Here is a 288358-nt window from a genome sequence, read left to right as displayed (position 1 = left end):
GAAAACCTTTAAGCAACTTGCAGCTGAAGAAATCTTTCAGAAAGTGTGCTTGAAAATTTCATAAAGCTGATGATAGAGACTGGTGGACAATTATACAAGAGCCAGCAAGGAGTTAAATCTGCTAAAGAGGGCAATACAAGTTTCTGATGTCATTGAAGAATATTAAATCTAGTTATATATTTGTTTAACTGTTGATTTAAAAAGTTTGTTTTCTTTGCAGTTGTGGTCAGTATTTCACCTTTATCTGCAAAAACTGTTTGAAGGAGGGTCGAACCTTAGCTTGATTTTTCACATGACTACGTGCACAATAGACAACATTTGACAGTTATGGTATTGGATGGGATACTTCTGAGTGAGTATTACTTCTCTTAAGCTACACTACCGGTCAAAAAAGAAATTATGCATGTTAATGTCTCATTGTACTCTGAAATGAAAGCAAAAAATAAATAGGCAAATTAAGTTAAAGAAAATCAATTTAGAAGCCAAAATGTAAACATTTGACTCCTCAAAGTGACACCTTTGTCAGATAAAACAGCCAAACACACTCGTGGCATTCTTTCCACAAACGAAATCAAATATTCTTCAGAAAGATTTTCCCAACTCTGCTGCAGAAGTTCCCATAAATGTGTGGATCGTGTAGGTGCATCACAAACCAGCTCCTTGGGGTTCAGGTCTGGAGACTGTGCTGCCACTCCATGTTTCCAAGCTTACCATCTTGTTCTTTTTCAATAAGGTACTTCTGGCATAGCTTGGACTTAGGTTTTGGGTCATTATCTTGCTGACCAACTAACATACCAGAGGGCACTGCATGGAGCTGCAGAATGCTGTGGTAGATGTTTAGGTTCAAGGTTCCGCTCACACTGTAAGTCATCGACCCTGGGTCCAGTAAAACAACAGCAGACCGCCACACTTCCTCCTCCATGTTTGACAGTTGATGTCACACACTGAGGAACCATCCTTTCTCCTACCTGACAGTGTACAAAAATCCTGCGTGATGAACCCATCCATCCATCCTCTACACACCGCTTTATCCTCACTAGGGTCGCGGGGGGTGCTGGAGTCTATCCCAGCTGACTCGGGTGAAGGCAGGGGACACCCTGGACAGGTCGCCAGTCTGTCACAGGGCTACATATACAGACAAACAATCACACTCACATTCACACTTACGGGTAATTTAGAGTAACCAATTAACCTCAGCATAATTTTGGACTGTGGGAGGAAGCCGGAGTACCCGGAGAAAACCCACACATGCACAGGGAGAACATGCAAACTCCATACAGAAAGATCCCAGGCCAGGATTTGAACCGGGGATCTTCTTGCTGCAAGGTGAAAGTGCTAACCACTACGCTGCTGTGCAGCCCGCGTGATGAACCAAAGATTTCAAATTTTGATTCATCAGATACAGATATCAGTCCATGTTACCTCTTTCCAGTCTTCAGTAGTCCATTAGCCTGTTTTTCTTATTCTGACGTCTGAGGAATGACTTTCTTGCTGCAACTCGACCTGTCAAACCTGCAACCTGAAACTGAGACTTCTTACTACTACCACTATGAAGTTGTGCTTGAAGCCGTTGTCCTGTGAGCTCCTACCATCAAGCTGTTGACTCTCAGAAACTTGCTTTCTGATTCTGTTGTGACTTTGGGTCTTCCACACCTCTTCCTGTCAGAGTTTCCTCCAGTTTCTGGGCATTTTGATAGTGAAGAAAACTGTACTCACTGACACCTTGAATTTCGTCGCAGTTTCTCTGTAGGACAAACCAACATTTCTAAGTGTTATGATGGTCTGTCTCTCTTCTACTGGGAATTCCCCTTTCTTCACCATTTTTATAGCAACACACTACTTTCTGCAGTATAATACTGTTCAAACAATGCTCTGGAGGGTTTGGTGCCACAGTGTGTTCCAACACCACTTTTAACCAGCATACAAGCAACTTCCTGACGTTCCTCGAGAGCTGCGTTTGTTTTGTTAATCTCAACATTCACTGTATACACAAATTTGTGAAAAATGGGATTTAAGGTGTAAATGAAAAAAACATGACTAGGAATGGATTTAAAACCTAGCCTGCCAAACATGTACTGTATGTCTGAACTTTAGTATTTGTTGCATTCATTTCTTTTTATTATTATTAAGACTTTACCATGATGTAATCATCTTGAATAACATATAATAGAACTATGACTGTCATTATATACAAAACATGGCGTCTTTTGGTATCAAAACCAGTTTTTCTCCATTTGAACCGTCCTGAGTCCTTCTGAGCTCAGACACTTCTTCTTTTGTAAGCACATAATTTATGTTTAGTAGACAAATGATCCCCACATGAGGAGTAATGTAATCTAAGCAGACAGAATTCTGTTCTGTCCTCTTTACATTCAACCACACGTTTGCCATTATCCACAAAAGTATACAATCATAAAGTCACACTGAGGTTTACTCAATCTCTGAAAATCCCCATCTGGACACTTCACTCCCAGTGTGTCTCTAAAATGACATTTACACTGTTTTACCAAAGGTTATTATTGTGTGTGTGGCAAAAATACTGAGCAGAGGAAGGATTTTTTTCTAATTAAATTACTGTTTGCATGATTTCTGCAGGAATTATCATTTTTGTGTGCGCACAAACTCAATTAGTCACTCAGAAGTGGGACTAAAATATTTCAAGAGCCGATATAAACATGCTTGCACTTCCATGTGACTCAGACTTTAAACTTCCTATCAAAAGAAGAAAAGCCTGATGCTTGTAATTAACTTATACAACCAAATGTAAATCACAGCTGTCACTGTCAATGAAGGTATTATTAATATTGTGGAGATCTTTAAGGAAAAATTACATTTGCAGCCTTAAAATCTGACCCAGACACTGTGGTATTTGCCTACTTGCTTCCCTGTTTATGTATTGTCATGCCAGCTTGTTATTTACACTTTATAGAAGGGAATGTCGGGATTCATTAGTGTCGTGGGATCTCTTTTGAAAGTGTCCTCCAAAAACCACAGAGAAATGCAAGTGGGTGACAGGACAGCACCAGGAGCAAAGGATAGTGAGAGCTGGACTGGAGGAAGGAAGCGGATGCAGAGAGGCAGCAGGAAAAGCAAACAGAGGCTGAGCACGACACGGCAGCCTCCAACAGACCTGACGGTGTGAGCCTGCCGTAATCATATAAAAGCTAATTTACAGATTGAGAACAGGAGCCGTGTTCACCCCCTGGTCCTCGGCTACCAGAGAGCGCTGCCCTCTGTGTGGATGGAGCTCTGAGAGGCCGTTGTGTAGATGCGTGTTTTTGATGGCAGCATCGCAAGCAAACCCACGCTGCTGCTGCTGCTGCTGTGCAACAGTTTGTGATTTTATATTAAAAATGCTCTTTAGGCACTGGAGGAGGACGGAAAGCCACTTCTAATATTTGGAAAGAACTTTTACTGTTCATTAGCTTCTTTTATGAAATATTGCTGTAGAACGCCTGGGGAGATGTGGGATCTTAAAAAAAACTTCAAAAGAGCAGTTTGCATTTTAAAACAATTGAGCGAGTATCACAACGCAAAGCAAACTCTCCACAGGACTCCGTGTCCATAAAAATAAGCGATATATATTTATTACTACGTCCACCCAAAATGTGGACAGACAAACTTCACAACTGCAGAAAGGATATTTCCACGCATAGGTCTTGTGTAATGCGTAATAAAGCACTGCAGTGTGGTTGCATCCATCACTCTGACCTCTGGGAAACGTCTGCTGCAAGTCTGAACAGGGTGAAGGTCAGGCTATTGGTGAGACAGAGCAGTGGAGTTACAGGGGTGTGGCAGATGCCAGGGGCCACATGTTCCCTCAAAACAGAAGCACCAAAATCAGGGACATCCCTTCACTATTTCCATCCCTTCCATGAAGCGATGAGAATCATGGGATCTTGACTGGTGACCAGAAAGGCCAGAGCCGGACGTAATTGCTGCTGCTGCCGAGGCGTGGAGGCAGAACCTCTAATTTCCTTTGAATAATGTCCCTATGTTGGATGGCGAGCCAAAGAAAGTGGCAGTTTCTTTTCTCAGAGGGTTTGTGGCTGAACTAATACACTCAACTGTGGCTGTGTGACCAATGGGCCCGAGGACCCGGCTCCTGAAACCATCATGCTGCTTCCTCTCAGCCTCACCCCTGCGCTCCACAGGGTTCAACACCAGGTCCAGAAAGACGGGTGAATCACTGGTTCTCTATCACAAGGGTTTCAAAACGATAAATTAGAGCAGACGGTGTACAGAGCGTGTTATTCTTTCTTATGCTCATCTTAGATTGTTTGTCAGTTCCACTAGAAACCTGGATCCATATAGCTTTGACATCAGCTGGAACCTCTCTGCATTGACTTGTGTTACCAAAATCCAGACAGAGATGTTTCCTTGTCGCCCACCCCTGTCTTCAGCCATCCCTCTCCCTCCCCTTCCTCCTCTTCTGTCCCTCTCAACCCGGCTGGCCAGCGGTAGATGCATGGAGTTTGCATGTTCTCCCTGTGCATGCGTGGGTTTTCTCCGGGTACTCCGGCTTCCTCCCACAGTCCAAAAATATGCTGAGGTTAATTGACTACTCTAAATTGCCTGTAGGTGTGAATGTGAGTGTGACTGTTTGTCTGTATATGTAGCCCTGTGACAGACTGGTGACCTGTCCAGGGTGTCCCCTGCCTTCGCCCGAGTCAGCTGGGATAGGCTCCAGCACCCTCCGCGACCCTAGTGAGGATAAAGTGGTGTATAGAGAATGGATGGATGGATGGATGTTTTTGGACTGTGGGAGGAAGCCAGAGAATCTGGAGAAAACCCACGCATGCACAGGGGGAACATGCAAATCCATCCAGAAAGATCCCGCAGGAAGATCCCGGGAAGTCCAGAATACGAACTGAGAATCTTCCAGCTATAAGGTGAAAGTGCTAACCACCAAACCACAGTGCAGCCCTAAAAGGAAAACCAAACATAAGATCATAAGTAAATATGAATACAAGCCTAAGTAGCCACACAAGAAGAAAACAATCTGTTTCCCTCTTTGTTTAGGAAACTAAATGCCATCATTCATGTCACAGAGGCCATAAAACTTGCCACATGGAATTAAAGAGTCATTAATCACTGAATGCATTTGCTCCGAGTGGTTTAGAGACAGTGGCAGCCTTCAGCTCCTACTTTTGTTTTCTGGAGGAAGTTACTTCCTCAGAGCAATAAGCACACTCATCCATTCTTCCTTCATCCATGCTCTTTCAGTGACCCCCGTAAACAGCTGGTAGTGTTTAAACTTCAAAGAGTGATGAAGATTTTCAGCCACATATTTTCAATGTTTTGCTAATTTTCAGTTTTTGCACGTGGCTGATATTAATGATGAAAGTCCCCTGAGAGTTTGTGGCAGCCTTTGTGGTTGAGTGCTGAGCATCTAAGCTAACTGAGACCAGGACAGCAGGATCAGAGGCAGAGGGCGGCAGCGATAGAAGCCAACAGACTACTGACAGCCTGCTGAGTCTGACATGGCCTGTTTATAATAAATAAGAACAGACGACAAAAGGATCAGACGAGCTCAGATCAGCTGCAATGAACTGCACTCACACACTTACTACTGAAATGTTGAAAAGCTGTGAGTACAGGAAAAGACTGGGTTATAATAGGGAAATGCACTTTTTTTAATAGATGCTCAACAAAAACAAACAAAAAGTAACTACTTTGTAAAAATGTAACAGTGTTTTCCCCAAAATCCTTCATTAGACTGTTTTATAGTTTGTGCTGACTAAACAACATGCAAGTGCTTTGGTACAGATGATCCCAGCTGGCCAAATATCTGCAACGTTCTTGTTTTTACTGACAAAAATAATGAGCTTGTTTATGGAGTACTATTTATATTAAATATCCCTACAAAATCTGAAGTTACTGCAAGTTGAAAATCATGATTTAAATTCATTCTTGCACATAATATCTGTCATTAGAACAGAATATACCATTGTGTTTCAAATTGTTATAGACATTTTTTTATCCACCTATGCTAACAGTGCTTAGATTTATGTGATCATATTGCTGTGAAGCGTTTGTGCTGAGGCTCTGTATTCAATATTGGTGCTACATAACCAACAGTGAGTTACTCTGTTTATTTAAATGTCTCATTGCAGGTTGTGTTTTCAGAGTTTGGATATGTTCTTATCTTATATATACTGGAATAGGGCTCGAAAAGTCACGTGAGATCTCGCAATGCATTGAGGGCTTTGTGGGACAGAGTGTTTGTTTTTTTGTTTATTTTATTTTATTGTGTATTATACATATTTACAGTGAAATTTATATTTACATCTTATACAGACAATTCATTCCGATATTATCGTGGGACAGTGTTTGTTTACACCGTTTACAGCGTATGTTCACTTACCGTGCTGCAAGAGACACAGACTTAAATGTGGAAAAAATGGACTGAAGCAAAGAGAAAGGTGACGGACTGTACCGAGACAAGCTGGACCCTGTTCCAAAGTGTCGGTACCTCGAAAAAATAAGTAGAATCGGTGGAATCGATCCATATGAGCACATTGACTGGACATCCGATCTGAATGACTTGCCACCATTGTCTGAAGCTGAACTTGTCTTCTATCTTGTCGATGGAGTAAGTTACTACACTGAAGAAGAATTTAGGAATGCCAAGTCACTCAGGGCTCACGGACGAACCAACTTTGGGTGGGTGCAAGATCTGTGAATTGTCCGGATTAAAGAGAAGACCGTCGTCGTGGTAGAGGTATGGAAACAACACGCCTTGGCCCACTGTGTCCCACATCGGTGTGGTGCTGCTTGTTTGCTTGCTTTTTGGCTAAAATGGTTTCTGCTGGACGAATTTGTTTCAAACAAAATATATTTTAAGCCTGGAATCCACTCTGCATTTATGTGGGAAATATTTAGCTTCTTTGTTATCTGTGAATTGGGGCATTTTTACAATCCATAATATCTCTTATTTCTTAGACTAAAGGTGTAATATATTTTTATCTTATTTCAGTAAGTTTTGTTTGTTAACCAAAATTCAGAATAAATTTACAAATGGAGAGACCACTGATAAAAAAGAAGTAATGAAATGTTTTTCTTAGGCATGAGCATTAACCTTAGATTAACATTGTAAGTAACAACATTGTTCTTTTGTGTATTTTAAATTACTCAAAATTGATAGCAGGACTATGTTGTGTTGTTGAACAAATCAATGCTATATGGTAGTTGTTTATTTCTTTCATTCTGTACTAATTGCAAATTTACCTTTGTCCAGGTTCTGCACTCCAGAGGCTCCCAGAAGATTTGAAGTGGGAGATAACACGAGGAAGCAAGGCAAAAGTTCTTTATGACAGTGTTTGCACATAGTTCTACTTTATAACCTCATTTGCAGTGTATTTATCTTTTTGCACATTGTGTTTTCCTTTGCCTTATTTGCAGTGTTATTTATCTGTGTGTACACAAAGTACTTGTACTTTACAAAGTTGCAGTGATATTTGTTTGCACAAAGACTTTTGCACCTTATTTGAACTGTTACTGGAACTTTAACAGTGTCATTGCACTGCACAAGAATTTTTGTAATAAACAGAAAAGACTTTCAAACAAGAAGTGGTCTGACATTATTGCATGGGTAAATGGCACAGTCTCACAGAGGACTTCTCATTAAAATGAAGTTTCATAAATAGCTACTGAACTGCAATATTTATTTTCACTGTAGTCTTATTAAAGTAGAGGCCCAGTGTTTGTTGCCATATGAGCAAGTAATAGGTGAGAAGATTTGCCTGTCCTGGACATAATGAAATGCTAAGGGGAAATATTAGAATTAAGCAGAGGAAGATTGTTAGCCATCAATTTTATTTACAGAAAAACAGAAATTGATCACATATAATCATGACCAAACAGCAAGCAGCTGTGATATGAATATAGATAGATAGATACTTTATTAATCCCGAGGGAAATTTAAGTGTTCAGCAGCCTTACATACCGTAAAACGGGACTATAAGGGACAGCGGGGTAATAAGGGACACTTTTCCGGAAAATGTTTTAAATGTAATTCTGCGGTTTTTACCTAGATTTCTTTAAGAATTCATGGATAATTGATTAAAAACAACACAAAACCGCATCCTGCTCAACATAAAAACCGCAGAATTACATTTAAAACATTTTCCGGAAAAGTGTCCCTTATTACCCCGCTGTCCCTTATAGTCCCGTTACATCAATATAAAATAACAAAAAAGCAGGTTAGTAACATTAACAGTCGAGGTTGGTACATAAAATTGAAATTAAAGTTCAATATACACAACAAAGAAGTGTATGGTCTGTTTTTTCCAATTCACTCACTTTGTCCATTGCTATGGTTTCGCAAGGACTTGTTTCATGACAATACTTGGAGACATGAGTTCAAGCACAGCATAGAGTCACAATCTTGTCTATGAAGGAAAATTCCTCGCCCTCAAGAGGAACCAGCTGGCTCACCGGTATGGTGTGCTGAAGTATGTTGTACTTGTTGCGTACCAAACCTATAACTCTTTCCACATAGACACTTACATGTGCTATCTGCCGCGTCCAGAGATTTTGGGTCCATTTGAGCACATTCTCTTGTGAAGCCTGGGGTTTTCACCTCAGCACATATTAGTCCAACTTCATCCCTTTTTCTTTCTCTTCTCTTTCTGTCCTGGTCAAGACTGCTGATAACGGCAGATCATTGTAAACACATAATTACGACAAAGTGATTACATGGTCATATGAATTTTGGTTCGGTTATTCGTTCTTTATCAAAATAAATGAATATCAGCAATTCAAAACTTTGGCACACTAATATACACTGCATGCTGTCTCTCTGTTGGATTATAGAACAGCCAGGATGATACACCAGTTCACAGAGGGAATGAACACATTCGGGAAGCTGTGGGACCTGGTCAAGAAAAACTGGATTGGTTTCTTGCCTTTGTTCACCAACATGCAGGAACCTCTGTCAAAGGAAGCCTTCAAAGCCATCCTCACTTACAATCACAGTAGCAGAGGAACCAACTATCGCAAGGCAGAGGAGGACACCATCTACTGTTGGGAAATGGTTCTGAACATGATTGAAGGTATCTTAATTATGAAATCTTATGCCCTACACAGACAAAACGGCATCCATCCATCCATTCTCTATACACCGCTTTATCCTCACTAGGGTCGCGGAGCCTATCCCAGCTGACTCGGGTGAAGGCAGGGGACACCCTGGACAGGTCACCAGTCTGTCGCAGGGCTACATATACAGACACACAATCACACTCACATTCACACTTACGGGTAATTTAGAGTAACCAATTAACCTCAGCATGTTTTTGGACTGTGGGAGGAAGCCGGAGTACCCGGAGAAAACCCACGCATGCACAGGGAGAACATGCAAACTCCATGCAGAAAGATCCCAGGCCCAAGCCGGGATTTGAACCGGGGACCTTCTTGCTGCAAGGCGAGAGTGCTAACCACTATGGCACTGTGCAGCCCAGACCAAATGGCATACTTAAAATTTACGGTACTTTGAAAGACCACAAAATGTTATTGTGGAATGTTTTACCATTTAAGGACAATGCAAATACCAGCTTAGCCAAGGCCATTAGAACAAGGGGCATTTACAAATTTTGATGGCATCAAATGTATTTTTGTCTCATTTTTTGTCTTAAAGTTATGTTCATGTACCCTACATTTGTTATACGCATTCCAGTGTGAACTATATACACTAAAGATCTTACATTTGACTTTAGAAACAAACGGAAATGTTACTTTGATTTACTGTTTGTTTTCCGGCAGACAAAATGACTGATATGAGATTCGAAGACCTTCTGGTTTTCATTACTGGAGCTGATGAAGTTCCTGCCCTGGGCTTTCGGAGCAAACTCTGCATCGACTTCTATGAACAGGCTGAGGGCATGCGTCGTTGGCCCTACGCATCAACCTGCATGATGTGCTTGTACCTGCCAAGAGGTGTTACACAGGAGGAGGAAATCCGTCAGATGCTTTCTCAGGCACTAGGAGACTCGTTGGGATTTGGAAAGGTGTAGTCATTGTCGGGCAGCTTTACAGTAGCAGTACCATGAGAACACTAGCCCATTGTAATGTCTGGAAATGTTGGTGTTTGCACACTTAGTACATTATGTTGTGTCAAGAATGTTTCTAATCTCTCTAGCACACACCATATACTTTTCCTTCAAGTCTGTTGTTCCATCCATTGCATTTTGAACATCCAGCTGTTGGTCAGGGCTCAGGTTGTTGAGTGGTTGTGACACAATCACTGCTCGTTCAAGGTCTTCACTGTTTGCTTGTAACTGGTTGAGATGTATGCCTTGTCTTGCCAGGCCAGCTTCCAGATTTTCTTCACTGTAAGGGTCATCTCCAAAGACATTGTTGAGAGCTGCTGACTCCTGCTCACTGTTAGCTAACATGCCCTCCATCCAAATTTGTGTTGGAGTACGGCTGTTTGCCGTTCTGATTCTATGGTTATTCCAACCGCATCTGAACAAATCCAATCTTTTTGAATTTCTGGCTTGTAAACTATTTGTAGTGCCATTTTGTGAATGCTATCTACGGGGTTCAATATTTGTTCATCTTCAAATGAATAAAAAAGCATATAAAAGTAGTGCACAATCTGCTGGAAAACATCTCTCCAAAGGTGTTCGATACGCTGGTTGTGTACAGACTGGCCTGTAATGTGCCTTGCATGTCCTTGTCCCTGCAGAAGGTTCATTAAAAGAGCAACCAGAGTGTTTTCCCCACTGTGGTCCGCTCTGACTCTGGAGGGTAACCCATACACACAAGTGGCTTGGACAAAATATCTCAACACTGTCAAAGCTGTGTTGTTTGTGCTGCATTCGAGGTATGTTATTAGCCTACATGGTCATTTAGTTATTTCATTCATGGTCATTGCGAAATACCTGGGAAGTGTTTTGAGAGGTCACCTCCATCTGTGTCATTTTTATGCTTTTGTGATAACTGTGGTTCTGGAGATAAAGTCAGAGAGGCCAGACTGAGATGGTTCGGACATGTCCAGAGGAGAGAGAGTGAATATATTGGTAGAAAGATGCTGAGTTTCCCACTGCCAGGCAGGAGGACTAGAGGAAGACCAAAGAGGAGGTTTATGGATGTGGTTAAAGAGGACATGAAGGTAGTTGGTGTGAGAGAAGAGGATGCAGAAGACAGGGTTAGATGGAGGCAATTGATTCGCTGTGGCGACCCCTGAAGGGAAAAGCCGAAAGGAAAAGAAGATGATAACTGTGGTTGTAGCTTTTCACCAGTTCAGGTAATACATCGAGGTAACGTCTGGTGTTGTGAGCCGTGAAATATCTCCACATTCTAGTTTTCAAAGTGTGATTAAATCTTTCCACCACTGAGGCCTTTAGGTCACTGGCTGTGGCAAAATGTACAATCACGTGTTTATTCATCAAAGTCTTAAAACTCTTGTTAAAAAATCTTTTCCAGCATCAGTCTGTAACTTTTCTGGGGTTTGGCTTTCTTTCAAGACGAATTCAAAAGCCTTAACCACTTCAGCAGCGGCCTTTATCTTTAGGACCCGTACGTAGGCTCTTTTCCTTGGAGGGAGCCCTCTGTATTGAGAGCAGTGTTCAGCTGTGGCAGCCTGGGTGCCGTGAGCGCATGAGTGGAGTCTGGGCGTCTCTCCCACGCCTCCACTGGGTGCTGTGTCATGCCCTGGCTGCCATGGCTGACCTGCTGCTCTCGGTGCAGACGGCTCCTCAGGTGGTGTTTCCTCCTCTGGTTCATCTGTACCCAGCCCTATGTCAACTATTTTGATGTCAGTCACTTCACTGCATGTTTGCGGGGTGGGTTGGGGGCGGGCGTGGGTGGTGGGGCGGTATAAAACAGGGTTAGATGGAGGCAATTGATTCGCTGTGGCGACCCCTGAAGGGAAAAGCCGAAAGGAAAAGAAGATGATAACTGTGGTTGTAGCTTTTCACCAGTTCAGGTAATACATGTGAGTGTTCCTGTGTGGGATCGGGAGGAGGGGGGGTTCAATGGTTGGATGGTGAGGCATTGTTTTTAATCTGTAAAGCAATTTGCGTTGCAGTTTTCTTGCATGAAAAGTGCTATATAAATAAAGTTTGATTTGATTTGATTTTGGAAAATATATGTATGACGGTCAGCAAATACTTGTAACCATCGTTGTGATCAGCCAGGGCTTGGATGGCGCACAGGTCGGCTTGAAACTGATTCAGAGGCTTAGTGACAAACACCCTGTTTCTGGTGAACCGTACTCTGACTGGTTTGTATAAAGTGTAAGCCTCCTAGAATAAAAATCTTTAACCTCTTCCACTCTGACTTTTCACCCGTTTCATCTCGCACACCCTGTCGGAGTCGTTCTACTCCTCCCAAGCTACGCTATTTGTTTATTAACCCTGATAGTAGCGATGGTAGCAAATTTAATTTACAAATTTAATTTACAAAGCAGTGGAAGAGGGGAAAGTGTCTAACTTATAATATCGCATATGCAAGAAGTTCATAACAATGAGTCAACAATAAAAGAAAGGAAAAAATGCATTGCAATACTTTTCCAGGGGGATGTGTGGAATCTGTCTCTAAGGAGAAGTTTATTTGTATTGTTTTGAGGAAAGTGATGAAGATGGTAGCCAGAGAGAACTGCAGAGAGCAGAACCTCTCACACTGGCACAGGTGAAACAAAACTACAGTATTATACCATATACTAACATGAATTAAATTCTCTTTCTTGCTCAGTCTCACCATCCCCTTCACCCTCTGTCAAACTACAACTACTGTTTCTCTATCTCTTCCCTTCGTTCTTTATATCTTTTTAATACATAATGGACTTGTGTTCCTCTCAGGAAGGTGAAGATGTCACCCGAAGAGAAGAACAGAGAGCAGAGCCTTTCACATAAGCACACGTGAGAAAAAAATAGTTCTAAACATCTCTCTCACTCCTACTGTTAAACTACAGCTACTATCTCGGTTGTTCACTTGTGTCATTCTTAGGAAAGTGAGGATGATGATGGTACCCAGACAGAAGAGCAGACAGCAGAACCTCTCGCTCTGGCACAGGTGAGACAAAATTACAGTATTATACAATAGACTCCCTCACCCTGTCTCTGTTTCTCTTTAATGAGTTGATAATTTGTGTCCTTCTCAGAAAAGCAATGAAGATGCCATCCAAACACAAGAGCAAAGAGCAGGATCTTCCGCAATGCTACAGGTGAGACAATTACATATAAGGTTAATAAATATTTTTGAAACATTACTTTCAGCTGACGGTGGACAAACTGTGACAAAATGCATACATTAATTTCTGCAGTTCATTGAAATGTGTGCTTTCTATCAATCCTCTGTGGTTTCTCGTGTTGTGGCTTTTGTTTATTTTCATGCTAATCAATTTAATTGTGCTTCTCTCTCAATAATTTTAGGACAGTGTCCTTCAAGAAGTGCAGGATGTCCACTCCTATGGACTGACCGAAGGGCAAAGCATCATCTCAACTCTCTCCTTTGCTTTGAAACACAACACTACAGGAGTACTGATTGAAGACCTGCTGAAACTGCTTCAGTTACATTCTGCTGGGCCTACTGCAGTTCCAACAAGCAAGTACTTTTTGGAGAAACTGTTCGCTGGTACATGGCCACTTTATGGATGGATTCTAAGAGCATTTCTGAGCCATGGTATATTGGTGTACAAACAGCAATCATGGACAGACACCTCTTGTCTATAAAACCTCCAGGTAAAGTTGCTCGAGTTCCAAGATCTCTAACAGAACGCAAATTCTGGAAAGCTCACAAGTGGCAACCCTCGCTTTTGTACAATAGCTTGCCAGTTCTGAAAGTCATACTTCCACAGAAGTATCATTCTCTTAAGGCATTACTGATAGAGGGCATCCTCTAAGCATCCTGTTGGGGTCTGAATTAAATGCTGAACTGATAAGTCATGCACATGACGCATTAGTGTACTTTGCTGGAGATGTGCAGTCACTGTATGGGAAAGAGCATATGACATTCAGTGTTCATTCACTTCTGCATTAAAGCAAAAGTGTTGTGCACTGGGGTCCATTGTGGGCTCACTCAGCCTTTATGTTTGAAGATGTCAATGGGCATCTCCTGAAACAAGTAAAAAGTAGTCAAGCTGTACCACAACAGATATGCAAACGAGTGGCATTATCCCATGCTTTTCCCCGTTTAGCAAAGCAATTCCTAACAAATGCACCTGCAGTCGTTCAAGATTTCTGTAATGAAATGAGAAATGTGAAACAGCATGTCAAGAAGTTTAAGAAGTTTACTGAGGTGACTGCCCTTGGTCCACCAAACATAAGAATAATAGCTCTGGGTGACCAAGCTGCTCTCCACATACTGAGAGAGGTTCCCACAAACTTTGTGGTGAGTTACTACAGGAGAATTGGTGTACACCGAGAAGTTGTTCTTGGCCATGCGTAGAACTAACAAAACAAAGAAACATCTCTGTGGTGCTTTTGAAGGACGGGAGCATTTTTAGAGTCTCACACGTTATTGGCATGGGTGATCAGTGTTTATATGCCATAGGAAACTATGGTAACTGCACAGTGCAGAAGTTAGCCAGAGGTTCTCTTATCAGAACTCAATTGAGCTACATGTCAAGCGTCCACTTTCCCACAGACCTTCACACGGCCATAAATGCAACGCAGGTAGTTAGACCACGTATGTATATTCAATGTCCACAGTCCAGCTCGATTGTATGTCGACTACTGAACACATATTACTGTAAGTGAATGAATGTTAACTCAATGTGTCACTTAAGATTGTCACTTAAAATGAAACATTTCTATTACCAATGTAAATAAACTCAAACAGCACATATCAGAGTGATGCCCAAAATACATTTATTCTCATGAAATATTATGCATTGTATGTTATCAGTAAATTCAAAGTGACAATGACAATGGTCAGTTGTGACATGTAAAAATGGAGTATTGCCATTTGTGCTTTATTTTAAAATGCAATTTATGTAATCTGATACTAAGCTAAGCAAAATGGTTTGACTCTCATATGCAATACTTAAGTTCCATATAAAACAGATACAACCTTTATACAATTTATCCATATATGTTCGCGATGCGCAGTTTTCGGATGTTGCGCACACAGAGGGCAGCATATTCCTGGAGTTCCTCGACATCAGACAGCATCATTTGCATGAGGGGCTGTGGAAGCACACAGAACAGAGGTTACAGCTGACAGCATAAACAAATTCCCAAAGAATCCTTGTATTCTAAAATCAACTGATAAACATCCAGCACAACAATAAGTAGTTTGTTGCAGATGTTTCCATGTCAGCAGTATTCACTGCACACCATCACCAACCGGCCAGGGCTGCAAAGACACACAGTGGCTGTGTGGCGACAGTCTCAAACTGCACTGGCACGTGTCCCTCTGTGTGCATGTGTGCAGGCATTCAGTGTGTGTGTGTCCCATGCCTCAGCAAAGGGGTTACAGCTGCGCGCACACATGCTTCTGTAAGTTTGTTCAGATGAAAGTCATGCAGGGCAGGCTCGACATTAAAAACCTGAGCATGAACCACACCACTTGACAGTCTTTCCGCCGCTCCAAAGGTCAGATTATATCCGCCTATTAGTGGCTTGTGTAATGGATCTCGTTAGATCTTATTGCAGAACAAGGTTTTCAGCTCTCCAGAAATCTCTAGCTTTGGAAGTTTATTTTTGGTTATATAAAATTGAACATCTAAAAGATATGTTCAAAGAGTTGCGTATTATGTAGACCTAGGCAAAAAGGAGCATAGTGGATATATGCACTACCACTGAGTGGCATGTGCTTTATAGGGGGAGCCTTTTTTTTCCCGTTTTATCTGCAGCAAAATCACTACATTATGTTTGCGGGCGACTGTGGGGCAGAATCAAAATAAAAGTAAATGTAAGCATAAATACTTTGGCGCAATGGATGAATTTAAATTAGTTCAATATGTGTCATGTGGTAAAATCACAATGGTGTGCCACTGAGGTTTCTGAAGCCACACTTGCAATTATTTCAGATGGTTTTGTTTACATTGATAATGAAGCAATGGCAACATTACATCCTTCAACTAAGCACTTAAAGACTCCCTGCTTCTAAACAGAACAAAACCTTGAAAAATAGACTGCTGAGACGACTGAGGCACTTTTAAGCTCCATATATCTGCAGTGAAAGAAAGGGATTTTGAAAAAGATTTCTTTAACAAAGAGCATGCTGGAGCAGGCTTACAAGTGCTGTGATGGAACACCATCTGGATTGTTCCTCTGGTTTCTGTGCAACAATGTCTTATCCCTGTAATCCAGAGCAACACAGAGGACAATATCTACACTAGACTATCACTGTCAAGGAAAATGATCCAACAAACAAGCCAAAATAAAACTTACATCAAGCCTCTGAATTAGGTTTAGTAGAAGGCAGCAGAATACCTCTGAAAGCTCTTACTAATTTGTCTGTTCTCCCTTTCTGTCTCCCTCTTACTCATTCATCCTGTTCACCACTGGCTCCATATATCAACAAAGGAAGTGATGAGATTCCTGTTTCACACAAATGAAACTTCAACTGGAATCCAAATTTTCAGTAATATATCATGTATGAATTTCACCTTATCTCTATCCAGCTGATCAGGTCTTAGGACAAACTTCAGTCTGTTTTACTCCCATGTTATCATTGTGTTAATGCTGCATGTCAAAGCAGAGCTGATCTCGACCTCTCTCTATGTTACATGCAAACTTAAAGACGCTACTGCATATATCTGTGTGGTTAGCAAACAGCCAAAGAAGCAGAGAGAAGACATTCCCTGGATTTTCAGCACAACAATAAACAGTGAAAGAAAAACAGATAAAAGATGAGGTGAGCCAGCTTGTGTGCATGAGGGGCTGTGAACCTACAGCATATTACTAAAACACCAAAACTAAAACTAAAACTTCCTCTTAATTAAAATCTCATCGCTTTGTGGAAAAAATGCAGTCCAAGATGTCAGTTCCTCTCAATGAACTAGTGTCAAGGTGTATATGTGAAACATTTGCCCTCCGGTTTTATATGATTTTTAAATAGCATCCAAAACACCTCCAAAAGCAAACTTACATCCACAGGCTCCAGAAAACATGCAGCTCACTAAACAAGTGTCTTTTGTGAAAAGAGAGGATGCCTGAGAAGTGCCAGAGGCAGCGTTTTTGCCAACCTCATAGCACGTTATTCAGACGTCGCCAAATAAGGTCTCCCGAAGCGCACAGCTAGGCGAAGATAAGCGTGTCTCTCTTTGCTGATTTTTTCTAGCTCGCGCTTTCCCTCCCAGCTGGGATGTCTAGGAATATAATACACCACTTGTTAGATATTCCCTCCCTGTGGTAACATGAACACTTGTTGCGCGTTTTAAAAACTCAATCGTGGGTTTTTGAGGTTTTTGCACGCTCCACTGAGTCCTGGCCTTCACGAAGGGAGCTGGGGAGCAGGCTTCCCCTTCCCAGCTGAGGTGTGGGAGGAGCAGGCATGCAGTCTGGGAGGGCTGCACGTATTGTTGTATGTGTACACACACATTCTATCGCCCACTGAGGTGTAACAGTGTTAAGTGTGGTTTGTTGGACTATGTCTGCCTGCAGGAGCTGAGCCTGAAATACCCCTGTGCCAGGTCTGACAGCCATTATGGCTCCATCACCCACCTCCCCAACACCCATCCCAGCATTCCCATGTTTTAGACTCCACGGTGGAGGCAAACAGTACAAACAGACAGCAGTGTTTAGCTGGGTCGAAGGGAAGCTGATGAGGGAAGTGAAGGTAAACAACATTCCCTGCAGCCTCCAGTGAGCCAGAGACTGCTAAGCTCCTTTTTCTGTGTCTCAAAAGAGGAAGAGGAAAAGGAGGAAGGGAAACTCTCAAATCAGTGACTTTCAAGGGGAAAGCTTCATTCTAAACCCTTCGCCTGTTCAACCTGAGAAAAGCCGTATGTGAGCCACAGGATTAGGACTCTACAACATTATGCTCTACGGATCTCAAAAACATGGTAGTCATAGCAGAGCATAGTGTGTGGATCATCTGCTCACCACAACGTGAAGTCATGTTTCACAGAAACCAAGAGGAAGCTGCAGAAGTAAACCTGTGATGCTCGGCTTGGTTTTATTCCTCTCCTCACATTTGTGCAATTTCTGCTCCCCCACAGTCTCACTGCACACTTTCATTTCTGAAGTCTGAGCATGTAAGAGAAAAAAACACTACAGAAAACACTCACAGCGCTGGAGCTGAAGTGTACTCATGGCAACAAAAGTGCAAACATTTTCCTCATTTAGATTATTAAAAGCCTAAAATACATAGCAGGACCTGGCAAGAGCTACGCTTTGGAATACCTTCAGTTGAAAATTGCCAATAATTACCATCCACATTTTGTAATTTTCATCAATTTACTTCACAAAGCGTTTTGTTTTGTTTTTTTTGTATGAAAGAGCCTCTTTAATACAAATAGCTAGCTGAAACTGTCTGCAAGGATTTATGGTTTCAGCAAAGAATCCCCAGTAATTTGGAAGCAATGTAAAGCACAGAGGAAAGGCATGTTGATTTTATACATGACACAAAATGAAGCCCATCCGTATAAAACTGCGAGATACCAAGACTGGATGTCAAATCAAACAGGGAGGGCAATTCATCTCTCAGGATAAAACTCTCCTTTTGTTGGTATGTATTTCCTCTGAGAGGCAGCACCTGAATTCCTTTGCTTGAACACGGTCCGATCTGATCCAACACATTCCGCAGAAAATTTAGGTTACAAAGTTGGGGAACAAAAAGGGGTTTCATTCAAAACCTAAAATGAAACTGATTTATTTGAGATGTTTAAGACTCAGCATTGAAAGTAAATAACTGAGTGGACAAATTTTGAATGTTTTGGTTAAAGCAGAACAAAAACATTAGGACCGGTCGCTAATGTGTTTTCCAGCGTGAAATACTTTCTTTTCAATGCTTAATTTCCCCCGTGAATCTTAGGGGACTGGGCCATACACCATTAAGTGTGCTAGAGAGGAAAGTTACTTTCTAAATCAGCTTTGGAGCAGGAAAGACCTTTGCTCATTTGAAACTGTATACTGCACGTGGGTGAGCATGTTTTGAGAGCTTCTCAATGGCACAGAAAACCTCTTTGAAATACAGTTGCAATAATACAAGAGGCAGTCCAGAATTTTACACAGGGCCGTAAATTAGACACGGAGCACTGTGTCAATCCTTGATAAACCTTCTCCAACCTATTCAGGACGTTTGGAGATATTGTTTTAACACATTCTTCCAAACAGTTGCCTGTATATCATGAAGCACAGCATTACAGTGCATTCTCAGTGGTGGAGATTGACAAGCTCCCACATTGTAATGTTTCCTCCGGGGTCAGGCAGGTAAGTATCAGCCTCCCCGTCCAGACTGGCTGAGACTGAGGCCAGACTGAACAATGAGGCTGCCTTGTCTGAGATTAAGAACAAATGCAATGCTGGTGCAGTTACGTGGCCTTTGGTAATTAAGCTCTTTAAAAGTCCAAAAATACATTATGGAGTAGTGTTGCAACTCTTAACTGGTACATTAATAAGGGCAAACACAGAGGCTGATTAAAAAGGGTGGTATGTCTTGAATTTGCATGCACGCACACACACACACACACACACACACACACACACACACACACACACACACACACACACACACACACACCAGAATGTCAAATATAGTCACACACATGCACAGTGAACAAAAAAAAGGGCTTGTCCAGTTTTGTCGTGGCTCAAACTACAAAAAGTATTCAGCTTAATGACTTTTGCAAATTGGACATAACTCTTTCGGAACACCCAGTGTTCAGTCCAGCTAACCAATTCTGGCTGGTGTTGAACCACATACACTGTAACAGCAGATCAGACTAAAGTACACCATTTAATGAACATGGGAAAAAATATCTGGCTGCAATGGAACAACCACTTCATAATTTATATCACAGTTGTTATTGGGGAGGAGGGGTTAAACTCACTATGGCCACAAAAATATTTCTCATGCGAAAGTCTTTCTGTAAAACATGATTGAATTTGAGAGATAGAGATAGAAATGTTTTCCCAAAAGGGTGGAGTATGAGTACATGATCATCTGTGACAGGACATCAACTACAGTGTAATCTTAACATAAAATCTCTACATCACTGTCGGAGACAAACATAAACAGTCTCTGGAGCTCAGCATGGAAACAGTCTGACAGGCTCAAATGTTAGACAAAACAATGCTTGTTTCTTTTTGGAAGAGCGCTACACAACTGCCATGATGAAGAAAGCTGGCGGATGCAGCCTGACTGAGAAGAGAAAAACTTGACCATAAAAAACATTGTTCTCTTTTAGCCTTGAAAAGCTTTGACCCCACTCCCTGGTCTGAACCATATCGCTGCTGCATTCTACCCTGATGTCCAGGAACAGCCCTTAGCAACAGTTACCCCCAGCTACAGCCCTTTGACTTGTGCTGTAATGGCATCTAGGGTCTACCGTAGAAATGCCACTTTGCACACACTGAGCTATTTGCTTTTCTGAATTCCCATGACGGCTAGAAAGTGGAGTCATGTTTCCGCTGCCGAATAAAACCCACTTTGTTTCTGCTCCATCGGTCAAAGGCTCTGAAAATAGTCACAGCTTTTCAAAGTTTATTACTCAGTGCTTTTCACACATCACTAAAACAAGGGTGGTGGGAGACCAAAGCCCATTTTCCTTAATGCAATTATACCAGATTTAGCCTCTAAAGCAGCAAATAAACTGCAAGAAATAATTACTTTAAAAATTATCTACAAAAAAGCATTAATGAGGACTAAGAAAAGCAGCGACAAGACACTGCAACTGACCTTCATCACTCCTCTCTTGTACATGGTGATGATATTTTCGGGGACCCAGGACAGCTGGTACAGGGCCTTGGCTGTGCTCAGGTGGACCGCAGTGTCTTTTGATTTAAGGAAACGCACCAGAGGAGCTACGGCTTGAGCTTCACCGAAGGATTCCCTATTGTTCCCCCACATGCAGCAATAGTAGATCGCCTCAGCCAGGTGGTGACGGAGCCTGTCATCAGTCTGTGCAGAGAAAAACAGGACATTATTGGACCCCAGAGTCCGGTCTTTACAATATACACAACAACAAGCTCTGCAGGAGACTGTCTAGTCACTAGTCAATGACTACCAATGTTCTTCTCATTAGCGAGATTTATGCAGCAGTGAGTAGGAAAAGACCAACTGAACTCCATTGTCGAGACACTGTTTGTATATTGACAGTAAGTGCAGTGTTCATGAATAGTAAAACCTTGTTGTTTGTCTCCAGCAGTGAGGTGTTCTTACTGTGTCAGTCAGCTTGGCCAGCAATGGGATAACCCCGAGAGCAGTGAGGAGTGTCAGATTTTCCTCGTCTCTGGCTATTTTGGCGATGGCGGCGCAAACGCTTGCCAGCACCTCGTTGCTTGTTGATTTCAGTAAATTAAGAATAAGTTCCAATCCACCGATAAGGGAGCGCACCATTTCCCCTGAATCCTATAGTGAAAGAAGCTGTTATTAGCTGGTGTTCTCTGTAAATGAACATGCAGGATGGTGAAAAAGGAATGACTGAGGAAAGAAGGGAGTCAGGCTCTGATGGCAGTGCATTCAAAACAAAGGACAAATAACATGTTTTTTAGAGGCTCTAGCAACAATCAAACATTCATTAGTGCACACCATGCAATACAATACAATGCAATGCACCATCGTGTCCTGCAATAGAATTGCAGTTTGGATATGGCTGAGCAAGCCACACGTCTGACATCTTTGTAAACATCTACTACTTGCACCCTAACTTGTCATAATGAAGATCCAGCATAGAATTTAGAGCTTAGAAGTGACATTTAAAGCTTGTTCCCCACAGTGACAAAGTATAGACACATGGCTTCATGGTTTCAGTTCAAGGCACCAGCGGGCATTGCAGGACTCTCAACCACTTGTGGGGCAATGCCTACTGAACCAAAAAGTTGGTAGGAAGAGCTGAACAAACCACAGCGGAAGAGCTGGCAGAGACACTGGCTTCAGTATGGCTTGGCAAAACAGGCCGCTGTTTAAAATCACAACTCACCATATCGTCAGCCTTGGAAGAATACATCAAGGTGGCCGAGCCTGTAATGTTTAGTACTTTGAAAATAGAACAGAAATTTCCTCAAAAGCATACAATTATGGACCACTGGTTGCAAATCACAAAGTACGCTTAATTTGAGTCCATTTCAGCATCAATCTACATGTCCAGAGCTTATGTATGGCACAATATTGCAGACTACAGCAATCACAGAATGTATTGTGTGCACTCTATCATTTTTCTTTATTTCGTAAGTTAAGAGATTTAATCAGATTCAGAACTGATCAGAAGCAGGAACTGATTTACAGTTTTAGTGCACAGCTACTTTGGGAGAGCATGGTGCACTGTTGAGTTCTTCTCTCTAACAGAGAGCTCACGGCTGAGATGAGGCCACGGTGCAGTGTATGGGCCCTGTGATGCCGTGCCAGATGATGAGCCATGTGTGCAGTGCAGGCCAATGAGTGGGGTGCTGGGGCCAGGAGCTGACCCCCCGACACACAGGAAGCTCTTCCTTAGGAATACTGATGACGACTGGCCGGGAGTCCCTGCGACAGAGGAAGCTCTCTCAAGCCACCAGCTGCGATAGACTAGCCAGAAACTCTTTCATGGCCTGGACGGGGCCCCAGATCTAAAAACCGCAGCATTATGAGGCTGCACACGGAAAGGCCTTTCTTGCTATCCTCTCTCTCCCCTCCTCTTACCCAGGATGAAATGAAATAGAAAACACATTATCTGCTGTGCGTGATCTAAAGCTGAGGGGAGCAAGCCAAGCTCAGAATGGCATGCCCTGACCCCTTCTCTGGAGTAATCAGGCTTCTGTAACATACATGGCTTCTAGGTAAAGGAAAAGTAAATCAAGCATCTAAATGTGCCTCTGCTTCCAGGCAAATTAATGATACACCCCATTACGTGTGACTGGGAGGGTTCTAATTCCTGATTGGAGAACAAAGATAACTGAATGATTCACTCCTAAGTCTTTAGAGTACTTTTACGGTACTAAATCAATTTAACTTAAGGAGTTGTGGACATAGAGCATAGTGTCTGTCTATGTCTGTGTAAGGGCAACAGTACTGTATGGAGCATCCAGCAGATGCATTTGTACCATGGCTCTTTCATAAATCCACTATGGAACTGCTAACTCAAACCACATGGGGTTTTTTATCTAAATAACGACTGCACCAAAGCAGCTGTATCAGGTTCCTCAAGTCGATGGGCAAAGACCACTATTTAGCTCTTGTCATCGCCCCTGTCCCAGAAAAATCACCCCAAAAGCATGTTCATGAATTTCCCTCAAAATTGGCACACTGACGTCCAGACAAACATTGTCAAACTTTGTTAGCGCTCAATAGTAGGTCCGCAGTTCCCCGTTCTCCCTCCATATGGTTGCCATGCATCATTTTCGCTACACTTCTGGGCCAGAAAAATTCCAGCCAGCTAAAAAAAAAAAGGGGAGAAAGAAAAAAAAAGGCTTCACCCCAAGACACCTGTCTGGGCCCAATATATGTGTTTAAACTTCACCAGATTGTTCTACTGACACTCTGTTTACACCAATCATAGCGATAATCTAATAGAACAACATTACGTTTGTAGCTGGAAATTATACAATCACTCAGGGGATCAAAGACCTGCGAGTGTGAAACTGCAATTAGAGTTGATTGACAACACTGCTGTCTAATAACAGGCTAAAGGTCTGAAACAACAACAGAAAGGAGTACTCCATAGATTCAACATTGCACTCTTACACAAAAATCATGGCATTTTCTTGGAAAAACAAATATATTTTTGGACCAACAAAGATTTTATTCTGTGCTTAGTTATATCTAAAATTGCATAGGTAGAATTCATAGCCATACCGTGAATACATTTGTGCAGTGTTATCGTTAGAGATATGGGTTCACGGAAGCCGTCTGGTACCCTTTGCTCTAAGCGTGAATCGTGTGCCTCTGTAACTAGTAGCATGTTGAGGAAAGATTTTCAGCTGGGAAATCAGAAGCCATGCCACAGGATATTACTCAGTCTTTCTCCCTGCCTGCTTCCCAATTCGCCAATCCCAGTGTGCCAAGCAGGCTTCTCTGCTTCATATTAGCCCAAGGTTCATGTAAGCCTCCTCTGACACAGCTCTGCCCCTGCTCACCTCCCAGCAGCAGCAGGTTGGAAGCAGAGCTTAGGAGACAAGCATAGTGATATAAGCAGGCTTCTGTGTAGTGAGACGACACGAACTCTGCAGAACTCTTTGATTTACAGACTATCTGTGTGCCTTTGGTGTGCCTCACTTGCACAGCTATGAGATGGAGGCAGAAGATTAATGTGTTTTCTGTCACAGAGGACAGAAAAAACTCTGCACTTTACTGTACCTTTGCATTCTCAATACATGCACAAAGGGCCCACGCAGCACTGGATTGAACATCTGGACTGGGTTTTTTTAGCAGTGACCACACCAGGCGGACTCCATCAAGCTGCTGAATGATTCTGAGGGGAGGGGGGGGAGGCAGAGACATGCTGTGAGGAGGGAGGGAATCAAAGAAAGGAATGAACAAGCAAATAAACAAAACCTTTAAGGAAAGTGCTAAATTATGATTTCGTTTAGATCTTTCATTAAGCGTAATTTCGCAACAAGCGTGTTGTTTTTTGATCATGTTTGTTTTGTAGAGCTCTGGCTCTATCAGCCAGAGGGAACTATAGGCCAAGAGGATCAAAACTGTCATTCGATTTCAGCAGCGGCTTTTCACCACAATTTGCTTTTAGTCCTGCTCAGTGACTTTCCAGGGCCTGAACTCACTGTCTGTTCACTCAAGTCATTCTCCACGGCAAAGCTCAGCAATGCTAGGGCCAGAGGTTAACTCATATACATCTGTGTATAGTGCCTCATACATGGATATATAAATAGAAACTGAGACAAATTTACACTTTATGTTGGTGGCTTGTTTTTAAACCAAAGCCAAAAAGAGGACCTCTTTCCAAATCAAACAGAGCCAGAGACAGGTCACTCTATATTTCATAGAGTCTGAGTGAAGTTTACTTAAGCATGAGCTGTATTTCATGTCGTACACATGACTGTTTTCAAAACTGCAGTCAAGGTCTGAGAACTCAAAGAATTAAGCCACAGTGCACCCGTTGTCTGGTATAAATAACATGTAACGTGTTCCCCATGTGTGCTTCCACCAACAAGGCCGACATTGAATGCTGTCATAATTACTTAAACACTCCCTAATCACAGTATCTCCATGACTGGCAACGAGCGAACACTCATCAGGGACGTCCCCTGCGCCATCTGTCTTCCGTTTGCACATAAATCAGTCTAGAGGGATCATAACATCAGATTCCAGTCTGCAGGGCCTCTTAAATCCGGACCAAAAACAAAAGTGAAGCGTCATATCATCCGCCAAAACAGCTCCGTCTGCCCATGAAGCAGGTATGAAACAGATTAGCAATGAAGTTGCAGCTGACAGTGATGGATTAGAGGAGGAGACCACAAACCTTGGAGGCATTAAACAACGTGTGTTCACTCTTGTAGTTACATAGGATTCATTGGAGGAAGTGCTACGTCATTAACCACACACTGCCTACTGGTTGAGAAGGAAAACAAACATGTGAGTATTTCATGGAAAACTTGAAAGTGATCAGTGTTTGTTTTGGCCTTTCAGTAGTTATGGACGACCTGAATTCGAATGATGATGAGAGAATGATTGTGCTGATCAACAGAAGGTGGTGTTGGAGAAAAAGTTTCTTTTGGTGAAATGAAGTCATGTTAACTGACAGGAATGTTGTAGCTAACTGTGTGGTATCAGACGTATATCATCATAATACTTGCTAGCCAGCCAAACATCGTCTATCACTGGTAATCTGGAAAACAGCTCCGACTGTGTTTGGTTGAAGCAGGAAACACTCAAATGTGAGTTATGTTAATTGCTCAGCAAACTTTTGTACACATTCGTGTCTCCAAATAAGCTATTGCCACAAAACATACAAAAAACCGCCACTGAAATAAGAGCTTTGTGTTTACAGCTAAGTGTGAAGGCTGAAAGATTACAAGGTCTGGGCTAAATATGCATACCGTGAGAAAACATGGAGAACATGATGAACCAGTGTAATACATTTTTCCCTTTGTGTGAAGTTCACCACAGTTACTGGCTTTATTTTGACATGTTAGATTTTTTATTGAGCCCCTTGGTTTTGGCCTCCAAACAAATGTAATAGGCTCATACAATAGTATTAACAGCCAACTAACAATGAGAACTCAGACATTAAGCTGTATTTGTGTCCAGTGCTAATTAAGAAGGGTCTTGTAGTCCATAACAGCCTCGTAAAAGCAATGAGGCACAGATGGAAGCTCCACAATGTTGTGCAGTATTGAGGGTGAGGTTAAAAGAACACAGAATAAAGTAGGCTCTGGACTTTGGTTCACTGTGTTTTCCCAGCCATGTAGTCTTGGACAGGGCAGGGCTTTAGGTATGTTCGTCTGACCAGCTCAACTCCTAACAGTGACCGCAAAGCTATAGTAAAACACTGGGAATTAAACCACAACCATATTTAACACAGCAGGTACAATAAACAAAGCTTTAAAAATCTGTCATTAAGTTGGGGATGAAAGAGAAACCTGCCTGCATAATTACAAATTAAGGGAACAGCAGATTTCTTGAAGCATCAGCCCATGACAGGTTAATAATACTGTGTTTTGATCCTGGAATCGGTGGCTTTCCGTCGTATAAACATATTACATCAATACTCGGCCAAGAATATGAATTTGGAGTTGATTCAGTGACGAGAGTCAATATTCCACTAATAACATTTTAAAAGACACCACACATATAAATGTCAAAGGCCACATTAGCTGGTTGGATGAATGGGAAGATACTTACGCCATGTTATCCTTATCTGTGGCACAGGCACCCAATGCCTTAGTTACATTTACAAGCAGCGCCTGGTTAAATGATACAAAACACATGCATAAATCATTATACAGACAGGCGAGAAATTTAAAAAAAAATCATCAAGTGTCATAGCAGAATCAGTGCACTTTGGAATCTATTCTCCATGTCTCTGGTACTCTACTATCGGGATGGAACATCAGTCTTCCAAAAGATATTCTTTGATTTCATTGATGTCTTTACTATGGTGTTGAAGATAGCTATCTAACACATTGGTCCAAAATCTCCCATAGGTGCCAGTCTTGATGGATTGATGGATGTGGTTGCATTTACAGAACAGATTCCTCCCAGGGGACCCAAAATGTACTAGAGAGTAATATAACAAAAACAACTGTGCATCCATGGTGGCTGCAACTGTCTGTGTTTGCATCCACAAAGGAGTATAATCAAGGCTCATAAAATCTCCTATCGGTGTTAAACTGGGTTGAGATCCCGTGACTGTGAAGCCCACAGCATATGAATCACATATGTTATTATACATCAGACCATTCACTTACCCCTGTCCTTTTGGATGGGGCACTGTCATTTAAAGACGTTTCATTTGGATAAACGTGATCATTAACAGCGATTTTGTACAGCTTTGCAGTGAGCGTTCCCTCTAATTTCAGGGTCTGCATGATGTAAACATTTCCCAAAATCATCAAGAATCTGTGCAGATGCCTCTGGCAACATCTTCCTGCAGTCCAAAATGTGTGTCTGCATGGCCACTACAAGGGCAGCAATGTTCATGTTCAGCAGTAGTATGCATGCTCAGGACACATAGATGCCAATCTTCTGCACATATATCAGTACATGTCCCCCAGTGGATTAGAAAGTTATATATGTAAAGCAACTGCGGGTCTGTGTTGTCTGTAGCTGTACATGTGTGCACCCACAAGGGAGTACAATCAAGGCTTAAGCATATACGTGGAACCAAACCATGCCAGCAAAAAGCCCCCAACAGTATAAGAGAGGCACCAGTTATCCTCACTGTAGGTGTCCAAAGTTCAGGTTCATTCTTTAATTTGTCACCCATCTGTAGGAACACATTTTATAGATGAGATAACCGTTAATGCAGCTGCAAAAAGTTTTGCATACCTGGTTTGTTCCAATGAGTAGGTTAACTAGTGGCTTGATGCCTCCACACTTGCCAATGGTGGGCTTGATAGCAGGTACCTGGGCAAATTCTCCCAAAGCCCCGGCTACATTGACCAGCACTTCTTCAGGCTGATCAGTTAACAGACCAACCAAGGTCTGCAGAGCGTTGTGCTTCTGAAATCTTTGAGTAGAGAAAAGAAAGACGTGGTTGCATTACAGTACATTATATTACATGATCTAATTGCTTCACATTGTATTGTTGGTTTTTATTACATCAGATAGTCAATGAACACATACTGAACACAATGAAACAGGAATAAGAGTCGGTCTAGAAATACGCATGTGGTTCTGAGAGGTTGTGCTTCGAATGGTTCTTTCAGCTCAACGCCAACATTAGCATGCTAAAATCCTCACAATGACAATCCTAATACACTGATGTTAAACAATTACTGTATAATGTTTGTCATCCAGATTTTCTCCGACTGCCTCCCATAAGACATGCATGTAGATTAATTGATCATACTAAAATGGCCATAGGTGTGACAGTGAGTGTACATGTTTGTCCGTCTTTCTACATTGGTCTTGTGATGGACTGAGCAATCTAACCAGGCTGTACTCTATCCCTTACCTATGCATACACTACCTTCGTTGTGTACCTAATAAAAACGCTATTAGTCATCTCAGTGACTGGGTACTTTACTCACAGCCACAGAGGCACAGATCTCTTACTGTAACCCAGCAGTATAGGCAGGTTTCCCACGGCTCTTCACAGTTGTCCCTCATACGTATTTTGCATAACCAAAGCTTTGCTGCGGCTTGGAAACTCTTCCTCCCTCTTTTGCTGTGATTTTGCCTTGTTTGCCAGTGCTATAGAGTGGTAAACTATAGTAAACATTTAAAAGGGATATAATGTGGTTGCAAAAAACCTCAACAAACCTCTGATGTACAGTTAAGTTCTACGACTGTTTTTATTCACAGTTACGGTTGCTGGCATCATGGCCCGTAAGCTATTGTAGATGGCCAAGGTCATTTGGTTTTGGTCAGGGTCCACTGACAGACAGCCTATTCTTGCAAGTGAAAACACTGCTAATGAACAGAGGAGCTGCCAAAGTTAACTTCAGTGAAATTCACCATAACGAAAAACAATGGTTTTTCTATGCCATAACTGAAGTGTCATCTGCAGTGGACTACGGTAGAATTATCTTGTAATCACAGATATAACTTTTGATAAATGAACAGTAAGTCATGTCTATTTTTGTTAAGCCAATCCCAGCTGAAGTAATTACGTGATGGCAAGACTAACATTACACAAAGCTGCCTGAAGCGGCTTCTACTGCAAACACTGGGCTCCACACCACTGGAAGCCTATTAAAGCCCATATGAAGACACAGGAACCACAGTGAAGCTTCTGTGCAGCAGATTTTTATGATTGATTGTGTGCCTTTTACTTTTCTTAGTTACATGTTGAGCTAAGTGTAGAATGCAGCCTTTTGTACTAACTAGAGCTTTTAGCCAGGCTAAAGTCAAAGCCAGGCAAGTAAAAGTAAGACATTTCAAGGACACTGACATACCTAGCAATCACCATTAAAAGAGAAAGACAGTCACTTGTTCAGACTGAGATTTAACATACAGATCGATGCATTCTGTTTGAAAGGAAATAGCACAGCACTGAATAACTTGGGTGACAGAGAACTTTTGTGAGGTACTGAGAAGTATCATTTAGAGGGGGCAATTATGGTCTGCTCATCATAGGGCTGGAACAGAGGTAAGATAGAGGGGTAGTCAGTAATTGGACGCGAACCCCACAATCTTGACCCCAAGCATTACTGCTCTGGCAAATACAGTCCGGGACTTGGCAGTCATGACTTTCCATTGCGAAGTTATTCCCTCACTCTTTTGTTAAGGCTTTTTACAGCATTTTTGTGTGTCCGTAACACCTCAGTATACAGGCTCAAGGAGCCACATGTGGATGAATTCATAAATCTGCACAAAATAGTGTTTCAGTGTTTTTAGGCTTTCTACTAAAGTTTTTCCTCACACATACAACTTTAGTCCAGGTGTAGTAGTAGTCTGACAAAATACACAAGCTTGTGACAATGTGGTCATTGAACAAACACACTTATTCTATAAATGTAATTATATTTTGGGGGAATCAGTCATCTCTCATTTTAATGCATCATTAATCAGGAAAATAGCTAACACATGCTGCTACTTGTCTTGAGTGGAGGTCCCCCCGACCTCTATACTGTCCAGACTGTGCAAATCATCAGTCACATAAAACAAAAAATCATGTTTTTTGCAATGGGCCACAAGGCCTGCGTCATTTGACCATGAACTTAACGAAAGAAAAGAGCAAAAAAAAAATCCACACTCTGCCTCCCATTATTGTCGTAGCAAAATATATTCCAAAATGATTTTCATTTCAGTGCAACACTCAGCCCATGATTGATTCTGAAATGAGCACATGCCCCTAAAACCCTGTTACCATTAGCAGCCTTTACTGTTTGACAGTAATGGCTCAGTCACTTCATTCCAAGGTTTTGCCTGACCTAGACATTTTAAGTGATTCAAATAAGCCTGAGAGAGTATGAAAAAACAGATCCACTTACACATTCAAGTGGGCATTAAAAACATTTGGTGTGCATCATGCTGGCTTCCTCCTGAAGAGGTGGCCAATTTCACCTTCATTCACACCCAACTGTGCACATCACCCAAAAAAAACCCAACTAAATATAATGCATCACACACAGGAAAGAATCCATGAAATAAGAACTCTGTTCATACTATGGTCCATTGTGACATGTTAAATTTAGAGTGAGAGCAACCAAAGTGTTTTTCAGTGTTTGTAACAGAAGTGTCACTGTATGTGGTTTACATGTGATTAATGGCATCATTACAATTATTTCTATTATTGTTATTAACAGTAGTACTATAACTTTTTTTTTACATAGCAACAGTATGACAAGCCATTAGGTATGGCAGAGAGCCTGTACCGGCAGCAAGTGTATTAGGTTGCCACATTACTCATGGCCAGTGCAGTTAAGCTGTTTCATCATCACGCCAAGCTGAAGTCAGAAGCGTTTCAAAACTGCCTCAATTTTGTTGTTTTTTTAAAATATTTTTTTTTGCCTAATAATGATTAAAATGTCCATGAAAATGCTTGATTTTGTACCACGAAAGCAGAACTGGTGCCTATAGAATGAGAACCATGCTACAATCGTTAAATAATAATCCCCCAAACGATTTTCTTTCATGACTTGCATTAAAGAGATACTGATCTGTCCATCTTGCTTTAAAAGAATGTTATTGTCATCCTTCTGCTTTTGTAAAGGACTTCTCGCTTAACTCGATGCGGCAGCAGACACTCAGTTCCAGTTGGGAGGACTTAACATAGACTTTAAATGTAGGATATCAATCCGTCAGTTATGATATATGAAGTGAAGAAAGATCCATGTGAGTGCTACTGAGCCTTTTTTCTTGTTATTTTTAGAATTCCACTGCAATTTGAACTACACATCATTTCTGACAAAGAAGAAAAGCATTTTTACATAATCTCACTTCTGCAAAAAGCCTTAAACCTCATATTTTTCATCAAAGCAATTATTAAAAGACTATGTCTTATCAGTTTCTTGGCTACACTGAAAAGAATAGGTTTTGAATTGATTAATTTGTTACTGAGGTATTAAATCACTGCATGTGGGTTATATATTACATTCCCAGCCTTATACTGAATAAGAAAACAAATACAGCTAAATCATTCTTTCAAGGGAGCACTCGTGGAAATGTTTTGGGCTGCCAGGGCACGGTCTCTGGGCATTATTTATTTTAGAGGGAAAATTACTGGCTTCAAATCATCTGACACTACAAGTACAAGTCTAAAACCATTCCAGAAATGTCACTAGCAAAGGAACCAGACGAAGTGACACTTAAATAAATCCCTGCCGTACATGACAAATGATTAAAGGCCCCGTCAGCCTACGTCTTCTGACATTAGAAAATCACAAAGCTGATACTTTCAGTATGCCCACGTTTGGTTCAGTACTAACAAGCCTTGACTAACACATCACTGAGGTCTATAAAATCAGCACATTTACTTGATCCTTTGTTAACAGTGGAAAAGACTGAAATCTAAAGGCAAACAGTCACATAAAAGATCAGAGCTCATAGGCTCCGTACGAAAACTTTACATTTAATACAAATAATCACTTCAACCAGACACAGTGGTAAAGAAAAGGGAGATATGACAACAGCATGTGAGTGGAAAAAATGACACAACTAGTCATGAATGAGTGAAAGTCCCTTTTAAAAGTAACATATGTGATGAGGGCATGCACGCAAGTCTGCAGAGTTCTGTATCCATTGCTGCTATTAATGTATTCAGATACTGTGTGAACCACATCAGGTTTGCATAGCATGTGTTCCAAAAGTTATGGGCACATGCGAATAAAACGCCTAATTGCAGAAGAAGAAGATTGCTGTTCCTAAGAGCAGTGAGCGATTTATCAAAGTCATACTAAAATGTTGGAGCTAATTGCAAACATGCCGCCATACAGCCTAAAAGACATGGCTACAGTATGTTCTATATCTCTTGTATGTTGTGTTATATCATATGAGCCCATGTGTGCTAATGAGTAGTAATAAAGTGAGGGTTTCTGGGTCTGTGCATACTCAGCCACATTGTCCGTGCTGATGGAACACTTCCAAATAGCGCCGGTGGCAGCAGCCAGAAGCTGCTTGTTGTGCGCTTTGTCCAGCAAGGAAACCAGTTGCTGCAGACCTTTGTATTTGCGTACCAGATCACGAGTTTCCTTTTCCTCTGCACACTGCAAAGCAAACGAAACAATGAAGACCTACATTAATTACATTACAGTCTGGGCCTAATTAGGAAACGCTTAAGAGATGCCTCGGTTTTGTTTTAGTTCATATCCCTTGTTATGTGCTTTTGTTTCATTTTTATGAAGTGTTGTTTAGTATGCATAGACCCAAGGGAAATTAGGTACCTTAAAGATTGCACTGGCACAATGCATTTGTAGCTCATCATCATCACTTCTTAGGTTTTTTACCAAATCCTTAACCATGCCTTCAGTCTGAATGGTAATCCTGTAGCTTTCCTGTAGTGAGATAAGCAAAAACAGATAACATCACCATGAATGCATTTTTAATTACAGTACTTATGAAATTCTAAAAAAAAATCAAATATTTTTCTCATTTTGCTTATATGGTAAATATCAATGTCTCCTTATGCATGCCTTTCATTTAATATTGCTGCAAATATTTTTCAACTTTCATTCTCTTTAATATCATCCACTGGCAGTCAAGTCCTCTCCACACAAAAACATGTGTTTTAAATTGTTACATCAGTTGGATGATGCAACATGCAGACTGCTGGATGTACAGCATTTGACGGTGGAAGGCTATTTCTAAATGTGTCTCCTAAAGAGGGAAAGCTTCTCTTATCTTTCTTTGAAATCTGAGTTCCTACAACCATGCTGATGATATCAAAAGCCAATCTTGGTCCAAAATGCAACTTAACTGTGTGAAATGTGAGAACTTTAAACCGTTATCAGTTAAAATGAAGTATTTGCATATTTGTAGTAGAGGAGTTAATGTATGTTAGTGTATGTATTTTACAAAATTTTAGCAAGTTAATTTTGCTTCTTGTGATATTCAAACTCAAAGTAGAGTGTTTTTATGTCTCAAAATATGCCTGCATTGGATCTTTAAAATGTTATGGAATAAAATAATAATAATAATACTTTATAAAGTATTATTACTTATTATATACTTTATAAAGCTTTATAAAGTAGTCAAGAAGTCAAGAACACACACACACACACACACACACACACACACACACACACACACACACACACACATATATATATGGTTGTGCATTTTTTAAAAGGCTACATAATTACTTAAAACTACGCTAGTTTTTGTAGACTTTATTATATTGTGTATTAATATATACTTGGCACTGTAGTGAATATTCATAGCAGGACATCATATGTGGGCTATTGTTATGGTGCTGCATTTATTCATGGTAATGAGGAACGTGATACCTAGCACTAATACTACTACATCAATGCAGTTCTGTGGAATATCAAGCTTTGTATACATATAGGCTACCTGTTAGCATGATCAGTTCATTTTGATTTTGATCTTTAATTAGATTACTTGACAGCAAAAAATAAATAAAAAATCACTAGCTCTTATTTTTTAATCAAACAAAAATACAATTTTATAATGTTATTTTGATAGTTGTATTTCAGAACTGTCTTGCAGAATCAGACTTGCAGGTCATGTTGAACAGACCGTGGCTTGACAACTTGCTCTGTAAAATTTATGTGGCTGCCCTCACCTCTGAGGAACATTCCTGCAGGGTGCCCACCACAGGGATAAGCATGTTCACATGTGGAGATTTGAGCAGGCGTCCCAGCAGAGGAATACCTCCAGCCTTACGAATGGCCTCCTTGTTCTTCCTACTCTTGCTGCAGCTCCACAGCGCTAAGACTCCACAGCGAGCCACCTCGACATCCTTCTCCTGGTTTGCACTTACTTGGGCTAAATTAGGAGTCCCGCAGTCCAGTAGCTTTACCTGATCAGTAAGACAAGGCATGGGGATAAACACAAACCTAAAAATCTGTGCAGACAAGCAGGCAGACCAAATGTATTTAGGCAGAAAACTTCCATACACAAATTTACACAAACTCTCTGAACCTGACATAAATTTAGGGATTCTTGAAAGTTTCCTTGCAAGACTGTGGTGATAATGGATGGTTCCAGATGGGAATTGCAAGTTGTTGGCTGTGATTAAGGGTGCAATTAAATTTCTATTACCACTGGGTCTGTGACGATGAAAACGCCAGAGATGTTAGAAGTGGAAAACTGTCAGGATAGATGTTGATGTTAGGCCTGAAAGGCCCAGTGTGACGGTTTATGGCCATCATTTAGTGTTCTAATCCATAGTTCCTGGCCAGTGAGACAGAGCAGGCAAAGCTATTACACACTGCACAGTTCAAAGGTGGTCTCGTTGCATAGCGTGAAATTAATCTGCCTCAGTGAGCGACTTGCACATGAGAACATCCGATTTGGGCCTGAGGAAAATATACAAGGCATGGAGGCTTTAATCACAGGTCCCTCTGTCAACAAACATGAATGCAGGTCAGAGGATGTAGGAGACATTCTATCTGTTTTACTCAGCAACCACTCTGCAGTTTTCAAAAGCTGATGGACCACTATCTGACATCTGTTGTACAGTGTGTAATTGTAATTGATTTGTTGTGATTCAAAACAGTCAAAACAGCAAAATTTGCAAATATTTAACACTTTGAACAAAAGGAAATAGTGATGCTAATATATGGATCGCATTGAAATAAAAAACCCACCCCGTTCTTCCAAGTTTCCAGGGTGTCTGTGGTTCATACAAATAGTTTGTACTAAATCGCAAACTCGCTGACACAGACATAAACAGCCAGCGTTATGGAAAATCTGCCACTCTGGGACATAACATACATTTCATTAATGCCAGTACAGAAAATTCAGGTTCTGGTCTGCAGTTTTTTCTCTGTCTGCACTTCACATCGGTATTATGGAGCTTGAGCCTAAAACTGAATTTACATAATTCTATCTTTATACCTACCAGTTTCTGGATACCATCTAAATTCCTGACGATTTTTCTTGCTCTGTGGAATCTGGCCACATTAGCAATGGTCTCAGCAGATAAGGCCTGGAGGTCCCTATTTGGCGACTCCAGTGTTTTCACCAGTCTCTGCAGGCCTCTCATGTCAACAATGGTCCGACTGATTTGCATGCTGTGGCTCATCTTTCGAAGGATTTTCAGAGATCCAATCTAATCGCAAAAACACACATAGAAAACATGAAGAATAAGGGAAAAATAGGTTTGTGGCATGAAAAAAAACTGTTGAGTCTAAGCAAACAATGGTCTTCATCTGTACTTAGACACATACAAGGATGTGTAGTAGCTTAACATTCAGCCACATTTCCACTGAAGTAGACAGGACAAAAAACCATAATAAAACCAGGTTAAAAAGCGCCCACACATGTCATTAGGCGTACTGGAGAATAATTGCTACCCTGTGTCTTTAAAGGCACACTTTCCATCCAGCACTCGTGTTTTTGTAACTAAAACACGGGCTGGCACACACGGCCAGCTCTGTTCATGCCTGCAGGCCATCTAGGTCCAGCTTTGGCACAGCTACTCACTTTGCATCTGACTTCTTTTGTATCCAGCAAGTTAAGGAGGATTTGAAGGCCACCTAGGTCCCGGATGGCCAGTTGGCATGTCTCTTCCATCAAATTAAGGTCCATCATGGCACAAAGAGCAAGCACTGTGGCTTTCTGGTCGCCTACCTGAAATGATAATGCCAAACATGATGGAATAAAAATCAAAGAAAAAGGAAAGAAAGGAGAACACTGAACACTGAGCAGACATTTGGAAAAAGAAGGACACAAACTTCCTTTCATTCCTAACAGTACGCCTCCCTCTCCCTGTGTTGTTTCCCTTTATAATACCACTCCTGCTGGGGTTGTTTTGTTTATACCACAGCCTTGTATGTGTTTAGTTTTGTGGTATAAACAGTGATGGAAAGAAATAATTTGCTAACAGAGTACTGTGCTCTGACAACAGCACGTAAACCAGAGACCATTAAACACTGCCCTTAACACCCAAAAAAAAAAAACACTATTAGCTCTAATACCTTGAAACTAACGATGAGTTAGCATTTCACAAGTAGAATATGTTTTGACAGTTGCTATAGACACACACATCATTTTAGACCTGCATCCCAGTGATTAGCAAACTTAGTAACTACAACACTATTCGGTCAACAAGTGGTGTGAGGGACGAAAATCTGTTCTTTGATTTGAACTTTTGCCCCTCCATACATATGGGGCAGGAAATTGAACTGATTAGGTTTTACTGCCACTTAACTATGATGTGTTCGCTTAAAAAAAAAAAGAAACAATTCAGAAGTTTAAAATAAGGCACATGTGGTTAAATGCTGTCACGCGCTGCAGTTACAGAACCTGACTCTATTTTATTGTTTTCCCTTAAATGCCATATCCAAATACTTGTTTTTGTCCTTTTTCACTTCTCCTCACAGCTAGACCATTATGTGGACTATGTTCATAAATCCACATAATGCCCTAGCTGTAGATGGATGTTGACAGCATTACAGCACTGAAAATACCAGCCTTATGGCTGGTGCTTTGAGATGGTTAAAGTATTGTTGAGGCAGGCAGTGATGTTGTTTCTTTATATCACCATATTTAGTCGGTACCATACGCAGTTGAATAACGGACTTTGCTGACATACAATGGTTTTGATCAAGAAAGGAGGTAGAATCAGTAGTCAGATAAAACAGAAGTGCATGGTACAAAAATGCAACAGTTAGTTGCTGTAATACTAGACCTGCTACATGCCTTTGATATGTGACACTGAAACATCCAGTCCAAAATCTTCTGGCAAGTGAACAATCAGATCTTATTCCTTTTTTTCAGTGGTTACAATATGCCACAGATAGATTTTTCATTTAGTCAATTCAAGGACATCTCTACCGTTCCAAGGTTCATAAGCCATTATTAGTTGCACACTTCACAAACAATGTGAAACTCCAGGACCACCCGAAATAGATTATTTCAACTAAATCCGAGAATGTATCATGTCCTGCTAAAAACTACCCATATATGTAGAAAATAGCCTATCACTATATAGAAGTCTGCACCAATAATCAGTTTCATGCAGCTGTTGGAGGGGCCGGCTCATCAGTGTAGGCCTATACCACAGTCTCAAGTGGTGTTTGATCATATCTCCCTCACAAAGCAGTGCTCTGACACAGCAGGATAATGGGCACATGTGTTCTCCATATCATGACGCTCGCCTAAATGTAAACCATTTGCCCATTAACAGCAGTGGATCTACTGCTTCCTTTGTCTCCTCCATTCTCACTCTTCAAAGGGTTCGGCAGGCGAGCTTCGTACCTTGTAAATACAACCAAAAAAGAGCTATGTTGTGGAGTGATAGCTGGGAGAACAGAAAACAGATCATGTGCTTTCATTTTTGTTAGCTTTGGTCTTGAGGTATCGTCGACATTCTTTAAAACATTGACAACATCTGACAATCTTTTATGGTGAAAGGTCTTTGACTCCCTCCGAGCATGATAGGGGCAGATGCTCAACATGGAACAAATTCAACCACTATTCGACCTCAGAACAAGAAATTCAAAGTAGTTTAAGAAATGTAGTATCTGTGTATTGAGGGTGGGGGTGTGCATTATCTTTGCTTTGCTGGTGTTCAATCAGAAGTTTGTGATAACAACAGCAGTGTTTATCATATTATATCTACCCCCCCCCCCCCCAATCAGTACAACTTGATGGGGATAAAACAAAAAGTCAAAGGATAATCAAAGTCAATAGAAACTATTCTCTCAGGCCTTCAACATCTGCAGCGAAGTTTGAGAAAAACATCTCCATGACTGTTGGATCAGCTGCTTTAAACTTTGCCTAAAGTTTAAGGCATGATGCAGCTGCTAGAAAAGTTACAGATTAGTGGTTAGCACTGTCATCTTGCAGCCTGGGATCTTTCTGTATGGAGTTTGCATGTTCTCCCTGTGAATGCATTAGCTTTCTCTGGGTACTCCAGCTTCCTCCCACAGTCCACGAACATGCTGAGGTTAACTGGTAATTCTAAACTGTCCATAGGTGTGAATGTGGGTGTGCTTGTCTGTCTCTGTAATAGACTGGTGACCTGTCCAGGTGTCTGGACGGATGGATGGGGCCATGAAAACCAAACCGAATGACACTGAATTTTAACAGACTACACAAGTATGCTTATGCACAGAATAAATTTGACTCTGGGTCTAGTGACTGTCAGTGTATTTATACAAAGCATAACAATGTTTTGGAGGAAATACACATGGATACACTAGCTTTGTACAACATTTTACAGCAATCGACTGGACAGAAAAACATTACACATGCAAAAAAATATGTCAGTGTCTTAGCGGTGCTAGGAAATGTCCGTTTATCACCAAAATCAGAAAAATACACTCTCTGGAAACAATGAATACTTACAAAAATGCTGATGTCGTGGGGCTACAGAAAAAGTTCAACAGTCATCAAAGTCCTAAGAATTTATCCTTTACCAATCTGAAAATTTTAATTCTCCCCCCAACTTATCTGTATGTACTAAAAGTGAATCTTCAGAGCCTTTTTTCATGATAATTATATGTATGTCTATACTGCTGCTTTCCAAAAAAATGGGTGTAGATTGAGCTCACAAGCAAACCTACGATCTTGCTCAACCACTGTAAAGTGTCTTCCAACATATTGAAATACCCTAAGGATATGTTTACAAAGTAAAAAACTTATTTTCAATATAGGGGTTATCCACCCTTGGGGAAGACCCACGTCAACTACATTCATGCTCTATTCATGAACAAAATTTCACGGTCATCTTAATAAGTCATTGAGTCTGTAGCAAACTGGTGAACCACTTGACCCACTGAAAGATCAGTAATGCCATCCATGCAGCCCTTTCACTAATATGACTAGAAAAATACATACAAATCATTATGCCAATCACTGTGGTAGGTTATTGTAGATTTGTAAAGCTCAGCAAATGCAGTCAAATGCTAGCATACAACACAAAAATACCCTTAAACAGCTCTACTTGTGCAATTACAGCCTTCTCTACATCCTATTAAGAGAATTTACTGGAGTCCCACCTTGGAATTTGTACCATGTTATTTTGGAAGTTGATACTCATTATTAAGCAATTTAATGGTAGCTAATCTAGGAATGATTAAAGTAAGTTATATAAATGCTTTATCCTCCTGTCCGTGGAAATTGCATAAATTGAGAAGTTGGACAGATTAAATTCCATCCATAAGTTTTTTTCATGAACTTGATACCAGCCACATAAAGATGCTTTACACATTTTGTCTCTTCCTTTACTGCAGGTGTCCCAGCCTGAGCTAATAAATAGCTGAAGCTTCCAAACTACTGAATGGAGGTCTTATTCTAGTCGGGTATCTCTGGAGCAGCAGACAGGATTCTGCAGACACAGAGTGCTCTGCCTTAACCACTCAAGATCTATACATCACTTCACTAAGCATGTAAGAGCAAGAATGGGTTAACCGGGGTGTCAGCGACACCCTGATGACCTCAGGCCCCTTTTCTTGATGTCATTTTGTGTGTGTCTGTGTGTGTGTGAGACTTGGACTCCAAGCCAGCAAGAGTGAAAGTGTGTATTAAGTATAGTGCTCAGATACCGAAGAGTGTGTCTACAGTGCTTGGATTGCTGACAGGTGGACTTGGGCCACTGACAATGCTTAGTGTTAAAAGGAAGAGCTGGGCCTTGGAAGAGGTCCAGCCGTTGAATATGAATTAGTTTTAATACGTCTCTGCAGTTGACAGCATATTCGAAAGGCAAAACAAGAACAAGCCCAATCTCCAGCTAGTTCATGGGAATAGTACTGTAGGGACAGAATGAGTGACTACTGCTTCTTTCGTGCGTCATATTTGACACAGGATCACCTATAACATACTACTTGATCATTTAATAGGCTTTGATGACATAAAATGAGTGCTGTGCATGCTGAGCAAATGTCTGCACAGGTCTTTGAGTTGAAAAGTTGCTAAACTCATGAGAATGAAATGATGCAATTATTCTTTTAAGAACATTCTCCGGATCAGACATGCTGTTAATGCATTACAAGCACTAAAAATGAAATATTTAAACTGAGTGCTGCAGTTATTAAAAAAGCAGTGAAATTGTTTAACTACTTACAGTCCAGCATTATTAGCTGCAAATTTGCTTGTGTTGTGAAAATGAGAATGTCCAGACACTTTTACACTGGAGATGGGGTTAGTTTTAGTGCAGAAATTAGCAGCAATGCTCTCATTAGGGAAGAGCAGGGGCAGTAGTACTGTGACTGCCCAGCAGAGGGGGAGCAATTTTAATGAGGACTCAACACAATACCTTGTGTGTCAAGAACCCAGATCAGCTTGTTAATCTTTGATGAGCTTGAAGTGGAAACATAATTTTCAAGTTACGGAGAAAGATTGTACTAACAGCGACACTTTTAAGGTTTAAGTGCATATCTTTATGTTCTTCAGAAAAATAGAAAAGGTCATTTACTCAGTGAAGAAACAAGGTCAAATATGAAAATGTTTAGAACACATAACAGAAATGTTTATCTGTTAACTAGTAACATATTGCATAACAGACAAAATATTTATATTTGTGAGAATATGAAAATTGTATTTAGAAAGCCACAGGACAACATAACTATTAGCAGCTGGGGAATTTTGTCTTTATTTAAACAAGGAGAAAAGCCTCAAATTAAATTTTTTGGCTTGGTGGCGAAGTTCACCACGCAAGCTGTTTAAGACTGTAAAACAAAACTTTAGACTCTTTAGGAAAGTTGTTCCTTAACTTGATTTATTTTTATGATTTACTGAAGCCCTATGCAATAAATGTATAATTATATCAACAGTACAAAGCCTATAAAAACTAACAACACATAAGGCAAAAATGCAAGTGTAATACAAGGTTGCTTATACTGTGCTATATCACTGATACATTAAAGACTGGAATATGGTGTGCAAATTATGTTGAAACTCGTTTTCCGTGTCAGTATGTTAAAGACATCTACAGTGCATACACCCACACAAACACATGCACATACACATGCCTGCCACAAACAATTTGTGTGATTTCATTTGTGATTTCAATTTGCATTCAGGATTTTGCGAGAGTCCATGTAACCATTGTATAGGCACAGGTCTCCAGTCATACAGGTATAAAAACAAACACAACTTAGGCAAATATTCGAAAATAAATATCATTAAAACACAAAACAGAACATCCATGTGTCGCTTTATGAAAGTGTTAAACTTCCTAGAGTACAAACGGCTGTCTATAGCGCGAGGGAAAAGAGGAAAAAAGATCTCTTCCTAAAATAAAACAGATATTTAACTTGGCTCATGGTAAGTTTCAGCGTCTGATGGTAATGATATTATAAAATGACTACTGGACAAACCCCATAAATAACTGTGCTGTGTGGTTTCCAGACAGATAGAAAAGCTGGGACATGTTGGTTACGGCAGTGCTGCATCTTGTTGAAGCAGGAACACACACACAACCCTAAAGCTCATGCCACAACCCCACTCTAAAGTATAAAATACACAAACCAGTGAGGGTTTTTTAATCTGAAGTTGCCTCTTTCATATCATTTCCATCTTCTTTTTTCCTTTCTGGAAAGGAGTAAGTGCCTGCTTTTAGAGTGGGAATTTCCTTCCATTATATTCTATTTTGCTAAGCTAAAAATACCAACCTAAAGTTGAACTTTACAGCAGTGTTTTCTATAAAAGATTTATTTGGTTGCACTGTGAAAGATCTTATTTAGCACAAATCTGTGAAACTTAGAAGCCATTATCACTGTATAAAACATGTGAAATATAGTCTATTATTACACAGTAACCACTTAAACTCATTTCATTTTCTTTCAGCCGAAACAGCGTGTAAAGGATGTTTGTGTACAGCAATACAGCAGCGATTCCTGTTTTAATTTAATCTGTCTGAATAAAATTGTTCACACGTATAGATAATGGGGACCACTGAGTGAAGCAGGATAATCTCTGAAGTCAAGTGGTCTGAGGAATTCCCAGCCAGTCTGGGTCATTGGTGTTTCTGTCCTCTTTTCTTTTCCTTCCATGTTTTGACACATTAATATTCACCATATGCCCTGTCAGACCTATCACAGGCGCGCTTCATTTTTATGCTTCTGCGGTGTGGGCAAACAGTGCGTACAGCTGCTGCTGTCAGACAGCTCTTTCCCCTGTGCTTTGGCTTCCATGTGCAACCAAACAGCCCTGTGTCAGAAACCAAGAATCCATGAGCCCAGCCAACCACTTCAATAAGCATCTTCCTGTCAAGCTCTGCTTTAAATGGGAGCAACCTCCACTTTATCTCATCTGACATCCTCTTTGTCACTGGCTGTGCCTTTATGTGACTGAATCAAAACAGACAGGTGGGATTATGTGATAGGAGAATCAGCTTTGGGAAACCAACTATACTAAATTGTACGGCACATTCCTGACTACATGATTTTTCACATACTGTATTTCTGAAGAAGTTTGAGAAATTTGACTGCTGATTCAGGTCAGTATCAAAATTCTAGTACAGATGACAGGAAAAAAAGCCTGGACTTTACTGTTTCCTGACAGTTGTGTACTACTCTCAGTTCAAAGGACTATTTTGAGATAAATTCAATCAGAGGGGGAAAACAGTAGTGTGCAGGGTGACATTCTCATACCTCCAGGTACTTGACCAGGTTCTGGATTTGAAAGTAATCAGGAGGCTGAACTGTGCTCCCCTCTGGACGGCGCGCTGGCTGCTCCTCCTCCTCCTCACTCTCAGTTGAACTCTCATGTTCCACTGGGATGGCTCCTGCTGAGGTCTTCCTAAACAAAAAATGAGCAGATAACACACAACATATAACAACGTACACACTGTAGGTGTGGGATAGAAAATACATGATCAGACAAAGGGATGGAATATAACAGCATGCAATCTCTTTTCCGGTCTTTTAAATGGAAGAACAATCAGTTCATCCCACACAAGAAGACCTATTACGAATTTTGAAATTCAAGTTTCAAGTTTGAACTTCCTCTGAATCTAAACAGCTGGAAAACAATGACTGGAATAAGGACTGCAGTCACCATCATACACAGAGCAAAGACTCTTGATAGGCTGTTGATGCAAATACAAATGCAGATGGCTTTTTAAAGTTGAATGGGCTGCTTGAATATCTGCATCATGAAAACTGGGCACTGTGGAGCAATGAAATTTGGTACCAATTCAAATGGGTCCGCCGAGAAACAGTTTCCATGTACATACAAATAGCATTTCCAGGGGAGCATTTTATCAAAGGGAGGCAGCTGATATGAGTGTTTTCCTGGATGCAGCATGATAAACACTGAAGGAAACCTTCACAAAGCTGCCAGGCGTACACACTGTCCTCAATGGTGTGAGATGATGATTGTGACTGAATGAATGCACCCTGGAGTATTATTTGCATGTACAGAAAATGATGAGGAGCTAAGAAAGCTATCAGTGAACAGTGGTTAGAATCAACATTGCTGATTTATTACACTAGCAGTCTGTATATATTGGCAGATTCAAGCATGAAGACAGCTGAGGAGCTGCAGCTGCCAAGAGCCAGAGAAGGAAAACGCTTTTACATAGGTTCCTGTTCAGTACAATGTCAGCAGCTGAAGCTTTTCACCACATATTTCTCCACAGGTAGAACAATATTCAGTTATCCTAATGAAAGCAGAAATCTTGCATACAGTATACTGTACAACAAACTGTATTATACCATAAAAATAAATCACTCCAAGTTCCATCATTTACATTGATTGTATTATTTTTGTATAATTAAAAACAAAGTGGTAAGACAGATTACACTGAAAATACAGGCCTTAAAGTAAAATTCAGTGCAACAAAAGTCTGGCCACCCTTGAATAGTATCATGTTCTTTTTTTATCATTGTGTGTTGCTGTTTTTGTTTGGATAGAAACCTGATGGAAACAGAGAGAAGCATTGAACAGATCTGGGGAGAAAAGCCCTGCCATCCTTCACACATAACACTATGATGTTCTATTGACTTCATGTCAGGAGACATGTTTGGTGAGGTTGTAGTATTCTTGCTTTTCTTCTTTAAAAAACTCTTGTGTGATTGTAATAGAGTGTTTGGGACATATTTAATGCTGTACAATTCCTTTCCTGCCCAGCTTCTTGAAACTTGAGATCTTTTCATTCAGTGTTTTGTTATACAAATATGCATTCATAGTACCATCTCATCGATAAATGACATCTCTGCACCTTTTGCACCCGTTGGCGTGCATTTTTCACAGGTAACACTAGGCAGTCTCTTTGGTCATGCCAGGCCTAACCAAACACGCTGGATGCCATCCGATCCAAACATTATGTTATAAGCTATTTTGATTGCGTCTGACCAAAGAATGGGCTGCTCGCACTCATTAGGCTTCTTTTCATGTTGTTTGGCAAAGCTGCAGGAGGAGCAACAGTTTACTTTTGGAACACTGTTGGCAGTAGTTAACTTTATGCACTGCTCTTCTGTCTGGCTATCATTGAAATGCCAATTTTGACAGATAATCCTTGTGCCATTCTGACACTCTTGCATGGCTGTTTTTTAATGAAAGACTGTGGAAATAGCAAAAGTGTTCTGCCTTATGTTGGCTCATGTTCTGTCACCTACTGATGTTCAATCTTTACGCAGCAGTCTGGTTTCTTACTTGCTGAGCCACGTTGCAATACACACAGCACAGAACAAAACTGAGAAAGCTGTGGCACTAAGTATATGTAAGCACAGAAACTGACTGTTGTTGCAGTCGTCACAGGTAAACTGACTTTTATTTCATCTGGTTGCGGCATTTTCAAGGCAGTCCATTGAACTTGTTTGTTTTTAAGAGTCCTTACAGATTCTGACAAAGGAGAACTAGCAGGGGCTGGTAACATTTTCTGAGAGGACCGGTGCACAGGTAGGGAAGGCTCAGAGAACGCTGCTTTTATCTTGTTCTTGGCTCCTGGCGTCAGCTTTTTCTTCTCTTCCTCTGCTTTACTATAATAATGTGAAATGGGAGTCACTATGCCTACTTCTATTTTGAAAATGGTTATTTTTCTAACATAATCATTATTTAACAACTCAAGACAAGGGTTCAGCAAGCATTTTTTAAGCAATTGAAATACTTTTATCTTGAGCCAGTTTCTCCTAAAATGGGTACAGTTATCACAATGTACAGCTGCAACAGCTCAGCCTTTGCTAGACCTATTTATCAATCAAAGACCATATGTGATAGATCTTTGGGGATTTTTTTCTAATACTTTTTCCTATGTTTTGTATCTATAATTGGACAGAAAGGTTTTCCAGAGTGTGAAGCATTTATTAACTCTGATCACTGTGTGATCAAGAATATTTGCACTTGCTCTGAAATTTAAAAACCCCATAACAATTTTTTTTAATAATGTGTGACTGCTGGCAGACACACTGAGCACATGTGGCAAAGACTTGGCACCATTGTCATCTAAAGCTCATCAGCCCCAGAACAGGAATCTCCACCACGCATATTATGTGGCAATATTTTAGGACACATCTTGCAAAAGGAATTATCACATACCGGTACATAGACAGGAGATCAAAACAGGGTGATCCATATCTGTTCCTGCTGAATGCCTTATGCTGATGCATCGTCTTCTCATGCACATTCTTTTTCTGTTGCTCGTAAGACCTCTGGGGTTGGCCTTGTTCCTCTCCATCAACCGATTCCACATGCTGACACTTATGTGTTGATGGAGGTTTTTCTGCAAAGTCCTGCTGGTAAGGGGAAAAAGGCAGAGTGAGGAAAAAGTCCTTGTTCTATTTTAATTAAAACGAACAAAATGTATGTGATAAATTTTAATTGTAAGATTCTATGTAATCTGGTTGTAAATTCCTCCAGATGATGCTTAATAAAACAAAACAGTCATTCTGATTAGTCTTTTACTTCTTGTGGACTTGTGTGCAGTTTTTTCCACCCACCCACTGCAGCGGTTTGTCTCCTTTCATTATTTGAGACACAATACATATTAATGTCTGACAAAGTATTGGTCATGTCCCTCCAAGAAGAGGTGTTTAAAAACTATAGAGCAGTGTCAGTGGCAAATGAAAAACACAAAACTCACATAAAAGCCTTTTCTCAACAATATGCAGACCTGCATAACAATTGAGCTTTTATGGTGGTATTGGAATATAAGAACACTTTCCCAGTGCTTTACACAGAAGAGGTCCCTCTTTGTTAATTGGCTGAACAATGTCAAAAGTTTATTGTTTCTCGACATTCACCTAAAAGCTTACAGCTTGGCTCAGACTAAGTAACGCCTTTGTGTCACTGTTACTCAGGTATGATTTTTTTTTTAAGTTTTCAAGGTCTTTATACCAAACTTTACAACCTATACACGAATGCCAATAAGACATATGAATGGTTTGCAGGCAGGAGAGTTTTTAATCACAGACACCTGCTTTTGCAGAAATAGCTCAGACTGTCATTGGCTGTTAGGGGCTCAACATTTTTAAGGGCAGGGAAAAAGAATTAAGATGTATTTCAATGGGTTGTGTTCACGCACAAGTCAGAGCCAAGCATGCCCAATCACTTTTCCAAAGACTTGTTTTTCATAAAACACAAAGTGACCTGCTATTGGAAACATACAACTCAATTCACCCAACCACAGACCAACAGTCTGACTTTATTAGGCTAACCAACCTTCTTTAATTCTATTATATGTGAAATGGACAAAGTCCATGTGCTTACGCAGAAGGGAACACTTCACATTTCTTGACATGCCACAGTATAAATTCCTATTACAGGTGCCTTTCTACATCTTAAACCCCCATTGCCAAATGCTATTTTAAGTAGGACTGACGCCTAAGATCTGATGTCAAAAACATTTTTATAGCAGGTGACATTCAATCATATGCACTATTTTTCCTTCGCCATTTTACTCAGGCATTTGACTACTAAAACATAAAGCCCAGCTATTTACACGTGTTTGTGGTAGACATGCATCTAATTACTTGAGCCATACTAATGGAAAATCAGCAGGGCAGCAAATCTGAAGCCATTGGCATCTGTCAGTGGCAGGATTCAAGCAGTTTCAACTCACTAGTTGTGACAGTGAGGCAGTCTCAATACATTTTCAAGATGTGAATAACAAAAACAAATCTATGACCAAGGGAGTTTTTACTTTTCAGTGAGCATCTTGTGCATGCAATACACAGTATGTCCAATTTCCAATCACGCTGTGATGTCAAAACGAATCAACAACACTGAGCGGAGAAGGCGAGTCTGCTTCCTCCCTGTGTTGCAGCCATCGTCTCCTTTGGCTGCCTCTGCTCATTTGATTGAGGCTGTCTAATCTAATAGACCTGTTAAAAAAGACCTGCTTCCTCACACTCAAACAAGCAGATATGTTTGCAGATTAGGTGTTGTTATCTTTGGCTATAGCCTTTCGGATTTGGGCTCTCCGTGTTGCAATCAGGGAACAGAGCCGAAACTGTGCAAGGTTTTGTTTCTGACAGACGCCGCTTCTATTGCTTTCTCAAATTAAAATCGGAATGGACCATGTCCTCAAGAATGACTGCCATTATTTAATATCTCATACAGACAATGCATATTGCACGATTTGATTGCTGTCGTCACCAATCAATCAAATGAATTTCAAAGCAAGGCATTTTAACTTCATCACATGAAAAGGATTAGCTGAAGTAGAGGCGGAGAGAAAATATTCAGCAGTGAGATTCAAACAAACGTCACTGGACACTGCATGCTGCATATTTTAAATGAGTTAAAGAATCTGACAATGATTTGTGCCTCCACAAACTCGTTCACAGCAATTTTTACTGCAACTGTCCATCATTTTAAGATTGTTCAGACTCAAGTCATCACTCTTCACACAGCACTCATAAAACATGAAAGCATGATTTTTTTTTTTTTTTTTTACATGGTTCAGCCTGGCACTAGTCATTGGTTTACTTAAATCTTCACTAATGCTGCAGCTTCCTATGGCATTTTTAGATCTATCATCTACTGTAAAAGATCTTAATGGCCAACCACAATTTCACCAGTAAAACAGAAGTGCTATTCTATGCATCAAGGCCTTTGTGTAAACTTATTCTAAAATCAGTCAAGTCTTTATTTATTTACTACTCCCTAAATGAAAAACAGCAATGACTTTTTTTCTGGAGTAGTTAATTGAGACTTCAGACACTTTTGAATCATCAAATTTTGCATATTCACTGCCAGGTGTAGGGTTTCATGTATATTTTCATATCCATAAAAATATGAACACTGCATTGTTGCACTGTTTGCAAAAAGTAGTGCAATATTCCATCGTCTCCTCAAATTGTAAAAAGTTTTGGCAGCACTGTGTGGTGCATTATTTCACATATTGATGATCAAATAAAATCAAGAAGAGTAAATAAGGTGCACTATATCATTGTAAAATCATGCTACAGTTAGCATGCTAACATGCTTACAGTGGCAATGCAGTGCAAGTACAAGGTTTATTTTGTTTACCATCTGAGTTTGGTAACATTTGAACTGTATCACCACTGAGGCTGCTACTAATGTCACGACTTTTGCAGCAACTGTCCATAAAATAAAGAGATCAAATTAAAATGTGCGCTTACAATGTCACTGGGTATAAAAGAATCAACAAAATTATTGAAGCCCATTTCAAAATAAACTATTAAATAGTCTTTGTGTATCAAAATTACATATTTAATAGGTTTTAAATATCTCTTCCTGTCTCAGAATTGCTTCAACAGAATTCTACACGGCCGTTGTCTTTAAAATGTGCAGATCTATAAAGGGTCATATCTGAAATTAAAAAATGCTGTGTCAATCCACCTAGTCGGTGTTTACCTAATCCTGTATGTCACAGGATAAGCAATAGATGGTGATGCTCAGTCATGAGTCATGAAGCTAAGGAAGAGGTCAGGAGACCACCAAAGTCATTAATATGCATCCTCTGTGGATTTACAGAAATCTATCCAACAGTTTCTGTTTCCACGAAAATGTGGACCAACAGACATTATCATCCATACAGCCTCTCTGTCATCATACATAATAAAAAAGTATCAGTTCTATAGTATTAAAAGTAAAGTCAGTATTATTATTACTACCATAACAAGTTGTTAAACACAACTTACAGTGTCACATGTAGAGCAGCAGCTGTCGGAATAAATCCTAGCATTTAAAATCTCTACATTTGTTTTGTCATTTCTGTTGGCTTTAATTTTTATCTCAAATGTACTTTACATGCAGAATAGGGTGCAAAACTATCATCTGGCTTTTCAGCAGTGAAAAAATCTATGGAGAAAATAGATTTACAAGTCATTCTTGGCATTTGAAAAATTCATTACTCACAGAGACATATTTCTTATTCCTGCTTTGAGAAAAAGATTTGCGTAGTGGATAAATCCTACTCTTCTAAATCATATTTACGCTGTACTTGGCTGATAATGACAAAATAAACAGAAAACTAGACAAGTATTTTCAAGTTACGTGCCTTTGCCATTTTAAAGAAACAGCTGATATTCATGTGAAGCAGGCAGTGAGCAGCAAGGGTTCTTTAAAGAATCTGATGAGATTCTGATGAAGCCACATTTTCCAACAAACAGCATGAGTGAGAAAAAAAGATCATATTTTTAAATGATAACAGATTGTTGAGAGCACATGGAATCCATTATGGAGGCGATTTGTTATGTCATCAAATTACTAAAGCAGGAAATAGCACTACTGAATAAATCACCCGTATTTCAATGTCTGGAAACGAGTATGGGTGTCTGTGTGAGTGGGGGTGGGTGGGTGGGATGTGGCTTTACTGTTTTTTTAAAGGTATCTTTATTACTTTTTCAATTAATACAAGATAAGTGTTCTACAGAAACATAAGAGTACCTCATATTGCATCAAACATGGTGAACAAACACTCCCACACGGTGAAAACAACAGGGAAAAAACAAACAAAAAAACGATAAGCAGAAATTAATTCACAGAAGATAAGTATAAATAAAATACAGAAATATCTAACAACATAATGACTGGCAAAAAAAGGAAAAAAAACATATAGCAGCATCAAATTGACAATTTGATGCTGCTACATGTTTTTTTTGTCATTAAGCTGGTATCCAGGCATTTGGTATTGGTAGTGTCTACAGATACGGACCCGTACCCGTAGCCTGTGGGCTACGGATACGGCACTTTCCATTTGCCAGACAGATACGGACCCATACGCGAGTCTCGTGAGTCAAGAAGCTGCTAACCACTGCAAACTGTTGAAAGGTAAGCAAAGGTTAAGGTTAGGATTAGGGTCAGGTTTAGGGTCCGTACCTGTAGTACCGATGCTACGGGTCCGTACCACTAGCGTCTACCGGGAGTCACGTGACCAGATCTCGCGTATCTGATTGGCAAATGGCAAGTGCCGTATCCGTAGTCCACAGGCTACGGGTACGGGTCCGTACCTCTAGCAACAACATTTGGTATTACTGTATAGTTTTTGGTTGATACCAAAACTCAAGTCCGGTTCTTTCTAGGAATGTCTGACCAGATAAGTCCATAAAGACCCTCCAGTAAGGTCTGTGCACTCTCCATACCGATATAGTTCAAAAATGGGTTCCAAGTTTATAGAATAACAGAGGTTTGTCCTTAAGCCAGTAGGTCATTGCTTCCAGGGGAATAAGTTCCATTATACCCTGTAACCACTGTGAGAGCTTAGGAGGTTTGTCAGAGATCCACTGAAGTAGGATACACCGTGTGGCACTAAACAGAAGAACATCGAGCAGTCTCAGCATACAAGTTCAGTGTCGTATTCCAAGGATGCAGGACAGCGGAGTGAGCTCCAGGTCTTTACCAAATATGCCGGAAATTTCTTTGCTAACTTTTCTCCAGAAGTTTTGAATAGAGGGACAATCATAGATACAATGGTAGTATGATCCTTCTGATCCTTACATTGATTACAGTATTTAGAAAGTGTAGGATTAAATTTATTCCATAGCACTGGTGTAATCTGGAGCCTATGGGTAATTCTGAATTGAGAATCCTTAACTTTGTTAGTGGACAAACAGCCAGATGAGCTCAGCCACACATTACCCCACTCATCAACTGAGATTGTTACCCCTCGGTCGGCCTCCCAGAGCAATTTAAGATGGCCAGTGCCCTCCACTGAAGGAGACAGAGTACTGTAGAGCTTGGTTATCAGTTTTCGGGGCTCAGGGTCTTGCAGTACCTCGTCTATAGAAGGGTGAGAGAACCCGCCAGGATGGAACCTTACTTTTGAAGAGACAAAGCTATGGATCTGCAGATACCTAAATAAATGTCTGGAGGGGAGGTTGTATTGTTCAATTAACTGGTTAAAAGATTTAACAGTGCTGTCAGAGATTAGGTCTCCTAGAGTACAAATACCTTTATCAGACCATATGAAAAATACACTGCCTTCAAGGCCAGGGGGGGAAATCTGGGTTCAAATGAATGGGAGTGAGTAGAGAGAGAGAATCCTCCTGAGTCCCTATTTTATTAAAAATTCTCCAAACCTTTAATGCATTTTGGAGGAGGTAATTGGCCCTTACTCTGTTTGTCACTAATTTTTTTGAAATATACAAGATGTTACGAAGAGGAATTGAATCTAGACAGGTGACCTCAATGCTAAGCCAAGTGGATCGGGGATCATTTCTAAACCGTTCCCAGACATAGCAGTCGAGGCAAGCGAATTGATAATATTTAATATTTGACAGTGACAACCCTCCCTCTCCTTGGCGAAGTTGTAATTTTTGTAATTTCAATCTGGCCCATTTGTTCCTCCACAAAAAGGAAGATAGTGAACTATTTAGGATGGAGTGACCTTCTAGTCAGAAGAACTGGGACCATGTTATTTGGAGCATGTAAAGCAGATGAGGAAGTATGTTCATCTTAAAAAGATTTACCCTACCTGTAAGAGATAGTGGAAGGCTGGTCCAGCATGTCAGATCTTCTTTAATTTTACGGATTAAAGGTATAAAATTGGCTTTACAAAGACCAGAGAGGGACGGAGTTATATGTATATCCAGATAGACGAACCCAGAAGGAGACCATCAAAAAGGGGCAGCGCTAGAAGAGGTCGAGGGGGTATGAAGGGTTGGGGGCATAGCCTCTGATTTCGAATAGTTAATCTTGTACCCTGAAAACTGTCCAAAAGTTTTAGTAATTTCAATAATTCTGACAATAGAGACTTCAGGGTTGCTTAGACAGAGCAAAACATTGTCCGCTTAAAGGGAAATGGTGTGCTTTTGGGGACCTATAGTAATGCCAGCCACCTGAGGGTCACTCCTTATCGCCTCTGCTAAGGGCCCAATGGCGAGTGCAAACAGGAGAGGAGAGACTGGGCAGCCCTGATGAGTACCGTGCCCAACTGCAAATGTGGGAGATTTCCAACCATTTGAAATGACGGATGCACGAGGAATCATATAAGAGAGAGATCCATTTGATGAAGCTATCTCCTAAATTAAATTTAGGGAGGATCCTCAGCAAATATGGCCACTCAACTCTGTTGAAAGCCTTCTCGGCATCAAGAGAGACTACAACAGCTTTGGCTTTCAAATTGGTGCCATATTGAATAATATTCAGCAGTCTATTCAGGGGCGAATATTCGGATACCAAAATTAATATCCGGATACCGCCGTAGCGAACGAATATTCGGATATTCGGGTCCAGCCCTAAATTCTGATCTTTGTGGATCAGAATTGCAACCCCTCTGCTTCTCGATGTAGAGGAGGAATAAAATATCTGGCCAACCCAATCCCTCTTTAATTCTTGGGGCTCGTCATTACTCGGGTGACACAGGATGAAAGGTATTGAACCTTTTCCCTCTTTAACAAATTAAGAACTTTCTTCTGTTTGACAGGCCCTGGATCCCATGTACATTCCATGAACAGAGTTTAATTGTTGGGTTATCAACCATAATCGAGCGGGTTCCGAATAAACAGATGCATGCCTGAGATGTAGTATGCTTAACCCCCAATGTCAATGTGGAGAAGGTGCTGAACATCAGACATTTAAGAAACAAACAAAAAAAAAAAACGGAAAACACCTGGGTGAGAGAAGGAAAATAAATAATAATAATAAAATCCGCCCCACCCCCCAGTGCTTTCTCAAACAAAGCACCAGAATCCAAACCTACCACTGTGCATCTAAACTGTGCACTAAACCAGTACTCCAGATGTATAAATGTACATTAGCAAAACTACAATGGAAGGAATAATTTAGTACATATACTTCCATCCATCCTCTATACACCGCTTTATCCTCACTAGGGTCCTGATGTCATACTCTGTTTTGAAATCAGATGCCACTAAAGTGGTCCTCCACTGGAGTGGCTCCTCAAACACATGCTATGCCTCCTGTGGGTGTTGGGAACTGAACTGCTCCACAAAGCACAGGATTTCTTTCAACAAGGACTCATTCACTGGTGTGAACTCCAGTTTGCCAGTACCAGGGCTGAACAGGTAGAGCAGAGATATTGGCTGCCCTGTAACAAATGCAGCCGCCAGAGTCCCGAACATCATATGGCATAACAAACAGTTTATGGAGCCAGTTTGTCAAGCAGTTCAATTTGCGAAGCCAGCAATGGTTAAAGATGTAACTCACCCTAAAGCAGAAGTCACCGACCAAACACAACTGCCCTTACCAGTCATCTTGTGAACCTTCCTGACAAGACTTGGGCCGTCTAGGAGACCGAAGGAGTAGTTTGCAAACTTATTTTAACAAAATATGCAGGAGCTGGTCAGGATGCGTCTACTCCCTACTCATGCTTCACCACTGGCTTTACTGTTTTGATGTTGGAACACGGCAGAGGTCGATTCAGAAATTTTTCAACACAGTGACAACTAGACACTAGCTCAGTAGCATGGAACAGCACAGACACTGATTACACAATCCCAACTCTGTTTGCGAATATGACTCACACAAGCATCAGGGATCAAATCAAAGGTTTAGAGAGAAGGACCTTGTTCATGGGACAAAGAGCCATTTCAACACCCACATATCTTTGCTTTGAGAGCTAAAATTCAAGGCTTAAAAAGGAGGTGTTAATGTGTTGATAGTGACTGCATGTGCCTGCATTCCACTCTACCTGTTTGTTCATGTTTTCGGCAAAATGTGGAGATCTGCTCTTCAGCAGTGTGACCAGGTCTGCGTACACATCACTTGTTCGCTCGTAGCCACTCTCCTCCCCCTCCTGTTTTATGCCCTGTGAAAACAAAGTGAACATCTGGAACTTGATGTTTGCATGGCTTTGAGTCTGTGTACAGTCTGTGTACTGAACATGCACATGAATTTGATAGGTGTATCACAGCGTGGGTAGGGAACAGCAGTGAGGTCATCACCATGAAAACCCAGACCTCAACTGGCTTCTCCAAATTGATGACCAAATGCAAATGTGACAGGAGCTGGAAGAATGCATCACGGGGCATGGTGTTTTGAAAAATACCAATGTCCATCCCTCTCTAATAACAAAACAATCACATTTTAACTTTTTTTTATGTGTTCTCACTCTTGAACTCTTATGCATTCCATTTATATCTTGCATGTAAGACATTAAATTGATTAAACAAACACATACTAAGAATTAAAAAGACTCTTAATTTCTAAACTTACCACCTATCTCACTCGTGGTTTCTTCCTCCTCATTTCCTGAATTCAAGGAGTCAAGTTCAGATACACTATATTGCCAAAAGTATTCGCTCAGCCATCCAAATAATCAGAATCAGGTGTTCCAATCACTTCCGTGGCCACAGGTGAATAAAATCAAGCACCTAGGCACGCAGACTGCTTTTACAAACATTTGTGAAAGAATCTCAGGAACTCAGTGAAATATTACTATTGCACACGGCTGTCTCATAGACTAATGTACAGCCACCATACAGGGGGACTTCAACATGTCATGATGTCAGTTTTAAATGTTCTGGAAAGCAGAACTATTGGTCCGTGTGCTTGTTTCTAAATGTATTGTCCTTAATTTAGTTTGATAGTTTTAGGGCCTGGTTATGTATCTTAAGTAGATATTGTCTATACTCTATTAGTAAGTGTATAACACCTGTCTCTGTCTATTCATGTTGTTTGATTTATTGCTGTAAAGATGATTTGCATAACATTTTGCTCAGATAAACTTAGATAAGAAAACCATAAAAGAGACAACAGCAATGGTTACATTTAAGACAGTATTAGCTTGAAGTTAACTCTTTCAAAAAAAAATTATCACTGCAATCATTAAGTGAGTGATCCATCAGAACTTACTTACTAAAAAAATGACTACATTCCTTGCAAGGAAAAGGGACACAGTGTTTTATTAACTGCTGCAGGAGAAAAAAGAAAAATCGCCAAGCATCTAAATGATAATAACTAAGTAACTAAATTAATATTGTTAACTGAGTTTTGATTTTGATGGTGTGCTTACTGTGCTTACTGCCATGTGTCGTCACTATTAACGCCCATTCTGAGTAGCACAAACGCTTCCTAGCCTTACCTCATTAAGAAAAACTCCGGCAGTGCTGTAGGTGATGTAGAGGGTCTCTGTGTCACAAGGCTCAATCACAAGGTAACAAATATCACCATGTGCCTGCCTCCACAGAGGGGTGCGGTAGCCATTTGAAAATTCAAAATCTAAAAAACAAGAACAAGAAAAGCAACTTGAAACTCATAACAGCCTTCCTGCAAACTTTATTGTACAAACTTTAGCATATCAAGTCACAGCAGGTTTGTCCTCACAGGAAGAAGGAAACACAGGAAAACAGAGAAGGAAAAGAAGAAATCACAACGTGTCTGGTCGGCTAAAGACGACAACTCAGAATTCCAAGAAGAACATGTTTGAACCCAGGGTTGAGCCATAGTTTTCCTTGCAATATAAATCATCCACTAAAAAAACTGAGCCACATATTTTGAAGCTGGTTTGTGGTGTAATTTTATAGAAGGTGTCAATTCAACAACAGAAAAAGGGGACAGAGACTGCATTCATCACTCTGTGTGTGCATGCTGTTGAATGCTTTGTTAGGGCATGATGAATACACTGCAATGAAGCAAAAAAGCATGCGCTGACTAATGACTTGGTAAACTGGAATCTGACAGATATAATGACTTCCATGTCTTTTGTGGCAGCAGAGCACAGACTTTTTATGCTTTGTAATATCCAGCATTAGTATTAATGGCAATTGCTTTCCTTGCAACCCAGTGAAATGTGGAGATAATTCAAACCTGATGTGTACCGAAGCGACTTCAACACCCTCTTTTCCCCTTCACTGCAGAGCTGCTTCAACAACTCCACTTCATTCTTTACTGCAGTGGGGTCAAGACTGACTTTTCTACAGGTAACATGTAAGAAAATAGAAAAAACAAACAAACATCAAATTCACTCATGGTTCCTTTTCCAAACATGCTGCCTAATCTAATGAGACACAGCCACATGCAAATCTGGTGGGATCTGCCTGAAAGAAGAAGATGAGGAGGATAGATGGGTAATCTGATTGAATGTGGACAGGGTAGCTGATAAAGGAAAAGCACCTACTCAGAGATTTCTTCACGAAGCTTGCTGAGGATCGGTTTGTCCATATTTTGGAGCAAGAGACACAGCTTCACTTTGGTTTCGGAGTCCTTGGATGGGTCTTTCACCTTGTCTACCAGACCTAGTGTATCAGCTTGGGTGTTTTCTCTCTCCAAGGCAGTGGCAAAGCTCCTACCAAGAATCTTAACCACAGGGTCTCTGTTTTCTGAACAGCAGAAGAGGTTAGCTTTAGTGAATCAAAGTCAAAGGCTGTCAGTTGGGTTTATTTTGAACTAACAATAGAGCTGACCTTAAATGTACTGTGTTTTCCCCACATGCGTTTCTTTACATAAACTAACATTCCATCGCTATAAATTTTTTTACTGGCAGTGGGAAATGAGTATTACTATATTCATCATGTATTCTTCTGTAAGACAAATATATATGACCTTATCTCTCTTTGGCAGTGGCCCTAAAGTAAATACATGTCTGTAAAGAGTGGCCAGCGGCAGCATAATTGGATTGTCGAAGAAAGTAACAAGGAGGACAAACTAATCAAGCTGAAACTTCTCAACTAACGATCTAAGTAACGATCTAAGCATATCTGGATTTTGGACTGCTGGTTTTGAAGAAACTACATTTATATACCTTTCAATATTTTATGCTTCATACAATTAATGGATTATTGAAGACAATGATTAGCACATAGTGTGATAATGGTAATAAGTGCTAGTTTCAGCACTGTATTTTAAAGCAATATATAAAGTCAATTAGGAGCAACACGTGTGCTTAATACACTGAGATCAGCTCATAACCTATATCACCATCATATTTAAATGACTGCTTGACAAATTTGTAAAAGTTGCAGAGCTCTTGAAATGTTTGAAACTGCAACTGTAAATATCTCAGTGTTGCTCAGGCTGCTGCTTAGAGGATTTTCCTAATACGGTAATATTGGACAAGTTGAACAAGCTGTGGCTAAGTCACCTTATAAATAACAAGTTTTTATGACCTGTACTTCATAATAACTCTTGATCCACTTGTGCTAAAGGGGTAGGGATGGCATTAAATACTAAATATTTTTCCCTCTAATTACTAAGGAGATTAATGTTTGGATCGATTACAGAACATTTTTAGCAGCTGAGGCTGAGCTAAGAAATATGTTGTGAGCAGCACAGACACAGACAGGTGAGATACAGGCTGTAAGGTGTTAGTAAATCATCCAGCCATAGGTTTAGCAAGGTAATCAAAACTAATAAAGGAATTAGTTGTTGGCATGGGTGAAAGTTAGTCTTGAGCATTGATGTGGCTGCTATTAAACTCTTAAGCTGTGCTGCATGTATCAACAAACTAAAAGGGCAAAGCTACACAATCTCAAGTGAAAAATGGTTAACTGATGATAGACAAATGCTTGTCCAACTGACAGGCAGTAAAACATAAATAATAACATAATGAAATACTTTGTAAGCCGTCACTTGCTCTTTCTGACTGCCTGCTTACTGCTAGCTTTGTGTTATTGTTATGGTCATTTTTCCTCAAATGTCTGTATTCTTTTACTGAATAAAGTCTATTTATTAAGCATATACTGTTCATATTACAGCACAAAGACTTGAACGAAATATCTAATGCGATTTTATTTGGGATACACATTTTCTAAGTCAAACTCAGTTCTATACTCTCTCTCTCTCTCTCTCGCTCTCTCTCTCTCTCTCGAAATAATTTGACAATGAACCCTTCTATTGTTGGGTTTTTATTTCTCTAGGTTCATAACTTCAGTAAGTTATTCAGGTTAATCTTCATAATTATCAACACTGTAAGGTCTTAGCCTTAATCCTTAGCCTGTGAACTTAATTCCTATCGTCATTCATATTTCTCTGCTGGAAAGCACTTTGGCGCTGTTTCAGTTTAAAAAATTGGCAAATCTATATCAATAACAATGACTTGACCTCTCTTTAAACTGAAATCACCTGTGATTAACAGAAGAATCTGTGAGACGGAATAAATATTCTGTGCAGATTTTTAGCATGCAAAGTGTTACTAGGGGAGTGCTATAATTCTTGAAAATGGTGGTAATGACTTAAAATTAGCCACATATTCATAAAAAACCTAAATTTTTCACCTTTATTTTGTATTTACAGTTTATTTTGTATTCTCTTGGCTACTGGCATATATGTGAAAACTGCAGATATGTGCATTTTCACCTAAATAACACCCTGAGAGTTTAACATCAAAATCATGTAGGCCATGATGTGGCCTCATTTGATTGGTGAATGTCTATATTTTAAGGAAAACTTGCCACTTGATAGACCATAAACAATACCATAGGTATATAGTTACCATACAATCACTTACAAAACCCATAATTCTAGATGCATTATCTTGTTTGCATTGTTCTACTTCACAAGTGGCTGTTTAACCAGCATTTTCTGAACATTTTGTTAATACCATAAAAAAGCTACTATATTTTCATATCCAGGCAGATCACACATCATGCTAGTTTTGCAGCTTGACTGACACTGACATTGACAGACAAAAATAAGTAGTAGTTTAGGGTATTCAACCTCAAATCTGTACTCTATTACTTTTTCTTTCAAAAGGTGAGTTTAAGTACTTCATTTCATTCATCTTAGACACCTTGCAAGTTGATTTTTGCTTTATTTTTAGGTAATCTGAATACCATGCAAGCAAAAGCACCAGCAAAGCCCTGAGAGGCAGAGGCAATGTCTATGGCACTGATATTTCAGAAGTTTTAACTGTAGTTGAAAAGTTTTTTTTTTTCTATTAAGCAGGACCAAGGACAGGTCTACAGTGACACTGACAGACTTTTGTTTGGCTTTGGAGCAACTCCCTTACATTAGGTCCGAATGAGCATAGCCTTTCCTGTGCCAGACATACAAGGATGTACATTGAACGTTCTCTGGGAAAATAACGGTTTACTATAACAGTAACTATAGTATTTCATAAAATGCCGCTTGCCGCAAGAAGAAAAATCACACAGAAAAATAAAGCTAAGATATCTTCTTGTTCTACAATAAAGATCGATTTAAACTCATTACCTGGTGTTTATCATCACTAAAGGTATTTATAGCCTCCCCTTAATGTTAATTCTATATCAGGCTAACATTGGACACGTCGAGTTTAGCGAAGAACAGCGGCACACTGCAACGGAACTATGCTAACTGACGATATAGCGCTTTAGTCCCTCTGACCTGACAGCATTTAGCTCATTTTAGTCTAAATACAACCACGTCCAGTTGTTTCTTACGTAAATTATAAACGTTTCTTCCACCCTCTGTTACCTCTATATCAGGCTAACGTTGGACGCGTCGAGTTTAGTGAAGAATAGCGGCACACTGTGGCAGAGCTGACGAGATAGCGCAGTTTAGCTAACGTTAGCCTAACTACAACAAACTGTCTCTCAGTAATAACACATAATAGCACGGGTCTTCCGCTATCTGTTCACTCACCGTGTAATCCAACTTGTTTTAGAAAACTTTTACCGCAGTTTGCTATCAACTGTGTCCGCTGAAACCATGGAGACCAGGTCCCACGAGACTGCATCCGCCCCCTCTGCTGTTGCTATGATACAGCTAAACACTACGGGCAACGGCCAGGGTCAAAAATGACCACAGTACTCTGCTCACAGTATGGAGGGAGCTCTGACGTACAGGTGTGTACAGGTGGAGATGTCAGATGTCCCCCCCCCCAGAATGAAGTTAAAATCTGCAGAAAGTTTTAAACATGAACACAAATCTTGCTGGAACACATACCAGCAGTTAAAATCCAAAGATTTGTAAGCCAGTTCAATTGAACTGATTAGTCATAGATGTGAATTGGTGATGCATGCACATTTAAAGAGGTTACTTCCCCAAACAAAAGACAGAAATGAGGACAGTAGTATCTGTGTGTTGACTCAGCAACGTGAATAAATATTTGAAAGCAACACAGAATTCCTGAGAGCCTCACTGCATTCTGCTACTTTTCATGAATTTTGTGTTTTCCTTTACATAAAGACATTTCCAGCATAAGTACATGCAGAACAGGCACAAATTGCAGGAAATGAAACGAGACCCCCTGATTAATCTCCTTAATGTTCAAATGAAAGCTTCACCTATACAAGCGTGCATGGCCGAACGTGCACACTCCAATGTAACACAGCAGCTCAGTTACAAATACACTGTTCCTTTTTAAACAGTCAGGAAATTAACAAATATTTGAGGAAAAATTAGATCAAAATCAAAAATAAAAAGTAGAAAAATATAGAGGAATGTAAAGATTAAAAAATAGAAAAACACTAAAAAGTAATTGCAGTCAACCTGTGTGAAGTCTAACTTTGGCTGCAGTGTTGTGACTTGCCTGGTCATAGACTCTAAAATGTCAAGTCAAATGTTGTCACAATAATAAAATTCCCTGTATGCTTTCCTTTTAGAGTGTCCACATGACCGCATATTTGAGAGCCTATTTCCTCTCTCACTACTGGTTTGGCACTGTCCTGCAGACAAACACTGGGTAGTGAAAACATTCTATTTGGGTGGATACGCTCTATTTAGACACAGCAAATAAGTTCACTCGGTTCACTCAAAGTTAATAATATGCCAATCAATGCAGGTGTGTGAAGCCTTACCCTTGACGTGGAGCGCAAAGTTTAATAAAACTCTGCTTTTGTATATGGAAACTGACAGTGCCTCTTTTCTCTGTTTCACATGTTAAAGCAGCCCAGGCTGTTCACAGCTATCAACGTAAAGTGGATGAAAACCGCTGCTGTGCATGGTGGAATATAATGAGCATGATTTGCACGTTTGACAGAGGCTGTTCCTGAAAATCCTTCTCTGGACTCTTTCTCATACACAGTGAAACCACACTCACTCGAAAGTGATGTGGGAGAGGAACACAAGGAGATCTTCAGGCTCCAGTGTGGTGGGCAGCTTGTATATAGTTCAAGCATGCTCCCAGACACTGGCTTCATAAATACGACACAGACATGTTTGCATTCAAATCATTCAAACTAAATAAACCTCATCTCTCTGGTAGCTGCTCGTACATTATGTGCTAAGGTTTAAGAAGGACTATCTGACAGCCTGTAAAACCACTGATGTCCTCCTCAGCCTGGCATGTACAGCAGCACAGCAGGTGGAACTACTTTGTCTCTTAGACCGTTGGGGCAAGTTACACTGAGCCTGCATGTAAATCAATCACCAGCGATCCTACGGGAGGAGGAGTAGTAGTAGCTCATCTTTAATATCAAGAGAGATCATTGTGGATGTTGTTGTTAGAAGAGTGGATTTATGAGTTTGCTTTCCCCTCTAGGTATTTTATTTGGAACAGAGGGGAAACTGTCTAAATTAAGAAGCACTGAGAGCAGGGTGCTGGAGGTGGGTTAAGGCAGTGGAGCTCAGACCAGACACACCAGCGAGCAGACACTGACGTAAAGCATGTGCATCTGCGTGTGTCTGACTTTCCCTGTCTGTGAAGCAGTAAGGAGGGGAAAAAAAGCGAAGACGGATGGAAGACTAAAAGAAAACAGGGAAGAAAAGACAGGATAAACGAGGGTCTTAATACATCTAACCTAGGGTCTCATTAGGCAGCCTAATGACTGTTTGTTAAAGGGGATTAAATGAAACAATCTCCCCCAGCCTGGCTCTTTTACAAAGTAAAACAAATATGCACTGTGCTCAGAAGCACCTGCTCTCCGGTCTTAGATGTTCTCAGGCTAAAACTTAATACAGCATAATAAACACAACTGCTCTCCACGCTATTTCTCTGCTGCTCGAGCTCAGTCACTGATTGAACTGCATGGAAATATGGACACACAAAAGTGCTGCAGCCAGGTCTCTTAGCACATGGACATCATGATTGCATCCGTTCTCAGTGTGTCCAATTCTCCATTAACACTTAGATTAAACATACACAAAAGATGCGAGTGAGTAACAAGAGTGATGACGAGGAGCTGTGCAGACGACTGCTCCTGTTCCTGCTTTGGACAGAGCTGGAGAGCATGTCTCCTGTATTTTTTTTCTTCATTTTTTTTTCCAGTCATAGATTCACATTCTCCAAAGAGCTCAGATGTTTTTACAGGCTTCTTGTCAAATCCAGTTCAGCGCGCCTCATGGCTGTGCGGTTGAAGCAGGAAAGGAAAAGGGTGACACTGGTCATTGTAATGAGCACCTGCGAGATATGTCTCACTAATCCATGTGAGTTTCTAAAATAGAGACCAGTTAAAGGGACTCTAACAAGAGGCGCTGACCACATCCCCTCATTGTAAAAAGCTCCAGAATCCTGCCTGTCCTTTCCCATAGTCCTCTGTGTTTTTAGGCACGGAGAACAAGGGGCAAGTGCTTTTAAATGGGATTCAGCACGGGTGACTTATGATTGACAAGAAGCTTGAAAACCAGTCATATAACTTCCTTCCAAGGAGCAGTTTATGGCACAGATGTGGTACTCTGTGGAGTAGCCTTGCTTTGGGTCACTGCTAATAAGGTTATCTTGTGTTAATCTGACAGCAGACGGTGAGTTTATGTGGTGGTTATAAGTAATTTCCTGACTTATTGACTGTTTAATTAGGCACCAGTACAAAGGGCCAATGGAAAAATGCATTAGGTTGTCCTAACGCTGTAAAGAACAATAATAGAGGCAAAGACTGCATTGCCAAAGAAAACTGAACATAATTATCCCTCAAACACACAAGGATCATGTCCACATTAGCGGCTGCATTGTGATGTTACACAATTAGAGAGATCTCATGTTCAGAAATAACCATAGCGTGTTCCTAAAAACTGGAAGCATAACGGGCACTACAAGAAAATTAATCAAAATCTGTTCTAAATGAGTCTCAGCAAACAAAACTTGATACCGCTGAGAATATTTTTTTGCAACAATATCATTGCTTGAGCTTCATATGGACATAGACCTGTAATTGTGGTTTCCAAATGCTATGTACAGTATATTTCAAGTTGCGATTGCTTAGTGCCAGTGCTTTCTTTGGAGTGAACGCACTCTTGTCAAATATAGATGTAATGCAAGATTTATGGCCATCGGGCTGCTGGGGAAAAACCAGTGACAAAGATTACATCTACATGACTTAAAACACATATTGTTTATTTTGGTTGCACTTCTGTAAGGCAACATTTGGCTTCTCCCATGAAATCATTCAGGCACTTTACAAGAGCTTTTATGTATTTCCAGAGAAGCTGAATGAGCACTTGTTACCACAAAACATATCTTTGCAAAAATCCTATCACCATAGACTTCAATATTCTCAGTCCCTCTGTCTGGCTGATGTGTATAATGTTTTCTTTCAAATGTGCAGGTTCTCATTTAATGTAAAAATAGAGCAACAAATGTGAGACCATATTAACAACGTGGATGTCATGAGGATGTTTAGCATGGGGGTTTGTGTTCAACGGGACGTGTTCTGTTTGTATTTCACTTTTCTGGTGAAGAACTGTCATGCCTGATCTGGATGAAAACTGCCTTTACCGGTCTTTTTCTCATTTTCTTACCTACTTGGCCTATATTGTGCAGTAGATACCACGTGTTTTACATAAAGTTTAGCAGGCGGGTGAGCTCGGTTGCTTTGTAATGTGCTAACATATCCATGGCAGTGCGTTTGACCTCCCTGTTGGCCAATGGCAAGCTTTCTTGTGGCAGAGATTTCTAGTGAGATTTTCCACCAACTGGCCAAATATGAACTATTTCATGCCAAGTAGCTGGTTAAAGCTCCATGTCTTCAAGCAAACACCCTGCAGCAGAGTTCTTAGGTAACTGTTTTAATGTCTCCCAGCACCTGGGCAAACACGGCCAGTCCTATATTTGTCTCATATTTGTCCCATGTCCCTTAAAGATGAGAACAGAAGAAATACTTTTCTTATAACCAATCAACTAATGATCAACGGTATGATTGGGTGTCTAGGGTGTTTTTTCCATTGTTCTGCTGTGGCATCTGTTCATTCAGTGGTGCAACAATGAGTTAAAATATAAACATTTTATGTGCATTAGTGTTAAAATAGTAAGGTTGATAAAGTTCCTGTCTAGTGATTGATTTAACCCCTAAATATGCATGTCTGTGTCTCAAAGTTACATATTTAGATATCTTTTCCATGAAAATAACAATGTTCCTACCTTAAATGGCTTAAATGTAATTCTACACTGTTAGTTTATTTAGAACATGCAGATCTATGAAGTCCTCGCCTTTCCCTCCACCCAGACCCACACTGCAAAACTACTGACTAATTCAGACATATGTTTGAACCTGAAGCTGATCCTAAAGAATAGTGATACAGAAAGCTACACCTTGAGAGCTGACAGGCTTGGGTTCTTAGGTTTATGATATATGACATCTTGAAGGTCTGAATCCATGATTTCCAAATTGTTAATGATACACTGCAATTTGAAATGAGAAAAACTCAGCCATGGCATTGACTGCTTCACTTATGATTTGCCTGTCAGCATGTATAAACAAGCACAAAGGGGGGTCAGAGGGAAGTTGGGAAAGGCTTTTGAGAACATATTTCAAGCAAAGGCATTGGCCCTATACATTAGCCCATAAGAGCACCTGACTGACAGATCTTTCTACATGAAGTTTGCATGTTCTCCCTGCATGCATGGGTTTTCTCCAGGTTCTTCAGCTTCCTCCCACAGTCTAAAAACATGCTCAGGTTAATTGATTATTCTAAATTGTCCGTAGGTGTGAAAGTGAGTGTGATTGTTTGTCTCTATATGTAGTCCTGTGATAGACTCGTGACCCTAGTGAGGATTAAACAGGTGTATAGATAATGGGTGGTTGGACATACTATGTGAGCATAATATAAACTAAATGAATTAGCATTTTTAGGTATGGCCTCACTGAAAAACAGGGCCACAGGATTAGGAACCATATTACTTGGTATTAAACTTATTTATGTGTTTATTGCACTGCTGCACTTTAATCAGTCTGCTGCATGTATATATTGTCTTACTTTTAAAGTATTTTTACAATTTTTTTTCATGCACTGTATGTTTTACTGTCCACGTCTTTAAATGTTGACTTTTAAGCCGGTATCACCAACAAAATTTTGTTATGTGACTGGTGAAAACTAATTGCATAATGACAACAAAGATGCTTGACTACAATAGACTGGGAAGAAAATTACAGTGACCAAATGAATGGACAGGCAGTGAAAACTGGCTGAGGGTCAACTGACTGCTTTGGCCTGTTTGTAATTCATCCTGGGTTTTGGAGAATCCACAGGTGGTAAACACTGACAAGGCAGGGTAATAAGGAAAAAAGAAACTTAAGAAAGTAAAATGCCCTTGCCAAGTTCTTGTTAAGATTTACAGAGCAGTAATAGTAGGCATCCTAATTGGAAACATCACAAAGGAGTGTGGGATGTGCATGGGCCGATGCATGGAGGCTGATTAAAACCGCCCGGTACCATATCAGCAGCATGAAGGGACTACATGTGTCATTTTGATGTACAGCCTTGTGTAGCATAAAGATAATTAAACTGAATCTTGAATCAGAAACATTCCAACTTCAAACGTGTGCCGTGGCCTTTTGCTCTCCTCTCCTACTTGTCACCTTCTACTGTCAGCTAAAGCAGAACCCCCAAACACCCCGACATTTACAACTAAAAAGCAAATATTAAGAGTGCCTTTTGTCTGGTTCATCTGAGGATATATTGGCCCCACCTTGACCTGTTTACCAGATAAAAGCATCCAAATACCCTTGAGCTGGCAAAATCTGTTCTGCTAGACTGATCGTGTTGCCTCCGCTCCCCCTTCTCTTCGCCTGCAGATAGCAGCTGCTTCTACTCTTTCAAGATGTTCAGCTCACTTAAATAAAAACACAAATCTTCCCTCTTTTCCCTGTTCCTTTCCTCCTCCCTTCACCTCCTTGCTCCTCTGTCTCCCTCGCTTCATCTCTTACAGGGTAATTATTATTTTGAAAGTGCGGTCTGAGAGGCCGTCCATGTCTGGCACTGCCTCACTCGCTAAAGCTCCGAGTGCTCTAATACAGTTTGACTTTTGCTTTATAACCTCTCCAGGAAGACACCAGGGGCCCTTTGTTCTTTCTCTCCGCTGTGTCAGGATGAAGGGAAAGCTGAGGTAGCTGCCGAGGAGAGGGTAGGCAAGGCAAGAGGTAATAAAAAGCAAGGAGGGAGGATTGAGTGAGTGAGTGAGTGGTCGGCCTGTTTTTGGAAAGACAAAAAACACGTGGACGAAAAGAGCGGACTGAGATGAAGATAGATGTTGAGTGGAAGATGGAAATGGAAAGGGTGGGGAGGGGAAGAGAGAGCGCATGACAACAGACAAAGAGGACAACTTGTTAAGTGTAGTGGGAGATGAATGAGTGCTGGTCCTCAGGCCTCCTGTCACTGGAAGAGGTGGTGCTTGAGACCTTTATGTTGGTGCAGCTCCAGCACTGGCACCACCAGGCCAATCAGAAAGCGTAAGAGAGAGGAATATTGCTCTTTGGAAATAATGAGACATCCTCATGAAGGGTATGAAGAGAAAACGAGACCTCTCTGTCAACACACAAATATAATTTACAGAGGAGTTTGCCTGTGTTGTTCATCACTTCATTTACCGTGAGCACTGAACAGTAGACCTCTGTCATTCTCCTGATAGTCATAGCTATCCTTTTGTTATCCTTAAGCGATCCAACTGAAACTGAAGCAAAACTTTAAATTTTGACTCATCAATATAAAGTAATATTTACTTTCATCCAGTTCAATCAAAATGTAACCTACTTTTGGATAAACCAGGAAAATTTTCAAACCCGTTCACCTTTTGCACACTTTAATTTGAAATGGATAAAATTGACATATCTATTAAAAAGTATTCAGACCCTGATTTAATACTTCGTAATAGCCCTTTTGGCAGCTATTAAAGCCTCTTGGGCAACTCTCTACATGCTTTGTACACCTGGATTTGGACATTTTTTGTGGTGGATCCTGCCAAGCTTCCTCAGTTTGGATGGGAAGCATCTGTGAAACACCATCTTCAGGTCTGAAGTGTGGGCTATCCCTGGGCCACTCAAAGATGGCCAGAAATTTGTCCTGAAGGCACTCCAGGGGTATCTTAATACAATTTGGTGATTGACATGCTAAAAGGTCAATCATTGCCCCTGTCTTACGTTACTGAACTATGGAGCAGGTTTTCTTTGTTGACTGGTTGTTGACTGGTATTTGGTTGTATTCATCCATTTAAAAGTCTGACCTGTGTCCTTATCTGTGCTGCTGAGAATACCACCATAGTATGATGCTGCCACTACCATGCTTCATCGGAGAGATGGTTGTAACAGATGGTTGTCCCACTACAGGAATGTACAGGCCCTTTTAGGGCATCCTGAATACTTGTGTATTCCAGCTACAGGTGTCACCCCTGGCAGAAGTGTTTCAGAGCTGGTTTTGAGGTAGAATTACTTACTCCAGGATACATAGTTCTCAGAGGATCTGATAAACTGCTGTGCTGATCTTAACACATATTGGCAATCTCTAGGAGGACAACCAGCACTGTTTCACGGCCCTAAGAATGTAAAATAGGCTACAATAACAAACCCCCAACTGCTCTATTTCCTATGTACATAGAGCTGGAGGTACTTCCAGTCACTACTATTTGCCATTTTCTCAGAATTAATTTAACTTCACGGTCACAATGGAAACAGAATGGATGAATGGGTCGATTATGGAGTGATCTTTTAAACCTTGATGCCACCTTGCACCTGCCCCGAGTTCCTAAGTGGTGTACAGATAATGGATAGATGGATGGAATTTGAGGGGCCTGACTCCACCTGGTGACTGCTAGCTACAGCATGTTAAACCACAACTGTAATGTGCTGTTTTCTACATTTCTATTCCTGTGCCAATGAAACAAACAACATAAAATATGTCATTATGCAAGCTTTAATATTTTTCTCTGTTCAAGTTTTTTTTATGTTAAGCTAATAAAACCCCTTATGAAACGACTTCCTCCCAGCTATTCACTTCAATGATCAGACATCTCAGTGATATCAGTATTTTTATTCCACAAAGTAGGCGAAGTCTCAGTGCAGTTATGTAACAATCAGTGTTAGTTTGTCTGTCTTTTTGTTAGCAACATTACCTAAAAACTGATTAACAGATTAGGATGAAATTTTCAGGGAAGGTCAGAAATGACACAAGGACCTAGTGATTAGATTTTGGCAGTGATGTGACTTATATTGTGGATCCAAGACTTCAGCCAACAGAAATGATACGGAGACTGAGAAGCCTTGGCAGAATACTGCGCTTTCTGAATGCTTTTCTAGTTCTTTTATATTATTAGTTGATTGTGATAGTCCATAGGTATGTATCTTTGGTTCTTTAAAGTAGTGTAAAACTGAGCTGCTATTTCCAACTTGTAGCACTTACAATGAGAATGAATGTTTAGGTTTGGGAGGCACAATGAAAGCTGTCTAAAGCCTAACTGACGTGCTTGACCCTCAGTAGGCCTTTTTCTTAAGTTCCTCAGTCAACCCCACACTGTGCGCTTACATGCAGCCACAGCAGGTATGCAGTGAGACCAGCATCAGCTGGCTGCAGAACGGCCTGCAGTTTCTTCACACATGACTGACTGACATCAACAATCTTCCATTGACCCATGAGGCATTTATGGAAAGATAACTTTGAGGGTGACCATATATCTGAAATACCATGTTTGTTTCATTTCTGTAAGGTGGACTGTGTTACTGCACAGGAAAGAGTGTTTTACAAGGAAACTAAAATTACTAAGAAACGGTACAACATTCGCAATTCTAAAACAGTCGAGGTGCTTGAGTGTAATTAATCAAATATAGACTAAAGCAAGGCTGCTGCGTGAGACATTTGCTCTGTTTGAGCTCCTGCCAAGGCCTTGCAGATGTCAAGATTACAATATTTGGTTCATTAACTTGTGCATTTTTTTACTCAAGATAATGCCAGTATTATTAGTAGATAAAGTCTGGGTTATAGTTATAAAAATGTAAGTGAAAGTCACACAGTAAACAAGTCATTTGAGCATTGTTCTTACAGGGACGCCTTATTTTTAGGACCATTAAAACCCTTGTATAATTACACATTTTAGCTGACACATTTCCTCTCAGGAATTTAGCAACCGTCTCAAGGAACCATTCAAGCAAGAAGGTATATAACGGTAACAAGCATGGCTTGAGTCATCAGGTAAGTACTGTTACTTGCCTATTTTTCTCAAACAGTAGCCTTTCTACTGTTCAAAGAAAAGGACAGCTGTACTTAGGGAGTTTCCCAGTGGTCACTTCGAAGTGTAAGAATTTTGGAAATACAATATGTTTCTCTACACGTTTTCAACAAGCCAAGAAAAGGCAGTCAAAGCCTGCGTTGTTCCAATCCTAACAATGTAGTTTAATCACAAAGCTCTAAGGACTAATCAGTCTGTCTGCGGCCTGCGTGTGAGCCCCGCTGCACAGACTGGAGGCGGCTTGGGTTCGGCCTTGCGGCAGGATCCTCTCTGGAGGGAGATCCCTCTGTAGAACGGTCACAGAGCCAGGCAGCCAGACGTTGGACTGTGGGCACTTCCTCCATTCAGATGGCTTCAGTTAAAGGAGCGCTCCATTCTCTCAACCTCTGACTGGCTGTAAACCAGCCCCTGTGGAGCATCACTCATTAGGACTTGTTGTCCGCAGCCAAAACCTCAATCGTTCCCCAAGCCTCCACAGAACCACTCCCCACCATCAACACCTGCTAACACATGACACACAGGCTCCAACGGACTGCTGGGAAGAACTCCCCTCTGCTCTGCTACCTTTGCCTAACAAGGCCCTAAGCATCTCTTTCTTTTCTTCACGCCATTGAATGTCAGATATCCCTTTCATCTGCCTTCTCATTTTTTGAGCTGCATTTTCTCAAAGACACCTCGGAGTTCCGAAAGTCATCACACTAGATTGTAAAACTAACTGTTATTAGTTGGCAAAGGTGAAATGCTTTATGGTTTGTTTGTCTAAAGGCCCTGCCACATGGTTTCTTTCATGTGAGTCATGAATGCTTTGACACTTTAACATGTTGTGTGGAACAAACTTCTTAACAGATCTGTCCTCTGTCCATCAGGCCCGGGCCTGGTAGGCCAGTCTCCTGTCTGCCCAACACATAATACGTATACTGGCATCCTCACTGGACCTATGGTTCTTTATTGGAAATTACATCACCTCGTAAAGGGCCGTGACCCATTACAAAATCCCATTGCTTCTTGTTATTCTTCCTTTACAAAGAGGAAAACCTCTCATCCTACCTCCATTTGGTCCCCTTTTAGTTCTTTTAGCCCTGATTTTGTTTGTTTTTTATCACGTGAGTTCCTATCACACCCCCTTGGTGGGCAGGCAGGCCATTAAGGCACTGCAAGGTCTTGATTAGAAACACACACAAGCACACAGTGAGCGTGTGTTCAGCCACCCTGTGCTCTTCCTCACAGCTAGCCATCCAAAAGAACGATGACAACGTGTCAAAACACGGTGTGTGGAGTGTGTTGGTTCAAGGGCCGAGGCTTGGCTTTTAGGCTCTGGGAACCAAGCTAAGAGATACATCTGTGATTGTCATGACCCCACATCAGCCTCATAACATGTTGATACAGAAATGCCAAGAGCTCCTAACGTGTCCCCATGTTTCCCAGAACACGGCAATAACAGTGTGAAGTCTGCATGTCTGCTACAAGGTCTTTGAGTGCAGCAAGAACCGCACTGGTGAAAAGATATGCATTCTAGCAACCTCTAGAGCTTCATGTCGGCGCTTGTTACATCCATGAACACGGCTCGTTAAATGTACCTCTGTTTTCCTGCATGCAGAGATTCCTAATCTGGTGATATGAAGCCTTGTCCATACAGTTCTACTGGGAATCCAACATTTTCCTCCTATTAGCTCATACACGTAATCGAAAATGTCAAAACCACACATGTATTTCATGACATATTTGGCAATTAAGGCTGTTGTTCAAAAGCCATAAGGGCTGTACACCTGCACAAAAGACCAAATAAAAGCTATAGACTTAATTACAAAAAAGCTATAATTTTTTATCAGCACTATTAGCATAGGATACATGATTTTGACATGGTTTTGATCTGGTGTAGCTATCACTCAGTGCAGAAGTTTGAACACCTCTGCAGTATTGCACACATGTACAACCGCCACAACATTAAAACCACCTCCCAAAAGTTGTGTCAGCAGCAGAACAACTCTCACCGTGAACACAGGACCTCTGAGGGAGTTCTGTGTTTAGTCGCATCCTTTGGATCCAGTGGATTGTAGGCAGGATTAGTATGTTTTATGCTTGTTTTGATGCATCTCATAGATGCCTACTTGGGCTGGGCTCTGGGGAGTTTGGAGGACAGTTAGTGTGTTGAGCTCTGGGTTATGTTCCTTAAGCTGTTCCTAAGTAGTTTTCTCACGGCACATTGTCCTGCTGGAGGAGGCTGCTGTTGTCAGGTAGCACCGTTGTCCTGGGGGGATGTTGTTGGTCTGGAACACTGTTTAGGTGGTACTTGTCAAAGTAACATTCACATGAATGCTATGACTCAGGGCTAATCACGGTAACAAGATGATTAATGCTCTTTCACTTTACCTGGCAGTGTTTTTTTAAGATGTGGTCAATCGCTGTAGGCATTTCTCTTTAATTTATCAGTCTCTGAGGTTTCTGCTGCAGCACTGTAAAGGCCTGCTCACACCAGAAAGTGGCACAGTGAATTTAATTTGCACGCGTTCGCAAAATAGGTGGTGCTGGAAGTTAACAAGCTGCCAGTAAAGAGGTTACCAGATCGTGAGTCACAATCATGGCTATGATAGCTCACTGAACCCTTGCAAGCTTCATCAAACTTTTTGTTTACTTTTTTTATTGTCTCCTTTTTTGAATTTTAAAATGAGTGCAGAGAGTTTGTTGTTGTTCCTATGCTTGAGTTTCAAACTCCTAGTCTTTGGCACTGGATTATTCACAGCATTGTCATGATGTCAGTATTTAATTTCTTTAAATATCACAGTTATTGTCATTACTGGCAGATTGCACCACCTCCTACTTGGATCAGTTTTTGATCACTGTAACTCAAATCTAACCTAATGAGAACCATGATATCAGCGGTGGTGAGATTTTGGTGTCACAGGTAAGAAATAATCAGCCGTTCTTCCAAAAGCATAAACTGTCCTTTCTGATCTCTGCTGGCCTTCCTGAAGTCCTTTGCAGTTTCAGAGGGCTGTCAGCTCGTCTGAGGCCCGGCACGGCGCTATGAGCTTCTCAGGTATCTCGGAGGTCCTGGGCTCCGTCCCTGTGGTGGGGCTGCTGCCACTTGGAGGTAACTCTAGTGGACTCAGTATTAATGACCAGTGACCAGGGCCTCCTTGTAATCTACTTACCATCATTAGACAGGGTCAGCATGGCTACTGCTGCCGGGCTCTCATACCTCAGCTGGACGCTCTGCTACATTCCATTTGAATGGTGCATGGTTGGAAGATGGAGGAACACTGTTTTGGTACTTACATTTGCATGTATTGGGTTTTACAAAGCTGCACGAACTTGTTCAAATGACGGCACTGCTGGAAACCCATCAGGACAGTATGGACTATTAAAAAAATGCTTCATCTTAATGAAAACAGACACATTTGGAAAGCAGGTGATGTTTTTTGTCTTCCTCGCTCACCGTAACAAGGGGAAATGATGGCAGCGTGGAGTGCAATTTGTAGCACACACACAAGGAAGGTCCTGACCTCCACAGCACTCTAACTGTAAAGATGACAGTTCAGAATCTGTGTAATTAAAGCTGCTTCAGTAGAGGCCAATAAGGCTCAGGGGAAGGACATAGCAAAAGTTTAAGAAAATACAGGTGGACAGCTGTGAACTCCCCTAACATAGTCAGTGCCGGTGTGCGACCTCGGCCCCTGGACCCTGCTTTCCCTCCACATGTGTCAGAGGAATTCTTCAGCTGCGAGGACCCTCCAGATGAACTTTTACCCCTTGGTCTCATTTTCAAACGCACGCTCAGAGGCTAGTCAACCTGCTCAGCCTCAGCAGGGAGTGTATACATACGCCACCCTGTGTTAACGACCAACTGCGCTACGGCTGTTAGACCGAGCGTGTTGTTATGATTTCCACACTTTCTCATCAGTGTGAAAAGGCATTTTCAGGCCAGGGGAGGATGAAGGGCATCCCCTGTTCGCTTCTCACTCCCCACCCTCCGGCTCCTAAAGTCCTGTAATTGAGAAATACAGCTCAAGGTAACATGCCCTGAAGACCTGTGCCTACAGACATGAGGTAATGGTGAGGCTAATTAAGAGGAGACAGGGTGGGCGGAAGCTCCTGGCCTGAAGCCCCATTAGTCTACAGTACGATCTCCTTATGGTCAAGGGCATTTACCCAAGGATGAGGAAAACAGAGCAGCATCACAGGCTGGCTCTGATGGCAAAGCCACGGTGATGGATTGAGTCACCACATAAAAAAATTGGGCAAAAGAGAAAGGAGAAAGTGAATTGAGAGACTCCGAAAAAGATGAGAACTCTCAGCAGGAGTCCCCTTCCTTCTTCAGACCACATTCTTCTGATTCTCATGGTGTACAATTTGTCATGTTGCAAAAAGCAGAGCTTATCACATTGAGCCCTGTTTAGGATATTGGCCCTGACGCTGTAATTTTCAGGCAGTAAATCTAAATGATTGCAGCGTCTATCGTAATGCGAGACGGAGACATTTCACTTTAATGGTTTTCGAAATGCATCAGGGGGACGTTGTAGGAACCCCCGTGACACATCGCTGGGTCTGGGACATGATGGGCCTACCGATTTTTCCACAGCTTCCCCTTCTGCCCCTTCTTGTCTGGCTCTGGCCTTGGTCTCTACAACAATGGGTTCAGTTAATGCATGGATTTATGGACATGAAAATAAATACATCAAAAGGAAAGAGAGCGATTCATGAGATCTTACCGCGGTGCAACAGGGGCAACATTAATCTCCGGGATCTGAGATAAAAGCAGAACTTTACTTACTATAAATCCTTGGATTCCTCACACATTCTGTTAAACTATTATAGTCGTCAGAACGAATAGGGAATAGATGGAGAGCTGGTCTTTGATTTGGTGAGCGCCAGCGTTCATGTCTGAGCTGCGGAAGCCATCGCTTGGATTTACTCACATGGCAGCTCACTCCTCAAGGGATGTCGGAGAGAGATGAATAAGGAGGAAGAAGGAGATTTGTTATCTTAAATCAGTCAGGAGCTGCAGGCAGACTTTTATAGAGCTATATGAAGATTTATGAAAGTGTCTCGCTCTTTGTTACTACTAACTGTAGGGCAATGCCACTTACTATTTCTTCAGACTCACATGTACACACATAGTATTTTTCAGAATTACATCATCATTCATCTAGAGTACCTTGGCATATGTGGTCAGTCGCTCTCCCTTTGTTATCCATGTCCGGGGAAACCTAATCTGTGAACACATGTTTCTGTCCTCCTCAGCTGGGAGTGAATAAAGCACAGCATCCGGGCTGCTGAAACACTCCCATCGCTCTCACAGTGTCGTGGTCTCCTTAAGGTGCTGCTGATGTCATGTCAAGAGACAAAAAAGCAAAATAGTGCGTCTGTCACTACCCTTCATGACACTGCATCAGGAGCTCATCGTTTGTTACAGAGTAAAGATCTCGGGAGTCCAGGGAGCGTCACTCCCTTGTAGGGCAACTAGAGTGCTAGCAAAACATAGCTTGACACCCATGACACCTCCAGTGAGGCACGGTCAAATAAACACATGGAAAAAGCTACAGCAGATGAGATACTAGGTGAATAAAGACGTGAATTTGAGTAGAGTGGGTAGAACTGTGGAGAGATACAAGACCTCAGAGGGAGGACTCAAACCCCACTAAGAAACCGGAAACCTTTGTTGGCTCCATCAAGTCTGTGACCAGGACACCTATACTCATGAAATTCTTGCTAAAAAGGGCCAGAACACTGGACTGCCTCTGGTATTACAATGCAAGAGGAAAGGGGGTCAATTAACACTCACTTAGGACCTCCAGAATGTCTATGACTGTCACTGTCCAAGCATTCCCTCAACCGCTCAACTACACAGGACAGTTCAGCGTGGCATTTGTCTTGTGTTAAACATGGATCACTGAACTTGATGGCTTCTGGAAGTGGAAAACCGTGCTCACTCACCTACTCGCTCACTCAGCAGGCCTTAGCTCAGAGGGCACGGAGGGCGAGTGCCATATTCCTGCATGCTAGCAGCCTTCACATCTCCCCCCTTCACTCTGTACTTCTAATTAGGATAACAGAATGAAAGCAAGATGTGAAAGGAGAGCAAGATATGGAATACCTGCTTCCTCCCTTTGGCCTGAGTGAGAGCCATTACCTCCTCCTGACCTTCCCCACCACCTCCTCTCCCCCACCTCACTGCATCTTTATCCTGCTCTGCACAGCTATCAAAGTGAGCACTATGGAAAAGAGGAAAGCTAGGCGACCTGATCCGGACCGGTGGGAGATTTCTTTGGAACACCATCAAGCGGAGGCCTGCCGAAACCTCCAGTGAGCTGCTGGTAGGAGGCCGGACTCCCCCAGGGCCTCCTTCACCACCCCCACCGACTACACCCGCTCATAGAAGCACTGCTTTCAAAGGTCCTACGACATCTGAGTTAGTAATTTGGCACACAGCTGTAGCAGGATGCTGCGGTTTAATTGGGTTGCACTAGTACTGTTCTGGTGATTTCAGCAGTCACTGGTTTCCATCCACTTCAGTCTCCATCCAACAAATCTATAGCATCTCTTTTAGGAGCTCATACTCCGCCTGGATGTTCAGGTAATGCTAAAAGTGTGTTTTCATCCACCTGTTTTTTGGACACGTTTAATGTACACATCACAAAACCCCGCGTTTAAACACCAGACATTTCTTGAAGCTGAAATGAGAGGTTTGCAGCCAAATTCATGTATAAAAAACAATATGGAACACATTCCTCCATCACAAATTCCAAATAATTGTTATTCAAGGTGTAACTGGTACACTTTTACCTACTCAATACACCCAACTTCTAATGTCTGCATAACAGCAGTAGCTAGAATGCTGCACTGATTTATTTACATTTTCCTTTGCAAAATTTCAGGACATTTGTTTAAAATGTGCAACAAATTTGGCTAAACAGAAATAAAGATTCTGTTTAGTAACATGTTGTAATTGTGATGACAACAAATCTAGTAGAAATTTGCATTTAACAAGTGAGGCTGTGGAGACACAGACCAAGTGAGCAACTAGAACACCAAACAACCAGACAGAATTCATTAATTAATGGTAATAGCATTGTAGGGAAAATGCTCTAATTCAGCTGGAATGGCCCATAAGTGAAAAAAGCAGCCAGTGATTGACTTTTACTGCTCTCTAGTTCTGTTATTAACAAGATGAAATGTGCTACCCAAAATATTCTTGGAATATTAAAAAAATAAAAAATTAAAAAAAGATAGATGTGAATAGCACTCAAGGGCAAATCCTTGAAACACTGGAATACATGTCTCATTCATTTCCCTCTCAGACATCGCTGTTCTCACTCTGCGGCCAGTTAAAGATAGAAATTGGAAACACAAGTTTAGTTGAATTTTCTTTAATATAAAATGTAGCAGTTATCAAGAATAATGTAAATTCATACAACTCGCCTCATAAACAGCATATCATTTACAGCAAGACATGTAAAATATTTTCTGGAGACTGTACAAATCTGATTCTGATCAACAAAAGAGGTGGCAGATGTGACAAATAAAATAATGTATGAAAAGGGGACATGATCTTACACTAAGACAAATAAAAAACGAGGGGCCAAGTAAAGAGGTGACAGTTATTAAAGTCCCTTTAAAGCGTGTTAAGTTCTGTTATCTTAATGAACAGCATCAACACTCAAATGACCCTTTTAAAAAGATGGACAGAAATCAAGTATGCAAACATGACAGCAGGTAGAAATGGTCAAATGCACATAAAAAGAATTTGGGCACCTGAGCTGGACTTTGAACATTAAATGAGGGGATTCCCAAGGTATGGTGGCCCCTTTTCTGAGTTTAAAAAGGTATGGGAATAATTTACATATTTTGGATAATATGTTTATTTGCTTTCTTACTGAGACTACACAACCGTTCAAAGGTTTGGGGTCACTTAGAAATGTCCTTATTTTTGAATGGAAAGCATTTTTTCCAATGAAGATAACATTAAATTAATCAGAAATACAGTCTGGACGTTGTTAATGTGATAAATGACTATTCTAGCGGGAAACTGTTGATTTTTAATGGAATATCTCCATAGGGGTACAGAGGAACATTTCCAGCAACCATCACTCCTGTGTTCTAATGCTGCATTGTGTTAGCTAATGGTGTTGAAAGGCTCACTGATGATTAGAAAACCCTTGGGCAGTTACGTTAGCACATGGATAAAAATGTGAGTTTTCATGGAAAACATTAAATTGTCTGGGTGACCCCAAACTTTTGAACGGTAGAGTAGGAGAAAAGATTGATGCCACTTTCAGGTCTGTATGTTAAATATGCACCTAAAGCACGAGGGCAATTAACCTAGCTTAGCAGACTGGAGGCAAAGAGAACAAATTTGTCAAAGCACTGCAGGGCAGTTCATTGTTAGACTGAGCTGCCCTGGCAGTGTCTGATCTAATATTTGTGTTGGTCCATAGTGCAAAATGTATAATTTTTACAAAAAATGCTCTAAAATGCTTTGGATTTTTAGAGGATATTCTTGTTGTGTGGTAAAAATGTGGACTTTATTTTGTTCTCACATGAAATAGATGCAGTCTAGTAGAAAATATTAAGCCAAAAAACATACGTATCTCTCAATTTACTGCCTTTGCTGTGACACGTTTTGAGCTGTGGCTCTGTAGCTATTACATATTTTGCAGTTGAAGATGGTGATGGTTGGAGCAGAAAAAATGTGACGTCATTATAAGGGAAAAATGCAGAAAGCTTGTTTGAAGTGAAAAATCTTACAAATGAATGAATTGTTCCAGTTCACAAGCAGAAAGGAGTTCATGAAACCACAACTCTAGAAGTGCTAACAGAGCCAGGACGGCTGTTCTTCCTTGTTTCCAATCTCTGTGGAAGATTAGAACGTCTGCCTCATGACTCTAGGTTTCTACCTGTAGACATGAATGTGATCTTCCCACCTCATTCTTCTCAGCATCAGCAAGAAAGCAGCCCTTCAATCTACAAGGGTTGTAACAATGTTACTAACAGAAAGAGATTCGATGACAAGCTGCTTTTGACATCAGTGTTCCAGAAGTTAAAGTTAAGCATATCTATGATAAAAAGCTTAGAAAGAAAAGGACTGAGTAAAAAATGAGTAAGACTGGGAATGGGTGACTCAAATTAGCAATAAACTCCTAATGCTCATAAAGTCAGGAGCGGCTACTTATGTTAAAATCCTGGAAGTGTGCTATGGAGCCACTATTAGCAGCCTTGCTCAAGGCATTTTTTATGTGAATAAAAATAAAGACTCCACCCTAATAAAACACAATTGTGAACATTTTCTTCTAGCAGACAGCCAAGAGTGTCCAGTTCTGGGACTTTCAATGGCAAAGCTGTTATGCTGGGCACCGTCACAGAAAGGGTGGCTGTTTAAAACGCTGCCGAATGGAATATACAACACCTAAATAAAATAGCTCTGTATGCGCTTTGTAGAGGGAAAACTAGACCGGGGAGATGAAATCAAAACACTTGACTGAAAGAAGAGATGCCTCCAGTGTAAAATTCTGTCACAGAGGTGGCTACAGTTGAGATCAGGTTGCTCTTAAAGTCGAAAACTGTGTATAAAAAGTATTCAAAAACTACTGGAAGATATTAGAAAATATATTAATTTCTTTTAAATAAAATTACACTTATTGCCCTTTCTGTGTACCTGACAGTGTTTTGTTTGGAGTAACAGTCATGGAAGCATTTTAGAAGCCCAGAAATATAGAAAGACAGAAGGCAAGTATGTTTTCTTTTCTCCTCGATTTCCCCTCAGACGATGTGTTCTTTTACAGACATATGCATGTAAGTTGTCTACAAAGAAGAAATACGTCAATCCCTTTGGTTTCTAATGGTCTAATGTTATAAACACACTAAAGAAGGAGTCCTGCTTGGCCAGATTACTGATGTGCTGGCAGGACTGCTGGTGCTGTGATGGTCCGGGCTCGTTCCACATTCTGGTTTGGACCAAGGAGCTCCAGCTTGTGGCCATGGTTGTGTGACCCAGACTGAGACCCAGATCAATGTCCAAGACCCAGATTCTGGACAGGAGCCCTTAGCCGCAACCCTGTCAGATCTGGTCAGACCTGGAGATCCACATCCAGACCGCAGCTGAGGTCTAAATCCAACCTGATCCCGGGCAAATGCTTATTTTTAGCTGGGTGCAGCTCAGGTATGGCGACACAGCAGTCTGGCGCTGTCTTGTTTTATTCCCGTTATCCCCCAAACACCAGCCGCAGCAGATATAAAAAAGATAAAAACCTGCATATTTCTGTTGAAGCCCTTCCCTTTTCTCCTTTTACAGTCTGTGTGGTGTCTCAGGAGTGAGTCCAGCTGACTGGAACCCAGTGTGTCTCCATCTCCACCTTCTTTAGCGCCAACCGCAGCTCGCTGAAGGCCGCCGAGAGGTCATCGTTGACTATAACCTTCTCAAACAGATGACCATATTGAGTCTCCATGGTCTGGGCGGTGCTCAGCATCTCCTGAAAGTCCTCTTCCTGCAGTGGATGTAAGATGGGATGAGGAAGACGGAGGTGAAAAACACAAAAAGCAGAGACGTAAGCACAAATTCTGTAAAGCGGTTCATTTCAGAAAGCCTATCTGCTGCAGAGGGAAAGTAGTGAGCACAGTAAACAGGACGGCAGATACATTCACATACAGTTAACATAAATTGCATGCCCTTGAACACGCAAATAAACACAAAGTAGCCCATACGGAGCCCGTTATAACCTTCCAGAGACATGGTACCCACACATGAACCCGGGCAGAGACCACGCACTAAAAGCTCCCCACAACAACCTGACCTCAAGGAATTTTCATTATTTCCTCCACTGAATACCCACAGTTATCCAATTCACAAGGAAAATAAAATATCCTCAAAATAAGCAGAGGACAAAACATAACAATAATTTACAAAAGACAGGCATGTAAAACATCCATTACTGTCAGAGAGGATGCTATATGTGTGATGGGGAAATGATCGCTGAGCTCAGGCTGTGAGAACTTTCTACACAGATCACTGGATCTACTGGAGTTCACAATGAAGTTAAAACTTCAAAAATGGACAGTCTGGGTTTCAGGATGACCAAAAATACTTTTGGAAGCAGTAATCATTCGGTTTCACATGTGCAGCTCCTGAGGTGTGGATTCAAGTATTACTCTGACTCGACCTTCACTGTAACACCACGGATGACTGAGTTAACTCGAACTTTTAAATGGAAAATAAAAGTTATATTTAAAAAAAGAAAGAAAGACGTGTTTCTGCAAAACAGCATGTATCGATATAATGAACTGCTGGTTTGTCTTTTGATGTTGGAGAAGCCTTCAAATACATGGATCTGCTGCTCAAATTGGACATCCTTTTAATCATTCACTGGTGTTTGAAGCAGAGCGACTGCAACAACGCTGCTCCCCAAGTTATTTTACCTGAACTTGAGATTTGACTCAAGACTCCAGAAGACATGAGACTTTCCAAACAACGACTGTATGCCACCTCCTGATAGTGCAGCTCAAATTTTACATTAGCTACTCTACCTTTGTCGAATGTTTTTTTTTTAGTGGAAATGGCTACGAATTGTTGACACACAGACGTATTTAGCTACAGTGACTAATCTAAATGGCTTTAAATGGTTAGATTGTATTGTCACTGCTAAATACATGTGTTCTAACCTTTAAGAACATAATCTTTTCCTGCTTTAAAATGGCTGACCTGTAACTCTACAATGCTGCTTCCTCTAGAATGTGCAGATCTATGAAGTCCCAGCCTCTCTTTTCACTCAACCCTCCTACTTGTTGCAGCTCAAACACACCAGCTCACTTGCACTGTAAAACTACTACAAATAGTAAGCTGCAATGCTGGAGCAATTTAGCAACACATGCTGAAAGTGGACACTGATTCTGAAGAACAATAATGATGCAGAGAGCCCCAACCTGCAAACTGACAGGAGTGCTTCCTTAAGTTTGCTGTGTATGAAACCCTGTAAGCCTGAATCAGTACACTGTAGTTTCTCAGTCATCAACATATAAAAACTACATATGGACATGTCAACAAGGGAAATTATTATTATTTTTTACTTTAAGGAGTGTTTTCAATTTGAAAAGAATCATGTTGCCTTAACCATACTGCATTACTGGAGGAGATGATTCGTGTTAGGTCAGGTGAGGTGCATCTTAATTATTGAAATATCCACAAAATAGTGATGTGTCACATCTGGACTAGACTAGGCAGCTGCATGAAATTGTTGCTGTCTAACGTGAAAACCTGCACAAAAATCCTGCAATGGATGGGGAGTTTTCCAAGTCAATATGCAAATCAGCCATCCAGTGTAAAGAATAAAACCACGTGCTAACTGTGAGGAATAGCAATATAACATATTTTTATCTGGGTGGGGGTAAATACTGCCTAGCAGGGGCTCCTGTATTCATAGATAGAGTGTTCTGAAAGAGCCCAGGTATCTCTCTGCGGTGGTCCCTCGGAGGCTTTCTGGTTCCAGCTGTGTGGGTCCTGGCTGATGGTGCCCGCGCTGCTACAGCACGGCTAAAGTGGCTGCACTGATTTAGCCTGATGTTTTTATTGGGAACACTCAACTTCAGATTCCTTGGACAGATATGGTTTTTACAGTGAACCTCTTTGCCAAACAGACAATTATAAATACACACAAATACACATTCATGCTCAGAAAGTCAAGCGCTCGTTTTCTCCCACTCACACAAACACGCAGGATCCGGCTCAGTGTGTGCATACAATGTGTACGCACATAAACACGAGCTCGTAAAAGCTGAAAACTCCTAAATGGCTCGGTTTTTGGAGACGCTTCTTCCAGCCAGGAGTTACTTCAGAAAGTTTCTGGATCGTTTTCCGCTTCATAATGGATTAGCCGCGCACCTAAATATAAACACTCACTCGCTGTGGCAGTCAGAAAAGCCCTGTCTGCTTTTTCTGCCCAGCTGTCTAGCATGCATATACCTTACACTTATGCCATCTAATGCTCTGCTGTATTTGTTGAAGAAGACGTGATGGTTTTATCAGCCTGTGTCTTGCAGAATGAGGAGGGAGGAGACTTAAAGAGGGCTCAGGGAGGCCAGAAGGTTTGTTGGTCCGTGGAGGATTCTGTTCCACTGAGGGGCTGTCATCTCATCTGGACCGAAGCCCCCACAGGACCTCCACTGCTGGACCAACGTGTCCAAAGCCTCAAAGACAACCCATGTGACCTATCCTAAATGAACCTGAGAGGCTGTGTGCTGCTTTGCGTGTGTGTGTGTGATGTTTCCATGTCCACCAGCACGTCTCGGAGTCTGTCTCTAGTTAGGCCATTCCAGGTAAAAGACCATTAATCACAGCATGAAGCCACTTAAGGGACAGCAAGCTGGGTAGAGAGATGGAAAGAGAATCAGAAACCTAAACAAGAAAATAATAAGGGAGGTTTAGGTTATAATGAGAGGGGCAGAGAGATAATAATGATATAATGAAGGTAAAAGAGGAAAATGGAAAGCTGGGAGAGTTCAAATGAGTGGATATTTGTTGGCATGCAGTGATTCGAGCTGGATCGCTCTCCTCTGAGGGCAGTTTGAGCTGATGCCACTTCTGGAGGGCCAAACTCGAGAAGAAAAGCACTCGGGACTCATTTATCCCCACTGCCATTAGATTGCTTAATTTCCACATGAAATGATGCAGCGTCTTGTGCCTGTTGAAGTACTTTGTCCAGATAAATGGCCATTTTCATTGCACTATATGAGGACTCTCAGTTCACTTTTACCACTGTTATTCTCCTTGTTACAGATTTCGACTGATGTCATGATTTTTTGGTTTGTATTCTTTTATTCTTCTCTTTGTTGTATTTATGATATTTTCTGATTTAACTGTGGGCCTTTTTGCTGTTAACTCAGAATAGAAAAGAACATTCTCCTTATGGGACTATAAAGCTTTTCAACGCTTTAGTGGCACAAAACCACATGTGTCATCTTTTAAGACCACCACACACGCCACATCTCAGCAGGACACCTGCTTTATTGTGCTATTAAAACACACCTGTCCTCTCACTGTTGAGAAGCAAACAGATCTTTACAAATCAGTTTCAAATGATTGTGGTCCCTTCAGATATTGTACCATTTCACAGCTTGGATCAGCCTGTTTTGCTCGTTTCTACATCACACGTTCAGTGACTGTTGTTGAAACGCTGCCCTGAATCATCTCCACCTCAGATAATGGGGCTAAAGTCAGCCTTCTCTGCAGAAACAATGAGCTGACTGTTCCTCAGAATTTATCATGAAAGCAGACCTGTCTCTCTGGCGGTGGATAGCATACATCTGAGACAAGTCACAACAACAGCATCTCTTTCAGAGCCTCCAGTAGCAAGTCAGAGGAGGTTGTCAGTGTACACGAACATTTACACACAACCTGATTTGTTACCTGGCTGAAATACTGTATGTCTCCTTGTTTTATGAGGCATATTTGTATTACTTCAGAGAATCACTGAGCTAGTAAAGGGACGGTGAGTAATAACAGCAACAGCAATGGATTGTTAGCATTCAGCTTGTTTCTGACCATTTCAGCTCATTGTTCCAAGGAGCTCAGCTGGGAAATGCGGAGCAGTCTGAGGCCAAATTATATTTACCTGTGTGAGCGATGAGAGCCGACAGTGTGTCTGTATTAGTCTTACTCAGCTTGATCTCCACAGCACTGAGTGTCCGAACAGTCTGGCTGCTCTCACGATTGTTCAGCTATAGGAGGAAATAATGCTTTGGTTTTCTTTAAACCAATAATAATTACCTTGGGTGGTGCTAAACCCAGGTTGCAGCGATGGTACGCCTGCAGAATGGTGACAGAGTTTGTTTTGGGGCAACATTCCTGGAAAATGTAAGTTTCTCCATAAGTGGTGGGCAAACATGCAAGAACATCCCTTCTTGTATTTACCAAAAGGACCAAGCAGGCCTGCCTTACTGCCTGATCCAAATCTTCAGCAAAGCTTGCCATTTACGACATGTATAGTTGCTGCTTGGAGGTTGCTGTTTCCCACAGGAAAGAAGATTTTGAACATAGTAAAATAATGAAAGCGGAATTTTTTCTAAAGAGTGGGGCCATCTTCTAGGTAGCGCATTAACTCTTGTCGAAAAAAGTCAGAAAGCAGATTAGGCGAGTGTAAAAATGCATTTTTTGCTAAATTGGGGGAGTTTTTCAAAATTTGGAGTTTTTGATAACTTTTCTAATGTGAAAGTCCATTCAGGTTTGACAGCACAGCTAAATATCTACACGATGTAAGTTTAAACTGACCATCAGTGGTGGCCCAGCTGCATGCTTGAAACTAAACCTTTCTGAGTAGAAAACAACCATTTATTCAACAACAGTGGCACTGTAAGTCCTCTTGTCTGAGCTCAGGACAATTTATTTAAAGTTTTAAGGTTCACTGCATTTTATTCTATGGGTATTCTCTTAATATAATACAATTTCTTTTGAGAAAGAACGTAAGGGCAGAGCATCAGACAGTGAGGGATCAAAGAGTCACATAACAGGTGAGATAGTTTCCTCAGGTTAGCATGTACGAATTAAACTCAACCTACTAAGGTCCTGTTATATCAGTGAGTAGAAGGTGACATGCACATCACTTGCTTGGTCTCCTTTTGGTACTGGGAATCAAATCCTGTCAACATTCAGCTTATTGAAAAAAAAAAAATCAATTCCCACACCCTGGATTGACGTGACAAAGCTGTTGTTTTGGTCACAAGGACCTTATTAAGAAATATCAGTTATAAATTTTAAAACGATGTGTAAATCCATAATTTATATCTAGTAGTGTGCAAACAAAGCTTTCTAAAGAGTGCTTGAACTGAGGAATTTCATATTGAGAAAGTTCAAACTTCCAGGCGCCTCTGAAATGTCATCCAGCTTTTTGCCTTTTTGCTGTCTACGTTCTTCCTTCTTAACATTTTTCTGTCTGGTTATCTTGACTGATGTGAGCTGACTTTGAAATAAGTCACTTCAGAGGTGATATGTGTGAGTGGGAATTAACTTTGTTTTTTCACAAAGTAGGGTCCAAGTGGAGTTACTAGCAGCTCTGAGCATGTGGCGCACGACTGGTGGTCCATCAGGCTGCTGACAGAGTCCCGTTATCTTCAGATTGTTTTCAATTAGGTCTCAGTGTCACAGAGTCTCTTGCTGTAGAGGGATTTAGGCAGGTCAGATTTAGGGTTTTCCAAAGGTTCATCTTTGTTTGGGTCCAAAAGTTAACGTGGCTGCCAGACTGACACTTTCTCTACAGTTCAGCAGTGTTGTTACTTAAAATGTTATATTACAGATGGGTGCATCTTTGGAGCTGGGATGATATTTCAGGATAACAAATGGTGCAATTAATATTTACTTAAAATAAATCTATGAATGACCTTGTTCACTGCCTGTCTGTGAGACTCGCTGCTTTCCACAGAAAATAAATGGGAGCTGTCAGCTTGGTATATCTTATCCAGTGTGTTTCTGCCCAAAAGCGAAAATCAGGTTTACTTATGAAGTGAAAAGAAGCTTGATTTGAAAAATGTGAAGAAAGGCAGGAGCATTCCGAGATCTGTGGTGACTTTAAGAGACAGTGGAGTAGAGAATGATGAAATTCCCATTGCTTATCTGTGTTTTCGACATAAGTTTGTTTAAAAAAATAAAAATGATTTTGTTTTTTCTTTTCCTAACCTGCTTTGTGGGAGAGGGGTGGGAAGAAAGGGGTATCTGTTCGGGTTTGTTCTGTATATTTAAAAATAAATAAATAAAGTATTTAAAAAAAAAAAAAAAAAAGATACCCCAGCTGCGCAAAGTGTCACACTTTGCCCAGCATGCTGCAGTTGCAAAGCCTAGTTCACGTCCCATCGTTCCAAACTGCTGTCAGTCTCCATCTCTTTGACAGCCTGTTTCTCTGCCTCCCTCGCTCCTAATGTTTCTCACCTCCTGGTGTCCCATCAGACCATCCCGGCCGTGTTGCTGACTGGGATCTTGGCCTTAACGCTGCCCGTGGTGAGTGAGACACGCGAATGAGAAGTCCTCGGGCGCGATGGGGCTGGGAAAACCATCATCCACCTTCACACCCCCACCCCAACCCCTCCACTACCCCAGCCGTCAACTTCACAGCACACCGGCTAATTGGTTTCATCTGTGTCCCTGCTGGGCCGGGATAAAGGTTTGTAAGGGATGACCTCATCACTCACACAAACACACAAACTGTACACACACAAAGTGTTTCTGTTGGGTGCTGATAATTTGTTAAGTGTGTTTTTTTGCAGCACAACTCCATCTCGTCACCAGATTCAGCGACATCATTCAAGTTCACTGACTTTCGACAAGTACAAAGGTCTTATTCAGTCATTCCAGCTTTACAATTCTTGACCATAAAACTATCTTTAAATATGTTTAGACCCCCACTGAATGCCTGTCTGAATGTATGTTTAAAAAGTCTTTTCTTTACCCACTGTACACCTTATTAGCTGTATCCTGTAATCTTGTGCTGTAATGGTCCCATTTCCTCACAGCGGTCATTAAACACTCATTTAGCTTCATTTAATCTAAATAGCATTTACAAACACCATCCAGTTTGTAGAAACTGGTTGGAGTTCAAGGTGATACTTAACTATTTACTGAAATTATTTATTTTGATTTCCTGTGATGGTGTAATTTAAAGCAAACCTGACCCATCCATTGTTACTCAACAATAGATCACGGTGATCAAACTCTCATAGGATTCAGTTAAAACACACAAATTAAGAAAAACCTTCAATCCATCTTACCATGAAAGGTTTGGCAGTTCCCTTGTCATCTTTGCCTGATATGATTTTGGCGTTCTTTCTGGTTTCCCTCAGTCTCTCAATCGACGGAGGCTTCACGAACACAACGAAGGGTTTAAACTCTGCTGTCCTCAGGTGTTTTATTGTCTGCAGGGAGAACAAATATAACTAAGAGGGCAAAGATCAAATGAGAATGCTAAAGCCATTTAATAATCATTTAACAATCACATGTTGATGAGGTGTGTATAGAGGACTTTCAAAGTGCAGGGCCAAACAAACGGAAGGGATCGACTGGTCGAGACAATTGAAGCTGGGGAAGACCTTTTGGAATCATTGGATTGAAATTTGGTACTACCTCTTGACTCCATACAAGCTTTAGATAATCTATCCTCCTGTGATGAGAGGTTTCAACCAATCACAGACTTCTTATTCATGCCGATTGTTTTTTTAAGTATTTTTTGCAGCCGCCGATTAAATCCTCTGTGTATTAAAGTCACAAAGTCTGCTTTAAAATAGCTACGATGTAACTCTACACCTTCCCATGTGGAGATCTGTGTAGCCCTCTCTCCATCAACCACTCCACTGCTTGCTGCAGCTTGAGCACATCAGCTCACTCACAACTCCACTTAAACACTGTAAAACGTCTTTACACAACACAATGACAAGTTGCAATATTGGAGTAATTTAGGTCTACATGTTAGAACCAGAAACTGATTCTGTAAAAGAAAAATGATACACAAAGCACCACGCTGCAAGCTGACAGAACTGGCACCTTAGTTTTTTTGTGTATGAAGCCTCATCTGTCTGGGGCTACGTTTGTACGAGGACCATCTTAACAGAAAACGCAAAAGTGGCGTCTTGTCTTCACTTTTTATTTCACGTTTAGACGAGCGGTTTTGAAGGAAATCTGCGTATATACGGTGACTCTATAGTGTGTGGAATTCGATTGGATATGCATGCCAGGCAGCTGGGTGGCGCTGTGATAAAACTCCGCCATGTCTACGCGCATGCGTACTACCTCCCTTTTCAGATCTCCGCAGCGGTAAATGTGTGTCATAAATGGAATCTGTACAGATTCTGTACGTTTGTTGGTACGACTCCTGTAGTGTACATAGAGCTGCCAGAGTTGCTGGAAGGTCCGAAGGATGGAAATAATCACACATCTTTGTTTACTTCCTTGTACCGGCCGGCAAACCAAAGCACCGGCGCACGTATGTGACGTAATCTCGTACGCAACGTGGTCAGATCTCGGCAAAGTTTTTTTTTTTCCAGCAAAGTTTTGTGTTTTGCGGTTTAGACGGAAACGTAACGGCGGAGAGTTTTCAACTTTTCCACTCTGGAGGCCGGTTTCAAATTTTTGCGTTTTTAAGCCCCCAAAATGCCGTCCTCGTATAAACGATAGGGTGTTTTGTTGAAATATTTTGACGTTTTTACCTGCAAGCGTCCTCGTGTAAACAGGGCCTTAATCTACATTCTTAACACTGTCATCAGTACACTGTAGATTCATACTCAGCCATGGCCCTAGCTGCTTATTTCATTAATTATGTGTGTTTCAGCATATAAAATACACCACATGTATGCGATAAGGTAAAAAAAATTGACTGTCATAAAAGGGAGTCTTTAAAAATTGCTCTTATTTAAGATTCTCCAAAAACTACACTGTTTTGATGAACAGACAATTGGGCGAAATAACTCCACCAATGTGGAACTTCAGAGATAGTGAACAGGGCAGATTTGGTTCGTGTTGGTGTCAGGTGTCCTCTGGTTCCCCTGTGATCAGGGCTCCTCACTGTGCTAATAGGCAGTGAGTCCAAACCCACAACTGATAGGAAGATGGATAAAAACTCAAAAGACGGGCAGCAGAGCAACCTCTGGGAAGCATTTATTGTGGCTTTCATCAGTCACTTAGTGAGTCAGCATGGGGGCAATAACATGCTTTGACGCTGCCACTGATGTGATTCATGAATCCCGCTGGAGAATGGGGATAAAGAGGAAGTACATGGAATGACTACAGGCTGACACACCACCACAAATGCATACAAAAACAAAAAACACATACCTAGATGTACCTACACCCACATTAGCTTCCATAGGCTCTTTCTACCCATTGCTGCTCAGGCTGGGGAGGTTTGAGGAGCTGCCAGGCTAATCTATGTAATGATGCATTTGTGTCTGTGTGTCATTATCCACTGGACAAAAACAAACAGAGAAAAGCTGGTGGTGCAGAGGCTGGATGATACAGACCCAGCCCCATTTTGAATGAATCATGCTACGGGGTTTGTCAGGGCTCAGCGTCAAGCCAGCCATTTGTACAGGGTCTGATCACCACCACCCAAGACACATAAGCCAAAGAGGAAATCTTCAAATAGAGAAAATTAGCAGTAATTGCTCCCTAAAAAATGAGAAACCTGCTTTGGTAACTCAGCAAACAGCCAAGGATTTTAGGAATGCAGGCAAAGAGGGAGATCTGCTTCAAAGATAGGTGAGGAAAGGTGCCAAAAGGCTAAAAATACAGGGGAAGTGAGAGATGGTGAGAAAGAATGGGATGCAAAGGAGGGGTTTGTGTCACTCACATGAGGCTGGACATCCAATAGGCACACTTTGTTCTTGGAGAGGACGGAGCGTATAGAGTCCAGACTTGTCCCATAGTAATTCCCTTTGTACTCCCCATACTCAATGAACCTGAGAGACGAGATAAAAAGAGGGGATATTAGAAGATTGCAGAGCAAGAAAACACCTTTAAAAAAAAAAAAAAAAAAAAATCTTCATGAAGGGATCTGAATCTAATGCAACACTAACATCTCTTGGGAGAAACATTAGAATCTCATCCTAATCTGGTCGACTGTGTCAGCACACTCCTGAGATTCATCTAAGAAATAATGATATATAAAAACCCTACAAATCCACAGGGACAGGAGGATTACTCTTTCAACCGCTGACAGATCTGAAGATAGCATTCTTTAGCAGAACTTAAAAACCAGACGCTCTGGCCGAGCGTGTTTTTATATAATCTCCTACGCTACCCTTTCAATCAGTAACACCTGTTTGTTCCAGAAAGACCACAAAGCCCCTAAATGCCAAAACCTTCTCTGCCTTAATCCACAAGGGTTTTAGCTTAGCAAGCAATGCATGGGTGCAAGCAAACAAACACTTTTCCACCAGATAATCTTTTCTCTTTCACACCAACAGCCACCAGGGTATTTTTAGCTGGAAACAAGGAGGAAAAAGGAGAAGAGAGTAACAACGTGGAAAGAATTTGAAGCTAATAGGACGGCATGGTATGCTTACAGTCTGCTCATGATGAGTGTCGGACAGAATGACTGCCTCAGTGTGACTGATGCCATGTAAAAAGAAAGTTTTATAGTAATTGCCCATGTAAGAAAGTTTTAAGTCTCTAACAAACCTCATATACGGTTATGGGAAATTCATTTAAGAGCTTACAGTAGCTCGTGTCCAAAAACTCACACCTTGCAGCATTCTGTGCTGTTTGTCATCACAGGGGAAGGTATATAGATTACAGCAGAGCATGCCAGTGGAGGTCTGGCTATACTGAGAGTATGGATTGTTGCCATTTTGACACGGAACAGGGCTTCCCTTGGGAAAGTTGTTCAAGCTAAACACACGTTGTTATGGCCCCAGTTCAGAGAACCTCTTATTTCTGTGCAGAGTGCATTGTTTTTGCTGCATGCAATGAGGCATAACGCAAACAAGTTCATCACACTCCTCCTCTACTTTGCTGCCTTGTAATTTCAACGTGGAGTGTCCCACGCATCCACCCCACATCACAGCTCTGTCACTCACCCCTCCGACTCTCTGAAAAACATTGCATGCCTCGACCCACACCGCAACACGGCCTAAATATACAGACCCCTTTTCCCGTCGTCTCTGTGCATGCTCTGACACTCAACATGCACTTACTGCCACACACTTCCCTCTATGTCATATGTACTGTATGTGTGTTTGCGTGCGTAACTATTTTGCATGTGCACCCTGTAGTGCATCTTTTTTTCCCCCTCCAGCTCGTGTGAGACCAGCAGAAAGGCATCAATCATTCTCATGACTATTACAACTTGCATTTCAATTTGTTGGCCGCAAATGTCAAGGCGGGCCGTGGTGTGGCTGGATTCAGAGAGAGCGCCTAAGGAAAGCAGGAAGCAGAGACAGGAGACCTTGGGGCCACTGTCTGGAGATCCGTTACCAGCAAAGGGCCCGGCCCTGTCAACGCCAGCTCACACTCAGTTAGAGAGACGTACAGACGACAGCGGGAGGCTGTAAGTAACCAGCGGCAACAAGCACTGAACTGCTGCTCTCGCTGTTATTCTGCCCCTAGTGGTCAAGACCACAGACACAGCCAAACGCTTGTTTTCATTTGGTGAAGATCTCAGACTCAAAAACTACATTAACCATGTAGTGGAATGTGAATAAAAAAACGTGCAGTCGCAGTGATAAGGGCTGAAAGGTTAATCTATTTTAAGTTAAAGTTGGCAACAATCAATGTTTTAAGTCAATTATTCAGCATAAATTCACAGGATTCGTGCTTTCTGTTCCTGTGTTCTTTATATCCCTGTAAGTTAATTATTTAACAATCAATAACAACAACAAAAAACAGCACATATATATATACATATATCAACACACAAAAAGAGAATAAATATATATATATATATATATATATATATACATATATATATCAACACACAAAAAGAGAATAAATATATATATATATATATATACACATATATATATCAACACACAAAAAGAGAATAAATTGATGAAAGTAATGACAATGTAATAGATTAGATAAAATCATAATTCTACACAAAAATCATGATATTTTGAGAACAAAGTTGTACCATAATAATATGTCATGTTATGTCATCATAATAAACCATTAAGATGTGAAAAGAAAGTGAACTGAATGTGGGCAGATTAGATGATGTTATACATTTGCGTACCCCGTTATATTTTGATTTTGAAAGAGACACTTTTTTCCCATTGGTTATCAGTGAAAACACAAAGTGCAAGAAGTACTTGGTACAGTGGATATGGGCTGGATATACAGTGTGAGATCAAAGAGTTCCTGTTCTGTTCCTGTTGAACATGAATGGAGCATGATACAGTCATGGACATGCAGCAGGTGTAAGCAGCATCTCTTTGTAGTCAGGATTCCATGTGACATTGTCCAATCAACTTCAGGACCTGGCGTACACAAATTTTGCAGGTGCATAATTTCAAATTCACAAAAGGCCTGAGATGACCTGATCCTTATGTTTTTAGGTTTCAGATCATTGCTAGGCCATGGCTAAGAAGCAGAGACCAAACAGCAGGACTGGGTGACAGAGCCCTCAGTGGTGTACCACTCCACAAAGAGACTACTCATTCTAATCAGATATGGTTTTTGCTTTTTACAGTCAAAGACTTATCAATTACTCCTTGTACATGTACTTAAGGTGTCAGAGAATACTGACAAGTAGAAGAAGATTTGTGCATCCTGGTTTCCATTTGCTCAAACTTTGCTGTATTCACTTTAAATGCAGCTGGTAATTTACTCTTCACAAGTGTTGCAGAGGCAGGATGTACGTTTTTAAAGATGTACACATTAACGTAGCAAATAACTCCACTGCATGAACAGTGAAAGATGAAGTTTTTACTTGTACCATTCACAGTTTTGCTTACTTGTTGTTGTGGATGTCGGTCTCAAAAAGATGTTTGGAGATGAAGTGGTACTCAACGCCGTCACTCTCCTGACTCCTTTTGGCCCGACTGGTGTCTGAGGGAGAGAGAGCCAAAGACAGAGAGAGAGGGAGCGATTATATCAAACCCAGACTGTCTGACTCACTGCTGGGGCAGAAACCATCTGAACTGAGCCCCTTATTAACAATATTAGAAGTCTGAAACACAGCAAGATGGGCCATGCCAACCCTTGTATATATTATTGTGCAATAATGCAATAAAATACAAAACCTGTAGTGCTGTAGCACCAAACTCAGACACTTAACTGAGATTCAGCAGAGGTTTACAGAGGCTTATTAAATTTGTCTCTTGTAATGTGGCTACAATGCCTGTAGGAACAGAAGCAACAACGTTAGCCACCGATGTTAGCAGCTGTAAGGTAATTGAGTTGGGGAGCTCTCATTAACATCAAGTCTCTGCATTTACTTGGCCATAAACCATAAAACCTCACTGTAAAATGGGTGGTGGGGACGGCACGTGGAGGGAACGTGCGCAAGCAGCGCTGGTGGATTTGTAAGGGTCAAGGGTCGACTCACACTCCGGCTCCTTTCAGGAGCGCTGCAAAGGTCAGAGGGGAGAGGTTTACACCCGTCAGACACTCTGACCAGCTCCAAAACAAACTATTAAACTTTTATCACCTGCAGCCAAAACTGCCAAGTTCTGCTTTACTCTCCTTGGAGCTGTTCTTTTTGTCAGCATGTGTTGAGGCTGTGCCCTCGTAATGGACCAGTGCCTTTCCTTTATATGGTCCAGACTGATCTACAGGGTTCATGGAAAACTAGTGGTGTCATTTATACAATGTGTCACTTGCTTAGGAACGGAAGACAGTAATAAATCCAACTGTGGTGGAGAAGACACTGAATAAGATCAATGACTTTATGTCATCAGCCCCAGACAACAGTAGGAAAAACACAAGGAGAAGGCCAGAGCGGCCTTGTCATAAGATAACATATACTTATACCTCCCATTCAGAAAAGTGTAAGACACGGTGCCAAACAGCCTTTCGGTAGTTAGACCAACACCGTCCACCATGCATTATTTTGGCATCTGTTTTGTGGCAGAGAAAATAATTACAGTGCAACAAAAGAATGTGAATCCGTTCATTCGCAAATCATGGAAAATATCTGTAAGCTTGGATTGGAATCAAAATGTTTAACCCCCAACTCTAATGGCTTATTGCAATGCTCCTTGTGTTTCTGAGACGGCTGGTTTACATTTTACAGCGACAAGCAAAGAGAGACAGAGAAAAAAAGTTAACCATGGCCACAAGCCGGTGGTCTCCCAAGCTCCGGTTTTCAAATTAACAAAAAGGAGTAACGCTTTCGGGCTCAATCCAAAACAACAGCAAGTGTTAAACACATCCATGTGTCCATTGGCAGCAATCAAACTTTAAAAAAAGAGGGAGACGAGATACTTTCCGAGTCTCCTACCTCTCAATGAGAGCCAGGACTTGTGCCATACGTCTTCTATATAGGTCTGAATCAGACTGTCTGGGCTCTATTAAACAACAGCATCGCAGGTCACATTTGAGAACAATTAACAAGCCCTGTGGAAAAAAAATGCCCCAACCAATGGGATTTTAATACCAGGGACATTTCAAGTGTCAGACTTCGCCGGGGACACATCTATTATGCCACACGGCATGTAACAAACACGGCAATTAATATCTGTGGTCTTCAAATTTCCTAAAACTCATGTCGCAGTTTCCCTCCAAGCCCCAGATGGTAACTACGCAATTAATAGTGCCGTTGCCCTGTTTAAATGTATGAATCAAAAAGATTTATTTGTCCCAACATGCTGGCTTTGGGACACCTCAGAGCTAGAAAAAAAACTAAAAACTTCTGGCAAAGTATGGAGATCCAGTCGTTTGCAGCAGAGCTGGACGGTGTTCAGAATTATGGTGAGCTGTCGTTGGGTCCTTAAAAGGAAAAAAAGGGAGGAGGCAGCTGAGGAAAGAGACAGAAAGAAAATGAGAAATAAACTGAGAAAGAAAGTAGAGCGGGGAGCTTGGTGCCAGTTTGTGAAGCAGCGGAATGGCATGTCTTCAGGAGGTAGAAAAACACAGTTTCCTCCATCATTTGGAGCTTGTCAGACAGACTGTGAAAAGCTGACAATTACACAGGAGGAGAACCGACCGCCCGGGCCTCCACAGGACCAGTGGTGTTGCCTGAGAGCTGCATTGGGTATTACTGCCAGACATCTCCCTCTACGAGTGTGTAGGTCTCAGACTGGACCTTCATTGCTTAAACAGTACAAGAAAACCAAAATGGAACAAGTAAACTAAACATCCGTCACCCAAAGTGATTATTTTGATTTGTTGCCGGGTGCACCAGGGCGTGCTTACATTTCTCTCAGAATGTGTTTCCAATGTGTTTGTCTCAGAGGACAGATGTACAAGAGGCGCGAATGGATAAGAAGAGGGGAGTAGAAGGCGATTCATCTCCATGACAACACAGCTGTAGAGTGAGCTATTCAGTGTCCACTCAACAGCAGGTCAACCAAACCCCACAGATACAGAAAGCGCAGCTGAGTATTTTGTTTTTTTGACCAACACGTTTTAAAATTTGCTTATTTAAACCTTCTAATCAGTTTTGATGGCTACACCAACAAGTTAAATCGTGAACATAGGGGCTCACTTACAGCCTGGCATGCTTGTGTTATAGCAGGGAAATAATGCTAAACTCTAAGTGCAAAATACAGAAACAGAGCTCAGTTATACAAGTTTTACATTGTATTGTTTTACATGTTTCTGTTGTAAAAAGTTAGGAAAACTTGTGCTGCATTGAATGAATCAACAGATAGTTTTGATAATCGATTAAGTGGCTTAAATAATGCTTTCAGAAAGAAAGAAAGAAAGAAAGAGAGTATATTAACCGTTATTCTATATTTTCTGGTTTCTTTGTTCCTCTATGACAGTACATTTTTTTTAAAAATGGAGGAAAAACCAAGACATGCAAGGATTTATTTAAACACTTCTGGACATTTTTCAGAATTTTTGACATTTTATAGGCTGAATGACTAAATGATTAATTGAAAAAAAACAATCAACAGATTATTTAACAATGAAAATAATAATTAGCGTGGCCCTAGCATGGAAGAAAAATGAAGCAAAAGGGTGAAGGTTTCACTAATCAGACACCTTTGATGACTTACAAACCAGATTTTAATGCTGATTTTAATGCTGCAAAATGTGTGCAATTCAAGCTTTTGAGGATGGCCTAACCTTTCTGTTAATAACAATCACATGGTGTCATTGCAAACCTTTCACACTGAAGGTGTGCTGGGACACACTGATGTGTGGGGGAACTGTATGATTTTATAAAAGAGTAACAGTAAAAAGGTGGCAGGAAGCAGAGGAGAGAATGATGAGCGACAGAGGAAGCAAACTGGGGCTCCGTGGTTCATGGTCAAAGCCAGCATCGTGTCCCTCCACAGTTGTGTGTTCCTCAGTCCGTCTGGCTTACTTATAAACCTGTGTGAGTGCAGGATGTGGAGGAAGCCAAACTGTGTCTTCACTCCCATTAAAATCTATTTGCCAATAAACAGCAGAGCCTAAACTGTGGTCTGGATTTATTTAGGAGTGAAAACGCAAAACACAAACACAGACACAGATTAGAAAGATGAGAGGAAAGACTGAAAGACAAATGGAATCTATTGGAAGGTGCTCAGCTCATGCTGGATGTGCGCTCAAACACAGAGACACATTTGCCTTCACACAAAGCTTTAAGGAGAGCAGTGGAGTGAACTTACGTGGGATAGTCACACTGAAGTGCTGAGGGTCAGAGATCAACAGTTTCCTCTTGAGTTCATTCATGCCGACACCTGTGGGGCCTGCACAAAAACAAACACGAGAACACGCCATGAAAATGACAGAATCCATCAGAGCCTCTCACCAATCACACCAGAGAAACGGGCTGTTCTTTAAAACTGCAATTTCTATCAAGAAATTAAAGCATCTGCTATAATGTAAGCTGAAATGGTATATTTGACATGTCACAGTAGGAAAAGCACAGGAAAAAATAATACAATGAGTGATGTCTGAATATCATTTATCTCCTTTAGTGTCAGAGTTCTGCTGTTGTTCACACCGTCTCACTGTTACACTGTGCCAGTAGATAATCTCAGCAATAACTGTGCTAATCCTGCTATTCATAATATCTGAAAAAAGACAGATATTTATGAACACACAGCACAATTTACATTTTATGAAATGAATCGGATAAAATCACCAAATTTACCGTGCTGTATTAACACTGACTCGTTATGAACCAGCTAAGTGACAACCCAATACTGCCCATAACTCTGGGGGTTTGAAAGAGAGAAATAAAGACTCTAAATACACTTTAACCATTTACCTTTTTTGAAAACCATCAACAAAATGCTTTCTGTATAGCAAAGATCTATCCACGTTGAACGCATCTTCCAACAACTTGCGCCTCTGCATACAGTTTTGAGCTCGATATACACTACAATTTCATGTTTTCCATGAAAATTCACACTTTTATTCATGTGCTAACATAACTGTACAAGGGTTTTCTAATCATCAATTAGCCTTTCAACACCATTAGCTAACACAATGTAGCATTAGAACACAGGAGTGATGGTTGCTGGAAATGTTCCTCTGTACCCCTATGGAGATATTCCATTAGAAATCTGCCGTTCCCAGCTAGAATAGTCATTTACAAAATTAACAATGTCTAAACTTAATTTCTGATTAATTTAATGTCAGGTGCTTTTCTTTCAAAAATTAGGACATTTCTAAGTGACCCCAAGCTTTTGAACGGTGGTGTATTTTATTGATAAAGCATGTTTAGTTCTGCTCTCAGTCTCTCTGATTTGTTTCTTTGCTTGTCTCCTATCTGCTTCTTGTTACCACAGCTTGAAGTTGTACCGAGTAGTGCAGACATTTGTAATTGATTTTTCTGGAATATTTAAATGAAACGCGGGGAATAACGTAAATTTGATGAAATATGCTAGAATATTCACGTGATGAGTTCTAGGACAGTTGGAAAGCTGAAAATTTAATAACTCTGTTCTTGGGTCTGAAACACTGTGTAACTTGGCAATTTAGATGTCCTCTAAGATTTGCATTTTTGCTAAGAAATATGTAATTATTGTCCCACACTGTAAACTGAATTTCATATTCAATAAAAACAAAATGGGTAAAATGCTTTTGATAACTTGTTTAATACAAGCAATTTATAGCTATAGCTCATTTTTAATCAGATCCTCTCAGACTGTAGTTTGGAAGAATAATAAAGCTCCAAAAGAGGCTCACAGTAAAAAAGAAAGAAAGAAAGAAAGAAAAGCGGTTTCCCGTAATATTGTAGCAGGTCAGCTGGACCTTCCATCACATCCCTGGTGGGGAAACTGAGGCAAAACGAGAGGGAGCGCAGAAGGCAGGAGAGACTACTGAATATTGACTATTGATTAGAGCCTCTCACAGCTGAGCTTCTGTCCAGCATTTAACAAAAGCCAACATGCAGAGATCGCCAAGTTCCAGGCCATTATTAGAGAGGTATTATTTTTAATAATAATAGAAAAACTAAAGCAACAGTTTTGAAGAAATGTCACATTCATATGTATATTGTACATAGTTCCTTAAAAATGCAGTTATCACTTACAAAGGCGGCTTTGTAATTTTTTTATTTTTATTTTTAGATTTCATGCTCTTATCGAAAATGGTTTTTGTTGGATGGTAAAAATGAATGAAAATCATAATGTTTTCTGGGCTGTCTACATCCTCTCCCTCTTTCTTTTGCTCCTTGGTCTCATTTTCTACTCCCTCTGTCTCACCATTTTCCAGTGTTTTGGTTGTTGTTACCAGGGTGCTACATCATCCTAATTTGAACTGACTGGCATCAATGTCTTCAACAAACTGGACAAGAAGTCAGTTTTGGAGTTACAAGTGCATGGCTCTGCATTTTAGTGTTTTACCACAGCTCTGCAGTGTGTGGACAGTTAGAGACAGCGCTTGATCTGGGCTCGAGATTCCTTGCATGCCTGACGTTCTGGGCAGGCACTACAATCGCATCAAGCCCTATTGGAAATTCACTTCTCCAGGCAAATGTGTTTAGCAGGCCGCTCCTCTAAAACAAATGGACAATGAGTTCACTCAGCGATGCGGATTAGGTGGAAAGAGAGCGAGAGGGGAGAGAGGAAAAAAAAAATCTTTGAAAAAGACAAACTCTCAGGAGAAAGAGTGCTTCTGTTTCCTCTCATGCTATCTGCACCGCTGCTCTACATTTCATCTAGTGTGAGCAGGAAGGTTTTGGAGAGATCCAGTACCTGATAAATAGGTGTGGACAACAAGGCTCTTTTAAGTATAATCTCTGAACACTAGCAGCCTTCACATACAGACAAATTCACACCCTGTGCTTTCCTTCTCCTTCTGCACCCAGTAACACATGGTTCTGAGTCCTATTGTGCGACTGCTGTAAGTGATAAAAGCTGTTTCCTCAGTGCGCTCGCAGATTGCACTGTGAATTCAAAGAAAGAGAAAAATACCCCGACCTTCTCTGGACCGACGGCGGGAGGCATTTTGTGGTTTAAGTCTCACATAAACAAGTACATGGCCAAGCGAAGACAGCAATCAATCTTAGCTGGAGAGAAGCAGTTTTTCAGTTAGAGGAAAAAAACGTCAGAGAACCTGAGGGCCGAAAGCTTGGCTGATTTATTAAGATGAGGAAATGGAGTTCATTTTGAATTTGTTTCGGGAGCGCGGGAGGAATGTGGCGGTGCTGCTTGAACAAGGCTGTGGACCAATGTTGTTGTAGGCGCTGAAGGTGGCAGAGCGTGGCAATAGAGGGTCTTTTATGAACCCTATCGCAGTGGTGCAGACAGTCCGCCCAGCAGGCCACAAACTCCACACAGACGTGTTTGCCTGAATGTGAGCGTGGATATCAGGGCCCGGGCATATGGGTCCAACAGACTTATGTGTGCTACCCCTAGTATGAAAAACGGCCGCACTTCGGCACGCTCGTAAAACCATTTTCACCTTGTACATCGCTCCCTTGCTTGCCACTTGTGATATCAATGAAGCATGGCAGCAGACCTTCTTCAGAATACCTCAGACAGCGATTAAAGCTTATTCCAGCTGTACAACCGCCTGCCAAGGAGGCCCAACAGGCCCACCACCAGGGCTTTTACAAGCAGAAGCAGTGCCCTGTGGTCCTGTTCCACCGTCTGACCTTAAACACGCCACCTCTTTGTGCATTGTTTGTTTTTAACAATGCCCCAATACAACAGCAACATTATAAATCTGTGCGCTACAATAAAAAAAGGCATAACTCTTGCAAAAGTTTTGGCCTCAGCTCTAGTATTTACATTGTGTTTATGTGTTTTTCTCTCCCTCCATCTGTCTCTCTCTGTCTTCCCAGATTGCTGTGCCACTAAAAGTGTCAGACTTCATTACTGCACTCATTAGAGAAGCTGCCTTTAATATTGTGAGCTTAATAACTTCCAGGCCAAATGCGGAGCACATCTCATGCAGTTTGTGCAGTGAGGCCGGGGCCAGGCCCGACGAGGCCCCGCTCTGGGCTCCAGAGCCCCGACCCAGCCTCAAACCTCCTAGCCTGCCTCACATCGAGGACAGGCAAGATTACAGTGTTACACAGTGTTGGCTTTACTGCTTCCACATTCAAAGGATGACAGAGGTACAATGTGGTAACCACGGATCATTTCCAATGCAGATTTTCAACAAGGGAAAGGCTTAATATAGAGTTCCAAAATGTATATATAGTTGGATACCACATGAACAGTCTCTTACGAATCAGTACATTTGACCTACGTCAGGCCTAAACCCCAAACTAAAAACCTTCAATTCATCAAAATCTTTCTGTAAGTTCGTTGTGTCAAGTTACAGAGAAACGTGGAAATCAACACAGCATTTTGTCAGGTTAAATAATCAGATTTCTTTCTCAGCATCAGTGGTTTGGTCAAACTATGCATTCAGGATTCAAAAATATATTTGCATTGGCTGTCTTATTAGAAATGTGCAAAAGCCCAGATAAGCATCTTGATTGGTCTCTGAAACAGATCTCAGACTTCATTCATCCACTGCTTCACACACGTGCAAGAGGTGGGCAGCAGGTCATTCATTAGTGGGCACTGTGGATGGTAATTAAGAAATGCCTTTAGGTATTTCTAAAAAGCCTTCGGAGAGGAGTATGTTTGATATATAAATAATGTGGGGAGAAGGTGCCGTGCTGGAGAGTGGAAAAAGAGCAGAGCTGGAGCCAAGTCAGGCATCGAGGGCTGTGTCCTGTCTGCAATTCCTGCAATAATGCAGACTTTACTTCTGAAGTATTACACTGACCTTCTGCTAAACCCTTTCCCCCAAAACACTGCTAAGCTTCAGTCTCTCCACATGTTAAACGCTGTAAATGAGCTGCAATAAGAACAATACTCAGATATAAAAGTCTTTTCAGCCTTCTGAAAACCAAAAACACAGGGGTAAAAGTCTGAGGAATTAATTAAACAGTATGTTTATGTGCTCTGACAGCTATTCATCTGGCAAATTAGTTGTACACTTGCAGTAGAAAGCGAGGACAAACAGCGTATCTTTCACTACCTACATTAATATTGTAGATTACATCAGAAAACAAAAAGTTCTTTTTCTCAATCAGCATATGCACTGTGTCGTATTTTCCAGCTGTGTGGAAGCAAAGCTCTGGACACTATCAGTTTAGGACAGAGGTTTTAGCCTTTAGGTGGCTGACTTTTTTGACATGGACATATGTAGGACCTCATTACAGGGTTTTGTTTTGAACTGAGCTAGACGGAAACAGTAAAAAGTCAGCTAATCACACCATTTTCAAACCAATTCACAGAGTTATCATTTGCAAACTATGTCTCCCAGCAAAACTCAGATTTGTCTGCAACAAATCAGGCACATTGTCTACCTTCATCTGAAATCAAAGATCCATTGTTTAAAAAAAAAAAAAATAACTGAGAATTTTAACAGCACTGGTTAACGTACGTTGAGTTTCTTTCAACTATATTTTATTGCATATATTTATTACTTAGTTGTACAATTTCTGCAAACTCTGGGTTTTCACACTACTACGCGGCTCTAGAAAGATATTTTCATCAAGCTGAATGTATCTTACACTAGCTTGCTGGCAAATTTTCATATAGGTGAATTTATAAATGAGACATACACAATAAATTCATTTTGATCATGTCTCTTGATGTTCAGTCTAGATTTGGTCACTTTTTCTGATAGCACAACATGCCACACGAGTCCCAAGATTAAAACCACAGCGCTAAAAGTCTAAACCCCTGTTCAAAGTTAAAAAAAAAAAAATTCGACTAACTCCTTAAATGTAATTTGCCATTTAAAAAAATACCATGCCTTTTAAACTCACTGGCAGGTTTTGATGTTCAGTGTGTTAATACATAACATGAAGAGCAAATAGTATTCATGGGAAAGTATTTTCTCATGTGTCAAACCCACATGTTCTTACATTGAGGAGTAAAGACCATCTCATCCAAACTATTTTTTTTGAGAAAAAAAGAGCTGGAGAGAACTTTTTTCTTATAAGAAAAATCAAGTAACTCCAGGGAGAGGAAGAAGGAGAGAGGGAGGCTGAGAAACATAAAGCAGATCCTTCCTTGGCCCTCTACTTCGTTATGTGTGAAATTGCCCATAAGTTGTCCTCCAAATTATGGAAGTTAATTGAAAATATTTACATTAGCATGACAGGAGGGAGAGGCTCAGCATCTTCTGTGTAAGGTTGTGACATGCTGGCAGGAAAATGGGCTGGCTAATTAGCAACACGCGTGATGAAGTCCATGCTTTAAGTGGCGTATTTAAGCAAACCAAGGCCTGGTCAATCAGGCTCACAGCACAACTCTAGAAAGAGCACGAGCAGCAAAGGAATAAGACTGAGACACTGTTGACCTTGTTGCCAGTAGTGTTCGCTTCTATATTAACTTCACAAATGTGTAAAAATTCATCTGGAACACCTAAAATAAAAAGATGAGGACTAAAACAGATGCTTGAGTACTCATTCCTTGAGCGCATCCCTTACGTTGATGAATGGAAATATTAAAAGGAATCACACAGAAAATTTTGGGAATGTTTTATTCCATCTGTGTCTGAGACATTCTTGTCATTTTTTCATTACAAGTAACACACCTAAAAAGGAAAAATGTGGAAAAGCGTGGATCTCCCTGATGGTACAGTTGGTGCTGAGAAAGATTTAAGTCCGTACTGTTGCACCTGGCTTAGGATATTGTTCCACCATTCACTGGCAACACTCGTCTTCCAACCACAAATACAGAATGAGAAACCGCTAAATTCATTTCAAGACCTTGGCACGTTATAAAGCTCTTTGGAGGGCTTTGTAACACCCGCTCCTCCAGGCAAGTGTTAACAATTCCATGGGCTCGAAAAATTGAAAGGACATTGAGAGTGAGGTGCAGTAAATGAAAGTACTAAATGTGACTGATTAATATGAGGTCTGCTCCGTCGATTCCACTGAGTGCTAAAAGTCTAAATTAAGGTGGATGGCTGCGGGTGAGCCCCCACTTTGGGAAGCTCATTTCTGGGTTGAGGGTCACAGGAGGCCAAGGCCGAGCCACCTGGGGCTTCTGGAGCAACAACACTCTGAGTCACAGTCTTTTCTGTGATGTGTGTGTGTCACCCCGCTGAGAGGTGAGGATTTTCATTAAAATCTATGGTTTCTGCAGAGCCAAGTTTAACAGCAATGACTCAAAACAAAGTGTGAGGTAAGCAGTGACATCAGACTTTGACAACAGTTGGATTTTCTGATAAACTTTTTGGAGTCTAGCTCACTACTCACCTACAAGGACCACCAGCCTGTGTTTGGCTCCACCCTGCCTGCGGTATGGAGTGACCTCCTCGTATGTGGGAACGTCAGCCATGTCGTATATTTCACTCTTCTTACACTCGTACATGGACTTGTTGGTCTTCTTGTCTCTCCTGCTGAGACGGAAGCTTCTCCTGAACCCAGCTGGAGGTCAGGATGAAACGACAGAGGAGACGGAAAGAAATGCATTAATCTACAGTTTCAATACATAAAAGATAAAAAAAGGTTGTGTCAGTAAGTAGTGTGTCTATGAGGGGTGTCGAAATTCCAGTGCAACTGTATGTACACATAAAGCCGCAGCTGTGCACTGCGATTTATGGTTTCAGTGTCTTGGCAAACACCTCCACACAGCTCCATGTCCAAGACCTCATATTGTATTGTGCAGCTCGGTTTTATGACAGCTATCTTTGCTGTAGGTGAAAGAAGTACAGCTTAACCTTCAGCCAAACAGTTTCCCTGGATATCACACTCAAACACTTTACTCACATTTTCCCCTAGTGACATGTAGTGGATTTAAATTTTCTTCTTTTGTGCATGCCTGTATCTCTTGGAGTCTCTGGTAAGGATTTAGATCTTTTACATTTGTGAAAAGCTACTGTATGCAAAATTGTATTGGATTTGCCCTTAACAACTATACTTTAATCAAGATAGGAGTGCGTCATTTTTTGTTCTTTTAGACCTGTCTGGAATCTTGTGCTTTCTAAAGTCAGACTTCTGCTGAGAGATCATTTACGAAACTGCAGAAACTAGATGTTCTTTTACTGTAATTTACTGTGACAGCATGTGAATTCACCGCAAACTGGTTAATGGTTGCTCACATAACTGTCAGGCTTTGATTTGCATTTCATTCACGATGCAATTTTAGATACAGATGAGGTATGTGTATCCCAGGCCTATGTATGTGTGTGTCATTTAGTGCTCTTTGGTTGGTTGCAAAGGAACAGTTGCCCTGTGTCTGCAGGTCGCTTTACAACAGCTGTCATCTCCGATTTGTTTATGGCGCACCGTGTCCTCCGACTTCTGTCACAAAGGCTTCTTAACATACGAGTCCAAGAGTGTGCACGCCTTGATCTGATGATCTATGATGGTATCAAAAGGAGACAGTTACGTCTAATTTGCAGACTATGGTTTCAGATTTATGACAGATGTTGGTCCAAGCTGAAAAGCGGTAAATCTTCAGAAGCCAGGATGTCAAATATCCTATTTCTGCTTATTGGCATGGGTTGTTACCAGCCTTCTCTTTCATTATTTCAGTTTTAAATCAGTAATTAATAAACTCAAAGATAGGATGCAAGAAGCATGATTAAGGCAGCATGAAATTTATGGACTGAGAGAGAGCAGAAACTGCTCATGATACCCGCCCCCTTAATACTTTCCACAACATTTTCAGACCACTGCAGGGCTGCGCAGACAAACAGCAAAGACAAAGTATTTTTCTCAGCTTGTTCTTTTCCAAATAGTCCCTTAATAGGGGAAGGAGCTGCAGACTTATGCTGAGTTACAAATGAAACACGCTGTAAGTCATCGGAGCACAATAATAGTGTTTTTGCATTTGCGAGTGCATACGTAAGAGTGTACACACGCGCCTGAATATAGTGTTACAGTGAACATTTAGGGCAGACTTTGTTCCACTGCGGGCAAGTTGTGGTTTACGTTGTCTGTGCCATTTCTCCTGTGGTTAATCTACTCATTCAGCACCATCAGCCCCCCACCACCTCCTGCACACTACCCTCTGCCACACAGTGGAAAGCATACACCGCTCATCTGCATTTCTGCTGTAAAGACATCAAACTGTAACTAATATCCACAAGGTTGACATCATTACAATAAACATTAGAAGTTTAATGTTGGTGATATCCTATTGAAAGCAAGCAGTCAGTTTCTTAAGTTCAAACCCAAAAAGCCACAGTGGTCAGCCATTTATCATAGTGTAAACACACTACCGGCTAATTAGGCTTTAAGTAATACTATAAAAGTCATTAATTCTGTCTGTCAAGCTGCTATCCCAGCAGCTCAGGCCAAGGCCACTGCTTTCCACGGGGTAGGCAGGTGCAGAGTTTCGTAAATGTAAATTGCCATCGCTCAGCTAAGGAGGGCCCTCAGTAATCTGGTGCACCTCAAATTCACTCAAACTGTCCTCAATGACTCCATTCAAATAATGAGGACAATTCAACTTTCCTCCCTTCTAGCGCTGCCTGAGGGTAAATGAATTAAAGCCTTGTGCAAGAGAAAGCAGCACACTATCCCTCATCGAGCCCCCTCAACAACTCATCTCATCTTCATGGAGAATTAGACCGACGGGATGGAAATTAATGAGATCCAGAATTAAAGAAGGATTCAAGTCCCGTTCAGATGAAGGAAGTCTGTCCCGTTTGTCAAGAAAAGCCTCAGCTATGTTGGAACACCAACATGTTTGTCACAGAATGATCCAAGCATAAAGGTTACTGGTAGGAAAGGAATGAATGATACGTATGGCACAGACATCCAATACCTCCTTAAATGGTTTGACAGATTAAATCAAATTTATTGACAATAGCTCTGTTTTGAATTTCATTGGAATGAGAGCGTAGTAGTGGCAGTGTGTTGGTGTGCTTTTCTGCAAAAGAGCGTTGTGTGTCTTGGGGTATGGAGTTAAAGTTTCCTTGCTGAAGTTCCACACACACACCTCTTAATGCTGTGCACCAGGCTGTGACTGGGTAAACTGCCAGAACAGGACTTGCATGTACACACACGTGCATTTCTCACTCTTTCTCTCTTGGACACAAACACACAGACACTTTGAGTCAATGTCCTTTCAGTGAAACAGAAACATAAAAAATCCAAGGAAAAAAAGATGAGCATATTAAACACAGTGTAAACACAAAGCTGTGGCTACGCACACACACATCCACACATAGCTGCCTGGAAGTCGCCGGCAGTCCTGCAAGCCCATTTTCCAGTATGATAATGTCTTACAGCCACGTAGGAAATTTAGCGTGTGTGTAAAGAAAGCACCCCGAGGCCTCTGCAAACTGTGATTGCAAACTGCCCACTCGGACACCAACATCCTGTGAATTGTTACAACCCCACACCTGTAAAAGAAACGGCTACAACTGTCAAAGAAAAAAATACGTGAAGTATAGCACAGCAAGACAAATGTTCATAAAAAATAACAGATGACTCAAAAAGTCTCAAGTCATGCGTTTGCCAATGGGTGTCTGAAAGAGGAGAAGCCTGAGAACAATACAAGCATCAGGTCTTCCAGACGTCACGCGTAGGCGATCAGCAAGATGACAACACTGAGAGGGGAAAAAAAATGACTGCCATTTTTTCTCCAATCCAACTTCATCTTATGCACAGAGCGGAGAGAGAAAAAGTGAGGTGAAGTGGAGAGGAAAAGGCTCATAGTGAAAACACCTGCTGCGAAGCCCCAGTGTAGCGAGGGCCGCCGTCTCGGGCCCGTGGTCTAACTATAGGAGACCGTGCTGACAGCTCCAGTGCCATCCTGGCTCTCCCTGCAGGGGCCCTCTCTGCTCAGGACTAATGGAGACGACATCTATGGAATTAACCAGCCATGGCAGCTGAGGATTAAGTGAGTATTACGCTCTCGGCTCAATTCCCCACGCTGCGGTTTAACGCTGTAACACTTAGTCCGGTTCGTGGGCACCAAATGTGGGAAGCATTACCAGCTCTCTCTGCCTTATTATGAGTCGCCATTATTGGCTTGGTTAGAAGGGATGAGGAGGGCGCACGGTAGGTAGCTAGGGAGGAGGATGACGCTTTCCACACTGTCAGCCATTATTATCCCAACAGTGACTAGAAGGAAGGCGAGTGCTGCTGCCCATAATGACAAAAATACAAAAGCCTGAGGTAGACAGAAGAGCGGCACTGCTTGATTCAATTTGCTTGTCTTGCATAATAGGGAAGCATGCCACACGATTAAAGCAACATGCGCAGTTTTCCGGAGATCTGACACTATTGTGCGTTGTATAAAGCCATGTCACTGCTGATCAATGTAATGTGTGCAACCATTATTTAGTGCAAAATGTCTCCAGATGATTCCAGAAGGTTTTGAGGAGAAGGGAGGAGGACGCAGATGAGTATGTGTCCTTCAAATGCTCCTTTCACACAACTACAACAACAGTCATCTGTAAAGTCAATCATGGTACTGCAATAAAGCAGCCCACATGACTGATCTTAGGAAATCTGATTACATCGAGTGTCTAACCGTTTCCAGCAGCAGCCTAGACATACAGAGGAATACGTGTACGGATCTTTAGACATAGTAAGTTTCAGTCAATGGATGTACTTCATTCCTTTAGTAATAAAAACAATAAAGGCTAAAAGCAAACAGAAGTGTGCTGGCATGACATCTGAGATACTGTATGCACGTATAGCAGTCCATAGTGGTGAACTCATTAGTTGTTATCTGGGGAGAACAAATTCTGGGAGTAGTTTCCGTGGCCCTCGCACCGAGCATTTGGAAAGTGGTACTCAACCCAAGTGTTACAGGCTTATTCAGTGGAATAGTGCTCTAGACCTTTGGCTGCAAGAGGTCCATTTGTATCAGCACTATTTGTTTTTCCCCTTCAGTCTTATCCCACAGCTCTTTGGGCTCAGGAATGTCTCGTCTCAAAATGATGCCTGATGCCTTCTGTGTTGGCAAAAAAAAAAACCCAAACACTCAACACACACAGCACTTCTGCTTCTTCTGGAGTCCTTCAGGCCACTCTAAACAAGCCAAACGGGGCCTATGAGTGCCAAAAGTACTAAGACTTAATGCCCGCTTTCCTGTTTGTCTCATCGGCCTGATGTTCAGACAGAGAAGATGCTCTACATCACTACAGGGAAATGAAACTCCATGTCTTTTTTCTGACTCTAAACAAGAGGAAAGGTTTGTTGTTAAGGTTGATAAAAACACTGCTGTCAAGCCAGCGCATATACCTGGTCTGATTGTATCCAAATGTTGGATATTCATTAGATTACGTATCATTGAAATCTTATAAAGTAAGGTTCCTCTGTGTTTGGACACAGACTGGTGGAAAAACTCACTAATCCCAACATACTGGCTCCTACCTCTCGACAACAATTGAACCTGCACCCTGATGAACTCGTCTCATTTTGGAAATGGAGCAAATTTTTCTTTCAGTTTATAACACTTCTCCATTTTGTTCCATAACTTCCATAATTGGATTGTGAGCAGCTGATGGATATCCCAGCCCCCATTTGTTCAGCTTTTACTGATTTGGAGCTTCTTGCCTGCCCTCCTTCCATCCATCTGTCTTTCCCTCTGGATGTTCAGTATGTTACTTTGTTTTTTTCTGGATTACGTTACCAATGTTACTATGCCTACAGGTACGGAGTTGATTGCACTGATGGATTACTGGAGAAACGTGTCTCTTGGTACTTTGTTTTCAGGGGAAAATGAGAGTCTAAAAACAATGCTTTCTAGAAAGGCCTGATGAGCAAGCATCCTGGAACACAGTATTCTGTCTTCTAAATCGGGCTTTATTCTGTAGTCTGCTGGCTCTAAAATCAAGCAGCATCTGAACACAGGAATCTGCTCACCCCCAAGTAGTGCTCAAGGATCGCTTTTGGCAATGGCCCTTACAGACGTTGCATCACTAAGAGAGGCATGAAGTGAAAACAAACCAAAAACTAAGGACAACAACTGCTTGCCACCTCCCACCGCCTCCTTTATTTCCCTATGCAACCTCAGTAGCATTGCAAAAGCATCTGTAAGTTCTAGGATTTCAAACTTTTAGAGACGGGCCAACTTTAAATCATACAACCACATCCAACAGGCTGAAAAGCCATGCAGCAAGTACTCTCATCGAGAAGATGTTATTATAACTCACAATTTTTTCTCCTCCTTCTCCTGAGGTTCTCTCATTTCAGTTAAACCTCGTTCTGGGCTGCTGGAGTCAAGAAATGCTGCTAACCCGCTAGAGTGCTGGATGTTGTTTGGGTACCGAGGAGGAAGAGGAGAGGCTGAGGTCATTGACCTCATGGAGGAGGCAGGGTGACAGTGAGGGCAAGCCTGAAGGGGACAGAGGAGTGGAAAAAACTGGACGAATGTTTGGCATAGTTCGTCTTTGGGAAGTGACCCTGATTGAGCTTGGCAGACATGGCTCAAACTTCGTATTTATAAACTCGTGTGTGCACTGGATATCCTGTGAAATCTGAAGTCTAAATGGTGAAGTGAGCAAGGAGAGTTCTGAGGCTTGTTCACCCCTTGACCTCAACATCTGAATATAGACAAAGTGGCACATGTAGAGAAAGAAATAAAGACAAATGGAGCGAGAGATGGACAGACAGATTTGTGTGTGAGCTAGCTAGAACAGCCTGTGGTCCTCCAGAGGGACGATACCTTATGATTTGTCGGGAAAATGACAGTGGTAATAAAAACATGATGGTGAACATTTTCTGTACAAGACAGGGAATTGGAAGCAGCGCTCTGGAAAGGGATGCAGAACCAAAGCGGGCCATGGTAATTGTCATTAAGTCTGACCGTTACCACATCAACAAGACCGCCTCTCGGACGGACCTCCAAAACAAAGAGTAGAAAACAAGCGGTTCTTTTAACCCAAATCCATCCAGAACCATTCTCAGAGATGTGTTCAGACCCACAGCAGAGGTAGAACAGGATAACTACTACATACTACAATCCATGACATGATCTGCCAATGCTGTCAGCAAGGGAGCAGAAATAGCACACCGTAGTCTTTTGTACCACTACAGAACGACTCTTTGTGTTTTTATATGAGAGTCCAGCTTAAATCAGTTATACCAAAAATACTGTGAGACTAAGAAAAGCACATCAAGGATACAAAAACAAGTCACTGCATCTCTGTGAAACAATTTCTCAGTGTTCCATGAAGCGTACATGACACTAAATGGCCTAAAAGTTGACGTATGAAGGGAGAATTTGGGGGTCAGGAGAGGATTAATGGAGAGGACATCTAACACAGACCTGGCCATAGTCTGCACTGTTAATGCCACAATGAAGGACCACATCAGGAAAGAAAAGGACACAAGGAGAAGAAGAAGACAAGAACAAGACTCTCACCTAGGTGAAATCCGCTACTATAGTCTGCGTCTTCTGGTGATGAGAAGAAAAAGAAAGAGGAAGCCAGAAAAGAGGTACATCACCACGTTAAAAAGAACAATCAGGCATGATAGCAACAGGCACCTACTCCTCTAAGCAGACAGAAGAAAGGTAAAGTCCATAGAAATACATAAGAAAAGCACAGATTAAGAAGACAGACAACAGGCTGATTAGTTTTTATGTTCATGTTGGTACAGTATTTAGTTTTTTATTGTATTTTGTGATAGTGAGTGTAGAGGTACAGAAGATGAGAGATTAACTATGGCATCCAGACAATGAGAACTTTGAGGCAAGAAGCAAGCAAAATATCATACATCTTACTTCATAAGATACATGATATTTAAAAAAAACTGCTGACAAACTACAATAATTAACATAAACTCAATTTAGCTTTACATTTCACTACATCTGTGGCCATGGCTTTGGATGATTTTTTGGACTCTGTCAACAACGTAGTATTATGAGTAAGTTTGACTTGTAATGGGATGGGATTCTCCAAATGATGTCCAATCTAATGAAAATGACAAAAAGGCTGGTGAAAGATGAGGCTTTATTAATGCAAGAGCCAACAATTTTTGAAAGGAGAAATTTACCATGACATCTAATGTTTCTCTTTCAGAGCATTTAGCACTGACATGAGAAGACAAGCCAAACAAAAACAGTTAGGATTTAGAGCAGAGGTGAGAGGTAGACCTCTGCTTGCACAAAAAAAAGATTATGAAAAGGAACCAATCACAAATGGTTTCACTGTTTGTCTATTGCTACACAATCAGCCAGAGACATATCAGTGAAGTCCTATTCAATGGGAGATGTCAGACAAGTAGTACCTTCGATCTCCTCAGCTGTGAGTGCCAAAGAAGCAAGGGATGGAAATCAGTCAAAGTTATAGAAAATGTTAGATTACAAAAAGATAAGCAGAGGGACGAAGTAAAAGAATAAGAGGAAACCTACCAAACTCTACAGCCACATCATCTTAGAAAAGCAAAACAAAAGACAACAAATGACAGAACAGTTGAAATTTGCATTTCTTATACAAAGCATTATAAGACTAAAGGAAAGTCTACATAAGATGCATTCAACCAAACCCCAATACATCTTGATACAAGTTGAGTCTTTTCTCTCACAACATTGAAAAGGCTCATGATTCTATTAAATTTTTGAAATATTTGTGAAAAATGTTTAGCTCCACCACTTTACAGTGACACCATTTACTCTAAGGCTATCTTTGCTGTGTCTACAAGTAAAATGATACCACACATTTGACAAAAAAAACAGAAAAAAAACCCATCCAAAATCAATGTCCACTTACTTGGTTTTTCTTGAAGGTGCTCATGGTCTTCATTAAAGGAGAACATGCACTCAGTTGTCATAATTTAACAAAGCATAGAAATTCTGAGGGAGATTTTAACCCTCAATGGAAATTTATATTCATATTATGTGATGACCAATTGTCAACCTGGCCTATTATCACATCCTATTTTAACAATTTTTCTTATTGCTGGCATCATAATTTTTATTAGATTCCAGATAAAATCATTTAGTGTGAGAATGCATTCTGGCTCTGTTCTTTGGCTCTGATGCAGTTGCCTCTGTCCATCTGTTAGTCACCACATTGTGATCTTGAGGAATGTCACATCTCTACCTAATTAGTTACAAATTTTAAGTAATATCTTATGGACACCAAAAGATAAATGTTAAAAAGCTTGCCTTTGTTTTGGAGTTTGTGTTATTCTCAGTTTTGACAGCACAATATTTGGTTTGACTACAAATATACACTGGCTTGGCCTTCTTGGCTGTTAATAACATGTATGGGTTCAGGAAAATAACATCTATCAATCCCGAGACGTCTTTAAAAAAAAAAAAGAAAAACATGAGGAAGTGGACCTTGACTTTAGATTTGTGAAAAAAACCCAAAACAATTTCATTAGAGTACAAGGAGCATTCACATTCTACTAACTAATACTACTGCTTCTACTGTGACAGAAAACATTTATATTCATTGTTACCTAGTGAGACACAGTCTGTGGTACATATCTGTGGTGCATCCACTGTGACTTTACAGAAAAAACATATTTAGATTCACAAGTCTCCAAAGGCCTGCCTTGCATTGATGCAATGTTCTATAGTTAGTAACAAAATATGACAGAGAGCATTTTAAACCAGCATTTTTCAAGACAGGAGCATTGTACAGTGAAACATTTCATCCACATTTAAAGCATCTTTTCCTCCATATGTTCATGATTGCCATCCAAACAGCTTTGAGATGATGGTTTCAAAATGGTAGCTTCAGCTGGATCTGTGTGTGTGTTGTTTTAGGATGCAGTGAACATTTGGAGGCACTTATAGGTGCTTCCTCTCCTTCACGTGTTCCCATTTTGGCCAAACAAGGTTAAATCAAATCCCGCATAACACCTTCTACCACAGCATGAGACTCACCTTACAACAAAGTGCTCATTTCCTTGTGCGCAACACAATTCAGGTTGGTGTTACAATCGAAATTAATAACAAGCCAAAACAGCAGTCAGGACTAATAAGAGCAAAGTTTTTTGAGCTCTAGAGCAGCGACTGTTGTAAGATACATAGCCAAATGTGTTTACCTTTATCCGACATCTTGTTTCACGTTACTCACTTATCCTACTGATATTGCCCTCTTCCTGTTGCACTGTAACATTTTAAGTTGAACCAGTACCTAAACCACATTTTGAGTGAGATGAGAGGTAACAGCAAAGGGGTAGGATGGAGGGAAACTTGAAAGAAGAAACAACAAGGACAATATGAGAATGATAAAGATATCTAAAATCCTTCCAGAGTGCTGCCTTCATTGCACTCTGGAAGGCTTTCATCTGGTGTCTATCTACCACAGGAATGGCTCGCATTGCCTAATGGCCTTGTAGCCTTGTACACCAACATTCCTAGTCTAATGAAACACCATGTGATAACACTACAGAATGTAAATCGGCAGGGCATGGTCTATCTGAGAATACTTAAATGGTGGAAACAAAACCTTGTCTTCTGCCTTTTATGAGTGGGCATTTCATCCAGCTGCCTAAAGGAACATGGTGAAAGCAGAGAGAAGAGCTGAAGTCATGATATGATGTGAAAATATGTGGATGGCCAGGCCTGTAGTGATGGTGGCAGCCAAGCCTATGATTTACTGAGCACAGGGAGCCTTGGCCGTCCAGATTGCGGCTGCCGACTTTTGCAGACATTCTCCCTGTGCAGTCAAGCAGTCTACCACCAGCCAGCTAACCAGCCTCGGATGTTGCATGCCCAACTGCCCTCCCTCGGAAAGGGATGCGTGCTTAGGGGTATATATCATGTTGCTCCCATACAAAAGATTCACCACAGAGGATGACAGAAGGGATGAGACAAGGGTAGTGTTGGACTGAAGGGAAAAGTCAAAGGTAAGTGGATGTAGAGTTTGTTAAAGGAGAAATGAGGTTTGATGACATGACGGCATCGCAAGTGAGCCTAAAGGGCCTGACAATCAGACAAGCTGTAAACAAAAGTTTAGCAAGATTCTATAAACCAATTTATTTGAAAGTAAAACCAAGAGAGACTAAACTTAAAATGATGGTATTATTCCATCATTGCAAAGGAAATCTATGTGGGCAAAACTGCAGTAAGTAAGATGGGTCCAAGCTGACTAAGAAGTCAGTCTGTAAGCTGTCATGGATGTTTACATCGGATAATTTGAGTAATAATGTTACTGTCCATCTTCATTTTCCATTTCAAATAAATTTGCCAGTGAAGCTAAGTAGTTGGACTTTGCAGTTGGAGTCTAGTGTGATCCTGGGTTATTGTTGATCAGCAGGCCACCGTTAAACCCATCCAGCTAAGTTATCCTACCCATTAGATTCACATTAACTTGTAGGTCTTTACTCTTTGGATGATTTTTGGCTTTAGAGCTGTATGCTTTATACCTGGCACAGTCAACCATCCATCAGTGGGTCACTCCTGCATAGCTGTGAGAAAATTGTCCCGCTATCTACTAAGAAGGAAGACACAAAGGAATGACCCCCAGTCAGCTTCCTGTAAATGGCCCCGAGTTATGAGCTGATGTCATTCATACAACCAGCCAAACTGGATGCTTTCACTTTCTCTTCAGCTTGCAACATCTCTCTCTCTCTTTTAAACAACCAACACGAGACCAGTGGAATTTTCCAGATGACACAAAATGAGATCTTCGTCATGCATCCCTTAGCCTTCAAATATAGAGCTGATTATTCCAAGTCAGGGTAAGGAAGTGAATGAAAGACAGACCAGAGCTGGTCTGCATTATAAAGCTGACTTTATATATTACAGAATGTTATGAGTAACTTGGCATTTGGATACTGACAATGAACCAATATGCTGGGTGTTGTAATGTGAATGGAAAAAAAACAGCTTGATTTATACACCCTGAAGCGTGGTTTCAACAAGGTTATCTGGTGATAACCTTTTCAAAAAAAGAGGAACTCTTCTCCTGTACATATTGCACTTCCATATATGCCCTTGTATCTCTAGGCATTTAAGTTGAAAAATGAAATGGACGGATAAAGTGTACATAGGGTGAGGTTCAGGGCCACTTAAGACCAATCTTGGGCATCATTTCAAAATGAGTCAATTGCTTATTGGAGAGAGAGGCAGCAAAAGAAAGAGGAATAACGCTGTAATATATGAAGAGAGACACAGAGAGACCCCAAGGTGAGCTATAAGTGTGTCCACGTGTTTGGCAGACTGCAAACCAAACTAAACAATCAGACAGCGAAGAGGTTTGCATGTCAGACAGTGCAACAGTCATGCTGTAAGAAAGCCCAGAAAGCTGTCATAATGTTCAGAGAGAGCAGATGGGGAGGCTGGAGGACAGCCAGGTATTGATGGAAGTGAGCTGGGGGGTTAAAAGGGAGGAGGCAGGTAAGCCAAGATGAGTGTGAAAGTAAATGAGGTGATCTAACACGCAGTCGATAAGTAATTGGTTTAAACGGTGCAACTGATGTCACGTTAAACATCAATTTTATAACCAAAGAATGCATCCATAAACGTAGTGAAAGCAACGGTGAGGAAAGGGATTATTTATATCTTGCAAACATTAGGTGTAAATGGACAAGGTTAAGCAACGCTCACTGCAGCCCCTCGCCAAGACCAATATTGTTCCAGCCGATGGAGCTCCTGGGCTGGAAAGAGAGAGAGAAAACTACCCCCTCTTCAATCACCACCTCTGTCCTCCGCTCAGTAACAGCGGGGTCTCCATGGTATCCTTCAATTAGGTTGTAGTTAATGGCCCCAGGGCCCAGTCTGGCCGGCCCTACACGGGGCCCTGAGCCAAGCTTTGTCTCCCTCCATCTCTCTTGACCCAGCCACCACTGCTCCACAGGGCCACATCTGCTACCGAATGTGACCCCTCGACGGCTTCTTTCTCCATCTATTGCTCCTCAGTCCATCCATAATGCTTTCCTACTTTTCAGCACATCCTCTTTTGAGTTTGTACTTTTTTCTACACTCTTCATTTTTATTCACTCAACTTGGTTCTTGCTACTCCAACATTTTTCTCCAATTTTTTTTTTTTAATTTTGAAAATCAGGAAATGAGTGAGTATGTGCACCTCTGCAGAAACAGAGAGAGTTCTGTTATCATTCCCCAGCTTTTCATCAATGCCTCCGAGGGACATTTCAAGGGACTTCCTACTACTGCTGCTGCACATACAACTAATCCTTACAGTATGTATGACATTAGAAAGAAAGTATTGCTTCAGCTCAAAGCGAGACTTATGTTCCTTTGCTAGGGAGTGCAGCGGACTACATTTTACACCTGCCCTCTGTGCATAGAGGGAAGGGGGTTACAAATCCCATAACTCATAAGAGGAACTGGGCCATTAAAATGAAATAGTAAGGGAACAGTACAGCACTGTCTGTCTGAAACTTTTTAGCAGGCTATTTTTGGCCATGCAGCACCATGTATGCCAGTATGCGGTTGAACATAACCAGGAAATGACAACATCTATAATTCACCCGTAAGTTTGAATCGGAGGTAAAAGAGCCTAATGCTAAGTTTAGAGGTGGTCACTGTAGCTCTGTTGGTTATTTCAGAGCTACATATTGAAAGAGTCACGTTACATTAAGGGCTCACCGCCATGTTGTAGGAAACAAGTAGTCAAATGGACATGTCCGTCTAAAAGTGGTAATCTACAGTGAAAAATATGGCCAATAAGAACTGGGTTTTGGTTCAATGGGGTCATTGTGAGACCAGAACAGGCTTATAAAGCCAAGTACATGCGTAGTGTGTTTTGCTGAGGGTTTGTATATTTGGAAAAGGCAGAATGAAAGGAAGGAGACAAGCTACACATTGCGGAAAATGAACCTACGTTCTTTCATTAGGCCTAAATATGTGGTTAGGTGGTTATGAATATGGAGTTATGTACAACAGACAGGAGGCTGGGAGCTAAAGATGTAGTGAAGGAGGGATCACAAAACAGAGGAGAGGAAAGGGTTGCTTGCAAATAAGCTTGCAGCAGATGATAAAATACAATAACACAGAGGTACAAAGTGGGATAATTTGCAATAAACACTATTACAGATGGCAGATGTCACTTTGGGATTGAAGCCAGAAGACAACCAGAAGACTAAAGTCTGTGTGAGGTCGACTGGTCCACCGGTTCAACCAGACCCCCCGCAGATATTGGCAGCATGGATTTGTCCTACATGGCAGCAGGCCGACACAAGCAGTCATACCGTAATGTGTAGTCATGGTGCCAGCTGGATAGTCTGCTGTTGGGCACTGTAACTCCTCATACACAAACCAAATAGTTGTTTGGCAGCTGTTTGTAAATCATAACTAATGTCTTTGTCATCATGAGACTGCATGTCAGGAAATCTCTTACAGAGCTTTTCAATCAGGTGAAAAGTCCTGCAAACAGATGTGACATAAAGAGCGGGGTGAAGTGGAGGTGGAGGACTTCCGAAGAAAAGGCTGTAACTATACTACTGTCAACAATTCAGGCTTACATTTCTTTCCGGCTGCTGTTAAGTGAGTTTGTGACGCAGACTGTGGGCATAAAGAGGCCACTGGCTTCATATTTAATGCAGCTTTTTTCTCTCCTCATGAAATCTTCCTCCATCTTCCCTCCACTTAAAGAAACAACTAAAAAATTCAAATTTATTTTTGTTGAAATAGAAATTTTAATGCCTGTTCTTGTCTCTCTGTGTACAACTGTTCCACCAAAACAATTCCCTCATCACTATTGTACAGGAACACTGTGGCTTCAACCCTCACTCAGCTCCACTCAATTCAGCTGTGATTAGTTTAAAGAAATATAAACTAGGCGGAGTGTTTTTCTACCACAGCAGATTGATACTGAGTGCAGTCTCAGTGCCATTCTGCTCATAGCTCTGTGTGACTAATCAAATGATAACTCAACATTCTTGATGATAGAGCAATAACAGGTTTGTTTTTCCAGATATTTTGTATTTCAATTCAATTGATTAGTTTGTTGTTAACGCCATAGCTACACTGAAGGCAAAAGGCATGTGGATCTTTCACGAAGTGCACATGTCACGGAACATCTTTAACTGTAATTTTTTTTAGATAATTTACTGCAATTTTACAGATCTCAACATTTTTGGTAAATTACAGACAATAACTAGAAAAGAAAGTTATAAAAACATATAAATTTACATGTTAAAGTACATGTTAATTCCAATGACCCTAAATCAACCCTAAATCCTTATTAAATATTGTATTATTAATATTATAAATAGCAAGTCTTTCCTTTAGAATGTATGGCTTTAAAACGATTTCTTTACATGCTCCCTCTTTTATTTAAAATGAGAAATTACACAATGCAAGATCACAGAAAAAGACAAACAAAACTTTTATAATATACGTGGCCATAAAATTACAGTACTAGTGACAAAAATATCCTTATTTCACAGACGTTTGCTGTTATTTATTATTTATTTATTTTTACCATTTTACAGTTTTTGAATACAACAGTAAACCATATAATTTCTGGCAACCTTACTACCAGATTAGGTTTTTTTAAGGAATTATTTTTTTTACAGTGAATGTATCTTTCTACTGACTATACCTGCAGTGCATGTTCGTCATAGGGTTATGCCAAGACAGCGAGCTTTTGTTTGAAAATTTGGTCTTCGGTTTCCGGACCCAGCACAGCACTTTGAAACTCTCAGTTTCCTAACAAGCTTGTACAATATGGGTAAGTTGACATCTACAGACTACAGTAGACTTTGTAAGGAATAAAGCTGATGCAACGGAGGAGCCCTTAGTTTTCAGTGGAGGTCTACCTGAAGTTGATCAAATGAGTCACATCTCGCTACGGCTTCTCGACGAATCTCGCTGCTCGTTAAACACCTCAAACACTTCACACAAGAAGAAGCCCTGTTTGACAACAAACAGTCACTCTCTGTATACTGGTAAATTAAATAAAATTTAAAACAATATAGATTGTTTGAACTTATCTACAAAATCTAAATAGAAGATTGGTCTATTTTTTACTTTGGCAGATCTCTGCAGCACATATACATTAGTTGTGTGCTGCCTCCATGCCTGGTACAGCAACTTTTATTCCCAAGGTGTAGTGATGCAGCAGCCACTCCAAAAATTAACCACAGGGTAAATGCTGTGAAGATCAGATATTACTGACCACAAAAGGCTCAAACAAATCTGTTTCCATCCTCTTCGATTAAATCTTGGAAAGTGGTCTTGGTCATTGTTAATATGACACTAAAGTTCACTCTCACCAACCATCTGTTCCCCTACTGTTTGGAACTGCGCTCTATTAAGAGATCTGGCTGACTGATTCAAAGTGTAAAAAGCTTGGAGCTTGTGGTATTTCTACACTCTCATTTTACCGTAGTGGTGTCTCTCTTTTCCACTGTACCGGTGTGGGTATGAAGCTCTTCTCTAGTCTTAAATCTAAAACCAGGGTTTGTAGGCCATCCTTTAAGTTTTTCTGTTGTAATTCCTATGTAACATGGTTTGTGTCTTCTGTCTTCATTATGAAGCAATCAACAATCTTTGATTTATAGGGGTAATTTAGTTATATTCCCTCCATTTCCTGATCTTATAGCCTATAATATATCTGTTGAAACGTTCTCCCTAAATTGGCTGTACTGACTGTTCAAAATTAGGGTTAAGGTTATTGCACAGGCTTGTATAATACGGTACATTAATGTGCTCTGTTGGTCTAGTATCAGATCATGAATCCATCATTAGGCTCTCTGAGATATAGCTGGATGGGTAGCCTAGCTAGCTGGTGTTTTGGCTGGAAGGTGTAAAGGCTCAGAGAGGTTTTCCAGAAGCTAAACTTTCTCCTTCTTCGCATTAAAGCTCCTGCGTGACTTCGACCACATCAACACGAGGAGGAAGAGGGGGACAGAGGAAAGGGAGTTTGGCAAGAGATTGAGAGAGTGAAACATGGAGCAGACGGGAAAATAAGAAGGAAGGTAAATCCAGACACAACACTTCCTTTGATGACAAGCATGAAACACTTCAACCATATGGAAGGCCTCAGAGTAAAGGATGAGTGCAGATCAGTCATTTAGGTTTTTTTTTTGGATGCAAACTCCAACAATTGTTCTGACCAGCATCCCTCATTTTCAGCATCCCTTCTCGTCATCCCACCCACCTGTTGAAGCATACTGTCATGTTCTGGTTTGCAATATATGCTTACATGATCGTCTGCTAGAGGTCCGCTGGAATGGGAGGGTTGCAACGGGTCGTCGCAGTGCAAATCTCCTGGAGAAAGACAGAGATGGATACAGAAAAAGAGGAAAAAGTAAGAAAAGGTACAATAAAACCATCAGTTTTCATGACTACTTGGGGAATAATAAACACTCTCTGCTATGCTATAGAGAACCCACTCTACAGTGTGCACCAGTTTCAGTCTGTCAGCTGAGACTGGTGAAAGAAAAGAAGGAAGATGAATGAGCTGAAAGAAAAACACAACACCTTGCTATTGACGAAACTGCAGGGGTAAATCTGAATGTGAAATGTTCGCTCACTTCTTTTGCTCGACGCTCCTTCTTTGTGTGTGTGTGTGTGTGTGTGTTTTTTTCTTATCCTCCTCGGGTGCTCTTGGATGGTGCCAAGAAACTGCCCCAGCCTCCTGAGCTCTGTGTTGCACTTGATGTGCAACACAGAGCACACACTGATGTGCGATTTTCCATCCACTTGCCGTCCAATGTGGACCAGTACCAGCGCTATCATTTTCTGTCATTACTCATTTCAGGCCAGACATTGTGCGGAAATCCAGACTATTTTGGCAATGTGAAGCAAGAAAAAAAATGGAGAAAAGGGGGAGAGAAAGAGAAAGAAAAAGAGGGTGAAACTTCTGTGACTATGACAGCAGTAAAGACAGTTGGGCCAGCCTTGTTAAGAGGCACCGGGAGACAGGACACGCAGTCCTAGTTGGGGTTGTTTCTTACCGCTCCTGGAACTGTTTGGACGGTATTAGGCCGGCACGGGGATTGGCGTCACCCTCATGTTTGGCCTGCCACCAGGTTACATCATCTTGGCTCATGATCTGAAGGATGGAGCCTTTCTTGAAGGCCAATCCCGCCTCTTTACATGGGATAGCTTTGTCGTCTTTAGGGTCGTAGTCAAAGAGTGCCTTCACAAACACCTGGACATGCAGCGGTGGAAGGAACAGAAGAAAACAAAGAGCTGGATTGAGGACACAACAGGAAAAAGCAACGGTTCACCGTAAATTTCCTTTCCATCCACTACAAGCAGTGTGAAATCATTGTCATCATGGCAAACAGAGGGTGGCTCACTAAAGCTCGGGGTGATTATTCTACAAAGGTCACAGCAATCAGAAGCTAAAACCTGTCACTGCTGGCCAAGTGAATCTCTCCATGGCTTTCCATCAACACTTAGAATAGACTGAACCCTGTCACCATGCAACGTGTGGGGTGACAATTAACCTCTCCAGCTGGAGAATCCAACTGGAAGTACTCTGTTCCACCCCCTGACTTTCTCTATTTCTAAATACAAGCTCATATCAGTGATCTATCCACACTACGGAATAAACCAATACAGACAAAAGTTGTTTCTCTTCTTTGGGGTCTGATTTACTCTGGCAGTGAGGGTTGTACACCACCTCATCAACACGCAGAAGGTTGGATTTCTTAGTGGAAAAGTTTCTACGTCTTTTCCCGTTGTGAGAAGCAAGCTGCAACCTAAAGCACCTTGCTGCGTCTTCTGTCCAAATTAAGTTCTGTCATGATGAGTTATCACTCCTAAGACACCTCAGCACATGTGGAAAGAGAAAAGAGGGGGAAGGAAAGTGTGTATATGTGTGAGAGAAAAAATGTGGGAGAGGGAGGAGAGATTACATTTTTCGATGTCCTATTGATTTAAAGAGTGCTTTGTGCCATGTAGTGAAATTATGCATCGGCAGAGATGTTTTGTTTGGGTCATAACAGCCGCTTTGGCTGCTAAACTCTCCAGCAGCGTATATTCATACATCTACACTTTCAAGATGTCCTGATTTTCTTCTCCTGGCTTGTTTTATTTTGGCCTGTACATGTTCAGCCACTTAGCTGCCCTTTGATACATCTGCACTACCTGATGTAAGTGAGCAGGCTATTTTCATGAAGGAGTGGCTGAGTATTTGGCACCAGTGGACTATTATTCAGATGGATTCCTTAAACAGCCAGACGGATTCAAACATTACAAGATGATAAAGGATGTAAGTGACCCACCCTGTCCTCTACCCCTCTGTTTCACATACAGGGTGGGCTACGCTTTGAGTAATGGCCAATAGCCTTCGACCCCAGAGATTTAACCAGAGAGTGGATCCAGCATCTGTCTGTTACTGATAGATGAGGATGTGAGAAATGATGTATCAACACCCCAGTGGGCGATAATGGTGGCATGCTGTTTAGAATGACAGTTAAACTATCCTGAAACTGAATGGCTACAAACTACTGTCTACACTGTTGAAGATAATGTTGTCCAAAACGTTGGCGCAACACTTTTTTGGTACCAACAGACATGTATTCTTAGCAGGTTTTCAGAACCCTATTATGTACAACTCTGTGTAAAATCAGTTAAATTTCATATGATTCAAAATTGTAGAGCTGATGGAGGAATACGAATAATCTCATTGTGTAAAAATTGTTACATTTCATGATTCAAGATTGTATCACCTCTTAATAATTGCATTCTTTCTAAATGGCTGGGAGAATATTTCCTCTCATGAATATTCTAAAACAAATACTTTCAAATGTATCTGAAAACATAGGCTCCGAAGTAGAAATTCATTGTAACAATACTGACAATACCCGCAATCCTTGACACATAAGTCATAAAATTTGTGATCATTAAGACAAAATTGCCAACACCTGTGAATTTCACTTGGCCTAACTGTATGCCTACGGTTTTAAAATGGTCTAGAAACACCAGGACCTTCTCGGTGTTGGATCTATGGACTGTATCTATCTTGATGTCTGTGTCATGGCTCTACACAGAAAAGAGTTGACAGAGGAATATGAATAATCTCATCGTGTGACTTCAGATGGACAAGAATTCAAGAAGGCCTTTGATCAACTAAAAACCTGTGGAAACATAGTTGTAGCAGTAATCAAAAGTTGTAGAATGAGCCATAGTACCACTAATCAGAGCCACAGTGGTCATCCTCCAAAAATGACTCCATCGACAGTGAAGTACTTTCACAATCTAGTCTGAAAAACAGATGTGCAAGTGCTTCAGACTTGGCACATTGGTTATTAAAGGAAACTGGAATTTCTGTGACAGTTTAGGCAGTGTGAAGAAATTTGCATTGAAAAAAAGAAAAGAAAAAAGCTTTTGATTTTGAGTTGTTTGATCTTTGCCACAAAACTGCAACAAAACATTACTAGGCAATGTGACAAGAAATCTATGACTATTTGAAACACATTCTTTGGTAATATAGGAACTTGGGCTGGACCTGAATATCCCGAATATCCGTTCGCTACGGCGGTATCCGGATATTAATTTTGGTATCCGAATATTCCCCCTCCCCCCGTCGGACGTTTCATTTTTAATAGGACGAATATACGGAGACCAGAAACCACTATTCAGGCCAGCCCTAATAGGAACAAGATAAATTTGTTCGGCTCATCTAGTCTGTTGGCACGACCATGCCCAGGATTTCCATAGTGAATGTGTCATTCCAACAGTGAAGCAGGTGGGAGTGTGATTATATGGGGCTGTATTAATGCAAAAGATGTTAATGCGATGACATGAATGTTGGGAATAAATGATGGGATCATGAATGTTTGTGGATATACCAAGACAAAATTATTCCTTGTCTTTTGAAGCTTGTCAGAAGAAGAAATTTCCAGCATGATAACAATCCAAAGCACGCTGCTAAAATCACGAAGAAAAAGCAAAAATTTAGACCTGGCCAAATATGTTTCCTGTCTTGAATCCAACACACCACCTTTGGGGTATTTTAAGGAAAAGTGAAGAGCAACACAAATACAAGATAAAAGGAGATTCTGGAGATTTAGTAACCTCTATGCTAAGGAGGACTAAATCCGTCATTAAAAGCAAAGGTGGTGATGCAAAGTAATGAAATAAAAATAAGATTTGAATGTAATAAAAGGTGTACTGACTTCTGTTGCATTGAGTTCCTACTGTAGGGACTGCATTTCTAAGAGGTTTAAACTCCAGTGCGGAAACATTTCACTTTTTTCTTTCATCACTATTCTACAGCTTGTCTTTCCTTGCACATACATCACTTCCCTCAGGTGGCTGAAAAACAATGTTCTACATCCAACAAAAAAAAAAAAGATCATGCTGAAGAAGGGAAAACTGTGTTTTAAAATTTGACAAATGTAACCTAATCAACATAATGATAAAGCCAGGACAGGACCTACCTTTGGCTCCTTGGCTGGCGCGTCTTCCTTGACACCAGGGACAACTTTAAAAGTAATGGCTCCTTGTGACTGGGCCTAGATAGGGGAGGAAGACAAGATAGATAGAGTAGGTTAAATGGAAGTGGAGGAAACAGCAGTCATCTAGGCTTTCAAATATTTTACAAAGCACCTAATCCAGTAAAAGTCTTATAATGCGAGGCACTGTTTGATTTTTCAACAATGGAAGGGCTATTAGGATTGGATGACTCTGCTTGGCAGAAGTACTGTGTGTGTGTGTGTGTGTGTGTGTGTGTGTGTGTGTGTGTGTTTGGGTGGGTGTAAAAGGAGGAGTGTCGAGAGCTATCATCTGCTCTGGAGGCTTTTTTTGTCTAAGAAGGCTTCCAGAGTTTAAGAGATTCTGTCTATCCTCTCCAGTCAGCCCCCCTGGCAGAGTCAAAGCCCATGACGGAGCTCATTTGAGGCCTGCGGCAAAGGCTACTTGGAGGAACTACACAGCATCAACCTCATCCAGGGAGACCGTGTGGCTCAATGCATGTGGTCTAAAGGCCAGGAAAGACTTGTAGAGAAAGGCTAGTGTTTGGTTTTCAGCACAGTGACGGGACGCCCAGGTCCTGGATGAGTTAGGGGAGGTTTTTGCCATCACAAACAAGGAATGGTATTTTCGCCAAGGGAGTGGAGCTGAAACACGGGAGAAACCTTTGGACAGCACACACAGGAGGCAAAATCCAGGCTCACAAATACGAAAAAGATGAGGCTTACCAGAATACGAATGATTTCCTCTGGTTTCTTGTCATCCACAGGGATTCCATTGACCTCCTTCAGTTCATCCCCAACATGAATCAGCCCTACCACACAAAAACACAAAGCTCAGATATCTACAATCATTCTGATATTCTGTTACTTTAATGTCCTTATATAAATGAGCTACTGTGTAAAAATCCAGCATGTACAAAGCCTGAGGATGTATACAGCCCACCAGATTAATGTTTATCGTCATGGTGGCATTTGAGATTGGAAAAGAATCAAAACGTTATTGTCGACACATGTGGAAATTTGCCTTTGGCTTGACTGTGGCAAAGCTGAAAAACAGACTGGACACAATGAATACAAAATCAAACGCAAAACATGTGGACAAATAGCAGCGCTTGTCAGTATACTTATCATTCATGTTCATTTTTGCAAAGTGGATTTAAACAAATTATGGCAGAGAACTGTTGCACTCAGGTTTACAGAGAATTCTTAAATCCATGAGTTCTTTGCTGTATATTGGACATAATCTAGTTGTACTGTGTTTAACTTTCCAATGTGATTCCACGTACCAATGTTTTGGCAGACAGAAACACGTGCACATCTATGAAAGAGAAACTGAGTTGGAACTGACCACTTCTATCAGCTGCCCCTCCTCTCATGATTCTTGCCACGAGGATGGCTCCTGTGTGTTCATCACGTCTTATTGTTGCTCCCTGGAAAGGAATAAAAGAGAGGAATTTAAAATGAGATGCACTGAGCTGCATTTCTACCTCTCTAAATAACTGTTCGAATGTCAAATATCAGTTGCCCAAAAAGACAGTAAAAAGTATGTTGTTGGAATTCAAGAGCTTTAAAGGGCACACAGGATGCTCATTGTTACCAAAATGGTTGATTTATGATTACTTCTCCAGAGAAAGTCGATGTGCTTTCGTCTGGGGTAAACAGATACTGAACATCTTGTAAATGACAAACAGAACCAATCTAATGTATCATATTTACTGATGCGGACGCTTTTCTGGTGTGTATTAAAGAGGCCACACTATGGATATATACAGGTTTTAATTGTGATTTTTGGGGGCTCCTAGAATGTGTTTATATGCATTAATGTTCAAAAACACATTTTTCTCAGACTGTACATTGCTGAAGCACCTCTTCTCAACCACTCTTTGAAACACTTTAGTTTAGCCGCTGTCTCTTTAAGGCCCCTCCTCTGGAATCCCAGTTTCTTGTGATTAGTCACACCGTATACCGAGATCTTTATATATATGGATGTATGAAGGCGGATTGTGAGGAAGCTTCTCATCATGCGTTTGAGGGAGTCCTAAAATAGCCAAGCACACATGATGTGAGTGTGTCATACGGTGATGTAAATAAGTAACAGAAGAAAACCCTTCACTTTGAATGAGGCATGTCAGGCAGGTGAGAAGCAGCGTTTTATGTGAGCATGGACGTTGAGATTTTTAAGTTTACATACCTATTACACACACAAAAAAACAACAAGAATAAACAAAAGCATATTAAGGAGTCTTTAAATTATTTTTACGCACAAATCTATGGCATGGTCCACTGAATAGCAGTTGGTTCGTTTTACAAATTTTCTGGAACATAAAGGCAGATCTCTTTGGACCAATATACTGATGGTACTGGTATTTGCATTGCATCCTTAGGCCTTGATGTAAAACAGGTTATGGTGGTAGGACATAACACTATATGGGACAAATCAGTGAAAGGAGACTAAGCTGATGAGCAAAGTACGTCAAGACCTCTGATGGCTGTATGGATTAGATGAAATGTTCACACCATTATGGAATAAGTGTTACAGAGGAAATTGAGTTTCCTTCAAAGAAAGAACAGAACAACAATGTTATGATATCAGCATCGTAAGTAATATTAGAATGAAAAGTTCACAAGCAATGGCATATTGGCCATGAGGGACACCGCGGATATTTGGATAGGACAGTCAATTCACAAAAACATGCTGAGGTTAATTTCATTCTAAATTGTCTGTAGGTGTGTAAGTGAGTGTGCCTGGTTTTGTGTCTCTATATGTGGCACACTGCAAAAACTCAAAATCTTACCAAGTCTATTTGTCTTATTTTTAGTCAAAATGTCTCATCCCACTTGATTTAAGATAAATTCACTTAATAAGTGACATTTCAGCAAGATGGAGGGACTTATTTTAATACATCTTAAATATCTTGTTAAGTCCAACAATCTTGAAATTGTCTTGTTTTGAGTTGAATTTTACAAGAAAACTCTAAATAAGTTTAACCCTCGTGTCATCCTGTGGGTCAAATTGATCTGCTTTAAAGTTTAAAAATGTGGAAAAAAAATATATTTTCACAAGGAAAACTTCCAAGTTTTTTAGGGAAATTTTGGAACATTTTTTGGCAAAAAAAAAAAAAAGGTTTCTTTAAGAACATTCAGAAAAATAAATCAACCAAACTCCAGTGAATTTCGCTGGATTTTGGTCGATTTTTTTCCTGAATGTTCTTAAAGCAAATAGAACGTTTACTGTTATATATTTTCCCAAATTTGAGATTTTAAAAAAAAAAATAAAACTTCGAAGGGAAACTTAAGGAATTTTCTTCCTGAAGATTTTGCAAATTTTTTATAAATTTGGGGATTTTTTTGCTGAATTTTTGGATTTTTGTCAGACAAGGAAACAACATTTTTTGGTGCTGTAAATGAGGACAACAGGACAGTTAAGACACCTAAGCTTGACAATCCTGGTAAAATATAGCTTCAAATAAGTCTTCCCAGCTAATTTTAAGATCTCAATATTCTAAATATCATATCTTATTTTAAGAAATCTCACCAAGGCATTTTTCACTTGTTCTATTGGCAGAATTTTTCACTTAGTTCAAGGTAAAAATTTCTTGAAATAAGTTATTTTTTCTTGTTTTGAGAGGGACATTTTTTCTAGTGCACTGTGATAGACTGGCGAACTCTCCGGGTATCCCCTGCCTTCACCCTAAGGCAGCTGGGCCACCAACCCTAATAAAGATTAAGAGATATATAGTTAATGGATGGATGGATGGATGGATGGATGGATGGATGGATGGATGGATGGATGGATGGATGGATGGATGGATGGATGGATGGATGGATGGATGGATGGATGGATGGATGGATGGATGGATGGATGGATGGATGGATGGATGGCATACGGACCAACTGGAAAGGGTAGCTAGATGTGCTTGTTGGAGAATCACTGCCAGTCATGGTGACAGAAGGTACTGATCATTTGTGCTGGTCCAGATGATTTTGGGAGAGAAGGCAGAAGTTCCAAGGTAGAAAACTCAAAATACACTCACAAGCACACACTCAAGCCTTCTCTGTCCTCTTTTATGAGCTTGGTCCTTAGCCAAAATGACACATGGAGAGGAGTATAGTGTTTCAACATTCTCATTCGAAATGACAGTGTTCAGCGGTGATGCATTTACCAGTAAATCCAAATAGCTTTTATCCCTTTACAATAAAACAATAGCCTTAATGGATGCCGACCTGTCATGGCACCTCCCACAAACACCCTCTCGGCACCAGCCTGACTGGAATTTAGGTTAGAATAAGACCGCAAACTGCAACCTAAAGTGTGGCGTCATCTTTGCTTTGGCCTGACGACCCGAACCAGACAGATGTGTCGTCTAGTCGACACATAGTTTGTCGTGGCTGCAACTCATCCTCCCACCCTTACCTAGCTGTTATTTCCATCATCCTCAAAGTTTGTTTTCATTTCTGTTGCAAAAAAAAGAACAGGGTTGGAGCCTTCCTCACCCCATTCAGCTGGTGTGCTTTATTTCAACTGTCCATCGCCAGGGTCGGTGACTAAAGTGCAACAACAGCTCGAGATGCGTCACGGTGCTCGAGTCTGTCATTGTTCTGTTTGCCTTCCTTAGACAGGTCCAGAGTAGTTCTACCTACTACTATCAACAGCGATTAAAAAAAAAATGCTCCTCAAAGACCAAAAGAGCCTCTGGTTTGTGCCACTTTGGTGATGCCATTAGGATGTCATCTTGGTTGTTTTCACAACCTATTCATACCTAATGGTTTCCCTCTTAGATAATGGTTTCCTCAAGGCCTTTGAGGTGTGTGTAGAGATGGAAACAGGGAACGACATCAGGATAAGACAGTGGTAGGGTCTGCCGAGAGCTACAAACCTAATAGAATAATTGGGCTAATTAAAGAAACTCGAGACGTTTCAGTAGGAGAGAAATCAGTGGAGCAGGTCAGCAAGAGGGGAAGGCATTGTCAGACCCGGTGTCAGGGTCACATATAACCCCTGCAGTGTGACTTAAAGCAGCTGTCTGTGCTGCAATGGCCCCCAGACGGACAGAGAGGCATTTTTGTGAGAGTGTCTGAAAGAATAGAGCGCTACAGGGAAAGAGACGGACTGTGACAGACAACATGGTGAGATTGGAGTATGCAGGAAATCTCACAGGAGTATGCAGACGTGGTGATTAACTTTCTCTCTATTTTTTCTTTCTGACTCATTTTGTTGAGCTGGCTGATGGCCAGTGGCGTGATGGATGTTTTTATTGTGTCCCTTGGGGTGCCTGGTGGCAGTGTAAAGGCTAACTAAACAGCAGAGAAGCAACCTTGGACTCTGTAACGACAATGAGCTGTCTGCACAAACTACACTGCACATCTACGGCTATCTATGGAATCTGCTCACATATGGTGCGTAGATATGAATCGTGTTTTGACACATATGGCTTAAATCAAATGTTGAAACCCTGATGCCATTTAGACAGACCACGTTTACGACTTTTATTGCAAGTGGTGGCGGTGATTATAGGGCAGCACATTTAGCATGCAAATATGAACGAATGGGGTCATGAACCTAAATTTCTGGGAAGCACAGACAATTTTATCTTTGTTCAAACTACCAGTCTTTATGTTTTTACATCAGGAGAGAAACAAACAGGGGTATCAGTGGACACATTTGCCCATGCTCATTTTCTTTTTACACCTCACTAACTCTCTAGTAGCAGTTATTTGAAGTTGTAGTCGTAGTTAAGTCTTTATACTTCAGGAATCTAATCTGACCCACTGCCCTCCAACGTGATGGGCCCACATAGTCGAGCCAAGCCAGTAACAAGAGAGCTGGGGATTTATGAAGGGAGGGGGAGTCTCCCTTCATAATCTGGCCAGCCCCTGTCTGAACTCAGCACTGGTACGGTAGCCAAATGAGCTCCGTCTGATAAGAAAAATGAAGAAAGGCCAAAGCACTCCAGTGGTAGCACGAGCGAGACAGACTTGAGGGTAAGTGGAAGACCAGAGCAGAGTCAAGACCGACAAACTGACTGAGAGGCGAGTGAAGGACAGCGGGTGAGTGAACGGGGTCAGAGTTGAAAGGAAGCGGGGTGTAAGTGTCTTAATGAGTAAAGAAAATGATTCTTACAACAAAATCCATTGCAAATGAAAAATTCAAGCTATTGCGCCGGGCTTTCCAGGATGAAAAATCAAAACAGCAATACTGTACTTCACTGGCATAACTCTGTATGATGCATCGAGATATGTGACATGTATGTGTCAACTCCTCTGCATCCGCTTCAGCTTACAGTAACCTATCGCACCTTTTGCTGCATAGGTCCACTGAGACATTCAGCTTTGTCTTTGTAAGGACATAACACCAGATAAATACGGAAATCAAAGAGTACGGCAAAAAATAGAGGCAAAATGGGGGAAGAAAAAATATTTTTTTCAGAAATAAAAGTGTCCCACTTCACATTTGTGAAGGCACTCTGGCAATTGCTAATTGCATACAGTAAGCATGAGACAGAAAAAGTACCTAATAAAAAACTATGGCTTCAGCCACCAACTGTGGGAAAAATCAACAACACCTCACATATTCATGTTTTTATTTTTTGATTTTCAAGTTCTGGCTGACCCTATTTTTTCCTCAGGAATTGATACACACCGCCCTTCCACCTCCACCTCATTTCAATCTACAGTCTGCTTTCATTCTCCCAGTTCTCCAGGGGTATATCAGACTCTCCTGGAGGCCTGACGAATGCCTTGGAAGCACTGAGAGGCAGCTGGAGCAAGAGGGGCAAATCAAACCTCCTGAACTCAGCATCACCTTCCCCTGTGCCATGATACCCTATGGGTGCTATCATCGGCATTCAGCCATGCATGTCCACTAATGAGGAGTGCTTGCTCTGTTAAACAAATACATAAACATTCTAGGCTAGAACCTAAATAAGCTCAGTTATGTTTGTGGGAAGCAAGGTAGACAGAGACCCTCAAGCTCCAGGATGGGCTTCCTGGTGTAGCAGCTAAGTATTAGCACGGGCTGATGGTTAGGTTTACACCGAGCCTTCAACGCCTACTGGCACATGGAAGCCATTTCAGACTTTTCCTCGTGCATGGAAACAGAGCAGGAAGTCAGAAGGGGAATATCTACGTCTGTCAAAGCATATACATGCATGAGTGACAGCGTGTGGAGGTGTATTTTTTTGTGCATGCAAGCATGTCTGTATGTGTGTTTCTATGAGAGCGAAGCCGTGGGCTCTACCTGAAGTCAGGCCAAGCAGGCCAGAGAGAAACCTCAAAAGACTGGATGATTGATGTTGGACAGTCGCTGAGCCTGATGAATGGCCTACGCTATGTTAGCAATTAGAGACAAGGCGCCACTTAACCATCAAGTGGCTCAACTCCATTATTTACATGGAAAAAGATAGCATGGCATGCACGCAAGATGGTTAAATGACTTTCATGTTGTTAGGGACAGATTCCCTCGTCCTCTTGTCAACCATGGCGGCAGTCTGCTCTCTGGATGAGTATAAAATAGACTTAGAAAATGGGTCTCTCCAGAAATTAAACGTTGAGGAACAGCCAGCACAGAAATACAACATTATAAATAGAGATGAGAGGAGGGCATCTTGACCCCAGGAAAGCATTCTAACTGGTCAATTAGTCATCAGTAAGGTGATCCGAAAGTCTCCACTCCTAACGTGATCAGCTCCATATGCAGCCGCGGCTCACAGCTCTGCATCTCCATTTCTAACACATAAATGCCTGATTGTTATTGTTGGGCTGGCCCAAATGCAACGGATTAGTCTCTGCTTTGTGATGAGGAGAAGTGGAGCGACGCTTGTCCATATCAAACCATCACCCCTCCCAGCGCACACAATTGAGCACACATGCTGACATGGCAGCCATATTAAGTATGTGATGACAAATGGCTCACACCTCATACACTGCAGAAAAAAGGGAGAATAGGGACTGAAATTTGGATCCCTTCATGTATGAGAGTACGTGTTTATTAGAGGGAATGGAATGGAGGCAAGATTGTCCAGCGAGCTGTCAGCGCACAGTAGTGCCATGAAACTTCAGCAGATAAGAGGAGTAAAACAAGCTGAATGTTGGATTTCTCATCACGTTCTGTTGGCTCAGAGTGGCCACAATGAACGTCTGGCAAACTAAGTATTTACGGGGCAATTAGAGTGCCCCCTGGCTGATGGACTGGATGCATGGCTGGATGACATGATGGAAGCTGGCTGGCTTGTACTCTGGTTGTATGGATGACGAGAGGGTTGGCTAGTTGTCTTGGCCTGGCTCATCACACATCTTGGTGTCTGGGGCAAGCTATGTGTGGCCCGTCGAGTAAGGCCCACAGTGGAACAGATGGATGCTAGAATCTCTTTACCTTAGCCACAGCTAAGGCCACTCCACTGGTCCTAACCCGCCAGGGAAAACAAGCACACTGCTCCATTTCAAACACACTACCCTCGGCCCATAACGAACACTCAAAACATCGCCCCGTGAACCGAACTGAACGCCGTGGCATTTGACAAACATTATTTCTCCCTCTAAATTGAGAGCGACACGGGAAAACAAACGCGAGCGGCAGGGCCAAAGAGGCCGGCATGTTTTGACATGATGTCACTTAACAGCAAAAGTGTAACGGCGACAATAAACTCCTGCCGACTGCTGTGTTGACTGCTATGTTTAGAGGTATAAATACAAGTGTAGTGGAAACACATGCTGGCGTTCTTCACACCAGATGTCGACCATGGAAAAACCAAATACAAAGTGGGAATGGGTCTCCTTGGACATTAAAATACAATTACCTCCAATCATATCTGGTGTTGGAGTGTGTCATTTCATCTTACCTCACTGAGATGGCACAGAGCCCCCCGCACATAACACGCGTGACCGTTCCACACACTGAGCCCGGCATATTTATGAGTTCTTACATACTTCCTCGAAGGCCATCGACTCCAGGGCTGCTCAGAAAGAGTAAAATTGTGTAATATTAATGTATTCGGTCTAGATCAGAAAATCCATTTAGTATTATGGCCACCTATAAAGATTAATACAGCATTGTAAAGAATTAGCAGGAGCCCAGATGAAAACCTGTTATAGTTGCAAAGTGTAAGAAAAAAAGAAAGAAGGCAGAGAGCAGTGAAAGGTACGTGAGGTTTTATGTCAAATGATTTTTCTAGGTGATGCAACAGAGCTGCTGCTGCTGCTGCAGGCTGTTCCCCACTGAGTGACCCGTTGCGTACCTCTCCACCTGTTTTATTAAATCACTTGTGATTGCAACTAATAAAAGCTACTCCCCCTACCCCAACCTTCCTCCCTCATTCCTAGTCTCCCTCTCCGCACTACAGCAGGCTCTGGTTTCTTATTTTTATTTCCTTAACCCCAGTCGTGACCTACCAGTCGTAATTAACAAGTATACAGAGAAAAAGGAAAATTGCAGGTCTTTATTATGATAATTATAGTGAGCATGAGGGATTTCAGGAGAAGCTGCCAGGTAATGTAGGGCTCTGACAGGATAGCTTACCTTCATTTGTCTTTCTACACCCCCTCTTTCCTTTTCCTCCTCTGCCTCTTTAAACCTTAATGTTAGAGCAAGTCATTACCTAGTTACTAAAAAAACACACTTAGCAGCCCACCTCAGTGCTTCAGACAGGTGGCAGTGAATTTGGGTGTGTGAATCTGTGTATAAATGTATGGCTCTCTCACCCGGTGGAGTGTTTGTTTCCATACTGTTTGCGTGAATCATCATGTGGACAGTGGGGTGATTCATGTAGTCTGAGTGGAATTGTCGTCTCCTCGCTATAAGCTGGACAGTGCCAGATATTTAGTCATTATGTACTGTACGTGTGTGCGAGAGCTGTATGAGCACATACAAAGAGACAGTTGTGTCACAGAGAGAGGTCCATCTCTGCGCTCTGGCATTGTTTAGTGTTTTCCCTGTCGTTATCCCGAGCAAAGAAAACAGCACTTTCACATGTCATTTCTCATTTCCAAAGTGGGCTGGGAAGCAGTGCTGCTGAGGAGCGCCCGGCCCGGTGGGCAACAATGGCCACATTCAGCCTCCGAGCTCGCTGGCTCTCACAACGCGGAGCGGAAAAGAGCAAGAGCGGCTGGATGTGTGTTCACGTTTATGATTATACATGATGGGAGGAAGACGTTTTATTTAAGAGGGCAGTGAGATTAGGATCTGGGAATGCCTCAGATGTGGCTTTGGAAGCTGTGCGTGTTTTCACATTCACAACTCAACAGGCTGTGAGGGTGGTTTAGCAGCCGCTGGACCGACTGTTGTACAAGAACACAGAAAACAAATAGAGGATTTTCCATTACTGCTTTACAAAGTTTTGTAATACTCCTTATTTATTTCATGGGATGAGACAAAAATACATCTACTATTAGCCTACATTACCCATAAAGTCTCTAAATAGGTTTTCCACAAAATGAGCTTTATATTATAGAGATGGAATAAATTTAGACAGAATTACAAACATTTTGAGAGTGAATTTCACCCACTTTGCAATCTCCTACAACACAAAGTTCTCACTCAACCATATTAAACTCCTCAGGGACATCTACCTGCAGCATGAAAACATGTGATATGCTAGAAATGATAAATGACATAAAATATGATCTCATTGTGACACGTTCAAGAATGTTTGACTATTACATCATGTAAGTTGGACCAAAAAGCAGATAAAACAGTGCTCCCAAAGCAGAATTAAAACTGTTATTTGCTGGTGGTGCAGGTATACTTCTAAGCAAGTCTGGATGGATGCTGTGAAAAAGCAGTTCTACTTACTATTTGACAGAAACAATTGTAACATGCAAAAACACACACATACACACACATCCTTGCATAGAAAGGCACATTCAGGCATGTGCAAATACACATAAATGAAACATTCACATAAACACAGGTTAGGTCGTACAAAAATCCAAAGACTGAAGATGGAAAAATTAGTAGCAGCACACACACAGACACACACACACACACACACAGACACACACACAGACACACACAAGCAGTCAACACCAGTGCTTTCCATCTTTGCAGCGCTCCCAAGACGCTGCAGCTCAATCCATCAAATAAAAGATGTATTGCTTTTAAAGCACATGGGTCTATCTGTAAAACACTAACATGTGTGCTGTCTGCTTTAATCTCATTAGCTGCTCCATTAATTCCCAGTCAGTCTCATTACTTTGCTTTCAACATTCTGATGTAAGCAAACAATAGAAAAGTCACTTTTCTTTAAACATATACATCTATCTGGTGTCTTCTTTTGATAACTGTCTCAATTAAGAACTTCTCTCCAAGGTTTCCAGCTACACTCAGACTTAATGCATTAAGTCTGTATACATTCACACCAGCACAGATTAAATACATAATAATGTGAATGGCATTCAGGCTCAGTTGAGCCAGACACTGAGTGCAACTATGTGAATCAGTGTGTTTGTGAAGCCTTCCAGACGAATCAGAGCAGCCACGATCCGACTGTCCTAATTGTGTCAGAGAGAAGAGGAGGCCCGTCTGCTGCAGATGAGAAAAGCATGGCATGTCAAATTGCCAATGGCTCATTCCAGCGACTGCCATTCATGGAAAACTAACTACGTCACAAACTGAATTGATCACAAGACTTTCCTGTCTCGTCGCAATTATCAACTCCCTTATTAAATAAAGAAAGTCCACAGACATCAATCATGCAATTGGAGCTTTTACAATAATAATGTTGGACATGTCGTATGAACAGCAACTACAATTGCACTGAAGTCCAACCAGTGCTATTTGTGGGTCTATAATGAGAAGTCCAGCTGATCCACTGGTATCCAGTGGCTGGGTTGGCTGGGTGGCCGGCCCCAGTAGTGGTATAGTTGTATTGATTGGTACTAGCTGATGCCAGGCAGGACGTTATGGAGACTGGCATTTGCCAACTGGATGGCACAGACCCTGCATTCTACTGTTTCCATTTAGCTGCACCCAGTCGTAATGGGAAAACCAATCCCGCATGTGCAACGACATAGACCAGAGAGAAAAAAGGAAGAAGAGAGGAAGGAGAGTGATACAGTCTGACACTGATCCTGTCACATTCCTGGCAGCCGGGACTTTATGGCTGCTAATGATGCTGAACAACCTGGGATTGAAGGATTGAGGATGGATAGAGTGACAATTTTGTACCAATACTGACAAAACAGGAATGTAGAGAGGTGCACAAAATCCGCACTCCTGACTTAAAAGTGTCCATATAGAGATGGCAAAGGGACAAAAGGGAAAAGTCACATGCATCATAATAAGCATCTTAAAAGAACAAATGCCTTTACATCATCTCACATAAAGTATGTTGCAAAAAAACTGAAATACACAAAAATGAACAGAATAAGAAGAATAAGAATAAGCAGGCCTGATGGCAAAACCAGATGAAACAAATGAAATAAAGCGTGTGAACAAGAGGTAAAGATAGATGGCGTGCTGGCTGGAGGATAACTACAGATGAACTGGGTGAGAGAAGAGAATAAACGTTACTCCAAGAGCAATGAGAGCCGGCATCGACTGAGTGGCACTGAGAGAATGGACGCATGATGCATAAAACGAGCGCACAGCAGGGCATATGCAGCGAGCATCTCCAAGTCTGCTATTCACATCTGCGTCACAGGGCTTCCAGTGTATCCAAATGAGAGGAACAGAGTCGGCCACAGCAGGATTGTCGGCCTCTAATGTTCTCACATCATAGCGATGGTCACCCTGAGCTGCTGCGGTGTACCCTTCTGTGGCCGTTCAAAGTCGTCTTCTGCCACTTAACGCATTTTGTCTGCATAAGGATTTGGATTTTCCAGGATGCCTTGCTGGGATTCAGTGACTCACACAGCAAAGAAATGTCACTTAACAAGCTGTTTAGTCAGTCATTCATACAGTGAGATTATCGTTCATCGCTACATTAATACCAAACAAGGGACACTTGTTTCTGCTGCACACAAAAAAATCCAGAGAAAAGGGTGATTTAGGGATTCATCAACAGTATTCTCTTCCGGCAAGATCATTCTCTGGAGCTGACAGTGTTGTGTAGAATGATCTGGCTGCACCTCATTATCACTCTGTAATAGTGGATAATGCTCTGGCATGCTTGCATTTCTTTGAAAAAAAAATCATAATTATCTTTAGCACGGCTAAGAATGGGACGCACAAATGGTCTACAATAGATATTCACTAAAAAAAAAACCACTAGCAGGGCTGTCAAACTGCATGATCCAAACCTTTGGGAAAACTAGAACGTTTCAGTGTGCTAGGCTGCTGCCCAGAGATTGGTGATGTTGTTTTCAGTTGTGACAGGGATTTTGAAAACAACGGCGATGCTTAGATTGTGAAAGAGGAGGAGAAATAGGGGTGAAATTCACAGCCAATGGCAGGCTCATACCAGAAATCGACATTCAGTAAGTCACACTACATTTACGTCAACCAAAACTTTAACACTTTTCAACTACTTAGGCTGGACATTGTTGTAGCTCATGTTTTAGGTCTTTCTTGAGCTAAGCTTCTGGATCTGCTATTTATTTATTTGAATAGGGGATATGAATTGTGTAACACCAGTGCATTCTGTTTCCTCCAACTTTTGTCTACAGTTTTCCTATTACTCAGTCTGCACCAAAGCCCTTTATCACCAGAGGCAAGCTTCCCGAGTACATCAGCTACACCACCGCACACTCAGCCCTGACGCAACCCCCTCAGCGCTCCAGTCTAGACCCCCACCTCAACTGTTCTGAAACCTTATCCAAAATAACACATTCTTTCAATAAGAACACATGGTTAAGCTGATGTATATGAATGCATGCACATGTTTATGCCCCTCTCCAAACCAAATTATTTCATTGTCCCGACACTTGAGCTAATAAATCCGCTCCATTTGGGAGATCAGCGGGAGAGCAGGGAGACTATAGAAAATGTGGAAAAGAAGGAGGAGGAGAAGAAGAAGAAGGAGAAGGAGAGAGTTGTACTGGAAGACAGACTTTTAACAGTCACTAAAATCTGCCATGAAGTCAGGCTCCGACAAATGACAGCAATTAATCAAAGCTACTGACCACAATCCATTCAACTAATCACAATTAATGTAATGGATGAATCACAAAGAAAGAGGCCTGCGTGCTAACTGCAGCCCAGTCCCTGTATTACCCACAACTACAGAATGAGAGGAAGAGACAAGAAGTGAAACAGAAAACAAAAGAGCAAAGTAAAGAGAGGCGGATAAGAAATAAGATATTGTACAACCCTGTTGTATGATGTCAAGTTGGAGAATTTCAGGTTGATTATATGAAATTGCAAGTTAAAGGGCACATCCAAATCAATTTGGTGCAGCAGTGAATGCGAACGATGCACAATTAGAGGGTTTTTATTGGTTGGTGGAATGGTTGTGACTTCACTGTGAGCATCTGACCTGCTGGCTGCTTTCTCAATGTAAGAACTAACTGTTCATTAGGGTCAGCAACACTTTAAAGACGTACAGGATGACAGTTAAGGGGCCAAAGGTAGATGGGTAAAAGCAGAACCATAACATTTACCGTCAAATTAGGCGGTTAGGAAAACTGAGTACTTTCACCTCTGCAAATGACAAAGTAATCTGAGATTTTCAGCAGGGCAATTTCATACTAAATGCAAAGTTTTGATGGATGTTCGCACTAGGGATGCATGATGATATTAGCATTATCATTTGTATCGGTCGATAAAGGCTTGAACAATGAAATATCGACATTTGCCCAAAATGAATATCATACCTGTCAAGCTAAAAGTTTAAATATTTTTTGAAAATGTCATATAAACAGGGTATATTTTACATGCGAGTAGGGCTGGGCGATAAATCGAATTAATTCAATTAATTCGCCTTTTTTAAAACCTGACGATTTGAAAATTTGATGGTGAGTTTAAATATATAACAATACAGATTCTTCTTCTGCCTTTCATGACTTGTGCACTGGCGTTTGCTTCTGCCTCTCATCCCCTTCCGCCAAAACACTCACACCCCCGTCATGGCGGACAGAACAGCAGACCAAGAGTTGGTCACGAGAAAAGGACCTCATGTTACATCGATTATATGGAAGTGGTTCGGCTTTGACAAGACTGACACAGAGCAAACTACAGTCATGTGCAAGGTTTGCAAAAGTACTGTTAAAAAAACACAGAGTAGCAGCACAACTAACCTCTTTCAGCACCTCTGGCAGAGGCATCCTAAAGAATGGGAAAAGTGCTCGCAGCTACAGGAGTGCAGCATGGCTAGCACTAGCCATAGCAAACAGACCGCAAAGAAACAACAAAAATGACTAAAACAAAATCGCGATTTTATTTTTTGGCCATATCGCCCAGCCCTAAATGCGAGTTGAGATATTTTTCCTTCTTATTCCAATGAATGTGCACATATGCTAATCATTGTATTTTATGGCTGCACTTGCCAGTGAGCCGTCATGCTAAGAATAGGAATAATTATGTGCATGTTAATCAGACAACAGGGGAAACTTGATGTTATCTACAATTAAGTGGAAAAAATATGTGCATATTTAGGTACATTTATGTACGTACACTACTGTTCAAGTTTGGGGTCACTTAGAAATGTCCGTATTTTGGAAAGAAAAGCAGTTTTTGTCAATAAAGATAACATTAAATTAATCAGAAATACAGTCTAGACATTGTTAATGTGGTAAATGACTATTCTAGCTGAAAACAGCTGATGTTTAATGGAATATTAAATAGGTTACAGAGGAACATTTCCAACAACCATCACTCCTGTGTTCTAATGCTACATTGTGTTAGCTAATGGTGTTGAAAGGCTAATTGATGACTAAAAACTTTTGTGCAATTGTGAGTTTTCAAAAGATGAAATTGCCTGGGTGAACCCAAATTTCTGAAGGGTAGTGTATGTGGTGTCACTGAGTACAGAGCTGTTGGTGGCCTACCAGAAATTTTATCAATTTACAAAGCAGCTAATTACGTGACGCATCCAAACAAGCAGTAATTGTATTGTCAAAGGACTGCATGAGTGATAACATGTCTTTTGCTTTAGTGACAACTAAAAGGAAAAAAAGCTACCCTTTTCAAAATGTTGGCAGGCAGCAAAAGAAAACTATAACAGAGATGCATGAAGGCTGTGGAGTTCAAAGTGTGCTCAGTGGTTTCGCTTCTTTCCGCAACATATCTTATGTGGAAATGTTTGCAGCTGACTAGGTGTGAAAGGTTAATGTATGTAAAAATGACAAATTATGGAGCATATATTTAGTGAGAAAAGACCTACACAGAGGAAGGTAGAATTTCTATGTATTTCCACAAAGTTTGCCAATATGCAGCACTTTGCTCACTTCCCACAGGAACTATTTGATGCATGCAAGCCTGACTCCCTTGGGACATAATAATTCTTCACTGGTCACAAGACAGAAGAGTCATAGGGCCAAAGGTGATACAATCAAGATGATGGAGTTCCCAGCAGTTGCCCAAAATAAGACCAGATATTAGCGTGCTGTTTGAATCTTGCAAGATGATTCAAGTTGGCCTATTCTTTCCGTCCCATTATGCATACAAATACATAATATCGCACACAACATTTCAACTTGCTGCCACAAAAGCAATCCGTTAGTATTCATTGTTTTCTTTCATGCGCTCAAAGAAAACAAAAATACTACAGCATAATCCTGTTGTCCACACCATGGTCAGGCCTAAATTATAGCCATGGGAGATTATGGGCAGCAGCTGCTCCCTGTGGATCTTTGGGCACAACTCCACAGCAACAGACTGAAACTTGTTTCCCATTACTCAAACATTTATGATAATAACGTATAGCTCTATTTTGATTTAATCACTGCCCTTGAATAACGTGCAGTCGCATATTGATACCTGGTACCTTGATGAATGAAATGTGCTTTATCTAATACAAACAGGAGGTCCAATGCCTTGATTTCCTACTGTAAAACCAAATGTGCTGCCTGTTTTCCTTCAAAGTCAGTAGGAAGTGACCATAATTAAATATACTGGTAGAAAATCAAGCTGCCATTGCAACAATATTGTGGTGAATCTGTTGAAATATAATATTTAAAAAGCCACTTTAAATGAAACCTCTTTTAAATTGGAAGAGTATTTATAAAACTGACCTGTTGCTGACCCACAAAAAACCCTGGAGGCACAGCACCTTCTTTATTTAGATACAGTCACTTTGAAACACACAATAACCAGTGTGCAAACTGAGCCACTACATTACTGCAAAAATATATCCTACATAATTAACACCTTCACTGTTGTGCAACAATACACAATATCACACATTGTAAAGTGCGTTTCAGATGTTCTCAGGAGCCAAATGATTTAGACAAATAAGCATCAAGTCGCATAATGGAATAACACCAGCTCGATGATTAAGCTGACCGGGGCGGGCGTAAATCGCATTATGGTTTTCAGGGAATGCGATCCAACAGGCTCGGGAGAGGTCAGAGCAGGAAGCGTTTGCGACGATGTGTGTTGTGAGAGAGAGAAAGCGAGAATTCCTCCAAGCCACATTATTACGTTCAGCAGCTCCACAGAACATGCAAAAGGCAGGAACCCAAAAATGGCTTAGGTGTGTTCTCCTTCCCCCGGGGTGCGGTGAGAGTAGTGCGCCGGCCTGGAGCCAAGATGGTGGTCAGGTTGAAAACCACAAAGTGAAAATAGAGGCAGCCAGGGCCATGACATGTCCGGCACAGATCAAAGATGGGCAGGGCCTCAGCACACAACAAAGTCCTGTGATGACAGATGGAGGTCTTTGACAGGCCATCGAGGACTTGTGTCGCAGAGTGTTTATGTGTTGCGGGACGCTGAGGTCAGTCGACAGAATTGAGAAATAACAACAAAGGCACAACGGGGATAATTATGAAAGCAAGCCAAAAAAAAAAAGGTATGTGATGCAACCAAAACCAGCACCAATTAAGTTTGGTGGAATTACAGAAGCCCATTCCCATGAGCCTGAGTTGCTGACAAGGTCCAGAGAATGCATGGAATGGCAGTCATTAGACAACGCAGACACCCAGGATGTTGAGGGGCGGAGAGAAAATAAGAATGCCAGGCAAGATGTTAAAGTGCAGTTGGGGCACGAGGCCCAGACAGATGGGTGGTTGTTGACGTCTGGGACGATGTCTGGAGAGCGTGGACAGGAGAGGCATGTCACAATGAGAGAGCAACACTGACCAGGATAGAAGAGGAAGCCGTTCGCAGACACCGAGCCTAGACTGGCTGAAAATACTCATGACCAAGAGCAGGGTAATTGTGGCTGCTTTTGGTGTGCTTACAACTTCAAGGTTGTGGGTTGGATTCCCACAGGCGAGTACCTCAAAAGCATGCATGGTATTAGCTCAACTTGTGGTGTGGTCACTGCTTTGATAAAAGAGGTAGTTGGAATTCCAGGGCAAATGCAAACAAAGCTCCGATAACAGGATGTTAATAACAAAAAACATTTTCTTAAAGGATCTTTACACCTTTATTGACAGAGGGATGCTCTAAACCATCATCTTCTCTAAACCATGTTTTAAAGTGCTGGAAGCTGAAAAAGACTTGTTTTCATTATCGAGCAATCTGTCATTTATATTCTTGATTAACCAAGTAGTTGTTCAGTCAGTAAAATGTCAGACAATAGTGAAAAATGTCCTCCACAATGCTGGAATCAAGGATATCTTCTTCAAAAATGACTAGAGCTGATTATCAAATCGATCATCTAAATAGTTGCCGATTAATTTAATAGTTGACAACGAAATTGATTAACTGCTCAATCATTAGTGCAGGTCTACTGCTGAAAACCACTCCATCCAAATCAAATTCATCATTTCTCAAGATGATTGACAAAGTTACTTACGAGAGGCTCCTTGTTTTTGACCAGTCTTATAATTTTCACAGAATCCTCGTCATCATCGATGTCTTCAGGCAGCGGAGGTAGTTCAGGGTCATAACTCTTCTGGGCAACTGTGTCATGGACGGACAGAAGGCTCTAGAAGAAGGAGAAAATGGAAGGATTGATGTGAGAAAAGAAGCAATCTGCCAGGGTTATCAGTCAAGACATGAAGGCCTAAACTTTACCTCAGCCTCATTAGCTCAATAAAGTAGAGCAATGTGTGCAATTAAAAATGTAATCTATCTATGTTTCTTTGAGCAGAACAGAGAAAATGCAGACCGCAGGGAGGATAGTTAAGAATCAGGGTGTCTCCTTCAAGTGCTGTGTGATGGATTTGAAAGCATTCAGGGCCAGAACTTGTAGCTATACGCGTTAATTGCCATTAGGCCCTTGCTCTCTCTCCCATACATCTCCCTGATTAAAGGCAACCAGCACTGGCCCTGGGCTACTGCACACCAAGGGTTGCAAGTAGAAGGGTGGGAGGGCAACGTTGGCCACTGTTTTCAGAGCCAACGCTTTCCAGAGCAACACGGTGAACACTGAGAGAAGTGATGTTCTGCACTGTTCGGCGGCAGCCTCAAAGTAATGAAGTTCTCAGCCGCCTCAGATATTTCACACGTTCACGAGCAGACATAAAAAGAGACGGTGCACAGACAAGAATGATGCCATTGAGACATTCATTTTTCAAACTATTTAACGACTGTGTGTCCGGACCAAGATGCAGCTGGACGCGTGCTGCTTTTTCCGTGGTTGAGGAGGGGAGAGAAAAGTGAGAAAAACATCTTCCACCCCATGTGCCAGACAAAAGTAAAGAGAGAGAGAGAGAAAAAGAGGGATATGGTGAGAAGAGGAGCAGTGTGTTTTATGACATGGGAGCATGCTGCAGTACAGCATTCAAGATGTTGCTAACTGGGAGCAGATGAGAGGAGGAGACACAACTGGAGCTGTGTGTCCACGGAGACAAGCTGACCAGCAAACCCACACTATCTGTCTGCATCCTGTACACTTGTGAGGACTTGGTTCTATTTATTCTCTTAGTGCTGACTGCAGCCTTAAAGAAGGATTCCAGTTTATTACAACTCTTTTTTTTTAAATTTCTAATCTTAATTCCCATCAATACCATAATTACATACATACTCATGGAGCACCTTAACAATTTAGAAATTGAAGGTAGCATCCATTAACCACAAACTCCCATGTTTGAGTCATACTGGGGAACTTTTAATGTACTGTATGTCATTCCCCATTTCACTTTCTTCTTAGGCATACATTGTTGAATAAAGTTTATATTCTACTTAGCTTATTGCCGAGATCAGGGACAAAAAGTAAAAATAAAAAAACAGTTCTAGCAACATTGAAAGAATTGTTAGGATAAAAGGGGGTCAAATTATACGATGTTTTTAGTGACTATTCATGGCACTGAACCACAGAAAACGACCAGAACTTTGCGTTCGGTGTTCACATTGGTATACTTTAACTCAAACCACCTCTTTTCCGAAACCTCACAAAGTACCTTTGGTGTCTAAACTTCACTGAGAAGTTTTGTAGCATCAACGAACAGAACAGAAAAAAGAGAATGAAAAGCATTTGAATGGGTGTATCTAAATACCCCCCTAAATCTATCCAGGTAACTTTGTTGCCTAAACCTAACCACTTATTTTTTTGTAAGCAAAAATAAACAGCAAACAAAAATAGAGATATTTAACAGCAAAAGGAAATGAAAGCAAAAAGAGAGTGACAGCGACATGAACACACAGGACTGGAGCCCCAATCTCCTTGGTAAAATTCCTGTTCCTGTGTACATTCTTCACCCATTTAGCTGCTGAATATGGATTTTCTTACATGAACTGATGCTCCTGCGTCACGTGCCTTGGATGGAGCCACCTCCACAATTTTACAGGTTTGTGTTGCAGACTAATGTAGCTGTCATGCATTTTTGTGTGAGACTACGCTGAGATAAAACAAGTCCACTGGGTTAAGAAATATGATCAGTCAGATGACAACAGATATTATCAACAAAGCATCAGTTTGGTCAAACATTCGTACAAGAACACAACAACAAAATAATCATCCCTAATGTCTACTCTAAATATCCATCTCTAAACGAACTGCTCCAATCTGTTAACTTGTAAACAAGTATCTGACGGTTTGTGTTACTCATTGTATAAAATTTTGGGACAATATTACTGAACCAAAAGAAGCAATCGCCAAAGCTGAAAAGTAATCGGTCATAAATTATGAATTTTGTTTAGCATACAAAACCAAATGCCTTATTTCATCTCTTCATTTAAATGTAATTTCATATAAACAGTAAGCCAAACACTTAAACCATTGGAGAAGTTCAGAACCTCACCAAAAATTAAAAAAAAAGAATTGCTCAAATTCCCACAAGAATACTCATTTAATACAACATTTTCTCCTGCAATGCTCCAGTAACTCTTCATCCTCCCGTCCAAACATCTTTCAAAAGCCCATAATCCTCTTTCATCTTCTTATTTGCTCTTCTTCAGTTTTATCTTTCCCTTTTCCTCTCAAAATATTCCCAGCATCAGGTTGTTCATTTCTCAGAACAGGGCTAACAGCGTGTTTCTGGCTTTCATCTGCTCCGTACATAAACACACATTTTGCATTGTATTGTATGACTGGCGATGCTGTCATTATGGTACTGAAATATTCTCTTGGAACACTAGAAACCAAAACTGTTTGCAGATGAGGACAATAAAAGCATTCTGGATGGGAACTGGATTTCCAAACCTGTGCTTGATATCAAATATAAATTATGTCTGTATCAAGGCATGGATGGAGAATTTGCAGTTGCAGTTTCCTCAACAGTGTGATAAAACTGGTAATAGTACATGTACATAGACACTTGCAAACATATAGGACTACATTACAGAGCTATCGTCTATGAATAGAAACTACACTCAAGCATCACAGGGCATATTTATATAGGAATGCTTCTGACATTCTGGCCATAATTTCTTTTTTGGTTTTCTTTCAACTATTTATATGTGTTTTGCCTTCCACATAAGAGTACAAAAAAAATATTTACCTTGGTGCTGCATCAAATTCATAGTTTTCCAAAAACATCCTTTAGTGAAAGTCAGCAAATCTGTAGAATTTTTTTTCTCTAGCTTGAGGTTGGATACATGTGGTGTTGTGGCTCTCTTTACGGAGTTTCGCTGTCAATCACGGCACCTGATCGCGGTCACAGCACATGGGGGTCAGCCAGGTGTCTATCAGCCTCTCAGCAGGGTGATTCAACCAAGAGGTCCAAAAACGAGCAGCATTTTGTTGACGATGTTTAGCATTAGACTCTAAAACCAAAACTTCCTATTGCATTTCTATTTCGATTTAAAAGTTTTGATCTAACTTCAACTGTCATAAATAAATCCATCTGAACTCAAATGTGCAAGAAATAAAGCGAATATGTAATTCAGATGTTATTGTGAAATGTGAGGATTTGCTGCTATGTTTTAATGTTTAATTGATTACCAAAGAGCAGCAATTTGATTTAGATCAAACCAAACTTCCAAAATAAAGAAAACTTCCACAGAAAACTTTTCACTTGGCTCTGTTTCCTGTCGGCATGTCCCCTCTAACCTGTCAGTTGCCGTTTCCTCTGAACGCCATCCATCAGGCCTGCTATCCTGACCTGTGAGTGTCTTCTCATTGATGGCACTTCCTTCAGTCTGGCATTGCTCCCCACTTCCACATCCTCCCCCATGGCCGTGCCTAACAACCCGTAAAAGAGCCACAGCTAATTCCTTGTAAAAACTTTCTAGGAAGTAGCAATACCAGCTGTATGCTAATAGATAGCACATGGTACATGCCCTGGCTGGTGACCGCTGACATGGAGTACAACAACACAGGTACAAATGTTACACACACAGGTCTCTGTATGGAAGCTTTCTTCCTGGCTTGATATGAGTGGGTCTTGTTATGCCTCAGTGTCGGTGGATTAGCCGCCTAATCAAATCTAGAGTTATATCCTTGTAAAGACCCTGCAGCCGAAGCCTGAAGAGGAAAGGAGAAAGGAGGGACAGAAAGAAAGATGAAGGGAAGCAAAACCAGCTTTGTTTTCCAGGCATCCAGTTCTTTCCCGGTTCATGTGTTTGTGTTCATTAGGCATAATAGGGATCCTAGAAAAACAGATCACTGAGCTTGACTAAATAAACCTGTCCGTACATTCCTGGCACTGGCCTGACCCAGCCCTGTTACCGGTCCACTCGATTTTCAGCTGGCGGGGCAGGATTGGTGCGAGGTAACCATTTTCCCCAGGCAGGAGGGACCCTGCCGTGAGCATTCTGCCTCGGAGGTGCTGCTGTAGACCAGCTGGGACACGACTTTTCACGCCCACCTTCTCTGAGCCTTGAACCCCAGCATGCACCGCCCCGAGTCAAACACATTCTGCAAGCGTGCATACACAAACCTGGCCGCCGGTGGAACCAGTCGGCCATCATAATTGGCACTTTCATCACTGTCAATATTAGTCTTGCTGAGGGGGGCTAATATGGGTGAAAGTTGTTTTTTCATGTGCAAATCGTAAAAGAGAAAGTTGAAGGTAGAGAGGGAAAGAGAAAAGAAGAGAAAGAGAGAGGGGACTTTTAAAGAGCCTGATTTATATCCCCACCCTAGGAATGGATCATTTCAGCCATAATTAAGAGTGATACAGTTACTATCGCACAGAGACGCCATTCAAAGGCAGCAGCCATCTGCTTGTGTTTTACACCCCCAGCCCTGTGATTTACACCGGGGCTGGCTGGTACGGTATCAAGTGCCCTGGAGGACAGATGGAGACAGAAAGAGAGCAAACTTTTAATACTCCATTTTTAAGCCCACATGCTGCTTACGGTTTCAGACACAATGTCAAGAAAATGCCTCCATACCTCAGTATGTTACAGTCAAAGCTCCCTGTCCGAACCAAGTTGCCAGAACTAATCTATTGTTGACTGAATGTTCCAGAAGAAGCCAGTGTTTAGCTGGGCGGTTAAAGCCCAGGCGCTCAAAAACATCGTGTTGGACTCGAACCAACACACAAGAGTAGAGGTTGTGAAGTGGATGGGAAGCGAATCTGTGGACGTATGTGAACGCAGATGCCAATCACTCCACTTGACAAGAACAGCCATGACAGGTTCCCTAAAAACTGATAGACGACATTATTATTTTAAAAGACCTCATTTCAGGAAAACGGTGTCAGGAAAGATACACTGTAAGAAAGCCTATACATAACATGGCTTTCTCTTCAAAAGGACAAGAACTCAATAAAAAATGTAAGAATAGGGGGCTTAGCTTTCTGCTGTTTGGATTTTAGTCTAAAGGTACCCCTGAGTCCTTGTAGCATCATACGGCAATGTCTCAATGAACAGGTTCCAGTACTGTTTGGCTGTGTTCTAGGAAGTCTTTTTGTGGCATCTGAAATTTTTGAAAATGGTTTGGTCGTAATCCTAGTTTCAGTGGATAAAATGCCATTGCACTGCAGGTCGTCTCGCTTGGCTTGTGCTGCTGAGCTGTCTGCCAAGGTGCACCGGCCGGCAGTAGAGGAAGCAGTAGCCGAATATTTTCCATTGTTTGGTGTGGAATTGTTTGGCTGACCTCGTTCTGCACTGGAGCTGAGGTCGGCCCAGCGCCGTTAGGAGGCGGTGGGAGAACAGAGCAAGAGCAGTGAAGAGAGAACGCAAATAGAGTGAAAAAAGTAAATATTGATGAGGCTCTTCCTGAGCAGACAAAGCTGAAGCTGGATTGGAAAAGGATTTGCCAGCGGAGAGGTGGCACTGTTTTCTCTCAATTACGGAGCCAAATTTAGTTAATTTTAGCACAAAAATTCATAACAAGGTTTCGGGATATTTCACTATTTGTTCAAAATCATCAATTCATGTTAATGGATGCAATTTCATTTGGTAAGTGAATGAAATCTGATGTAATTTGGCTTTAAAACAAATTAAAAATCAGGCTAAAAAGCAGCAGTCTACTGCCCTCTCTGGTAGGATGACCAGATCCAAACAAACTAAATGTGGAGCAACGAGTGTTGGTGTGGCACAATGCAGGACACCCTAACAAAGATGAGAAGTTGTCTGTCACATATAAAACAAAAACATTAACACACATGATATATCAAATAATTTACAGATTAGGCCTTCTGCATGGCAAGGATTTGAATAATATACACACGTGGACAAAATTGTTGGTACCCCTCAGTTAAAGAAGGAAAAACCCACAATTCTCACTGAAATCACTTGAAACTCACAAAAGTAACAAATAAAAATTTATTGAAAATTAAATAATCAAAAACAGCCATCACTTTTGAATTGTTGATTAACATAATTATTTAAAAAAACAAACTAATGAAATAGGGCTGGACAAAAATGATGGTACCCATAACTTAATATTTTGTTGCACAACCTTTTGAGGCAATCACTGCAATTAAACGATTTCTGTATTTGTCAATGAGCGTTCTGCAGCTGTCAACAGGTATTTTGGCCCACTCCTCACGAGCAAACAGCTCCAGTTGTCTCAGGTTTGATGGGTGTCTTCTCCAAATGGCATGTTTCAGCTCCTTCCACATATGTTCAATGGGATTCAGATCTGGGCTCATAGAAGGCCACTTTAGAATAGTCCAACGCTTTTCTCTCAGCCATTCTTGGGTGTTTTTGGCTGTGTGTTTTGGATCGTTGTCCTGTTGGAAGACCCATGACCTGCGACTGAGACCAAGCTTTCTGACACTAGGCAGCACATTTCTCTCCAGAATGCCTTGATAGTCTTCAGATTTCATCGTACCTTGCACACTTTCAAGACACCCTGTGCCAGATGCAGCAAAGCAGCCCCAAAACATTACTGAGCCTCCTCCATGTTTCACCGTAGGGACAGTGTTCTTTTCTTCGTATGCTTGCTTTTTGAGTCTATGAACATAGAGTTGATGTGCCTTACCAAAAAGCTCCAGTTTGGTCTCATCTGTCCAAAGGACATTCTCCCAGAAGCTTTGTGGCTTGTCAACATGCATTTTTTGCAAATTCCAGTCTCGCTTTTTTATGAGTTTTTTTCAGCAGTGGTGTCCTCCTTGGTCGTCTCCCATGAAGTCCACTTTGGCTCAAACAACGACGAATGGTGTGATCTGACACTGATGTACCTTGGCCTTGGAGTTCACCTTTAATTTCTTTGGAGGTTGCTCTGGGCTCTTTGGATACAATTCCAACGATCCGTCTCTTCAATTTGTCATCAATTTTCCTCTTGCGGCCACGTCCAGGGAGGTTGGCTACTGTCCCGTGGGTCTTGAACTTCTGAATAATATGAGCCACTGTTGTCACAGGAACTTCAAGCTGTTTAGAGATGGTCTTATAGCCTTTACCTTTAAGATGTTTGTCTATAATTTTTTTTCGGATGTCCTGGGACAATTCTCTCCTTTGCTTTCTGTTGTCCATGTTCAGTGTGGTACACACCTTTTCACCAAACAGCAGGGTGACTACTTGTCTCCCTTTAAATAGGCAGACTGACTGATTATGAGTTTGGAAGCACCTGTGATGTCAATTAAATGACACACCTGAGTTAATCATGTCACTCTGGTCAAATAGTTTTCAATCTTTTATAGAGGTACCATCATTTTTGTCCAGGCCTGTTTCATTAGTTTGTTTTTTTAAATAATTATGTTAATCAATAATTCAAAAGTAATGGCTGTTTTTGATTATTTAATTTTCAATAAATTTTTATTTATTGTTACTTTTGTGAGTTTCAAGTGATTTCAGTGAGAATTGTGGGTTTTTCCTTCTTTAACTGAGGGGTACCAACAATTTTGTCCACGTGTGTATATTATTTTAATGCAGTTCTCTCAAGTCTCACGCTATATAAATACAGCATAAAAGAAAGTCGTAGTATAACAGAGCTTACTGTATAGTCTTAGGTCACAGTCTACTTACAACAATGTATTCCCTTTTTCTATCAATATCCCTGTTTAAAGTACAGGGCTTCTCTGAATCTGACTAAACTGTGTAGAATAAAATAAGAGTTTGCTGACACAGAATTCAAAGCAATATAATTGGATAAGAGACTTTTCTGAGTTATTAAAGTGTTCATGTACATTTTGTCCATCCTTCATATAGGAAGGGATTTTTTCCAATGGAAAAAACATCAAAACATGTAGCTTTGATGAACAGAGCTGAAGTTTAATCAACATTTGAAGAGGGACTTTAAAAATAAACTGCATTTCACTCAATGGTTTTCCTGCTACTATACTTTACTGTAGTTTTCCAGTCTTTATGGCAGCTGCATTTCCTTTTCTTTGTAGTAGTTTCCATCTTTTTTTTTCCATAATCTGCACAGCTTATTACTTCGTGGTAACAATTTTCCCAGTTGGGCGTAGCAAAGCCAACAAAAATGGTGGCAGGTTAACCTACACTTGTCCCATAAGTGCACTGTTTGGCTGAAATGAAACACAGCCCCACGATGACAGCCTTCCTGCATTCTAGATAAAAGCCAGCTTTTAGAAAAGTGTCTGTTCTGCAAAAAAACTACAACTAATCAAAATGCAGGGCATCATCTTGATAAGAGAGAAGAAATAAAACTAATGTGCTTTACACCTGGTCACCATTCTCCGTCTGACTGAAACTTTAAGGTTTGTTCCACCTGTAGTCACACACAGAAATGTCACAGCGTGCTGACACATCAGGACAGACACTTTACATCACAACAGCAAGATTAGACCACTGGAGGTCAGCAAGTACAAGATATGAAGTTGCTCTTTGATCTCTGTAAAGCTAAATCCACTAGCCAACTGCTTTGCCAACTGCCGTCTGCAATGAACACAAAGAAGACCAATACTAAAGCCATTTTCAGACCTGCCTTCTGGAGTTGTCAAATCCTGTCCCTTAATATCATAAGCTGCTGTGCAGTAATTGGCCCTAAATCTTCAAAAACATAGATCTGTTACTTGAACTGAACTTCTTGGATTATGCTTGACTGATTCATATCACCTGAAGGCATACACCTCCACCAACACAGGCTTTTTCACTATTTACCGTAACTGAATTTTTGGGTCTAATGCTCATTTATTTAAGCTGTATGGTCAGCTAATGTCAGAGTAAGGGCTCTGAGATTGACTGTGAGGGCCAGATAAGTTGCAGGGGACATTGCATTTGTTAGGCAAAAGGAGAAAAAGTGTAGACACTCCAATGAGCGTCTACAATTTTTCCGTTTATTGATTACAATAAACAGAAAACTGAGCAAAGAAATCTGATCGGTTTAGTTTGATCAAAGATCAATTTTCAATATGACTGTCACTCAGATCTAAAAATCTCAAATTCCATTAATGACTTAAGCTGAGACAAGACGGAAGGAATTTTGATACTAAAATGAATTAAAATCTGAATATATCGCATAAAGTCTGTACCCTCCACTTGATTAATGTCTCCATCCACACAGGTTTTAGTTCAGATCTGTACATGTGTGGACCTGGCACTCAGTCCCATCTCCTGCCTTAACCTCTCCTCACCTCATCAGCTGGAGCTGCAGAAGTTCCTGATCGATGACTTTCACAAGCTCTGTGTTTTGATGAATTGACCTATGCCACGCCAAATACCTTCACCGTAAGCATAATTAAAATAATAAACGCAGAATTTCTGGCACAGGCATGCTTCGTGGCGAACGTGCTGATCGTTTGCCGGTGCATTTCACTTTGGGGTTGACAAAGACAAAGGAGATCACAATGTCCCTGTGTAGCAAAGTAGGAGAGCAAAGATGTGATAGATTCCAGCTATTTGTCTGTAGGATAGCGGCTGCGTGTCAGTGTCGAGTGTGTATTACACCATGCGTGTATGTGTGATTGCATGTGTCGATTACTGATGAAGCCAGTCATACTTGACCCCATTTTCGCACGCTTTGCTACAGTACGTGTGCCTGCACATCTACTCTGTTTTTATTCCTCTGAACAGATTAATGTAGCTGCAGTGGTAGAATTTCAGACATGAATTATCATCACTTGAACAGACATTCAAAAATCCACTTCTTAGCCCCCATCCTTCACAAGCCTGCTGTTTGACACTAAGAAGTATTGGATATTTGTATGTACTCTGAGTGTGTGCTGAGTATTGTGGTGAGGGAGAACTTCATAGTGAGCTGTTGTTTCTGGCAGAGCCCAAACAAGCATGACGACAGCACATTAAAAAAGGAGCCCGTCCAACTCTCCTTCAGCCCCGCCATCGTGAAGGCAGCTCTGTCTGGCCCAGACACCTGGAGGGCCTGATGGATGGCCAGAGTTATGCATTAGAAAATAAAAATGTGTAAATTTATTTTGTAGCTGTCTGCGTCTGGCTAACGAGGCCAGCGGCTGCAGCCAAGGAGACAAGAACAGGCGGATTATTTTGTGTACAGCATGATAATCACAAACACTAATGCCGGTATTACACAAACAGCAGATCCAAATAAAGAAAGGCCTTATATTTTGTTGCTTTTTGGAAACGATACTACGGCCCCAGATAAAGAAGACGTGATTTTATTCTCTTAAAATTTACTGAATACATAATGAATAAAGACTGTAATGAAAAACAGGAGTCAAATTCACCTTCACATGGGGTTTTTCCAGTAGTTTAAGAAGCTCTTTGATTTCTCCATTGGCTGATTTTCCTTCCAGCTCCTCAGACAACTAAAAAGAAAAGAACACAAAATTGTCAAACAAATGCATTCACAATACAATATATCAAGACACTCTAACTAATGCGCTGATAACATTCAGTCAGTTTTGTTGGATTTGTACTTCAGACGAGTTCAATAGCAGACGTAAATACCAACGGAGAGGGTTTGATTTAGAATGAATTATGGTTCAGCGTCGGAAGCTTTGCCTTGTCTCATTACTGAGCCTGTGCCATACAGTTGCCACGTTTACAGTCTTTCATTCCCTTTGATAGAAAGCAAGAGTGATGAAAAGCAGAAGATCTGCAGATGAGATGACTTTACCACATGTGTTTTACCGAGGAAAGATAAGATAAGGGAACCTTCCTCACATTATTTCATGCTGTAGTCAACAATCTATGTAGCAAGCTGAACTTGGAAAAGAAAACAAGTGATTGTTGAGGTTATGAACCGTCAAAATCAAAAAAAAAAAGTGCTTTAGCATGCATGAATTAGGCTGTGCAGTGCTGCCAGAAGGTGGCGATATGGGCTATGTTAGTGGCTTCAATAAACAGAGTAGAAGAAGTTGGAAACAAAACCAGCTGTGTGCCGAGTTACAACATAACAATGGAGAGGAGTCCTAAGGAATTGTTTTCAGTCAGCAAAGTTGTCTTTTCATGTCAACGGGCACTAGCCATCAATCAATCATTCAATCAGCTGATAAACCATGCGAGTTAGTTGCTCGCTACGTCAGAACTTATTCGTACAAAGTGGTTCCATCTCCCATCATTCACATTAGCGGGCTTTTGAAAAAATGAAAAACCACATCAAGTGAGCGTAAAATCTGTTTTTTTTTTTAGCCGTTTCCATTAACTTTGTCTGATGTCATACTTCAAAACATGCATGAAAATATATAACGGACACACACAAAGAACTTTACCCAGTAAAAGAGTCATTAACATCAGAGTATGCCCTTAAAAGCTTGTGCAAAAAGTGCACTAAAGAATGCTGCCTGTGGTTGGACATTCAGGTGGCCTCAAGCAGCTGACAGGAAAGGTGATATTGTGCTAAATAATCTTAGCGGGAGGTAATGTCACACTCTGTCTTGGGGTCTATAACTCCCACTTGTTGCCACCTTCCTTGTGATTAAATTTACTATTCTGCAGGATCATTTTTCAATGAGAATCTCAGGAACTAAAGAAAACAGTCCAGTCCACTTGGAAACAATGGGAGCTGTGAGAGTATCTCCGAGCAGTGGGACTGAGCTGGACTACATTCATGATGAATGTCTGGTAGCTCTGAGACGAGTGACTCTGCTTCTAAAGCCCAGGCCACGCTCCTCTGTCTGCGCTCTGATTTATGGATGATCCTCCTGGATGCAGTGTGAGTGTGGAGAGGAGCAGAGAGCTGTCCCACACAAAGATCCGCCTGTACTGAGCCCCTGTCTACTGCACTTAGGGCCGCTGGAAGTCACAGAAATCAATGTGTCCTTAAATAGTTCTATCGGTGCACTTGGCCTTCACTTCACCTTCTTCAAATAGCATTATCTGAAGAATTATGAATACAGAGCTGACATGAGGAGTCAGAAAATTAATCATCGACTACTCTGATGATCAGTTATAGTAGATTTTCAAGTTTCAAGCCCAACTGCCAGGCATTCAAGACTGTAAACTGAATATCTGTGTTTTTTGGACTGTTGCAATCAGACTTTAACATTTGATTCATTTGTTTCAGCTCTAATAAAATGAGACTCTGACTAAAAGATTTATTAATCACAAATCATGTCAAATAAATTCTGGGTTTTTTTCCAGGATGTAAAAAATTGACATTAAATCTGATGGAAAAAAATGAATTGTTTTTTTGGACCACCATGGACAGCTGAGATTGCTCACAAGTTGAAGGGCAAAAATTAGAACACATATATCAATGACTGAAAACTTACAGTTCCTCTATAACCTCCAAACTTCATGTCTGTGTATCAATGTTAGGTATTCACAAGATTTTTAAAAACTCAAATAATCTCAACCTACATAAAAATAGTTTGGACAAAATTCTACACTACTTTTCTTAGAATTGGCAGATCTTTAAAGTCCCGCCTCTCAAACACTGGAAAACTACTCCACACTACATAATGGCAAGTTGTATTATTAGAGTAATTCAGCCCATGGATGTCTGAACAGGAAACTTATTTGGAAGAACAATGACACAGGAAGTCCCACCCTGCAAGTTGACAGGATTGGTTGTTTAGGTGCGTTACGTGTGAAACTCCGGAAGACTGAATTAATATTTCTGAAACAGTCATTTGTACCTGGAAATCCTCAGCCATATTGTTGACTTCTTATTTTTTCATGATTTCTCTTCTAGCATATAAATGCATCAAAAAACAAATACATTGGTGTGAAATACTAGTCCAAACATCATTTTTTTTAGCATATCATAAATTATGAATGGAGGAATGAAGTAACAGCTGGTGACGTTCTGACTAATATTAAACTTTGGAGGCCAACACATGCATCTGAAAGTCTAAAAAATGTGATACTGTGGTCTTCTTTCCACCATACATCCTATTTTTTTTATTCTTTTAAGAACTGTGACAAAGATATTTTCTAGGTGTGACTTTTAAATAAAACCCTCAGACACTGGGTATTTCAGTGATTTTCCGTCCTGACATCTGTTCTGTCAGCCAACAAATACTATACCTGATGCATGTGACTGCCTCTACAATTGTCATTCTGCTTCTCTATGTTGTATTTTCACTAATGTTGCTTGTGTCTTATCTATATCCTGCATGTCTGTCCACTCTGGGAAACGGATTCTTCCTTCAGCTGCTCGCCCTGACATTTCTCTCTCGTTTTTCCTGCTGAGGTGATTTTTCTGGAAATTTTTTCTCATTCCAATCAAGATAAAAAGCTAAAGTAGACTGTCAAGCTTGCATAAATTTGCCTTGGGTTGAATAAATAAAATTTACAAAGAAACAGATATTGAAGAATAAACCATAAATAGATAAAACAGAGAGAAGTACAACACAGTATAATGCTACATGCTGGCTGATGCTAGAGTGTTAAAAGTCTTAACAGGAAGCAGAGCAGCAAAGAAGCATGAAGAGACACATGCATCATTTTGGTGCCTGCGTTGTCATCACATAACAGATAAGCTGAACAGTGAAATCACCCTAAAATGCAAAGCTTTATGTGTGACGCTCGCTGAGGTGACGACAGGGTTTGGAAAAACCTGAGTTTGTTTGACTAACGACCCCTGTGGAGCAGGAATAAGGCAACAGAGGTGAGGCAGAGGTAAAGGCAGGGGGCGAGGGTTAGGCCGGGGTTAGGGAGGATGCTATGTCACTTTATCCGAAGACAGGAACATGTGCGTTTGGCTGAGGGGGTGTGGGGGTCTTTTCATTATATCCATTAGTTTTGAACTCCCCCCCCCAAGGAAAAGATATCCTGCTAATGAAAAGCAACAGTGGTCACAGGTTACTCTTGTTGAACCTAATGCTAGTGTGTTACTTCCTTTTACCAAATATACAAAAAACAGAAGAAAGAAAAAGATGAATCTGACAAGATTAAAGTGAGAAAAAGGTACAAAAAGGGCAATTTAAGAAAAGCACCAAAGCAGAAAAAAAGCCAAAACAAACAACTGGATCAATAGAGAAAAGAAAAGAGAAGAAAACCTGACAAAGTGAGAGAATACCTGAAAAGGACAGACAGACAGAAATGTAAGGGGAATCGAGGTCAGTGTCTTTAGTGAGACAACATCTCCTGCTATGATACAGAACCATCCATCATCTCATCGCCACACAGTTTCCAGCGAGGGAGACAGAAGCAGACAGAGAGCTGTACGCTTTCAGTCCCCAGTATTGTTCTATTGGAGCTGCTTGTCCCATTACTCAGCATGGAGGACAGATGGGACATGTTTGACAACACATTCCACTGTCTACCTTCATGCTTCCCTGCTGAAATCACATTTTCCATCCTCAGACCTTCCCAGAGAGCAAGGGCAAAAAGTGATGCTGGCCTCCTCTGAGACTGTGTGTATTTCATTTGTTAAATGTCATGGCAGGCGCTGCAGTGTTTAGATAAGTTTGATCCCAGCATGTCAGTTTACAGCTCTTCATTGACCCTGAACGGCTGAGGTCTCACTACTGTGATAGATGGCTGCCAAAACAAGAAGGTAACCTTACATTTAAATGGCTTTTAATAAAATGTATTAACCCTGCTTGTATTAAACCTTTTACTTGAAAAACCTGATCTCTGCTGGCAGCATAATGCATTTTATATGATGAATAAAATGCATTTTGGCCTCACTTATAGTGTAACTGATCAATAATCCACTGGTTTACTACAGTAACCATTTAAGGACAATGACTTCTGAGGCTGCATTTAGATTAGATTTTACACAGTCTTGCACGGATATGTTTGGCTATTATTATATTTTATTGGCTTCAATAAATGTTTTAAAGTCTCACGGTCTAAATACTGGCTTTCACACTCTTAGAAAAAGAAAATTAAAAGGAAATAGTGAATATGGGAATTTTCCTCATGCAAATAATCAAATTTAAAGAGACTGGGATTGAAAATGAAATTAAAAGCTTCTAATAGTCAATCCAGAAATATTACTAATGTGGTCATTATTAAAATGCTTAAACTATAACACTGGAAAAAACAAAATTACACAAAGTATTGTTATGTAACCAGCAAGTTAACCGACATACAAGCATGTACATTTATATGTTGAACCTTTTTAGACATAAACATAAAATATATGTATAATTATTTGGATTATATGTTTGATGAATGACATGAAAAAATTATTTGAACAAACAGGAGGTATCAGAGACAGTGTGTCTTGAACAGTTTATCTCAGTGTGTTTGGACGGTGATGCCACCAATCACTAATTTCAGTGTAGATTATTTTGTTAATTATTTAGTATTAAGTCTATAAAATAAAAAAAATGCTTCCCATAATATGAAACAATCAAAAAAATACTGATGTTTGGATACGACACATAGCAGGAAAAAATAAAATCATCTGTTTTCTATCCGTTTATTGAAGACAGCTTTGGAGCGTTTATCTTTCAGTGTTGATAGGCTAATACTCAAGTCACATAACCTACTAAGTAGTCATGCGGGCAGGACGTTGCTCGATCTCACAAAGTGACACAGAGGTGGCTGCATCAGAGCCAAAGCAGTGCAGTTAAAATGAATTCATTTGATTGGGAATCTGTTTTTAAAATTAACAACACCAATGCTTAAATAAATGCTAAATATTGGATGTAAAACCGACATAAAGAGCCACTTGGCACTGATGAAACCCTTTCTCTCCATCTGTTTCTTTCCCTTTAGATGTTAAATGGATGGACTGTAGACCAGTGCTCTCTGATGGCACCCAGTGGTCTTTCCAGGTAACAGCAGGGTGGGTATATACAGTAGATGCTGGGAAGTTGGCCAGAAGAGGAAAAAGCACTTTTAACGAGAGAAGGTCACCAGGACATACAGTCGTAGTTCAAGGGATGGACAGTGATCTGGAACAAAGGCTGGCATTCAGCTTCCTGTTGATGTGGCTGTCTGGCTTTCGACAGGATTGATAGCGTCTGGGTGGATCGACAGATTGGAACTTCCAGAGAGCTGGGTCGTGTGTGAAGCTGATTTGCCCTTTTTGATTAATGTGATGTGGTATTTTACATTCCACAATGAAGCAGGAGTGTTTCTATTTCAGGTCTGATGAGGGCTGGAGAGAGACTGTGTGCTGTAATGATTGTGTCTGTACCTTCAAGAAAGCGAGTGTGCAGTCACCAACTGACATGTCTTTATATGTATGTAATACAGCTCCTTCTCCCACAGCCAAGTATCGATCGTGTTTCAGGCTGCAGCGGCGGTGCTGGTGTGCTTGAGCAGTGGCAGTCACCTGCTGTGCGCTCTAGACAGTGCACCCGGGGCCAGACAGGGGTTGAAGTGTCATTTTATGTTAGCCAATAAATTAGGCCTCCATTACCCGAAACCCAAGCCTGAAATGAATTTCATCTAACTGTAGATCTCTCTGCTTGAACTTTAGTCCTCAGCCACCACTTCAATAGCGTTCATTTGGAGCGGTGACACGGGTGAAAAACAATCTGCTTTAAAAATACACTGCAACGCTCTGGGTCGGGAGTGTTTCTTTTTTTTGACTAGTCAAGGAGGGCAGACTCGGGATTGTGGTGTGCTGTGAGATGCTTTGATACACCATCTCTGGGCTGTATCCCGATACCTGATAATCCCAGGGAGACGCTTTGCGGGACACTTACCAGGAAGCATAAATTTGAAAGTCTGTAATTTGACAAACAGAATGAGAAAGAAAATCTGTAAGGGGGGAGAGAAGATGGAGGCTGATAGTTGGGGGTCTTTTGAACAGTCTATGGACTCTTGCCACAACCTGGAAAGGCCGAGCCAAGAATGAGGAAAGAGAAACAGAAGTGAACCTTCACACTCTGTTGGGTTTTTGAATCGGTGGAATTCTTGTTCTGGTGTTATCTGGTTAGCAGTGTCCTTTGCCAGTACTAACAGCAGGGTAAGAACAAACTCTCAGGGGGAAAAAAGAGCTATAAAAGGTATTTTGAGATTATGACAGATTCAGGTTCTGCCATCCTGGTTTGGATAAGGGTCTAGGGTGGTTTGGGAGTTATGTTGCCTGTACCGGTGTCTGTGACCTCTCCAGATTGGAACATTCTGAGTCCATCATTGACACTTGTGGCCCGTTAGGTCAGGAAAACCACTCTAGACCACAAGATGGCCTTTCTTTTGTGACACACTCAAGACACTCTGGACTCTGTCCTCCTCGGTCTTTACACCAACCGGCTGTAAAGGTTTCAGCCCCTCTTTCTCTCGTCTTTCCCTTGACTCAGTACTAATTAGGATGATGTATGGCTGTGGGCTCTTTAGAAGGGGTGGAATAGACGGAGGCACTTTGATTACAATAAACAGAGCTGGGGATTTCAAACAAAACCACACACCAGTAAAAGTGCTTTTCCTCCTCTCCATTCACCATGCCAGGCTGGGGCTTGGGTTTACACAGGTGTGTGTGTGCGCACATGTGGATGTGAGTGAGGCACTTGCAAGCTTATGTGCACATGTGGCTTTCAATAAATATTGCAGATGAACAATACGGTAACGAATGTCACGACACTGGACATTTAGTCGATGAATCAAACTAAATATCTTTTACAGCTTCACCAGATCTGCAGGGCCAGTGGAAGAAAATGCTCATGAGTGGTGCTGTTGCTAATGTTATTGTTCATGTAATGGCAGAAGTGAGTCTTATTAGCAAGATTAACCAATGAAGCGAGACTGCACGCAATAAGCGATGCTGCAATGGTGCGTCTGCTCTCTGAATTTGTTTATTATTCAATGTGGTCTCTCCTCCCTTGACTTCTGTTTATATGTCATCTATAGTTTGTCTGCTAAAATGATTTGTCACAGTGTGTCCATCCATCTTCAGCTTTCTTCCGATCGCGTGTTTCTATCCGGTTTCTGCCCGAGGAAAATGATCAGTTTGGCTTTGCGGGGCTGGATTTCCGATTTCGTGGTGGTTAGCGAGACATTTGGGTAGAAAGCAGGCAGCAGGGTAGGCGGTGAGTGCAGCGTGGGGACAGCGTAGTGTTATTGTAACAGTGACCAATTCTAGAAAACAAACTGGGAAAGGAACAGGGTAGGAAGTATGTATGGCTGCGTGGCTGTATGTTATGGACACACAAGAGGCACTCGATTTGAAGTTTCTGCGTTCAATCATCACAACACAAGGCTATTATACAGCAAGACAAACTATCAAGCAGCTGACACTTCATCTCTCTGGATTTAGGTAAAGAAAAATCATGTGTGCATGGGTTTCAAACACAAAAAATATGACAAGCTACGAAGAAAAGTTACAATGGTTTTGTGGTTGGGCGACAAATTAAAGGAAAATCTAAATAAATGAGACAAATGCAACTGTTACTAGTGTTGTAGTGTCTTTCATATAGAATACAATGAGTATGAAAATGATCTGAATCATATACAGTCAGATCTAAAAGCAGCTGAACACCAACAGAATATATACAACTATCATAGGCCTGGACATTAAAGCACCAGAGATATGTACTGCTGATAGTAACCAGAGGAAGAATAGTGCTTAACAGTTTCAATTAAATGCATTAGAAGCAAACCGAAAAAAAACACATATTAAAAAAGAAAAATGTAAACTTCAGTTGCATGACCAAACCTCAAGTATGTTCTCATCTTAGCTCAGTCCATCATATTCCTTGATATCAGAGACCTTTCACCCTATGTTGCTCTACTTGTGGTGTCCTTGCAGGTCTCCCAAGGCGTGGTAGACTGGGGCCACCAGGGGCACTTGTTGCCTTTGAACTTATACCTCCCTTAAAGAACTTGTGGCTGGCGAAGACTGGTGACTGCCATTGTCAGCCTCGCTTTATGCTTTAAAAACCTCCACTAAAGTGACACACCCCCAACGACTTGCTCCAAAGGCTAACAGACTTGACATACTGGTGTGTGTGTGGAGGCTGGTGTGTGGTCCCTGTCCAGTGATACCTGATCTAGATTAAACACTCAGAACCCTGACATCAGTGTAGTATGGTGGCTTCAGCCTGGTTGTGGTGGTCTTGACTAAAAATAGGTAACTAATAATGAACAATAAATATGAATGTCCACAAAAATGAAAATTTACTCAGATACAAATTTCAGCTATACAGCCCAGCTTTATGAGAAGACTGTCATTTAGAAGACTCGTGTTCATGCTACCAACATCCATCCATCCATCATCTATAGACCGCTCAATCCTCATTAGGGTCGCTGAAGCCTATCCCAGCTGACTCCGGTGAAGGCAGGGGACACCCTGGACAGGTCGCCAGTCTGTCGCAGGGCTACGCTATCAACATGACTCCCAGAAACTTCTGGACCTAGTGTCATACTTCTAAACCTGTTCTGAAAGCACCTGGTGCCCAATATGGAGTGTCTATTTCTTTTATCAGCGATCTTTACAGAAAAAAAAAAGCTTACTTCACGGGCCAGAGCTGCTGCGCTGTCCAGAACAGGGATGGGTTTGCTTTCTTCATAGTGCTGCAGCCGCTCATGGATCTGAAAGGACAGATTGTGTTAATCAGTAAGTGTGTGTGTGAGAGAGAGAGAGGGTCAACACTGGGCTACAGAGGCCATGGCAAAGTGCACACAAGTAGTCATATGCTCTGACAAGCACACATATATGGAAACATGTACAGCCTCCATCCACACCATCTTACACTCACATAAACTCACACAAGACCAAAATAAGAAGCAACGGTACGTTAAACACCAAAAGCACACACACAGATCTTTCAGTCTCTCGAGTGAACACAACAAATTGCTTCTAAGTATTTCAGTTAGCTTCGCCACTGTACAAACAATCCAGTTTTCCACCATGCATTTGATATGCCCTAGTGGCCTGGTGAGGATTCCAAATCATTTCAGCAGTCTGGTTAAATTGGCTAAACATTTCCTTATCAGCCTCAACACTACAACTGCACAATGTACAGAGACAAAGCTATATCTCCGGAGAGTTTCTAAAATGGAAAGTAAGTCTTACTCGTGTGTTAACGTTAACTCATTTACACACACAGAAACACTTCATCACTCAAAAATTGATATGTGAAGCAGAGATGGAATAATTCATACACACAAGCACACGCTTGCACCCACGCACATGTCATCAAACACACAGTTGCACATTGTGCTCCAGCCTACGCACACACAGACACACAAAAAAACACTACAGCTATCCCATTTGTGATTTAAGAGCAGCTGTGCAGGAATGCGTTGACAGCCTACAGGCTGCTGTCAGGTCCCATCAAAGAACAGACAGGGACGACTATCCTCCCAGCAGCCACTCCTGAGTCTCTCCTCACACCAGCATGGTGAAGAGGAGCTGGGCCATTGGTCTGACTGATAGCTGGGCCCTGGGCCTGGAGCCTCCAGCTGGAAGTCCTAGAAAGCATTCCAGCATGATGGTGGAACAGAAGGCTCTCTGGCTGGGGAGAGTGACAGAGAAACCCCTGGGCCAGTTTGGTGTCTGCAAGGCCAAATCCACACATGTGGAAGCACACATACACACACATGTACACACACAGACACAGACATGCAGATGGAGCCGTGACAATCTGTGACAGAGAATCACTCAGCAGGACAGAAAGAGACATGAAAAGCAGTTTGTTTGCTGTCACTTTGTGAGCAGCTACAGATGCTGTGTGCAATTAAAACATCTGTTTTAGGATTGTTAGACATGCTTTTTACTCCTCACTACACAAACTATGTTTTCTAGCTAGACAGCATTCTGCAGTAGCTGCACTGTGGACACTGTGGAATGCTAGTTTGAGTAAGTAGAATGTTATGACATGACACAATCATAGGATGGGATCCGTCCCTACTAAAACATGTTTTTTCTTTAATTTTTGGCACTAGCCTAAAAATTCTGGAAAAGTTCGGATTAGCAGCAACACAGGCAGCATGAGTTGATGAGTTCATTTGAGGCTCTTCAAGCTGTCATCTCTTTTGAAATACCCACAGAGAAAACGTCCTGTAATTAAAAACATGATGTAGTTCCGAAATACATTGTTAGGCTTCCAAAGACACTTTAATGACTTCATGGTGAAAAATCTGTAACACAACTTTGTGTGAAATATCAGTGCAGATGCATGCCCCTCTTTGCCCATGAACATCCCACTTTAACTGTTGGCCTTAAACAGCTACAGCCATTTCAGCTAGACTTATCCACAAAGTCTCCTGTGATAAATCACGGCCTGTTAGGACTGTGTCTTGGCCAACAGAGCAGCCATGTTTCAAGGTCAGCTTAGAGGTTCAAATCCCTGTGTAAAGCCGACATTACTCGGCTATAAAACATGGTGCATTAGGCGTGTCATGAAGGTAATCTGTTGGAGGTTTGAGGGAAGGAGATGGTCGTTTAGCTTAGCTGTAGTACACAAAAAGCTGTGACTTTACAGACCCTCAGACAACTAAGATGTGAAGTGAAACATATAGTAATATAGTATGTACAATACAGTAAATCTGCAATGACCAAGAGTGGAGCAAGAACCTGCAAAAGGGCAGCAATAAAGGTGGGGATAGAGATTTTTTAAAAAAACTGTTTGTAGTGTTCCTAATGTAAGTTTAAGTAGAGTCAAATGTTTAAGTGGTGCTGAGTTAAATTGCTGTCAGTATGTTCCATGTTTTATGGCATCAAATTTAATTCTGCCATTCAAGGGCAATTCCTGGAAATTTTTATCCTCATCTGTTTAATTTCACATTGCCACGTCATATTTGAACTGTTACTCTGTACTGTTCATGAAGACCCAAAAACTCCACCCTGTGCTCCGACTCCTCTGTCTGTTCTTCTACAGTAGAAGCCCGTAAAAGGACAGGCAGGCAGCTCCGGTTACTTCATCTGTCCTGATCATCTTTGTAAGAAAACAGATGAAATAAATGAGAAAGGTTGCCAGTGTCTTCAGCACTCCAACATACCACAGTCCTAGTGACATCTGCTTAGGTAGTTGTTGCTCCACCACCTCGACTTACTTAGTTACTGTGGAATTTCTCCTCCGCTTGGTGAGCAAATGCGAGATTGAAATGCTTTTATTTACAGTTCAGGACACTTTCCAAGTGCCTGTCCATGACGCAGTAATATATTTTAAAGTCATTACCCAGGTTTTTGCATAGCACACTCTCTGTCCCCTTGGTGAGGCAGCAGTGCTGCTGGCGAATGGGAAAAGTGGCCTGGTGGAATAAAAAAAGAGGAAAAAAAGAAACAAAAACAGTGAGAGACAGTGTGTTAGAGCCAAGGAGGGCTTAGCTCAAACCAGAGCGCAATCCAGGACACAGCCGAATCAAAATTGGGATTCTGAAACCTCTCTAATGAGAAATGTAGTGCTACTTCTATGTAAAATAAGGCAGAAGAGTCACAATCAAAATAGTCAAAAATCCTGGAAGCTCCAAGAAGCAGAGGATGGGAAAAGATTAATGAATGAACACCTTCACTGAGAGCTTCAAAAAAGGAATGTTACAAAGAAGTAGTATGTCCCGTCTCCACAGCAGCCTCAGACTAAGTTGTGTTTGCTTCCAGAAATACCCTGCAGGCTTAAAATACACATAGCAACATATGAGAAGGAAAGTATGAAGAAAAACACTAACATGGTTAAGAATTGATATGGGAAAATGCCAATTAGGACGGACTGGAGGAAAAACACAACATCCATCTTCATCTTTTTCAGACAAAAACTCCAACCACTGCTCAGGATCACTGTTGGGGTTTAGGGTCAGACACCAGAGAGACCTTTCAAAAAACTTTACGTAATAAAATGCAGTATTTCAAACTGCATTTATGTTTTTGTTCATGATCAAAGCACACGCAGCAGTAAGAAGAACAATGACTCGTTGTAGCCTCGATTGTCAACGTGGAGGCATTGCCAAGAAAAAAGACCGGGCTTACAAACACTAATCCAGAGATACTACAGCAAGCAAAGTCTGGCACAGAAAAGGAAGAGCGCATGCAAGAAAGTCAAAGTTTGACAGATGGAAAGGTGTGCTGATGAAAGGACAAAGAGGTCTGGAGATCACAGTGCTGGATAGTGTTTCTGTTCCTGAGTCCTGCAAGGAGTCTCGAGGCCTCTGGTAAATGTCCACTGCCCACAAAACTTACCAATGGACCGGTTAAAGCTGACGATCTCTCTCCCACTCATTTGTATATCTACCCACCAGAATGGATCCAGTATCATGCCTCTGTTAATCCACCCGGGTCTGATCTCTTGGTTCGATCCAGAACACCTTGTCAAGGCACCATGGCCTGGTGGACTAGACCGGGTTGGGGAGACGAGAAGGGGAGATAATAGACAGATGTGCAGAGTTGCAACTGGAATTGCTGTGAAATGATATGTTTGCTCAAGAAGCAGAAGGAGAATTGTTGAGATGTGCTTTTTCTCATGTCACAGTCGGTCAGCTTACAGACTTCTGGCTTTAGCTCTTGTCTGATGGCATCAGATTTTGGACACTGTGCTGAAGTTTGTGAACAATTCTGCAGATGAAAGTACCATTCTGTTAGTCTGTTGAGGGAACAACTGGCCAGTCCTGCTAAATGAAGTTCATACTCACCAAGATAGTGTTCATGGTGGTTGACCTGCTGAAGTATTTCACTAAGTCTGCTAAATGTAGAATGTTGTTTTTCACAAAGTACTTGATGTAAAAACTGAAGGTTCAATTCAATATTACTTTTGATTAGTTATTCATGACAAATTAAAAAAAAAAGAAACTGTCAGAACAAACTGCGATCACACCACATTTCCTGGGTGATGAGTTCACAGTGCATAGCAGTATCATCTCCTCTTTGATATTTTCTTCAGTACAGACTGCTGTTTGGTCTCTGGGTCAAAGCCATAGTCCCATTTCTTATGAGCTTTGATGATCTTTGACGTAAGGGTGTGTCCATCCAAACCCTGTTCATGAAGATTATCACAGACTGAGACACAGTGTTGCTTCTACAGGTCAATGGTAAAGATGATTTTCACTAGATGCACACCTGCAAGTGGTCACAGGTTCTGATGTTGATCACAAAACCTCACATGGAATCCTAACTCTTGAGAGTTGCTGCTCACACACAACAGAACAGAACCAGTACCTCTTGACTGGACTTTCTACACTTCTGCTTTTTACCAAAAATGGAGAGATGAGAAATAACAGGTAGGAAAGCATTGGATTGGAGCAAATGTGTGTATTCTGTCAACTTCTGTGTCCGAACTTAGATTGACTCAACAATCAGTGCATAGAATTATTCACAGTATCAAAAATTGGCAGTTTTAATGGATTTTACAGATCTGTAACCACTATCAATAATTTGGATTAGCTCTGGATATTCCAATCTGTAGAATTGTAGAAGACAATGATTCTGACATTTTTTTTTCATGAGATTAATTTTTCCAATATGCTAAAAGTTCTTGTGCCTGGACAAAGTCTCATTGTGCAACAGTGTCTTCAGACACAAGTATGTTTGGCCATCAAGAAATTATTTATAATGGTATATATAATCATAGCACTTGTTTCTATAGAGCCATGGACTTTGAACAAAGAACTCACACAAATCCAGCACCTTTCCTTGACCAAGACACAATACACAGGGGCCTGGGGCCTGAGTTGTTTCTCATTTGTTGTGGAAAAGGCCTGGAGAATGTGACCGCTAATTAAGAACTGACAGTAGATCCAATGGATGAGTGAGAGCGAGACCAGGGCAGCTGGCCAAGTATTTATGACAGCTGCATCATTTACATAAGGGGATACATTTCCTCTTGGAGCTCTTGGAAAAGGAGGCAGAGAGGCCCCCGACACACCACACACATGATGTAGTCTGTAAAGCCAGGACATTGCACGACACAGTCATACACACATGCAGAAAACGTTTCGAGACACAGATAAAATATAAATTGCATGTTGTTTGTTTCCGTTTCAGCATCTAAATTTGCACAGTATAAAATCATTACCAGCAAAAAAAAAAAAACAAAGGAAAGTGGCATGCATCATATGATATATAGTCGCCAATGAGTTAATAAGCAGTATAATGATATCACGATAATGATGGTGGGAATAATGCCAGCACAAATGTATCTGCTGTCCTGACTCAGACTGATTTGTGTACTCACGAGGCACTCAATACAACATACAAATATGCTCAGACAGTCTTTAAAAGCTGCAGGTGAGCCCATGATGTCTTGAGGCAGTTCTTGGGTCAAGAGGGAGCCATAAATACACTATATGGCACCATGAACCCCATTTTCCATATTTTATGTATTGCTTCTATGCTCCATGTCCTATTAAGATTTGTTTCATATCATATAGACCTTCTGGTTTCACTTTGTGCAGCTTTTTTTCCAAAGAAATACAAATTTGAGGTCAACCAAAGTGACCTGGAATAATGGTTGTGGGATCACTCTAGAGATTTTGCTTGATTACCAGTACAGATATTTGACTGATAGAATGAGGACTGGTGGATGTATAGCTCTCTTCTCGTTTTAACTGTCCCTCCTGTGCTAGACATGGCTCAAGTCAATGAGTTTTAAGGTTATTCAGTAGTCAGCAGCATACTGTGCTGGTCGACTGTAATAAGCTCCCCTCTTTCTTTTCCCTGTCCATATCACCACTTTTACTATGGCTTCTTCTAATGTCATCTTCCTTTTTCCTGCTCAGTTCAGAGATGCTAGTTTGTGGAGTATACCAGTGCAAGGAAATGGAATTTTCAGTATGCAAGTGAGGTTTTCAAATCTCAGATTTGTGACTTGTGTCAGAAAGACTATTTTCTAGCAACACATGGCAACCTGAATAACGGTAACTAATGTTCTTCACTTTATAATCACGATGATACCAAAGCCCAAAGCTTTTCACTGAGAATAAAATCCATCCATCCATCATCTATACACTGCTTACTCCTCATTAGGGTTGCAGGGGACTGAAGTCTATCCCAGCTGACTCGGGCGAAGGCAGGCCCTGGACAGGTCGCCAGAACCAGAGATTACTAGCCAGGTTTCACTGCTGCATTAGCGGTTGTCAGGCTTGAAAAGCTCACAGAGGACTTTAGTAACAAGATGAGGAGTTTGACTGATTTCTTTTTGGTGATCTTCCTTTTTAATGAGGGCCAAGGGCAAGGCATGGTTTGATCTAGAAGATAAATGCTTAAACAGTTGCTGGCAAGAAGTGGAGGATGGGCACTGGGCATCAGTAATCTGACTAAATTAGTTGCCAGTGAATGCAATCTATGATTCATTGGTTGTGGTATCATGTTTTTTAAATGCTCTGACATGAAAGCATTACAGTTTAGCCATGTGAAGTGTGTCACTACCTGATGTGAGCTGCTTCCCAAAGTAACTATGTAAAAACATGGACCATATTCTAACAGTCAAAGGGCATGCAGACTAAATTCAATGCCGATCTCAGCAAGGAGACCTGCTGGAACACTCAAATCAAAAATCAAAATTAGGCCTAAGCATTGAGGAGAACGGTTTTTAGGCAACAGTTAGAGCAGTGGAGCTCAGCTGGACATCTTACTACTAAACCGGCAATGTTATCTCAGCCTCAGGACAACAGAGCATTTGTTTCTTGGTAAGTTATGACAGAATCTATAGGACTCCTTCCTAATGCTGCTATTGTTGTTGGACTGCTCTGTGTGCCCGTTATACAAGAGGTGAATGAGGATCATGCTGAATGTGTGTTCCAGTTCCAACCACCAGGTTTAACACTTTTTCAAAATCAGAAATTGCAATATTACAAAAGTACACAACGCATCTTAATTGTATTTACCACAAGCATATGTCTAAAACAACCTCAAGAGAAACTTTGAAGCTGACAGCTAAGTAAAAGCCATTGAATATTTGGGCAATTCATAATCTGAATACTTATTTGCTTTACTAATCGATAGATTATTCAACTATCAAAATAGTCGTTAGTTACAGCCCCAAGGGTGTGTCATAAAGCTTGGAGGGCTAGCTACAGCTTGATCCTATTATTTATTCTGTCTGGTACTCAAGGAATATAGTCCAGGTTGTGTGAAAATGAGCTCATTTATCAAGAATAGTTGAAACTTTCCACTTGGGTACAAGCATCAACTGCAGCACCTTTACATGTCATTAAAGACCTGCAGCACTGAAGAACAAACTGGCAAGCACACATCAATATTGCTGTGAAACAACGAAGCAAGGGCCAAGCCTATTAGCAACTAACAGAAGCAGAATTTATGGGAAAATGACTGACCACAAAATGAGGGATCTCAGAGCCTACTTAAAGGCCTGCTGACAGAAACTTGGTCTTAAAGGAGAACCCCACCTGAGGCAGGTGGAAATTGAATATTGCATTATATTTCCTGTGGCTTTTTGTGGAGCGGGAACTTGGCAGTGGAACAGTGAGCGTGGTGGAATTTATAGAAAGCACATTTGAGTAACCCCCTTTAATTGAACAGTCGAACTGTCTGCGTCATTTTAGCTATGCTAACTATACACAACCGCACTCACATTTCATGTCAGTTCCGATGCTGCAGCGATGAAAAGTAGGTATAACGAGGCAAACTTGTGAGCTAAGAGCCCTGCTGAAAGACAATATTAGAAAATATTTGTTTCATCTCTGTGACATAATCGCATTAGGAGGGCTGGGAGAGGTTGTCCAAACTGTCTGATGAGGGCAGGTGAGGAGAGACAAAAAGAACTTCAGTCTGGTTTAAGGCTCCATGTGGGACTAAATTCTCTTCTTCTTTCTTGTCTCTCTCTCTATCTCCAGCACCTCCTTCTCTAGACCTTCTCTCTCCTTCCAGACAGACTGACCAATAACTGATGCACTGTAATTACCTCAGGTGAGGCCTGAGCGTTTCCATATGAGCAACCTGAGTTGCAGAGCCTGTCAGATTAACATGATATGTGTGTTTTCTCTCCGGTGTTTAACCTTTCCCAAAGTATCCCCTTCACAGCCTTGTGGAATAAAAGGTGGAATCTGTTGTGATTTGGTGGTGGGGCTTTAGAGGAAAAGGACAATTAAGGTTTTATTAATGGTGTGCCACTGACGTTAGCCATGTTCACCTGAACGCTGCGTCTGACTGCTGGTCTCTGCTGTAAGGTGAGATGCTTGTTCTGTACTTGTGTGTGTTTCCAAGTTTGCCTGTCTGTCCATTTGGCTCACTAGTTGACAGGCTGGCTCACATCTCAGTACCAAGTAGAAAGCAGAGGAAACACACAGTTCTGCTTGTCTGGAGCAGGGCAGTTTCCACTTATGCCTCTGTGTTAATGATAAGAGACGCTAAAAGCAGCTCAGTTTCTCTTCACTGAATGAAAAGAAAGAATAAATACGTTGGCGGAAAGGGCTAATTTTGTTAAAGAAACAATGTGGTTCTTTGATGTTATACAAGGTGTGTCTATTAAAAAATGAAACTGGGCTTATGTAAGTCGCACCACAGCGCACACACGCAAACCCACGTGGTGCACATTGACCAATAGGCAAGAATCAACAGCACAGGAAGTTTCAGTCCATTTGAATTAAATAACATTTAATTTCATTCAATAGCTACTATTCATACTGATGTACTTGAACATTTCATGGCTACCATAGCTTTCTGCTTTTGGCATTGTTGATATTGCAGAGACATTGTGTTCCTGTTTATCCATACAACCATTCTATGGAGGGATCATTGAAGTAAACTTGTCCAGCTTCACCTGCAGGACTCTGAGATGTTCCTACATCAAACTGAATATTTCATATCTTGCACTCTGTGCTTGACCTTGCATCTTCAGGAAAATCTCTAATGGAAACATTTAAGATACTTAAACAACTTCCAATTTCTCTTCATTGGAGCTGCACCAATCCCCCTGTTGATCAATTAGCAGTGTCCAATTAAAGTAATCACTGACTAGTTTGAGTAATTATTTAAGAAAAAAGCTAAAATTCTTTGATTCCAACTGAAATGTAAAAATTTGTTGGTGTCTTTGTTTGACCAATGCTGTTAAACTGAATATCTTTGGGTTGTGAACAAAACAAAGACACTTGAGGTTCTCATCCTGGGCTCTGAAAAACAGTGAACACTATTTATTTTTTATTTTTTTTACCATTTTCTGACAGTTTACAGACCAAACAAGTGATCAGTTAATTTAGACAAGAATCAACAATAAAGACAGCTCTTATTTGCAGCCCTATTCTGTACAAGAGCAAAAAGTTTTGCGGTTTGGATCCACAATCTACTTGTTCCAGCCAGGTAAAATGAGAGCTTCTCTTATACTACCATTCAAAAGTTTGGGGTCACCCAGACAATTCCATGTTTTCCATGAAAACTCACACTTTATTCATGCACTAACACAACAGCACAAGGGTTTTCTAATCATCAGTGAGCCTTTCAACAGCATTAGCTAACACAATGTAGCATTAGAACACAGGAGTGATGGTTGCTGGAAATGTTCCTCTGTACCCCTATGGAGATATTCCATTAAAAATCAGCCGTTTCCAGCTAGAATAGTCATTTACCACATTAACAATGTCTAGATTGTATTTCTGATTAATTTATTGTTATCTTCATTTGAAAAAAAAATGCTTTTCTATCAAAAATAAGGAAATTTCAAAGTGACCCCAAGCTTCTGAACGGTTGTACATATGCTCCCTCTTCACCACAACAGTCCAGTTTAATGTTTGCTTCCTGTAATTGGGAGTATTCAAAAGGAAAATCCTTTGTGCAGTTCATTCAAAGTCTTCAGTACTTCAGCTAAACAGCTTGCGAGGACATGGCACACTTGTCTGAACTCCACTGACACATCCTCCCCTCTGAGGTCCTCTTGAAAGATTAGCTAGGTATAATAAGGAGAGGTTAGAGGGCAAGGTGAAGTCTGAGAGCTCCACCCTCATGCCTGGCTAAATATTACAGAAACATAATGCCACCTTCATTAGTATCACTCTATCTGCCCCACACTATGCAGTGTTTTCTTTGGGGCCGGTGGGAATGAGAGACTGAACATGCACAGGCCCTGCCCATCATTATCCATGTTCAAGATGCCTTTTTCTTTGGCCATCCATAACAATCCAGGCATCAAATGAAACCCTTCTGGTTTCCTCAAGTCCCGACATCAGGGCTTTACTTCAGCGTCTGAGGTATGCCATAATTCAGCCACTTTTACACGCTCACATTGGCGCGTTACAGCTCTGGATCCTGAACAAACATGCTTACACAGAAAAGATTTCTTTAAAGGGAGGGCTGAAAATTATGCCAATTTTTCTCTCTGAATTGTCTCTGTGACATAATGACTCTGCCTGGAGGAAAGGAGACCACCAAAGGGAGAAATATATCATGCCAACACATGAAAACAGTACTGAGTGTTCTTTCAAAATGAAGACCATATACAAAGGATACAGTCAAATGTTACGATTAGAGAAGTTTTCTTAGCAATTGAGCCATAAGCATTCTCTGTAAGGTCAATGAAATAAAGAAAGAAATGGAGCTGTTGTTACATATAGTTGCAGGATAACAGCGACTTGAAATGCAGATTTACAGTACAAAAACACTATCCAGCAAAAGACTCTACCTTCGGTTCTCTCTCCAAAAGCAGAGGGTGGAGGTAGAGACTGGCTACAGACTGCAGAGAATCCCAAGTGGAGATGAGGTTATAGTAGACAGACAGAATGTGTTACATTCATTACTTCAGTCTGTCTGCAAGCATATAAAGATATCAAGTGTGCTCATCTTCTCCCTAAAGTCTGCAGCTATCTAGTTTAACAGGCAGTAACCAAACCACAGGTCCATTCATGCTGGTAGACGGGGCAGTCAGAAGATCTGGGTGGGTAGACTGCTGGAATGACAATAAACTGTAATGTCTGAAGGAGACTGGAAGGAGGAAGTATGAATAAAGAAGCATGAAGCAAAGGTGCAAATGTGTGTATAAATGTGTGTAAAATCGGCTGACGGGTGGGAGACAGAGGGTTCAGATTCTCCTCTGTCTCATGAAGGGAAAGATGTGACTATAAAGGTGGATGAGGCAGACAGCGTTCAAGGGAGGTTCCCGATTCACTCTTCTCATACGGTCTGTGCAGCCCAAACGTAAATCCTTCTAGATGCCGTATGTTAAAATGTCCAACTTTACAAAAGAAATAAACAGCCTGTTACTAAAACTGTTTTGGTCACTGCAGCTAATTTCCCCAATCATGACAAGTGTATGGCCTTAAATGGTACGAAGGCTTAAAGTGATGGAGTGGGTGCTGTCATAGGACGGTCCATGGCGTAGAGATGTTAGCACCTGAGCTCCACTCATGTTCCTCCTCTTCAATCATTTTTGGATTAGACAGGAGGTAGGAAAAGACAGACTCTGCCAAAACAGTGACGGTCAGAGTCTTTGTACGACAGTTCAAAAACCCTATTCAGGGAACCCGTGAGTTACACCACAGAGGGTTTGTCTATGTCTATATACAGTCAATGGCCACGTTTACATGAAGTTTTTAAGTTTGGAATTATTCATTTGGAATTAACTCATTCAGAATTAAAGTTTTTTGATTCACGTTTACATGGAAATATTAATTCTGAATTAAGGTTTACATGGACCACACGTTTATTCCCCTTCCTTAAAGGGGAACTTCGGTTTTTTTCAACCTGGGGTCTGTTTTCATATGTCATTTAATACAAGTGAGTGATGCAGAAATTAATTTTCGACATAGCTCCAGTATTTAGCTCGCGAGCTATCGCGCGATTTCGGAGCGAGATTTGCTTTCTTGCGGCCTGAGCTTTGGATACAGACGACAACAAATAGCGATCTCCAGGTAATGTGGAGGTTTTCGTTCACTTCTCATCTCTAGTATGTTGTGGGACACTCGTTGAGACTATCTGAGCCGGTCAGTGTGGGGGGGGAAAGGCACGTTAGGGCGGACTTTGATGCGGGGGGCCAGTTGCCCGATACTTTTCGCTAGCTGAGCTGCTAAGCTGCCTGCCTGGCTAAATACTGGAGCTATGTCGAAAATTAATTTCTGCATCACTCACTTGTATTAAATGACATATGAAAACAGACCCCAGGTTGAAAAAAACCGAAGTTCCCCTTTAATTCCGCTTTACTGCTTGGGCGTTGGAAAGGATTCTGATTGGGCAGGGAGTGGATGTGACGTATCCCTGTTTACCGGACGAAAACAAACTCCATTTGTTGTCTTTTCCCCAACAACATGGAGGAACAGCTAATAAGCACGCTTTTCGCTTTGCTTTTTATTGTCGTTTTGAAACAGCAACTCGACAATGGCGTACTACTTCTGTTGCATCACTTGAGAAGGAGAAGAGAGACTGAATATCGGAGAAGGGTGGCAGAAGACCAAGCTGTGGCGAAAGAAAGCCAGAACGTGTACGTCGCTACGTCATCGTTATGTGAGGAGCCAAGCATGCGCAGAATGACCGGAATTAACTAAAGCAGAATTAACTGTATACATGAATAGAATGTACACAGAAATGAGCTTATTCGAATTAACATTGGAATAAACCAGGTAGTTTATTCGGAATTAAGTTTATTCGGAATTAACTTTTCAATTCGGAATTAAGTGTTTACAAGGAGATTTTAAAGCTGAATTAACTTTGATAGCAAATTAAAGAGGAATTAAAGGTCTCATGTAAACGTGGCCAATGGTCGAGCTTCAAGCCAGAGTTGGTTGGATAGATGTGGGGGATCTTTTCTTTCTGTTGTTCTTTCAACTTTTTTCTTTTATTATTGGGATTGAATGAATTTTAATTATAAATTTAAACTTGGCGCAAGTTAGAATTTCATTTTAAGGAACCTACTGTGTGTAGAAGACTGTCAGTTGCAGTTTTTATGCTGAGATTACTGTAGACAGAACTGTTACTCTTTAAACTATATGTGTACATCTGTATGCAGGGTAAACAACACATGATCTGCAACAACATGATTTTCTACACTAGTAAGATTAAAATTATTACCTTCATAGAAGGTATTTATGCAGAGGAGAAGTGCCTGATGTCCTTGTAGTGCCATGGTAAGAGCACCATGGGTAATAAATCAGAATATCTTAAACAAACCACTACAAGGAACTTAAATACTTTAAAGTATAATTTCAAACTGAAAGAAGTGGGTTTGTTGGTTGTGTGTTTTGTTTTACCTTAACAAGTGAGTGGAGGCTTCTCTCTCCAAACATGTCCTGAAGGAAGGTGTTGTCCTCAGGGCGGCTGACATGAGGCTGCAGCTGGGATGGCAGGGCCGCCAGCAGCTCATACAGGCCTGCAGAGGGGGGAGGAGGAAACAGAGGGTCAGCATGGCAGGGGGAGGTATGACAGCATACATGCACAGTCACACACAACACACAGACGTAGACACAGATGTGCAGACATCTGTGGTATAATAATAAAGGACAGCGGCTGTTTAAAGAACAGACGCTCCGTGTGCATGAATACATATACACCCAAACAGACACACAGTCAAGAGACAGAAAACGGACAGATGTGTAAACCTACATTAAAAAAGTCTATTCTAGTGCTCAAGAATCAGCACTTATTGGTGTTATTTTTTGTTTGTTTAATTTTCTATTGATGTTCCCTATACATGTGCACTATTCCATTTGCAAATGCCACCACTGTGAGATTAATAAAGGTCAATCTTATCTTTTATAAATATGTCACAAACACTACAAACTATCAGATGTTTTATACATGGATGCACTTTCTTTAATTATTCTCCAAATTAACTCATTAAATCACACAAAAATATATTGAAAGTTTTGCAAAATACTTCAAAGACTGTATTTCTCCTTGTTTGCTTGTCACTGGAGGCAAAAGGAAACATAGAGGCAATAAAGTATTTCCTCCCAGGCTCTACTTCCAGCTTTTGTCCCTGCCTTTCCTGTTGTTTGAGGAACACTGCTGTCCCCAATTAGAAACAATTCGAAAACTCCATGTCGGACAACTAGACATTCCACTACTTTTTGATCAGTTGAAAAGTTCAATATGAACCTTCTTCTTTGCATTATTGAACAGATGGCACACATGCCTCGGGAGGCTTTCCATCTACACATCTTCCCTGCCTGTAAACACTCAGTTTTTTTGAGTAAAGGGCATGTGTGTTTGCTAAACTGAAGTTTTGGTGTTAGTGACCAGGATAAGTTGTTGGTGCGACTGTTCTGATGGGTTTGTCAACATGTTTTGCTTTCATTTTTTTTTCAAGAAACTGTCGAAAATCTAAGTGAACTATTTAGAAGTAACCCTTTGCCCTTAAAGGAAGTGAATTTGAAGTGAGTGAAATGAAGGGGCTTGGCTGTAGACCAACTGATGTCATGAGCGCACAAAGACAGCAGACTTCTGCATTTATCCAGGCCAATGTGGCCAATACACAGGTCATTACCAAAGCATGAGCAAAGTTTTTTGGTGACAGTGAGAGAAACAGGGTTCATGGAGAATCAGGCCCATAGCTGAATCTAAACCGCCTCAGAGCAACATATGCTAAAATCCACAAGGCCTTTCGGGCTTTACTAACCCAGCTTATAAAAGGAATGAATATTTCAAATTCATTTTAAAGAGAACCAGACTGGGGAGCTGATGGTTTCAAGATTAAACAGAGGGGAGGTGAAGCACTCAGAGAGAGAGAGCACAAAACCAGTGAGTGAGTGGGGTTCTTTCCAAACACAACAGAGTTCTGGAGTGCAACTGATGGAGAGTAGTAGCAGAGACTTGTTTGTTGCTCCGTTCTGGTCCTTAGCATGGCTGTGATCCACTACACTAAGGGATACAATAAAGGTCCAGCCCATGCAGACATATAGGCACACTGGGTTATATGCATCAAAGACCCCTTAACTAACGTGCCAGAAAAAGGCCCCCCAGATTCAAACTCCTCAAACCCAACCACACAGTGCTTGAAACCCTTTGAACTAACACTGATCATGTGAAGAAACTCTAAACACATTCACGGCGAAGCCATCGAAACGTCAAAACAAACTGGAGCGGCTTGGCTACCTCTCAGAGTGTGTCTTTCATCAGAGGACAGAGCGAAAGAGAGGAAGCAGAGAGAAAAAAAACACCACAGACGCAACTGGAGTAATTCATAGCTGAAGATGATTGATTGAAAACAATGGTAGACGTCGTTGGCTGGATGAATGACTGGCTGCCTGAACTGGCGGGCTTTGACCCGGTTACAGCAAAAGCGTGCTGGCAGCTTAGAATGTCTGGCAGGATGGTTGGCCATGGCTGGCTAACTTAGCTCATGTCATGCTCTGCTGCTGCTGTTGGGCACACAGACGGATGAATTGTCATCTGCCACTCTAATCCCTCTGCTTTCCATTTAGAGGTGATTCACGGTTTGAGTCTCTGAGATCTTTGAGTAGGTGCAGGGGAAATATCAAGATGATATTCTCCCCTGTTCTCAGGCTCCCAACATGGATTCTGTGTAGTGTTAGCGCCTCATACCTCACTGTTACAAAGGCTCTGTGGTAAGGAAAAAAGTAAAACAAAGGACAGGGAAAAGCCACTGAACAAGAGAGAGGTTTTACACATATGTGCAACAGTGTTATTACAGCGAACCCCATGGTTTTACTCAAGCATGGTGTGTGATATTGTCCCTGGTATGCCATCATCGGATGCCTGGTTCTGGGGTCCTCATCACCAGAAAGCTTGCTTTCTTGCTAAACAAGCTGCTTGAGGGCAGCTGGCCCTCTCAATCATTTACAACTTGGAACTCCCAACAGAACATCTCACATAATATATTTAAAAAAGGATTTAAAGAGACATGGGATGAGGTGATGGGTGTAGGAAGGGCAGGGGGAGTCGGAGGGAGAGAGATATGGTAATGTCATTACTCTTGGCAGTGCTGAGATACTGGTAGGAGGAGAAGAAGAGAACAAGGGGGAGAAAGAGAGAGTGAGAGTCCCAAAGCGTTTTTCTCCCCAGGTGCGAAGTCTCCCCTCCTGTCTACACTCGCAATGACTCAATTCTTTATTCCTTCTGACAACAATTCCTTCTTGTCCATGCAGAGGAAACTGAAACAGGTTATGTGATGTGTGCCAATGGCACATTATGGGAAATACATCGACTCCATTAGCTGGTCAGAAATAATAACATAATGGAGGAAAAGGATAAAAGAAAAGCTCCCACTGTACTGACTTTCTGGGGTCAGTGTGTCAACCTGAACCCTGTGACCTAGAGAGAAGCCAGATTCAAACAACAACAGAACGAGTATAGAGCTGCCAAGAGCTAAACAAGGACTCGGCAAAACTGAAATTAAATATAAGAATGCATGGACAAGCAAGGAGAAGAAATGGAGGTGGAAAGAGAGAAGGAGAGGGCATATGCCAAAAAAACAATCACAGATGTGGTAAAATCACTGTGTGTGGACACTATAAAAAGTAGAGAGAGAAATAAATCCTAGACCAGATGTATGAGCACATGTATAGCTCATGTACATGTAAACAGTGTCCAGCCTGGACAGTGAGAAACAAAATGAGAGAGGGGGAAAGAAGAAGAAACACAACGGGACTGAGCCAACTCTTTACCACTAAAGGGTGGACCAGTTTGCTTCTTGTCGGGTTGGTCTGGCTTCATTTGATTTGTGTTGGCCAGACTATTCTGGACCCTCTCGTGCGGCGGCTGTGTGTAGTGAACCTGGCAGCCTCTAGTAGTGGACCACTAGGTTGTGTTGTGGCTAGTGCCTGCCCAACCCAGAGGTCCTGCAGGCCAGCATGATGTTGTGCAGGATGGCCGAAACACTCTTCAGAGAAATCAGAGAGGCAAAGCATCCCATATGGAGGAAGTGACCACTTTAACTGCCAAACAGCACTTCCCCTCTCACACCCACACCTCCACAGCGGTCACAGAAAATAACAGTGTTTTTCACAAACCCCCTTTATGTAAAACACAAAAATCCCAGACAATGAAATGCATTAAACATGATATGCATCAAATTGCAGGTCACATAAGTCAACAAGCTCAGGGGCTTTTCAAGAGCACTGCATGACCTGGAAATTACAGGAAGTAATCTACTAATATAAAGTGTGTAAAATATAGCCCTTGCCACAGCGTTGTAACTTCAGCACTGTTTACACTCACCACCCTTGGGGGATACAGACCGCTGGGAGATGAATTTATCAGTCTGTCTGTAAATTTACATGGTGAGGTGAACAGCACTGATGCTTAGGGAACCCACTCCCATGTTAGAACAGATGCACATACGGAAAGACAAATTGTCTGTCTGTCTGGTGAAAATGAACTTGTTCAAATACAGGAAATGAACGCTGGGTTTTGACTCCATTTCCTCCCCCTGCACTTTCTCCCAGGTGCTGAATGAGTTATTGACCACCCTCATATATCTTTCAGAAACATATAGGGAGCACAATGTCCATGAGGCTCACCAGACTGCTGGGGGAAGAGCATTGTGACAACACGTGGGAGCTTTTCTAGCTGGTCGGTATTTCAAACATTGCCTTGTGAACGTGTCTGAGGGCCATCTGTGGAAAACAAATGGTGGCAGATATGGGTGGCAGTAAGAGAAGCAGCTGCACACTGTAGACTAATCCGCTCAAAACTTTATTTACCTCCTTAAAGTCCAGCTGCAGCAGAAAGAAGAGTTGCCTCAAGCATAGCAACGGAAGACAGAGGCAGAGAGCAAGATTCAGTGAAGGAACACAACATCTGAGATACACATTGATATAAATACCGCCTGATTAAAGCATGCACGAAGAGAGAAGATGACCAATGACAAAGATGAGAAGGAACACCATGAAAAGACTTTCTGCAACAGGAAGAAGTGGCAATTAGGATGATGATGATTCCTGTACTTATGCAAACATGTTTTCATCTGAAGGGAGAAACTGCAGACAGGGAGTGGGTGGGAAGATGGATTTACCTTGAGTTAGGTGCCAAACAAAAGGAGAAGTGTTTAGGGCTCCTTGTTCACAGCCAGCCCAGGACAGGACAGAATATGTCGTCTGCACACTGTACCCATACATCTTCTGTCCCTTCACTATCTTTGCCTAAACTTTTAATAAAACTGTCTTTCTACTAAAGAAAGAAAGTCAAAAAAAGTTAAAAAACAAAAAAAAAAAAAGGAGCACAGAATAGAAGCTTTGCCCATCAAGATTAAGTGACTATGCGGCGTCGCCTACCAGACATAAACTATATAGTATTACAAGATGTATTAGCTAAGCAGACGCTGTGATCTTGAAACATAACTTACAATCCAGCAGTCCAGCAGCGTTCTACTTGGGATACGACAGTGGTGGACCATAGAAAAGCATGGGGAGATGTAATATATAAGGCTTGCCCTGGAATGTAACAGCAGGAGTTCATGATCTATTCAAGCCCGCAAGCCTCCCATTACCAGCTCCAAACACCAAACCGCTTCTCCACATTAAAAATGGTCAGAGGACGGAGCCCTCCAACATCATCTTCAATGATATTTCAGCGTCACGGTCTCTGCATAATAACTCAATCATCTGGAAGAAAAAAAAGTAAGTGGCTTTTGCAAGATGTTAGTTAGGGGTCCTCAGCATGGAAAATGACTTCAGCAAGTACCGCGGGTTGATCCAGGTGCAATCAATCGTCACTCCAATCATGTATCGACGGTTTAAATACCACAGGCTGAACTCTGGATGTATGTCAGTTCAGGCCCTATAAAGAATCCACGGTTCATGCTGAAATCACGCCTAATTCAGAGGGAGCAAAACATATAAAAAATAAATAAATCCAGGTTGCAGGTCCTTATCAAAGTTGCATTTCAGAGGCAGCAAAAGCCAAATTAAATATACAAACATACTTATATATTAACTGGATTTCATCTTATTTTGTCATCAAACATCATGTAAGTGCCTCAACCGTCCATGTTTCGTCACACCTTTACACTTCAAAGGGTTGTCAGCACATTGAAAGCAGAGCTTCGGACAAAAGGACAAGTCTAATCAACATAATTGAATGCATACAGTCTGCAGGACCCATCACCACCTGAGGAGCGTGGTGTTTTCAGCTACAACTGGTTTAACGGTCACACTGCAGACAAGTCAGGCTAAAGTGGAAGCACCTGCAACAGAGCTAGCAAGAAGCAAATGATGTAAAATAAGGAAAGGTAGAGAAGGAGAGAAATTAAACTCAGAGAAAAGACAAAATGCTAGAAATATTTCAGAGGACAAACAGATTGTGACATAGACAGCAAAGCAGATAAAGAAAAAATTTGCCAGTTCAGTGTTTGTTGGATAAAAGGTCCTGAAGTCTGGAGGAAGGCTGAGCTTGGCAGCGGTCATTCAGGACTTCTCTTTCTGCAGATGGAGATGAAAGGCTGCTGTTTGGCCCAGTCCAAGCGCCAAAGCTTAGATTCTCTCTAACATGGTAGACACTGCACAGAATCCACAACAAGCCTGCCAGATCTAAATGACCTGCCACCTCTCCTTATTGTGGCCATGGAACAGCAGCGCACTTTCTGGCACAAGCCTGCATGTTCTGTCCAACACTGTGGCCAGCTCTGTACTTCAAGCAAGACATGAAGACGTGCCAATACCACCTGAAACACTTCATTCTGATCATAAATGGATGACAGCACTTATGAAAATTTGTGCTTTAAATTTACACTCTAAATCTTACTCTGTCTCAGTGTCCTAGTTGCAGGCTATTACTCAACATCCCATTGCCTGGTTGTCAAACAGAGCACATGGTCTGTAAAGCTGTTCTCAGATTCTTTCTAACGCAAGTGAGCATGTCCTGCCCGCCAATGACCGATTTAGTACCCTGTGTGCTTTGGAAGGGAATGCTGAAGGATGTCATCATGCTTCAACAAAAAGAGAAAGAATTCCTCATATTCAAACAAATACAAGTCATTGTTGTTCTCTCTTAGTCGTACTCACTCGATTCCTTTCTTTTATATCTGGTTCCTTTAACTGTGTTTCTGTTTTTTGGTAAAATGATGTGGAAATTTTAGTTCTGATCTAAGTGGAAACAGGGAGCTCTTCCAGTGGCAACAAATCCTTGTGTTTCGGTACTGTATCACTGCGGCACTGAGCCGGCTACTGGCCATCGACCACGACAAATGGCTGGAAGTTCCCAGAGGATCCACCGCCCCACCTCCAACACAGGCGAAGTCCTCCCCCCACCCTCCCTAATGTCTCCCACGAGTTGAAACCGACTAAGGACCAGATGCTCCGGATTCTTGACATCAGGATGGAAAAATTTACTGTTAACCTTGACAGAGAAAAAAACAATATGGCCATATTCTTATCACATCACTCATATTATTTAGAGATTTGTGTTTCTACAAATGCATATGTCCCAAACCAGTGTATGTGTGTGTGGGAGCAAAAATGTGATGAAGTCACAGAGCGCTTCACTATGAGATTATCTGCATCTCATTACCCAGTATCATTATACAGCTATCACTTCCCCAAGGGGGGGTGTTAAAGATAGGAGAAAATAAGATGGCTGGAATCACTCATTTATCGCCCCTGCACAAACATACACACATACAGCCAGTGAGTTATTAGTGTATCTGGTAAAAGCATTGTCTCATCGAAAGATTTCCATGTGTATTCTTTCATGCGAGTGTCGGCCACCTCCTCCGCAGCTGTGCATGACTGAAACACCCTTACCTTTAAATGCTGTGCGGGGGCCATAAACCTTGATAGAACATGCAGGTACAGCTTGGAATAACACAGTTAACTTTAATAAGGTTAATAAAAGGGCATCGAGGTCTTTAGAAGTGCGTGTTTGAGAGCGTGTGTGCAAGGTTTCGGGTAAGTCTCTGATGTACGGTTTAAGGGGCACCATGCAGACGTGGTTATGGCACACAGGAATGACTTGTCAGCAAGCATTTGACTCAGCATCAGTATTGGGATTTCAAACCACAACTACTCAGTTAATCACACCAATGAGTGTCTCATTCAATAAATCAAGGAGGATCAACAGGGGCAGGAAAGGCCACAATTTTACATGTGATTCAATTACTAACCTACATTTCATATGTATACTTTAGAGTTCAGCTCATTAAAATGAACTAAAGATTTTGATTAAAAAAATTAGTCAGTGTCAGAATTTACAGTCAACACTGGATTTTAAAAAAAAGTTTAACCTAAATAACCCTCCTGTCGTCCTGCGGGTCAAATTGACCTGCTTTAAAGTTTTAAAAATGTGGGGGAAAAAATATATATATTTTCACAGTGAAAACTTCCACATTTTCAAAATTGTTTTAGGAATTTTTTTTAACATTTTTTGGTGGAAAAAACTAATTAAAAAAAAATGTTTAAGAACATTCAGAAAAAAATCAACCAATATCCAACGAATTTCGCTGTCCAATTTGGGGATTTTTTATTTAAAAAAATAAAACTTTTGAGAGAAATTTTTCAGGAATTTTCTTCCTGAAGATTTTGCAATTTTTTAGAAATTTGGGGGGAAAAAATTCTGAATTTCTGGACTTTTTTCAGACAAGGCAGCAACATTTTTTGGTAAGGACAACACGAGGGATAAAGGACAAAGACTTATTTTTGACAAAGATTTGTTAAATAGTCTTTAAATGAATCATGACTTAAATATATAAGGGAAGGAGGAAGCTATAACCCTCTATTACTATCTCATCATACTACAACAGATATCTTTCAGTCTGCTAACAAGAAGGTCACATTGAGCCTATATCACACAGAAAAACACACAGGGCGCCTGTGGATGTTTCTAAAAGTCTGGCTGTGACTTCACACCTTTCTACAGTTACTTACAGACTGGGCTGCAGCACAGTGTTGGTGGTTATTGCTGAATTATGCTGAGCACAGTGGACATAACAGGATGTCTGGACAGTTTAGAATATTCGGCTACGTTTGGACACCACTGAAGGAAAGCCTGAACAAATCAAAGCACCTCCAAAGCCTAGCAGCAATTACTTAAATTACAACTCTTGTTTTGACAAATTAAAAAGGAGTAACTGAATGCAAATCTCCACCCATAACTTCTCCTAATAACAAGCATTTGTTTTAGGCATCAGTTATTTCTTTGCAGAGTCAGCGCGCTTCAAATGCCTACAATATACATTATTTTGGGTGGCTTGTCGACATCCACAGTTCAGTCAACCCAGACTCTCATGAACTCGCATCAATGACAGAATTTACGTGGCACATGCTCTTAGCTACACATAAAGCATGAACTGGCTTTTATATGTTTCACAGAGACAGGCATACAACTAATGGCTTTTAGATGGTAAACAGAAATAAATCCAAGATTGGCACAGAACAAGGCAGAGGGCTTACTGCTTTTATTAACAACACATGGTGCAACCCTAATAATAAGGAACGGTTCTGCTGGCCACATAGTAAACTGTTAACAACTCTACATTCATACTACATGTCCAGCAACCTTTCAAGTGCCATTTTGGTCGCTGCTTGCATCCGTCCCTCCTCTCGACACTCCAGATTATACATTCCAGTGCTTTCCTGTATTGTACCATTTGTACCTTCGTCTAATTTTTTAACTTCCACATATTTAGGCGCTGGGTACAAAGCAATTTCGCCTTTGGGATTACTTAATTTCTCCTGACTTCTGATACAGTTATAGGAAGTTGTAAGTGTTCTATGATGTAAGAATAACGCGATGATGTCACTGGTTTTAAATTACCTCAAACATATCCCATTTTTGTACATATACATAGATACAGTACAAGCTAGCATGGGCTAGCATAGTGGTACGGTCAAGTTCTCTGGATGTACTGGAAATACCATCATACAAATGAGTCTTATAATACACATACAATATAGACATCAGAACCATGTAAAACCAGAGATGGCGCACGTCTCACCCACCACTGTCTGAGACAGATTTAAGTCTAGCTGTTTATACTTCTAAATCACAGTATCACCCTCAGTGCTGAACCACTCCAACACAAAGCTACAATCACATAACTCCAGAAGCAGGGAGGAAATGGGGCTACAAGGAACAAACACCCACTCTCACTGCAGGAGGCTCTCTGACCTCTGAATGCCATAAACCAGATGCTGTGTGTCTGAGGATCTCTGACAGGAGAGCAGAGAGACTTCACGAGCAACTGAAAAAGCTTTTTATTTGTAGACAATGAGCTGCCATAATCATACACAACACAATGATGTGCAGTTCATTACCAAACGTACCAAAACCTCACCTGTCACTGCAGACAGAGAAGTGTTAACTGTGAAGTTTATATTTAAGCATTTGATTTGGACAGCAATGAAAAAAACGAGAGTGCTATTGAATATTTTCTTTTTCAGAACAAGTAACTTTGGAATTCAGTGTATTTTTATTCGATTAGTGTTCGAGTCTCTTTATGCTTTTGAGTTTCTTTGCCATGAAGGTTTGTCATTAAGACTGACTGGGCTTCCTGTAGGGATGTTTAAAACTTTTGGTAGGCCACAGTATAAATGCAACAAAACACCCACCCAGTGTAAAAATCCTTGAAATTCAACCTTGCAACTAATGAAGTTCAGTGGGGAGATAAACAGTGAGCAGCAGACAGAGGAGTGGGCAGGTTTCGTCCGTCTGAGTATCCCTGAGTGGGAGCTGAAATAAACTGAGATGAGCCGAGCCAAACTGAGCGGAGGCGTAACAGTTATCTGTCCCCAACTGAGCCTACAACCAAACTCCATCACTGCTGAACAGGAGGAGAAATGACTAAACAGCAGCTGTCTGGCACAGAGAAAAGACCTGGAGAGCAGCTGCATAGCTCTGTTGGAGGGGAGGTTACAGAGTTTTCAGATTAATCTAAGCAGGGTTTTGACTTATTGCCTGAATGCCCCTGTGGAGCAGACTCCACATTATCAGGCCTGTGAAGTGCACAATTAAAAGCTAATTTTCCATCTCCTCTTGGCTGTCTTGTTAGAATGTGCATTAATGTGTGTTTGTGTTTTAGATGCCAGAAAAACAGCAGCCAGCAAAATGTCACATTAGAGCATCCTAAAGTATGGGGTACGGTGTTCTGAATGCTGAGGGATGGAGAGCAAGGATTTAAACAGAGCTGCTACTGACTATTTTTCTATTGCTTAATCTGTTGATTATTTTACTGAACTGTCTTTTTTCCCCTCCAAAAAAGGAAAATGACCATTTCATTTAGGTTCACTTACTACGTCAAACTGTATTTTTTGTAAATGTAGCGCAGCATGAAATGCAACAAAGGTTTACGTATTAAAGTGCAAAATGGTAGAATTAAACTGGAAACTCTTATAAGGCAAAAATGAACAGAAAACAAGGGCTCGGTATTGAAGTTGCTGGTGCAGTTACAAAAAAAATCCAAATTTCTATTAAACTCCTTAACAAAGTGAAAAAGTTAGGTTTGTATATTATACAACATGTAACGTGGTCATGGTGGATACTTTATGAGCACAGAGCAGCTAAAGCAACTCTTGTTGTTCCTGTTGCATAACTGTTCTCTGACTTTAGTAGTATCGTTGAATAAAAATAGTGTCAAATTCCCCACACATCCACCATTTTTAGCTAATGCCTGGTGAGTTAGCCGGTATCAAGGTAAAAAGGTATTTATTTAGGAGTTTAGTTAGCAGTGGACTTTTGACTTCTGGTTAACATGTAGTCTTAATTAGTTATTATTTCATACTTGTATCATACTCATCTCACCCTGGTCACCACCTGTTCAACCTGCTGCCCTCTGGCTGGAGCTACAGGTCTCACAAAACCCAGACAAACAGACTCAGACACAGCTTTTTCTCTAAAGCCATCGGCGCTTTGAACACAAACGCTCACTAAACAAAAACTACACACACCAACTTAATCTGTGCAATAAATAATTTCATTTGTGCCATATGTAGTTATCCACTACAATTACTGTGTATATTTTCCACTACACTTCCACTAAATCTCCTACATTTTATATCTTATCATTAAGTTGATAGATTCTTGGTTCTGTTCAAATCTTGAAGCAGTTTTTGTCATGCACCAGTGGTAGCAGTGCTCCCACTGTCATTACATGTACTGTCATAATATGATAATAAAGATTTTAATTTCATTTGATTCATTTTTTCTGACAGAAAAGTACCTCCAGCGCCGGTTTTCTCTTTAGGTGCTCATGCACTGCTCTCGTGCACAAACCACCTTTTGGTTTTGTGATCAGTAGCAATACTCTGATTCTACAGAGCCCTTGGGTGTTTGGAATTGTTTTACACTGAACAAAGTTGAATGCAGCTGCCGCCACCATTTTCAAGAGCTGTAGCGCTGACTGCAGCTGACCAGGAACTCATATTATGACACAAAAATTATGTAGCAATACTGAAGAAAAATATTTGTTCAGTAATGAATTGAGCTAACTGCACCAGCCCTAGGTTTTACAGTCACACTAAGTGTTTTGATCATCGAGAAAAGGGCCGACATCAACTAAAGTCATGTCATTATAGGTATAGTCTAGCCTAGCCGCGCTAGACAACCCACGGCAACGAATTTAATTTTCTGCCAGGGTGGGTCTAGTTACCCTCCATAAGGCTCGAGGCTGGATTCTCTTAAAACCGGCCGGACGAATCACCATGAAGTCTAGAGTCAGAAGGCGGGCGTAACTAAGTGACGACAGAGGCGCGACGATTCTGACAGAAACAACCGGAAACAACTAGCCTAGCCGCGCTAGACAACCCACGGCAACAAATTTAATTCTCTGCCAGGGTCGACAACAAAAACGACAACAGTTGTTGAACTCCATTAGCACCGACTCTGAATAATCTTTCTGTTAACATGTCTGTAATATACTTGAGCTTCACCCATTGACTGTATAAATAAGGCTTCATTGAACTACCGCATCCTCTGATTTCTGGTGCTCTAGGAGCCTATTCGTTGCACTGATTGGTTGTATACCTACCCAATTGCTGCAGAGTGATTCGATAGACAGCCTTTTAGCCCGCCTCCCTCCCTGTCGAGCGTGCCTAGACCCTTGCGTCTTCAGAGCATGGGTCTAGCGTGGCTAGGCTAGGTAGAGTCTGATTCAGGACAAAATCTATATTTAACTATTTTCTAGTAGATTGTTCACCTGTTGCAACTTTCATCCCACTCACTCCCATTTTGCACAAGCACAAATGCTGAAATACTGCTGTGTGAATCAGTTTGAGCCATTCTGTTTCCCATTTACAGAGTCTGGGCTGCTGTTTTTTTTTTTGTTTTTTTTTTTCAGCACACAGAGCAGACAGCTAGCAGACGGTGAGGAGTGTTCACACAATTTGACATGAAGTGTATTGGATTAGAATCACATACTCTAGCTTTAATCTGCCTCCCAAGCATTTATGAAAAGCCACAAAGTCACACAGTGAAATGAGTCCACCGTAACCCAATCACCAGGACAGCCTCTCTAGCACTCCCCACGGCCACATTTTAAGGCCAGTTTTCCTACATTTTATTGTTTTTCATGTTTATTTTCTCACTATTTGGTTTCATTTATTAGACTCTAATTTATACAGAGACCTGCTGTTTATTTGGGCTGAGACAGAGAGAAAGAAAGGAGGGAGGGAGAGAGAAAGAGGGAGAGATGGTATGATCTTACATGTGCCCTCCATTTGTCTGCCCATGTGTTTGTTCTCCAAATACTCCAATAATGAGCATTTTAATAAAATCTGCACTCACACTTGAACATTCTCCTGCCTAAGTCTGGCACTGAAATGGGAGAACTGCTACTAAAGAATAGTTATATTAATGATAATATTTTCCCATTATGTTAAAGGTCTGAGCACAGTACTTCATCTATGTGTGGCAAGGGGTGTTGAGGGGTCGGTAGATGGCAAAGAAAAGAAGCTAAGGTAGTGACAGAAGCTGTAATGTTTCTGTAATTATCGTCTGCCATCACATGCGGAGGAGGTATTGTTTGTCTGTTGAAGTTACATACTCTGGCAAAGACGTGGAAGTAATTGTAAACACGATTATGTTTTGTTATATAATCAATCCACAAAACAGTCTCATAATATACAACAGAGCAGTAATAGTACTTTGATTATTAGCATATGAAGCTTTACACAGCAGGATAAATCAAAGGCACCAATGATTTAAGCTCAATTCAGCAGATTGATCTTTTTAATTTTCATTTTTGGGGGGTTTTCAGCGATGTGCATGTCAGGGATGGAAAACTAACAGGAATGGCTGAGAGTTTATGAGAAGATCAACATGTGAAGCTGTGTCCACTCCAGCAACCTGGTCAGAGCCATGTTTTGTTTATTCTTAATAATGCAAGTCTGTTGAACTAAAATTGTAGAACTGCAAGGTTACTGTGTATTTAAGGCTGTTTAATAAAGACTGAACATTTGTTAGCTCTTTTATCAGTGCTTCACTGATCAGTTTGACGTGCTTGGAGTTTTAGTGTGCAAACTGGTGAAAGCTGAAGCTGCTCACAGACAGCTGTGGATAAAAAATGTTCAATCTAACAAAGTGTAAATGTGCTGAAGTTCTGACTGCTACTACGTGTCAGTGTCTCTGTGGAATGTGCGTCATGTCAGCCAGTCAGAGCCGACAGATGTCTATAAAAGGCAGCATGTTGTTAAAAAAAAAAAGCAAATTTAAAAATGCAGTGATGAGTGTTGCATACTTATTTAAGTATTTTACTGATTTCCAGCAATTTGCCATACTTCTACACACTGAAAATGTCCAAAATGACTTTATAGCTCAAAGTTTCTACTGAATTCTTTATTGTGAACTGGTTTTATGGCTTTCATAGTTTTGTGTTTGTATGGGTTTTATGGTTTTATAGTAGTCCAAAATTATATTGTTTTGTTTATTTATCTTTCTGGAAAGCACTTTGATCTTCTATTATGTTGTTGTAAAGTGCTCTACAAATAAATTTTTTAATGATTGATTGATCACACAACAGTCCAAAATTTCCTTACTGCAACTTGTCTGGAATTTATAGTTTACAAAGATGAACTCTTCAGAGGTTACTGTACATTACTGCATCATCGAACAATCAAGTCATCTTAACTTAAAGCTTGTGTCCGGAGTTTCCGTTTGTTTTCAATTTATGTATCATTGTTTAACAAAGCTTAAATGTGTTAGTCTAGTTCGATACTATAATATAATGTTAGTATGACGCGATATGAAAATTTATTCTTGAGCTCCGCCTTCCTCTCATAGACCCCCATGTTATTCCAAAAAGCGCCAGTCGCTGCCGACCAATCAAGTTCGAGCTTCAGCTTTGTCATGCTGTCAATCAACGGTTACGCGCACAGCAAGCAAGCCCATGCAGAGGTGGGCGAGCTACGCACTACGCAACCACGAGCACATTTGTTTTGCTTGTGGAGGAGAGAGCATCAGGGATCAGCAACTTCCAGAAAAGTTACCAATCCCACGGCTTGTCAGGCCAAGAGACTGCAGGACGTTTTTTGGCTCGGGGTGCTCGCCTCGCTCCCCGACCACGGCCTCCATAGCCCGCCTGACGGCTTCGTTTAGATGCCCGACCTCTGGAGGAAGATGTTGGGGCGTCTGGGACATACTCTTCGTCAGAGGAGTCATGCAATTCTGAACTCTAGATAGAAATAAATAAACAATGTAACACATATACACGCGTAAATGCGCTAAGTTTGATAAACAACGTCATCGAGAGGGATACACGAGTGTAATCACATATTGAAACTTTACTCGTTCGTCCTAGCAGATTCATGTTATTTTGGTATTAGGACAAGTTAGACTCAATACAGCATTCTAACGTAATTCCTTTATTATTTACTAAATGTACTAAATGTAGAAGAGTGGAAAACAGCAAAACAGGCAAGATGCTGCAGCACTCCGGGCACTTCTCTCATGTACTGCGTGCGTGCACAAATAAAGGGGCGAAATCAGAGGGAGGGAGGGACCACCAGTGTTTTGGGAGACGCTGCGATTCAAACTCCGGACACGAGCTTTAAGTGATTAACTCATTACTATTAATTTTGAACATGAATCCCACTCTCATTGCTGCTTTTGGTGTATATATCTGCAGCACAACTGGAAAAAGAAAGCTAACCAAATAATTTTGTAGGAGGAGACAAATTTGAAATTTAGTTGTTTTTCAAGAGAAATCTGGCTAGCTGAATCTTTAAACACAGTGCTGGCGTGCAGCAGAGAGAACAGATATGTGTTATTAATTACGGTTCTGGAGGGATTTGGGATCAAGTCAGGAACTGTCTTTATATCTCACATATTTGCATTTCAGACAGAGATAACTGGCAAAGTAAGAGACGTACTCTGGCCATATTATCCTCACTTTATTTGTTTTGAGTCAGATTTTGCAACTTGGCTCCTACTTAAAGGTGAGTAAACTGTACACTCTACAGCCACACAATCAAATAACTATAACGTGAAATCTTTCTGTGTTGTTTATTCATATACTTAGGCATCTATGGATAATCTATGATGTGGGATAACATCCCTTAGTACTGTGTTGCCAATATGACATGATTATTATTTAAGTGTATTAGCTGTACAGCTTCTGTATCTTTTGATTTCAATCTTTATATTAGTATTCTCTTTACAATGGCAACTGATTACATTTTCTATCTCGCTCTGTTTTTCTGACAATCCTTTATATGATAAAGATTTTAGTCTGTTCAGCCTACAATTATTATGAATCCACCTTGAAAACTGTTTCATCATAATCAAAATATGATTAAAAAAGTAATTTCAAATGCATTAAATGACTATAGGTGCTTCCAGGGGAAGATTTCAGATAATTTTAAAAAAAGTTTAGAAACTATAGTTAGCACATGGTGTCATGTACATATACATGAAGTCCTTGTGAACATTTGTGAAAAAAAAGTTCCTTTCACTCAACTCAAGAAAATGTAATTACATGTAACACAGCTCATAACACCAGGATAAATTAACACAATTAAACTAACGTCAGCACAAAAAAATAACAGTTTTAAAAACGTAATATTACACTGACAGTCTTTCATCTTCCAGCTGTAACTAAAAGGGTACTAGAAAAGTACAAAATAGTATAACAGAGAACTATTAGGGAGTTATAGGAATCTTCTAAGAAAGCATTAACAGAGGAGGAGAGATTGCTGAATGTTGAAATGTACTTTCACATCACATTCCTTCAAATGTTTGTCATGTTATTTTTTTATAGTCTCAGGTGCCATCTGATTTAAATGCAGATAAAATATTTGGCTTTTGACATGCACTGTAAATACAAAAGATTTTCATCCTAACAGAGCTTCATGCCTTAAATCAACAGCATTACTACAATACCAAGTGAACCACCACCAATATTCTGTGCAAATTTTTGTACACTCGTAGGTCGTCCTGATGCCAGGCCAGCCGCAAGTATGTGTGACTTCACCAGGAGATCAGTGACCCAGCGATCATCCATAATGTTCATCATGTTTCACCTGCACACACAACTTCACAGGACCATCAAGGGGGAAGCAGAAGAGATGGGCCGGAGGAGCCTTTACGTGTTTTATTTGGAAACATGAGCCCTCGCCGGTAATTGCCCAAAATGACTGTAATCGTAATTGACGGTCTGGCTTTCTACTTTGCCTGCATAAATTTCCAGGATGACGGGGGCTTCGTAACTCTGTTAAAAGTCTGGACGCAGTAACGCACACGCTCTTTATCCATCAGGGCAGGACTTAACGTCTGTCGTCCTTTCGGCCTTTTGTTATCCTGCAGCCCTCTGCGTGTGCGTGTGTGTGTGTGTGCGTGTGTGTGGTGATGTAGCCGGCCATTAAGCCAGGCTGAGGGGAGGATAGCGTTCCTGAGGGGAGAGGTGGTAATTTCTGGCAGCTGTCTCGGCGATGACAAGCTTGACATGTTCCTCATTCTGACATCACACACTCACCCACACACACATGCACAGACTTTGTACAACAGAAGTCAGAAAAAAAACTGGGAGATAAAGACTGCTGTGTGTATTCTGACATTATTTTGCTCTCTGTTGTTAAACTGTAAATTTGCAGCGGTATGCTTTTCATTTTTCTGGGCACAAAATGTAGTGAAAATAGACTTTGGTTTATTTTCCAACCGCAGTTTTAGACGGTCCGCTCGAGTTGAGAAAAAGCCTGAGGCAAGTTAGGAGTAATTCTCTTCTACCTTGAAATTAAATTTAGGCACCACTTAAAGTAGTGGGCACACCACCAGGCTATCCTGACATTTAAATAAAGACGTATTCATTTTTCAACAAGGGTCACACTTGGTACATGCATTCATTTTCTTCTGTTTGTGTACTGATGATTGACGCAATACCCTGAATCAAAGAAGTAAAGCATCTTTGCAATTTCTTCTGGAAGATCTACATTTTATAAAAGCATGTTACTGGTTATGTGTTTTTTGCAGAAAGCCTGGTGTTACTGACTGTGCTCCTGGCCAAAGGGTCCGTACCTGGCTCGTGGCCGGCTCCAGTAGCCAGGGCAGGCATATCTCCTGCCGGCTGCTTCCTGGTTCCCCTCAGGCTGTGGAAAATGGCAGCGGTGCGTCAGAGTAGGTGAGCAGCTCGGCAGCAATCCCCAAGGACCAGCTAAATCTGAGGACAGGCTTTATGCCATGGAGCCCTGCAAGAGAACAAGATTTTAGAGCCTACTTGTCAAGTGTCAGAACGGCCGCATACTTGTGTGTGTCAGTCAACTACTGTGCTGTGGGTGTGGGATTGCACAGCGATCTGGGACCATGGGTATGAATTTCTTCTAGCAAATACATGCATCTGTGTGTAGACGAGCCAACCATTGACAGTGAATGACTCACTGCGTGTGTGTGTTGACAGTAGATTCACAGTTGACTCCAGGTGTTTACAACCCAACACTTTTTTCAAAGCTGCTGAACATCCCACTTTGTGCATAAGTCAAAAACACCTTTCCTGGTGTGTGTACTGTATAAAGACACACATACAACACACGTACACAGTTACACCACACTTTATTCAGCATCCAGCGGAAACCAGGGAAATTTTATATGCTGAGGGGAAGTAAGCAAGCAAATGCAACAGACCTGTGAACAGGTGCGGAAAAGCAACGCTTCATAAATGATGGCGATCGACTGGAAAGCCAGATAGAGCAGGAACAGGAAGAAAGGGGATGTAGAACACAAATAAAATGTCAGTGGTTCATTGAAAACTCCCACTGCAGGGGATAAATATGTAGACACACACAGTAGCTTATATTCTCCTAAAAGACAGCAGATGAGGCAGTGGGAATTTCAGACAGAGCTGAAACACTTGTATTTGCGCTGTATGACTTGCACCAAGATATATATTTAAAAAAAACATTGCAAACTAGCCAAAAACAGAATGAAGTCTGCTTAAATGTGACCAGCCAAGAAGTTGACAACTTGCAATAGGGTTAGAAACATCTTGAAGTGGCTTTCAACTGTAGGAACTCAGGGCAGGTGTGAGGTGGCACAAATGTTTACGGGGACATCGACAAGGCAGAAAAATTGTGCTCGCTGTCCTTTGGTTTTTAATCAGTCAACAGTCTTCTCCAAATTTTAATCAATCCTGCCTTGAGACCCACATGGCACTTTTTTAGGGCTGCTCAGTGTGTACCCTGAAGTAGGTACTTTTTTTCTCCTCCAAAAAATTCCAAAAAGAGTTTCTTCAGGGGCAGTTCTTGCCATCAGAACATGCACAAAGGCTAAGGCCAGCCTGAAACAGCCTGCAAGTTCCTGCAGTGTAAGACAGCTTTCAGCGTTTGTTCCATCCTTTCAAGGGACCGCTGCCTTTTTCAAAAGGCCACTAGAAATCTCTCAAGGGTCCTTTAGTGTCTACACAGGCTTGCAACCAGCATGGATGCTTTGTCTGAAGAAGGGAGAATGGAAAACAATTAGGTTCTTTACAGCATGCAGCCTAATGATCCATTATATGTCAGCTCCCATGCACCAAAGCCCAATCAAACTACAGGGCCTCGGGGTGCTTTAAGCAGCTCCCTTCACTGAAAGAATATCCTCCAGTTAAACACAAGCAGTGACAAAGGTTACATTCTGCGTCTCCCATGTTGATAAGTGTAGTAAAAACTGGCTCTGGGAGGACAGTGAGTTATCGTGTGCGGTAGCCGAGTCCACTCGACCAAAGACAGAGACGGCCAGGACACCTGCGCCCTTACAGCTCATTTGGTCATTCAGTGGTGGCGACCACACACACTTCAAGCTTGAAAAGCTGTGTGGCTTAGCATCTGAAAAAACAAACCGGAAAAAATTCATTACTAATGTGTTTTTCTGTGAAGAATTTCCCACTCAGCGCCCACACTGACAGCTGTACAGACGTGACTGTTTCCTGGTGTTTTGTCCAACAAATGTGTACAAACACATGTCGAGGTCGGGGCTCAAACACGCCAAGAAGGCAGCCCACATAGCACAATGGTACCACGCCTGTCTGACGTACAGTGATGAACTCACCTCAGGGCCTAGCAGACCCCAGGTGGAGCCTTGTGGAAAAAGCATCTAGACAATGCAGTCCAGAAGATGCCTGAGTGAGCAAGTAAGCAAGTCATTGAGAGCATATCAGAGAAAGAATATTTTTCTTCTGGATTGAGATGTACAAAATATGGTGCATTCATCAAACCGCACTGAAGAAAGAATCGATTTTCCAACAAGAGTTGATCTGGGAGACGAATTCAAAAATCCTGCAACTCTATCACGCCAGCGCCAATTTGCAGGCCAGATTTGTCAGTCATTTGCATGAGCTTTTCATGACCATGAAGTACAAACGAAAAACCTGCTGAAATCGGTTCAGTGCTGTTCAACCCTTTGTATACTTCAATAAAAGAGGTTAAGAGGACCAGCAGAGAAGGGCAGCGGCGCCTCGAGCCATGACCACAAAATCTCTCCAACAGGCCGATTTGAACAGGGGAGCAAACCTAACAGCCACTGAGCTCACGCCAAGAGCACTGACCCATGATAAATCAGTTCAGTGTTTCACAGAGAGGACTACGGCACGGTTTTGTCATAAACTTTGTGATTGGAATGACAGACTTAAGGAAAGACAAGGGAAGGAGGAATGAAGGGAGGGTGCATGAATAGCCTTAAGGCATGCCGCTCTGTAATACTAGTTGTTCACCTTTTCTTGCATCTAAAAGAATGACCACAAAGTCCCAAACCTGAGGAAGGATTCATCTTTCCATGCAGGGAGCTTTCTGAAGGCCAGGAAGCATGTCGCAGAACTGGGAACACCTGGGACTTTTTACAAGGCCCAAAAGGATCATAATAGACAGACTTAAAGAAACATTCTCTACTGTCAGAATACTCTAACCTTGTCTGCTCAGATCACACAATATCAGATGGTCAAAAGGGAAGTAAAACGACACTTTGCCATGTGGACAAGAGATGGGACACACTTAATTGCAATGACATGATCCTCCCACTACACCTGTGAAGCCTGATATCTTCAAATGGTTCTGCCACCATCTAGTGGGAACTTTCACTACTGCAGGAAATTTTCACACTGGAAACCCTGGTGGGACACAACCTGAAGCAACTCGTCTCCACAAATATCTACATGAATGAACGTCCGGAGATCCGGTCTGTACGTGCTCAGCCTTGTCCAGTGTGTGAAACCTGAGATTGAATCAGTATTTAAATAGAAAATAGCTCACGCTGATGGATAGGTAGGTGGCAGGATGGAAACGGAGCGGTATAGAACACTGTTTTTCTTCTCTTTTCAAAAACAAGCCTGTTCATCCAGCTTCAGGGGGAACATGGGTGGAGCCGTCAGACTCTCAGCTGGATGTTGACAAAAACACAGAGAAATAACCGTGAGGAGGTGAATGATTGGTAGTGAAGACCTGTCACTTTTAAGTGCCTATCAACAATTTCAAAGTCTGCTCTGAATTTTAAAGTTAAACCTCACCTCACTCACTAGGGTCACGGGGGAGCTGGAGCCTATCCCAGCTGACTCGGGTGAAGGCAGGGGACACCCTGGACAGGTCGCCAGTCTGTCACAGGGCTACATATACAGACAAACAATCACTCTCACATTCACACCTACGGACAATTTAGAGTGACCAATTAACCTCAGCATATTTTTGGACGGTGGGAGGAAGCCGGAGTACCCGGAGAAAACCCACACAGGCACAGGGAGAACATGCAAACTCCAGGCAGAAAGATCCCAGGAAAGCCGGGACCGGAACCAGGGATCTTCTTGCTGCAAGACAAAAGTGCTAACCACTCTACCACTGTGCAGCCCCAAAGTTAAACCAGTTTTGTTATTCAATCTTTTGCTTCTTCATTGCCTCCTAAGAGCGGACAGGGCAGTGGAAAGTTCATTGTTCAAAACAATCAGCCAAAAGGCAATGAGATTCTCATCAGGAAAAGAAACAAGAAGAAAAACATGTCATGCTTCGAAGCATTCACAGGGTTCACTGAGTGGAACGGTCCTGCGTTCATGTTGTCTCCATCTGGACCTGGACAGGAACAGGACACGGGAGAGGTCAACTTTGCCATTCAGCGCCATTGAAACTTCCCCAGGCACCCATTGGGGTGTTGGGTTTTTCTGTCCTCGTTCATGCCGCATCAAGTGACAGGAAGGCCAGCTACTGGCGCTGGATTTTACTGGGCCACCATGAACGAGCCTGATCATCTTCATCGCAGGGCTGACCCCCATCCAAAACCACCTCTGTCACACCTGCTCTGGTTACAGCTCAAAGGACCAGTTTGTTCCAAAGCTATCCACCAGTTTCAGGGTCTGCTGATCAGCTTCAGCCTGAAGACTTTATCTATACTGGTCCTTAGTGATATGACAGAAAATGTATTAGACAGTCCGCATGGCACCTGCTCAGGTTACCGACACTGTACTGTCAGTTTCAACATAACGAGGCTATAGTCTTACAATGATCTTGGTCTTCTGTTAAATGAAGGAGATTGAATTTTATTGTCCACTGTGCTGCTGCATTGTGTTCCTGAAGAGCTCTGATGTTGACGAACAAGCTACTTTACTCTGACAGGGTTTCACATGATTAGGACTGGTATTGTTTGGTCCGCAAATACCTCCCTGAAGCCAGTCCCCTCAGCCATCAGCAAACACCTGAGGTAACATCGTAGATTTACACCTGAGAATGTCAGAATTGAGGATACCCAGATTGGCAGAAAGCACACCAAAACAATACCCATTTACCCTCCACTTTATAGAAGAGAAGCGCAGTGTTCGGAAGACGATCTAAAACATAAAATGATAATTAAACACAAGCAGCTACATAAGACTTTAAATGAAATTAGTGCAATTAAGGTAATTCTGTTTATAGAGCACAACTCTGACAACATATTAAATACCAGCATTCAGTATTTGACAGCTTTTGATACTCAAATGTACAGAATAATTTCAGCCAGAACCAAAACACGATTGACAGATAAAACCCACTCCTTAAAAAATATCTTCCTGTTTTTCCCAAACAATGCATTCTGAATCTGCTGGAGTTCCAAAACAGACGACCAAAAACTGAAAGGGGAACACATGGTCGGGTAAACAAGTAATCGTCTACTTGCAGCATGTCGTTTTCCAACTCCTTACTGCACCTTGGTAAAAATTTGCAAAGACATGAACTAATAATAAATAAAACAGTGGCATACTGACTATCTACAACTTTCTAAATCTATTCCAGGAGTCCTGTCTTTACTTCATTACTCCAGTTGAGTGATAAAATTCACAATGTCTAATTACACTGAAGGACACACTATCTTGTTTTTGCATGCTTTGTGTGTTCTCATAAAGATCAGTGATGTTCACAGAAAACACGTGATCTTGCAGTCAATAAAAGAGGTTTCCAAATATTTATGCTGTGCTGATGTTTAGAAAGTGAGAGGGAGACTCAGACAGCTGAAGACACAGAAAATGAGAGATGCCCTACCATGCGGATTTAAAGGGAATTATGTTGCTATTACGGAAAACTAGATTATTTTACGTCAGGCCTCATTGGTGAGCTTCAGCTTTGGGTGTTGGTATGGGATCGCTGTGAAGACAGATTGGATGTAAAATCAATTTGTATTTCAGCTACTCTACATCATAATGGCTTGTAGCAACCACAAAGTGCAAAGTCAGACAGACAGAAGTAGATAGAGTTACAGCCACATGCACACAAGCATACATGACACAATCATAAGAGTATAATTGCAGTGTATCCAGCTGTGGTAAAGGCGAACATTCATTTACACACAGGCGCAGTGGAACTACATTTCAATGGGCTGTGCATAATTGCAATGTATTAAACCGTGGTCGTGGGGAATGTTCATCCACATGACATTTTGAAATGGAAATACCGTTTCAAGAAAAAAGAGAAGAAATTCTAAAATCCTCCTGATGCCAGCGCCGCACAGGCAGCCTTTTGCCTTTTCTGTTTCTTCTGTGGAAAAACACATTGTTGAATAATGTCTTTCTCCTGCCTCGCTGCAGCGCTGCCAAAATGTCACCACGTCAATTCCCATTAAGCGTGAGGCGCGTGACGCTGGCGGGACAGGGTTGTGTTTTCTGGAGTGTGCCATACGTCTTCTCGTTAATAGCCGTTAGCTTTACGAGGGATTGGGGCTGCTTAAATTAAGACTTGGCGGTACCTGGCACAACCGATGTTCCTGGAATGACTGACTGCTGTGGAGGAGCTGCAATAACGATGAGCAATAGGAAGAAGTATATGCATGCAGCTAAAAGGCATATGGAAACAGATTATGAGGGCAAATGTGGAATATCGATGAACGACGTTAACCCGTGACGAAGAAAAGTTCATATCAACAAGAATGGCTTCATCCAATGTGAGAGGTTAACAGAGAAATGGGAAAAGTGAGCTCTCTTCTCGTGGTCTCAGGTGGGATTTTTTTGACAGCTCAGACGGTATCAGCACTCGGCCACGTGTTGCTCATAAGAGTCCAGTCTTTCCACATAAAATACATCTGCTTATGTGTATGTGTACACACACACACACACGGATATAAATCTGTGTTTAGGTCAATCTGTCTTTCCAGAGGGCCTAAAACATCTGAAGTCATTCTCCCGTTTAAGCTGCCTCGACTCACTATTGGCTGGAGGGTTTCATTATACAAAAAAAAAATGCATTAAAGAGGGATTCATCTAATTTACAACAGAAATGGAAAGATGTATTTCAGACAGACAGAGTTCACCGATATGGAAGACTATGAGTCAGAGTGCTCCAAGAAAATCAATATGAATATATGTCTCCAGTGAACAATTTATTCCTTGCAGAATACTGCAATGAATGACTGCTGGAGGTTTCACAACTGCAAAGTCTTCCAGTGTTCACACTTCCAGGTTAACTGTGACCCCATGACAACAAGGTTATTCTGAAACTACACTACCGTTCAAAAGTTTGTTTTCCATGAAAACTCACACTTTTATTCATGTGCTAACACAACAGCACAAGAGTTTTCTAATCATCAATGAGCCTTTCAACACCATTAGCTAACACAATGTAGCATTAGAACACAGGAGTGATGGTTGCTGGAAATGTTCCTCTGTACCCCTATGGAGATATTCCATTAAAAATCAGCCGTTTGCAGCTACAATAGTCATTTCCCACATTAACTATGTCTACATTGTATTTCTGATTAATTTAATGTTATCTTCATTAAAAATAACTGCTTTTCTTTCAAAAATAATCATTTTCTACTCATCTTTTAACAGAAACTAGAAATGAAATAAACCAAGACTCACAATACATCAGTGACCACAGAAGCACACATGAAGTGATACTAGAGAAAGTCTTCTGTTAAAGCACAAACAAGAGTGAGCAGGACAGGTAATCTGAACCGATCTGACAAATGGCGAACGTGTACAAACGCAGTTCATGAACAACTAAGAAAAAGTCAGAAAAGCTCCGCAGGGACTTACCAGATCACTTTCTTCCTGCAACAGAAACACAGCTTCACAGACAGCAGCAGGCATCAAACACACACAGACTAAATCCTCCCATACAGGAAGACACCCGCCCGCCAGGTGTCCCAGTTCACCTGAACAGACCTGAAACTCGAGTTTTTCCCGGCCTGAAGGCTCACAGCGCTCCACCCTCTTTTACTTCAGACTACAGCTCAATAATAAACAGGAAGAAGGGTGTTAACTAAGTGATCCTGGAAATATCCATATTTGCTTTTTGAACAAACTTAAAGCATCTCAGAGTGTTTTTGCTTCCACAACTGTTTCTGTAGTTTTAACCATACATACTAAATTAAATTTGCTAAGAGTTTCTTTTGGCTGGCTGGATGTGGTTTTACTACAAAAGCATTACAAACTATTTCAGATCAAATGCCACTCATAACATTTACTTACAGTTACTCACTGACAGGCCTGCAATGATTCATGAAGAACACAATGGTCTCTTGTTTTAGTCTCAGAATTAACTGCAAACTCTTGGTGGTCCTGAGTGATACTAATCAAAAAATAAGTTGTTGTCATTATGGGTTACTGAGTGTAGATTACTCAAAGCAGAAAAAAGCAAATTTCATCTATTCAAAATCACAATTGGCAACAAAAACATGTGCAAAAGCAGAATGTCTTAATACTTTGTGAAGCCACTGTACTACACTATATGAAACTTACTGAGAATTAACAGCATAATCAATGAGAACGATGCTTCAATTCACTGTTAATGTTTTATTTCCACATCACTATTGGATTGCAACTTGAATGAACCAAAGGATGGTTCAAAATTCAGTTTCAATGGCATATTTGTAAAGGTAGTACAACACATCTGAAAGAGAAACAAAACAATGGAAAACCACTGTGAGTGTTGTCTATTCATTAGTAGGAAGAGCTTTTTCAAATCTTGCACTTCTAGATGCTCAAAATTTTAAAAACAAAATGAACTTAACTGAAATAGACATTTCGATATTTTAGCAGTAAAATTAATCATTTTGACTGACCAACCAACAGGCATAATGCTTGACTGATTAGCAGATAGAAAAATAGTCCGTAGTGACAGCCCTATTACATGAAAACTTCACAACAAACTTCCCTAATGTTCCTGTGGTTTACACTGATGACAATTTAATTCCAAAACTGTCCAGACATGGTCAGACGGATATTAGAAAATTTTTAAAAATTGTAATTGGCAATTCATTATTTCTTCTTCTTGTGGATTTATGAACACTACTCAAATCACTTTGCTCACCGTTTCTACAGTGGATGACAAACTTTTGAAAGTGTATTGACAACAAATAGCCACTAGATGGAGGAATCAACTCACTAAACATCTCTTTTATCCTTGCACAGGAAAAAGAATATTAAGGAAAAGCAGCAACCACTAGAAGTCCACATTGTCGCTTTTGTGTACAACTGCATGTGTGTGTTTGTGTCTGTCCTCATCATGAACTCTAATGTGCCTCAGGGTGCCAATAAAGACGGGCACCAGTAATCTCATCCATCGCCTGCCAAGGCCCTATTATAGCTAAAACCAAGGAGGGGCCAAAAAGAAAAGTTTTGTTTTGATGGTTATGTAGTACAGACGGCCCACGGGCAAAATGTACAGTGTCTGTTATTAAATGATATATTGCAGTGTATTTTGTGGAATAAAACTATTTTCCAGTTGCTTTGTGTCATGTGAAAGCCTCAGATGTTCCTGACAGCGGCAGCTTTCTCACTAATGTGATATCTTTTACTCAACATGATTCTGCAACTACATTGTTTGACCCTCTGAACTTCGGGCAGTTTCTGGGTGTTTACTGTCACTGTCACATTTTGCCCCACTAAGGGCTCAAGTTTCAATATCTGCCCCTCTATGGAAACAGCACAGAGGTAGAGAGAAGTCAAGCGTGTCTTCTGGACAGCATGACAAAGTTCTAATGACATAAATCATATAAAAAGAAACAAAAAGCTAAATTGATTGGATTTGATTATTTTTACAATAAATGAAAAACAAAATAAGAAATTGAGATGCAGCATTTTTTCTGAATGCCCAAAGGCCTTACCAATACTAACAAAAAAATCTGACATACAATGGATATTTTTCTACCTTATTTATATTTTCACAACCATTTCAAACTAAGCATATTTCACATTTAGTTGGTTTGTTGTTTACAACTTGTGCTGTACTGTTTTGGAGCCTTTCTGCATTTATTTTAATGATAAAATGTTTTATTTAGCTGTTTATTTAGTCTCTTATTTGTTTCCAAACCTCTCCTTTTCTCTGTGCTGTGTGTAAACTCTGTGCAAAGGTCAGATCAGAAGTCCCTGGATTTTTGTCATATGACTGTTGGTCACAGCTGAGTCACTCATGGCTTTTCAGCTGTGTCATCATTTTTTGTTTTTTTTATGCAATCAGTTGAAATTGGTTAATTATAGGCATTGTTTATGAATTAAACATGTACAATAAAGTGATTTTGATGAAATATCACAATGTTAGGCTTTGATTTATTTATTTTTTTTTACATTATATTACAGATTACTTAATAATTACTGCAAGGACAGTTGAAAATTTTTAAATTCTTTCTGTTGTCTACATGTGATAAAAGGTGCAATTTAGGCATTTTTTAAAAAGATGACTCGTCTTTCAAATCTGCGGCCAGAGGTACGGGTTGATAGGTTTAGGAGATTGTTTGACGATATCTTTAACTTTTCAACAAGATGCTGTAATAAGAGGAAAAAGGGTATTTGCTGAATGACAAATCACTTGTCCTGGGCTCACATGGCCTACAGTGGAGTAAATTAAGCTTTTCTCTTTTATGTCTCGTCTTCTTTTCTTTTTAATGTGCTTTCTTTAAAAGTGAAAAATTTACTGCAGTATTATGTAACTTTGTTCATAACCTAATTCTGCTGATCTAGCCTCATCTTCCAAGTTAAAGAAGAGCAGTGAAATTAGCAAGCATTATGCACAACCTCATCTGTAAGACAACATTTTGCAAAGGCAGAGCAAATATTAAACAATGCTGGACAACATTCTGACTTTCCACAGTAGGAAAAGGACGGGTATAAATAATAAAATAAATGATAGCGGAGTTAATTCAGCTATCATTTATTTTATGCATGTATGAAACTAGTGGGATATTTGAAGAGTTTATTTGCAAAAACAGATAACTCCATTTTATACATTTTCAGAAAATTTATTTTTTATTGTTTACTTGTGATAATAATAACAATAATTTACTTTTCTCTATTTTGTCATGTATTTTCTACTAAATCAAATCCACTCAACTTCAGTTTGATATTATCTCAAGGAAACAATAAAAAAAAGTTTTCTGAAAATGTATCAAAATGGAGTTATCGGTATTTGCAAATGAACTCTTCATTTGTGTTATTGTTGTGATAGTAGCACTTTTTTCCAGCTATTGTCAACACATAATAATACAGGCTATATCATGGTCAGATAAAAGCAGCAATTTGAAGGGAAATAGTTGGGAATGGTGGTGTGTTGCTGCACATGCTCCATTGTGCTCTCAACTACTTCCTTGTCTTAACACCTCTTCCACCTCTTTGTCCTCCTCCCATCTCTCCCCTCTGGTTCCCATGCAGAAACAGCAGCTCTTTGTCTCTCTGACCCATTAACAAGGAGAGGAGGACACACAGTCACTATCAGTCGCCACTTACACATTCCACCGTCTGTCTCGCTCTCTCTCACACACACACACATCCATAGTGCTTGAAGTTGGTCATAGATTTGATAATGACCAATTAAACTGCACCTAGACATGAAACGGCACAATGAATTACTCTAAGTTGGATGGGTGGAGTAGTAGTGGATGTGGTGCGGAGAACAGAAGAGTAAAAGACACTCTGCCAAATCAAAAAATGTCACTGATGATGATGATGAGAGTGCTGCATTTAAGCCCCACAGGACGAAAATACCCTGAATTTAATGGCATTTATTTATAGGGAGGAAGAGGCCAATGTGTTGATCTTCCACCAAAACACTATAGAGCATGCATATGGTATGCACTCTGGAACGTCAGCCGCCGCAGACATTAATTAGATGATGCTGGATTTTCAAAGGCCTCATTCTTGCTATAACAATAACAAACCACCTACAATGCACCTATAACAAGAAGCATAGAGGACAGAGAGAGAACAGCAGGTAGCCATAAGCCTCCCTAATCTGGAAGGCTCTCTAAATGCCAGTGTTGCTGGGTAACCTACATCCTCACCAGATATTACTGGAGTGAACTACTCTACCTGCAGTGCTCTGGTGGGGGCGCACTGGTAGAGAGAGGGACAGCTGGTTTGACAGACGGACCGATGGACAGATGAGATAAATCACATAAGTAAGCAGTGAGGTAACCGGCAGAGAGGCCGACAGGGTGAAGTCAGGTCCGCAAGCTTTCCCTGCATGTGTGCACTTACACCTGCTCCAGGGTTTACAGAATGAGTGAACAGAGCTACAGCAGGGAGTGGACGTGAGCTATTAACAGAGGCATAATTAACAGACCAGGAGAGAGGGAAGAAAAAGGCTGATAAATAGGAAAGGAGAACAGAATGTCAGGTGTGTAGAGAGACAGATTTAAAAAATATTGTGGAAATCATCAACTCCAATCATTCTCTCTGTATGCCGCACATAACCACACTCTAATGTGGTTTGGATCATTTAGGCCCAAAATAACTCTAAGGCTTTCACTCATCACTGCCACTAAAATAATCCCTCATACTATCAAGCATAAAATTCTAGGCTTGAAGCAAGAAAACGATCAGAGCTGATATAACAATCCTGAAAAAAAGTCGGGTTTTATATGAGTAAATACTATCTGACTGCAGCCATTGCACAGCTCTATCTATGAGTTAGCACTGAGTTTATGTTATTTGCAAAATATCATACTCACAGATTTGGATCATCTTTAAAAAAAAACACACACAAAACACAAAAAAGGATCCTTCTGAAGAGTTTACACCTGCATACCCCTGTGATGCAGGACTTTGCACTTAATGCAGCGCTGATGCTGATGGGTGTCATCAATTTTGCAGGCATTTAGACAATAGCCAAATTATTAGAAATATTTAAATTTTCACCCACTGTCAAGCAATCCAGCTAACAGTTGGTGAGACTTTTCAAACAAAACCACAAATGTCACCTCATGGTGCTGAGAGAGGAACAGTCCGGGGATTGCTGGAGTTATTAGGATTCTTCCTCTGATGATCATAAATTTCTTTGCAATCCATTAATTGGTTTGTAAAATGCTTCAATCTACATAGACTACAGTGGTAGAGCATCAGCCCCACATTATCATTCTTCCAGCAGGTGTACAGAGCAGCATGTTAGCAGAGCAGCAGAAGTTTCTTAGCCTAGCTTAGCTAGACTGTATTCCCGTTATAAGGGATATACGGGAATACGGTCTAGCCCTCCTCCATTGACACATTTTGACAGGTTTTCAAGCTCCGAGCAGATCAGACCGAACCAATCAGAGCACCAGAGGCGGGAGTTAACGATGCGTCATCTTCAGGGCCGAGCTGGCGACCGCAACAGAGCGAGGTTTCTCTCGTGCGCTTTCCTCTGTTTTGCACTGGCTGAATTTGTCCTTAAAACCTCAACAAGAAGCAGCTCTTAAAGCTTTTCTTTTTAAAAAGGATGTATTTTTAATTCCGGCAGGCTGTACGATAGAATGCGTAATGCTGCCCTCCACTGTTGAAAGGGAGAGCTTAGATTTTCCTCAGGACCCCTGTACGGCGAAGGAAGCTGTTAAAACTACAAAACATCATGGCGGAAAGGCAATTGTTAGGTCGCTTAGTGATTGCGTCACACATATGTAACGCTGATTGGCTCTCTCCAATTCAAGCTGTGATTGGTCGTCCCGCCTCTGGGCTAGATTTGGTTCAATGGATCAGTTCCAGACTGACTTTATGTGTATTTGTAATACACAATATAAAGGCTGTCTGGTCCCCAGGCAAGAAGTTTCGAGCCTGCAGCCTCACATCATCTGTTTGGACACATTACTGAACTGCAGGTCACCATGCTTTGACAGAAAAACCCTCAGAGTTATAGCTGGAACAATTAGCAGATTAATTGAAAAGTTGTCAACTATTCTGACAGTAAATTATTTGGCTTGAGTATTTTTTTTAAGGAAAGAGTCTCAATTCCCTGATTCAATCTTTTTTTTTTTTTAAGTATATTTTCTTGTTTCTATCCTCCTATGTGACAAAATTTAATATTAATTTTTTTTGGGGGGGGGTTGTTAAGGGCACAACAAGACTTTTGGGGAGGGCATCTTGGGCTCTGACAAACAATGACAGACTTTTTTTTAACATTTACTGACATTTAATCGTCATCATGTGCTGTCTTCGTTCCAAAGGTTGGACACCACAGATCTCCATTTGCCTCTATTCTCCGCAGCCTTCTTTTCTTCAGTGTATGACTGTGTTGCATTCCACCTCTTAATGTCATCACTACATTGCCTTCCTCTTGCACGTGTTTCTTCAATAGCGCCTTCAAGAATTATGTCAGGGAGCTTTCCAGCACTGCCATGCAGAACATGGCCAGCATAACTCATTTTCCTTTGCAGGAGATTACACACCAGGCTCCTTTTTGTATCAGCTCTCTCTAACACTTCCATGTCTGTCACTCTTTCACTCCAACTAACATTCTCCTAATGCTCCACATCTCAAAGGATTGTATTGTCTTCTGGATGTTTTTTGTGAATTACCTCACATCCATAAGCTAGTCCAGAACACAAATAACATCTCAGCAGTACTCGTTTCAGTGAGATGCTGATGTTTCTATAAAGGAATTCTTTGCATTCCCAAAACTTGGTCTTTGCCCTTCCAATTTCTCTCTTAATGTCTTCATCCAATTTCCCATATTCTGTTATCATGGTTCCAAGGCACTAGACTTGCTCAAGATCATTACCGTCTGCACTGATTACAAAGCTCTCTAGTGAGAGATTTAACTCCATCCCATATTCTTTACATGTGGCGCAGACAGCGTCATTCCCTGCAGTGACTGGATATTGTTGGCAAGCAACACTGTCTTGTCTGCATATCTGATATTGGACCAATTCCGTCTGAATTCACAGATGGGGGTTGCAGCACCATCTTCAATTTGGCTTTGGAAGATAGTGGTGGGAGATCATGATTAAAAAAAAAAAAAACTGTGCAAAATTACAGGCTTATACTCCCAATAGTTTTTGAGTTATGGCATTTTCAAATTTTAATAATTCAGGCCAAAATGCCCTCCCCCAATTCTCGCCTGGAATTTTTAGGTTTTAAAATGCTTATATCTCTGCTTCTGGGTATCACGGAGACTTGAAATTTTTTCTCCAAGCTCTCTACATGTTGGTGATGTCCTAGAAACAACAAACACTCAGGAGAAGTCTCTACAGAGCAGGGGGGCTTGCCCAAAATGTATAAATTATTTGTAAAAACCACTCGCGAGTAGGGTTAAGGGTGTTAAAAATACCAGAAATCTTACAGATTAATGTCTTAGCACCATTTAGTATTGCTCTAGACCAGACTGGCTTATAACTTATACAGGGAGGAGCCCTCTAAGCACATTGTTTAGAGCAGTGGTTCTCAACCCTGTTCCTCAGGACCCCATGTCCTGCATGTTTTAGATGCTTCCCTGCTCCAACACAGCTGACTCAAATGATCAGCTCGTTATCAGGCTTCTGCAGAGGCTTGATGACGAGCTGATCATTTGAATCAGGTGTGTTGGAGCAGGGAAGCATCTAAAACATGCAGGACAGTGGGTCCTGAGGAACAGGGTTGAGAACCACTGGTTTAGAGAGATATGGACTGCTGAACATTGCCCCCCATGAAAAGTGCCTAATTTTCAAGGACCCTGAAGTCAATGTAGCACAGGCGGTAGAGATCTGCAAATTTGCACAGAAACTCAATTATCCTCTTACTATAGCCATGCAAAGTCCCAACTTCTAGCCATCACTGCATCATGCTCAATTTTACCCCCAAACTAGGCCATTACTGGCTACTGGCGAATCTTAATCTACACTATAGGGTACTATGTACAATAAGTACAATAGTGTGTGTGTTGCTTCTAGGACATCACCAACATGTAGGGAGCTTGGAGAAAAAAATTTAAGTCTCTGTGATACCCAGAAGCAGAGATATAAGCATTTTAAAACATAAAAATTCCAGGCGAGGATTGGGGGGAGGGCATTTTGGCCTAAATTATTAAAATTTGAAAATTCCATAACTCAAAAATTATTGGGAGTATAAGCCTGTAATTTTGAACACAAAGCTTTTTTATCACGATCTTCCACCACCAGCACTCACACTAAAATTGAAGATGGTGCTGCAACCCCCTTCCTGAATATTTGGTGTTTTGGGATGGAATAAGCCATTGGTTATACTGTTTCCATTCAGCATCATGGCTTTACTTTCTTCCAAAGCTTCGGACAGCTGAAACTCACTGTAAAAGTTGAATCGTGCTGGCGATAGGATAGAACTTTGTCTAACACCTCTACGAACGTTACCCGATTTGAGCATCCAGCTGCAGGTCTAACCGTCACTATTTGGTGCCAATACAGATTTGCAAGTAGTGTCCTCTCATGCGCTGAGACTATAGCCTTTTCCATGATATGCGATAGTTTGTGATGTTGGACATGATCAAATGCTTCTGTGTAGTCTATGAAACAAAGGAAAAGGTTTTGTTGTTTTTCAATCATTCTTTCACAGATTGCACCTGAGGAAAAATACTCCATCACTTGTTCCCTTTTCCGTTTCTGAAGCCAAGCTGAGTCTCACCTAACTGTCTCTCAATCAATGGATTGATGCGAGTAAGGCTGATTTTCAGCAGGACCTTTGAAGCGTGCAAAATGAGCCAGATATTACATAGACCAAACAAATTAGTTAATTAAGGAAGTAGTCAACAGATTAACCAAAAATAAAATTATCTGAACCCAAAACACATCCACTGTAGGTACAGCAGGACAATAGAAGGAGTTAGTCTAAAATACACTCATTTCACATTTGCAGGTGCAGAGCTGAAGGCAGTCAGAGGAAACTTTGTTAGGCTGCAACAGTAACCCAAACACTCATGAAATCACACGTTTAAAGTTTGACACACCAGTTACAAAGACGCTCATTTCAGTACAGTCAACACAGTACTAATGTGTGTCAGTCACCATCCCTGATTACAGGTAGACATGGACATATGCATGTGCTGCTAGATTACAAAACTACCATGTAAGCCCAGTCTAAAAGTAGGGCTTTTATTTTATTAATCCCAGAGAGGTGGCTTTAAAGTAATGCTGCGTTTTAACTTGGCAGCTCTGCTGTCCTGTGATGCAACATCCTGAGGTATTCAGACTCAAACTGAGGTATAATGAGACCATTTTCCATTATAGCAACTGCAGTAACTCCAGATTATTGAATTGGGTATCACTTTCTTGATGATTCAGTGACTGGCATATTCTGTGACAGTGAGCCTAACCTTCACGATTTGGTTCTGCAAATAAGACAAAGGCCATCCCTGCTGCTGTGACACAAAAACATTACTTGCAGCTACTGATAATCCTTGTGCTAAGCTGCTTATGATAGAAAACAAACACTTACTAGATGCCATCCGGCTGGTGATGTGGCATCATTTTGGCTCTCCAGAGTGATAATCAGATGCCACTACAGTGACCTCAAGTCCACTCACAACAGGACAGATATTACATTTAGATTATTGATAAAGAAAGAGACATTTTGGAAACATGCACTGTAATCAGAGCATTGCTTTGTGTAGTAAGCAAAGCCATTTGTGAAAAATTGGAGAGAAAGGAAAGGGTATAATCATGGAGCCACATTTGTGGTTTACAGAGAAAAGCAACTTTTCTCACAGACAAAAACAATTCAAAGCCTCCTCAAAACAGGATGAAATGTGCTTTACCCACACAATAACAACCATTTTTATACCACATTCATCATTCAGTAATCAGAACCCGGCCATCAACTCAAACTTTTGTCTATCTAGATGCCACTATGCCACCCACTGGAGCCATTTCTTCCTATAAAGCACTGCATGTGGGGCACTGTGCTGCCCCTCTTCCTCCTTTCTTCATTCCCAGGACACAAACACAGGTGTAAATCAGCCAGGGTGACAGCTCTCCCATCCACACTTTCCTTCAGTCTGGCAGGAAAATTCCAAACCACTGAGCATCCTCAATGCTGCCTCGTCCTCAATCACTCTCGCTCACCCTCCCACACAGTACCCAGCATGCAAAGGGACAGGTTTAAAGGATGTCTGAGGCCATAGTTGTAAAATAGCGGAGATAAAGTCTTATTGAATGCCATCACTGGCCCAGAGAGACTCCCCACGTGGAAAACAGGCCCAGTCTTGCCAACGTGAGGATATCCTGGTGAGAAACCTTTCTGAGGGTGGACAAAGATACACAGTTTAGAACAGATAAACTGTCTGGAGGAGGCAGAAACTAGAGGACTGGTATTTGATGTTGCCATTTTAATCAAGTAAAACGGCTCTGAATTATCCAAATATGAACTCAGAATAGAATCCAGACACCACCAAAAATGTATCTTTATATAAAAACTGTCTGAGTCAGTGCAGTGGATGAATGGAAAGAGCACATTAGACTAGATGATTAAACTAAAGTCAGTTCATACCAACATTTAAAACTGCCAAATAAATTCACTGAGCCACTGCAAATACTGATATTGTTCTAACAAGCAGAATTAATGCACATATTATATTTATTCCTTTCCAACGTGTTGTAGACTGTGCCACATTCACAGTGTTCACAATCAGTGAACACTTACAACAGGATGTTTCTATAACTACACATAACATAAAAATATGCAGGGTATTTCCACGAGAGTTTACCTTAAATATATGTTAATATGAATTCTATTATTGGATCGCTGGTGCAGACCACAAGAGTTAAGCTCCAGTCAGATAGCTGTATGCAACCTGAATGCAATCTATATTTCTAAAAGAAGTCAAGTTATGTTTGTATGTGGATGCAATATTCTTTGTGGTATTCTTGTGTAGTTAAAACATCCATTCTCTATACACCGCTTTATCCTCACTAGGGTCATGGGGGGTGCTGGAGTCTATCCCAGCTGACTCAGGCGAAGGCAGGAGACACCCTGGACAGGTCACCAGTCTGTTACAGGGCTACACATACAGACACACACTCACACTCACACCTATGGGCAATTTAGAGTAACCAATTAACCTCAGCATATTTTTGGACTGTGGGAGGAAGCCAGAGTGCCCGGAGAAAACCCACGCATGCACAGGGAGAACATGCAAACTCCATGCAGAAAGATCCCAGGCTCAGGCCGGGATTTGAACCGGGGATCTTCTTGCTGCAAGGTGAAAGTGCTAATCACTACTCTACTGTGCAGCCCACTAGTTAAAACATGATAGAATAAAATATGAGAGATGAAATGAGTTAGTGATGTACACTATAGAAGACATTGAAGTCCAACCTGATGCCAGGTCCACACTATATTTTTGTTCTTTGGGTATTGGGGAATAGGCACTTGTCTTTGCATTTATGCTTACATGACTCCATCTGCATACACACTGTTCTCATTTATCCTGCACATATCAAGATGGTCAAGAGCTTTGTTTCTTGGCAGCAGTAAAACAACAAATGCATACTGAAAACCAACTATGATCGAAAAAGGACCAACGATACAAGAGCTATAGCATCTTACAAGATACACACCTTTGTTTTCTCCTTCACCCTGAGCAGATGTGGGCACCAGTCCTCACTTGTTCACTCAGCCCCTAATGTAGACATGTGATCCCCTTGAGAGCAATGAAGCAAGTCGTCAAGATGACCCAGACCTGACCCTGACAAAGACACACAGGCAGGAAAACAGACGCGCTGCAGCAACCAACAGCTGAGCCCCACTCTGAGCCTAATGACACACAGGAAGCTGAAGCATACATAGAGAGCCCTGCACAGCAAGTACAATCACATGTCAGGTACTTTAATAAAAACAGTAATTTTATAGTCAAGTCAAGCTTCAGTTTAATATTAAATGTATAACAGACTTAAAAGTTGTGATGGACCATTACCACACAGGACAGTATTGAAAATATGACAACTTGAATTTAGAAAACCATTTATACGACAGTTTAAACTGTGAGCCCTGTGAGTCGTAACAACATTTATCCAAATTATAATTCCAGTTTGAAATTGATTAATTGTTCAGACGTACAAAAAAACTCAAAGTTACAATTAATTATTATGGAGTTATGGAGTCAAAAATGTAATTTCCTTGAAAGTTTCATGATAATTTTGTAATGCAAACTCTGCAAACATTCTGTAAAGCTCATGGTTGCCATAGTAAGAACAATAATGATGCAAATTATTTGAGGCATTTGCATGAGTTTTAATGGGGTGGCTGTTTTCATGGAAACTATTAGGTTAGCACATATAGATGGGCTACGCTCTATGCGTATTATGATTCTCTTGGCATTACCTCATCAGATGAAACTCTACACTGATCCGACAGCGAGAGTGGGACACTCGAGAAGATCTGTCAAGAGTGTGTGCATGTGTGTCTAACAACACCATTATCAATTTATGCTGGCAGCGTATGAGATAAGTGTCAGAGACAACTTGTGAAAATCAGTCTAGTGAGAGAATCGGTGTATCACTGACAAGCATGAATAGTTGTTGATAAATTAAAGTGTTCAGGATGGGTACTGTATGACTAACTATATGGCCAGAGTCACTCTCTCCTCACATTCATCACTTAGCAGAAAGCCACTGTTTATACTTTAATCTTTAATTTCTCACACAATGAAGACACTTATTGCATAGTTGCACTTGTTATGCTAAAGTTGAATGAGATGACAATATGTAGTATGTGGTGTCATAAATTCGACCATATTTATTCCCAGTGACATTCTTCCATTTGTTGACTGGGCTACCAGATGTCTTTAATCTGTCTGCACTACATGTTCCATGTTGAGGTACATGTGAGGATGAAATTGGCTGGAGTTCCAATCCATTATCAGTTTTCTCATTTTACTCATCCATCCTCCAAATGGCTAACTGAATACAAACGATAGCAGAAACATTTAGTTATATAGTAACATTAACAAATTGTATTTAATGTGATTCGGTCATGCCATGGACAAAAATCTGTTCAGTTGCATCCCTGCTTCAAACCATTAATAGTCCACACTCAATAAAACATTGCATATTAAAAATATACTTAACTACTCTCCTTGCTGTTTAACAACAAAGTAAAGCAGCTTCAGTGTTCTTTCTGTCTCTATACAGATGATGAGGTACAGTACTGTGGAGTTCACCTGCAATGCAATGCCCAATCACTACAGTTACTAACAAGCCTGAAGTGCAAAAATGTATTTTCGGTAGCGTATACTCACATGTCACGAATAAAGCAAGACCTGGTACACGTTTACATGGAAATGGTGTCTTTTCTGACAGACACATGACTGAAAAACATGGCTGGAATTCCACTTGTGGAGACAAATCCTAAGGATACCAAAGCAGCATTTCCTAGACAGACAATGCTAATGGCCATAATAAAACTGTGACTTCAACTTGTGCAACTTGAAGCCTACACATTCACAAATATATATTCAACCATATACATGGTGCTACAAGAAGCTAGACAAAACAAACATGACATGATGATAGTGTCTGTTGATATTTCCTTATTTCCTACCAGATGGAAAAATCCTGATGGAGCAGACGAAGAAAGGTGGAAAGACAATGTGTGGGAAGCTTTGCTGGCAGCAGATGCTGCATTGAAGCAAAGCTGCTCCTCTGGGTACAACAATGCAACTGTCAGCCGGCTGCCATGTTCATCACCAGACTGGCACCAAGGCTGCCAACAACTCTGAGCTCATATGGCAAAGTGGAAGCAGAAAGATGGAGCAGCATAACAGAGATGGGCAATGCAGAAACAAACACAGAAAATAATATCGCAGAAAACTTTCATTCATGATTTGATTGGCAGATATACCAAGTTGAAATCAATGTTTGTGGCAATATATTTATCACAAAGATCAAAAATTAACCTGAATATTATCAAATTGGTTACATGATTAAGTGCAATCCAAAACGCAAGAGCTGCAATTCTTTGATGAAAGGTAAACTGTGTCACAACAAACGATTTTGAATGAAACATTGTGGTGTTACAGAGATGCACTGGCCTACAACTAGTATTCTCAGACATAGAAATAAACATGCTTGTTGTGTACAGACTGCAGCAAAAATCAGATCATCATTTTTATACCATTTCCTAAGAAAGAAATGCAAAAACTACCATAACAATTTTAGCATCTAAAGTTACAACTCATCACAAAACACATTAAAATTAATTGCAATGGGATTTCTTTTTTAAATAACATATCCAGAATGAAACAGCAGAGTGTCAACTAAGTTTAAGTATTTGAGTCTAAATCATCCTTTCAGTAGATCACATTGTCAAGATTTTATTATCCCCAAGACATCAGACATGAACATACATGTGCCAGTGAGCAGATGGGATGGATCTATAGAATCAATCATAGCAATGCAGTGTCATAATATACACACACACACACACATATATATGTCAGGGTAGAAACTGAGATTTGGTAGAATTGGAGTCTCTACCAGTAGAGACTGCGATCGCAACCTCTACCAGTAGAAACTCCAATTCTACCAGTAGAGATTTGTCAGGGCTAAGGTTAGACTTTTAAGGTTAGGGTCAGGGGTCAGATTTAAAGTTCCATCTCTACTGGTAGAGACTACAATCGCAAACGCTACTGGTAGTGACTCCAATCACAATCTCTACTGGTAGAAACTCCAATTCTACCAAATCGCAGTCTCTACCCTGACATATATATATATATATATACACAGACAGCTCAACCTTGAAAACTGCACATGCAGCATTTTCCATGGCAGGCTGGCGACACACACACACACAGTTAGAATGGAAGTATCATTACAGCCATCCTCTGGCATAGTGGCAGGAGCTATAATGGAGTGTCAGCAATCAGAACCTCCCAAATTACCGACACACACACAGATCAATCTGTAGCCTAAGACAGTGTGTGTGCTCAGGGTGCCCAGTCTTCCGGCTTACTAAATCTTCTTTACTTTGACCTCTTGGAAAACCACAGCAGCAGTTACAAAACATTACTGATGTCTCCTGTGATATCACATGCACTGTGCTAACAAACATATACACAGATTCTGTATACAGTGTCCAAACAGGTCCTAAGAAGCATGATGAGTCCCAGGTTGTCTCCTTCTTATTAAAAAAAAATGACGACCATGGCTCTGCAGTCACATTTTGTTTTTAGAGGTGAAGGAGTTTCAGAGTCAGGCTGCAGTGTAAAAGCAGTAAGACAAAATAATGACTGACCTGTTATCACTGACTCTGTATGTGTTGGTCCCCATCTAGCTGCATATTCTTGCAGCTCTTTTTCTCGAATAGATAGGTTTTGACTTGTAACTCTAGATGTTTGGGGGGCTGGACAGAACCTGTCAGAGCAAGTAAAGGGGCTCTGAGCAAGTATTTGGCTTAACAGAGCTTTCGATCAATTTGATTTCATAGTCTGACTCAAGATCAGACACGAGGCAACAGTTGATGTTACATCACAGGTGTGTCTGTGCCAGTTTTACATGCTGGATGAAAATCAATTCATAATCTTTTTAGGAAGGGGGAACAGTTCAGGTAATGACTTGTAAAAACAGGCCTGCGTGCAGCTGGTTTTAATGGCAACAAAAACGTTAAAGGCATAATTTGCAGCGCCTGCTGCAGCTGAAGCACAGGTTAAGATGTACTAGGGCGTCAGTTACCACTGGACAGTCATCATCTGATGTGCATCAGTCATTGTGTAAGATTGTCGTCGCTACTATATCGGTGAGTTTTATGTAGGCGTACAACAGACCTCAAAATTCACAATCTTTCTGCTAATCTTTTGGATCAGGAAAAAATATTTATCAAGAAGACAGACACTGCAATGACTGTTGGTGTGAAGTGATTTAATTATGCCCTGTAAACACGACCAGTCAAAAATTTGGACACACCTCATTAAATGCTTTTTATTTTTAGATTAACAGAGTTTGTTTACAACATAATTCCCTATGTATTCTTTATAGTGTCTTCAGTATTCATCTATAATGTATAAAATCATTTAAAAAATAACCCGTGAATGAGAACGTGTGTCCAAACTTTTGGCTGGTACTGTATGTGAACACACAGCAGCTTTTTATAATCACTGAAGGTCTGCATCCAGATTACAAAATCATTTCTTGCTGAGGCAGAGGCATGTTTTCAGTGTGTCTGTTGGTTTATCTGTAAAATACCAAGGGATATTCCAGATCACTTTCTCCACAACTGTCAGATGGGGCATTGACCTTGGTAGAAGACTGTGCTCGCTGAGTGCCTTCCTAGTTACTCTATAAAGTAATAGAAGCAGTGAAGCTGCATTTCACTTCATAATGGATAAGCTTTGCAATAAATCTGCAGTTCACATGTGTGCCAGTGATAAGCTGCCCCAGAAAGTACTAGGTTTTTTTTAGGCTTTTTGCACATTTGTGTGGTAGATGTAATTTTTAATGGCCAAAATAGTTTTTTAATCTCAATCTACACTCAATAACTCAACATGACTAAGTTAATACAAGTGTTTTAAGCAGTTTACTATAAGTATCACTGAGGACCACCAAGAGCTTTCCCTAATCTGAGACTAAAACAGAATGCTACTGTATATTTCAATATAAGCCTATTTTTGTCATGAATTAGTGGCTGCTGGTAATTCTGCATGTCTGAGAAGGAGAACGAAACTAACACCAGGCAAGTTATTACATGCAATGAGCAGATAGACTCTAAGACATTGTGAAGTTTAAGGAGAAAGACAAACGGAGAGATTTAGAGGGATTTTGAATGAGGTTCCGCTTTCTGCTGCTGGGAAACTCGGTATGCCGAATTCACCTGAGGCAGGGTATGAGGAAATGGATCAGGAGGCGACTAAAGGCAGGCAGGCCAGTCTGGAGGCCTCCAGTTTTATCTCTCCATTGCATCCCCCAATTAACACATTCCTCCACCCAGCTATGCAGCATGTGGACATCAGACTGATGAAAACAAGGGTGTGTGCAACCTAATTTCCCGGTACACCAAAGCCTTTTGCATGGGCCTTGGTTGCTAGGAAGGAGTGAGGAGGCATGAGGTGGGGAGGGGGAATGAAGAACAAAGCCTCAATTGAGTATGACAGAGTGGTGCCCCAAACTCTCAATGCCGCTCACCTCATTTAAATACCATAAGTTTTCAAGTGACTAAAATTTAACAATGTGCTGAAAAGGGTCATCAGGGGAATTTGAATGTGTGACTAATGCTTGACTTAAGGATTCAGGCTTTCTATTCACTGTTCCTGTAATTGAGGTAATTAGCCGCAACTTCTTTTAGTTTTATGTTCCCTCCTCTTTTCCATCCATCAGACTGTGTGAGTGTTGCCGGAGCTGAGAGACATTTTACCAAGCCAATAACGATCTCTATTGTCTGTGACAACCTTTCTAAGTGGCTAATCAGCACCTGTCAGCACCCTGATAATCACAAAGACACAGGAAGACAATCCTGACACACATCTCTCTGTGAATGGACCCTCCCTCCCTCCTCATCACTCACTGTGAAGCGCTCTCATCTCCACTCTCCTCCACATTCCACACACACAGTGACGTACTCGCAGCACTTCCTCCTCCACTAGAGCTAAATGGTATCATTTTCTACCGCAGCCTGCCTCTCATCTCTATGCTGCTTTGTCACTGAAATTGGAGCTATGTCAAGACAGGTTGCTTTGTCTGCAATTTTAAAAATATGCTTCTTAAAGATAAAAACTACAGGAGGAAAGCATTTGTTGATACAGTTTTTAAATGTATGAGTACAAAAAAAGAAATGTGTGCTTAACAGGCGTGCGGCGGTGTGTGTATTCATCCTGGTCTGTGTGATATGTGAAGTTCGGTTTAGAGCTAAACAGTTATTGTGAGAAATAGTCTATTTGTTTACATGCTCACATTCCAAAATGATGATCTCCACACTGAACTTTTTGGCACTGCCCCTGGTCAACTCAAGCATGTGTGCTCAACAGGTCAGCCACATTAGTACTGACAAACCTAAGGCTGAGGCCATAACTAGCTGATTCTCCCAGATCTATTGTGTTAAAACATTACAGTTTCTCAGTTAGCCAGAATGAATATGAGATGTGAATCAGAAAGCTGGCATTGCAGAAACGTATTCCAAGTGTTTAAGACAGTACAGGAGGTCCTGAACTTACGCCAGAGTTCCCTTCCTACATATCAGTGTACAGTAACTCAATTTTCACCTCAAGTCAGAGCTCCAGCAAAAATATAAACAAAGCTGTTATGTGCATCATGAAACTGATCAGTTCTCAAAAAATTGTGAATACCAATGACTTTCATGTGTGTACGAGTCACTTTATAAGATGACAGCAGAGAATTTTGCACAGTTTTTACTCTTTTTTTTGCATTTTGTTATATCTAGTTTTATTTCCATGGAGATGGCTTTCCTTTTCTTCGAAGCACTGCCATCAGAAGAGTGTGACTTACGCTTGGGAGCCATAACGACAGACAAAAAGTTAGGGAAGGTAGCACGATCCAAGGTGGTGTACAACTGGTAAATGGAAACAAAGGTGTCTTATAGCACTGGGTGACGATGTATTCGTCCGCTCCGCTCGCCAACTAGTTCCACGTAACCAGTTTCAATGTAACAATGAAATGCAGTACGTCGTAAACTGAGGAACTGCCCATATCCAGTTCCTACGTAACCAAGAATCGCTGTAGGTGAAGAACGTCATAAACCGAGGGTCCCCGTATCACCAGAATGTGTTGAATGTATGACAGTTTAATAGGCTCTCAGTGCAGATTCAGACTGTGCAAAAGCAACAACTATCATTTATCTGCTTTTTACAGCAGACACATGACCATACTCATTAAACTATATCCTGCATGGACCAGTGGTTGTGCTTGTGAGAAGGGTTTACAGTCTAAGAACACCTATATCCTCTGTCCCCTTGCATCAAAGAGTCACACTTACATCCAACGCAGCCTCTTCACCCTGATGGCTCTCAATGCGCGTTTGGTTTCACTTGTTTTCCTTATTGTGTAACAAGGTGAAACAAGTACTGTATTGCTGTTTATATGTCTAAATGCATTTGAGTGTATTTTTCATTGTTGTGTTAAAATTACAAATATTTTTAATAAGTCAAGATTTTAAGAAAAAGGTTAAATTGGTGGAAATTAACCTTTTCTCTTCATGTTAAAAATGATCAAAGAGTACTGATATTGACTTACATTGAATGTCACATTTTATCATGAGCTATACTGCCTAGACCAGGATTTAAGCAAACTGTCAAAGTGTTAAAAACCCTGCTGTAGTATTTCATTTAGTCAGTCTACGGTGACTGCTCTGTTAAAAGTAAGTGCAAGCAGGACTTGTTCAGGAGTTATTGTGCTCACCACCAATGAACAGATTTCCAGAACTACAGAGAGCTACGTAACACCAACAACTCCTGAGTGGGAAATAAAAAGTCCAGTTTTGCGAACTCGCCACATTCATGAACAGGATGCAAACACACATCTGGCAGGAAAACCAAAAGTGTGTCTGAGTCAGTTAAACTATTTTTTAATAAATGAAAAATAATCATTTCTGCAATTTTGGTTTTGTCTACTCTAACAAAAATGCACCCCAAAACCAAGGTCCAAGCCAAGCCATGAATGCTGCGTAAAAATCCACCACTGACAAGAGAGTAATTTCCACCGACTTAGGTTACAAGGTTAGAAGGCATCCTTTGAGGAACAACCCATTTATCCAGCTTGGTGATGCAACACTGCCACTGATTTGTTTAGTTTCGTCTCCAGTAAAATGCCAGGGATCACACTGCTCACAAATGCAACTAAACCTTGGTTGAACTTCGCTACTGTGTCACTGCTTTTCTTGACCTCATTTGGCACAGAGACCTTACATTAGTGAAACCACTCTTTAAGTTCATGAACTTTGCACATGCTAAACAAAGGTCACTTTAAGACTGCATCAGCTCAGCAAGAAGAAGAAAACCACCTCTAAACAGATTTTGAAGGGCAAATAGGGAGTAGCTATCATAGCAAAACACTGACACATCTTGAATGTTTCTAGATAACACATTCTTGGAAATAACCTCATTCTCTGGCTGAAAAAAAACAGATAACTCTTGAATCAGTGGAGGAGTACCTGGTCGCTATCTTTAGATTTTAATGGAAAAATGCCGTGCTGAGAATGATGCATGGGTGGTGAACACTGCAAAATGCTAGAGAACTACAACAGAAGGAAATACTCAGAGAGAGAGACGGAGCGTACTGGTGTTACTGGGATGGCTAGTTCTACTAGTGATAATCCCCATTTCTGTGAATAGTGCCCGGACTAAGATGCTCTAATACCTCATTACGCAATAACCCATACGCTTCACCCATTCACACTTGCAGCTGTCCAAATCACACAGATCCACTAAAGCATTTTCCAAGCCTTATTAGGCTTCACCAACTTTAAAACAACTGGTGGGGATGAACGAGGATGTGTGTGAATCAATACTGAATGTCAACAGCTTAATGGTGGGAAAAAGCCCTTCAGACTGCCTCTAACTTGCAGCGTGTTTTGTTGATTCTTGAAGAAGAAATTCTAGTGTCTGTTCAGAACAAGAACCTGCAAATAAACAGAGTGCACACGGCTACCAAAGGTGTGACTGACAGGAGAGAGCAAACTGATGAACGACCTTTAACACACGAGCAAATATACCCAGGTGTGCACAATACACTCAAAGATAAATATACACACACACACACACACACACACACACACACACACACACAAGCATTTCTGTCACTGTTGCTAAGACACTATTCAGTGTCTTTGTACCACAGTCTTAATAAGAGCAACCTTGTTGAAGCTCTAAGGTGATATTGTTCAGAAAACTGACGAATCAGAAGTGGTCCTGAGTGTTTTATACTAATGTCCAGCTCAGTCCGATCGGCAGTTCTGGAAACTGAAAAATATGGTTTTCTAAATTAGACTGTAAATTGATTTCAGAATTTTTAATTCCCTAGCAGGAATAACTTGTGATTCTTACACAAAACATAATTTTGTATTATGTGACAAGCAAAATGTGCTTCATATTATGACAAAAATGAATACATGTGCCTTGCATTAACGTAACGACTATTGCAAGAGAAGACGCATTATGTTGAAGCTATGAATGTCTCCCCGGTTATAATCGGTCTTCTAAGGGCTGCCAATGCTGGGCTGTTATGTGAAACTTCTGCCTGAGACTTGGAAAGGATGAACATACCACATGGAAGAAGAAAATGTATCAAGTAGCGCTACTGTGTTACTGAGTACTGGAGACCACCCATCACTCCACAGCTACTCCCTGCCAACACCTCCATCCACCTCTCATTCCCCTATTTAGGGTTTGGTCATTTTGTAACACAAGCAGGTGAAGCATGATCATATACAGTTTATTAACTGACACAGACAGAGGAATTTATGTCTAAACATACAAAATGTAGCTTCAACTCTAGGATGGATGTGATGCACATCTTTACTACAGCTGCACACCAGGAACAATGTTTACATAGTGTCAGTGTACACACATTAACTCAAAGCAGTAGCTATGTTAGTTTTGCATCTCTCCTCTGTAAACACCTGTTATTCTCTCTTTGCCTGGTGCAATTATCTTTTCAATCCAAAGCGGTCTGGAGCGTGTGCAAATGCTGCATCAGTAAACTCAATCATTTCCAATATAACTGAAAGCTAAGCCATATTGTGTAGTTGCAATGTAGAGCAAATACAGGGCTCAACTATGTTTATTACAGTGTAAGCTGAGTCAAGTAAGTGGACAGGTATTCACACAGATCTGGTTACACAATCCACCCATGTATGTGTTGTTCACAAACAACTCTTGTCATCACTGTCAGCATTAGACTCCAGTCTAATTGTGTTCATTAAAGACCAGATTAGCACCAATCAAACCAACATCTCACTGTGACACTTTGGCAGTACCAGCCTGTCCTACCTGGCTGATGAAATGTGTCTACTGGATTATTTTGTATGGATTATTCCACAAGGACAGGGTGTAGGCTGTTGGTGATGAGAGAATCCAGGCTCCAACACACCAGAGATCGCACCTCATTGTAGCTCTACAAGTGAACTGTGTCACTACGATTTTGAAGTTAAGCTCAACCTTGATCAAAACCTAGGTGGCAAAATAACATACAAAGAGTGAAGACAGGCAGGCTTTAATGTCAAAATCATTAAGGCAGTAGCATTCACATCTTTAGCCGCAGTAGACCAAGATTATGTGGATTTTGATTCCAAACACTACAGAGGGTGAGCTCACTGTTTATTGGTTCCTCCCTCGGGCTGAAATCATGCTCCTCAGCAAAATGTTAAGCTTGCAGTGTTTGTTTGAAGTAAATGTGCACAGAATAAGTTCATGACAGAACCATCACTACGGAAACTAACACAATATAGTGGCTGGGTTACGCTTTCCGCACAAACGAGCCGCGCAGACATCAGCCGCACGAAAATCCGCGCGAGAGACCATGAGTGACTTTATACTCCGTGCGGCATCTGCTCCCAAACTGCAGGGGGCAGTGTATCACAAACACACGTCTACCTGGTCTACTCCAGTAACTAAACTAGAGTAGAAGACGTTTGGCCATTGTTTACACCACTTACAATATGGCATTTTACTGATAAGTTGCATTTCAGCAGTTAGTTTAATTTCACACAATGAATTCTTCATAACTCTGTCTGATCTCTGTGTGATGAATGGTATAAGTTCCTGTATTTCTAGACTTCAGCTATGAGTAGGTCTTGGTCCTCTGCCATGTTTTTCTATGTGGCATCGTCTGCCTAATTAGAAAAATGTGAAGGTGCACGACAGGGAAATTTTTGTATTACTAATCATATCAAGATGGGTTTCTTACTACTTTTAGCAATTGTTTTTGACTTTTCAAAGATTTCAGGTGAACTTTCAATCATTTGTAAATAATGGAGATGAAGTCTTGAAAACTGTGTCTTTCTTTTCTGAAAAGTAGTTAACTAAATGTATAAAAGTTAAAGGAAACGAGAATTCAAAGTTCAAAAGCTCATTCTAAAATTTACTTTGTTCACAAAAAAGTTATGACACATCTTTTGAAAATCTACAAAACTGGAAAAGTCTTCTAAACTATCTTTCTGAAAGAATAATCGTTTCTTCCTAACACTGGTATTCACTTAACCCACAGTGGCCTTATCTGAAGACATCCCACAGTGTGATCCTGTGTCACAGTCTTAAGATGATGATGATGAAATGACATCAGTGTATTTTAGTTTGATCCACTCCACTGTTACAGCAATGAGAAAGTAAACAGTATCAAGAACAACATCAAAAATAAAATTTAAAAACTGGAATAGACTACCTAAAAACTATCTAAATTTTTCAATCCTTTTTCCTCCTTTAAGGATTGACAATCCACTGCTCATGAGTACTCTCTCTCAGGTGTAAGTTTGGTAAATATCTCCCTGGCAGAGCTCCCACACAAAACTTTGAAGCTTTAACACCAGATTCATTCTGTTAAGAAAAAAAGCCTGTTCCACAGCGACCCACTGGCACACAATACTCCTCTGTTCACTGGATGCCAAATGGTCCAGTCATCACCCTCCATGCCACCCCACACAACCCCAACCCCTTCCTCGCTATCTGTCTCAGCCTTTTCTCTCTGTATCTGTCTTTCCCCGACTGTGACAGAAGCTGCTGATGGTCAGTCAGATTAGCATCCAGCGGCTGAAGGGACAACTTCAAAACAGACAAAGAAAGAGCTGCTTTGTCTCTGTCTGGTGCCGACGACCCCGGAAATAAAAGAGGAAACTGGGTGAACAGAAAAAGAGCCATTATAATAACCAACTGTGTGAAAGACCAGTTTTACAGGTGAACTAAGAAACTGACAGCATTCTGGTTCACTTTTTTTTTTTTCTTTTTTTTTGTCCTGTCTGGCAACAGAGCAGGCAGAATGGGGATCTGGCTGCTGCATTGTGCCATACAAGTTTGCTTTTCCAAGGGGAGTTTATAAATATAAGACTCCCCTTGATACTGTACAGTAATTTTTTTAGTTTGAATACTTGTTGATTAGTTAAATATACATAAATTTGCCGGACCTGACAGGGGAAAGGCAGGACGAGAGAAACGAGAAGAGAGGAAGAAAAAAAAATGAAGCAACAACAAGGGGGATAGTGAAGAGAAAAGGGAGAGTGCAAGAATACAATTATCTTTCAATTGAAACCGACACAACAGACAACAAGCTAGTACACCTTAATAAAGACACACCGGAACGATTCCTACGGGTTTTGTTAGGAAACACAGCTAGTAATTATTCAAATCATCTATGTGAAACAAACAAACTGAGGAAACATGTCTTTTGATATTTTGGCTATCCTGGTTCACTTTAGACACCTTCAATTTCATGAAACACTACAAATGTATTTTTTTAGTGGTAAATGGTGCTTTTAATGGTAAACTGTAAATATTCCTACAGTGCACTCCTGAACCAAACAAGCTAGAGCGCTAAAACAATAAGTCAAAGGACGCATCAGTAGGTTTTGACTTCTCCAGTAACATGTGGATCCAGACAAGCTACAGTACTTTAACAAACTGCACAAAACGCCATAAACTCTGTGACCCAGTAACCCTACAAACAGGACCAGCTCCGCCCTGCAGATCTATTCAAACTCTATTCAAATCTAAACTCTTGGCTTTACCGACTACATGATGGTTGAGTCACCCTCTTTTGCAGACAAAGTAAACCACTCCGACACACACTGCTGAATGAACACCACATGCCTTCTGTTATCAAAGCCCAACAATCCAAAGCAAACTATAAATATCACACTTAAATTTCACCAGAGCCAAAAACCTCCACTCAAAGGCCCTTCCAAAAGGTTACTTAGCAATTAGTGGTGAGCTCAGAGCTAAGTTAGCAGAAGACTCCCTCCTTTGATATAAAGGTACCGTATGATAGGCAGCAAAGAATGATTACAGTTGTTTAAACTGTAGAATGGCTCCTAGAAAAAGGGCAAATACCAAATTACGACTGTGGTGATGTTGGGTTCAAATTATGGCAGCCATTCATGTTGGCTTTATATCATCTATGCCATGTGAAAGAAGTTTAATTCCAGATTGGCAAAAGTGATAAACTGGCAACTTGTGTAATATATGGTGGACTGGAAGGAGAGTATGCCTCCAGAAGACAATATTAAAGTGTATAGACAGTACAACTGTAGGGGCAGTTGTGGCTGGTAATGCAAAATGATGAATTTATCTCAATTTAAGAGGAGAAATGAGTTATTTCTTAATTTAAAAGTAACATAATCTTGACATCAGGTAGAAATATATGTAATCTTCAAGGCTTTGCTCTGTTGGATACAACAGTGTTTTCTTACTTACTGCTTGCTATACCTTCATTTCAAGTGCAGCTGTTTACTCCATGTAGGGTGGTAAATGTACTGTTTTACTAGATAGTATTTTTATACAACATACATGTTGTTAATTAGTAAAGGTGTGTTTCTGTTTGTATTTTCATAAGCTGTCGTGTGTTAAAGTCTCGGGGTGCACGATTGTGTTCAAAAGGGAAATTACAATTAATTTGATTAAAATTTAAATTCTGACTATTTTAAGGACATAACTGAGTCTTGCTTTCTTTCATTTCCATGTTGTGCTAAATCTGTGACAATGTACAAATCTTTGCATCAAAATAGGACTCAAAATTAGGTTTTCCTTTTCCTCAATTCATTTCCCCCTGCAGCAGACAAATATACACTAAATTGCACATGAATGTTTTACTGCTGAGCATCTGTTAATGACAGACAATGCAATTAACCGATGTTCCCTAAATGCTGATAAGCAGGCTGCAGCAGAAGTTTGCAAATGGGTGTGCACAGAGAAACCCAAGAAACTCAGACAGGTGACTTTATTTACATGTGGCGTTTTCTTTTAGTCGAGTTTTCTATGTGCAGAGGTCACAATTTAAACAACACTGCTGTCAATCAAGTTCATTTAAATATGCTGAACCAAAATTGTCAATTAATATTTAATTAATTGTGCAACCTTACTAGGCTTACATGTGAAGGATTAAGACTCCCCACTTATTTGACTTAATGAGATCAGAGTACAGCATGTTATTTCACTGAATTAAATTGCTCAATATTATCCACTTGTTTTCCATCATCCAGACTGAAGAGCTTTAACCACATGGGCCATACCATCAAAGAGGGAAGACTGTTCAGTTAATGGTTCTAATAGGCAATTTTGAAGGGGTATTCACAGTCAGGTTGCTCTAATTGCACTCAATGAGCACCAAGGGAACAGACACAGGGTGGGCCCAGTGGTCTAAAGATGAATGAATGCCTGTCAAACACATGTGCACACACAAACATACAAAGAAGCTTGAGAACATGCTTTCAAGTTCAAAGACAAAAGCATGCATTCACACACAAATGTACAAAGGACTCCCTTTGCCATTCAGAAAACACTTACATGTTGTGAAGTGTAATGGAGAAACAAATAAAGGGGGTGAGAGGTTAACGGACAAGTGAAAATGGAGCCTTGGGGTCCTTGCAGCCAGAAGGAGGTGGCAGGAGACACAGCAACAAGTGTGCACAACTACAGCTGACACTACTTGAGACGCCCCACACACAAAAGGGGGATTTAGCTGTGAAAACCAGGCCTGCTGTCTGGAAAGAGTCCCTGCCAACTGATAGAAAACAGGCAGCAAGAGAAAACCCTGCTGACCTAATCAGCACCATCCTGCCAGTCAATCAATGCTTCTACTGCAGCAAAGTCAAGGGTGAAACGGATATCTGGAGTGGCAGCAGAAAATGAAACACGGTTTAATCAAATACAGTAATTCAACGATTTAATTTGTGTATATATAGGGCTGCACGATATTGAAAATATGTGCAATATCCGATATGGGTGTCAAGAACTGCAATATCGATATATATTGCGATATTGGATATTAGCGCCATTGTCCGTTGTGATAGCCACTAGTTTTTCTTGAAGCCCACAGTTCGTCAACACATCCCACAGGGCAGCCGCTATATTTTCACCGCTGTGGGAGTCGGGAAAGTAGGAGATTTCAAGGCAGCGTGTTTTGAGTTCGAAGTCGTTTGTGAGAAAGTGAACAGTAAAACTCATGTAGGGCTCAGTAGTACGACTGGACCATAAATCTGTGGTGCTTGCAAAGAAATCCACATTATTTAGCGCCGCTTTTACAGACCCTAAGCATGCCCCGTACATCTGGCAGAATGGCGACTTTGGAAAAATAGTTCCGTGATGGCACTTGGTATCTGCAGTCGAATTCTTTCAGCATATCCAAAAAACCTTTTTTGCACATGACATTGACGGAGAGTGTGCTTTTCACGATATAAAGTGTAATGGCTGCAGTTAAATCTTGGTGGTGCTTGGAAGTTTTTTCATATGGCGGAACAGAAGAAAAACTTTCACCAATTGTCAGTGTGCTTACCTTTCGTTTGTCTGCCTTCATCAGAGTAGCTCGTGGTGTTTTAGATTGTAAGAAAATGGCATACAGTTCCTTGTGGTTGTGCAGATTTGTAGTGTTTCCTCGCGACGTAGTCACAATTTTTCGGCATGACGTGCAAAGTACTTGCGTCTGTGACTCATCCTGTCTCCTAAAGCCATAGTACTCCCAAATTTCAGAGGTGCGGTGTTTTTAAGGTGTTCGTTACAGTCGTCTTTCTCTTGTCCTGCCATTTTGTTTTGTGGTGCGTTCCCTTTCCGCTGGGAGCACAAGGCTCGCTCTAGCCAAAGCAAAAGTGCTATTCGGGGTGGGGGTGCGGGGTTTAATGTCACACTCAAGTGGTCACAAGAAAACGTCTATGCATGCAAAAAGCATGATTTATATATCAAAATTATCACGCAACTTTGTGATATGGATATTGCACTTACCATTATCGCAATAACGATATTTTTCCGATATATCGTGCAGCCCTAACATACATATATATATATATATATATGCATTAGATTTACAAAAAAATTTAAAATCAGAGGAGTAAGCAACACTAGAGCATCTGTGTTTTTATATGAATCATTACTGAAGCCAAGAACCCAAGTAATCATGTGGTGAAAGTAGAATCCCTGACCACAAGAAGATCCCTGAAAGCAAAGCAGCAGAGGACACAAGAGAGGTGGCTTCGGTCCAAATAAGAAAGACAACATCCAGCGTGAAGCCCTCTGCTGAATACCTTTTCTGTGACCTTACCCTAAAGCAACTGTGGCAATGAGATTTCCCAAAAAAAAATAGCAATATCTGTAAGAGAAGCTGTGTTTGCCTCCATCTTTGAGGCTCTCACAGCAACACGCAAGAGGCAGATGGTGTTGACATCAATCTCGTATGTGTGTGTTACAGCACAAATGTGATCTCATTACCCTTAGATGAATTACAGCCTATATCTCACGGTCAAGTTACTGTCGCTGTCATCTTCAGAGATCAAGGCAAGGAAGGAAAACATGGGTCACAGGACCAGTGTATGGCAGCCAAGTTCAACAAGTACTCTAAATATCAACACAAGCTACATGAATATTGCAACCTCATGGACCATTAATACAGCAGTGGATACTCATCACTGACAGGTGACACAGAATCTCTCATGCTGATGGTGAAAATTTGAAGCAATGAGGTCAAGTGACAAAAACGCAAGTAAGAAGCCTTAATTTCACATCTGTTGCACAGAGCTGTAAGGGTACAAATTAATTACAGTTCAGCATATACCTCGGTTTTGGAGTCACGGTTCAGTATGTTTCAAATACAGTAGAGAAAATAGACAAAAAATGCATTAGGAATCAACCATTTAACTGCCTGGCCAATTAGCAGATCAAGTATTTATAGCAGTTGTAGCGAATTGCCAGATAAAATAAACCAATTTAAAAATACACTCTTTGGTTCTGATGCAGTTGCCTCTCTTTATCTGTAGCTAATCAGCGGTTCTTGAGACTCCTGGACTATATGATGAGTTGCACTTCAAGTAATAACTTACTATCAATATTTAAGAAAATATGGTGAAAAGGTATTTTTAATAAAATACGTAACATAGAAATAAAAGGCATTTCAGTTAAGTTTTGTGTTGAAGTTGTGCAATTCAAAAGTTTAGTATAAAAACTTTAATTTCAGTACAAATATAAATTGGTTCCAAATATTCATCAGTCTTCTTGATCACCAATAATCTGTACCTGTATCAACCCGCCAAAAAAACATAGAATTTGATTGACAACATGCATAAAAACATTTTCTATGTATTCTCAAATAATGAAATATTAAAGTGTTTAAGCAGCTCTACGTACAGCTCTACTGTATGTGGAGTTGCTTATTCTCAAATCTTAAAAAAGAAGACCAATAAGACAACTCCAAGATGTTTTGTCCCCCATTCTCTTTTTCGTCAACATTATCCGAGAAAACTTTTTAGAACTATCACCAGACAAAGGTTCCTGGGACTTTCAATTAGTCCAAACTTCATACAGTGGCTGGTCAGCTGACAACAGTGCGATCGCAGCTTTCAGGGCTAACCTGCTAGCATGATATAGCCGATACACAATAGCTAGCGCACTTCCAAAGCATTCTGGATGTATGAATTTTCCTTTTCTCGAAAATATACTGCTATAAGTAGACTTCTGACAGTCATTGTTTAGCTCATAGGTTGTACCAAGTGGACACTATTTCAAATTGAAGCGAATGTTCTGTACCGAAGGGTTCAGGACAAATACATAAACCACTACACCACTACTCGGGTATTTGCTTGCATAGTTGACATTAATCCAAAGAAGTCCTTAAATCAATTTTCCATCCACAAGCACATAAAATACAAACATAACTACAAACTACATCTACATAAATCCTCTGTGATTGCTGTGATTTACTGAACAGAGCCACAAACAAGTACACACTTTGGGCTATTTTGGTTCTGTCTGCTCCAAGTATGTTGAATTATTCACAGGGCCGCCATGAGGGGAATATGTGTGGCAAAGCTAGGCAGGGGGCATGCATGGAAAACCCTCATAAATAAAACACCATTTGACAAATAAGCTTGACGTCAGTCAAGAGAACCCACTGCTTCTCTATGTAAGGCTATAGCCTTCACTGACTGCTGACAAATTGGTACATGCTCAAACAGACCCACAGCATATCTCTACATGCTTGTGCAACAATTCATTTCTAAACATTTCCTTTTAAACAAAGTCATGGTTTTAAACAATGGACTTAGAAACAAAACCGATGAACATGTAATTTGTGAGATTATGGCAAAGCCTTTAAGTGTATGCAAAGTTCTCACAGCAATGCCTTGTAGTACAAATTCCTGCTAGTCCAAAGGCTTAAAATGTAAATCAAGGAGGTGACAACAGATGTAGCTAAATAAGAAGACCACTGCATTGCATAGCTGGTGCTTTGCATATCTTAATTGTGCAGGTCTTAAAACAGAAATGAAACAGTGTCCTGTAACAAAACACCACACTCTCAGACCAGTCATGTCAAGAACTATATACAGTAACACATTATAGCTGAACCTCCTCCCACAGTGTTCAGTGCTTAACTTACTTTCCCACAACAAGAACTTTTATTTATGCAACTGCTATTCATTCAGTCTCTCTGCTTTCTCCATCAAAACACAGCCCATAGTGAGTCAGGAGGGCAGCATGCCTGCACCGTGAGCACAGCGTTTCACGTCCACGAGCAGGAATATAACGCAGCCAACATCAGTGTCTGATGGCTGGCATCTGCTGGGTGGGCTCATTCCTGTGCAGCACCGCAGAGGCTTACGTGGTACTGACAGAAATCCTACACCTCTGCAGGGCAGGCAGGGGCAAAACAACACAGCATCACTACGGGTGATACTCATCAACTGTGACCCTGCCAAGTATATAACTTTAATCTCTGGGTCTGGGATCAGCAGAGCAGCAGGAGGCTAACAGGTCCATTGCAGGCTCAGAGATTAGTGATACCATGGAGAAAGATGGTGATTATGGATGGATAGCTGGATAAAAATATGCTTGAATGGGCAGACAAACAGATAGGTGGTTGGGTGAGTAAAATGAATAAAAGAACAATAAGCTGAATGAAGGGGTGGATGAATGGAAAGAGGAAGGGCACCAGTGAATGTATAGATGGACTGTTCTCTGTATACATGCTGCTCAGTTCCTTACAATCAAAACAAAGAGTTAGTGATAAACCAAGGCACAGTGACTCAAAGGGGACGTCTTCTACTGATGGAGAATTTGTTCTTCTAGTTTCTGGAACTTTAATCTTTTTACTTACAGCGGTCAGTTTTACAACAAGGACTGCAACGAAGCACAATCACAGAAAATATGACATTTAAGACGTCAGAGAAAAAACAACTAAATATGAAATGCAAAAACATTTTGATTAGTGTGGCTCCAGACTTCATAAATGGATTAAGCTACTGCAAAGACATGCTTGTATTCATATTTCATATGATGCCAAGTTTAGCAATGGCTGGCTGTAAAGTAGGTTTGCCTCAATATGTCAGGAGGCAGCGCTCAGAGACCTGTGTAGAGAAAACACTCAGTGTCTGATGAGCCTCTACAAGCAGAGCAGTTGGAACAGAGTCACTATTAAGAGAGGCCACAACATCTGACAAACCCCATTTACATTTTCTGTGGGACCAGAAAGACTGCATTCCTGGGGAAACTGAAGTGTCAAATTGCTGTATTTAAGACAGTCATAATGAGAGGAGCCATTGCCTACTTTTTGCACTAACACTTCAGATTAGGGTTCATTTAGATCCTTTTGAATCAAACATATGATTCTTGGAGGTGTTTGACAAAGTAAGTAGGAAGAAAATTTTTGTGAAATAAAGCATGAATGGTGAAATAATACTTCTCTTCAGGCAGGGCAATTTCCCATGGTTCTGAGTGAGCTGATAGTGATCCAGACTAATGCTTGGATTAAGAGTCTTAAACCACTGTATCCCACCCATCCTTAAGCTCCAAGAAAATAGCCTTCCTGCTGACTAGCAGTTATGGAGGCCAACTCTCGGCTTTGTTCCCGGCTATAAGCAGTGCAGTGGACCGCTGACAGGTTTCTCATCAACACAAGCTGGGTTGTTGCAATGACAGGAAGCGTTTGTCTCTATCAGCAGGTTGCTCAAATGAATTCTGGGAGCTGAGCCTTGCACACATAGCATTCTTGGTTCCCACACCTCCCTCCCCCTACTCCATGACCATCCACGCCAGGAACAAAACCTTGGGAATGCGAGCTATGCAGAGCTGCAACTCTCAAACACCTGTCCAGACAACCAACACAGTGCAAACTCTCCTACGCCAGGCCGCGTCTGAGCCGCCACATCCGACCCCACCCTGACCTCGGCTGCCTCCATACACTCCAGAACTGTGTGCAAAAAACTCAAGATGCAAGCAACTGTTTTCTTACCACAGGCACTCACACATGCCAACCCAGCAAAGACCATTTCCAGGTGGAAAAACTTTGCAGCTCAACACCTTCAATCAATAGTCTAGCATCTGTGAACCCATTCATCATGTCAAAGGCATAAGGAAACCATCACATCCTTGTCGTGTCATGCTGTAGACCTCAAAAAAGACAGAGTAATTAACTGGACCAAAAATACTTATAATCAAAGTCTCCTAAGAGACTCTCCCTCCCCATTTGGAATGCAAACTAAAGGCCTCCCACCTTTTTCTAGGCAAGATTTAAAAGTAGAAGTGGGTTATTCCCAGTGAGAGCAGATGAGCTGGCCAAAACTACAGATAAACCACTGAGGTTTTGGGGTTTACACAGAGAAATGTCGGCTCTCCAGAGAGTCCCCTCTGTAGCACAAAGAAATACAAGGAAATAGGGTTGAAGTCTTAATGTCTCGCAGCCTGAACACCATAACGGTGTCGAAAACACCAATATAATCATTAATGAATCGGACGTGCTGCAGACATTGTGCCAGGCCAGACAGCGGTGAGGTTGAGCATTAACAGAGCTATCTACATTACTAGAAACACACTTAAAACATAACATTTTGATGGCAATGTTTACCACTGAAATGAGGCTGAGCAATTTTTAGGTTGATTTACTTTACCTGTAAAAATACTATCTGAAATTTAAACCAATTAACCAAATTTTCCCTTGAAATCACACTGCACCTTTTCTGCTAAATGTGCAAATTCAAGAAGCATGCCGAGTGTAACTGTCATAACGACTTAGTGGAATACAAAATAGGAGCAGTTCCATTTTGAAGAAATTACTGCTGATGTCTTGAGTCTATCCGAATTACAACCACATCAGGAAAACACGTGACATTTTGGCGTACAAGTGGGTTATTAGGCAATCTGACACTGAAGCAAAGATAAACAAAAGTCTGAACTATTTCATGCTATGGGATCTCATTCATATCATAACTGCAAAGCAATAATGGTTATAAAGGAATCCTGTGAGAGACAAAACACATGGTGTTGTTGTGCATGGCTATAATATCCACATTCAAAGCATGCAAAACAAATGGCTGAGTTGGGATGTGATGGAAGCTGGCCAAGTGCTGAGTCTCCCAGGGTGGCAGCCCAGTCAGAGGCTTGTCGCTGTCAGCCAGTGACAAGCTCCGTGTCACCACACTTGACTTTGCAGGGCACAGGGGCTCTGTATTCCCTCTGACCATGTTCACTGCAGTGTACTTCCTGGAGAAGTGTGTGGTCAGGGTGTGTGCGCTTTGTGGAAGTTGAGGGTTGTGTCACGGGGAAATGTTTGTCACTACTGTTTGTATGTGAGCATACTATTTTGTTTTCTATGCTAAGCTGTGAAGTCGCCAGAGGTTCTGCCTTAGCTGTAATATCACTACATAAGCTTATCCTTGTGAATATGAAACAATAAGTTCGCTCTGCGCTCCCTTTCCCACATAAACACTAAAAGACGAGCAGTCAGGTGAACTTTCATTGAAACAATTAGCCCCAAAAAGCTACACTGTTGAAGAATTTCACGGCTGAGAGCGCATAAACTCTTGGATAAGGCATTGGGTTAGCATTCCTGTTAAGTAAAATATCGTTAGCTTATGTTATATTACACACCTAGCTATATGTTAGCAACAACAGAAGTTCGCTGGTGGGTTACCTCATAAGCCTCACAAACCAAGTCTCGTCCTGTTCCTGAGTCCCTAGGTGAGCATTAATTCGCCATAAAACATAAAACAGTGACTATTTCTATTTCAAAAATAACCGGAGGAACTGTATTTGGTTTTCACTGTTTTGACCATTTTGAATGTAAGTTCATAGCTTGATGCAATAATGTGATGTTGGTACTCACTTTGCATCGGAGGTCGGAGTTGAATGGTTCCTTGCTGATCACAGTGCAGCTTAACTCCCCCAATGTTTTTCTTTCACAACAAAACAACTTATTTGTTCAATTTTCCACTTCCGAAGCCTTATTCTGTTCCTTTACACCTCCTTAACTCATCCTCGCTCTCTCCGGCGACTGCCAATGGAGTACAACCTTTCAAAACGTAACGCCTCAGTAAATGTACCACTCTCCAAGACGGATAAAGTGCTCAGTCAAGGCGCTGACTTGGAAGCGGTTTGTATATTTAGACACAGCGTTGACGGGGAACATGTCAGAGCACAGAGCTGATCTGAGACCTGCTCCGTACATGGCTTTGCGCGCAGTGGCCGCCCAATCACCTCGTTCATTGGTTGATTTTGGATGAAGGCGTGGTCAGAGGTTCGGTTCTACCTTATAATTGGATGGCTTTACTGTCAATCATCAGCTAACGCCTCCATCGTAAATTCGCATCTCTGATGGCAGGAGAAAACATAATCGTACTTGGAAAGCAAAACTCGTTGAGAACAAATGTTTCTGGACAAATATACAAATGTTGTTTGGAAACTTCAATTCATAAAGGTGTGTCCAAAAGATAGATTATCTGTCCAAAGCGAATCATTACAAGTGTAGTCAATCAATTTCAAAATTCATTACAACTGTGTGAAATTAATAGAATTTATTATTTTTTATAACCACCCCTCAATTCTAAGAGACTTTACAAACTTAATATTGCACTTGCACAGAATAATGAGAGTCTGTCTCACCTTCGACCTTCTGTATATTTCTCCACACTTATAAAAATCACTGATATCTACAAATAATGTAGTATGTCAGAGATGTGTTGGTTTTATTTAGTTTGTTTGTTTGTTTTGCATTTAGTTTATTTTTTGCTTGTTTGTTTGTAAATTAAAAGCCCATGCACTGACGATGATTTGCTGTTTTGTCTTGATGTTTTGTAATGCTTTATCTGATGTTTTGTCAGCTTTTATATTAGATAGATAGATAGATAGATAGATAGATAGATAGATAGATAGATAGACAGACAGACAGACAGACAGACAGACAGACAGACAGATAGACAGACAGATAGATAGACAGATAGATAGATAGATAGATAGATAGATAGATAGATAGATAGATAGATAGATAGATAGATAGATAGATAGATAGATAGATAGATAGAAAAAAATTAAATATTTCTATTTTTAGTAGTTGAAACAAAGTGATTGATTGACTGTTTGAATGCATTTCTTAAAACTAATTTTATCTTCTGAAGAAGTGATCTGATCTCCTTTTTTTTTTTGCATTGACACAAGAACTATAAAAGTGGTGTGACACCTCCCCCTACAGGTCACATTAAGATTAAAAAAAAAGTTATGAGTACTCAGACCATAAAGTCCTTTCTAAGGTCTCTGAATTGATTCTGCCTAATTTTCATTGAATAAATAGATTTTTGCCACACAATAGATGAAATGCTTCTCTTTGGTCACAGTCAAGCGGATGAGCCAATGGATCAATAACCTTCCATTTCCGATAATTAAAAACTGAAAATTAATAATTAGATACTATCAGTACATTATTTTAGATACGGATTTGCAGTATTTAAAAAAAAGTGTGTGTGTGTGTGTGCGTGTGCGTGTGCGTGTGAGAGAGAGAGAGAGAGAACAAGTTCCAGAAATGTGCTAACAATGGAAACACCCCCATTGGTGCCCCCTTGTTCCCACATTAAAGTGCGCTGTGTGCCGAAATGCTGAACCGCAGCTTCTTTTGTCCTCAGCCTGGGATATGATGTGGGCGATATTGTCTGGGAACAATGGAGCTCAGCAGCCCTCTTGTGACAGATAGCCACTGTGAACCATCAGTGTAACCTGGTCAAAACTCCAGAAGGTTAAGAAACTACTTTTACATATACACAGCACTCTAAGAGTTATTCCCAAGGGACTTATACATATTTTTGTTAGACAGGAAGGATTCATTTAGAATATATTTAAGACCTGGTAAAACAAAAAGCCTAGCTGCTCTTTTAGATTGTCTCAGAGTCATCTGCTGTTAAGAATAACTGATTTTGATAACTCTAAATCAAAAATTATATTATTCAGTCCCCCAAAGTAACTGCCTCTTTGAGAGCAACTGTGGTTCCATTGTGGACCCATGGTCTGGCCCCAAGCTATGTAGCAGAAATACTGACCCCATATGAGTCATCTTGTAGCCTTAGATCCTCAGGTGGAACCTATCTGCATGTTCCAGTGCTGTGGCTGAAATCTAACTGTGCTTTTTCCGTCAGAGCCCATCATCTTTTGAAAAACACTGCCTGAAGAGATACACTAACGTTCAAAAGTTTGGGGTCACCCAGGCATTATCATGTTTTCCATGAAAACTCACACTTTCATTTATGTGCTAACATAATTGCACAAGGGTTTTCTAATCATCAATGAGCCTTTCAACACCATTAGCTAACACAATGTAGCATGAGAACACAGGAGTGATGGTTGCTGGAAATCTTCCTCTGTACCCCATGTACATATTCCATTAAAAATCAGCTGTTTCCAGCTAGAATAGTCATTTACCACATTAACAATGTCTAGACTGTATTTCTGATTAATTTAATGCCATCTTCATTGAAAATTACTGCTTTTCTTTCAAAAATAAGGGCATTTCTAAGTGACCCCAAATCTTTGAATGAGCAGCGTAAGCTCACAGAATCAGTGACCTATTTTAAATTAGCTTTCAAACCCCAGTTAGTACAGACCTGATTTTATGTAATGCCATATTTTTTTTATTCTTTATAAAGTCTTTTAATGCTTATTAAGTTGTTGTTGTTGTTGTTGTTGTTGTTGTTGTTGTTGCTGTTATTGTTTTATTTGGGGAGGGGTGTACATACATTTTGCACTTTTTAAAATCGTAGTTTTACTTTTTTGTTGCGTTGTTAGTTTTGGCGTCCATGTCTGGCTTCTCTTGTGATTTTGCCTTTGGAGTGCCTTGCTTTAGCACTTTGTAAATTAAATAACAATTTAAAAAAACATTTGGCCTTTACCAATATTTAATTTGGCATTAAAATATGAAAAAAGTTGTAAATCTTTTTGTGAGATACAATGTAACAACGAATTTTTTTAGTTTAGTATTTGTAGAGCTATCTCTGAATAAAATATGCCTGCGATGCCAACATACAACCACTAGATGTCAGAAGAGAACAAGTCACTGTCCGTTGTAGACATATAATGGCCAATAAACCATATGATATGTAAGGCGTTTATTTACAAATGGACCTGCTGTTTCATTTATTCTAGTTGTATAACGAAAATGTGTGAACAAAATGAGAATGTGCCGCAGTCAGCGGGACAACTAAAAGGGTTACCAAGTTTTGAGGCTGTTCGACTCGTGTGTCCCGGATGTTGCTATCGGAAGGGGGAGGTGGAAAATGGGGTTGCAGTGAGGTTGCCAGGTCAGTATAAGATTCACGTTTGTAAGAAGTATTTAATTTATATTTGCTAAATATTCAATTTCTTCCACAAAAAAATAGGAATATAATGATCATCCTTATACTTTTGGCTAACATCAGAGGATTTGGATTGGCCACTTATCCACTTTATTTTTGCCTCACTTTATATCTGCTTTGCAAATTTGCTAATATTGCAACAAAAGCTACAATAGCGGCCGGCAGAAATTAAAATAAATCCCTGCATATGTCTACAACCAATAACATCTTATGAGAGTAATGTTAGAAGTATGAATAGACGGCATTCTTTTTTAGCATTACTGACTCCGTGAAGGCGTTCCCATAGCGGTGGATGTGTGTTATCTGGCAACCCAGCAGGCAGCTCCACGGCTACATTTCCTCGGCAGATACACTCGGCTGTGTGTCTGAGTGGGAGATGGACTGAGTGAGGGCGCTCTTTCGACCAGTGCTGCCGATAGCATTGCAATACCCACAAGCTAGGTTGAAATAATTGACGATTTCAGGTCGCTGAATCAACAAGAAAAACACAGTACCGTTAACAGTCTTTCACATCCCACTCCAAACACACTAACACGGCATTGATGGTAATGTATGCAAGGAAACAACCGAGACTCGGCGATGGGTAAACATCTTTTTTTTTTACTTATTCTGATTTTCCTTTTCCTCGTAGCTACGCTTTGACAATCCGCCATTTTTACTGAAACCAAAATAAGTATCTCGAAACTTGCACGTTCCGCCGTAGCAGCACTTTCAAGCATTTCTCATCATCGCCATTTGAACCTTCGCATTCACAACTGTTTTCTTTGTATTTGCAGGTGCGACCGAAGAGATTCTCAGCCCTATCAGGTACTTGTTAGCGAACCGTAGCTTGCTAGCAGCAAATAAGATTAAAATGGACACTCTAGTTCAGGCTTCTGGAGAGCACAACAGGCCCCAGTCAGTGCGGAAAATAACATGAAAAGTAGAAGATTATGCTTGAAATAACCATTTGAGCGCGTTAACTACCGGATAACGTAGATAGTGTTAGATAAAGACATTAACAACTGAGTGTGTTCGTCGAATTCAACGGTTTTCGAAAAGATATAGACGAGTTTTATTGCAGCTCGAAGCTAATGATAGCCTGTTACTGTTAGCTTGCTTGCTAGCCAGTCCGATTAGGGCCTGACCGCAATCTGTCATTTTAAGGATATAGCTAGCTAATCTCTCTATACATCAGAGTACTAGACATAAAAACTGCAAACCAGCGTATTAACAATTAAACTAAAAATGGAGTTGCCGAGCTGGAAACGTAGACTGTTATTTGTCTGTTGATACGATGTTGTTTACTTCGTCGTTACAAGAAATCACAAATGTTTCACATCAAAATAGCACCTTGTTAAAACAGTAATACAAACACAGTTAATGTGGTTATTTAATAATTCTGCATTAGCAAAAAAAAAAAAAAATGAATGGATAAATCATCTGCCCACATCTCATCAATATTTAGCTCCATGAATGGAGATTAGCTCTGCAAATTAATTTTTGAAATATTAAAACTTTGATGCCTAAGTGCTTTGACATAGTAGTAGTTAAAACTGCAAAGCCTTGTGTCTATCTGGGTATCACGAGTTTGAGAGATTCTCTAATGATGATTAAAGTATGAGACCGTTGTGCACACAAGACACCAGATTTTAGTGAAGTCTTTGATTTGTGTCTACAGACTCTCAAATACTCGTCCAAGAGCCATCCAGGAGGGGACCACCGGCATGAAAAGATGCGAGACTCTTCAGACGTCACTCCTCCCTGCAAAATGCTCAGGAGGTCTGACAGCCCTGAAAATAAACACATCGACAGCACAGGGCACAGCAGAGCAAAGGCTGTCCACACACACCGGGCCAGAGACAGGGATGGAGGTGAGGCAATGGTTATTGGGAAGAAAAAGGTTTGAGATCAGAAAGAAATTGCTTACTTTAATATCTTTTGGTAGTGCTCCTATGTTAGCCAGAAACATCGGGGGCGTTGTCCTTTCTCATAGTGATATGCTGATTTTACAACAGCTTCAACACTGAAACTTTGCAGCCATGTAATATTTTTTTTCCCTTAGACGTAAGTACAACCTGTTATATACTTTGTTATGTAATGAAGTGATAGATATTCCAGCTGTGGCAGTTTTGAATCAGACGAGCACAAAATCGATGCACTGATCAACTTTAGGAGCAACCAACCCGATTTTAATTTCACCAGAATGCATTCAACTTTAACCACTTGAATCAACCTCAGCTGTCAGTAGTTGATTGTATAGTCATTGTGGTTTCTGCAACAGTAACCACAAAGCCAGATGTGTTGTGAATCAGTTAGAATTATAATGCAGTGGAATGAAAATGAAGTCCACACACTAGCCAGGAATTCAAGTGTTGGAGAGCAGTCTTGCTGGGGGAGTAAAAGTTCTGTTAGAGTTGTTCATACACACATGGCAGTTTTAGTTGGAGTATGTCAGAGGTACATTTTCCCGAAATGGGTTTTCAGGAATAATCCATCAGAATTCATATTTTGGAGACTGGTTTAAAGTCTTCTTGTATACTCAGTTTCCTAGTGTTTTCTTGCCAAGATAAAATACAGGGAAACAAAACATTTTTCAAAATTTGATTGTCTGGCCGTCACGCTGTATGTCAGACTCGATGTATTCTTGCAAAGTTGGGTTTAATCTTAGTTGTACATGAGAAGGTACATTGATGAACTGCATACAACTAATGGTGAAATACATAAGTCTGTTTACCAACTAGCAATGTCAAACTAGGTCGTCTCTACCAGCACCACTGGATTTCCCCGATTCTTAGTTCCAAATTTTTTACTTAAAAAGTAAATAAATCAATGTACTCAAAAATAAGCTTTTATTTGCAAAAGCATAGTCAGTGTGCTGACATATAAATGCTCACATGAGCATCACCCAGTTGAGTCATAAGCCTTCTCTAGACTAGTCTTCATGAACATTGTCAGGTATTGCTATAAAGGATTCAGCTGCCTCAGTTTGCAAACGTTACTGCTGAGATTTTAAACAGTAATGTTAAGGATGTGAAAATTTTGACCAAATGTTAATGCAGAGACTCATTCACCTTGAATTCTGTGTACACATCCAGATACCTGTCTTTAAGGTGCATTGATACGATCGAAATTTTTCATCTTTCATTTTAAAAGGTCTGTGACACCATTTGTGTAGTTGATTTTGGTGATCTGTGTCTTGTCCCAAAACATCCAACTGAAACACAAAATATATTTTTATGTGCCTTGGTGTTATTGTTGTTGGTTTTCTACAAGTCACACCAGACCTGTTGTTACTCGCAGCTGCTTATGTTCCACATGTTGCTTTTATGGTCCAGTATCTTAAGAACGTCAGTAGTTTTGGAACCATAGAAAAACAAGTACCTTCATGTTTTCAGATTTTTGGCATCAGCTTGGTACCAAAGTATCAGTTCTCAAGATAGTTCTACTACGGACATATAATTACAAAGCAGCTGGGGATAAACACAGTTTGAGGCTTTTCCTTGCTAACAGAGAAGTAAGGTAGATATGTGTGTTTGGTCCTTTTGTAGACCAAGAGTTGAAAATATAACCCAGAGAAACACAGATGAAGTCACTGGATCTGCAGACAGATTTTATTGCTCTGTTATATGTTAAGGTATGTGGGAACAAGTGGCTAAGACCGAAGACACAGATGCTGGCTGTTTATAAAACTAAAACTTGCACTCTATTTTGGGGAGTTAAGCTGTACCTGCTTGCTCTCTTAAACATTGTAGTTTCTACCTTTAAAAGTGAGCTGTTGGGAATAGTAAGTCTTATATTTTAATATATGAATGTCAGAGCAGCAAAATAGCCTTTGACAAAGTTTACACATGAACTCATTAATAGCTTTTGAAAAACAGATAAATAGTTAAAACAAGGCTTCATTAAGGAATAGATTAAGGGACTGTCAGGTCAGACACTTTGCTCCTAGTGATGGACCAACAGAAAACAATCACCCAGCTCTGCAGTCTCCCAAAGCCCTTCAAATGTTTCTGGATCTTTCCACTCTTTGCTAAAGGTTTTCAGATGACAGATTTCTTATTAGTTAGTTTCTACTCATCACTTTGCCAACCAGTTGCTCGGCAGCTGTCACCAACCAATTTTCTGATAAACCAGTTGTGTGCTACCTGTCCAGAAACAAACGGCACATAGAAAAAGGTTTGTGTGTGTTGGAGTATAATGAGGCAGAGAGGAGAGTGATTATCATTCATGATTATTGTCAGTGATCAGACGTGACTCCAAATGAATGCTAGTATTACCTTGTGTTTGTTAGGTGTGCGACAAAACAGTTAAGTGTTGTCAGTTACAATTTGGTGTTAGCAACTTTGTTTTGTCATTGTTAAATGTACTTATTTTTTTTGCTGTACACCAAATGTTTAGTTTGTAGCAGTAGGTTGTGAACGTTGAAGACCATACCGTAGGTCATGCTTTTTAAGAAAGGTTTCTGATTAATCAGTTTACCAAACCAGAACTTAATTTTTAAAGTTTCAATTTTCTATAACTTGAGTTACTTAGAAATGTTGACTTGTAAACCTTACTAGGCTTGATAAAAAGCTTGGATTCTGTAGGTTTGTTGAATGCTATTGAAATGAGGTGTTAGCACTAATCAAGCTAGAAGCCGGTGATCCTGGAGCAACATCACAGTGGTCAGTGGGGGTGATCAGCTAGAGGAGGATGGATTACAATTTTCGGCACTATTGAAGCACTTGTGGTCGTTACAGGGTAGAAATCCTTTATCCACAAAAGTCTGGCTCAGTGGAAAGACTCCTGAGAGCACTTTATTCAGCAGGCAAGTTTAACTTTGGCCTTGTCCTGTTACTCACGGAATTACCGTATATTAGTGAAAGCAGAAATGGTCTGCCACCGTATTTTGTCATTTTAACCAACGAAAGTGATACCTAGCCCCAACCTAAAATATGATGCTTTGCTGGTGACAGAGAGAGGAGAACTGGCAATCTGTTGGCATATGAGTTATAAGATTTATGTATTTTGACGTTCTGTCTCAGTCATTCTTACCAGAGAAGGAAGACACTTCTTCATGTTCACTTAGTAAAAGTGTGGCACTATGGGCTGTCGCAAAGGAGGGCAGCAATGTAAATGTAGCATTAATTAATAAATGAAGGAAAGGTTTTGATTTGCTTGGTTTACGCTAATAATCCATTAGAATATGGCCTGATCCCCCTTGATACCAGCTCAGAAAAGTCATTCTGAAGTAAGCTCAACTCTTAATTACCTTTAAATGAAAATCGCAAATTACAAAAGCTGCAATTTGAAAAATATGTTGTACAGCTTCTCTGACCCACGGTTTAAATTGACATGTCAATGGCTTCACAAATTCATGCCGTCCTCCATGTGTATCAGTCACGCATTTGATGGTATCTCATGTGGTATTGCTCCATCACATGTTTTAAATCTGTTGTACAGTGAATATCGAACTGAAGCTTCCCTTGAAAAAAATCTGGCAATCACAGTATCTGTCCCTACTCTGAAGTGTCATGTAGCGTCACATAATGCATTGTGTCAGTTTATGCCGATAACAGACATTTTCTGGTCCAAACAGTTAACGTTTAACAGAGTACATCAGTCAGAACTACTGATCTGAGGAGAGTTGTTAAAAAATTGCAGCTTTTCTTGGTGGTTGACACTGTCAATACCACCAGTATGTTTAGAACCCTGCTACCAACTCCGTACATGCTGAGTTTAGTAGAAAGGGTGAATTAAAAGCTGTTAGAAATGTTCAATAACACTAGCTCATTAAGTGGTCTGTTGTAATTTAAGCCACAGGTGAGAGTTCTATGTAGGCTGTAGACTTCCTAACTGATTAGATTTGTTTACTAAAAATGTATAGTTTAGGGCTGCAACAACGAATCGCTAATAATCGATTATTAAAAGTAGGGATGGGAATTTCGACTAATTTCCCCACCGACTAGTCTCAAATTTTATTTGCGACTAGTCTATAAAGCCACGTAATGACAGTGAAGAAACATTTTCATTTATATCTCGCTCCGTAAGTCTGGATGGGATCAGTAGTGACTTTGCGCATGCGCGATTCACCTGCCGTCTGGCCGCGGAGTGATGTGGGTCTCCCCTAATAAGACACTGAGACTGCTGCGGGGTTACTGGACTGACAGCCTGTGCTTTCGGATGGGCAGGAGCTCACAGCAGCACCTGCTGCTTGTTGAGGACAGTAACTGCAGAATGATCCGAGTTTTCTGTCAGTCTCCAAAACGGCAGAAAAAGTCGCTAGATTTGTCGCTAGTCGCTTTTGACAAAAAAGTCTCTAGGACGCTTTGGAAAGTCACTAGATTTAGTGAGAAAGTCGCTAAGTTGGCAACACTGGTTTCTGCTTACACAGCCGACAGGTGACCTTGTTGTCATCTGCTGCGTCAAAATACTGCCAAATGGTGCTGATTTTCTTACGCGAGAGCGTCGCCATCTTCCCACTTTACCTTTCCAAACAAACTTTCTTCCCCAAACTGTGTGGCCCTGCCCCCTGCTATGTGTGAGGGGAGGGGAGGAGGAGCAGTTCTCTCACTGACTGCTCAGCCTGTTTACAAAGAAGCAGAGGCGCGAAGAACAAGGTGCATGATGCTTACTGCAGCGTTTAACCGACTAGTAAAAATACTAAACGTTTAATAAATGAGTAGGCGGTTAAACGATTAAAAGACTAGTCACGCACATCCTTAATTAAAAGCGTTGGCAACGAATTTCATTATCAATTCATTGTATCACGTGATTCATACGTCACTCGCCAGGTCATGGAGCCATCTACTTCACCTGCAGAGCAAGTTGTGAACAGAGTGAGGTGGAGGCAGAGCGGAGGCAGTGTTTTCAAAGGAAGAGCAAATTCAACAAATGAAACATGACTGACATGGAGAAAACAGTTTTTCAAAACAAAAACACATGCTGCTTGTCCACTACATGCGATTTTCCTGCACGGCAATGCACGCATCTGAAAATCGCACGGATAACGGACGGTCATGAGCGGACCACTACGTGGTCATGTAACTGTGCTTTCAGTTACTTTCAGCTTGACCGTCCAACAGATGAGTCTGATAAACACAGTGGCTTGGCCACAAACTTTCTCTATTATTTCAAAAAAACTTAAGCGAAAAATATTTCTGAAATCATTTCAATTCAATTTCAATTCAATTTTATTTATATAGCGTCAAATACAGTCAAATTGTCTCTAGACGCTTTACAGAACCCATATGCCTGACCCCCAGAGCAAGCCCAAAGGTGACAGTGGCAAGGAAAACACCCTTTTAACAGGGAAGAAACCTCGAGCAGAACTCGGCTCTATATAGGGGGGACCCATCTGCCTGCTGGCCGGGCGGGTTGAGAGGGACAGAGGAGGGCAAGGGGGAGGGATGGGAGAAGAGGGAGGGGTGAGAAAGCAAGGAAAACACAACACACATTTGGATACATGCATGACAGGATATGTGACACAAACAAAGTATAAGCTAACATTGAAAACTGACTCATAGTTTACTCTTATGATGTATGGCTCTGACATTAAATATACTCCATATATAGCTAGCAGTAAAATTCAAACACTATGTAAGTCAGCATAACAAGTATAGTGAAGGCAATGCAGAGTTGACTGGTGGAAAAGGGGAGTTGGAAGCAGAGGGCTGGAGGAAGGTCAGCAGCAGCATCCCACAGTGGACATGATGGAGACTGGACCAGTTGGTGGAACATCGACCACAGATCTGAAGCATCCAGCTCTGGGACCAGGGACACTCGGAGAAATAGCACAGGGGGAAACAGAGTGAATGTACTGCAATAACGGTATACATATTAAATGTAAAGGTAGATAGAGAAGGGCTCAGTTCGTCAAGAAAAGTCCCCCAGCAGCCTATAGGCCTATAGCAGCATGACTAGGGGCGGAACGAAGGGACGTCCAAGAGGGAGTCAGCTGTGCAATGAAGACACAAGCCGAACCCCTGTGGGTCACCCAGTCTGCCCCAACTATAAGATTTGTCAAAAAGGAACATCTTAAGCCTGGTCTTAAAAATAGAGAGGGTATCTGCCTCCCGAACCCAAACTGGGAGCAGGTTCCACAGGAGAGGCGCCTGATAACTGAAGGCTCTGCCTCCCATTCTACTTTTAGAAATTCTAGGAACAACAAGTAAGCCTGCAGTTTGAGAGCGAAGAGTTCTACTAGGATAATATGGTACTATCAGATCTTTAAGATATGATGGAGATTGGTTATTAAGAGCTTTATATGTCAGAAGAAGGATTTTAAATTCTATTCTGGATTTAACAGGAAGCCAGTGAAGAGAAGCAAGTATAGGGGAAATATGATCTCTTTTGCTAACTCCTGTCAGTACTCTCGCAGCAGCGTTTTGGATCAACTGTAGATGAATAAGCTGCAGCAGCTGATGCTGTCCTTGTTTAGTTCACTGAAGGCTAGTTTAGATGTTTGAGGACAGTAGAAGTCCAGTCTACTTTATGCAAATGAGCTGCAGGTAAACACACCGGATCGCAGCTGGAAACGCACCGCAACTGGACCAGCATGCCACAAACTGTGTGTCATCTAGTGGACACACACTTTAAGTCACTACGTTGTCCTTTGTTTGTTCCACTTTAAAGTGAGGAAATGTAATGTCAGTAGCCTATTTCTGTTAGCTCGCCTGATGCTAGCGTTTGCTTGTTAGCTGCTTAATGACAGTGATAGGGCGTGTGTGACTGTGAGAGATGCTTTTTATTTCACTTTAATCAGCTTAAAGCATGGTTTGGATATAAATAAATGTAACTTGCACACAGGGGTGGTAATAATTTAAAGATTGAGCCTCAAATTTTACATTTTCTGACAAAGTCTGAGTGAAGACACTGGTCTGTGTTGGAGTGAGGCAGGATGGATTGCATTAACAGGCTTCATGATGAGAAAGACATCATGTACACCACAGCAAGCAGCTGTCTGAGAGCATCCATAACTAATTATGAAGGATGTTCCCGTTATCATTGATGTCCCAATGGCATTCTTTAGAATAATTTCTCTGTAAAGCAACTTAAATCAGTTGCAGAGTTTCCTGCAGTGTTTTTTTTGTGGAGTAGCCCGGTCAGATCTAAAACGAGCGTGCCTCTACTTGGATCCAAAGCAGTTATGTTTTTCTGAAGTAAAATTGTAGTCTTATCAGACTTAAGGCAAAACAAATTGTGGGTCTACATCATAGACTATACTAGCCTAGCCATGCTACACCCATGTTTCTGACGGCACAAGGGTCTAGGGAAGCTCGACAGGGAGGGAGGCGGGCTAAAAGGTTGTCTATCAAATCCCTCTGCAGCAATTGGGTAGGTATACAACCAATCAACGCAACGAATAGGCCGACGTAGTTCCGAGAGCACCGGCGGATTGTGGCTAAGTCCCATTAGCTTCCCAACCAGCGGAGCCGCGGAGCCAACTGGTATATTAAGGATTTTCCATATCCCGTCGACATAAGTCCAAATACGTCTTTCTTCTCAATGGAACACTTCAGTGCCGTCCTTTGTTTATCTTTGAAGTTGAATTTTAGCTTCAAATCTTTAAGGGCTGTGGCCAAAGCAGAGTCGAAAGATAACTGTTTATTGTGCGGCGGTTGTTTCTGTCAGTATCGTCGCGCCTCTGTCGTCACTTAGTTACGCCCGCCTTCTGACTCTACACTTCATGGTGATTGGTCCGGCCAGTTTTAGGAGAATCCAGCCTCGAGCCTTATGGAGGGTAACTAGACCCACCCTGGCAAAGAATTAAATTCGTTGCCATGGGTTGTCTAGCGCGGCTGGGCTAAGACTATACCACATGTTAACTTAAAGCTGCTTTGCTGGTGAGAGCTGCTTAATTTTACATCCATTTCTGAAGTAGCTGAATTTGTTCAACGCAGAGACAAAAGAACCTCTTACTGAACCGATTGGTCTCACCTGCTTGCACTTATTGAGTTGGCAAAGTACGGTATCATATGGTAGCTGAGTAGCTGCTCCTAAGTAGAATGTTCCCCTGTTAAGATCGATAAAACAGTTGGGTCGATGGTGGATGCCATCATCAATCATTAATGGAAGATTGTAGGCAGATTGAGATTAGATGGCTACAATGTGAAATGGAGGTAGTGGTAGTGTTAATGATCGCTCATCCCACCCCAATCCAGTCCCTCCAGGATTTCGCGGGCGTTTTTGGTGATTGTTGCGGCCGGAAATGCCTGAATTCACGGCATCTTTTCTTAAAAAATTGCGATAAAAATTGCGATGTTTTAAGCTTATTTGTTATGATGAAATTGTGGGAGACAGTGACGATTGCTAAAAAGCTGCATTTTTCCAGCTTGTAGAACATGTTTTAATGCTGTAATTGACAATATTTATTCCGAAATTAATTATTTTGCGTTCCAACCCATTTCCACAAAAGCTGGCATACCACGGTGGGAAATAAGCAGCAGCCAGATACTGGTTTAACATGGCGTGGTTGGTAGATTTGCGGCACAAAATGCTAATTTACTATTGAATGAATCATATTCGGACATATCTGTCAGTGGCTTAAAAAGTTAATTTCACATCCTGGCACACACGTGTTCACACACACGCTCATGACTTGTCACGTCAACTAACAAGAACAGCACTGAGAGAGTGCAGTCCTCTACCAAGACAGGTGTGTGTTCTCCATGTGTACATACCGAATCGCGTGACCTAAATATGTAGCCGGCGACGGGAATTGATGGGACTCAGAAACACCCCCACAATTTAATCAACTGTTCCTTGTATCATTTCCGATACATCCACAGTGGTGGATTTGTTGTAGGATAACAATCATGTGATAGTCAGCAGGCCGCTAAGGTAGCGTTCACTTGTTGCCTTTGTTACCGTGCTGCCATCAGACACCGTGCCGCTACCTCAATGGGAAATCCTTAACAAATATGTGGATCCAAACTTTAAGTCGTATCACTGCCGAAGTCTAATCACTTGGTCCTTGTGTCATTTCTGACTGACCCTGAAAATTTCATTCAAATCCCTGAGTCTGTTTTTGAGTGATGTTGGTAACAGAGGAAGGATTCACACCCGGTGATCGTCCCATAACTCCATCGTGTTCTTTGGTGGAATAATTAATCTAATTTACCTTCATTCTTTCAGTGCTTTAATGGATCTGGATGCAACAGTTTCCATCATGATGATTTATGTGGTCTGTTGTCTGATCATTTTAGCCGTTCTAATATGTTGCGTGTTTTTTTTGTTTTTTTTTAATGTATCAATCGAAGATTTTTTTTTTCTTTTTTGTATTCCACCACAATATTGTACGGTTGTAAAACAGTTTAGCTTCGCTTTGGTGAAGGACATCAGTGAATTAATTGTTTGTCACGATCTTCAGCAATAATTTTTGTTGGTAAATGACAAACATTAGTATCGCACATGTCTGCATCCTCAAACCATAAACAGGAAGTGAATTTGGTGACATACGTGCATTAGGTTTGTGCTGGGAGCTGCTATGATTGGTGGAACTCCTTGGAGGCGGGCCAAAATTGTGGGAAAGTTGCGGTGATTGGACAAAATTGCAAGGCCGCGCAAAATTCGCCGAGATTGGTTGATTTCGCGCAATCGCAACATTGTGAATTCCTGGAGGGACTGCCCATCGTAATGTTTCATCTAAAATATAACAAAACTTGTCCCTTCATGGTTCCAAAAGTGTTGAGGGTATTGTAGATGTTGTAGATTCTGGACATACTGGACAATAAAAACAAAATGCAGAATGATGGTGGTACGTTCAGCAACAGAGGGCCGTACTGTGAAGCAAATTTGACAATTAAGAAGGTGGTTATCAACTTTCTTTTTTAATTCAGACTTTTTGCTTCAAACTCTGTGTGTGCTTACACAAGAGGGGCATTTAATTTGTCATGTCACTCTTCTTTTTCACAAAATGAAATGATTGTGTGCAGCTGCTTCAGTCAAAAGGTAGTTAAAATGGAGAACAATAGGAATATAAAAATATATTATGGTTAAAAAAAGTGCTGCACTGGAAATGGTGCAAGACAGGAATGCTGTTTGGAAACTCGTATGTTAATGTATTTATTTTTCAGATCATGTATTTTCAATATAATAACAGCACTTTATAGCTGTTAGACTTTGAACTTTTATTTAAACAGAACATTGCATTAAAGTGTAACTAGATGTGACAGTGTCCTATAAGGCGCTTACATTTTTGGCCATGTCATAGTTAAAGTAATGTTATTGATAGAACATATCTATACTAAATACCAATACAATAATACATTTTCCTGTTATATTAATTGCAATACCTGTAGTGTAAATGGACTTGTCAGCAAATCTGGACCAAACACAAAAACATGCAATGTCTGCATCACCAGCTGAATACATGTCGGGTTCCATGGCAACAAGTCACATACAGTGTGTTACTGTAACTCGATGAGTTAATTCAGTGGGATTGGTAAATATGTCTCAACATTACTTTTGCAAATACCATTTTCCCTCATCTGGCAGTCTACATGGCTCATAGAGAGTTTTCAGGAAACAATTTGGTTTCAGAGAGATGCTTCTTGCAGCCAATTTAAGTCCAAAACTCTTAACATAACCTTCTCTGGACCAGGTTAGCTCCACATCGACAGTTACTATAGTGATCTAGTACGTTAAGAGAGACACTTTTGTGATGCTGAAAAGTTTTAAGCTAAACATACCTCGCTAACCCACTAATCTCACTTCGTAGGACAGCCTTCAGGCCTGTTGCAACTAAAGAAGGGGGGGAGCAGACCAAGCTGTGCAAGGAGACATGTGGTGTTTAAGTTGAAAATCAGTGACAAGTCCTCATAATATTTAAGCTACCATCATTACTGTTCAGTCTGTCAAATATAATGTGTGGTGTTGGCACAGTGTGCGCAACAGCTTTTGTTTGTATTTTTATATCAAATTTGGCAATGAGAATTGTGATAATTCAGTGGTAGGGCTGGGCGATACGGCCAAAAAGTAAAATCTCGATTTTTTTTTTTTTTTTTTTTTTTTTTTTAAACTCATCTTGGACGATTACGATTTTAATCTATTTTTGTTGTTTCTTTGCGGTCTGTTTGCTATGGCTAGTGCTAGCCATGCCGCACTCCCGTAGCTGCGAGCACTCTTCCCATTCTTTAGGATGCCTCTGCCGGAGGTGCTGAAAGAGGTTAGTTGTGCTGCTACTCTTCACAGTACTTTTGCAAACCTTGCGCATCACTGTAGTTTGCTCTGTGTCAGTCTTGTCAAAGCCGAACCACTTCCATAGAATCGATGTAACATGAGGCCCTTTTCTTCGTCTGCTGTTCTGTCCGCCATGACGGGGGTGTGAGTGTTTTTGGCGGAAGGAGATGAGAGGTGGAAGCAAACGCCAGTGCACAAGTCGTGAAAGGCAGAAGAAGAATCTGTATTGTTATATATTTACACTCGTCTCGATTTTACGAGGCTATTAAAAAGGCGAATCGAATGAATTCGATTTATTGCCCAGCCCTATTCAGTGGTTTAGGTACACTGTCAAATATATAGCATTCTGACACCCGTAGTTTTAGCTAATATTTTTTCATTTAATAAAAGTAAGAATCAGATGTTTTTGTTTTTGAGAAGTTGACCGGATTCAATGCCGGTGTCCGCACTCAGCTAAAGACTGAATGCAAGTCTGCTGTATTGTGAGCAAAACCTTGTTGCTTGTTTTCTGTATTTCATATATATTCATGTACTTTATATACTCTAGACCAGGGGTCGGCAACCCGCGGCTCCAGATCTGCATGCGGCTCTTTCGTCCCTCTGTTGCGGCTCCCTGTAGCTTTGGAAAATTAATAATAATACTCAGCAGGCTATTTAATTAAAATTTATTTTATTTTAGATTGTTAATTTTAAAAATGTTATTCTAAATTTAAAGATTATTGTGATCTTGTAACATCAAAATAAAACGTCTTAATTTTTGTCTGTCAAAATATGCGTCCCAGCCGCCAATCTCCGACACCCGCCGGCCTGTGTGTTGTTATGAGAGTGTGTGGCTCCGTTATGAGAGAGGGAGAGAGAGAGCAGCTTGTGTGTGTGTGAGAGGGGGAGAGCGAGATGTCCGAGCGACCCTGAATGCAGCGCGAGCGAGGAAGACGACAGTCGGTTCAGGGAGTAAGAGAGAAGAGGTGTGTAGCTGCTGGGTTAGCGCGACTCTATGGCTCGGCCACTGTTAATTCGCAATAAAGGCTGCAGTATTCTTCAATAAGGCCGGGCTCCTGTGTCTTTGCCTTCTACGACTGCTGAAGAAGTGAAGGGGGTTAGCCCCGAAGTAACAACAGTAACTTCAGCCCTGGAGAACTGTCCTCCCCTGGGCTTCCTGACCACGGTCGGGAGCTGAGCAAGAAAGGTTAACAGTGTATTCATTTGGAGTCCTGTTGATCTTCGGATCCCAGTGTTTGCTCTGCATTCATTCAGTAGCGGCGGGCCACCATTCCTAAATCCTAGCTGTCGCTCCTTCAAATTTCTTTCTCTTTTATTGTCACAAATACACCACCGCCGCACGTCTCCGCCTTCACAGCAGAGTCCTGCACAAGTATATTTCATTTATATTTATCTGTCTACTACAAACTCAAAGTTGATTTATCGCGATTATATTCAATATTTTAAAGCTTTTTGTAAACTCAAGCACCTTTAGCATCTCGAAAAGTGGTCCATTATGAGATGGATACACCGGCTTGAAGTGCTGCAGTGATCAGAAAACTATTTGTTGCACAATTTCCAAATAACCACGTTTTTATCCAAGCTGCCATCAGGAAGATTTTTAAAAGAAACTTTCTGCTCGACACACTCAGAGTGTTTCTCATCTTCAATCACTGTTCAAACTTTGTTGTGCGCTGACAGTGTATCCTGTGAATCTTCTTCACGGCTGGAAAACAGACTTTAGGTTCATTAGCGCTACCTACCTGGCTGGAGTGTTCATCAGTGTTATCGGTGTGCCAGAAATTTGGGAACTGAGAAAGGTGCGGTTAAATGCATTATTTTTTAATGCATTTTTTAAAAAATTAATTAATTAGTCAAAATTAACAAGGGCATAGAGGTAAAAAAAAGCGATATATGCAGTGTTGTCTTCATTTTAAATGCCAAAAGGATTTTGCGGCTCTCGGTGTTTTCTTTTCTGTGGGAAACGGGTCGAAATGGCTCTTTGAGTGTTAAAGATTGCCGACCCCTGCTCTAGACTAATTTAATAATTTTTTTTTTTTTTTTACATTTGAGCACTTCTTGAGTATAGTTTAGTGCTGCTTAAATCAGAATCAGAATAAAGCTTTATTCTCATTCTAAATTACTGAGGACATGTGATGTACCTCCCTTCATTAAGAGATTGTTGTGGATGCTGCCTGTTTTACTGAAATCTTTGTATAAGACTACTTCAATTTCATTTACATTAGGGAGAGGTATCATTGGGATTTTAACTTCAGTGTTACTCCTACTGATACCGCTGATCAGTCCAGTACTATAACGGTACTCTTATTGTTTCTTTTTTTATTTTTAAAAACAAAAATTGGAAGAAATTAAGATCAGACTTAATATTGCTTTTTCTTCCCTTTCACTCGTCATGTTTGCTAAAAGAAATGGAACGCAGGACTTTTTCTTTGACCGTACAAAGATTCAGTCCAAGCAAGACCATTTATCCACAGTTTTCAAGTCACTAAATCTGCTGAGAATGATGAAACTGTATTTCAGTTTTTCAGTTGAACTAGCAGTCACTTTAGAAGCTGCAGCTCCTCCTGACTGAAATACTGACAAACGCATCTTTCATGAGACTTTAAGTAACAGCTGTGTTGTGAATTTGGCAATACTTCTATATCAAATGATTGCTTATAGAGAAAGTTGGAAGCAACAGAAAGTCCTGGTCTCACACATTCATTCATATCAGCTGCAGAGTAATCTGTTTTACTCTGCACTGAGTCGCAGATACAGTCTTGTTCCTAAACAGAATGTGGACAGTAGCAGCTCAGCTCTGTGCACGTGATCTGTCTTTGCAATATTTTTAGCTGAAAAATTGAAAGACACATTCTGGAGATGCATAAAACTTGATCGAATTTGTTGAAAAAGAGCACAATATGGAGCCTTTGCTTCATGTTTGTGTAATCTAGTAAAATCTGTGTGAGGGTTCTTGGGAGGAGGCAGAAACTAGAAAGTGGAAAACTGCATTTCTCCACCTCTGTGAACTTTCACTGACTGGATGTCTGGAAGGAAGAGTCATGTTTCTGCTTTTACTTGTTGCACTTGTGGCAGTGAGCATAGTCTGCATCAAATGTAGTGAAGTGTAACAGCACTTCTGCACATTAGCTTTTCTCCGCTATTGTCACAAGGGATTGCATGTGTTTGTTGCAATGTGTGAGCGAGACTGAGAGTTGGCCTCATCACTTGCACTCAAACGTCCTGTGCTTGCACTAGGGAAGATTTGTCTCTAGCCACTGTGGCTAAAGTGCTAGAATTTTGTTTAGCCACATTTAGCCACACTTTTTCAGTATCTGTACTGTGCGCGGCGAAGTTGTGGACAAAAGACAAGACAGTTGAGGACATCATCTTTGGCTTTGGGAAATACTGATACAATATATTTTTCACCCTTTTCTGACAGTTTATAGAACAAATAATTAATCACTCAATTGAGAAAGTAAATGGACAGATTCAAAAACAATGAAATGACCAATTAATTGCCAGCCAAAATAGCAGCTGAAGGCCTGAATAGCAATAATACAGGAAGAAAAAAAAACGCATGGGATTTACAAGTTGGGTACACAAGGACCAGGGGATTGTGTGTGGCAAGGGGGAGGGGTGTTGGTGGAAATGGAGTAAGCAGGTGCAGAGAGCGAGAGCTGTAGTCCGAATCCTTTTTTCTGATTGGCTGAGACGAGACACATGACAGTGTGCATCTATTAATGATCGGAAGCATTCGGGTCGTTCCGGTTATACTCGGTAGCGCTCTTCGGTAAGGAGACGCGATTTGTTATTTTCTTTGAATTATCGCTCGGCAAATTACGAAAAAGTTGTAAGTTAACCCTTTTTTCACATTTATTAGGGCTCGACACACGGGAAGCGACAGTTGAGGGTGGAATGCGAAAGTCATCGCAACAGGAGATAATTCAACACAACGGTGCACGATACTTGGCAGCGGCAGGCGACGGCGACACACGGCGCGCTGTGCAAAAGCACAGATCGCTTTGTCTCCCTCATCTTCTGATTGGCGTGAAATTAGAGGGATTTTTTAACGTTTTCAAAGAGTTTCATGACAGAAAAAGCATAAAGATGATGAGCCAGAAGATATTGCTTTGATTTAGCCGAATTTTATCATTGACATTGGCTATAAAAGTTTACCCCTGGCGTCAACCAACTCCCATGCAGCAGCTTTTTTTATTTATATCACGATTAGGGCTGGCCCGAATAGCTAATATTCGGATACCAAAATTAATATCCGGATAAGTGCTGTAGCGAACGAATATTCGGGATATTCGGGTCCGCCCTATCACGATAGTCCATTAAGGGAAGGATCATAAGACTCGGGAAAGTCAAATCAACGGCTAAAATGATTTGCTCCTTCATGTTGAAAAAGGGCTGAAAAACAGTTGTTGAAACCGGAGCGGACATGAATGTATAGGAGCGGACTGTACTGTGTAACATACTGTAAGCTCAATTGGTAAGTGAGTGAAACCCTTGCTGATTGGTTGAAGCTCCAGGCGACAGCGACAAAAGTTGGAACATTTTTCACTTCCCTGAGTATCGAGTCGCAGCCAGCGAGTGCACCATTCTACGTGAAACATGTGCGAAATTTCCCATGTCACGAATGTCGCCGTCGCGTTGGCGGGAGGGGGGAAAGCGATGTTCGTCCCGTCGCACTGCAGCCATAGAAGATGAATAAGTGCGACTGTTGTCGCTTCCTGTGTGTTGAGCCCCTTAGGCAAAATTACCTTCGCCACTGTGGCTAAACTGCTAAAAATGACTTCGCCATCCTGAGGATGGCTTCGTCTGTGGCGAATGGCTAGCGCAATCACTGACGTCTAAGAAGCAGCCTCTCTTCTGGATTGGAGTTATGAAAATACAACATCGACAAATGTATCGTCAGACAAAAATATACAAGATAGTGTTTGTGAAGCAATAATGAAATTAGTTTTCTTATTTTGCTACTACCAATAGCACAAGCTACAGAATTTGAGTTTGCACTCTTCTGTTCTTTGATAATTAATCCCGGTACTGTTTAGTGCAGCGTTTCACTGCCTATCCCTAGTTTTGTGGACAGTTTCCATCCATCCATTGTCTCTACACCACTTAATCCTCAACAGGTCGCAGGGGAGGCTGGAGTCTATCCCAGCTGACTTAAGGTGAAGGCAAGGACACTCTGGACAGGTCACTAGTCTAGTCTATCACAGGGCTACATATAGAGACAATCAATCACATTCACACCTATGGACAGTCTAGAGGTACCTATTAGTTTGTGGACAGTTTCTGAGAAAAAAATAAGTAAAAGAACACTGGTGATTGCCATAAAATCTCTTACCTGATGTATAAAGATTTTCACATAGCCTTACATTAGTCTTATTCATTTCCAGGTTTAGAAAAATGCTGCAAGGAATCACTGTTTGAAGTTGTTAGCTGCTGCATGCTCACAAGTTGGATGTCTGTAGTTCTTTTGAGGAGTAGTGTTCTTTCCCAGACAGGTATTGAAACAAGTAATTAAATTTATTGAGATTCAAAGTTTGAGTCAGCACAGAAAGTCGAGGTATACCTTTGATCTATTATTTTATAACTGGAAGGCACTTGGAGAACGTGAGTGTCTGCCAAGGTCAGTAATCTGCTATTCTATGGGATAATTTCACAACCCAAACCAGATAACATCAAAGTGCTTCAGTTCTCATCAAAATTGACTTGATCACTTTTCATCATCTGCCAACAATAAGTATTGAAAACAAAACAAATCAGGTCAGCTATAGCTAGCAATTGATATTCAATGGGAGAAACAAAGAATCAAAGGTTGATTAGGGTGTGTGCTTTAGATCTTTGGTGACCGGCTGTCTTTTGCAGGCGCATATGTGAAGATGTTTCAACACATGCACACACATAGTTTTGCCTCAAAACCAATCACACATTATATGCAGGAAAGAATTTAAATGTATCTCCTAAATTCACAACACAGTATTGCTGAATGTTAACGGAAGACAACGATGCTACCACAGACATGCCAAAGTTAATAGTGTATAAACTGAGCTGCAGCTACAGATGTGAAGTTAATGCCAAATTTTGACTCAGTGCTGTAATGTTGCGAAGGTAATAACTATTTTAGTGTTTCATCTCATAACAAGTGTTCCTTTACTGGAGTTGACTGGTGCCATTCATCTGGACTGTGGAGTTGTTTTTAACTCGAGAAGTGGGGACTGGACTGGTATTGAAGACGTAACTCACTTTGTACTTTGAACGCGCTTCAGATACATGATGACCATCCATTAGTTTGCCAACTTTTTACGGTTGCATGCAGTCAGACACAGCTAAATTGATTAGGGAATAGCCAAACACACAGGCAGCAAGCTGAAGCACACTCACTTTCATTTTTCTGCTTCACTTGCTTTTTTTTTTTTTTTTTTAAACTAATCAGATTTTATCTGTGTCGTATGTTGGTTTCTATTGTTCCGCTGCACATAGATTAGAATCAAATGCTGTCTAAATGTTCTACTTCACGAGCTAAAATGTTTATTTTGCTCCACTGGTCATGCCAAGATTTTGCAGATCTTGTACGTGAGCAGATTGTCACTGATTATAGTCTTGGACCATGGAACTCAGTACATCCTTTGTTCCCTTTGCTGTATGCGGGAAAGCCTTGCCACTGAAGTCTTTCATTCAAGCATACATTCCGCTGTGATCTCCTTCACTGATATAATGTGTCTCCCAAAGCAGTTTGAATTTTTCATTAATTTTATTTTGGACAAATGTCTAAATATAAAGAAGAGCTTACACTTCTAGCATAATAGCTGGCAGAGCTGAGAAATTAGATGTGCAAAAGCAAATTCAGTCTTGCCGTCTGATTGCTGCACTCTGTTACCTGTCATGGAGTTCATGGTGTTCACATCATCGATCAAGACAACATTCTTTGAATTAGATGAAGAGATTTAAACTTAGGATGCCTTGTTAAGGAAGCAGGCATGAGAGCAACTGAATCTGTGCTGTTGCAATAATGGACTTAAAATACATCCTGTGGGTTTAGTTCCGCTAAGGCAGATGTTTTCTGTTTAAAAAAAAAAAAGAAAGAAATTTTGAAAAATAATGCTTACCAGTTAGGAGCCGCAGTAATGAATGAACCCGGGGCAAAATGTTCAAATACCGGAGGATTGATCAGCTTCCACCATGCGCTAAACAGTACTTTGGGAAGAAGAACATTACGTTGCACATTTCATCTCATCACTGTCAGACATGTCTGATGTGTATGTGTCTATGATGCACTTTTGCTTTCCAAATCCAAAACAAAGTTCTGTTCATCAGAGTCTGTAGCTCCAAAAGTCTTCGTGCAGACTCAAGGGAATCAGTAATCTGATTAAACTTCACTCCAATTGATGTAGCAAGTGTGGTTGCTACAAAGTAACAAGTCATTTATGTCAGAGCAGAAATAACGCCATCTGTATGTCGTTGATGTTAACCAGATATGTTAGATTTGCAGCCCAAAAACTCAGTTAAATACGTCATACAAATGTAGACTAAAATTACGGATTCTCCAGCTGTTTGTTTAACTGGCTGTGTTGATAAGTTTTTCTGAAATTCAGAGTGTCATCTGAACTGCTTTCAGAATTTCACTTTAGAGTGGGAGCAGCAGGATTAAGTGATTTAGGGGCTGCAGACAAACTCTGTCTTTATGTTCACTGTTTCTGCAGCTGAATGTTGTGTAAAAGTAGTACAGAAACTGTTTTTTCAGTAAACTAATAAAATCACACAGTAATAAGACTGTCAAAGTCCTGCATTCATTTTATACTCTAAAGTGAAGCATGAAGATTCACCTAGTATCTGTTCAAAGTGGGGTTTAAATTCTAATATTGCACGACAGTTTAATGCGTGGTGTTTGTTTATGAGTAGAACCTTTGACACTGTTCACAGTGCTCTGATTCCCATCAACATAACATTAGTGTCTGTTTTCAATTAATTTATATACAGTATGTATGAGAAATAAAGTAGTCTTTATTCTGTTCTTGTGTATCTTTTCTCTTATAAACAAAGAAACAACAGAAAGTGCAGATAAATGCTATTTACGTACCGGATCAATAAGCAGTATTGGTAAAGTAGTAGTACCGTTCAAATCTTAACGATTTCTGTCCCTACTGTCACGGTACTCTACTGCAGGTCTCTGCCCCAGCTACAGTCAGGAATGTATATCATCACTGCTCCAGAGGAGATGTCAAATACATTAAGAAGTTTATCATTGTTCTGGGTTTGCAGTGCTTTGTAGTTCGGCAAACTTTACCAAGAGCGGCATATGTTGATACTGTGCATATGTCTAAAGTGAAAGGAATTTGGTAACATGACAGCTTTTATTCTCATCCAGGCTTTTCACAGTTAGGTCAGTCAACTTGGCATTTTACTGTTGTTGGCTGTTAGTGATGAATATTTCCTTCTGCTTGTGTTTTGTTTCAGGGACCAGCTATTCTCCCCAAGAAAATTCTCACAACCACAGTTCCCTTCATAGCTCCAACTCACATTCTAACCCTAGCAAGACCTCAGACACAGTAAGTACTGCCTCTGCCGTAGTATGGGAGCTGAAGATGGATTTTTTTTTTATGTCGTCTCCTGTTTAATAGACTGTTGAGCGTCTGTAGTTTTTTGCATTTGATACTTAATTTTGTTGTGTCTTATTAATGTTAAGACTAAAAACATCCATTGTTTTCACAATATTTACACTTTAATTCACAATCAAATCCCTTTGAGCCTTCCTACTTTAATATGCTTTATTTCAGTTATAATGCTCTTGAGAAGCATAAATGACATGAATGAAAGTTTTTAAGTTGAGCGATGTCCAGTTTGCCTATGATTCAGTATAAATAGTAATACATTTTATGTGCAAGTCTCAAATTGCTGTCTCATAATAAAAATAAATTACAGTAACATAATAGAGGAAGGAGTACATCGTAAAATTTCAACTGGGTACTGGAGATGGAGCACAAAAAACCAGTCACAACAGTCTTTTAAAGGACAAACTGGTAAACTGTAGATACCTTATAAATCTGAAGCTGTCTCTGAAATAAACCTTCCTTCCCACTTGAAAAGATTGTGTGAAAACAGGCCAGCCGTAGCTTTCTGCTTGTAACCAAACATCTTTTGTAAATTACAAGCTCTTGCATCAGATCCTCTCAGCACGCACACACACACACACACACACACACACACACACACACACACATCAGTTACACACAACCAACACACACACACAGAGAGAGAGACACAATTGCCTTTCTGTCTGATTGGCTCTTATGTTCCTAAAGTATTGCTCCTTTCTCTGCAGCCGTAGCGAACCGTGGCTGACTGAGCTGGTCATGAGCAGCATTCAGTTCCTCTGGAAAGAGAATACTATTATAACTGTAGGACAGGAAGTGTCCCAGTGGGAGAAGCCCAAAGACATGGCTTTGAGAGGTAGGTGATATTTAGCCAAGTTGGGCCTGATTTTAGTCGCATGTACGTGTCACATAAAGAATACAAACATGACCAAGAATTTCTGTTGTATTCCATGTTTCACAGGATAGCAGAGGCAAAAGGAAGCAACCAAAGACTGGCTGTTGATCAACAGTTTTCCCCAAGGACAGGGACTTCACAGAAGGGAGGCACATGCAAGCATCGGCAGCCCCCTGGATTTGACTGGTCCTAGTAAAGAGTTGCATATATTGTTACTAATCCATAATTTTTACTTATCAGTGTGTGTAACTGCTTCATTGACGTCCTTTATGTCAACTTTGCTGTTATTGTTAGTCAGTAATGAGTGCTGTGCTAATCTGAGGCAGATGAATGCTACGGAGCTCCTTACCAAACATTTGAGAACTATAACTGGCTGAGTCATGCCAGCTGCTGATGCTTTAGGCTTTGTAGTCTTGCTGTGTTTTAAGACTAATTGAGTACATTAATTGTCATCAGAAATCCTCTTAGTAAATAGTGTGTCACCACACAGCTACATATTAAAGCCACCTGCCTACTGTTGTGGAGGCCCCCCTCTGCTGGCCAAAACAGCTCTGACCTGTTGGGCCATGAACTTGAACAAACCTCTAGTGTTTGTCCTGTTGTGTCTGGCAGCGGGATCCTTTAGGTCCTAAGGCTTTGGAGGCTGGGTGAACACTTGAGGCTTTTTACTGTGTTCCCCAATACGATTCCTAAGCAGCGTTTGCTTTGTGGTAGGATGCATTGGACCGGTGGTTACTATTGTCATTGAGAGGTGGACTTTGTCTGCAAAACGGGTAACTTTCTACTACAGGATCTTGCAGGCCATTTTAGGACAACCCAACCTTTGTGCATGGTCTGACCAAAGGAACCCAACTCAAGAAGCTTCTTCAGTGTTGTTTTCAGGGAAGAGAAATCTATCTAGTTCAGAATTGGTAGTAAAAAAAAAAAATAAAAAAATGTGGTCCCAGGTCTTGACTCTGATTGATGCAATTGGTTACGCTCAGAGAGGACGACAAACCCCTTTACTGTCCTCTTAATATACTTTGAGTTTTTCAGTCTTCTCCATTAATTTCTGCCATACTTTTTGGGGCATTCGCAGTTTGAAGTCACAGTCAAAGCTGTCTTCCACCGTAATGGAAACAGAAAAGCTGAAAAGGATTATTAGGGATCTGTTTCTTTAAACATTTGCCATTACTGTAGCACCTGGCTTAATTTCCTGTAGTGGAATACCATCTAATGTTTAAAGTGGATGGTCAGAGTAACGTCCACATGAATGCCAGGCCCCAGGTTTCCCAACAAAAAAATAGTCAAATCATTCATTCAGCTGTCAGTGGTTTTAATTGTTGTGTCTGCTTTGTGTAATTCAGTGGCTTTTGTGTAGTTGCAGTAGGTACACAGAAAAATCCCATTTTCTGATCAATCATTGATATGATTTGGACATTGCAACTGATTGACTCCAGTTGGACGCAGTCTTACAGTCCACAGCCAGTCAGTATTATCAGGTTGGAAGATCAAATCATGATTAATAACAGTGTGTTTGATGATCATAGTCATTTATTTTCAGACCTTTTTTTTTTTTTTTTTTACCAAGCCATGATTGGCGGAGATCAGAAAGCCATGTTGGGTTGAATCTCAAAACTTTAGTCATAATAAGCCAAATAATTTGTCACCCTGCACATTCTGAGTTTTAGTCTTATATATATATATATATATATAATGAGCAAAGTTCTTGCACTGTAAGCCTTGGAGAGGTTGCTGTTTGTTAGTCAGGTGTTAAGCATCACTCTGCTTGTTGGCATCCATTTCCAACTGAGTGGTTCTGGTGAATATTCTTTTTTGTTGTGGTACTGTCAAATGTGAGATTTTAGATTTTTTTCAAAGATTTTGCACTATGTGACATGCATCAGTCTGCCTGTTGTCCCTGTTCTTACATATATTCAGTATGCGCTCCTTTCTCTAATGACATGACTAAGAAGTCTGCATGCCGGTGGAAACAGCTGTTTGGGTGGACTCCTCTTTGTAGGATGTATTTCAACAATTTGAAGGTGAATTCTGAAAGCTGTGTAGTGGCCATATACGAACTTGATCTACATTTGCCACTGCACATTGTATTGGTTTCTGCACTAGAAGCAAAAGCACTGGTGTTGTATGTATCACAATAATCTTTTTTTATTTAGATGTCTTCTGGTGTTATCAGAATTCACCCAAAGATACGACAGGCCAATTCCAGGCAAAATGTTACAGAGCATTTTTATCATGTGGTAGCACTGTTCAATGAAGTAACATAAGTGTTTACTTCAGTATACGTGTATACTAACAGACTTGAGGTTGTGCTGAATAGGTCCCACTTATCATGAATAACCTGTTTCTGCATATCAAGTAACTACTCCCAGAAACGTTTTGCCTTCAACAGGTTTATGTTTTGATGACTGCCTGGGACACCAGATGTCAGATGCATTCATAAATAAATACTTTTGAAAACTGAATGCAAAGAAAGACATAAAAAGACACAATCAGTGATGTAGTTTGATGTCCTGGAGGCATGTTTGTTTGTTTGTACATTCACCACAGCAATTCTATGTTCATAAAATCATCGCTAGTTGGCAGCAGTTAATCACTCAAACTACGCTGTCATTGGATTATGTCGCAGTCGGCGCACCTGTTCGTGTGTTGTTGAAAGATTGTGTTGATAGTAACACTTGCTGTACACTCGTATACTAAATGCAGTAAAATGTGAAGACAAGTGAGTACTTCTTGAAAATATTATAACTTTAAATTTTGACTGTAGTGACAGACACGTGGAGGGCAGCATGGCTGTAGTAGCATCTCTGATGATCGTGGCTCACAGCAACTCAGCCCCATGTAGTGTTTGTAGCTGTGCACATGACAATTAGTCCTGCAGCAGGACCTGTGTGTTGAATGTATCAGCCAAGACTGACATTTCTGCCCTCAGGTCACAGTGTGATAAAAACTAAATGGAAGCTGACAAGAGGTATCCTCATAATGGAGCAACAAGCTGTTTTCATTAGAAAGCGTTACAGATAAACTACCGATGCCAGCTTCACAGTAATTCCTATGTTTTTTTTCTCGCATCGCTTTCTTTGAAATTGAGGGCAAGGGCATTGGCCTTGGTGGAGGTCTATGTGCCCTTATAGTTGTTGTAAAATTTAAAATCCTATTGTAAAATTGTAAGTTTTGTTTTATGTTGAATTCATGGTGCAGCAGCACAAAATACAGGAAAGATTAGAGTGAAATTCAGTATCTACACTAGTTAGATACTTGTGTACATCACTAATATAGATATGTGCAAACTGTAAATTGGATTCAGGAGCAACATGTCTGTTAATATGAAGTATTATAGTAAGATCCAATCATCCTTTTTAAGCAAAGGTTGATAACACAACAAAGAGGATGAAGCTATTACTGTGCTGGAGCAGTTGCAGTGTTTTCATCCATTTATCATCTATCCACCGCTTCATCCTCACTCGGGTGGCCGTGGGTCCTGGAGTCTATCCCAGCTGACTAAGGGTGCTTTCACCGCTAAAAGCAGACTGGAGTCCGCAACACCAGCAAGTACGGTTCGTTTGGGCTGGTGTGAAAGCAGACCAGATGTTTTTGGTGCGGACTAAAGAACCGGACCGAGACCACCTCTAGAAGGTGGTCTCGGTCCGCTTCTATGTGAACTCCAGTTCGGTTCGCTCCTGGTGAGAACACAAACCTGTCTCCATTCGGACCGGCTTGATGGCGCAGCAGACGTTTTGGTCTACAGGAGCTTCCGTAGCCAAAAACGACTGTGTAATGTTCTCGTACCGAATGCGAGCTTCATGCTGGAACAACAGCAGTATTTGTGCTTGCTGCATAAAGCAATGATACGAATATATGGCAACAAGAACGAACAGGAGAGCATAGTTCTTTGTTTACGAATAAACCTTGAGCCATGGAATGTTTTCTTCCGGGATTTTTCCCTCTTCACGTGCCGCGCCAATCAGCGTTCACCTGCGTCATCTAAAACACCTTATTTTTCTGAACAGCGCCGCCAAACGACTGGGGGAGATATAACATTCATCGTAGTTGGTTCAACTGTGAAAACACTGGTGTGAATGCGAACCGAACCAGTTGAAATTAGCAACATTGTAACAACTTTTGGGTCCAAACGAACTACTCTAACGGACTAACAGGTGTGAAAGCACCCTTAGGCTGAAGACGGGGGACACCCTGGACAGGTCACCAGTCTGTCGCAGGGCTACATATACAGACAATCAAACTCACATTCACACCTACGGGCAATTTAGAAAAATTAGTTATCCTCAGCATATTTTTGGACTGTGTCAGTGTTTTCAGGTAAAGTTTTATTCAATAACCTGCAGCTTCTGTGGATTCACACACTGCAGCTCTTGATCAGTAAAGGTTTTCTTTTGCTGAATAAAGTTAGTCTTATTCAACAAATTTATCAGTTTGACATTTGGTACTGCCATTAACAAAAAGCTCATCAAATTCAGTAACATTTATGTGTCTGTCAGAAATGTTATCAGACATTGCCAGTTCTTGGAAGAAACTAATTATGAACTACGAAGCAATAGTGACTGTTTGAGACAAACTGCAAACGTGTAGACAGCAGCTGAGGTTAAGAAGGTAAACTAATGTTAAACTAACACTGCCAATGGAGCACAGATAATCTGGATCTAAGGCTTCTTTCAGTTGGACATCTTTCATGTTGCTATCAAAAGATTTAGTCAGTTCTAGGATTAATGCTGGTGCTCCATCCAAGTTATCCTCTAGATCAGTGGTCGGCAACTGGCGGCCCGCAGGCCAAAACTGGCCCATCAGGAATAATATCTGGCCCGCCAGATGTTTTGAAAATTTAATTTGGCACGGAGCCAAGCCAGGCCGTCACGAAACTCTCGTGGTCGGCTGCTGCCGGGCATTTCCGCATTTGCGCCACTGGTCGGACACAGTTGTACCAGCCAGATTTCACTGAGCAACAGTGTGTGCAAAACATGTGTGTCTCGGGAGTCATTTTTAATACATCTGTGATCAGAATTGAAACGCGTGTCCCAAGCAGCGGCAATCAGCTGTAGAAGCTCCTCTGCTCGCGGTATCAGAGCGCACCCCCCTCAGGTTGGCCCGCTGTTCGATTGTTTACAAACATTTTGGCCCGAAGCCACATCTACTTGCCGACCCCTGCTCTAGATGCTTACTAAAGATATAGTGTTGGACAACTGTAATAATGTCATCCAACTATGACTTCCTTTCTCAAGCAAGCCCAGGTAGTAAATGGGATTTTAGTGAGCATGTCAATCATCTACTATAAAGATGTTGCTGCTCTATAGTGGAGAGAACAAATAGCTGTCCTAATGCTAAGTGAGCCGCAGTAACAGAGGAGGTGGAGTGGTTCATAGTAATATAGCATTATAATTTTAACTGGATTTGCTGAGGAGTTTGTCAGCTGTATGGCAGCAGAGCAGAGACAATAGACACTTTAGATTTTCCTCTACATTCCTTTAGGACCATTCCTAAATCCTAGCTACCGCTCTTTCAAATTTCTTTCTTTCTTTTTTTTAATTGTCACAAATACACCACCGCCGCATGTCTCCACCTTAACAGCAGAGTCTTGCACTGTGTTGGGTACTTGCGAGTACTAAGGTAAACTAAAGATAACTATCTTGCTCAGTATCTACTCTATGATACGTCGGGTTAATACGACATTAATTCCTCGTAAGAGCGTGGACTTGAAAGTGACGTCACATCAAGCACCCAGGCACCAGGTCAGAGAATCAGAGGAATGTCGTCTTGGAAAATAGGGCAGCGACTTACTGGAGAAAAGCTATTAGCTCAAGATAACTCATAATAGATTTTGCAAGTTAAATAGGCATTCACAAAATACTGATGTCCAGCTAATGTTATGTAACATATCGGTAGATTCAGGTAGTTGGGCCCGTTGCTAACTCAGTGTCGCTAATATGAGTAAACTGATTAATAGCATTAAGCTAATATCCACACACCATGATGTAACTGCTGACTGCATTTTCAGATGAGCTTGTTCAAATATTTTGATTGTTTTTTTTTTTATTTTTCATTTTTACATTCAGCCTTTAAAACGCTATTTTCAACTGGACATTTAATAAATAGTTTGTAAAAGTAAAATCTGCAGTCAGGTGTCATTTGTTTGCGCCGCCATAGCTCCCAGGGATCCTGCCGCCGCTGCTGAAAAAAATCCAAGAGGAGACACTGCACTTGCTTGTAACAAACAAGAACGACACCTGTAACAGTGGTAACCATACACAGAGGTGACAGCTGTGGCCTCAAACTTAAAGTTATTACTCATAAATACTGCACTCAATGTTTTACTGCTTCTGTCTGAAGCTAATAAAAATCAAAGCTACGTATACATATTCATCAAAAGGCTAAGCTAAAAAGCAATGCTTTATTTTACATGTGTCCATGTTATTTAAACAGCTTAAAGCAATCTGAAGTATAGATAATTAACTAATTATAATTTTTTTATATATATTTTAATAAAGAAATTATTGAATAGCTGTTGGATTCAAATCAGTGAACTCCGTTTGCTTTTAAATGCTTTCTTGTATCCCGATTGCATCCAAAGTTCTGTATGCGCTCCTAAAATACTGAACTTAGAAGCACATGTCTCACTTTGGGGGGAAAAAAGTAAGTACCAAGCCCAGGACCTGTTGTTAAGGGGGGCAAGGTGTTCAGTGGAGCCACCAAACAATGAAATACAATCTGCAAAATCTAGCTGGAGTAGCGGATCAATGTGGGTATGCTTTATAAGATGCCAAAACACTGCAGCTTGTAACACTGACAGACAGAATTTTCACAGACAGAATTGCAAGATAAATAGTAGATGTACAGTAGTCACATTACAAAGTAGTTTACCAGGAGTGTTCACTTGCAGATCAGTGATTAATGTTGTGTTAGCGCAGACGTTGGGATTGATTCACCTTTTTGCCTGACCCCCCTGTGTTGGAAACTTAGTCTCTGAATTTTAGCCATTCAGATGAATGCTGTTCTGGAGTCAGAAGAATATGAACATACACTTTTGAAGATAAAAGATTTGTGACACTGCCTTTGTTGGTAAAATGACATCCTCTTTTTTTACTTTTATTTTTCTGCCGTCTCCACAGAGTCAGCTCAGGTGGAGAAACCTGCTGCGACCCTTGCCACCCAGTCCCAGTCATCATCTTCAGGCTCAGGGAGCTTGAACCCCTCGTCGGGACCACCTGGATCATCTGCATCCACAGTACCAGTGTCCCCAGTCCTGCAGTCTCCAGCTCCTCCACTACTCCAGGACCCCACCCTGCTTCGCCAGCTTCTCCCAGCACTTCAGACTGCCCTGCAGCTCAACAATGCCAGTGTTGACATGGCAAAAATAAATGAAGGTAACTGGAAATGCAGAAATTAGATGCGCATAACACATTCAGCCCGTGTCTACATTCAGCCAGCTGTGGACACTGTTTGAGGAGCACTTGTTATACTACTATTGCATCTCGAAAAACTAGAGCATTGTGAAAGAATTCATTTAATTCAAAATTTTGATTTATTAATCCTAAATCTATTGTCTCAGATTATTAGAATATTCTTTAAGAACATTCCAAAAAAGATTTACATCTTAAAAAGCATGTTTTATACACTCAGTACTTGGTTGGGATTCGTTTACTGTGAGTTACTGCTTTAATGTGGCTTGATGCTGATTCTTTGACAGCAGTCTTCAGCTCATCTGTATTTTTACATCGGATGTTTCTAACCTTCTTTGTAACTGGGGGACCAGTCATGTTGAAATAGGGTCAGTAAGGCAATTATCTGTTTTTTCATTCTTCTGCTATAGAGAGTAGTAGCTGTTTTGTTGAAACAGCTACTTGAAAACAAGATCTCTCCTTGTCTCTCTGTTATCACAGAAACGTAGTTTTTATGTGTGCTGAGACAAAGTCTATAACAAATAAAAATAGTCAACTGTCAGTAATTCTAGAAACCTGCATTTCATATCTCAAATGAATTTCACACATCAGAGATGCCAGCCACAGTCAGAGCAGCTTGCAGACTGTAAGCAGGCATACAGAGTTGCAGAATTACGTTGGATCGAACAGCTTTGGGTTGCTGTAAAATTTAGAAGCAGAATCACTTGTGCTGAATCACACTCAACACTCCACAAAACACATCCTATATGTATAATAGGGAGCTGACTTTACTTTCTACAATAATTTAGTTCCCTATAAATGCATAAAAATTGCCAGATGTCTTTCAGTTGTTGTGAATTAATATGATTTGTTACTGTCACAGTAACATAGGTGATTTCATAATAAGGGCACCAAGAGGTTCCTTCTTTTATTAAGAAGTCACTTTACTGTCAGTTCTCCTTCACTAGTCACACTGGTGCAACCATCATTCTCCAATTGTCGCACCTCACTACATGAACAGTCACTTATCGATAGACACTACACTTAGCAACATTCCCTGAACAGCTCACCATTCCAGCTGCAGTAGATGCTGCTAGGTGACTGCGGTATGGAGTGGAGAAAACAGCACATTTAAGTGCACTGTCTTTTTAGAGGCTGAGCACAGCGCGTCTTTAATGCACAGCTGATCATTTTCATACAGTGTTTAGAAAACAAACTAATGATTAATGTTCATTGAGTTTTCAATTCTACTACTGCATTAGCTATTGTAACTGAATGTGTTACAGGTTTCTGTTCACTTCTTCAGGCAGTGTGTCTGCCTGCACTCTGATCATCAGGTGTGTTGAAGTCCAACTGCTCCCTCTCCACCAGCCTCTTCTTCCTCAGTTTTGTCAGAGGAATACACAACAGCTAAATAACTCGTCTTACACATCAGGCAGGAACCGACTGACAGACCCATGGAACAAATAAAAGTTCAACTTTCCACCACTGTAGCTAGTGGTGTTTGGAGCAACACAGAACAGCTTAATGATCATCATTCATGCGACATGAGAGTTTCAACTTGCACTTTGAAAAAAAGTTGCCTATGCAGTGGCATGTTTATTGAATAATTATTTTCATCCAAACCAGGAGCGACATCTTTCTTTCCAGGCAGTAGTGTACATAATTATCAATAATAAACATAGAATGTTTTAACCTAATCTCTTCTTCCTTGCCTCATCTATCTTGCTGCAATAAAGTGTAAAATTTACAGGTGAGGGATCAATGAAGTTTATCTTATGGTATTTTTATTTTCACAGAAAGAGACAGTGTTCCTGTTAGTATTTATAATGGGACATGCTGCTGAAATCATTTGTCAGATTCACTGTGGTGCAGTGTGTAAGCCATTCTAGTACCCAAACTGATTTTGTCAGTCTTAACGTTGTCTTTTTCTCTCTATAGTTCTCACAGCTGCTGTCACACAAGCTTCATTACAGTCGATGCTTCACAAGATCCTCACTGCTGGACCATCAGCTTTCAATATCACTGCTATCCTTTCTCAAGCTGCTCAACTCTCTAACCAAGGTAAATGAACTCTGTACAGAAAGTAGCTGTGTGTCACCACTGTGGGCTTGTCTGTTACTTGTGTTGTGTAATGGGCTTCCTGTATATTTTCTGTTTGTCAGTGAGCAGATTGCATTGATCTTTTAGATTGTTATTGTTTTTTTGTTTGTATCTCAACAGCTCAGCAATCAAACCAGTCACCAATGTCATTAACATCAGACGCCTCATCGCCAAGGTCCTATGTTTCTCCAAGGATCAGCACACCACAGACCAATGCTGGTCCTCTAAAGCCCCTCCTCAGCACGCAGCCTGTCATCTCACAACCGAAAGTAAGACAAAAATGTAGTGTGTTCAGCAAGCGTATATAGTGTCCAGTTTGGTGACAAAGGCTACCAGCTGAGTGAATATCAGGACATTTCCCCTGGGAAAAGCACCTCTTGTCAAGGACAAGTGACATCACTGGTTGGCATGTATGAACATGGAGTACTTCTGATGGAAATTTAGGCGTGCCTTCTATTTCTTCAGGCTTGAGAATCTGGTAGAATTTACTAAGAGGACAACATTCAGTTGCAGTATTTTAGATCCTAAAAGAAGTCGACTACAAAGTCCTCACACCTAATGTCAGTTGATTCACGTTGTGAAAAGATGTGATTGCACTTACATGCTTTATATTGAAACATTGTCTTTATGCCAGGACCGTTCGTTTTAGTTAAATGAATGCTCCACATTAAACACAATAGAATTGAATGTTATATTACATTGTATTATAATGCAGATCACACTGAATTTAATGCCAGTTGTTCATTTGAAATGCAGTAATATAAACAGATAATATAAACAGAAATAAACGGAATGTCACATATCTGTAAAAATCCTGTTGATTAAAAACCACAGGTACTGTAACACCTGCATGCTTTATGCTTTGACCGTATGGAAAGGAGTTGTGTTGATGTAGTTACTTGGTGTGTTGTAGGTGAGCATGGTAACAGCCAAGCTGGCATCTCACAACCAGCCCACATCCCAGCAGCCCCTTTCCAGCGATAAGCAGCACAGCCACGACGCCACCACGGCCTCCCCACGCACCCTCCAGCGCCAAGGGTCAGTAGAAGCACACAACTCACCAAATACTTATGGGCAGCTGATGTTTGAGCAGTTTGCTAAACATGGGTTTCTGCTTGTTTGTGGGTTCTGGCATGGCTATTCCAGATGTCATGGATTATATTTGTTGGTTTATAAAGCTTTGTTTGTTGCTTCCTGAGTAATTAAATACTTACAGTGTCTTATATTTATTGTGAAAAAGAGGAAGGCATAACTAGTCAAACCCGTATATGTCTAAAGGCACTGATGCCATCTACACCTGTTAGAGTAAAAATACTGCATCTGCCATAATGTGGGGCCCATTCACATCAGCTCCTGAAAGGTGCAGTTTCTAGACGGTCTTCATTGTGTGGTATTGTTGCACCATCTGCTGGTGGATGATGGAACAACGAGTGTCTCTTTTATTCAGTTTCTGGTTTTATTCTTTCAAGTCATTCCTTTCTTTTGTGGCACAATTTCCACAAGAAAGCAAATATAGTTTTAGCAGAGGTTTTTTATTGTTTATTGCATAAATTGCTTGAAGATTCATGAAATCATTGCATGCAAACTTACCCAGGATGTCTTTCCAGAGTTGATCTGAGGATGGTGCGAACACACATGGTTTTATACAAATCACTAAAGACAGAGTGTGTAAGTGCTGCTGATGTAGTTGGAAAGACACTTCACTTAGAGGAGGTGGGCACTCAGGATGAGAATTCTTACTGCAGATACTGAGGTGGAGGGTGCAACTAAAACCATAGTTCAGTGTGTTTCACATGGATCAGATACTGTATTGAATCAGCGAGGTAAGGAGAAATACTGACTGTCAAGCTTTAAATTAGCGCTGCAGCTGTCCATTAATCGAGTAATCGTCTGTCTCTGTCTTTGTACGTTACGGCATCAAAAGTGGAAATGAGCGCGCTGTGCAACAGAATTAACCGTCCGGGCGGAACACAGACCAACATCCACACTGTCTGTATTGTGCATATATTATATATGCACAATAGCTGCAGCCCTAGTTTAAATATGAACCGGTGCTATGTTTTATTACTACAACACAACATGGAAATGTAAGACTTAGTCCTCCCAGAGGTTTGTTTTCAGAGCTGTTTGTGTGTTAGCAGGACACAGTTCACTAAAGACAGGCCAAATGTCATGAAACTTGATAGAGGGGTGGCACTGGTCAATCCAGATCACTTTCAGTTACAAAACAGCCTCGGTGAATGTCTGTTCTCACACTAATGAGCACATCATTACAATCACATACAGGAAAACGCTAATTGAAGAGATAAGCATCAGATACTGACAACATAATGCCAATGTCCTCTGGAGCTGATAAGAATTGTGGTTTTGACCGTTTTGATACCGTAAGTCGTTTAAAACATGTACCATTGTGGATTACTGCATTGAGATGCTGAATAAAATTGTTAGGAGTTGCTTGTTAACAGAGACCTACATTTTTTTCATTCTCTTCACTGGAAGTCGGCATCACAGGGAAAGTAGTTGCTGACAAAGTGAAAGATGAGATGCTGATGTTTTTCCTCACCTTGCAATAATTCCAGCAGTCAGAGGAGTCCCTCCCCAGGTCCCAACCATGTCGCCTCCAGCAGCAGCAACGCCCCCAACTCTGCCTCCGCCCCCCCCTCGGCCTCAGGAGCCCGGCCCTCCTGCTCCTTCACCCCCACCCTTGCTGCACACTTCAGTGAAAACCTTATCAAGCATGTACAGGGATGGCCTGCAGAACACGCAGAGAAACAGGTCTGTATCTCACCAGATTTTTCAACACGAGGTTCTGATCGTGCAAAATGTGTTTTAAAATAAAATTTTTTGTGACAATCCCAAAGGCGTCAAGACTACGTGAAGAGGCCCACACCATGGGCAGCATCTGCATGTCTGAGAACTGCACCGAGCTCAAAAACCTGCGGTCTTTGGTCCGAGTCTGTGAAATACAAGCAACATTGCGTGAGCAGAGGTAAGAATCCATGTTTAGTCTGGCAGTTTCATAGCCTAGCCGCGCTAGACAACCCACGACAACGAATTTAATTCTCTGCCAGGGTGAGTCTAGTTACCCTCGGTAAGCCTCGAGGTTGGATGCTCCTAATTCTCTGCCAGGGTCGACAACAAAAACGACAACAGTCGTTGAGCTCCATTAGCACCGACTCTGATTAATCTTTCTGTTAACATGTCTGTAATATACTTGAGCTTCACCCATTGACTGTATAAATAAGGCTTCACCGAACTCCTGCATCCTCTGATTTCCGGCGCTCTAAGAACTACGTCAGCCTATTCGTTGCGCTGATTGGTTGTATACCTACCCAATTGCTGCAGAGTGATTTGAAAGACAACCTTTTAGCCCGCCTCCCTCCCTGTCGAGAGTTCCTAGACCGTTGCGTCTTCAGACCTGGGTCTAGCGCGGCTAGGCTAGCAGTTTCATAGATCGTAACAGAATTGATGGAAGCAGACTGTGGGTCTGAAAAGTGAAGCCAATGCCTTGAGACCAATTCATACGTTCTGCATCCGTATGTCTGCCAGGGTACACAAGACACAAATTTCATCATCCCCCCAAGTGTGTGGGCAATGTGACCATCTACAGGGCAGACTGATGCATTCCTATTGCAGTATGAACTGAACTGCATCTGCATTCGGCTTTCAAAATTCACATCAGTCATGCGGAAAGCGTGAATTGGCCTTTAACCCTTTTAGCTGCAGTCAATTCCAGCCATTTTCAGTACCAAAAATCGCTAATATTCTATTTGTAAATAAAAAATATGACGAGAAATACAGGGAATATTGGACGCGCATCGCGAGGTGCATTTCCTTGAAAACGACCGATTCGTGGATTATATACCGACTTCAAGACATGTTTTGGACAAAATAGTTTACTGGCTTGTTTCGTCTGGATGTCCAAGGTTGGATTACGGCCGTTTTTTGTGGAATATTTTCATCTGTGTGTAATAATGAACCCGGAAATGTGAGTCGTGCTGTGTGCGTTGAAGCCGTGTATAGAGAATGGATGGATGGATATTCGTTGTTTGTCGGATAAATGTGTTTATATTACCCGCTGTGGTAATCACATCTGAAAGTGGTTTATACCGGCGGATTCATGAGAATCTAAGCTTTCCATCGACGTATAGTGTTTATATAATCGCGTTTGCAGTTTCAGACATTAGCAAATTGCTTATGCAGATCTCAAAGTGTACCACGGGCGGGACACTGAAGCGCAACGGGTTAAACCTGCATCCTTTCTAACAGCCAGCCTTTGGTCCTTGACTTCTCAGTCAGATCCGGCCATTGATCATTAGCAATCCTTAAACATCTTTGTACAGAGAAGCGAGCAATAAAAGTAAAATAATCAAGCATACAAATGCGGTCAGGATGATTCCAGGTGTTGCAGACGGGGATCCCATATTTTCTCCATCTTGAGTTGAAATTTAAAACTACTGTTTAGCAGTTTTTCTAAATGAATGACTGAAACCAATTCATGCAACCAGTTTCTGAAGCATGGTAGAGTTGGTGTTTTCCAATTTTTTTTAAATAATTTTTTTTGCTAGCACCATGCCCATTAGGAGAGCTGCTTGTATGTGTGCAGGGAGCACAGATGAATCCTCTGAGGCTCCACAAAGAGCAAACCCCCTGACAAAAGGGAGCTTCCTCCTATAAAACAAAAATTCTAACCCAGAACTGTTAGATTAACGGACAGTCCAAAAATAAATGCAGCATTGTACCATCACTGACTTTACATTTATCACATTTAAGAGAAACAGAGGGGTTGAACTTATGAAGCTTGTCTTTAGAATAATAAACACAGTTATTACCTCCAGCTTTTCTATGCAGTTCAGAGGTACTTTGCATCTGTTGTTGATGTGAATTCAGTTTTCCTGCTACTAATTGTTGTTCTCTCTGTTTTCCCACAGGATACTGTTTCTGAGACAGCAAATCAAAGAACTTGAAAAGTTGAAGAATCAGAATTCTTTCATGGTCTGAGGACTTGTGGTTGCGAGTCGGAGCAGGCAATGAGGGGTGAAAGAGGGGGCAGGGAGACCCATTGCACATAGTTGGAGTCTGGAGGGAGAGCAGTTGTTCGGTTCCTCTTGAGCCCAGTCTTAACACTCACACACAGGAGCTGCAGTCGGGTTGGCTTTGGACCGTTGGGCTGGGAGATCCAAGAGGGAGAAGTGAAGAGCTGTGGTGGGAGGAGGAGGGTGAGGGTGGGTGATTTACAAGACTGAGTTTTGTAAAAGCCCATGTTGTGGGAAAAAAATGTAGATTTCTTGTAGATGTTATTATCTATGTTGTAAATATGTTTTGTAGATTGAAGCCATGGAAAGCCATGCCTATCAAAGCTTTTGACATCCAAACTAATCAACGCCTAGGCGGCTACATTCATTAGCTAGCCTTTCCTTCATGTTAACTCGTCTGCAGACTTAAAGCTTCATTTTGTCCGTTCAAAGATCATTGAACCATTGAGCGTGTGTGTGTGTGTGACCTGCATGGAAACGGAGGAGGATGTTTGAAGCCATTTATTTACACACAAGCCTAGCATAAAGCATAACACACAGGTGTCAGCGTAGTTTGTTTCTTTCTTCAAATCTGGGTGAGCTGATTATTTTGTCTAGATTCTTTCCCTCCACCTTCTGTGGGTGAACTGCAACATGTACTCAGGCGTGGCAAACATCCCCTCCGCAGATCTACCGCGACTGCCAACAATGGTTCAGTGATCCGTTTGCAGCTTCTGGTGGCCCTGCATTTCCCAGTCTGAAAAAAAAACAGTGCCTGGTGGTGTGGTGGAGTGAGTGATTTAAAAAAAAAAAAAAAAAAAAAATTTAAATATGAGATGTGATGGCGTGCTGCTTTGGACCATTCCCACTACCCTCCCCTGGCCTCAGCCCTGCCCTGCCATGCCCTCTCCTCACACTTTACCCTCCTTGTTTTTGTTGGGTTTTTTTCCTCTTTGTGTTCCTACTGTTTTTTGTTCCTCTTTTCCCCCTCTCCGACTTTTCACGCTGAGGTGGTACCACTGGTTCATTCCTTTGTACAGTCGTTAACATAACAGTGGAGTTTTAAGAAGAGGACAGAATAAAAAAGGTTTTATTTATAAGAGTTGTAGTGATGAGCAGTTATTCACAATGATAGCCACACATTTTCATCAGCACCCAGTTCAGGAGTGGTATTACGGCCGCAGCGGATCAGAGGTGGGCGAACGTGGAAGCGCCTCTGGAGTCAGCGCAGGGCAACGAGAGGGCCAAGGTCAAATGTGAAATGTATGTATTGTAATAAACATGTTAAACTAAAGCGAGCACTGGTTGTTTTGTTGGAGTGTTAGGTTTGGTTCATACGCTAGTGCCTTGTTGAAAGTCTTAAGCCTCATTGAACCTGCAGATACCCCACCCCACCCCCCAGTTTTTTTTTCTTTCATCCTCTTTGACCAACAGCAGGAGATCTTCAACAAGCATGTCATGCACAGGATTGTTTTTCTAGCACGTTCCATCCCTCTCATTTGTTTGTTCCCCACTGTTGAAGAGCAGGGTCCTCAGCTGCAAAGGCCTGTTTATTTACCCCCACCATACTATCTATTGATAACAGAACTTCACCACACATTCAGTAAAGGTGACCACATCATTGCTTTGTATATTGTTTCCTGAAGTATATTGACAAATGAAATAAAATATGCCTCTCCGGGGCCATGTTGTTCTTGGCTTTTTGATGGTCCCTCTAGCTTCAGTCTTGTCTTGTTTGACGCATTTGTTGCGGTTTTACAGCAGTAGAAGCCCGTGTGATGAAGAGAACATGGAACAGGGTGAAATAAAACACCAGGAAGGACCAGGAAAGGAGGGAGATCACAGAACGGCCATTAACAGCGAGGAAGAGAATTATGAGGTGGTCGAGACAAGGGAACCAATCGGAGGGCAAATTTAATCCCAGCACCCCTAAAATTTGTGAGATTTTTTTATATTGCATGTCTTTTTTTTTTTTAACAAACCAGAAAAGTATAAGAACCATACAGTACATCTTTGATACGTAATGTTTTAACAACAAAAATACAGGTGGCCAGTGTCTGTTTGAACTGGACTGAGAGAAGCTAGCTGTTGTGTGAAGTGCATGTGTTGACCCTCCTGTTGTCCTCATTTATGGGCACCAAATGTATTCGTATTATTATTGGTATTTGTTCATATTTATGTAATTTTTCATCTCATTGAATACAATCTATTTGTGTATGATTGTCAGTCCAAAGAGGGAGAGATGGAAAAAGGGGAATGAGAGGAGAGAGTGCAAGGTCAGGAAGAACTAGGTAAGAAAAAAAACAGAATAGTGGCACGCAAAACAGCAACTGTCAACCTAACGAAGAAAAACATTTCATTCACAATATAATTTTACATATATGTTATGTGTTCTTCCCACATTAAATGCGTTCCAGAAGCACACTTAATAGATATCAGTGGACTTCATTCTAAACAGGACATCTTTCTCAGAAACTAGGGTTATGATATGTTTCTTTTAAGATTCCAGTGACTCAGCATTTAACCCTCCTGTTGTCATTTACGGGCACCAAAAAAAATCTTTTTGCCTGAAAAAAATGCAAAAATTCAGCAAAAAAATTTGCAAAACCTTCAGGAAGAAAATTCCAATAATTCCTTCACATGATTCACATAAAAATCAAGCAAAATCCAGCGAATTTCACTGGATTTTAGTTGATTTTTATGTGAATGTTCTTAAACATTTTCAACATTTCTTTTTTTTTCCTGCCAAAAAAATGTTCAAAAATTTCCCAAAAGTGTTGAAAATGTGGACATCAGAAGTTTCACTGCGAAAATATTTTTTTCCACATTTTCAAACTTTAAAACGGGTCAATTTTGACCCGTAGGATGAAACGGGGGTTAAAATAACCTTTCTCAGATTGGATGGTTTAGTCACAGACTTTTTCAAAAAGTGTTATGCTTTTCTTTCACAAATGTGGGAATGAAATTACGTTAAAATGCACAAAACAGTGAAATTTATCCTGCCTGGCCGGGCAACTTTGGGTGCTCAGCACCCCTAAACCTCTGATCCTAGAATGACCCCTGATATAATGCTTGGAAGAAGGGGATGCTATTCCAAATACTGTGGGGTTGGAACAGATCAGCTTTCGCTGTGGAAAAGGACACGACTTGTGGGGCGCAAAGGAGATATACACAGTGTCCCAAAGAATTTGACACAGTTTCACAGGCCAATAATTTTGGCAATTTTTGTTGAAATACCCTCAAATTTTCACATAATGTATAGAAACAGATTGAGATTTTATATTTAATGTTTTATTTTTGTTCTTTTTTGCCGTTCACTCCCAAAGAGCAGTCGTTTTGCTTCTTGGAATATGCTTGATCTCAGCCACCCAAGACTGTGTGCTGTGCCTTCAATGCAAATGCATGTCACAGGCAGTGCACATATTGAACACTTATGAAATTGGTCCCATAATAAACTTGTGATGTTCAACATCTAAACTGTTCAATTTCATTGAGCTACACTAAATGATGTCACATTTTTTGGGACACCCTGTACTCTGTCGACATGCATGGTTAACCACATTTGTAAAAGATGTACGATTGAAAAATATGTCACTGGCAAAGTAAATCAGAACTTCTAGAATATCAATCTTCTACTGATGCCTTTGTGATCACTTCTATTCCGTTCAAACTGAAGCTCTTAAGGAAGATTTCCACAGATCCAGTTTCATCTACCTGTTCCATGAGTTTCCCGTCCCTCTGCTGACCCCTGCTGGTGCTTTTATTTAATACACAACCGCTGAAATATAGCATTTATAAAGCATTTTTTAAAATCTGAATTTTTACATTTACATACACATCAGATGATATGTGATGTCAAATATTTATGCACGTTGTGTTTGAAATAAATCAACAAAATGCATCATATGTCAAAATATTGTTACATTATAACCACAGAGGGGAATGTTTTGGCCCATTTTCACCAGAAGTCAGCTGACATTTCTTGAACCAATACAATTGTTCAGTTTCAGCTATGTTTTTTAAACAGTAAGACATACTATTCACAAAAAATATATTATACTGTATATATATATATATATACACAGTGCCTTGTGAAAGTATTCGGCCCCCTTGAACTTTTCAACCTTTCACCACATTTCAGGCTTCAAACATAAAGATATAAAATTTTAATTTTTTGTCAAGAATCAACAGCAAGGACACAATCGTGAAGTGGAACGAAATTTATTGGATATTTTAAACTTTTTTTTAACAAATAAAAACCTGAAAAGTGGGGCGTGCAATATTATTCGGCCCCCTTGCATTAATACTTTGTAGCGCCACCTTTTGCTGCAATTACAGCTGCAAGTCGCTTGGGGTATGTCTCTATCAGTTTTGCACATCGAGAGACTGAAATTCTTGCCCATTCTTCTTTGCAAAACAGCTCGAGCTCAGTGAGGTTGGATGGAGAGCGTTTGTGAACAGCAGTCTTCAGCTCTGCCCACAGATTCTCCATTGGATTCAGGTCTGGACTTTGACTTGGCCATTCTAACACCTGGATACGTTTATTTGTCAACCATTCCATTGTAGATTTGGCTTTATGTTTTGGATCATTGTCCTGTTGGAAGATAAATCTCCGTCCCAGTCTCAGGTCTTTTGTAGACTCCAACAGGTTTTCTTCCAGAATGGTCCTGTATTTGGCTCCATTCATCTTCCCATCAATTTTAACCATCTTCCCTGTCCCTGCTGAAGAAAAGCAGGCCCAAACCATGAGGCTGCCACCACCATGTTTGACAGTGGGGATGGTGTGTTCAGGGTGATGAGCTGTGTTGCTTTTACGCCAAACATATCGTTCTGCATTGTGGCCAAAAAGTTCCATTTTGGTTTCATCTGACCAGAGCCCCTTCTTCCACATGTTTGGTGTGTCTCCCAGGTGGCTTGTGGCAAACTTCAAACGAGACTTTTTATGGATATCTTTGAGAAATGGCTGTCTTCTTGCCACTCTTCCATAAAGGCCAGATTTGTGCAGTGTACGACTGATTGTTGTCCTATGGACAGACTCTCCCACCTCAGCTGTAGATCTCTGCAGTTCATCCAGAGTGATCATGGGCCTCTTGGCTGCATCTCTGATCAGTCTTCTCCTTGTTCGAGGTGAAAGTTTAGAGGGACGGCCGGGTCTTGGTAGATTTGCAGTGGTCTGATACTCCTTCCATTTCAATATGATTGCTTGCACAGTGCTCCTTGAGATGTTTAAAGCTTGGGAAATCTTTTTGTATCCAAATCCGGCTTTAAACTTCTCCACAACAGTATCTGGGACCTGCCTGGTGTGTTCCTTGGTCTTCATGATGCTCTCTGCACTTTAAACAGAACCCTGAGACTATCACAGAGCAGGTGCATTTATACGGAGACTTGATTACACACAGGTGGATTCTATTTATCATCATCAGTCATTTAGGACAACATTGGATCATTCAGAGATCCTCACTGAACTTCTGGAGTGAGTTTGATGCACTGAAAGTAAAGGGGCCGAATAATATTGCACACCCCACTTTTCAGTTTTTTATTTGTTAAAAAAGTTTAAAATATCCAATAAATTTCATTCCACTTCAAATATCCAATAAATTTCATTCCACTTCACGATTGTGTCCCAATTGTTGTTGATTCTTGACAAAAAATTAAAATTTTATATCTTTATGTTTGAAGCCTGAAATGTGGCGAAAGGTTGAAAAGTTCAAGGGGGCCGAATACTTTCACAAGGCACTGTGTATATATATGTGTATATATATATATATATATATATATATATATATATATATATATATACATATATATATAAACTGCTCAAAAAAATTAAAGGAACACTTTTTAATCTAAGTATTGCATCAAATCAGTGAAACATGTGGGATACTGATCTGGTCAAGTAAGTAACTGAGGGGCTTTTTAGTCAGTTTCAGCTGCTTTGGTGTTCATAAAATTAACAACAGATGCACTAGAGGGCTAACAATGAGACAACCCCCAAAACAGGAATGAGTTTACAGGTGAAGGCCACTGACAGTTTTTTTTCCTTCCTAATGTTTTCTGACTGTTTTTCACTAGTTTTGCATTTGGCTAGGGTCAGAGTCACTTCTGGTAGCATGAGGCGATACCTGGACCCTACAGAGGTTCCACAGACAGTCCAACTCCTCCAGGATGAAACATCAATGCATGCCATTGCCAGAAGGTTTGCTGTGTCTCCCAGCACATTCTCAAGCGCATGGAGGAGATTCCAGGAGACAGGCAGTTAGTCTGGGAGAGCTTGACAGGGCTGTCGAAGGTCCTCAACCGATCAGCAGGACAGGTATCTGCTCCTTTGTGCAAGAAGGAACAGGATGAGCACTGCAATAGCTCTACAAAATGACCTCCAGCAGACCACTGGTGTGAATGTCTCTGATCAAACAATCAGAAAGAGATGTAATGAGAGTGGTCGGAGGGCCCAGCGTCCTCTAGTGTCCGCTGTGCTCGCTGACTGGCACCGTGGAGCTCGGCTGGCATTTGCCATAGAACACAGGAATTTGCAAGTCCACCACTGGTGCCCTGTGCTTTTCACAGATGAGAGCAGGTTCACCCTGAGTGCATGTGACAGGCATGAAAGGGTCTGGAGAAGCCGTTGAGAACGTTATGCTGCCTGTAACATTGTTCAGCATGACCGGTTTGGTGGTGGGTCAGTGATGGTGTGGGGAGGCATATCCATGGAGAGACGCACAGACCTCTACAGGCTGGACAATGGCATTCTGACTGCCATTAGGTATCAGGATGAAATCCTTTGACCCACTGTCAGACCCTACATTGGTGCAGTGGTCCTGGATTCCTTCTGGTGCACGACAATGCCCAGTCTTATGTAGTAGGAGAACTCATGCAGTTCCTGGAGGATGAAGGAACTGATACCATTAGCTGGCCCCCATGCTCACCTGACCTGAATCCAATAGAACACCTTTGGAACATTATGTTTTGTTCCATCCAACACTATGAGGTTGCTCCTCAGACTGTCCAGGAGCTCAGCGATGCCCTGGTCCAGTTCTGGGAGGAGATACCCCAGGACACCATCTGTCGTCTCATTCAGAGCTTGTCCCGGCATCGTCAGTCATGCACACAAGCATATGGAGGCCATACAAACTACTGAATACCATTTTGAGTTGCTGCCAAGGAATTTCAGAAAGATGGACTAGCATGCCACATCAGTTTTTCACTTTGATTTTGGGGTGTCTTGAATTTAGCCCTCCTGGGAGTTGATAATTTTCATTCCCATCAAACAATGTGGCACTTTTCATTCCTAACACATTATCCAGTCCATATCAATGCTAAGATCCAGTTCGTTTTTCCCCCACATTGAAATATAATGTTTTTTAAAAGTGTTCCCTTAATTTTTTTGAGAAGTATATATATATATATATATATATATATATATATATATATATATATGTATGTATATAAGGCAACAATAGCAGCAATCCTCCGTAAACTCCATCATGTGTGTGTGTGTGTGTGTGTGTGTGTATATATATATATATATATACACACACACACATGATGGAGTTTACGGAGGATTGCTGCTATTGCTGCCTTAACCCGGTGAAGCTGTTTATGAAGAATGCTGTTGCATTACTAGAGCCTGGCAGAGAACAAAGAAAAAATGTCTCAGATATCAAAGAACATATTTGGAGGACTTAAATTAGTCAGGCAAAACAGAATCACAGCTATAGTTTCAGGCTGCGTAGTAGGCTCCTTAGCACACATCCATCCTTCTGTCACATCCACATACAAGCTTCAATTCATACTTAATTAACCTCATATTTCTATTTGTGTTTCAGTCTGTGGAAGACCCCAACACCTATCTGAAAGCAAGACCACTCTCCAGCCCTGTGGTGATCGTCTGTGAGAGCAACTGCATTCTGGCCATCGGCACCATGCCTGTGCTGATCTTCCCAAAGGAGGACGTCTCAGACAGTGTGATGTACATCATGGCATGCTACTACACCTTTCACCTCATGTACCCCAAGTGCATAGCCACACTCCTCTCTGTGCTGCAGACAGAAGTCCTCATGGATGCCATCATGACCGAGACATGACTTCTTCATATAAAAAAAGCTATGGCTGAGTGGAGGAAGTTCACTGAGTAGGCTTGTACATTGTTCTGTAGCTCCAGTAAATGTGGGATGAGTTGGTTTGTTCAGGTCTCCTAATACTCACAGCACTTTCTTCTGTAACATGTTTTGGATACAGTTTGTATAGCTGTTTGCACACTATTTAGTCAGCCTTTTGATGACCAGTGAGTGTATTTTTTCACTTGCACCTTAAGACATTGGATTTGTATCTTCATTTAAGCAAGTGACATTTACTGTTCTTGTAGTCAGGATCACTGATTATAAGAATGAATATGATTTATGAATTCTACAGCATTTGGCTCATTTTAAGAATTTTAAGAAAATTATTGTACATCATGAGAAAAATACTCTTAACTGTTGCCTTTCCATCAAGAAAAGTAAATTAGATTTTAGTATAACTTTACTGGTTTCAAGAAATATAATACCTAATACGTATCATTACGTCAAGACAATGGCACTAACATTTACTTAAGTTAAGAATATTTTTCAACATATTGAGAAAAGAGGTCTCATATTTTTTATTTCTTCCAAGAAAAATGCACTTGTTTTTGTGAGAATATACTAATTTTATGGTATTTCTGGGTTCATTGAGGTTAGATATTTTTACTTGTTTTGGAAAATCTTGACAAGGCAAATTTTCTTGTGCTGTTGGCAGATAATTTTGCTTAATTTAAGTAATATATCCCTAATTTTTATATTTTTTTTTCTTGTTTTTGAAGACCTGCTTTTAGCAGTGTACTCGCTGTTGCCTGTGACTACGATGAAGACAGTTAGCTACTAACAGATTATTTGCTTCTGTATGGCAGTGTAGGCTTGCTAGGTCAGGAACAGCACTTGCATGTTTATGGTGGGCTACCGTCACAGAACGGCTACGTTTCATCGATGATGTTTTACGGTGACGCAATGATGTGGCTTCAACTTGGCTCCTTGCTGATGGAAAAGCAAACTGGTTTTTCGGAGGCACGAGATTTGAACCAAAAAGCGCCGACGCTTACATTGAACCAAGGTTCTTACCTGGTTCTGTTTGGTGGAAATGAGGCTGGGGAATGAAAAGTAGAACTTCTGGAGGTGACAGCTCCCAGAGTTGTAGTGGAAGTCTGATGTGTACAGGGTGAAAAGAAACAGACCGTCCCCTGTGGGGCCCCCATGCTGCTGACGACCACATCAGACTCACAGTCCTGAAGCCTCACATACTGTGGTCTGTTGGAGAGGTAGTCAATGGTCCATGCAGCCAGTCTACTCCCGCTCCTTCAAGCTTCACTCTGAGCAGAGAAGGATGGATTGTGCTGAAAGCACTGGAGAAGTCAAAGAACATGACCCTCACAGTGCTGCCGGTGTTCTCCAGGGGAGTCAGTGATCTGTGCAGCAGGTAGACAGACGACTGCGTCATCCACTCCAATGTTCGGTTGGTAAGCGAACTGCAGTGGATCCAGATGTGGGCTCACCTGGGGACGAAGTTTCCTGAGGACAATCCTCTCCATCGTCTTCATCAGATGAGAAGTGAGGGCCACAGGTCTGAAGTGGTTAGGCTCTCTGGGGGTCCTGGTCTTTGAGACAGGAACCAGGCAGGAAGTCTTCCATCAAATTTGAATATTGCATAACCCAACAATGAAGCAAGCAGTCATTTTTAACACTTTATTCTTTTCATAATTTTTCAAGCGTCTTCCTTGACGTGAACCGGCTTTAGGTTTAAAGCCGGTTCACGTCATTGGTTCATTACCGTGTTTAATGTCTTTAAACACGATAATGCTTAAAGACATTACTGTTGCTTCACCATTACACTGAGGTAACATGGAGAATATGAAGGAGCATAAAGAAATATTTTTGAGTTTTTTTTTATTTTTTAGGGATTTTTTTAGGGGGGGTTAGACAGATAGACAGACAG

The 288358-nt window shown here is 41.0% G+C and overlaps 3 protein-coding genes across 7 annotated transcripts; 1 reads left to right on the top strand and 2 right to left on the bottom strand.

Moving 5' to 3' along the window:
• Positions 1-14796: 14796 nt before the first annotated feature.
• odad2 (outer dynein arm docking complex subunit 2) lies at positions 14797-60786 on the bottom strand. Of its 2 annotated transcripts, none has more exons than XM_051940397.1 (18): positions 60658-60786; positions 57215-57416; positions 56905-57011; positions 56180-56316; positions 54788-54904; positions 46267-46463; positions 43380-43527; positions 36265-36411; positions 35681-35890; positions 34400-34636; positions 33039-33149; positions 32707-32861; positions 28039-28219; positions 26893-26954; positions 24388-24502; positions 21277-21465; positions 20794-21015; positions 14797-15131 (listed from the first exon to the last, which is right to left on the bottom strand). In XM_051940397.1, exons 1-18 carry the CDS (start codon positions 60749-60751, stop codon positions 15027-15029), a joined length of 2736 nt encoding a protein of 911 aa, XP_051796357.1. In that variant the 5' UTR covers positions 60752-60786; the 3' UTR covers positions 14797-15026. The 2 variants fall into 2 exon arrangements, with proteins under 2 accessions (XP_051796357.1, XP_051796358.1); XM_051940398.1 differs by having other exon boundaries at positions 46267-46460.
• Positions 60787-77732: 16946 nt separating this feature from the next.
• mpp7a (MAGUK p55 scaffold protein 7a) lies at positions 77733-237957 on the bottom strand. Of its 4 annotated transcripts, XM_051940399.1 has the most exons (20): positions 237717-237957; positions 195906-196075; positions 177764-177882; positions 164159-164236; positions 155083-155163; positions 144498-144629; positions 127016-127097; positions 126394-126479; positions 125635-125709; positions 122197-122393; positions 121443-121507; positions 112724-112744; positions 112600-112614; positions 111734-111766; positions 104659-104829; positions 97601-97681; positions 93794-93887; positions 90691-90799; positions 88121-88264; positions 77733-80862 (listed from the first exon to the last, which is right to left on the bottom strand). In XM_051940399.1, the coding sequence occupies exons 2-20, from the start codon at positions 195940-195942 to the stop codon at positions 80683-80685; spliced, it is 1800 nt and encodes a 599-aa protein (XP_051796359.1). In that variant the 5' UTR covers positions 195943-196075; positions 237717-237957; the 3' UTR covers positions 77733-80682. The 4 variants fall into 4 exon arrangements, with proteins under 4 accessions (XP_051796359.1, XP_051796361.1, XP_051796360.1 ...); XM_051940401.1 differs by lacking the exon at positions 112600-112614 and having other exon boundaries at positions 111734-111763; XM_051940400.1 differs by lacking the exon at positions 112600-112614 and having other exon boundaries at positions 237717-237956.
• Positions 237958-241545: 3588 nt separating this feature from the next.
• On the top strand, positions 241546-280039 carry waca (WW domain containing adaptor with coiled-coil a). Its single transcript, XM_051940329.1, is given in 14 exon segments — positions 241546-241807; positions 242001-242031; positions 242885-243077; positions 262816-262911; positions 263661-263764; positions 263766-263808; positions 263914-264039; positions 270969-271223; positions 273180-273302; positions 273462-273610; positions 274255-274379; positions 275921-276116; positions 276203-276330; positions 278273-280039. Coding segments are annotated over 14 exon segments (1680 nt in total). The 5' UTR covers positions 241546-241766; the 3' UTR covers positions 278343-280039.
• Positions 280040-288358: the final 8319 nt, after the last annotated feature.

The sequence above is a fragment of the Acanthochromis polyacanthus genome, chromosome 20, assembly GCF_021347895.1.
Source record: "Acanthochromis polyacanthus isolate Apoly-LR-REF ecotype Palm Island chromosome 20, KAUST_Apoly_ChrSc, whole genome shotgun sequence".
Classification (NCBI taxonomy): Eukaryota; Metazoa; Chordata; class Actinopteri; family Pomacentridae; genus Acanthochromis; species Acanthochromis polyacanthus.
The sequence above is the reverse complement of the archived record's forward strand: the minus strand, read 5'-3'. Positions and strand labels throughout refer to the sequence as shown.

Excerpts from the sequence above, each read along its gene's own strand:
- odad2 (XM_051940397.1), bottom strand. The coding sequence starts at position 60,751 with ATGCAGTCTCGTGGGACCTGGTCTCCATGGTTTCAGCGGACACAGTTG. Across the intron at positions 56,317-56,904 it reads GTCGCTTCGGTACACATCAG|ATTTTGAATTTTCAAATGGC; the intron begins GTTTGAATTATC and ends CTTGTTTTTTAG. Across the intron at positions 35,891-36,264 it reads CAAAAGAAGTCAGATGCAAA|ATTGGATCTCTGAAAATCCT; the intron begins GTGAGTAGCTGT and ends TTTTGCGATTAG.
- mpp7a (XM_051940399.1), bottom strand. The coding sequence starts at position 195,942 with ATGCCTGCCCTGGCTACTGGAGCCGGCCACGAGCCAG. Across the intron at positions 104,830-111,733 it reads TAGTAGCGGATTTCACCTAG|CTGGGTTCAGGAGAAGCTTC; the intron begins GTGAGAGTCTTG and ends CCTGACCTCCAG. Across the intron at positions 97,682-104,658 it reads CAGGCTGGTGGTCCTTGTAG|GCCCCACAGGTGTCGGCATG; the intron begins GTGAGTAGTGAG and ends GTTTTTGTGCAG.